This window comes from Mobula hypostoma, chromosome 25 (genome assembly GCF_963921235.1).
Source record: "Mobula hypostoma chromosome 25, sMobHyp1.1, whole genome shotgun sequence".
NCBI classification, from domain to species: Eukaryota; Metazoa; Chordata; class Chondrichthyes; order Myliobatiformes; family Myliobatidae; genus Mobula; species Mobula hypostoma.
In genome coordinates, this window is record NC_086121.1 from 27142313 (window position 1) to 27430670 (window position 288358).

Here is a 288358-nt window from a genome sequence, read left to right on the forward strand (position 1 = left end):
CAGCATTCCACAGATCCACAACTCTCTGGGTGAAAAAGATTTTCCTCAACTCCGTTCTAAATGGCCTAACCCTTATTCTTAAACTGTAGCCTTTGGTTCTGGACTCCCCCAACATTGGGAACATGTTTCCTGCCTCTAGCGTGTCCAATCCCTTAATGATCTTATAAGTTTCAATCACATCCCCTCTCATCCTTCTAAGTTTCAGTGTATACAAGCCCAGTCGCTCCAATCTTTCAACATATGACAGTCCCGCCATCCCGGGAATTAACCTTGTGAACCTGCGCTGCACTCCCTCAATAGCAAAAATGTCCTTCCTCAAATTTGGAGACCAAAATTGCACACAATACCCCAGGTGTGGTCTCACCAGGGCCCTGCACAACTGCAGAAGGACCTCTTTGCTCCTATACTCAACTCCCCTTGTTATGAAGGCCAACATGCCATTAGCTTTCTTCACTGCCTGCTGTACCTGCATGCTTACTTTCAGTGACTGATGAACAAGGACACCTAGATCTCATTGTACTTTCCCTTTTCCTAACTTGACACCATTCAGATAGTAATCTGCCTTCCTGTTCTTGCCACCAAAGTTGATAACCTCACATTTATTCACATTAAACTGCATCTGCCATGCATCTGCCCACTCACCTAATCTGTCCAAGTCACCCTGCATTCTCATAACATCCTCCTCACATTTCACACTGTCACCCAGCTTTGTGTCATCTGCAAATTTGCTGATGTTACTTTTAATCCCTTCATCTAAATCATTAATGTATATTGTAAATAGCTGCGGTCCCAGCACTGAGCCTTGCGGTACCCCACTAGTCACTGCCTGCCATTCTGAAAGGGACCCGTTAATCCCTACTCTTTGTTTCCTGTCTGCCAACCAATTTTCTATCCATGTCAGTACCCTACTCCCAATACCATGTGCTCCAATATTGCCCACCAATCTCCTATGTGGGACCTTATCAAAGGCTTTCTGAAAGTCCAGGTACACTACATCCACTGGCTCTCCCTTGTCCATTTTCATAGTTACATCCTCAAAAAATTCCAGAAGATTAGTCAAGCATGATTTCCCCTTCGTAAATCCATGCTGACTCGGACCTATCTGTTACTGCTATCCAAATGTGTCATAATTTCATCTTTTATAATTGACTCCAGCATCTTCCCCACCACTGATGTCAGGCTAACTGATCTATAATTCCCTGCTTTCTCTCTCCCTCCTTTCTTAAAAAGTGGGATAACATTAGCTACCCTCCAACCCACAGGAACTGATCCTGAATCCATAGAACATTGGAAAATGGTTACCAATGTGTCCACGATTTCTAGAGCCACCTCCTTAAGTACCCTGGGATGCAGACAATCAGGCCCTGGGGATTTATCAGCCTTTAGTCCCATCAGTCTATCCAACACCATTTTCTGCCTAATGTGAATTTCCTTCAGTTCCTCTGTTACCCTAGGTCCTCTGGCCACTATTACATTTGGGAGATTGTTTGTGTCTTCCCTAGGGAGACAGATCCGAAGTACCTGTCCAACTCATCTGCCATTTCTTTGTTCCCCATAATAAATTCACCCGTTTCTGTCTTCAAGGGCCCAACTTTGGTCTTATCTAATTTTTTCCTCTTCACATACCTAAAGAAGCTTTTACTATCCTCCTTTATATTCTTGGCTAGCTTACCTTCGTACCTCATCTTTTTTCCCCATATTGCCTTTTTAGTTATCTTCTGTTACTCTTTAAAAGTTCCCCACTCCTCTGGCTTCCTGTTCATCTTTGCTATATTATACTTCTCTTTTATTTTTATACTGTCCTTGACCTCCCTTACTCCCCTTAGAATCTTTCTTCCTCTTTGGAATATTCCATGATATTGAACTCATCCTGACCACATTAGAGCACGTGGTGTCTGCAGATGCGAGCACAAAAGTTCATCCCATTCTGTTTGAAATTCTCTAACCTGTGATCTCCACAACCATTCATCAAAAGACATTTAAGAATCTTCCCCTCACTGAACCTTCTTCTCCCTGATTTGCCCTCCAGTGCCACCTTGCTGCTCCTGGATAGGTTCCAAGGGTCCTGTCCTGGGCAATACTTCATCATGGAATGGATCCATTTCCCATTTTGTAGCACACTCAAGGTCCCAACCAACACCTTACCATATTCCCACATTTCCCCACTGGTTCATATATTCATTTAAATTCTCCCATCTTTATCTGTTCCTACCTCATGGCTGCCTAGATGCTAAATCTGTAAGAAGAATTGGGGTACGAGCCTGCTGAAAACTTCTGCTCATGAAGAAGATAACAGCCAGTCATTGGACACACATATGGGAAATGTAAATCAGAAATCCATTGGAAAAGCCTGGTGAGTCCAAGCAACACACAATCTGCTGCAGGTGTTCAGCAGGCCAAGCAGCCTCTGTTGAGGGGAAAGGAATTGTCAATGTTTGCAATCCCTCACAGATGCTGCTCGACCCACTGAGCTCCAGATTCCAGCATCCAGAGTGTCTGGAGTCTCCAGGTTGTTGGGAATAGGATTGGTCTCCCATGGCATTTCCCAGTGTTGCATCAGGATATTTCATTGTTCCATTGTGGAATGAGGTCTATCCCTCTATCTGTGTGATTCAAAGACTTGACAACTATTTCTGGATACAACTAGCTGTGAAGGTTTATTTCTATGGTGGACATATTCAGAAAGTGGAATGTAAGGAAGACAGGGAACCTTTCTAATTCTGAACTTCTACTACCCCACACTCAGGTACTGGGATTGTTCCGTGAACTTCCTGGTAACTCCCTTGCAGAAAAGTTGACCGTGGCCAGATGGTGAGAATTTTCAGAAATAGTCTTTCCTGAAAAAAAAAGATTCAATGTATGAGGTTGCCCTCGCCAGCAGCAACTTCATCAAAACGTTGTTCATCCATCGTTGACGTCGATGAAGACCTCAACACCATGGTGATGGTGTCGAGACTAGCACTTGATTTGGATTTAAGTGAGGGAGAGTTGCGCAGCGTCAGCCTCACTCTCTCTTCCCAATTCCCATCTGGATCCAGTGGCAAGACAAGAGTCGAGATGGCTGGAGATGGGACTAGGTGCAGCGGATGACTAGGACGTCTTCTGTGTCTTGTCGTGCTCTCCACATTCCACGACACTTGCAGAGACCGCCTTCTTGACCTTTGGACCTTCCATTGGTCTCGTCCGCTCAATCCGCCGGAGTCTGTCTTCACATGCTGGGATAGACAACGCCCTCTCTCACCGAGGGTTTGAGACCTGTCAGCTACCCTCATCTGGTTTAGCCGGCTTGTCGAAGCCGTTGCCCGGGGTGCGGCCGCTGTCACATGCAAACAGCTATGAGGAGCCACAAGTGAGAGCTGAGTGCCAGGTGGGGACCAAAGGTGGACTAACCACCTTGAAAAGGATGCAACATGTTCCTCCACCAGAGGTGCTACCCCTCCCTGACACCCCATCCACCCCAAATGAGAGATACAAATACATAGATGCCCGAAGGTGGCAACACAGGTGAACAGGATGGTGAAGGTGGTGCATGGCCTGCCTGCCTTCTTTAGATGGGACATTGAGTACAAGAGATAGGATATCATGTTACAGTTGTACAAAACTGGTTAGGTTCTTTTGGGGTATTGTATTTAAACAAGGATATTATCTGGACTGAAGGGCTTGAGTTACAAGGAGAGATTGGATTGTGCAGGGCTGTTTTCCGTAAGCTTTGGAGGCTTTTTGAGATTTATAAGATAATATTGGAGTATGGGTTGGATAGATAGTCATACTTTCTCCCCCAGGATAGGGGAATCTAAAACCAGAGGGGTTAAAGGTCATTGCAGAAAGATCAAAGGAGTTCTGAGGGGGCTTGTTTCACACATAGAGGATAGTGGGTATATGGACTGACCTTACAGAGGAGATGGGAAGGTGGTTGCAATTAAAACATTTTAAAAATCCATATGGGCCAGTAAATGGATAGGAAGGGATTTGAGCAAGTGGGACTATCTTAAGCAACACACACAAATTGCCAGAGGATCTCAGCAGGTCAGGCCGCATCCATGAAAATGAACAAACAGCCGACGTTTCATACTGAGACCCTTCTTCAGGACAGGAAAGGAAGGGGGAAGATGCCAGAATAAAAAGGTGGGAGGGGGGAAAAGATAGCTTGAAGGTAATAGGTGAAGCCAAGTGAATGGGTAAGTTAAAGGGCTGGAGAAGGAGGAATCTAATAGGACCGGAGAGTGGAAGGGCACCAGGGGGAGGTGATAGGCTGGTGAGAAGAGGGAGGAGGACAGAGTAGGGAGTAGAAGAGGGGCGGAGGAAGCAGAAAGCGATATAAACGCCATCAGGTTGGAGGCTACCCAGGCGGAATGTAAGGTGTTGCTCTTCCACCCTGAGGGTGGCTTCTTCATGTCACAAGAGGAGGCCATGGACCAACATGTTGGAATGGGTATGGGAATTGGAATTAAATGGGAACTTCCATTGGGATGCCCCGCTTTTGGCGGATGAAGAGGTGCTCAATGAGGTGGTCCCCCAATTTACAATGTAGTCTCATCAATGTAGAGGAGGCCGCATCGGGAGCACTGGACGCAATGGACAACCCCAGCAGATTCACAGGTGAAATGTTGCCTCACCTGGAAGCATTGTTTGGGGCCCTGAATGGAGGTGAGGGAGGTGAATGGGCAGGTGCAGCACTTTGCCTGTTTAGGGATAAGTGCGGAAGGACGAATGAACAAGGGAATCGGGGAGGGAGCGATCTCTGTGGAAAGTGGAGTGGGGGGGAGTAAAGATGTGTTTAGTGGTGAGATCCCTTTGGAGATGGCAGAAGTTGCAGAGACTGATGTGTTTGATGCGGAGGCTCGTGGGGTGAGGACATGAGGACCTCTATCACTGTTAGGGGGTGGGAAGATGGGGTGACTGCAGATGCTTGGGAAATGGGGGAGACGCTGCTGAGGACAGCATCAATGATGGAGGAAGGAAAACCCTGTTCTTTGAGGAAGGAGGACATCTCTGATGTTCTGGAAAGGAAAGCCTCATCCTAGGAACAGATGTGGCCAAGACAAAGGAATTGAGAAAAAGATATAGCATTTTTACCGGAGCAGGGTGGGAAGATTTATAATCAATAAAGCCGCGGGGAATCACGAGATTTATAAAGATGTCAGTCGACAGTTTGTCTTCAGAGATGAAGATAGAGAGAATGGCGTTCCGTGGCAATGGATGGGAGTTCTCCAGCACTGATGAGTTTACTGATGGTGTCGGAGACAGTTTTCCGATGGTCCGGAGTAGGGTAAGAGGAGGCGTCTGAGAATAACCACCTGGCCTCAGCAAGGAAGAGATCAGTCTGCCACACTGTAACAGCATAACAGTACCCACTTTGTCTGTGGGTTTGATGGTAAGGTTGGGATTGGTGTGGAGAGAGTAGAGGGCAGTGCAATCCAAGGTTTAAGGTTTGAGGAAGAGTGAGGTGTACTGAAGTTGAGCTGGTTGATGTCTCGTCGGCAATTAGAGATAAAAACATTCAGGGCAGGCAGAGACCCAGCGCTGGTTGTCCAAGATGATGAGGAAGGTTGGAGATGGGAGAAAGGGATCATTGATGCACAGCAGGGAATTCTTGCCAATGAAGTGGGCTTGGAGACAGAGGTGATGGAAGAAAAACTCAGCGTCAAGGCTGGCGCTGAACTCATTGAGGTGCGAGCTAAGGTGGACAAAGGTAAAGCCCTTGCTAAGGACAAAATGTTCCTCCTCAGAGAGGGAATGATGCAGACATGGCAGAGATCAGAGTGGGGTGGCGATTTGGAAGCATCAGAGTGAGGAGGGTTGGGCTGTTTAGGGAAGGCAGTGTGGGAGGAAGATAGAGGCTCCGAGGTCCCAAGAGGTGAGAGGGGAGCCTGAGAGACCCAGGGTTGGAGAGTGGTGGTGGGAGAAGGGGAGCCTGGGAGCCCACGGCAACAAGGAAGATCTCGGCCTGGAGGTGCTAGTGGTTGAGGCCCAGGCTAGAGCCAGAGCTAGAGGCGCAAAATTTGCATTCTGAAGGTGCCCAGGGTCGTAGGAACTGGAGTTGGCACTGGTGGAATCTGACCTCTGGATCCTCTCGGGGTCATTGGAGCTAGGATTATCTTAGATAGGTATACTGGTTGACATGGCAAATCTGGTCTGAATGGTCTGTTCCCCTGCTGTGCAAATCTATGAACCCATGAAACTTGAGACAGATATGTTGTCATCAGTAAATGGATGGAGACGGCAAAATGCTCTGAAACAAAACAAGCACAGAATTCTCAAGCAGGAAATTTTCCCATGTTTGGCTAAAAACATTCTACACATTCTTCACCAAGTTGTGTGAAAATAGTTTCTCAACTTTAAGATATTTAAGGAACAAGGACAAAGTTGAACTGAGGTCAAAACATAATCTCAGTCCGACCATTGCAATGATAGGGTTAAATCTCCAAGAAACTCACTGCACACACTATGATTTTTTTTATAAATTTTATTTTTAAAATTGTTTATTTTTCTAATAGAAGTTATTTATTTTTTAGTTATGGTGATAATTCTATTTTAAAAAAAATTCTACTCTTGTTCCTATCAACCCATATTGTCCACAGTTTTATTCTCACATACTAAATCAAATTTTAAATTAAATTATCTCCAAATGAAGCATCTGAAACACTTGATGGTTGTCTGCAAAATACCTAATTGGCATTGGTATCCAGAAAGACCAATGTACATTATAGAGCATCAGGAAAAGAATTAGAAACACATCATAATCATCTTGAGAAGATATTGGAGAAAAACACGGGAGGGAAAAAAAGAATGGAAGTTCCCAGTGTGAGGAAAGGGAGATCAGTATCAAGATACAGTTGAAGTCAGAAGTTTACATACACCTTAGCCAAGTACATTTAAACTCAGTTTTTCACAATTCCTGACATTTAATCCTAGAAAATATTCCCTGTTTTAGGTCAGTTAGGATTACTACTTTATTTTAAGAATGTGAAATGTCAGAATAATAGTAGAAAGAATGATTTATTTCAGCTTTTATTTATTTCATCACACTCCCAGTGCATTAGAAGTTTGCATACACTTTGAGTATTTGGTAGCATTGCCTTTAAATTGTTTAACTTGGGTCAAACGTGTTGGATTGCCTTCCACAAGCTTCTCACAGTAAATTGCTGTAATTTTGTTCCATTCCTCCAGACAGAACTGGTGTAACTGAGTCAGGTTTGTAGGCCTCCTTGCTCGCACACGCTTTTTCAGTTCTGCCCACAAATTTTCTATCGGATTGAGGTCAGGGCTTTGTGATGGCCACTCCAATACCTTGACTTTGCTGTCCTTAAGCAATATTGCCACAACTTTGGAGGTATGCTTGGGGTCATTGTCCATTTAGAAGACTCATTTGCGACCGAGCTTTAACTTCCTGGCTGATGCCTTGAGATCTTGCTTCAATATATCCACATAATTTTCCTTCCTCATGATGCCATCTATTTTGTGAAGTGCACCAGTCCCTCCTGCAGCAAAGCACCCCCACAACATGATGCTGCCACCCCCATGCTTCACGGTTGGGATGGTGTTCTTCGGCTTGCAAGCCTCACCCTTTTTCCTCCAAACATCACGATGGTCATTACGGCCAAACAGTTCAATTTTTGATTCATCAGACCAGAGGACATTTCTCCAGAAAGTAAGATCTTTGTCCCTATGTGCACTTGCAAACTGTAGTCTGGCTTTTTTATGTTGGTTTTGGAGCAGTGGCTTCTTCCTTGCTGAGCAACCTTTCAGGTTATGTCGATATAGGACTTGTTTTACTGTGGATATAGATACTTGTCTACCTGTTTCCTCCAGCATCTTCACAAGGTCCTTTGTTGTTGTTCTGGAATTGACTTGCACTTTTCGCGCCAAAGTATGTTCATTTCTAGGAGACAGAATGCATCTCCTTCCTGAGCAGTATGTGTGGTCCCATGGTGTTTATACTTGCGTACTATTATTTGTACTGATGAACATGGTATCTGCAGGCATTTGGAAATTGCTCCCAAGGATGAACCAGACTTGACATCATTTTCTGATCTCAATCCAATAGAAGATTTGAGGGCAGAACTGAAAAAGCGTGTGTGAGCAAGGAGGCCTACAAACCTGACTCAATTTCACCAGTTCTGCCTGGAGGAATGGAACAAAATTCCAGCAACTTACTGTGAGAAGCTTGTGGAGGGCTACCCAAAATGTTTGACCCAAGTTAAACAATTTAAGGGCAATGCTACCAAATACTAACAAAGTGCATGTAAACTTCTGACCCACTGGGAAGGTGATGAAAGGAATAAAAGCTGAAATAAATCATTCTCTCTACTATTATTCTGACATTTCACATTCTTAAAATAGTGATCCTAACTGACCTAAAACGGGGAATGTTTTCTAGGATTAACTGTCAGGAATTGTGAAAAACTGAGTTTAAATGTATTTGGCTAAGGTGTACGTAAACTTCTGGCTTCAACTGTGTGTACCACCAGTGGAGCCAACACACTTGACCACTGTCATACCACCATCAAGAATGTTTACTGTGCCATACCACATCCACACTTTGGAAAGTCCAGTCACCTGACTGTACTTCTACTGATCCAGAGACTAAATACCGCAGCACCAGTGGTGAGGATCAAGAAGGGATGGTCAAGGGAGATGGAGGATCACTTACAGGACTGCTCTGAGTCAGTGGACAGGACTATATTCATGGATTCATCTTTGCGCCTGAATGAATATGCCGCAGTTGTCACCAGCTTCATCAAGACCTGTGCGGATGTGGATGCTCAAACGGAAAGGATGAACTGGGAGGTTTGTAGTCTACTGAGGGCTAGGTCTGTGGTAATCGACACTGGTATCCAAACTATACAAGAAATAAAGGTACAACCTATGGAAGGCTAGTTTAAGGACAAAACACAATTCTGATTGAAGTTAGAGATGGAATTGGATGTACACCAGCTCTGTCAGGGTTTGCAGGTCATTACTTCCTACAAAGCAAAACCTAACATCATGAATGGGAGTGATGTTTCACTCCCAAATGAACTTAATGCCTTTTATTCATGCTTTGAACAGGAGAATAATACTACACCTATGCTAATCTAGGCAGCATCTGGTGACCCTGAGATCTGTCTCAATGTCAGAACATCTTCCAAGAGGGTGAACCATTGCAAGGCGTCAGACCCGAATGGTGTACCTGGTAGGGAACCAAAAACCTGTGCCAAACAACTGGCGGGGATGTACAAGGACATCTTCAATCTCTCACTGCTGCATTTGCAGGTTCCCACATGCTTCAAAAGGGTGACAATCGTACCAGCGGCCAAGAAGAGCAGGGTAAGATGCCTCAACCACTATCATCCAGTGGCACTCACATCTGCTGTGATGAAGTGCTTTGAGAGGTTGACCTTGGATACCTGGGCAATACTAACACCTACGTCAGGCTGCTGTTTATTGACTACAGCTCAGCGTTCAACACAATCACGCCCTCAGTTCGAATCAACAAGCTCCAAAACCGGGGCCTCTGTACCTCCCTTGGCAACCCAATCCTTGACTTCCTCACTGAGAGACTGCAGTCTGTGCAGATCAGAAATAATATCTCCTCCTTGCTGACAATCAACACTGATGTGTGCTTAGCCCATTCACTGCTCTACTCTCTCTACACTCACAATTGTGTGGCTAGGCACAGCTCATACACCATCTATAAATTTGCCGACGACTCAACAATTGTTGGTAGAATTTCAGATGGTGACAAGGAGGCATACAAGAGTGAGATATATCACTGCGTGCATTCCAACAACTTTGCACTCAAGGCCAGTAAGATCAAGAAATGGATTGTGGACTTCAGGAAGGGGAAGTCAAGAGACCAGTAGTGGAAAGGGTGAGCAGATTCAAGTCCCTGGGTGCTGATACGTATCTCTAAAGATCTACCTTTGGCCCAAAATATTGATGCAATTACAAAGAAGGCATGACAGCAACTATATTTCATTAGGAGTCTGAGAAGACATGGTATGTCACCAAAGATACTCACAAATTTCTACAGATGTACCTTGGAGAGCATTCTAACTGGTTGCATCACTGTCTGGTATGGAGGGCAGGGGGGCATTGCACAGGATCAGAAAAAGCTGTAAAAGTTTTAAACTCAGCCAGCTCCATTATTACTCAGCACCAGCCTTCCCAGCATCCAGGACACCTTCAAAAGGTGATGCCTCAGGAAGTCAGCGTCCATCATTAAGGACCACCCAGGACATGCCCTCTTCTCATTGCTACCATCTAGGAGGGGGTCCAGGAGCCTGAAAACACACACTCAATGTTTCAGGAACAGCTTCTTCTCCTCTGCTTTCAGATTTCTGAATCGACAATGAACTCATGTACACTACCTCACTATTTTTTTTGCTCTCATTTTGCATGACCTATTTAATTTAACTTTTGTAGATGTTTCTTATTGAAGTGTATAGATTTTTATTATTATGTATTGCAAAGCACTGTTTCTGCAAAACAACAAATTTCAAGGCGTAGGCCAGTAATATTAAACCGGATTCTTGGTTCTGATTCTGAGATGGAATTTAATCCTGTCAAAAGTGAAGTGTTACATCTTGGTAGGTCAAATGTAAAGCGATAGTACATCGTAAAGGGCAAGACACTGTTGATAAGCAGAGGGATCTTGGAGTCCAAGTTCATTACTCCTTGAAAATGGTGGCTAAGAACGCATATGGCATGCTTGCCTTTATAGTCAAGGTACTGAGTTCAAAAATAATATTGCAGCTTTATAAAACTCTAGTTAGCCTGCATCTGGAGTATTGCATAAAGTTCTGGTCACCCCATTATAGAAAGGATGTCAAAGCTTTGGAAAGGGCGCTAATCCAGGATGTTGCCTGGATTAGGGGGCATATGCTATAATGAGGAGTTGGACAAATTTGGGTTGTTTTCTCTTTTTTCAATGTGTAGGCATAAGGGACGAGTTTAGTTGGCCAGTTGATTATTAACTTTTTTGGTTCAGTACAACATTGTGGGCCAAATGGCCGGTTCCTGTGCTACTACTGCTCTACGTTTTATTAATGTATTGCACGTGGGAAGCCTTATGAGTTTTCCTCTCTGCTATGAATGATCCTATCTTTTGTTTTAAGCAAATACTGTATCTCCAAAAAAATTTTCCTGCAACTGTTGTACTTGGCAAGCACTCTCAGTCTTTCATCAGTGACATATCACTGGTTAACCCAGTGAAGTTCAGCACTCCCCCCCTCTTGGCAAAAACCTCAAGTGGTTTGGTCCCGCATTGATAAAAGAAGGAAATTAATGACTTAAAAGAAATTTCCAGGCACAGGGTCAGATCTTTCTGAATGTTTACTCCCAGATGTTAGACTTCAAAGATAATTTTTGCATCCTCTATTACTGTATAATGTTTGTCAGCGGATGTCACTGTAAAAATACCCAGGGTTAAACGTTTCCATTCTCTTTTCACCTCCCGCATGCTTTTCTTTCCTCTAAGTTTCTCAGCATTCCTCCTTTCCTGCGGGCATTCACTTCTATTAGGACATGAGAATACTCTGTTAACTTGGCTCAGTATTCTTTATTCAATCATTAGCAACATTAGCTGTTATTTACTTGTGTAAGAAGGAATTTATTTGCCTTGGAAGGTAGAGCCATCTGGGTTTACTAGATTTGTTTCTGGGTTAGTAGGATTGCTGGATGAGGTGACCAAGATTGGCCCACGTCCACTGAAGAGATAACAAGAGGTAATATCATTGAGATAAGATAAAGAAGGATTGGAAGGAAAGAAGTTGGAGAGTCTGGAAGGAAATGGGCAGGAGGAGGGGTTAACTACTTGGGACTAAGAAGAAGCTCCTTTGCTCAGGTAATGGAATCTTCAGAGAGTGTAAAGCAGAGAGAGACTGAGGGATTTGTGGAAAAGGGGCTCAGTTAAGGCCAGGTCAGGTGAACTCTTCCTTGGAGAGATGCTTGAACAAGAACTTGTCTCACTTCCAGTAAAGGTGGGACTATTGAAGAGTGGGAAGTTTGATGGATGGTTGTCTCAAACTCAGGTAGGAAGTCGCTTATTGTGTCAGTAAAGTAATTTACCAAGGTGATGGCTCCCTAGTTGCAGGAGTAGCTGTTTTGGTAACCTGGAAATCCACTTAGTGACCCACTGTCTAATCCTGTGATTGATGGTGGTACATGAGGCTCTGTCATTGAACAACATACCTGCTCTCCACAAAACAAAATGAAAAAAATGTTCTTTACCTAGCTCCTCTTTTAACAAACCTCCTGTATTATTCATCTTGTTCTCAGTCTCAAATTAAACTCATTACATTTTTAAAAAACAAAGCATTGGGGGAGAGGGGGAAATTTATTTTAAGCTTTAGGGGGTAGGATGGAGGAAGTAGGGGTCTTGTGTATGGAAAGGATGCCTGTGACCATGGTTATCCAGGTGATACAAATGCTTTCGGTACCCTCTAAGGCAGGAGTTCTCAATCTTTTTCATGCCATGGATCCCTACCATTAACTGAGGGCTCCCTAGACCCCAGGTTGGGAAACCCTGCTGATCATAGTGAAAGCACAAGATGAATGTGAACAGTAGAGACAAGCCCCTCACAGACGCGAGTGTGTTGTAGACAGTAATAACGGTATTTTAATTTGAAACTGTTAATAGTGTTTCATGCAGTCTTGAGTGCTGTATATAGGTTTTTGTTATGATATTGTAGTCACTGAATAAACTTTATATATAAAGAAAGAACTGTAGAGAGGAAGCTGTGCAGCTAATACAGTTGCAGCAACCCAGGTTTGATTCTGACCTCCGATGTTATGCAGATGGTCCTTGCACAGTCTCCCTGTTACTGTGTAGATTTCCCTGGAGACCACTGTTTTCCTGCTATAAGTTGCTCCTCATGCTCGTGGATTGCTAGAATCCGAGGAGGACACAGAGGGAATAATGTTAGCGTACATGGGTGATAGTGTTGGCTCAGAGGGTTGAAATCTCTGTTTCAATGCTGAATAACTCTGATTCTGAAAGAACTGCAAGATGTCCAGCACAGCAGTTGCAGAAATCTTAATGAACTGTAAGTGCTGGAAATACATAACAGGTGAGGCAGCATCAAATGAAGAAGGAAACCCAGAGAATGTTACAATGGATGCCCTTACATCATAAACACCCAATTTTGACACAAAGGCTGGTCATCTGAATGTTGAATGCAGATCATACTGCATGGTCATACTGAAGATGAAATCCTTGTCTTGAATGAAAATTGTGCTTTGTTGGATCAGTGTAGAAGGTAAGAGTTGGGAATGGGATGGAGAGTTGTTGGAGATGGGAGGGAGAGTTGTTGGTGATGGGAGGGAGGGGATTTGGGGATGGGATGGAATGGGATGGAGAGTTGGGGATTGGAAGGAGAGCTGGTGAGGAAAATGGAAACACTTTCCCATCTATCTTTTCAGCATTCCAAAGGCACGGTTTTCTCTGCCCCATCTTTTAGCTCCATTAACAGCAACCCTCTCCCCTTCTCACTGCAGGAGGTGCAGTACCTGCCCTTTCACTTGCCTCTTCCTCCATCCGCCCACTGACCCAGGTGAAGCAACACTATGCTTACCCTTTTTCTAATTTTGTATATTGCATTCTGTGCTCCTGACATGTTCTTTTCTGCATGGGAGGAATGAAAAGCAGTTTGTAGAACACCTGCATTCAGTTCATGAGTGTCCTTGAACTTATGGTCATTGGTCCCTTTAATTGTCCATCCCACTTGGACCATTCTATCTTTGACCTTCTACACCAAGCCCAATATAAGCTCATCTTGGTGGAGTGTAGCCCTTGGACAATGTTGGTGCAAGGTCATAACACTCCACAGCATTAAAGTGTCCAGAGATGCTGCCTACTTTTTCAACTATCCTCATCAGCCTTCTTTATTTAATCCTAATTGTAGATCAGCTTAGGAGGAGACAATGGCACCAAACAGCGACTCCTTTGTTTGCATCTTCAGAAACAGCTCTACTTCCGTCTTTAATATCTCTATTTTTCCCTTTCAGTGATCTTTTGAAGACCCTGACCCGGAATTTTGGGACTTGCTCTCGGGGTTTCATGATTGGCGTTATTCGATATGCCAAGGATGTGGCCTAAGAAATTAGCTCACCTTCGGAGTTCTGAGATCTCGTAGTTCTGGAGACGGGCAGACCGAAAGTCGGTATCTCTGCAGGAATCCGGTGTGTTGTGGGAGATGGAAGATCGAAAGCATTGAGTTGGCTGCTGGTTGTGTGCCCAGAGACCTGAGCTCTTTGGGCACAGAGCTTGGATAAAGTGACACAATGGACTTTTAACATCATAAACCAGTGAGTTGTTCGTTATGTCTCCCCTTTTGCTGTGAAACGGAGACATCTCTTTCTCCCTTATTAGCACAGTAACAGGCCCTCGCAGCCCAATTAAACTTTTATGGCTTTGGGACACAAGAGGAAACTGGAGCACCTGGAAGAGACACACGCAGTCACAGGGAGAACGTACAAACTCCTCAGATAGCAGCACAATTGAACGTGGGTCAGTGGCACAGTAATAGTGCTCTGCTACCATACCATCCCGGTCTTGACTTGATATGTTGGTAATATCTCCTCGCCGATGCTGCTGGGCATGTTGAGTTGTTCCTGCAGACTGTTGATCCAGGTTCCGGCATCTGCAGTCCTTTCATGACACATAATCCCTCTCCGGTCAAAGAATAAAGTACAAGAGTGACATCTGTTGCTGAGCTGGGGAAATGCACAAGCTCAACATTTATTTAGTTTCATACTTCATATTTAAATGAGTTGCCCTATTAATTCAAACTACTGCGTCAGAATTTTCGAGATCAAATATTTTTTCAGGTGAGTGATTTTACACCCATTTGAAAAGGCTTAACAGGATGCAAAGATTCTCCACTTCTAAAACATGTACTGCATGCGTAGCCACACCTTGCAGTTATAAAATATCATGAGATATAGCTTTAACATTTTTTTTTGCACTCAGTTTGAACATTGAGCAATGTTTCCTTATTATTCCTCCTGTTCTTACCCCACTTCTATCCATTAGTTATTGGAAACTATGTACAGGGAGGAGGTCAAACACCTAGAGAGCTGGTGCAGGGATAACAACTTGATGCTTAATGTCACCAAAACCAAGGAGATGATCGTCGATTTCAGACGGTCTCAGCCTGAGCACACACCCCTCAGCATCAGCGGCGCCACAGTGGACAGAATGGAAAACATCAAGTTCCTTGGGGTGCAGATCTCGGACAATCTCACCTGGTCCAGGAACACCACTGGGATTGTGAAACGGGCTCAGCAGAGATTGCACTTTCTGAGGAAGCTTAAACAAGCAACACTCCCCACTAACATCTTAACTACATTCTACAGAGGCGTGGTTGAGAGTGTGCTGACCGTTTGCATCACAACCTGGTACTCCAGCTGCAGGGCTGTCGACAAAAAAGCCTTGCAGAGGGTGGCTAGAGGAGCAGAGAAGGTATTTGGGGTCTCCCTACCTTCTGTCCAAGACCTCTTTCAGAGTCGATGCCTCCAGAAGATATGGTACATCATTAAAGACCCCTCACACCCTCTCCATGAACTGTTTGTTCTTCTGCCGTCACGCAAACATTACAGGAGCATCAAAACTAAAACTACAAGGCTACTAAACAGCTTCCTCCCACAGGCAGTCAGACTGCTAAATAGCTGCTCTACCTGACTCTGCTTTGAACACTTTTAACTTGCACTGGACACTTATAACTTGATTTTAACTGACATGTGGCTGTTGTTTTACTATTTATTGTTATGTTTATTATTTAGTGTTGCGTTTGCTATGTTATGATTGCACTGCCCCTGAGAAACGCTGTCTCATTCCGCCCTGGAGAGCTGATGTATGGTTAGAATGAGAATAAAGTTTTTTGAATCTTTTGAATCTTGGAACCAACATCAATATCATTCCAAAAATTATCTTTTGGTTTGCCTTTGTCCCTTCCAATCCTTCATCTTCTGCCCTTGAAAACACTGCTGTTTACCTTCTAATACTTTTGGCACAGTAGCCAGTCTTCATTTATGTCTAGGCACAGATGGCAGAGTCTCTGAGCTCAACTACAATTTTTCCAACATTATAAAGGTTTTCACAGTAACCTGTATTATATAGTTAGATACAATTTTGAGTGGGACAACAGGACTTTCTTCACAGAAAGAGGACCTGCACAAGAGTGGAAACTTGCATTTAGGTAATGGCTTTCATGATCTTTTCTCCAAGAGGACCACAACCTTGCAATAGAGTTTGGAAGTCTGCGTGCCTCAATGACCCAGAGAGCTATGTTGGTTGGAGTCAGGGCTTTCTACTTTGACTCTTTGTAGGGTCACCTATGCCAAACAAGTCAAAGGGTAGAAGCCCGACTACGAGTGGTCCACTAGTTCTCCAGGTTTGGGGGTTCAGCTCAGGACTAGCAACCCCAACTAGTACAACAAAACTGTTATGAAAACAGCATAACCCTGCGTGATAATATTCTGGAGCCTTCACCTGGGATTTGCATCATTGACAGCAGTGAAAACGAAGCTATTGACACGATGAAGGATGCCATGAATATCACCAGAGATGAAGGACCCTCATTGCTGAGGTGCAACAGGCAGCAGATTTCATGATCTCTAGCTGTGTCTACATATCCTACCAAACATTGAAGTGACAGAAATCCATTGCATGAAGTCTCACAGTAACAAATAAGCAATTGACCAATTCATTTCCTGTGTTGAGTATTGGTTTAGCAGAGGATCTTAGCCAGGGCACTGAAAGAACATGCTGTTTGTCTTGAAAAGTTGATTACATTGGACAACAATTTTTTTCAAAAGTGTTACTTTTTCAGAAATGTATTTGTTTATGATAAACTACCTTGAAGCAGAACATAAATATAATTTCACACTACTTGTATCACATAGGAATTTAGAGAAACAAGAAATTGACTTTTATTGAATGTGTTTAATTGCATAACTGTGCTGACGTGTTGCAATAGCTCAACTAAGCTAAAATGTTTTGTTGATGATTTTCATTTGTACTCAGTGTCTGAGGCTTCTCGCTTAAGTGTCCAACAATAATCAGCCAGTATTGATGGATTTCAGTTGCCCTGATACTGTTTCTCCATGACGGCAATGTCCTGATGAAACCTTTCACCACGCTTGTTCCTGACAACACCAAGAATTGCAGGGAAGAAGTCTAAATGGAAATGCAGAAAATGAATCTTTAGCAACATGTTGCACATCATGGTTTTGTAAGCTTGAAGCATGTTGTCAACCATCTGCATGTAGTTTGGTGCTCTGTAGTTGCCAAGGAATTTTTCAACAACATCCTTGAATGCCTTCATGCAACTTTTACCGGTTCCACTAGAAATACTTCAAATTGCCTATCATTGATGTCCTGTTTGATTTGAGGAACAACAAAAATGCCTTCCTTAATCTTGGCATCCGTTATTGTGGAAACCATCTGTCTCAAATATTAAAATCCTTCATGGAAATTTACAGCCTTTCTAAAACTTGACCTGCCACGCAGCATCCACCCTGCCCAGGCTTGCCCAGAAAAGACAGAAAACTTTTCAGCTTACATTGTGGGCAATATTTTAATTGACTTGAATTATGATTTGAAATAACAAAAATATGGTGCGCAACAGGGAAATTCCATGGCGATTTTCATGATCGGCAGCCCAGAGTTTATAAGATACACCCAAAAGTAGTCAGGAAGCAAAATCTTTGTTGTCCAGTGTTATTGGTGTTCAACAAATCACAAAGACGGGCCATCTGTTTATTATCTCTTATGCAAAAGAGATAAAGAAAACAACACCTTAGAACAATTATAATTTTGTCAGCAGGAAGGGAGACCTGCATTTGATTGATGAATGGTCAAATAGCATATCTATACTGATGGAACTGTTCCCAAATCGTTAGCATTACCTAGTCCTTGAATCAAGACACATTTATCCAAGTTTTATTGGTAAAACCCCAGCCTATGCAGTGTTTCTCAGTAATTCCTGTTCCCTAACTGAACTGACAGACAAGATGCCTGCTCACAGCACTGTGCTAATATCTAGTGTACAGTCTGTTGACAAGAGAATGACAGAGTTATTCATTGGGGCCAAACTACATCTAATTGATTTCAAAAGTTTTCTGATGTATCTTCAGACTTTTACTAATTTTTTCCATTTAGATATTATCATCTTGATGTCAGTCTAATGTTTGTTCAATATACCAAGTCACTTATTTCCTTGTTGGCTACAGAATTCTCCCATCTCATAGCAAATCCTTGTATAATTCTATTGAAGAGTTCTTTAGGATTTCACTACATCCCCAGAATTCACTGCTGAAATAATAGAGCAACTGATGTTATTTCAGTTCACAGAGAATCAAAATTATTCTGTTAACGTTTGGAAGTATACAGAGAAACAAAAGGGGTTATTGACATTGGAATTTTAGCTGGTAGCAGCACCTTTTCAGTAATACACCTTTGGCTGAGCACAGGTCCTGTGGATTTTGAAGCAACTGATGCAGGAACTGCAGACTATTCCCATATGGAACAAGAGACTCTGTACAGAAAGCGCAGTTTGCGAAACAGTATGCCTATTTTGCTAGCCTACTGTGTTTCGTTGACTCGAACTTGCAGTTCTCAGTGCCATTCAAATGGTCCTTCTCCATATTGAGTATCATGGACCAGGGATCTCCAGGAGTCAGTAAGGATGTTAACCCTTCCCCCAGAAGATCAGTGAATATTTTCTTGCCTGCCTACAATTACTTCTTGTCGAAAGGTTGAGAAATCTAGGGCTATTCTCTTTGATGCAAGGGAAGATGAGAGGTGACTTTACAGAGATATGCAAGATCATAAGACCATTGATCTGTTTCCCTTCCTGCTGACATAGAGGTCTACAGACAGCATCTTTTTCTCGGTGCACAATGGTTAATATGAGATGGAATGATTTTGAGGTGAATAGAGGAAAGTATAAGGGAGAAGATGTCCAAGTTACTTTTATAAAGAAATATATAAACACACAGGGAGTGATGGGTTTGTGGAAAGTGCTGTCAGGAGTGGTGGTAGAGGCACATATATTAGACACATTTGAGATTCTTAGGTAGGCACATGGTTAGAAAAAAAGTGGAGGGCTATGCAGGAGGGAAGTATTAGAATAAGCCAGAAGTAGGTTAAAAGGTCAGCACAACCTCCTGGCCAAAAGGGCCTGTACTCTGCTGTACTTTTCAATGTTCAAATTTACAATATGTATGCATCTTGGGATTATTCTGTCAGGCTTGTGAATAAGGTAGCCAACCCAATGGTGGAACTATATGTAATAAGGACCTCAGTGGTCTGTGATGTGAGCCTGGAAGAGAACATTGATGTTGGCTTGCTTACCCCATCATGGATTTGGAAAGTTTTAAAGATATAATGTCAATGGTATGTTTCCAGTAATTCGGGTGGCTGCTTTAGGTAGTCCCAAATCTATCCACGGGACCACAGAAAGATCAATACTGCCCATGCACCAGTGAAGGCAAAAACCACATGACTTGACTTTCATAATGAGCAATGACGTTTCTTTGGTTGATTTAGTAGCACTCTCATCTTTGCTAATGAGGTTGTGGACTAAAGCTGTGTAAAGGCAAGCTCCATTTCAGAACCGTAAGTGACACTGGAAGAGTAGTCAAGAGTGAACAGGAACAGGGATGGAAAACTGGTGAATGAATCTAGCAGTTGAGTAAAAATGCAGGGCTGATTTACTATTCTTGTTCACCATTCAGAGTCCATCTTCACCCACCCTAACTGGATACTGTGTAGTAAGGGGCAAATTTTACTATTCTGATTTGTACAGAAAAACACCTCAAATAACTCAACAGTAACCCACAGATTTTTTTTTTAAACTTAATAATAGTAAGGGATAAGTGGAGGCTGTTGTGTATTTAATATTTTAGTTGTATTTGAGTAATCTTGTAAATGTTAAGTACTCTTGTGTTTTACATCTAACCAATTATTTAAATGACCATTAATTGCATATATCATCACACTACCATTATACGTGCATGCCTCACTAAAAGTAAAGAACGAACTTCACCCGTATTTCAGACTTGGCACGTCTTTCTTTGAAATTATGTTTTGTAACTTCCAAAACACTAAACTGAGATAATAATCATAAATCACTGCATTCCTGCACTGCTCCAACATTTATGGTTCAAGGCAGCCATTCACCATCGCTTTCTGAAGGGCAATAAAAGTAAAACATTAAATGTTGGCTTTCCCAGTAATACCCCTCCTACTGTACTGAGAGAATAGCTCTCATTTTGTCTCTTTCTCTTCATTGGCAAACATATTGCATGGATTATCAATGCCCTTATATAACTGATTGTTCTCTCAGTTTTTCCAAATTTGACCATGTTGTCCACTTTGACAATCCAGTGGAGCACTGAAGTTGTGCAACATTATCAGAAGTGACAGGTATCAGATGAGATTTTAAATTTAAGTTTATGCTATTAAATCTTGCAGTCCATACACATAAGATTCAATGTCATTAAAGATTATACAACACAGCAGATTCAGATTAACCAGCCATTCATCTCGGCTGTTTATACATTGCCTTTCAATGCAAAGATGCTGCAAACAAAAAGTCATGCCCTTAATTGTGGTGAGACCAGAACTGATACATGGTTTTGGTCTTTATGTCTATGTCTTAGAGGTGGTAGAAAATAGATTCACTAGGTGAGATGTCTTATGGGCAGAGATCACATAAGATTAAAGTTGGCCCGAAATCCCTTGAAATTGGAATGAATGGTGAACTTAAAGACAATGTCCTGAAAGGAATGATTGATAAAAGGCTTTTTCTAAATATGCGGAGCTCATAATTGCTAAAGGGAGAATCACAAGGAAATGAATTGATTATTTAGGACTCAGAAAAGGAGATACGACCCAGATACAATTTTGTATTTCAAGGAGCTACAGCCGATATGCTATTTGAATTGCTACATACACAAGGAGTCAAGGGGAGATGAACAAGCTGAACACACATGGAGATGTAGTCTACTTCTGTTTCTTCTCATGAAATAATTAATACAACACTGTATTAACTTTGGGACAGGTTGAAAGGAGGAAGTTAGCAATCTACATGTGCATTGAGTCAAAGAAATTATGAAATTATTGTAAAACTGCACAGTCATTGTTACAGTGGATTTAAGCTGGAACGCACATCGTGATCTACAGATAACAAGAGTTCACAGAAAAGGTAACTTTAATACATGACTGGCCTAGATTACAGTGATCCATCCATTATAATTATACAAGTATTTATACAAACTTTAAAAGCCAAATTAGTGGTGCATCCTATATTTACTCATCTACCACTGATTTGAATTTTAAACTTTGAGTCAGGTGGAAAAAAATCAATTTAATTTTGGAGTGGCCAATAATTAATTTTCTTAGTTGCACAGACAAGAAGAAAAATGTTGTAACAGACTTTCTGTAACAAAAAAAAATTAAGTGTTTATAGATGAATGAAACTATCAAATGGTTCGGCGCTGGGTCAAAGTCATTGTTTAATTATAGGTGAGGGAATGTTTTTCTGTTGCAGTAAACTCATTTTCACTCACATTAATATAATTGCATGGCACCACTGATGTTAAATAGAGGAATTTTAAAAATCTATCAAACTCTATACTATTTATAACATTGCCAGTTTTTACTGGTTCATTTAAAATTTTCTGTTCATTGGAGGAACTTGAAGCCAATGCAAATCAGCACTATTTCCCAATTGCCCTCAAAATTGAAACTCACCTCTACCGCTCCTTCCATTTCTCTGAGGTTTCCATCATGCGCTCTTTGAATTCCAGGACTGGTCAGTGTTGATTATACATGATGCAATAGTGCCACCCATTTCCTAAGCACAGTACTTAAGACGATGGGAAAACTGGATTGTGCTTTACCCAATTGGGAAAGGGTATATCTTACTCCCATCCCCAATGTACCCCTGACAATGTTTATGTACAAAGAGGAAGAAAACAAAGGCAGATGGTACCTGCAGACCAGGGAAGAATATAACCATATTTACAATTGGAAAGGAGACAAGTCGTCCAAAGTCTCAAAATTACTATTTTTCCAATTAGAGCCATGCTGATCTCTGTCTCAACACCACTCCACACACTTAGTCGAGAGTACCCACTTATCCAACAGCTGTTCTGATCTAAACAACCTATTTTCTCAGCACATGGCTTGCATTAGAGGTGCTTTCTAGTTTCAAAGACTTCTATGTAAGATTTAATCTCTCCCGTTCATAATTTGTCATATCCCAAAGAACAGAGCATTTTTCCTACTTTTTATTCAAACCAGCTTCTAATTAGAAGAACTGCACCTTGTACTCCATTTAGGTACCTACAATCTACCATTGTTGTTTTCCTTCCACTCAGTCCTAATAGTGTTTCAACCTGAAACATCAGTCATCCTTTGCCTCCACAATGTCACTTGACTTGCTGATAGCCGTTTATATTTTCTTTGCTCTAGATTCCAGAATCTGCAGTCTTGTACGTTTATTCCTCCTCTCTATCTCTCACCCAATTACCATCCCATAAGATTTCCTCCAATTTTGTTTTCAATAATGTGTGGACCAAACTGTCTTCTGCAGCCCCATATAATAATATTGTTGTTCTCTTGTCCACTCAGTCCGTGACTAACTAGAAGAAGCTCAACAAAATTACTTGAGCACGCCTTGAATACTGATTAATTTGAGTTTGTCATTTCTTATCACTGTCACTTTCCCCAAACAATTGAATAACACTTTAAAAATTTCCAGTTCAATTTACTTGGTTCTTAAAGTTGAGATCTTTTGAAACTTTTAGCTAAATTTGTAATTTTCTCATCCATTTTAGTAGTGTCCAATGAAAACAAAACAGGCAAGAACTTGTCTAGCTTGAGTCCTGTTTTTCCACTGCTATTTTTATACTTGTATTAAGTTTACCAAGAATCTGTAATCTTTTGTGTTTTTTTTTGCTTTTGTCAAGTTTCCATCTTTGCAAGTGGTCAAACATAAAAGCATCTACCATTTTCTTACTGTTCATTGCCTACATGTTTTCAATAGACCTTTAACAATTTCTCCTCCTTTCTTTTTATATCTCTTTATTGAGATTTTTAAATTTTTCTATCATTTGGATTTCAATCTTTTGCTACATTTATAGGAGGATACTTCCCACGGACTTTCTTAGATCTACCCATTTAAAATTCAGTTCAATTTAAAACATAACGTGGCACCATCTTTTCTCATCCTCTAGCTATCAACTCTGATGGCATGATAGTTACTATTTGCCAAAATGTGCCATGTTTGATCTAAATGTAGTCTATTGCCACTTTAATGAGCAATTCCCTTATGTAGATTTAATATACTTGCTAGAGAACATCCTAAATGTTCATTATTTTGCATCTATTTGCTGCTCCATGTGACCCAACTACCTAATAAACGGATGCATGGGATCATCAATGGAAAAGCTGCATACTGCTCCTCATTGTCAATTAGTCTACAATGCTGGGATTCAGCTGAACAACACTGTGGGAATATTCTCACCAAACATATTGCAGTAGTTCAACAAAGCAACTCATCACCATCTACAAGGAATGGGCAATAAACATTGGCATGGTTGGTGATGCTCAAATTAAAGTCTTAAAAACTTCAATGGACTCAGCATCGAATGTGTGTGTATCATTCCTCAATTAACTTCCAATGCTGTCCAATGGTAGAAAAGTGCTCAAACACATCAAGACAAGACAGCAATAGTCTGGTTACAGAAACGGTCTACACATTTATTCTCACAGCCCAAATTAAAATAAAACGGAAAAAAAAAATTGAAAATTAACAATGCAATGAAGGAATCACAAACATCAGACACTGCTGCCTGAAAACACAATTTAAATAATTTTAAATATATCCTATGTTATTTAATTACTACAAACACTTCATACAATTTTTTTTTGTTATTTCAACAAAGTCCCCACAAAAAGAAACATAAACAGGAATGGTTTTGAAAGTGGGAGAGCTAAAGTGGCGTGGACTTCGCAAAAGAAGTTGATTAAAAATTTTAATTTTAAAGAGGTAGATCAATTTTAAGTTGAGAACAGAAATGGGTGTGTGTGAAAAATAGTATCTCCCCCCCACTTCAAGTCAAAAATTCATCCATAAAATTACAGTAGAAAATGAAAGAGTCTTAAGAGGAAGAGGTGACTTTCTCAGCGATAAAAGAGAGAAGTGCAGGTGGTGGGAGAACAGAGCCAAACAAAATTCACCATTTAAAGCCCAGGGATAAGAAAAGAACTGCAGCAGTGTTTCTGGGCATGGGACCTGCTGAAGACCATTTTGGTAGCAGTCCTGTGCAACACATTCGGTCTGTTGTTCTAGGTGCACTTACCATTCAAAATGGCATCGGAACAATTTTGCAGTGGGAAAGAGAACAAGGGAGGAGTTGGGTGCACAGAGACAGCTTTTCACAAACATTCTCCCTTTCGACCTTAACAGTATAAGTAATAAATCTTTTAAGCTGGATACCATCCCCCCCTCCCCCCAAAAATATCAGAAATAACAGACAGAACCGAATTTTAGGCCAGTTCGGTGATAACTGTCCCTGTTATTCCAAAGCATACTTCTTAATGAAGACTTGTATTTCCACTTGTTGCTTAGGTGACCATGCACAGTCTGTAGCCCGATGGCTTGTAATAAAATAATTCCAATTCGCAAAGTGCATGCCAAATATGGTCTCTTTTTCTGCTTTTCCAGTCTTGTCCATAGGCTGCACGTTGGCAAAAGACTGGTACTTAGACACAGCATTGAAACTTTTTTTTGTTTTAAATATAATGCATCCTGCCTGCAGAAATTTGCACCAGCTCACTGGAAGAACTGGCTGAAGCAAGCATGACAGATAATCAAATTTCTGTGTCTTTCAATCCAGCATGACCCAATTTCTTGGAACCAGTTAAACAGCAAACTAGGTTCAAATTCTTAGTCAAGGCAAGACGGAGTAATGAGGATGTTACCTCACCATCTTCAATGAGGAAACCTGAAAATTTAAAACAAAAATACATTTATGTTGAGTTTAATTTTCTGGCAATTGTTCCTTTTCATAGCAAGAATCAGAACAGCGATCCATGACAACTTTTCCAAAAAAGCTTTGTAGTTATAGATTATCCCATGGATTGGAACCACCATAAAAATAGATTCTCTGGAATGCTGCAGCAACCTGGCGACTGCATTACCACCCTGCTGTCTTATATTCTGAACAGCAGAGGCCCTCAGTGATCTAATGAAATACTAGAGTCTCTTAACTCTCTGTATCAGCAGGCCAGATCTTCTGATTAAATGCTGATAATTTTGCTTGGAAATACCAGTACTAACCTACAAAAACATACAGATGTACAGGACACTAGGCAAGAGTGGCAGGGATTTTGTCTTTTTGACAGTTGACAAACATGGGGGGGGGGGGTGGTTTAAACTTAAGGCACTTCTGGGGAAAGGACCATCACCAATCATCTGGGGGCCAACATCCCACTGGAAGCCCCAAACTTCTGCTCAGGTTAAGCTGGCTCTGCCACTGGCCTCCTGTGGGACAATGCAGATCTGCAGATTTCCTCATCTCTGGGACTAGCGAATCTGGAAAATGAACTGGAAAAATGCTCCACATAGTTGAAACAGTTGTTGGCAGAAACACCAGCAATTTAGTTTTTTTTTCACCGAGTCACTTTAAATGCATTAAGTCTAGTTGTCAAGTTCACCAACAATATGTCCTGGGCCAACATAATAGACTCTACAGCCAAGAAAGCACTCCACCACATCTACTGTCTCAAAAAGCAAGAATTATCAGCAGCTTAATGTGAAAAAGACCAAGGAGCTGGTGGTAGACCTGAGGAGAGCTAAGGTACCGGTGACCCCTGTTTCCATCCAGGGGCTCAGTGTGGACATGGTGGAGGATTACAAATACCTGGGGATATGAATTGACAATAAACTGGACTGGTCAAGGAACACTGAGGCTGTCTACAAGAAGGGTCAGAGCTGTCTCTATTTCCTGAGGAGACTGAGGTCCTTTAACATCTGCCGGACGATGCTGAGGATGTTCTATGAGTCTGTGGTGGCCAGTGTTATCATGTTTGCTGTTGTGTGCTGGGGCAGCAGGCTGAGGGTGGCAGACACCAACAGAATCAACAAACTCATTCGTAAGGCCAGTGATGTTGTGGGGATGGAACTGGACTCTCTCACGGTGGTGTCTGAAAAGAGGATGCTGTCTAAGTTGCATGTCATCTTGGTCAATGTCTCCCATCCACTACACAATGTACTGGGTGGGCACAGGAGTACATTCAGCCAGAGACTCATTCCACCGAGATGCAACACAGAGCGTCATAGGAAGTCATTCCTGCCTGTGGCCATCAAACTTTACAACTCCTCCCTTGGAGGGTCAGACACCCTGAGCCAATAGGCTGGTCCTGGACTTATTTCATAATTTACTGGCATAATTTACATATTACTATTTATGGTTCTATTACTATTTATTATTTATGGTGCAACTGTAACGAAAACCAATTTCCCCCGGGATCAATAAAGTATGACCATGACATTTGGCAAGTATCTGGTGACTTATACCTGTTTTGAGAGCTGCACTACAGAAAGTATCCTATCCAGATGTATTACAGATTGATATGGAAACTGCTCTGTCCAAGGCCACCAGAAATTGCAGAGAGTTGTAAAGGTAGCCGTGTCCATCAGACAAACCTATCTCCCCTCTGATGAATCTATCTGCATTTCCCACCACCTTAGGGAAGCAACTAACATAGTCAAAGACTCATTCCACGCAGGTTATTCTCCTACTCCCATTGGGCAGAAGATACAAACATCTGAGACTACAAACTGTATTTGGAGGATTCAAGTCCGGAACAGGCTTCTCATATGGTGAAAAATAAGCTAAACTATCTCCCAATGTATCTCGCCATGGCCCCTACAATTTGTGCATTAGTACTGTACTTTTTCTGTATCTGCAACACTATATTTGCATTGTTTTCCTTTTATTACCTCAATGTAAAGAATGATCTACCTGGATGGAATGCAAAACAAAAGATTTTTCCCCTGTATTTTGGTTCATGTGATAAAAATAAGCCAATACCAATTTTAAAAATTTATAGTCATTTAAAAAAATTTTCACTATAAAAAATTACAGTATTTTTGATTTTTGGAAGAGCTCTCAAAGTACTTTGAATCTCAGCCAGTCTTCTTGGCAGCTGATATGCTCAAGGTAGTTTTAATCTGTCCTTTTAATCTTACCTATGGGTAAGGCCTGTCAGTTTGGATAGGAAAGGTGCAGTCCATACTTGGGTTCACCAATCAACTGTGAGCCAACTTCCCAATATAAAAAAGTTGTTCCCAGAAACCTGTTTAATAAGGATAGCTGGCTTGAGAGCTCTGATGATCACAGCCAATATTTGACTAAGTTATCAATCTTCCCAGTTCCTTGAGCAATCTGCTTCGATTTTTGCTCACTCCTTGAACAACCAGTGTTTTAAGATTAATGATGTAGTCAGTCACTTCAAAACCACAGGCATGTTGACAGACTAATGATAAATTGAGTAACATGTTACTACCAATTGTGCCATTTGTAATGCATGCCAAGAAATTAGAATAGTAGTGATGATATGAACTTATCGTCAGTAGGATTTCTAAGAAATGTTAATTTACAGTTGCAGTAAATAAACTAAAATCATACTACAGTTATCTGAAAAAAGGAATAATTAAATGCTATGGGAACAGAGTGTGATTAAATCTTAAAATCTGCTAACACATGACTGTGCAGCCAGATTCAAGGAGAATCTGATCATTACCTTTGCTGATGATACCACAGTGGTGGGGCTCATCAGCAAAAATGATGAAACAATGTACAGGGAGGAGGTCAAACACCTAGAGAGCTGGTGCAGGGATAACAACTTGATGCTTAATGTCACCAGAACCAAGGAGATGATCGTCGATTTCAGACGGTCTCAGCCTGAGCACACACCCCTCAGCATCAGCGGCGCCACAGTGGACAGAATGGAAAACATCAAGTTCCTTGGGGTGCAGATCTCGGACAATCTCACCTGGTCCAGGAACACCACTGGGATTGTGAAACGGGCCCAGCAGAGATTGCACTTTCTGAGGAAGCTTAAACAAGCATCACTCCCCACTAACATCTTAACTACATTCTACAGAGGCGTGGTTGAGAGTGTGCTGACCTTTTGCATCACAACCTGGTACTCCAGCTGCAGTGCTGTCAACAAAAAAGCCTTGCAGGGGGTGGTTAGGGGAGCAGAGAAGGTTATTGGGGTCTCCCTACCTTCTGTCCAAGACCTCTTTCAGAGTCAATGCCTCCAGAAGACACAGTACATCATTAAAGACCCCTCACTCCCTCTCCATGAACTGTTTGTTCTTCTGCCATCACGCAAACGTTACAGGAGCATCAAAACTAACACTACAAGGCTACTAAACAGCTTCCTCCCACAGGCAGTCAGACTGCTAAATAGCTGCTCTACCTGACTCTGCTTTGAACACTTAACTTGCACTGGACACTTATAACTTGATTTTAACTGACATGTGGTTGTTGTGTTTTACTATTTATTGTTATGTTTATTATTTAGTGTTGCGTTTGCTATGTTATGATTGCACTGCTCCTAGGAAACGCTGTCTCATTCTGTCCTGCAGAGCTGATACACGGTTAGAATGACAATAAAGTTTTTTGAATCTTGAAAAATGCTAGAATTGGGATATAGTAGAGAGTAGATAAGACAAAGCATTCTAATAATTCATTACAAAGTGTGTCCATATCAATTAGAGAACAGAAACTATGTAGTTATTTCAATTTTTGGAATTTACACTGAAATTCTCCCAGATTCAGTATAACTTTAATTTTGACCATTAGAACTTGATCCATGTTGTACTTCTACTACTCAGTATCTAACCTAATCATACTAATGTCTTTCAAAATTCTTTCTTAAGTAGCTAATTCCCTTTTGGAATTAATAATGTCACACTCTTAATGAACATTCCCTAATATTTCCTTTGTATGATCATAAAAGTATTCCCACTGCTACAGCCCCATTGACATATTTGAATAAAAATCGATGAAGTCAATAAAATGCACAGGCAGCATGTGCAACAGTATTACATTTCAGGCATTTCGGAGCTCAATACCAGCGCCATTCTGTAATTCCCTGTGGAATGCGTGGGTTTTCATCAGGTGCTCTGGTTTCCTCTCACGGTCCAAAGACATACTGAGTAAGTTAATTACAAATTGTCCCACGATTAGGTTAGGGTTAATTGGGGTTGTGGGATTGCGTGGTTCCAAGGGCCGCAAGGGCGCACTCCGCGCTGTATCAATAAATAAATAAAAAGCTTATCAACTCCCATCGAATTATTAACTAAAACAAAAATAATTTTAACCTTTCTAATTCCTAATAGCACCCGAGTGAAGTTATTAGATGTCTAATACTTCCCAGCCACAAGCAATTTTTTTAAACTATAATTTCAATTTGAACAATCATTTTTAAACTGCCTCACCCTGTGTTGTAGACAGTGCAGAAGATTGCCAAAGGATGCAGTGTAATAAAAATCAATTGCAAGTACAGGTAGAGAAATGGCAGATGGTAATATAATCTAGTCAAACATGAAGTGTTGCACTTTGAGAAATCAAATGTAAAACAACAGCATTGATGGAGAAGTATCTTGGGGTCCAGGGTCCCTTGCTTCCTGAAAGTGGCTGTACAGGTTGATAGGGTGGTAATGGGATGTACAGCACGCCTGCCTTTATTAGCCGAGGCACTGAGTTCAAAAGTTGGAAAGTTATGCTGAAGATTTATAAAACTCTAGCTAGGTCGCATCCAGAGTACTGTATTCAATTCTGTTTGCTTCATATTAGGAAGGATGTGGAGGCTTTGGAGAAGTGCAGAAGTTCACCAAGATGCTGGATGTTGTCTCGATTACAGGGCATTAAGTATAAAAGGGAGACTGGACAAATTCCAGTTGCTTTGTCTGGAGTGGAAGGCTGAGGGGAGATATGATTATGAGATCCATAGATAGACAGCCAATATGCTTTTCCCAGGGTCAAAACGCCTAATCCTAGAGGTTAGGCATTTAGGATGATAGGCGGCAAGTTCAAGGAAATGTGCAAGACTAGACATACAAAATGCTGGAGGAACTTAGCAGGTCAGGCAGCACCTATGGAAATGAGTAGACAGTCGACACTTTGGGCCACGACCCTTCTTCAGGACTGAAAAGGAAGGAGGAAGAGAGGAAGATACCAGAATAAAAAGGTGGGGGGGGGGAAGAGAAGAGAGAAGGAGGAGACCAGGAGGAAGGTGATAGATGAAGCCAGGTAGGTGGGAAAGGTCAAGGGCTGGAGAAGTAGCAATCTGGTTGGAGAGGAGAATGGATCATGGGAGAAAGAGAAGGGGAAAGGGACTCAGGGGGAAGTGATAGGCAGGTGAGAAAAGATAAAAAGGTCAGAGTGGTGAATAAAAGAAAGGGGGGGGGGTGGTATTTGTTTACCAGAGGTGAAATCGATATATATCCCATCAGGTAGACATCTGCCCAGACGGAACATAAAGTGTTGCTCCTCCACCCTGAGGGTAGCCTTATCTTGGACGATAAAGTCATTGACCGACAAGTTGGAATGGGAACGGGAATTAAAATGCTTGGCCACCAATTTACCATGGGCTTCACTCATGTAGGAGGCTGCATCAGCAGTGCCAGATACAAAGGATGATACCAGCAGATTCGTAGGTGAAGTGTTGCCTCACCTAGAAGGACTGCCTGGGGCCCTGAATGGAGGCAAGAGAGATTAGTGGGAAGGTAGGACAAATGGACAAAGGAATCGTGGAGGGAACAGTCCCTGTAGAAAGTGGGGCGGGGGGGTGGTGGGGAAGAGAGGGAAGGTGGAGATAAATATGTGTTTAGTGGTAGGATCCTTTTGGAGATGGTGGAAGTTGCGGAGGATAATGTGCTGGATGCAGAGGCTTATTGGGTGATAGGTAAGAACAAGAGGAACTCTATCACTATTGAGGCGGTGGGAATATGGGTAGGTGAAGATGGAGGAAATGGAGAAGATGAGGGTGAGGGCATCATCAATAGTGGGGGGAGGGAAACCCTGTTCTTTAAAGGAGGTAATCTCTGATGTCCTGGAACAGAAAGCCGCGCCTGGGAACAGATGCGGCGGAAGTGAGGAAAATGAAAAAAGGGAATAGCTTTTGTACGAGAGATAGGGTGGGAAGAAGTATAGTCGAGATAACTGTAGGAATCAGCAAGTTTATAAAAGATAAAAGTTGACAGCTTGTCTCCAGAGATGGAGATAGAGATCGAGAGAGGGGAGAGAGGTGTCAGAGGTGGACCAAGGCTCATGGATTTTGAAATTCATAGGTGTGACAAAACATTATTTTATTCCTAAAAGTGAGTAAAAATTCAGTCCATATTTAAAGCAACGTAAAATTTCAATTAAATTTAGGTTGCATCACCCACAGTAAGTGGACACGGGGTTTGCCATGTATTTAAAACCAGTACTAGTTTACTTAGGTCAAAATTAAGTTGATCTCCATGTTCTTATACAATTCAAAAAAGGAAGATTTGTACCTATTATTGGAATTCTTCAGTTCTTATAAAAATTTCTTCAACTTAGCCGAAATTAGCTGCACTGTTTGACTCCTGCCTCTCCCTACTTCCCCAGCCCCCACCTCCTTCTAAACTCTCAACAGAAAAATATTCTCTTCAGAAGGATTTTTATAACAAGTTCCATCCATCGACTTACAATAAAATGATGAGGAGATGATGAAGGCTCCTATTGCAAACTAAATGTAAAGAGTAGATGTACCAAGGTGGCTATAAAAGGAGTCAGTCACTCGTGCATGTCCTGCACAAATCCTGCTTCAAGAGGATGATAAGGAACTGATCAAACTTGAATTGGTAAGGAAACTATGGGGATGCAATTTGGTATTTTAACAAAATGCCAACAATTTACCTGGACACCTGATGCTGATGATGATGATCCCTGGTTTTCCTGGTCATCTTCCATCTCACTGTCATTGCTATCAGTAACTGCTGGAGCCCCACTTCGTGTAACAGCGCCTGTTCGCGTTTCCTTGGTCTTTCCCATGTATCTCTCGGATCTTTTTTGTTTGACCACACTTGTCTTCCTCTGCCAAACAACTTTCTTATTCTTCATTCGGAGGTACAGCCGCGGTGAAGTCATGGTAGAGGTGGTAGAAGATCGCTGCCTGGGATCTGCCTTTAACCTCTTTCCCTCTGCTGGTGAGATTTTAGCTGACCTTACTGGACTTGCAGTCCTGGAAGCAATCGGAGATGTGTTGGGCTTCTTTGATTTTACTGAAGGCATGGGTCTCATACGCTGCTGTAACTTTGGGGCTGAAGAAACAGACTCGGTTTGTAAAGGTCCCAACATCCTTCCCCTCCTTTTTCCCAAGAGAACTGGTGTACTCTGTAACTTGATCTCAGTATCTGCGGTCCTCCTGCGCTGGCCACCTCCCTTATCACTGCTGGCTGGGGAGTGAGAGCTCGACCCTTTGGCAGGAGGGGATGCTGGTTTCTTGGGACAACTATATGTTACATGTTTGTTCAGACTTCCTAAGTAAGTGAATTCTTTCTCACAATAAGGACAATTATGGCTTTCTGAGCTCCTGCTTTTTAACATGGCTTTCTCCTTTGCAGATGAACGGTTCTTCTGTGAGATTGCCTTTTGCACTAATTTGTTCTTCCGATTTTTCAGATCATTCATCTTGATTTTGTTCAAGGTCATTTTTGGCTTTGTCTCAGTTTCAAAGTTAAGCCTTTTTGGCTGGCCCATCCTTCGGATGGTGTTCTGTTTGACTGGCTCTGCAGCTATTGCCCCATTTTTCTTCCAGACCTTCCTTTTCAGTGGGATTGCGTTTTTTTTGGGGGTGTAGCGTTTCTTGTCACTGGCAGATGCACAGGCCAGGATGTGCTTGTGAAGTGCAGGCATGTTGTCAAAGCTTTTGCCACATTTTGTGCAGTGAATGGCTGTACTAAAAGTTTGAGGGATGTTGTGTGTGGTAAAATTTACAGCTGATGACACTGCACTGGCATAATTACGGTTATGATATTGAAATGGAGGGGGCTTGAAGCTAGGGTAACGTTGATTAAGACCCATACGGACATCAGGGCCCTTTGGTTTTATCCCAGATGCCATCACCTTTATTGTAGTGTACAGCTCCTCTGTTAAGTCACTAGAATCATCATCATCCTCCGCTCCCTCTTGTGGTGCTGGTGCTGGTGGTGATGGTGGTGTGGAACTTTCTCCGATAGACTGGCTAAGACAGCTGGTGGCCTTGCCTGGGTCTGTGAAGTTCTGGGGTCTCAGTATTCCATTTTCTAATTCTATGTGTGAGCACTGTTGACCAGGATGTAGATCACTTTGATGGTGCTGTAAATTGCAAAGGAATGCAAACTCCTTCTTGCAAACAGAGCACACAAAGATCTTGCCCACTCCATGCAAAGAAGACCGGTGCTCAGACAATGCAGTTGACTCTTTGAAGAGCTGCACACAAAACTCACATTTGAAAGGCCATTCCTCAGCATGAACCAACAAATGCTGGGCAAGATCCTTGATGGAAAGGAAAGGAGCTTCACAGACATTGCATTGGAAACTTTTAGTGAATGCTGGCTCAGGTTTTTCTTCTTGTTCTGCGGGCTGAGAGTTTTCTGTACTCTCCTGCTCTTCAGCACAGTTTTTAATGAGCGTTTCTTGGGGGGACTCTGGTTCAATGGTGGGTGGATGGTTATTGTTCAATTCGCGTTCGCTGTCTGTATCTGGATAGCCTTCATCTTTAACTTCTTCTTTAATGTTTATGCTGACTGGTGACAAAGCTGGAGTTATCGATTGCAGGACTTGGGTTACAGACTCCGGTAGGGGCGAAGGGACAGAGAGGACTGGAGGAGGGGGAGAAGGAGCAGGGGTTGTTACTGGAGTTGGGGTTGTAGCCGAAGGTGGAGTTGAGACAGGATTAGATGGTACCTCTACTTCTAGACATGGCTGAGGACTGTCCTCAGAGTCTTGTTTCATTGTGCCATTATACTCATTCATAAGTACTTTCTCTAATACAGAGGTTGTAGGTTTCTTCTTTTTACTGCTACATGAAACTTGAGCACCAGCAACTCCCATTTCCTCTTTGACTTCATTTTCACTGCACAATTTCTTATGCAAACTCAAATCTAAGATGGTTATTCCAGGCCCTTCCACTTCTGTTTTTATATCAGACTGCAATTTAAAACCACTGGACAGATCCAGAGGCTGGTGGGTACAGAGATTAGTCACAGGTCGATTTGGTGCATATTCCTTAGAAGCTGTTATTTTACACATTTCAAGACTCATTGGACTGAGGTTTTCATCTCGGCTGGAGAGACTCCAGGCAGGAGAACTACTCTGGCTTTCGATTTTTGCTGCTTTCAAACCAGGAACATTTTCATTCCATATACGTATAAAATCAGAGTCCTTTCCTGTGCTGCTTAGTACTGGACTATGCTGTGGTGAATTTGGTGGTGAACTTGTTCTCCTCTTGAATCGACCAAATCCCATTGGTGCTGCTGTTGAGGTTGACGGACCAATTGAGGCATCTGGAAACAAAGCTGATCTGGGTGAATTATTTTCTTGTATCTGAAGGAGCTGCTTGAGCTTGGAAGATAAGCTACATTTCTCCTGATGTCCACTCAAACTGCTGGTCTGACCAGTAAGAGACTGACTGCAAAATGGTGAGACAACTGGTGATATGGTTTCGACACTAACTTCAGTTTTCGCCTTTGGAAATGGCGGAGGGCTGGTGGTCCGCCTTCTTTTGGGACATTTCAAATCACTGTCTTTCAGTTCATTCAGAAGAGATTGGGATACTGAAACTTGTGTCATGGTCTTAAGGTTCTGTGGTGATTCATCTGTCACAGGATACAGCACAGAAGGTAGTCCAAAAGGATTCGTGCAAGCAGTGTCAACCTCAATCACCTCACAGTTGCTAGTACTGCTGTTTGATTCAATTTTCCCATCAATATAGTAGTTCAAGTTTTCAGAGATGTTACTGGAAACATCCATGATGTATGCCTGACATTCATCAGTCTCTTCATCCTCCTCCTCATCTTCATCATCGTCTTCAGTTTCTGTGCTTGTAACATGAAGCCCACCAGCAGCCCTGGCTTGCTCAGAGGTTAGATCGTGATCTTCTGCGGAACCCTTCCGTCTCATTTTAATGCCCTTAGCCAAGAGGTGACGCTCATGGATACGGCGCTGGTGCCGCCGCAAGTTTGTGTAAGAGCCAAAAGTCTTTTTGCACAGTTTGCAAGGATGTTGGATTTTTGGTTCAGAACTCTTTAAGGCAGAATTGTCCAGATTTGGGGCTAAAGTCTCAGAATCCGTTTTCAGAGCTGTTGGGCTTTCCAGTCTACTTGAAGGATCAGGACAGATGTCAACTGCTGTTTTATCAAAATCAAAATCACCCTTTTGGTGTTGTCCTGATATGTTCACTTTTAACATAGGCTTTTTCTTGGGCCCAGCTTCATGACGTCGCTCATGGCGTCTCATATTGATGTGGGTGCCAAAGGCTTTACCACAATACCGGCACTTGAACGTGAATCCTTCTGTTGATACGTGGATGTGCTGGTGACGTTCCAGACCTTGCTTTGTGGTAAATCTGCGCTCACAATTTTTGCAGGGAAACATGTGTGTTTCTTCAATGTCTTGCATTCCGTTCTGATCTCCTTTTGGTTTCTGCTTCAGAGATTTAATAGGAATCTTCTTTTTTGAGAGATTTTCAATAGAATTTTCTTCAGATGTCATTTCTGTCTCCAGAGACATCTGTAGGTCCTTTGGCTGAGCCATAACCTTCTGAGTAACGATTCTGTGAACTAATATTCTCTGCTCTGATGAATTGGTTCGTGAGACACAAGTTTCATGCTTCTGATAACCTGATTAAAAGAGCACAATTACTATAAAGCAACTTTAACACAGTCATTCTTGCACTATCAATTTCCCCTCTTGCACAAATATTTATATTACAGATTTAGCAAGATTAATGAAAACCAATCTTTCCAATAAACCAAAGTATTTAAGGACAAATGTAGCTCAGATTAGATACCCAACTTTAATATTACATCAAGTTTGAGTGGAAACTAGACACTACACATGGAACAAACATAATTAATATTTAGAACAAAGAACAACATATGGCGACACAGCAGTGTAGTCATTAGCACAATGCTCTACAGTACCAGCATCCCCAACTCCTGCTGCTCTCTGTAAGGAGTTGGTACGTTCTCCCCATGGTGGGTTTCCCCCAGGTACTCCTGTTTCCTCCCACAGTCCAAAGTCATATCGGTTGACAGGTTAACTGACCATTATAAATTATCCCGCGATTAGGCGAGGGTTAAATAGCGGCTGCCGAGTGGTGCGGCTTGTAGGGCTGGAAGGGCCTACTCCGCATTGTAATTCAAATTAAAAAATTAAAATCCTTCCTTCAGTTTAACTTAGCTCGCACCCACTTATGTGTATTTCATAGGTAAACTGGATAATCCAACCATTACCTTTATACCTAGCAACAGAATTAGGTAGCACGTGCACAATAGTTTAAGGCACGACGTTCCTTTCCAAAATCAACACCTGTATATTATAAATTTGAGATGTTCAAGGTTCGAGACACATAGATGAAGTGCATAAAACTTGGCTCTTTCATTTCTAGATTTAGCTTTCTTCCACACCCAAATGATTTTGCAGTAACCCGTAGATTAAGATTGAGCCAATAGAATCTGGCGCTGAAGATTGCCAAATTCAAACGCATTTAACTTGGTGAACCAAATATTTTTGAAGTAGCACCGTTAGTTAGAATGACCATTAACTCTAGATATGCAGTTCTATACATTTAATGCCAGCTACCGCTGCTGATTTCTGGCTTCATTTTGCATGTTGACTTTACAGTGAGGAATGATGGAATGCACAGTATATTTCTTTGTCTGAAGTGCCAGAAGTTTGCAGGTAAAGTTACCTTTGAAATTATGTAGCCATTTAGTGGACATTGAGAAAAGTTCCAAGAGAGAAATAAAAATATATGGGAAACAGGGAAGCATAAACATAAATGTGATATATATCATCTAGATTTCAGTAAATTGTAAATTAATATGGTTACCTGATTTACCTACAATTATAATCAAGGAATATTTTCTGTCATTCTAAAGTTTATTTGATGGGTGGTTTTAGGTGTGTCTCTGATTAGGGCAACAGCTGAAACAACCTGAGATAAGTTGAAACATCTCGGAACAACACTAAATTGCTGAAAAGCAGGTTCCCTTCCAACAGGGTGGTATTAATATACTAAATTGCATCTAGTGATAATACTGGTTGTGCAACCTCAGAAAAAAAATGTATGCAAGTTAAACAACATGGCTCAGTCATTTTGCAAGTAACCATGATTCCAAATCTTCAAGTTGGAAATCCAATCATCAATCATCAAGTTAGAGATTTAATCTTTGGATAGAACCAAAGATCCAATGTGAAGAAATAATATGTATTTAAAATATGTACCATGAAATTTTCTGTTTGAACTAGCTAAATAGATTCTATCATTGATGCAGCATTTCAAGCACAGGGCTCCTTTTTTAACACTGGAAGATAACTAGTTGTTTCAGACTGTAATGTGGAAGTAACTACAACAGCAAGATAGTTATTAGGATATTATAAAGAAATTGCTCAAAAATCTGAAAAAAATGTGCAAAGTATCAACTCTTCTAATCATAAAACTACAATACACTTTTAAATTTTAAGTGGCTGCCCAAGCCTATACATTGACATCTATGAAAGGAAGCCCCACATAGGAATTAGGTTTGTTGGAAACTATCTATCAACTAGTTAAAACCAAATGCTTCAGAAAAGAGAAGTGGAGGACCAAAAAAAAATGTTTACTATTGTGTAATGCTTGCCAATTAAAACTGGGTGGAAAATAATGAACACTGAGGGACTTCTTGTTCTCATCTGGTACCATTGTAATGTCATTTTCCTGAACGGTAACTGATTGCAGAAACACATTCTCAAAGGCTATTACAGCTGGCATTACTCAGTTCTCTGCATTTTCCAACAAGTACAACACTAAGACTGTAAAGGAAGTCACAAATATAACAATTGGACACCTAGTTATTGTACAACAAAATGCACTTTGCAGATACGTACAACTGAAAAGGGATTCATCTAAGTTTACCTTTGACCGTTTGAACCAATAAGTGAACCAATAACCAATCCAGATTAGTTAGCAATCTCAAATAGAGACAAAGGTCATTTTGATGCTTATATTTTAAAAGCAATACTACACACACAAAAAAACTTTAAAAGCATGTTAGGACTTGTATGTTGTAATTGTTCCAGATCAGTTCTGTGCATGGCAATGAAGTTGCCTATTCTATTTTCAAACCCCTCCTTTTCCTCCATGCATTCTTTATAAATACTTAGCTATTTAATGCTTAAACTATTTTGTAGCATTTTCCTTGCAGGCCAGCAGGAAAGGATTTGGTATTCTAATAACTCATTAACATTTTCCTTCAACTCCTTTTCATACTGTTTTCAATTTATCAACTAATGGAGATAATTTTTCACAATTTACTTTCTTAATTACTTCTACAACATTGGGCACCTCTATTGAATCTTTCCCACCCTACAGATTAATTAACCTTTGTTGTATCTTGTAGCTCCAATTGTGTTCCTGAAATGTGATGCCTTAAACTGCATACAGTACTCCAACTATAGTGTTAATGATAAATCAAACACATCCAATAACACAGTGTACCTACGCACTTTAAAAAAAAGACCTTTGGTCTGCATCCTGCTCTTAAAATGTTTCTTTTTTTAAAAAAACTCTTGTTCCTTTACTCTGAAGAGATCGAAGTGTGATGTTTTTCTCAAAACATATTTCATACTTTTCTGCATTGAACTGCAGTTGGTATCTGTTTGCCCACAGTTACTAGACCCACATATTGCTGAAATCAAATGCATTCCTCATGTGGAAGATGAAGAAAAATCCTCCCTGGGTTTTAATTAGCTACAGGCCCACAGAATCATCATAGTCAGAACAGGAAGACATTTGTTCTATCATGCGTGTGCTGACTGAAGATAGATTAAAAATAGCTAATGTGCTCTTCCTTTGTAGCTTTCATTTTTTCCTCCCTTTGTATATTGTTTTGAATCTTATCCATGGATCTATTTCAACCTTACTTTCAGTGAGTGCAGCCCATAATCATAAAAATACTGAACTAAAGACTAAAGATTTTAGTACCACTTGTTCTTTCATCAATCAAAATTCTGCCACCCTCTAGTTACCAACTATACTGCTGCTGAACAATATTTAGTTTACTATTCAAGTTTCTGAAAACCTGTATCAAATTCCTTTTAATCTTAAGCAACACACACAAAATGCTGGAGGAACTTAGCAGGTTAGGCAGTATCCACAGAAAAGAATAATTACTTTTCAAGCCAAGGCCATTAATCAGGACTGTAAAGGAAGGGGGAAGACACCAGAATGAAAAGGTAGGGGGAAGGGAAGGGAAGGATCGCTCGAAGGTGATAGGTGAAGCCAGGTGGGTGGAGGAGGAGGGATCTGATAGGAGAGGAGAGTGGACCATAGGAGAAAGGGAAGGAGGACGGGAACTAAGGGTAAGTGTTAGGCAGGTGAGAAATAGAAGGGGGAGGGATTTTTTTAATACCAGGAGAAAATTATATTCATGCCATCAGGTTGGAGGCTACCCAGAACGAATACAAAGCGTTGTTCCTCCTTTTAATCTTTTCTAAGAAACAACATCCAGCTTCACAAATCTCTCCTCACAAATGAATACCCTACCCTAATGTTTTCCAGTTAAATGCTTTCTGGATTTTCTTCAGAGACAATGGCCTCAAAATACTTCCTAAATTTTGGAGCCCAGAATTGAAAACAATATTCAGGTTGACAGTTCACTAGTATTTAATAGAGGGCTATGAGAAATTTTCTGACTTTAACTCTACACCTCCATTAATAAAGCCAATGTATTCAATGGTTTTTTTTTAAACATTCTTCTCCAACTTACCTTCCAATTAAGGTCTGTGAAAATACATTCCAAAGCTCTGAGCTCCTATTAAAACTGCACCATTTAGCTCTATTAACTCTCATAAATCTTCTGCCCATAATACACAAGTTTTACGTGCAAATTCTCTGCCCATTTTACCTTGCCCAATTCCTAAGCCCATTAATATTCTTCTCATTTACCACAGTCCAGTAAATGTGCACAAAGGCAAAGTCCAAACCATGCTCGTTGTGACCTGCATCGTGGTCAGAGAAGGTACCTACACAAAGTACTATAGATGAATGACGAATGGCCACAACACCATGTAGCATTGGTACTTGTGCAGCAGGTTCAAGTAGGAAGAATAGGAAGGGAAAGATGATAGAAAATTAAAAATACATTTCATTCACTCAATTATCTCTAATGATGCAACCAGATCAACAGCAGCTTTGTATTTACCTTGCACAAGTCCTTCCTCAGTTCCTAATTTCTGCCGCCGAGATTTCTTCTTTCCTGAAAGTACAATTATAAAAAAAATCAAGAAATAAATCAACGCTCTTCTCATCCATTTTTCCACATCAACATTCTAATTTAGAGTTATCTGTGAGCAATGGCGCAGTTGTTTCTAGAAGGAAAAACAAATGTTGCTATCTTGACCTAGCCTTGGATTTCCTTGTTTTGGACTGAACCAAAGGGAACTGCTCTGCATACAAGATCCTTATCAGTCAAAAAGAGTAGTCTATCTTCCTGCAAGTGGCCTATGGTATGTGAAATGCATTACTTTCACTTGTATTTCACAGAATCCCTTTGTTTTTCCAACGCCTGCAATTTGCTGCCAGAGAAATCCAAGGCAAAAAAGGACTTTAAAAAATCCACCACGTGGAACAAATGAAACTGGCTTTCAGAACATTTCAATAGTGCAGGGATGATAGGGATTAATGTTAAGTACCTGCCAACATAACAATTTATAGAAACTGAGCATTAATACTTTGAAGGCAGTGTCAGATAAAGCTTTGAGAGTCTGCTATCTGTACTTTAAGTATACCTACCTTTTAATAATGCCACCATTCTTAAACTAAATTCTATAACATTACAGAGCATCCTGACTGGCTACATCACTGCCTGGTATGGGAACTGTATGTCCCTCAATCGCATGACTCTACTGAGAATGGTGTTGACAGCTCAGCGCATCTGTAGATGTGAACTTTCCACTATTCGGGACATTTATAGAGACAGGTGTGTAAGAAGGGCTCGAAGGATCATTGGGGACCTGAGTCATCCCAACCACAAACTGTTCCAGCTGCTACCATCCGGGAAACGGTACCGCAGCATAAAAGCCAGGACCAACAGGCTCCAGGACAGCTTCTTCCACCAGGTCATCAGACTGATTAATTCATGCTGTTACAACTGTATTTCTTTTTTTTTTTGGCCTCATATACTGATAATAACAAGTTCACTTTATTGAGGATTTGTGTCCGCACTTAAAACCAGATTGTTAGATGGCATTGCTCTTTTGTCAGTGGATCTTCTGAATTTCTTCTCTTTTTTTTTAATTTTATTTTTATTTGGATAAAGGGTTCACAATTATCATGTACTTTTTTCACACATATAACCTTTTCCTTTTTTTATATGTATAAAACTACAATTATTTATACATTCTTAAGTACACATTGAGATGATATAAAAGGAAAATAAACATTTAAATAGATAATTATGTACTGTGGTAAATCTAACCTATTAGGCTAAGTAATGAAATTAGTTGTTAAGAAAAATGGTAATAATAGTTTCCATACAACCCTTCTGGACCATTTCCACTGGTCCAAAATGTTGCATACAAGCCTATATACCAACCATTGTAGGTGTTTATATCCCAATTTGTTCGTGCTTGTTCCTGCCCGCAGACATAATTATCCAATCCCTATGTACTTATTTACTTAATTTTTTCATTTTTTTTTAATCCCTTTCCCAAATCTTTCCCTTTACTTGTGTTAATTCTCTATTTTCCAAAAAAAAAACAACAAATATTTAGACTAGGGGTGCTTACGTTAGCAATATTACTGTGTTGATGAGAAGAGCAATATAAATCATTAGGAGAGTCATCTAAAGTCTGCTCGCATTGGGGTTATATATTCAATCCATTTATTCCAGATTTGATAAAATGTTTCTTTTTGAGTTCTCAGGGAGTAGGTCAACTTTTCCATTTTAAATATTTCCAAGATAATTTCGTACCAATCTTCTAATGTAGGTGGTATTGGATTTAGCCATTTTCTAGTGATTGATTTCTTACTTGCCGCTAAGAGGGCCTGCAGCAACTTTATATCTTCCTTCTGTTCAAGGAACAATACATGCCCCAAATAGAGCGTCTCAAAGTTCAGAGGTATCTGGGACCTAAGTACCTTAACTAATGTTCTATGAATACCTTCCCAAAATAGACTTAATTTAGGGCAATCCCAGAAAATATGAAAATGATTTGCCTCCTTGGAGCCGCACCTTCTCCAACACATCACATTTGTATCTTTATATTTTTCCTGATATGGGGTCTTGAAGTATCTTATAATGTTTTTCCAACAATGTTCTCTCCAAGTCAAAGAATTAGTCGAGGACCATTGAAAGCTGCAGATTTTCCCCCAGGGCTCCTCTGAAAGTACCAACCCCGCTTCTTTCTCCCACTTCTCTTTAATATACAATGTATTTACATTTTTAGCATGGGAGAGTGCATTATATAGGCGAGAAACTGATTTACAACTGTATTTCTATGCTATATTGACTGTCCTGTTGTACATACTTTTTATTACAAACTACTGTAAATTGCACATTTAGATGAACACAATGTAAAAATTTTTTACTCCTCACGTATGTGAAGGATGTAAGTAATAAAGTCAATTCAATTCAAAACAAGTCAAATCAACATGAGCCACTCTGGTGAAAATCAGAATCGAAAGACTTTTTAATGTAAAAGCATTTGTAAAACATGTCCTAATTGTGATCAGCCAATTTCAACTTTATCAAAACAACTGTATTTTCATCTCCTTAACTCACTTCTGCACAGTTTTCCCTGTTCACTCATGGATACCTTCTCGTTGTCATTCTACTTCAGAGCCAGTAGCCTTAAGATACCTCATCCAGTTGATGTTATTATTTCAAATTTGAACCAGAGGTGGAAATATCAGCAGGGTACTTGGTTTGAGACCACTAGCCTATGCAACCCTCATTCTCCCTTTGCAGGTGGTAATACTATACTGAGTTTGGCTTACTTGGCACAACAGTAAGTGCTTAAGGACATTAAATCTAATACAACATGCAACACCTTTACCTTTAAATAGCAATCAAACTATTGACCATGCTATTCTTCAAGATTTATTAAAACATTGCTACATTTATTTTGTACCTGATTTTCAAATTTAGTTTTCACTTGTGGAAATAAATATCAAAATCAGATTGTGACCGATAACCAATGAAATGAATGTGCGTAACAAAAAGAAAATTACCAATTCTCAAGTCACATAAATTGGAACATGGATTTAAAAGACAGATTCTAACTGATAATAAAAAGACCATTCTTTCATTTTGCCAATATGTACAATTCCTTCTCCATCTCTTTTATATGTTCATCACCACATGCGTGGATTTATACAAATTGCTTTTCCCCAAGCGAGCACCTACAGAAGCTGCTCCAAACTCTGCCTTTTATCAACAGCTGTCTCTTTGTGAAAGCATGCAGGGAGAAAACACAAAGAATTCAGAAAAGTGCATCTTACAGTTTGAACTTATCTTAAATTTGCTACCCATCTCTCTTTCACTATAACTGCACTGATTCTTTTTAAGAAAATGTAATTGAAATGTTGTCTCAGTACAGTACATTGGAACACAATAAAATAACACTCAAATTTTATCTGATTGTTGATATTTGAAACATGCATAAACCCTACTCTGACACCAGACAGCACAAGACTTCTCATCAGATGGTAAGCTGTAGTGGGAATGTTGTATGGTAGCATTGCTTCTTTTTTGTCAATGTGAAATGGAGACTGACATAAAATATCAGCTCCGGAACCTGGGCCTTAGCACTCAGATCTGCAGCTGGATCTTCAACTTCCTCACAGACAGGACCCAGGCTGTAAAAATAGGGGACAAGCTCTCCTCTACAATCACTCTGAGCACCAGTGCCCCACAAGGCTGTGTACTCAGCCCCCTGCTGTACTCACTGTACACCCATGATTGTGTAGCCAAGTTTCCATCAAACTCAATATATAAGTTGCTGATGACACAATTGTAGGCCGCATCTCGGGTAATGATGAGTTTGAGTACAGAGAGGAAATTAAGAACCTGGTGGCATGGTGTGAAGAAAATAACCTATCCCTCAACGTCAGCAAGACAAAGGGATTGGTTATTGACTTCCAGAAGGAGTAACGGACCACACGACCCAATTTACATCGGTGGTGCGTAAGCAGAACAGGTCAAAAGCTTTAAGTTCCTCGGGGTCAATATCACAAATGACCTAACTTGGTCCAACCAAGCAGAGTTCACTGCCAAGAAGGCCCACCAGCGCCTTTACTTCCTGACAAAACTAAAGAAATTTGGCCTGTCCTCTAAAACCCTCACTAATTTTTACAAATGCACCGTAGAAAGCATTCTTCTAGGGTGTATCACAACCTGGTATGGAAGTTGCCCTGTCCAAGACTGAAAGAAGCTGCAGAACACGGCGCAGCACATCACACAAACCAATCTTCCGTCCATGGATTCACTTTACACCGCACGCTGTCGAAGCAGTGCTGCCAGGATAATCAAAAACACGACCCACTCAGCCAACATACTTTTCGCTCCTCTTCCCTCCAGGAGAAGGCTCAGGAGATTGAAGACTCGTACGGCCAGATTTGGGAACAGCTTCTTTCCAACTGTGATAAGACTGCTGAACGGATCCTGACCCGGATCTGGGCCGTACCCTCCAAATATCCGGACCTGCCTCTCAGTTTTTTTGCACTACCATACTTTCCATTTTTCTATTTATGATTTATAATTTAAAATTTTAATATTTACAAATTTTAACTATTTTTAATACTTGTAATCCTCGGAGTGGGAAGCACAGAATCAAATATCGCCGTGATGATTATACATTCTAGTATCAATTGTTTGGCGACAATAAAGTATAAAGTATATCCTATAGATTTATCCACAGAGCTTGTTTATGATATTTTGGTCTATTTTGATCAGAATATTTAGGTTTATAAAATAATAACAGAAGATGCTGGAAACAGTCAGGCAGTGTGTGTAAAATGAGAAATTGTTAATCATTTGTCTTTGAATGCAAACTCTGTTTCTCCTTCCACAGATACTTGATGAACTGCTCAGCATTTTCTGTTTTTATTTATTTCCAACCTGCATTATATTGACAATATTTATAAAATTCTGTTGTACAAAAACTGCCACCTTACCATACAGCAGTTTGTGAAGAAATTTGGGTCCTCAACAAAAAGCAGGTGGAAATAAATGGAAGTTTCCATTTACTTCACCATATGACCTCAGTGTCAAATTTTGTGGGACAGCAGCTCTATGAAGGGATTTACAATTTTCTTTTATTCATTAAAGGCACTATATGGATGAAAGTGTAAGTTTTGTGGGAAAATATTCAGAATTGCAGCTACATATTTCAGTTCTCCAAGCATGAAATGTTGCTGCAAGTACAAGACTAAGACGGTGCATTAGCGGTTATGATTGAATAGAGTTATGTATTCAATACATCACACAAGAAACATTAATTGTGAAAACTAGTAAAGTGAAGTACCAGGAGATGACAGTTCAAAGTTTAAGGTAAATTTATTTTAATCACCAGGTACGGCCCTGAGATTCGTTTTCTTGTGGGCAATCACAGTAAATACAAGAAATACAATAGAATTAATGGAGGACCACACTCAACAGGATGGATAACAACCAATGTGTAAAAAAAACTGTACAAATACAGAAAGAGAAAAAAAGAAATAATAATAATAATAAATAAGCAATATATATTGAGAACATGAGATGAAGAGCCCTTGAAAATGATTCCATAGGTTATGGCGACGAGAGGTCCCAAGTTCGAATCCAGCCAGCTCCCCTGCACACTTTCCATCCATGTTGGGTTACGAGCTGGTGAAACTCACCTGGCAGAAGGCAATGGCAAACCACTGCTGTAACTTGCCTCGTACGCGGTTCCCTACTACGTCGGAGAGGCGTGGAAGGAAATCCTCCACTAACCAGAGAAACTCCAGATGCCATGTACCTGTCCTTTCCTTCAGTGATGGGGCGAGTGAAGTTCAGTGAAATTACCCCCTCTGGCTCGAGAGTCTGATGGTTAAGATGTAATAACTGTTCCTGAACCTGGTGGGGAGAGTCTTGAGGCTCCCACACCTTCTTACTGAGCCAGCAGCAAGAAGAGAGCAAGGCCTATTTGCTGGTGGTCCTTGATGATGGATGCTGTTTTCCTGTGACAGTACTGTGTAGATATTCTCAATGGTTGGAAGGGCTTTACCCGTGATGGACTGGGCTGCATCCATTACTTTTTGTAGGTTTTTCCATGCAAGGACATTGGTGTTTCCATACCAGACCATGATGCAACCAGTCAATATACTCTCACCGCACATCTATAGAAATCTGTTCAAGTTTTAGATGACATACCAAATCTTTGCAAATGCCCAAGAAAGTCGAGGTGTGCTGTATTTTCTTTGTAATAGCACTTATGTGCTGGAGCCAAGACAGATCCTCTGAAATGATAACACTGAGGAATTTAAAATTGCTGATCCTCTCTACCTTAGATCCCCTGATGAGGACTGGCTTATGGACCTCCAGTTTCCTCTTCCTGGAGACAATAATCATATCCTTGGTCCTGCTGACATTGTGAAGTTGTTGTGGCACCACTCAGCCAGATTTTCAATCTCCCTCCTATATTTTAGATTATGAAGACACGCAGTCCTCTTTTATTGTCATTTAGTAATGCGTGCATTAAGAAATGATACATAATTTCCTCCGGCGTGATATCACAAAACACAGGACAGACCAAGACTGAAAAAACTGACAAAACCATATAATTATAACATATAGTTACAAACAGTGCAACAATACCATAACTTGATGAAGAAGTCTGTGAGGACAGTAAAGTTCAAAGTTTCTCAAATGTCCCACATCTCAAGCAGACGGGAGAAGGAAGAAAAACTCTCCCTGCCATGCCCGACCACAGTCCGACTCCGAGTCATCTGAAAACTTTGAGCTCTGATCAGCTCTCTGACACCGAGTACTGAGCGCCATCTCTGTCCGAACGATTCAACCTCCTTCTCGGTCGCCAAAAGCAGGCAAGGCCAGGGATTTTGAGGCCTACCCTCCGAAAGATTCCTGACCACACAGAAACGGCAGCAGCAAACGGGCGTTTCAGAAATTTCTCCACAGATGTTCCTCTGTGCTTTCACGTCCATTCTCCATCAAATCAGAACTATCTATATGTTGATTTGTCACCACCTTTGATTCAGCCAATGCCAGTGGTGTCACCGGCAAATTTAAATATTGCATTGGAGGTGTGCTTAACTTCACGGTCATAAATATAAAGCTATTAGAACAGGAGGCTAAGCACACAGCCTTGTAGTGCACCTATAATCATGGAGATTGTGGTGAGGGTGTTGCCAATCTGAAGTGACTGGGGCCTGCAAGTGAAGAAATCACAGATGCAATTGCACAAAGATATATTGAGCCTTATTGAGACTAAGCTTATTGACTGGTTTTGAGGTGATGACTGTATTAAATGCTGAGTTGCAGTACTTGAAGAGCATCCTGTTAGATGCATCTTCGCCGTCTAGATGTTCATGACTGAGTGAAGATGCATCTGCTGTCGACCTGTTGGGACACCAGACAAATTGGAGCAGATCTAACTCATTTCACATGCAGGAGTTGATATGTTTCATCACTAATCTCTCAAAGCACTTCATCACAGTGAATGTAAGTAATACTGGATGATAGTCATAGAGGCAGGTTACCTCATTTTTCTTGGGCTCTGCTTGAAGCAGGTGTGTACTACCAAAGCAAGAGCTTAAAAGTTATGAGTGAACGCTCCAGCCAGTTGATCTGCACGAGTCTTTAGTATTTAGCTAGGTATCCTGTCTAGGCTGGATGCTTTCCGTGGGTTCATCCTCTTTTAGGATGTGCCGATGTCTGCCTCAGAGACTAAATAACAGGGTCATTGGGACCTGCGGAAGTTTGTGAAGGTGCCTCCATGTTTGATGGTCAATGCGAGCATAAAAGACATCGAGCTCATCTGGGAGCGAAGCCTTGTTGTCACCTACATCTCTTGGTTTCACTTTGTAGGAGGTGATAGTACTGAAGCCCTGCCACAGCTATAGAGCATTCTTCAGTGATTCAGGTTTGGTCTGGAAACGCCACTTCGCACATGAGGTGGCTTTCCGGAAATCGTACCTGAATGCCTTGTATCTAACATCGTCGCCGTATCTGAATGCAACTGATTTACCATCCGGGTTCATCCAGGGCTTCTGGTTAGGAAAGATTTTGTGGGTGGGGGTGGGGGGAAAACACTAGGCTACAACTGTTTTTATATAAAGTCCATGACAATTGTGGTGTATTTGTTTAGGTCTTCTCATGAGTCCTTGAACACAGTCCAGTCTACCAACTCAAAGTAATCCTGAAGCTGTTCCTCAGCCTCCTGTGACACCCCTTTGTTGTCCTTACCCTAGGACCTTGCTCTTTAGCCTCTGCCTGCATGCAGGTAGGACAGCTAAGTGATCAGATTTCCTGAAAAGCAGTCTAAGCATGGAACACTAGGCATTCCTAATCATAACAGTGCTCAAGTGTACTGGGACCCCTGGTGCTTCAAGTGTTATGTTGATAATTGGGCAGCAATTTCTTCCAAAAAGCCATATTGAATGCCCCAACAATGATTTGAAAAGGCACCAGGGTAGATAGTTTTTGTTTGCTAATCGCACCACTCAATACATTGAGTGCTTGCTTAGCAATCTGCCTTTGGCAGTACGTAAAATGTTGTCAAGAACACAGAGAGAAACTCTGCTGGTAAGCAGTAATGTAGCAAATGATCTAGCATTTGTGCTACATTTTCAATACAGATATTTGTCTCTCACTGATAGATCATTTCACAAACAGTAATCTCTTCAGTTTTGCAGTTACAACACTTACCTATGATGTAGATAACTAACATCATTATTAAAATAACGAGAATGCAATATATACAAAAATGCTGCAGTTCTCTTTGTTATTCTGTTAACTGAGTAAAACAGGAACTTGCTTGTCCAGTTTCTACATGTTGCAAAAATACATTCAAAATGAAATTGCCAACAAAAATACAGAATTTTTTTTAATGTATGTTTTTTGAATATATCTGTTCAGTAGAACTTAAAACTATAAAGTGCCAACAGGGCTAAAAAGTGTTTAGTGCTTTGGACTGGGTGAACGTCTATCCAAGGGCTTTACAAATATATCTATAAAGCCATTCTTTGTTGCTGGAAATAAAATAGAGGAAAAACAAATGGGATGGTGGGACTAAACAGTGTATATATTTTTTAAAAATCATTTAACCTACAGATGCAGTTCAACAACGTGGTACAAATAGCTACACTGGCAGTGACAGCAAAATGGGAGAGCGAAATGCACTGATCCTAAACCAGTAGTTGGTATGATGCTTTGCATACATCTCCCTCTTCCCAAAGTAAGGTTAACAATCTCATTTGGTGGTTTAATAACAAATGGAAATGGATAAATTACTGACAAAATTGACAATGGAGATTTTGAAAGATGTCTCTACAATTTGGTGTAAAACCAATTATTTTAACCCTGCAAAGGGATTCCAAGTTGATCTATTCTGGCAAGGAAACAAGGAATTTTAAAAAATGTATCTAATAAATAAGAGTACTTCAGAGAGACACCCCGATTTCTTGCAGTAAACAGAAGCCATATATAAAATCTAGTTTTCCTTAAATGCCTATACTTTTGCTTATATACCTTGGCACTTGTCAAAGTGTGATCCCAACTGTTTACCATGTGGACTGTAGCGTGTTTTTTGGTGAAGTTCCTATTTGCATATTGGACAGCAGTTCTGTCATTTCCTTAACATTTGTACGTTGTTGTTGCACTTAAAAAAAAACATGGCTGAGTTGCCACCCAGCATGGATGGAAAGCATGCAATGGGCCAGATGGATTCGAACCCAGGACCATTTGTCTCAAAGTCCAGTGCTGATGCCACTACACCATCAACTGGTTAATGTGCTTCTTTACAAGCGATATATCAGTCTCCTCAGTTTTAGGAAGCAGACTGAATGTATGGTTTTCTTCAATTTGAAGCTAATAAATATCAGATAGTGACTGAGAAGAGATTATGCTGTTTGACTGGAGGGGTTCCATGCAATCTTTTTCATTTGTTAAGATCTAGTTAACTGTGGGGATTCATACAAATCTCCTGCTGCACAACTGAGGAACCAGCAAGGTGGTCAATATGAACAGACTGCTGCTCAAATAAATCAGTTTCCTTTTTAATGCCACCTTTCTCAAAAAGACATTGCTTCAGTAAATGAAAATACACTTTAACAGAATAAAATATTTGCAGGCTTGTGTTCCGTCAGCTGATGTGAACTGGACAGTTAAGAAATGCAATATTTAAGACAAAAAACAAAATACTGTAGACAGGAAATGTGAAGTTAGCACTTTGAGACAATAACCTGAAATGTTAACTTGATTCTTTTCTTCTCATAACTAGTCGGGCAGCATGACTACAGAATTTTCTGTTTTAGATTATTCATTAACAGTCTTTTGAGTTGAGGATAGGAGTGGACTATGAGCAAACAGATTTTTATTAATCAACACAGGAAAGCAGATACTGTAGCAACTTCTTTCTGTAGTGTAGAGTCAGGATCTTCACTCCTAAAATATGAGGTTAGTTACCTACCAATGTGATAAATTCAAAATTGGTAGCTGCTAGCAGTCTCAAAGCATGGCTGACTTGGAAATTCCCCCATCACCAACATTCTGACTGGCTATGGCCAACTCATATGCTATTTGTTTCTGTTCTAGTGCTAGCCTTCAGTTTCATTTACAAACATGCCCTGGTATCAAAAGGACGAACAAAAAACTATCTGGTCCACAGCAAGACAGAGATTTTGAGAGTGAGCATGCATAAATGTAAAGACAAAAATTTACACTCCTTACACTCAGCAGGCAACTGGCATTGATCGTCTTAACTTGGGTACGAAGAATAACCATTAGTGCATCAAAGCTTTTAGCCACCTAAACGACAGCAAGATAATAAAACTCAAGTGATTTTCCACAGAGTTTCCAAGTTCTGTGCAGACCATGCAGAAGCCCAGAGAAATTTACTGCCAATAATTGATAAATAGAATCCTAAACATTAAGTGCAAAACATTCTATTTCAATTAGAATTGCAAAAACATAGCACACATTTAATTCATTTTAAATATTCAAAATGACTAATGAATAGCAAACAGTCCACAAGGAATCGCATCTTAAGCATCCGCCTGCACTACATTGTGGGGTGAAGTGTTTGAAGCTGTTAGAGCACGGGCTACAATAAAACCTTCAAAAACACAAAAATACCATAAAACATTGGCTCAGCTTCTACTAGCTGCAGTATTTTACAAGTCTGCTCCAGAGACCAATAATTTCAAAAGATAGTTAAAATAATTTTAGATAGCTGCTCATCAGAAATATAACAAGTCAGCTCAAATCAGCATTTTAATTGTTCATAACTGTTACTCAATTTGACACTTTAAAAATTACATTTTAAGTGTAATTAATTTTTAAAGAAATAATTACACTGGCAGCCATGGCTAAAATCGGGCAATTTCTGGCTTGAGGCTGAACAAAGAAAGTCTATTTGGAACTTTAAATCTGTTATTACCTCAGTCACACAATACAAATTTTTCCATGAATTTTTAGACTCATCCCAAACACAAGAGAGCCTGGCTAGAAAAAGTGCAGAAAGAAAAAAACTTCTGGTCTCTAATGCATCAGATTGTGTCTGCCTGAAATGCATGATGTACAAAACTGATAAAAAGTACTGTCAGGAGGAGCAATTAATTTGGGGTCCATTTATATGAATATTTTCATCCATAAGGAATCATAAGCACAAAGCTATCACTCAAATTCTAAAAGGCAATGTTATTGTACTGAGCTCACCACAAGATCTCTGTGCTTATGTTGAGTGGCAGTTTAGTCAAGTCAGCGGAAGCTCTCGAAGCATTGTGCAAGCAGAGGTGGTGGTGGCTTAGGGCGAGTAAGATTGCAGATATAAGCCATTATCCAACAAAATCTGGATTTCTATTAAATAATCAGCCAAGTGGGTAGTTTCTACAGTGCATGTATCAAGTGATGTGTGGAAATTTACTTCTTTAAAAATTAATTACACTTAAAACGTAATTTTTAAAATATCAAATTGAGTTAACAGTTATGAACATTTCTGATTTTTAGATTGAATCCTATCAGACATTTGAAGTGCTTGGGCCAATTTCATACAAGTTATAAAACAAGTTAAAAACTCATTTGCCACGAGATTATTAGGTCATGTGGATGGCTGCATGTGTAATTGAGTCAAATGACTACAAGTTAGTGCTATCAGTTAGTTTGCCATGCTGTTGTAATTTTAAAGCCATACCCTAGTATAATTTTCAGTTAGAATTGATTAAACTACAATCTTTTTCTCGTCCAATCTCATTTGATTTATTAAGATTATTAATTAGGTATCAAGTAGTAGGTCATTTTGGGTTATTGGTCAAGGCTGACCAGCATTAGTTCTCATGTCACAGAGGTACAGAGCACTACACACAGAATCAGGCCCTCTGACCCACCTAGTCTGTGCCAACTTGTTAATCCAGTTTACCCAAATCCCTACCAGCAACAGAAAATTTTCAGCATATTTTCAACATTTTATTTGTACTGATAAATTACTGATATTTATCTATTTATTTTTTGATCGTGGTATTAGATCTCCATTTAATTTCTGATCCTTAGCATTCTTCCAGGAGTCGAGAATGACAAATAATCTTAACTCTAAGATTTTAGTTTATTTTAATAACCAAGTAAACTAAATAAAGAACTGTGAAATGATGCTAAGAGATGTAAGACAAAGGAATAAAGATGAAGTCAAGACGATGCCTCAAAATAATCCCTCACTTTTAGAGATAAGATAAAGAAGAATCTTTTCATTTCATTTTTGAATCTTTTTATTGATTATATAATCTTCTACAGCTATAAAATACAGAAATTCAACAAATTAGTATATATATAATTAATAAAGCTGAAAAAAATTATATATGCTAATGAAAAAAATGTATAAAAGAAAAAGGAAAAAGAGAACCCCAGCTAACTAAAAAAAACCCATTAGGAACTTCCATCTCAAAACCAAATCGGAGATCAAAAGTTCTAATAATTTTTTTCCAAACTAAGACATAACATTACTTGGGAAAACCATTGAATTAGTGCAGGAGCAGAGGTATCTTTCCACTTCAATAAAATAGCTCTTCTTGCCAACAATCTAACAAATGCAATTACATGTTGGTTTGAAAATGAAATACCCTGAATACGATGCGGAACTATTCCAAATAGAACAGTCAATGTATTAGGTTGTAAATTAATTTTCAAAGCTTTAGAAATTGTAGAAAATAGATTTCCAAAAAGATTTCAACGAGGGACATGACCAGAACATATGTGACGAAGTAGCTACTTCATTTTTGAACCTATCACAGTAATTATCTATATTAGGAAATATATTGGATAGCCTCTCCTTTGTTAAATAGTAACGGTGAACAATTTTAAACTGAATTAAACAATGATTGGCACATATCGAAGAAGAATTACCCATTTTCAGAACTCGCAACCAATCTTCAGTAACAAAAGTCATATTAAGTTCTCTCTCCCAATCTTGTTTAATCTTTAGTGAGAGGTCATCTTTTTGTAGTAAAAAAGAAAAATCTTTTGATAGAAATGAATTAGTTAACAGGCGACATAATTAAAACAATTACATCACATGGGTAATGTGCTAATACTTAGCTAATGAAAAATGAGAAAAGTGATAACCTGTTAGTTTAGCTGCTATACTGCTTTCTGCCAATGAGTGTGAAAAGCACACGAGTTTGTTAAGAAGTACAATCTTATTAAAAGTATTATTTTTAAAAATGGTTTCCAACAATGGAAAACTAAAATGCACAAGTTTCAATGAACAATAGACGCAAGAATGAAGAGTTTGGAAGGAACTACTTGGTAACTAGAGATTAGAAGCACACCTTAAAACACATACCACCTTCATGTCTATTGATTTTAAAGTGATCTTCAAAGCCAGCAAGCTTTTTTTTACTTGACAGAGATCCCTATGAACAGTGGCTATAATAGTTAATGTGCTACTTCAATAATCCAGGACATGTTAACTCAAATTCAAAATGCAGAGAATTATAAAATTAAATTCACAAATCCGGAAGTATGGATGACACTCAGAAAACAGTTTCTACACCAGCTGGTATGGCTAAGTTAGCTCACACGTTTGTCCCAAAAGGGACCTGCCACCACAGATTGTCTAGTCAATTTATGATACCTGCGCTTGACTACGCTGTAGCAGCTGAGATAAACTCAGAAGCAAACTACCTTCACCTTTTCATGCTAGGTGAACTGTAACAATAAATGCAGCTCTGTGATGTCAACATTCCACAAACCAGTCAAAGAGATTCGTGTAGCTGTACTGGGCACGAGTCAAAGGTCATGCAAGATCTGAGCATGATATCCAGGCTGACATTCTAGAACATGTCAATCTAGTACTGCACTGCTGGAGAGAAAACATTAACCAAAGCTCTTAAGGAACAAGAGCCTGCTTGATATTATTTTGATGAGTGGCAGGGGAGTTTTTCCAGAGTAACTTTGCCAAAGTTTATTCCTTCGTCAACATTTTACAGATGATCAGGCCAGTATGTCCTTGCTACTGAACATTTTGGTAGCAAATGTTGGTTTGCTCTAACTGTGAAGCAATTTACTTCACTGTATGGGTGAACATGTAACTGCTAGACCCATTTGCCCATTCAGCAGAAAACTCCCCCAAATTCAGAATTAACATGGGCAATAAAAAACTAATCTTAACTGTTATATGGTTAAAATTTTTAGAAGTCCATAAAATAAACAAAAGCAGAAAAAGCCATGCGTTCAAAATTTGAAAGGAAAATAGAAAATGCAGGAATTAATCACTTCAATGACCTTTTACCAGAATGCTGGAAAGATCATTGACATGAAATGTTAACCTATTTCTTCTCAAATTTCAGGTTACTTATACCCTCTGTTCCTAGCCCATTCTTACCAACCCACCCAGGTCTCCTTTTGTTTACCCTTACCATACTCTGTAACCCCTCGCTATGTAGAGACATCACCTTTAGGCTACGTCCACACTACGCTGGATAACTTTGAAAACGCCAGTTTCAAGTAAAAACGACAGGCGTCCATACTAAGCGTTTTTCAAAATATCTCCGTCCACATTAGACGGATATTTGGGTGAATCTCCTCCTACTGGGCATGCGCAGGACACACAGAAAACAAGCGAAGAGGAAACGGTATACTTGATACGCATTTGTCCAGTTACAGCGTAGAAAAACTTAAAAGGAATTGCTCTTGGCTCTCGCGCAGGAGGACTTAAAACTGAAAAAAAAACAAATACTGGAGCGTATGGAGGCAACCGACAGGGAATTCACGGACACTATGACCCGGCTGACGACGGACATTGAAAAACCGACCAACTCTGTTGCATTAATAAAGCATCTTGTTAAATGTATAAAACATGACTGCATCAGTGTTATCTTGTATTTCCATACAATGTTACATTAGATGTTACACATCTATTGTCAGCGAAGTACTTGCATAAATAGGTAAACCACCTTGGTTCTTGACCCTCCAAAATATTCCGCATGGAATTTAAACTGGGGGTGGCGGAGGGTGTTTTCTGTCCTTACCTTCATACAAGAAAGGACAGAAACAGGGTGAAGTGAGTATACTTATTTATTCAGTAAGCTATGGGTCGAAGTATTTGGTGAGTACATTTCTAACTCTTCTGGCTTCAGTCTCGTTGCCGTCTGTTCTGAAATTGTTAGGTTCTGCGAAGCGCACAGTCAAATATCGCTGTGATGATTGTACCCTCTAGTATCAATGGGGGGGGGGGAGAGGGCGAGGAGGAGGAACCAATGAAATGCCGGGCTGCCGTCATCCGTTCCAGCACGTCATGACAGCGGTTTTAAGAAGCTCCGGTTACCCCGTCTACACTGCAACGGATATTAGGCATTTTCAGATTTATTCACTCTGGAGACCATTTATGAAAATCTCCGTTTTCGGGGGCTAAAAACGCCGTTTCAGTGTGGACGGAAGGTCCAAACGAAGAGAAAAAGCTTTGTTTTCAAAATTATCCGGCGTAGTGTGGACGTAGCCGTACTCAACTGGTCATCATCTATCCAGTTGCATTTTTTCTCCAGTGGTCTTTCAATTCAAGTTTAATTGGCATTCGACCATACATGAATACAGCCAAACAAGTCAGCGATACTCCAGAACCAAGGTGCAAAGCACACTACGAACCATCACACAAAGCACACATAGCACACACAAGGTAGCAAGCACATGTAAGATATTAGTAAAATACAGCCACGCAGAAAACATTAAGAGCATACCATGAATGTCACAGAAATCTGCAGACCACCTCGATACAGCTTGCTTTCTGCTGAGCGAAATTGGGGTGGGGGCAGTTCCGATTCCAGCATGGATGCCACGTCACACCCTCCCCCCCCCCGGTACTGGCAACTGTCAACATGCAACACCACAGCTCGAGGCCTAGCCCTTGATACACAGAGGCCATACAGCTCCCCTGCCACCTGCCCCTGCAGTCCGCCAATAAATTAGTGAATTGAACTTGCAGCATTCCACATTAACACTGTCCAAAAGCAATCGCAAGAAAAGCGACTATTCGCTATTTGACTGCATGCTCCCTTCGTGCATCAACACTTCCAAAGCCTCTTTGATGCAGTCAGCAGCATGATCTGCACCAAGTCCAGCTCCTTCAGTTTCTCCTGATGGGGTAGACCTGCAGTACTTAAGTTTTTAATGTCTAGTAGGATATTGCGATCATAAAAAAATACATTTAAAAAGGACAGTAGCTTTGTTGACCCAGTAGAAGCTGCTGCAATACGATGTGCTGCCATCTGACCAAAAGACAGCTATTCCTCCCTCTCCTAATTCCATCTGTCCAACGTCTCTCCTTTATCTGGATCTGCCCATCACCGAGAGCCTTTGTCTCCATCCTCCTCCACCCGTTCTATTTGCCCGATGTCCTGCCTGCTTTTACCCCTACCTTACCAGTTTTCATCCATCATCCTACAGCCTTGCTCTCAACACTCGCATTCCCTTATCTGCATATCTCCCATATTCATCTGGTTCCACCCATCACCAGCCATCTTCTCTGTACTTTCAATCATCCCTCTACAATCATTCCCGATGCAAGGTTTACCATCCATTGCCTCCACAGATACCGCTTTACCCACTGAGCTCTCCAGCTGTTTGTTTTTTGGCTCCAGAGTCTGCCATCACTTGCGTCTCCACTGTGTCCATCAGAGATGCTACCTGACTTGTTGGATATTTCCAGCATTTTCCATTTTTATTTTAGATATACTGACTGGCTTTGCCTTTTTAGCAACTATGCACTTCTCTCAGACATTCAGAAATTTTTTATAGATGCCAAACAGAGGGTTACATTTGAACACTGATACAATTTAAAAGTTAACTCCAAAGCTGTATGCTGGGCCTAACAGCACGCTCACTTTCTTAATCATAAGGTGCAGGTATATTTTAAAAATAAGCTTCTGAAGCAATTTGATTGCATGTGAAATTGTATATATTGCATATTAAAAATAGGCAATATTTCACTTCATGCTATCCTGCCAGAAACTATGCTGTGATAACAGGATCAAACAGGATTACACTGGTGACAACTCCATGGTGTGATATTTCAGTGCCTTATGTCACATATTAGTTAGGTTGCAGACACTTGTCAGTGACTTAGAACTGTATCCTAACGAGGACTCAATACCTGCAGGATGGAGGTGGTAGGAAAAGTAATCCCATCAGCTCTTTTCATAAATTTGCTCATTTAAATTAAAAAGAGATCAAGTGCGTCATACGACATGCTTATCTATACATGTGATTCACTGGTAAATGTGAAGGATTGGAATATGAGGCAATATGTAATTTTGTAACTTGAAAATAGCAGCTGATTGTTCTGATGTACTCAAGAAGAACAAGATCTAGTGTGATAGAAAAATATGCTTCAATCTCACCAGATAAACTTTGCATTAGTGGCCCGTTTCTGGCTGTTACATAAAGACCGCTTTAGCAATAATTGTCAAGCAGCAGGACTTGCTACTGAACTCAAAGTAAACTGCTCACAAAGACATGGCAGTCTCAATGGTGAGAAGTTCCTCTTTTCAGACAACTGCTGTTGTCAGACAACAGTTCAAGGAATATATAGAACATAAAGAAAAATACTCTTAATTTAACTTCAACATTAGAGAAATCAAAACAAACATTAAAATCACAATTTTAGTTTCTTCAGGATATTTTTACCTGCTCATAAAAACCTCACTCGGAAAGCAAAATACTGCAGACCTTGCAAGTAAAAATAAAAAATCGGAAGATGTTGAAAATGGTTAACATCAGGCAACACCTAGTAGGGAAGGAAATAGAGTTAATGTTTCAGGTCACTGACCTGAACTCTTATTCACAGTCAAAGGCAAGTTTATTGCCATATGCACAAACACATATGTACAGGTGCAATGAAAAACTTGTAGTAGCATTATAGGCATGCAGCATCAGAAAAAAAATACAAATCAACCAATTTATGCACAACTTTTACAAAAACCTCTCACTTTGTCTTTTTGCTTAGAATTTACCAGAGAGTTTATGCAGCTTCCTTTTATTATTTGAAAAGGTTGCCGGAATAACTTTAGATTTCTGGAATATTGAAAATCTAGTTTGTCAAACTATGAAACACAATCTAATCTTTAAAACATTACATTAAAACATAATTCTATACCTTGAGGAAAGGAACTGTTCAATTTATCATAACCGTGTAAGATGTAACCAAGAGCACAGAGGCTACAATGTAGATTACAGATATGGAGTACCGATGATGTCGCAAAAGACCGTAAATGTGCATTTGTTGAAAAGTGAACCTCAAGCATAAATATGTTACAAATTCCATTACACAAATTCTTAACACTCAATTAGGACTGAGAATTTTCATTTATAATTTACTACTGCTGTTCCAAAATCCAAACCAATTGATTTGATATTTCTACAGGCCACTTCTTTTGCCTAGTAAAACAGGGCGGGGGGGGGGGATTTTACATTGTACTGCTTATTTCCAAACTATGAGCTGCTTCATCAGATTGCTGTCCAGGAAGAGATGAAAATCTACTACATGGGGTGTTCAAAAATCAATTAAGTTCAGGCTAATAAGTATAATGCAAGGAAAATACTAAATTAATCACTTTCATCATCCTGTTCAATATAGCAACCACAAATTAGTCTTGCACTAAACATGGCGTTACTAATGCTCAGAACGTCAATATGACTAAAAGTTGAATTTCATCTATAGTCAATTTGTGTAACAGTTTCCAACACTACTCGGGCTTTAAGCAGGTGTAAAGAAGGAATTTAAGACATTTCTATATTCTTTCAGCTTGAACTCAGAACACCTACAAGTACAATTTGTAGATCTTATCCTTTCCAATGTGAACTGTGATCAGAATGCAACTCTACAACACTTTGGTGAAGTATTGGTTAAAAATCATCACTGAAATAAACTGACGCAACTAATTAACAGCAACCTACAAGTGTCAGCCAGGACAGTTTTATACAAGTTTAGAGCAAATCTTTCCAGGTAACATACTTGGCATCAGCAAATCTAATTGGTGAAAAAACTTAAACAACAGGAATTCTGCAGATGCTAGAAATTCAAGCAACTTTTATGTGTGCTGGTGAAAGAACTTGGAATTTCTTATTCTACATTTAAATACAAAAAACTGCAAAGTTGCAGTCTATTTTTTTCAAACTAAAAACAATCAACATAGTCTATATGATGTGTTTGCCTAACACAGACAAGTACAATTCAAAATTAACCCAGCATTCATAGGACGAGTTAATTCCCAAATAAATGCAAATTTGTTTATGCTTCTTGGAAAACCACAGATTAAATTCTATAACAAAGTACAGTGGATTCTGGTTAATTGGGCCATCAATTAATCTCAACACCCATGTATTTAGGACAACTCCTAAAGAACACAAACCAAATCAAGAGAACAGCTGGGACTCCTTTGTTTATATGCAACACCATGCTGCTTGTATTTGGTAGGAGACCTGCTAGTTAGAAACTGTTTGGCATCTGTCATGTCTACTTAGACACTGCACTGGGCTTAAAGTGATCAGTTTTTGAAACAGCATCAGATGCATGTGTGTGTTCAAAATTTTTGTCACTGATAGTTGGTGAGAAACAAGACAATTTGGATCTGTTTTGCTGACCACTGTTTCAAGCATGCAGACTTTTAAGATGCCAGAAATGGTCACAAAATGAAAATGAAACAATTTCACTACTTCAAATTAGGAGTTACGAAGGTATCGACAATCATTTTGAATGCTACGATGAGAATGATGCAATCATCTAAAGTGGTGATCACCAACCTTTTTAAGCCCTAGATCCCCTACCTCGACTTTAGTGAAAGGCAAGATCTACCTACTAAATTGGTTAGAGGAAAAAACAGCTCAGATTGTACTTCCAATTTGAGGCCTTTTATTTGGGCTAATTATATTTGAATTACACAAAATGCTTTTGTCAAACTTTCAAATTAATTCAAATAAAACACTGTAACTAGCATATCAAACAGGCCATAGCTGTCTTTCTTTAAGAATATTACAATACTTCACACCTTTAATTCTAAGTTTCATTATTTAATTTTATTTCAACACAAAAAAATAAATGAATAAAAATTGACTGTTGCACTCAGTGTGATGACTGGGGCTGAATACTTTCTGCTAGTTCCCTGAAATTTGGCTCATAACTACAGACAGCCAGTCTGAGACAGTCTGTGAGGTGTCTGTCAGTAAGACAGCTCCTGTACTTACCAATTTAATACTTTTCATCTATAAAAATGCAATTTCCCGTAGATAAGTTGACCCAAAGTAGGCACTGACTTTTAGTGCACCTGGTGAAATGAGGAAACTTCTCCCTGCTGACAAGCCCCCAAAAGACACCGTCCCTTGATCTTGCTTTAAGCTCGATGTCTTTTTGCAAATCAATTATTTCCATTTCAGTATCACTTGGCACACCACATACTTGCTGGAATTTGGCTGCTATCTGTTCTATATCGATAGGCAGAAATGTGTTTGAAATAAATGCAGCAATATCTTTCATGATGTTTATCTCCCCAAAACGCCAATCGAACTCTTTTGCCAGTTTTTCTAGGTAAGCACAGTACTGCTCAGGGCAAAAAGCATTTTTTCCCCCTTGATGACCTGTAACATTTTTTCCAAGGTGGGAATGTGTGTCAGCCTCCCATTCTTTAAATTTGAAATCCAAACACCGAGCTTGGCCATAAACGCATTTACTGTGCTTATCATGTGGGTTAGGTGTTGGTCTTTTCCCATGAGCTTGTTGTTAAGTGCATTTAATTTAGCCGTTATGTCTGTCAGAAACCCTAAATCCAGTAGCCACGCATCATCTGACAGTTCCTCGTGCCCCTCGTTTCTTGTCGACAGAAAAGTCTTTATCTCAGGCAGCAAGTCAACAAATCCTTGCAGCATTTTGTCGCAACTCAACCACCGAACATCAGCATGAAGAATTATTGTCATCCAATAATTCCTTGAATAAGCAGTGCTGAAGCGCTTTTGCTCGAATCAAGTTTATCAGTTCGACCACCAGTATCATTACATGAGAAAAGTCCACGAACTTCCCAGCCAAGGCCTGCTGATGAATCACACAGTGATAATCCAGGAAGTTGGGAAAATCAGGGTCATTATGGCACAGTGCTATGAAACCAACGCGCACACCATGCATTGCTGGGGCCCCATCAGTAGTAATTGCCACCAGTTTATGAATGAGGTTGTCATTTTCACTGACATTTTTTAAACTCATTGTAAATATCCTCACCTCTCCTTTAATTGCAAAAGAGTGAGGAAGTCCTCCTTTGCTGTAAAATCCTGGAAAGCCATTCTGACAAATACAACAAGCTGAGCTGTTTGTATTACATCCAGGGATTCATTGAACTGTAGTGAAAAATATTCACAGAGTGACAAGTCCTTTAACAGTTGTCGATCCACATCCTCTGACAGTGACTCTACCTTCCTTGTCACTGTTGTAGGGCCAAGCGATATATTATGTATTCCGGTTGTGATGTTGTTCTTGTCTTTAAAGTAATTAAAAACAATCTCTGCGGTAATGGCCATTGCTTCCTTGAATAAATCGCCATCTGTAAAAGGCTTCTTGTGTTTAGCCAAAAGGTGATTTACACGAAATTATGCTTCAATAGCAGCCTTATTTTGAGCAGCATGTTTTGTGAAAAAAGACTGCTGGGCCTTCAACCCTGATTTCAGCTCCTCAACATTCCTGGCACGAATTGCACTCTTTGGGGGGTAAGGTGTCTTTAAATTTCTGGTGCTGGTGCTCCAGATTCCCTCTTTTCGTCAGTGCTTGTGTTTGGTGGCACAACATACATACACACTTGCCTTTCACCAAGGTAAACAGAAATTCCTTTTCCCATTCTGGATGGAATTTGTACGTTTTCGCCTTCTTTCGTGAAGCCTCCACCATGCTATCAGGATATCACAAGTGAGTGTCGTATATTGACGTTTGCAACAGTCTGTACTCTTATCTAATCTAATTGGTCACTTTGATACACTGAAACCGCAGTGCATGGCGGGGGAGCTATACACACATGCGCACTGGGCAGAAAGAACGGAACTAAAACCCTGCAACCCGGAAACAATCTCTCTTTACAAACAGCTTTCAGTAGCGGGAGTATTGCTATATTACCATTATTGCTATATTACCATCACTTATTTTTTTTATAATGCTCACATTACAACAGTATTTGTGTATTTATTTTTCATTTTTTTCGGGATCTACTGGGAAAATCTCAAAGATCAACTGGTTGGCAACCACTAATCTAAAGCACTGTATGAAGGACTAGGTGCCTGTGCTGATTTTGTTCATTTACAACAACAAAAACATGACAGGAATTATTAGCAACAAACAGATTTTTAGTACTACAGTAGTATTGGTAGTGTCCCAATTTGTTCTGCATTTCATTTAAATACATAAATTATTATTCAGTTAAACAGCAGTTCATCTTTTTTTAAATATACCTTTTAACGACTTCCATGAAGCTTCGGCTAACTGGGGCAGCCATTTAATTGGGCCAAAGTCTACTGGCCCCAATGTGCCCTATTAGCCAGAATCCACTGTACCAGTAAACAGTGGCAGGAAAGCATTACTGAGACAAGGAAGGAAAGGATTGCAAAACTGGTTTCCAAGTCTATCTGCAGACAGGCTACATGACTTTGTCCTCAATAACCCAAAAAAATCATGAGAATGCAAAGATTACTTTCTTGCTTCAGTACAAAGTCTACTGAGGTACAAGTTATTTCAATCCAGAATTTTAACTACTTGCCAAAGCTGCCTAAAATAACAAAGTACATTGTCAATTGACTGGAAGTTCTAATGAACAGACAGAAGACTTACAGCATGGAACTTAGAGCATCAGAGGATTTTGCACATCTCCCTGCAAGTTTTATACTAAGCAGACAAAAGATCTAATCCCAGTTGCCATGCTTCCTTGCAATATTTCAGTAAATTGGTTTATTATTGGCACATGTACCAAGATACAGTAAAAAAAATTACTATATCTATATAGATCATTTCATTACATCAGCATATTGAGGTAGTACAAAGGAAAAGCTATAACAGAATGCAGAATATAGTGTTAGAAAAAATACAGTGCAGGTACACAAAAAGGTTCAAGGCCACGATGAGACAGATTATTAGGTTAAGACTCCATCTTGTACAAGAGGACCATTCAATAGTTGCATAACAGTTGGATAGATATAAACTGCTAAATCAATTGCAGCATTTTCGACAGCGAGAAAAAGCAAAATACAAAACCTGTATCAGAAGTTAGAATTCATTACAGTAAGGTAAATTAAGAAATGACAGAAATTGACGCATTGCTATCTCCAACAAATAACAATGCAAAATACACTGGACTGAACCCAACAATTCTGCCTTTGCCTTTGACAAACCCAAGTCTATGACCAGGTCATTTTAACTCAGATTGAGTTACCAGAGGAGGATCACCTGACATAAAGGGCTCAAAATCTATATCAATATCAGTGTCATTTTCCATTCCTGGCTCATGCATTGTGACATTTTCATCTGTCTCCTCGAAAATACAAGTGGCTTCGGTACTGGAAGACTATCATCATGCGCCACACGTTTCCAGGTTGAAGGGAGATTGGGGTACTCAATGGATTTTTTTGTTTTTAGCTGAGAAACCAGACACACTGGTCAGACACGAAGTAGCTGTCTGTCACATGATCCTTCTGCTCCTGCTATATCATCAGGACAAGAAACAGCATTGACTTCCGAGTGCTCTGAGACAACCTCTAAGATCAGTGTTGTTGTGCAACAAGTGTGAAGAGCCCAGGCTTTTACACCTAAAATAGTCAATTGGCTTTCTTAATAAGAAGAGCCATACTCATCACAAATATAACAATGTATCGCGGCTCATGCAATAATAGTGAGACATTTTACTCTCGCAAATACTCCTGAAAATAATTACTTTATTATAATGAGCACACACAATATGCTATGTACGTAGAGCATGCATTATCAACGTGATCTCAAACTGATATACATGTAAACACAATACATAGAATGGTAATGCTTTTTATAGCCTAAAACCAGTCTTGCCATGCAGCATCCACCCTGCCCAAGCATGCCCAGGTACACCTGGACTAGATGGAAAACTTTTCAGCTTACATTGTGGACAACATCTTAACTGACTTGAATTATGAACTGAAATAACAAATATAGGCAATTTTTAAGAAAGTGCATGATAGGGAAATTTCTTGATGATTTTCATGATCAACAGCCCAAAATCTAAGATACATCCAAAAGTACTCAGGAAGCAAAATGTTTGTTGTCTAGTGTTAAGATGATGTTACAGTGGCAGTCACTCAAGTATCAGACACGTGGGATTAACTCATTTGTTTTCCTCAATTCGTGGTATAGGATCTTTTATTTACATTCGATTTACAAATTGGAGCAGCTGTTAATTCTTCATCTAAAGACATTATAGCACTAATGTTCCAATCTAGATTCTGGAGGAGAATTCAAACACACATTTCAATTCCGAGCCACAGCTTGCATCCAAAACCAAACTTACTATACTTTGGTTCATAGTCTTTCCTCATCCTTTGTTTTAACGACTAGTCTAAATCCACCAATGTATTCTCAGACAGTTACTTACTTCCAATCTTTTACTCAACTATTCTTAATTCATGTGTTTATGTGCCTTCTGCTGAAACAGTATCTTATTTTTATCCCTCCTATCTTGGTTCATGCTTCCTCTAAAAACTGTATACTACCGCAGTGAGCCAGTCATTTTTAAATAGTTAACCAGTAACATACAGAAGTACTTAGAACAGAAGTATTTATTTTCTCACTTCGCAATTTGCTGTCGTTAACTTTTCAGATGCCCAAACATTTAGTGCTTCCAAAGCTCTTGAATATACTTCCTAATGCATAATCTTTCTTTAAGGCATGCACTTCAGGTGTCAGTTTGTGGTTTAAGGTCCAACTTCAGAGATGTGGGACTCCAAAGCCCTCCCTGAAAAGTGCTGCAGTTGATGGTTTTTTCCCCTTTATTTCAAGGAACAGCAAGGCAATAACTTAATGAAAACAGAAAATGCTAAAAATATTCAGGGAAGTACTTATGGGGAGAAAAACAGCTAATGTTTCAGATTAATGACTTTTCATGACAAAGCTACCCTAAAAGGCAATTGAGCTAAAATTAACCATTTCTCTTCACGCATTTTGTGCTGACTCGTCGCTTCTTCTGATTTATTACATTTTCTTTCAGATTTTAAAAACCTGGATTTTTTATTTTCCTTTTTTATGATTATAGCCAATAAAAGTGACTCATGTTTATTCCTCAAATGTCAAAGAGTAAACTGTGTATAAATTTGCTATCTCATTTCTCTATTACAAATTTTAACTGAAGAAAGTGATTCATTGATTGTTAACTGCTTTGTGATATCATCAAGAAAGAAGTTTCACTGCAAGTACATTTTTCATTCCACAGCACTGAAACAAAACTTCCTTAACAAAGTCATAAATTGTCATCTGATTACAACCACACTGCAGTAACTCTCCCCACTCTCTCTGCTATCAGTCACATGTCAACATTTCTAAGTTTATGACAGAAGGACAAAATCTGTAACCAGAAACAAAAGCAGTAGGTTAGTGCTAATGTCATCACCTACATGTTGCCTTCCAAGACATGCACCGGCCTCATTTATCCACCAGTTTATTATCACTGGCTAAGGTACTGAAACATTCTGCCTAGCTTCACCACATTAATAGCAACAGTTAAAAAAAAACAGCTTGCTAAGTCCTCTTCCAAGCCTATTAGAAATGGACTTAAAATTAGCCTTTTGAGCTCTCCTTGCATCCTGAGAAAAAAAATACTCAGTATGCTTCTGCAACAACTGGATTGTTCAGGTAGTAAATAAACTACCATCAACACAGATCTGTTCATCAGAATAAAGGCAAAAAGCAAAATATGGAGAAATGCAGAAAATGCTGTGAGCACTTATCATTGTAAGCAATGCCTGAGGCTGTTATCTTAACAAGAAACTTTCAGATGTGACCCGCAGAAGTTAGGGACTGTTGAGGTTACCCTCAGATGACATAATTTATGACATTGGTTAGAAAGCATTCAGTGCTGTGACGGAAAGTCCTTGCAGTGCAATGCCTTTCTTGGTGTCTCAAAGCACTTTCTGCAGTTTGTAACAGGGAAACAAGCTGGCTAATTGAAGCACAACTAGCTCCTTCCGTTGTTATTCCATAGAAAATGTGTTTTGTAATGTTGATTGAGGAATAAACATAGGACAATTTATTGAGAATAGCCACAATCAAGCAGCAAAACCAGCCCCATTACCATTAATGCAACTTGCCCACCACCTCAGAATTTCTGCAACCTAATGTCTTAGTGAATCCTGTATGGAGTTACCATCACAAAAGCTATTAGCCTACAGTTCTTAATTGCCAGCCTCTACCTAATAAAAACTGAACAAATGGGTCTCGGCCCAAAACGATGACTGTACTTTTTTCCACAGATGCTGCCTGATCTGCTAAATGAAGTTGACTTCTACTTCTCCCACAATTTCAACTTGCAATTCTCATACTTAAACATTCAAGACAGTGCGGATAATTTCACTCACTTCAACAATGAGCTGATTCCACAACCTATGGACTCACTTTCAAGGACTCTGCAAACTCATGTTCTCAGTATTATTGCAACATACATCAAAGTTGCTGGTGAACGCAGCAGGCCAGGCAGCATCTATAGGAAGAGGCGCAGTCGACGTTTCAGGCCGAGACCCTTCGTCAGGACTAACTGAAGGAAGAGTGAGTAAGGGATTTGAAAGCTGGAGGGGGAGGGGGAGATGCAAAATGATAGGAGAAGACAGGAGGGGGAGGGATGGAGCCGAGAGCTGGACAGGTGATAGGCAGAAGGGGATACGAGAGGATCATGGGACAGGAGGTCCGGGAAGAAAGACGGGGGGGGGGGGTGACCCAGAAGATGGGCAAGAGGTATATTCAGAGGGACAGAGGGAGAAAAAGGAGAGTGAGAGAAAGAATGTGTGCATTAAAAAGAGTAACAGATGGGGTACGAGGGGGAGGTGGGGCCTAGCGGAAGTTAGAGAAGTCAATGTTCATGCCATCAGGTTGGAGGCTACCCAGACGGAATATAAGGTGTTGTTCCTCCAACCTGAGTGTGGCTTCATCTTTACAGTAGAGGAGGCCGTGGATAGACATGTCAGAATGGGAATGGGATGTGGAATTAAAATGTGTGGCCACTGGGAGATCCTGCTTTCTCTGGCGGACAGAGCGTAGATGTTCAGCAAAGCGGTCTCCCAGTCGGCATCTGCAGAATTCCTGTTGTTTGCGTTCTCAGTATTATTATTTTTTTGTACTTGCAGCAGTTTGTCTTGGCACAAAAATTGTTTGTCAGTCTTTGAGTACAGCTTTTCACTGATTGTACTGAATTTCTTTGTTTTACAATAAATGCCTCAAGAAAATGAATCTCAGTAGTACAGTCATGGGGGTTATTGACATGCAGGTAGATTGGGAAAATCAGGTTGGTGCTGGAAGGTTTGTAGAATGTTCATGAGATGGCTTTTTAGAGCAGTTTATGGTGGAGCCCAATAGCGGAAAGGCAGTTCTGGACTGGGTGTTATGAAGTGAACCAGGTTTGATTAGGGAACTTAAGTTAAAGGAACCTTTAGGAGATAGTGATCATAATATGATAGAATTCACCTTACAGTTTGACACTGAGAAGATAACGTCAGGTGCATCAGTCAGTGCAGTAAAGTGAATTACAGAGGCATGAGATAGAAGCTGGCCAAAGTTGATTAGAAGGAGATGCTAGCAAGGATGATGGCAGAACAATAATGGCTAGAGTCTCTGGGAGCAATTTAAAAGGCACAGAATAGACACATCATGAAGATTATGTATTCTAAAGGGAGGATGATGTAACCATGGTTCACAAGACAGCACAAAAGCGAGAGAGCATAAAATATAGCAAAAATTAGTGGGAAGTTAGAGGATTGGGAAACATTTAAAACCCAACAAAAGGCAACTAAAAATAAGAAAAAGGTGAAATATGAAGGTAAGCTAGACAATAATATAAAAGAGGATACCAAACGTTTTTTTCTGATAGAGTAAAGAGAGGCAAGAGTGAATATCGAACTGTTGGAAAATATTGCTGGAGAGGTAGTAATGGAGGACAAATAAATGGCGGATAAACTTATTAAGTATTTTGCATCAGTCTTCACCAAAGGAAACACTAGCAGTCTGCCAGAAATTCTAGTACTGGGACAGAAGTGAGTGTAGTTACTAAGTAGAAGGCGCTTTGGAAGCTGAAAAGTCTGAAGGTAGATATGTCACCGAGACCAGATGGACTACACCCCAGGGTTTTGAAAGAGGTAGCCGAAGAGATTGTGGAGGCTTTAGTAATGATCTTTCAAGAATCACTAGCTTCTGGAGTGGTTTCAGAGGAACAAAAACTGCAAATGGCATTCCATTCTTTAACAAGGGAGGGAGGTAGAAGAAAGGAAACTATAGACCAGTCTGTCTGACCTCAGTGGTAGGAAGATGTTGGAGTCCATTATTAAGGATGTTGTCTCAAGGTACTTGAAGGCACATGATAAAATAGGCTGTAGTCAGCATGGTTTCCTTGAAGGAAAATCTTGTTTGACAGATCTGTTGGAATTCTTTGAGGAAATAACAAACAGGATAGACAAGGGAGAGTCAGTGGACGTTGTTTACTTAGACTTGCGGAATGCCTTTGACAAGGTGCCGCAAATGAAGTTGATTAACAAGATAGAGTCAATGGTATTACAAGAAAGATACTAGCATGGATAGAAGATTGGCTGACTGGCAGGTGGTAATGAGTGGGAATAACGATGGCCTTTTCTGGTTGGTTGCTGTTGGCTAGTGGTGTTCCACAGGTCTCAGTGTTGGGACTGCTTCTTTTCACGTTATATAGCATGTCACTGATTTGGATGACAGGATTGATGGCTTTGTAGCCAGGTTTGTGGACAATATGAAGAAAGGTGGAGGAACAGGAAGTGTCAAGGAAGCAGAGAGTCTGCAGAAGGATTTCAACAGACTGGAAGAATGGGCAAAGAAGTGGCAGTGTTGGGAAGTGCATGGTCATGCACTTTGGTAGAAGGAATATAGGTGTAGACCATTTTCTAAACTTAGAGGAAATTCAAAAAAATCAGAGGTGCAAAGGGACTTGGGAGTCCTTGTGTAGGATTCCTTGAAGGTCAACTTGTAGCTGGTACGTTAACTGTGATATGGAAGGCAAATGCAATGTTGGCATTCATTTCAAGAGGACAAGAATATAAAAGCAATGATGTAACGCTAAAGCTTTATAAGGCATTGGTTAGACCGCACTTGGAATACTGAGAGTAGCTTTGAGCCTTTTGTCTAAGAAAGGATGTGTTGGCATTGGAGAGGGTCCAGAGGAGGTTCACGAGAATGACTCTGAAAATGAAACCTATGAGGAGCATTTGATGGCTCTGTGTCTATATACTCTCACTTGAGTTTAGAAGAATATGGGGGGGGGGGCGGAGAGAGAATCTCTGAAACATATCGAATATTGAAAGGGCTATATAGAGTGGATGTGGAAAGGATGTTTCCTATAGTGGGGGAAGTCTAGGACCAGAAGGCACAGTTTCAGAATAGAGGGACGTCCAGTTAGAATAGAGATGAGGAGGAATTTCTTTAGCCAGAAGGTAATAATTCTGTAAAATTCATTGCCACAGATGGCTGTGGAGGCCAGGTCATTGGGTATTTTTATATTTTTAAAGTGGAGGTTGATAAGCTCTTGGTTAGTTGGGATGTCACAGGTTACTTGAAGAAGGCAAGAAAAATGGGCTTAGAGGAATAATAAATCAAGCCATGATCAAATGGTAGAGAAGATCCGATGGGCCAAGAAGCCTAATTCCGTTCCAATGTCTTACCAATCATCCAATGAGGCCATATGGGCAGAACTTTAGAAAAAGAGAGATGATCACCTTGTTGACTGTACTATCAACCTCGCAACAGTTTGGAGAAATTAGAGGAACACTTAAGTCAGTCACAAAAAGGTGCAAGAAGAAAAAAAGTTATAGACATAGGGGATTATAATTTTCCCCAACAGTGGCTGAGATTGCATTCGTACAAGAGGTTTAGATGGTGTAGTATTTGTTGTGTGACCAAGAGTTTTCAGAGACAATATGCCCCAGAAGATACATGTGGGAAAGTGCTACATGAGATGGGGTAGTACTTGGTCTTGTATTAGGAAATTAAACTAGGCAGGTTGAACTGTTGGTGGAAGAATACTGTGGAAACAGTGACTATAATTCTGTAAGCTTTAAAGTAGTTATTGAATAGTATCAGGATGGTCCTCAAGGTAAGGCCCTAAATCGGGGGTGGGGAGGCTGATTTCAGTAACAAAAAAGACTGGGAGATTTTTGCAACTGAGTTATTAAGTCAAAGTCTTCCACAACAGAGTTAGTAAGAGTTTTAGCCACTATGTTATATTATTAAGAAGCCTTGAATAACAAAGGACACTGAACAGGAATAAAACAAGCATAGGACATGGGTATATGCAACTGCAATTAAGAGTCTGGAGGAATACAAGAGGGTGCAGGAGAGAACTTAGAAAGATTAGAAGGGAAAAGAGGGATCATGAAATATCCTTGCTAATTAAAATCAAGGAGAATCCCAAGACATTCTTTAATATCATCAAAAACAAGAGGGCAGCCATGGAAAAAGTGGGTTCTCATTAGGGTCAACAATGTGTTGAGTCAGGAATGAATACCTCTCATTTGTATTCCTTAAGACATAGGAACAGAATTAGGCCATCGGGCCCATCGAGTCTGCTCTGCCATTGAATCATGACTGATCATTCTTTTTTAAACCATTTCCTCCTCAACCCCAGCTCCTGGCCTTCGCCCCGTAACCTTTGATGCCATGTTCAATCAAGAACCCATCAACGTCTGCCTTAAATACACCCAACGACCTGGCCTCCACAGCTGCATGTGGCAACAAATTCCATAAATTCACCACCCTAGAAGACCAGAGGCATTTATTGCTGTCTTCAGTATACATTTATAGGGTATAAAATATCATGAAAATTAGTTATTTGCAGCAACAGCACAATGCATTATGACAACAAACTTAAGTTAATTTAAGCTGTATATAATAGCACACTTGCAAAATAAACAGAATAATCATGACACCTGTGCAAGATTGAGAGAGAAAATATAGACTGAAGTAGTGCTAGGATCTTTTTGGTTGGTTTAAGAGTCTAATAGCAGTGGAGATGAAACTGTTAGACCCTGAGGCGTCAGTCTTCAGCTCCTGCACTCGTGCCTAATGGCAGCATCGGGAAGTGTGTGCGGCCTCAATGATGAGGGTCTCTGATGATGGATGCTGCCTTTCAGAGACACGACCTCTTGGAGATGTCCTCGATGGCGGGGAGAATGGATTAATGTTTATCCCTTTACTTAAGGAGGGCTGCAGGGATAAGTGAGGTAACTATAGGCCACTGAATCTTTATGTCAGTGGTAGGAAATGGTATTTATGTACTTTTGGAAAGGCAAGGGCTGATCATAGATGGTCAGTGAGGTTTTGTGTGACAGAAATCCTGTTCTCACTAATTTGATTGAGTTATTTTTTGTGGGAGTTTCTAAGATGAATAATAGACAATCTCTCTGTACTAGCAAGGCACTTCACAAAGTGCTATATGGTAAACTTGTTCAGGTTAAGGGATACAGGATCCAAATCTGTGAATGCAGGAGGAAGGATTAGTAAGTTTGCAAAGATGTCCAAGGCTACAGGACAATATTCATCAGATGAAAAATTGGACAGAGCATTGGTAGATGGAATTTAATCCCAAAAACTGTGATGTGATGCAGTCTAGGAAGTCATATAGGGATAGGGCATATACAATAAATGCTGGGTGAGAAGAAATGTTAACAGAGGGATCTTAGGGTTCAAGTCCATAATACTCTGAGATTAATAGAATGACAAAGAAGACATATGGCATACTTCTCTTCATTGGTCAGGGAACAGAAAAAAAAACTTGTGTCATTATATTGTAAATTTACAAGGGACCACACTTGGAGAATTGTGTGCAGTTCTGGTCACTACACTAGGAAGCAGAAGGCTGAACTGGAGAGAACGCAGAAGAGATTCACCAGGATGTTGCCTATCTGGAGCACTTCAGTTATGGGGAAAGATTGGATAGTTGGTTCTGCTTACCTTTGAGCAAGTAGGCGGAACAGTGAGGTGATAAAACAATTAGCAAAACAGGTAGGATAGAGAATCAAAACCTTTTTATTTGTTCCATGTAAGGTGTATCAAAAACTAGAGGGCATAGTTTAAAGACTTTTAAGGCTACCAAAGGAGATGGCGGAATCAGATACAATCACAATGTTTTGGAGAAATTTAGAGACAGACACATAGAAGGAAACTGAATTTATGCAGGGGTCTGGGATTAGTGTAAATAGGGAAAAATGTTAGTATGGTCATTTGTAAAAGTCTATTGTATTTCCTCATTTTTCTGTAAGAAAATTAATTCCAGGGTAGTATATAAAAGTGACGTAAAAAGGACACTGTTACAATAGTCAGTGCAGGTAGATTGGAAAAATCAGGATGGTGATGGATTCCAAGAGGGAATTTGTAGAATGCCTATCAGTTGATTTTCTAGAGCAGCTTGTGGTGGAGCCCACTAAGGGAAAGGCAAATCTGGATTAGGTACTGTGCAATGAAACAGATTTAATTGGGGAAATCAAGGTAACGGTACCCTCAGGAGGAAGTAAACATAATATGATAGAATTCACCCTGCAGGTTGAGAGAGAGAGAGAGAAGAAAAAGTTAGATGTATCGGTATTACAGCGGAGTAAAGGAAATGACACAGGCATTGAGAGAAGAAATGGCCAAAATTGATCTGAAAGAGACACTAGCAGGGATGAAAGCAGAACAATGATGGCTGGAGCTTCTGGGAGCAATTTGGAAAGTACAGAATAGATACATCCCAAAGATGAAGTAGTATTCTAAAGAGAGGATGAGTCAACTATGGCTGACAAGGGAAATCAAAGACAGCATGGGGGTGGGGGATGAAGGGGGAAAAGAGGGTACTTAATGTAATAAAAATCAGTGGGAAGGTAAAGGATTGGAAAGCTTTTAAAAACCAACCGAAGGTAAATAAAAAAAAGGCAGAAGGAGACAAAAGATGAAATATGAAGGAAGCAAGCCAATAAAATTAAAGAGGATACCAGATATCTATCAGAGTAAAAGAGAGGCAAGAATGGATAGCAGACTGCTGAATTCAGAACCCCAGTGTTCTAAAAGAGGCAGCTAAAGAAATTGTGGAGGCATTAGTCATGATCTTTCAGGAATCATTAGATTCTGGCATGGTTCCAGAGGACTGGAAAACTGCAAATGTCACTGCACGCTTTAAGGAGGAAGGGAGTCTGAAGAAAGGAAATTACAGGCCAGTTCACCTGACTTCAGAGGTCGGGAAGATGTTAGAGTCCATTATTAAGGATGAGGTTTCAGGGTACTTAGAGGCACATAATAAAATAGGCCATAGTCAGCGTGGTTTCCTTTAGGGGAAATCTTGCCTGACAAATCTGTTAGTATTCTTTAAGGAAATAACAAGTAGCATGGAAAAGGGAGTCAGTAAATGTTGTTTACTTGGATTTTCAGAAGGCCTTTGACAAGGTGGCGTACATGACCACTTCTCTTCATGTTATTTGTCAATGATTTGGATGATGGAATTGACGGCTTTGTGGCCAGTTTGTGGGGAATACAAAGATACATGGAGGGGCAGGTAGTACTGAGAAAGCAGGGAGTTTGCAGAAGGACTTAAGACAGTGAGCATGGGCAAGAAGTGATAGATGGAATATAGTGTAGGGAAGTGTATGGTGATGCACTTTGGCAAATTGAATAAAGGCATAGACTATTTTCTAAACAGGGAGAAAATTCAAAAATCAGAGGCACAAAGCGACTTGGGCAGTCCTTGTGCGGGATTCCCTGAAGGTTAACTTGCAGGTTGAGTAGGTGGCAAGAAAGGCAAATGCAATGCGAGCATTTATTTTTGAGAGGATTAGAATAAACAGCAAGCACGTCATGCTGAGGCTTACTAAGGCATTGATCAGAATGTACCTAGAGTATTGTGATCAGTTTTGGGCCCGTTATCTAAGAAAAAATGTGCTGGCATTGGAGAGAACCCAGCCAGAGCAGGTTCACAAGAATGATGAGCTTATCATATGAGGAGTGTTTGATGGCTCTGGGTCTGTACTCAGCGGCGTTTAGAAGAATGAGAAGGGGGATGTGGTGTGGATGTTTCCTATAGAGGGTGAATCTAGGACCAGAGGGCACAGCCTCAGAACAGAGATGAGGAGAAATTTCTTTCGCGAGAGGGGAGTGAATCTGTGGAATTCACTGACACCGGTAGCTGTAGAGGCCAAGTCATTGAGTACATTTAAAGCAGAGGTTAAAAGGTTCCCGATTACTTAGGGTTTTAAAAGTTACGAGGAGGAGGCAGGAGTACAGGGATGTGAGAGATAATAAAATCAGCTATGATGGAATGGCAAAGCAAACTCGATGAGCAGAATGGCTAATCACGCCACATTTTCTGTAGTCAAGGCCTTCATCTCAGACTACCAAAAATTGAAAATATTTTCTTTTACATTCAAATGGAACAAGATTATCTCAACTGAGAAAGCAGCTGGACAGCATAAAGAACAATACCTTCCCCTTTTTGCTAAAAATAAAAAAAAAGGCTCTTCCTTTTAAAAAATACTTAGATAAGCTTTTGTCTACATTGGTGTTTAATATTTGTTTCAAATACAAAAATCAGATTTTTTTTCCCCCTTAGCAATTCTCATTCCCCATCCCACCCCCTCACCCACCTCTACACACCAACTGTTTTGGTTCAGAATCCTTCCCTGTATTTTTTCCCCTTTCATTTCGGTTCTATAAAACTATTGACTTACATAAACAAAACTCTGCTCTTTAAGACTTCTTTATTCCGTTCTAACACTTCCCAAAATGTTCTCAATGTATGTATTCACACACACTCAGCCAGGCATGGATGTACAGAGGCTCAATTATGGCATTTAGTCATTTAATATTGTCAAGCAGCATAAGTACAGCAACATGGCTCCATTGTATAACAAGTGCAGACTTCACTGGCTCTCAGCTTCAAGGAAAATTGTACATTTATTTCTAAACAATGACTTCTATATTTGAACAATTAGACCAGAAACTGGCCTTTCAGCCAGCATTCTACTGACAAACACCAAATTCGATTTTTCCTCGCACATTCCCATCTACTCCTCCTGCATTCTCTTTTCATCCACCAAAACAAAGGGTAATTTTCAGAAGCACCTTTCCATAGTCATTGAGCAACAGAACAGGTATACAGGCTCTTTAGCCTAACAAGTTCATGCCAATCAGTGCCCACACAATTAGTCAATTTCCTGCAACCAGTCCATATCGCTGTTCTTCCTCCACATATACATATCCAAAGGTTTCTTAAATGACATTATTGTTGCTGCATCAATCAGTTCTAGCACCTCATCCTCCATTCTCACTACTCTGTGTGTGTAAAAATTACCCCTCAGTTCTCTTTTAAATCTTTCCCCATTCACCCTATATCTTCTAGTTTTAGACTCCTCTACCCTGGGGAAAAGACTATTACCATCTACTTTATCTATTCTTCACATCATTTTAAACATTGCTATAAGACCATTTCACTCCTCATTCTCTAGTGCTCCAGGGAATAAAGAACTAGTCGGTCAAGCTCTTTCAACAACGCATATTGGGAACATCCTTGTAAATCTACTTTCTGTACCCAGCTTAACCACCTTCCTATGTCAGGGTGACCAAAACTGTACACAGTATTCAAAGTGTAGCCTTACAGAATGTCCCAACTCCTGTAATCAATGCTCTGACTGATGAAGGTCAGCATGCTAAATGTTTTTTTCACCACCCTGTCTACCCATGACGCTGCTTTCAACAAACTAGACACATTTTATTTTAAGTCCCTCTTTTCCATTACACTGCTTAATGCCCTATCATTCATAGTATAAACCCTGTGCTGGTTTGAATTTCCTAAATGTATCACCTCACGCTTACCTATAAGGAAATCCAGCCACCACTGCTCAGCCCACTTCCCCAAATGACCAAAACCTCCTTGTATCTATGATAACATCCTTTAAAAACATTTCCGAATTTTGTGTCGTTTGCAAACTTACTGGTCAAGCCTTGTATATTTGTATCCAAATCATTTACATAAATCATGGGTAACAAGGATCCCACCACTAACCCCTGCAGGCCGCTATTACTAGCTTCTATTCCAAGAAGCAACCTTTAACCACCATTCTCTATATGAGCCAATTTTGAACCCACCTAACTAGCTTACCCTGGATTCCATGGGACCTAACCTCTTAGAACAGCCTACCACATGGGACCTCATCAAAAGCCTTAAAGTCCAAATAAACAACATCCACAGCCCTAGCCTCATCTATCTTTTTGGTTACTTCTTCAAAAAAAAAACTCCTAAAAGGTTTGTCAAAGATGACACACATAAATTATGCTGACTCCTAATCAGACTATCTATCCAAATACTGGTAGATCCTGTACCTCAGAATTCCCTCCAGCAACCTCCCCATTACTGATTGGCCTGTAGATCCTTAGCTTGTCCTTGTTACTCTTTTCAAACAACAAAACAACACTAGCCACCTTCCAATCTTTAGGAATTTCACCAGCAGCCAACAATACCCAACTTTACCTACTGACTTTTTCCAAGCAAAATTAAAATCAAGGAGCACTGTAGCTTTAACTGGAGACCTACAATTCAAATTTCTCTAAACTTACAAAACAGAAATTGGCCTATCACATCCACGCTATCATTATACTTATGGGCTCACATTAAATCCGTCTATGCATCGACATTTCTGACAAAATTTGAAACTAAGTCTAAAGCATTAAAAAAACTCCCTGAAGTGATCATATGATGGACTCGAAATTTTTACAAGTTTGTAGATGTCAGTTCCTGCTTTCACTCTCACTGGATTGACCAAACTGCAAGATCACATCCCCTTTAACCAGACTGCATTTTGCATTACCCTGGGTAACCAACACAACATTCTTCACTTCTTTGACCCCTTTCGTCACCCAACATTTCTTTTTATTGGCACAGGAAGAGATTTTGAAGAAATGCTTAAGACAAGGCCACCTTCTTGCACAGCACTGGAGAATAATATTGGCAGTTTCACTGAGCTTTTTATGCTACTAAAAATTCCCCAAATAACAGAAGATCTGAGAAGCAGGGATGAAAGGCAGGCAAGAAAAGGCCTAACACAAACTTCCAATCAAAAGATGTTGGCTTTGATTAAAGTTTAGAATCAAGAAGTGAGATTCTGCTGTTATTCTAGACATCTTAACTTTGATATGATATACAGTACCATTATATGATGGCCTAGATGATAAATAGCTTTCAACACAATGAATAAAGCACTGGAAAGTATAATCGCTACATTTAGAGCTTGATAGTAAAACAATAAACTGTATGCACACATGTGTCCAACAGAGATCAGATACACACAAAACATTCTGCTGGAAACCAAGAGAAACACACACAATATCCTGGAGGAACTCAGCAACTCAGGCAGAATCTATGAAAAGCAAAAAAGATTCAGAGATTTAAAGCACAGTTATTATCAAAGAATGTACAAATTATACACCATGAGTTTTGTCTGCTTACAGGCAGCCACAAAGCAAGAAACCCAAAAAACCCAATTTAAAAAAAAGACCAAACTACTGCACAGAGAAAAACAAATACAAACCATGCAAACAGTAGAAGCAGCCAACAGCATTCCAAACCAGACTTGAGTCCCAGATCCAGTCCTGGAGCAGCCAGAGTAAGCCCAAGCCTCGGTCCCAGTTCATCACACCAGCAGGACAAAAATGCACAGCAGCCACATCAGATCACAGCCACGCTACTGCGGAGAAAGAACGAACATTCGCAGGACAGCAAGCGAAATCAGCTCAACCCTTGTCTCCATTCCCTACACTCAGGCTTTCAGTGTATCTGGGCTGGCATTTAAATTGTCCAGTCACCGGGTAATGCCTCGCTCTAGGACCCAGACCCCAGCATTACGATATGCTTGGGCCATCCAGCCCAAAGCCATTCACGATCTCACCAAATCGGCCCTGCGCTTGCAGTGATCTGGGTTAAGTGGAGGGGTGTTGAAACTCTTCCACATCAACTCCTCTCCAAATCGCTCACTTCATCTGTGACAGCAATACCAACTCAGTCTGCAACCCTAGCTCGAACATGTTGCACTTTGCAATGCCCCAGCACCACTCGTCCACCAAACCAGCCTCATCTCCACCTGCCTCCTCACTGTCTGTGGTGATAGCTCACACAATTTGCTTCCGAAAAGATGCTACAAGTAACGTCTTTTGTTAAATCTCTTGCCTTCCGAACTGCCATTAAGCTGTCGCACATCTTTGGTAGCACCATTTTAAACTGGAAAGAGTTGAAGCTTCAGTGTCTCATCAAGGCACTAACAGAAATCTGATACCTTTTTACAACGTTTGGAAGTTGGTTTTATTTTGGGTAAAGACAGGTTTCAGATAAAAACACTGATCAGCTTCTAATAGCCAAAGTTTGATGTAAAAATATAAAATAAACTCTTTATTTCTCGGATAAAATTGCAACACTTAAAACTTTGCTCATCAAATCCAGGCTGGGGATGATTTCATCCAACTTTCTATAGCTCAGCCCTCAGCTATCAAAAACAGCTGCAGTTTTCTATTCTGCCAATAACACACTCCACAGTACACATTCATATGAAAAGGCTTGTATATGATTGTGAAGTCTTGTTGGTGCTGGTCCTTGCTGGAGATCTTATTAAAAGAAAAAGAAACATGTCACAACAGTATTGCTTATCAAGAAACAAACGAAAGACAAAGGTACACACCACAACTCAACTTGCATCCTCTCCAGTTATAGTAAACTCCACCCAAAGCCCTGATTCCCATCTTCTAAACCTTGAGATTTGTCTCTTGATAATCTCAGTTTGCTTCATTTGCACCTTTCAAGAGGCCAATGATTTTTCTCAATGTCACATTTCTGACTCACAATCAGAAAAAAAGTATCACTGAGAAAGGCTGTGCACCTATGTAATGTAACTGCCTGCTGACAGAATTTTGTGAGATGGCAGAAAATTTCTCAGAACCTTTTACTACTGATGTTTAGAGTATCATCTGTACGTCCTGTGATAAATTAGTTGGTAACAATCACATTAATAACAAGAACAAAAGGAACTTATTTGGCACCTTTCATAGAGGACATTATAGGACAAAATGAGGGTAGCCAGGAAAAGAGCAGGCTTCAGAAAGTTATTGGGGGGGGGGGGGAGAAGAACTGGTGTGAAGGAATTCTAGAGCTAAGAACCAAAGCAACTAAAGGCATGGATCCAATGGTGGACAAAAGTGTTGATGTACTTAAGCTTTATTTGGGAAGGAGGATGCTAAGATAAAAGAGGGATTTGAACCCATGCACTATAAAAGAAACACTGCTGACTGAAGTCCAATGACCATCAGTGAAAACAGGGGAGTAAATAAACGAGGCTTGGTGCAAGTTAAGATTTGGGCAGCAGAGTTCTGTATGGGTTTGGAGAGTTTAAAATGGGAAGGTAGCCAAGGAAATATAATGAATGCCATAGAAGATCTAAGTGAGTGAGCATTTTGTAAAACACAACTTATCATGAAGTGATTTCAAAACAATGATCTCAATTTTAAAAGCTAACTCAACTAACCTTCAAAATTCATGTCATAACCCTGCAGGTCATTAGTTTATGAAATCAGACTACAGAATTATGAAATCAGACCATAGAATTACTTGTGTTTCATCACAGCAATCCTTGCCATTACTTAAGAAAAAAAAATGTCTATTTCCTTTGGAGTATGTTTTACTCGGTGCAGCTATTTTTATAGCCACAGAACAAGGTAAATTTTAACGCACTAATCTGAGAGATGAAAATGGGACAAGGTCCAAATCTTCAAAAAAAAAAATTCTCTCTACCTCAACAATGAAAGACAAATTAAGTCTTGCAAAATGTCCTTGCCTCACCCCCCAATCATATCTGTATGTTCACAATCCCAATTTCTCGAAGAAAATAAGTTTCACCAGTCTACATACAACTCTGGGATCATCAAGAACTGACTGATTACACTCATTACTGATTGAGCTGACAGGAAAATCAGCTGTGTATCCATTGAAGCCTATTTTGGGTAGAATTAGAGGGGAATGAGTGAACAACAATCTTGCACTTCTATCAAATGTTGAACAGTGCCTCAGGGCAGCATGAACAGTTCTACAGCCCTCAGTTGTGACTCCAACGCACAAATCATAACAAGGCATAACTTAGATATAGATTATAACATTTTTTCCAAAGAAGTTGTTCCATGAAATCTTTTGTTAAAATAAGAACACAATTACCAAACAGCAATAGGCTAATTGCTTAGATGTTGATACCTCCAAGAGGACTACAACCTTGTCATTGGGTTTGGAGGCTTCAATGCCTCAATGACCTGGAGAGCTATGTTGGCTGGAGTCAGGGCTTTAAGCTTCGGCTCTTGGTAGGGTCACCCATGCCAAACAGGTCAAAGGGTAAAGGCCAGACTAAGTGTGGTCCATCAGTCCTCCAGGATTGGGGGATCATCTCAGGGCTAACAAGCTTTACAGTTCAAACAAAATTGTTACGGGAACAGCAATAAAGAATCCTCCTACATCTGAATACAACTACACTCCTGAGCCTCCACCCAGGACTTGCATGACTGACAGTAGTGAAAACCGGGAGGAAGTTACTGACATGATGAAGGAAGCCCTGAACACTACCATAGATGAAGGACCTCCATTGCTGCCCCAATGCCAGTGGCACAATCAGCAGTAAGTTATATATTGATACAACCTTTCCAGCGCCAATATCCATCTATAATGGTCAGCAGAATAACACTCAGCTAACATGCAACAACAATGAAACAGTACAACAGCAGCAAAACAAGCCCCTTTCCCACCCATTCAACCGGGCCTCCAACTACAGGACAGGACGTCACAGGGCCTCTAACCTCCAGTCCTTGGCCCAGGCCCCAGACTTACAGACATCATGCCTCTGACCTCCAGACTCGTCGACACGGAGTGGCTGAATCACAGACTTGCCAACTTTGTGGAATTTGCCAACACAACATTACTGCAGCTTTTAAACAGTAACAATCTGTAGTTCAATACATTAACTATTACTTAATTGAACACACTGTGCTGTACATCATCTCCATGGTAATTTCTCGGATACAAAAGCCAGTATTGAGGTATCCTTGGTTCTGTGGTCAATATTGTATCACCAATTTTGTAACAACCGAAAAGCACTCAACAACACCGTGCATTTATACGGTGCTTTTTAACATAGTAAAAATTCCAAATCTTTCATAAGAGTGTCAAACAAAAATTGGCAGCAAGTTAACATGAAATTTTTGTGCTTTGTAAAAATAAAAGGTCAACTTTTAAAACAATATTTTAAGGTAGGGAAAAATGAGGACGAGAGGAAGAAAATTAAGGGTGGGTGGGTTAGCCGAGGGTCCTGGCAGCTTAAGACATTACTATCTATAAATGAGAGATTATAATCAGATATTAGAGTGTATGTACAATGAAGAGCCCTGGAACTGGAGGACATTGCAGAGATAGTGAGGAGCAGACAAGGGCAAGGAGGGGAGAACTGAAAACATGATATTAAAACATTACTTAACCAGTCAGTAAGCAGCATGAGTGAATGTAACACAAATTAAGACTGGTTTAATATAGTTCTGTAATAACAAAAAATATGCATGATTGAAAATTCTTCTAAAATTGGTAGAACAGGACAGTAGAAATAGGACTGCATTCCCCTGACAATGGTGCCAAAAATTAAAAAGGGAATTTCCAGCTCTTATGCAAAATGTTTCATTTGTGATGGTAGAGGTAGGAAAACAGAATTTACCTTGAAGAATTGCAAAAGAGGTATACCAAAATGTGTATGAAATTTCAAATACGTATTTCAAACCATTTCTTGAACTTTATGGACCTTCTTAGTTCAATACAAAATAAAATTCAACTGCTGATAATCTACCTAAAACCTAGAAGTGATTATGTTCATTCCCACTGAATTCAATTTCTATCACTCCTCTTGAAGCACATAGGCTTTATTCAAGTTCAAGTTTATTGTCATCTGACTGCACATATATACAACCAAACAAACCTGGGTTCCTCCGGATGACAAAACACATCTCGGAGAGCATACAAAACATTACTACAAGTTAGTTAATAAAGCATCATTCAAAATGCATATAGTGCGCAGCACAAGTACATATTATTGGGAGTGAGAGACTCAGTGTCAAAATTAGCTTTGAGGTAGCAGATTAGAGTCTGCTTCTGTGGAAGGCAAATGTTGAGACATGCTCATGCCTTTTTATGCACATCTTTGATATTCAAATCAGAATGTCACAGATTTAAGCCAAACTAAAGGGTTTACCCACTAACACAAAAGGACATATCATTTCTGTATTGTTGGGGTTACAAGGTGCCAAATGAGGTGATTTTATAATGTCTCATTCCACAAAACAGCCAGAGAGTTTACCCTGCATTTTGCTCACTTTCCTTCTTAATTTTGAAATATACCAAAAATTGGTTAATTGGCATCAGGTCATTTGGCTGTTTGGGAGACCTTTTTACATATAAATTGGCCAGTATGTTTGTGCAACTAACTGTGACAACACTGAACCGTTGATTAATCCATGGTTACATACTTCCAGGCTTTCCAAAGTTTTGAAAAGCTCAAGATAAATGCAAGCTCCCTGGAGCCACACTACTGTATTGTTCTGTAATAAATACAAAAGTGCTAACTACCATTACTCAAATCATGTCCACTTATAATGGATAAAACAAGAAATAAGCAAGACAAATGAGAAAAGTTACTATGTCAATAAGATACTAATAATGATATGCCAGCATTGCATTGCAGGGTCAAGGCTTCATTCAGAATTTGAATACACATTCTTGGCCCTCACACCAATATAATCATGAGCAGATTCTGTCCTAAGGTGAAGCTTCACTTCCTATCTCAATGTCTGATAAAAGATCCCATGACAGGAATTAAAATAGAGTTCATGAAATATTCCAGCCAGCAACCCCCCTAGTCTCCAAAGCAAAGAATGGTTCCTGGTTGGCTGCCTCGTTCTGTTTGTCCTATTTTGCAGTGTGCAACAATTTCTGTCACCAATGTCAGAGTAAGTTGCTCTACTTCAAAACGTTTAACTGAACCTGAAGTACTTAGAGGTCCTGCTAAGCACAAAGAACTATTAATTGTTGTAAAGATGACAAATTACTATCAATGTCTTAATGTATTTTACAGCGTTACAAATACATCCCAGTTTAGAGGGCCAAAGATCTGAATTTGATTCATTAAAAGCCTTTTTAACTAAACAATTCCATTTACAAAACATTCACATTTTTGTGGCAGAGTGTTGCTTTTTCAAAAAAAAAGAACGTTTCAGCAATAAAAAAAAACACACAAAATCAGCGGGTCAGTTACTGCAATTGAAAAACTCACGGGCAGCATCAAAGCTTTAGGATTCTGCATTTGGTTAAACAATATTAGCTGAAGCAGTAGTCCCACAACTGGCCTCAGTGCCCTTAGGCTAGGGAGGAGAAAAATTAGCAAGAGTCCTTGCTTACACACATACACTTATAACTTGGATCGGGGGGGGCGGGGGTTCTCTTGGAAGTAGGAAACCAAGAATTCTAATCGAGAAAGGTGATTAGACACACCAACAAAAGAGCTACGTAATTCTTGCGATCAAAACAGTTTCCAAAAATCCTGATCAGCTAGTACATTAAACATATTAAACATATTTGGAAAGAATCCCAATTTGTCGAAGAGTTTTAGTTTACGGCAGACTCCATGAGTAACTAAAATGGCCTCGGCCTATATAAAAAGCATCAGCTTGTAATAAATACCATCCACAGAAATGCAGATCTAAGCACAACAGTCCTTGGCAAACCAGTTATGCATTTATCAAAAATCACAGTGCTTAGAACTGGAATCTCCACGTAGCCTTTTTTCTTTGTAGAAGTCTTACTTCCTGATGAAGATCTCGCAGCAAATCCCATACTTCATCATCCAAACTTTAACTTTAGTTACATTTCATTACAATTGATTTGTGCTTTGCTCAATTATTTGGTGGCAAAACCCATATTTCAAAAATAAAATCTCATATTTCCTTTTTGGATCATTTGCAGAATATTTAATAAAGAAATTTTGGTAACATTTCTATTTTCCTTGAAATGATATAAATTGACATTATGTTGAAGTACTCAATGTGGAAGAACAATTTTACAAAAGGAAGGGATACAATTTAACTAACTGCAAATGCATTTCATACCTGCTTTAATACATTTTAAAATCAATTCTTAGGATATCCCTTTAATTCTGGCTAACTCTTTTACCCTCTTTCCCTGCCCTAAAATTAAAACTAAATAATATTTTTAGTTTTATTTGTTTTATCAACTTAAATATTTTGATTTGGTAAAAGATAAATTATTACTTAAGAGACTCATGCTGCTTAAATTTAGGTGTCAAAATAGTTTTAAAGACAATTTAAAGTAATTTTCTTTCTACCCCCACCCCAAAGAAATTCAATGGGGGAGAAAGCTAGTGACATGAGTGGAAAAAAAATTAAAATGCATTATAAGAGTAAGAACAAAAATCTGTTTGTTCAGGATAGTTAGGCATTTATAAATCTTTCAAAAGAATACTTCACGCTCTTACTTTTGCAACGTTTTAAAATTCTGAGATGAAAAGATCAAATTACATTTGACTTGGTGTAAAATGCTCAGAACAATCAAGTTATTCAGTGAATTATAACGTAGCTGCATCCATTTTGTAGGCCTCTGACATCAGAAACTTCTTGCATAACATGATTTTCTATATTTCAATCTGCTTCCACACTTCTAACGTCTCCCACACACAGAAAAAACATTTTTTGTAGAAGTAAACACTTATAAGCCCCAATCATAAAACTTATTTTGCTTAAAATTACTCAAACTGTAATTTTTTTAGAAAACGCCACGTCTTGTGGGGGAGAAAAGATATTGCAGTTTTAAATTAAAGCTGTCTGGAACATTTTTAATTCTCTTCTGCCACACTGCTGGGATCTGGAGCCTGGGAAGGTCATTCAGCCGTATTTCTCGAGCTGACATTCCAGTGCCATTTCTGAAACACAACTGTACTAGACTAAGATCTTCTTTAACAACACTTTCAAAACTCCAACAAAAAAAAACAATTCCCTTTTTTCGCCAGATTACTCTGGAAAAGTGGGAGGTACGATTTGCACTGCACTCGCCCCACCCAGTCCACCAACCCAAAAGAAGTCTTAAGCTTCCCTTACCTTTCCTGCCTCTGGGAGAGCTCCTCTTGTGCAGATGGTTATTTCTCTCTTCCTCTAGAGCAGCTGCAATGTCTGGGTTGTCTTCCCCATTGTACCACACCAGCAGTTCCTCCCCCGGTTGGATCGGCTACAGGACAAAATAGAGAAACAGCCCCCCCGTCAGTGCCAGGCCTGCAAGACGAACACAAAGCCAGCCGAGGATCCCCGCTGTAGGCTGTGGCCCGGAGAGTTCCGATCCTGCCTCGCACCCGACTCCACAACTATTCCTTGGCTGTGATATGATTACACTTCGACAGGAAGCACTCTTTGAACCAGCGTTAATCTCCGTGCAACTGGGAAGTGGTTCAGAACAAAAGCGCAGTAACGGCGCAAGAGGGAGTAGTTGGCGCTGGGGGTTCGGCCGAGGGCCGCGGCCCCTGCCGGCAGGAAGACCACCTCACAGGAGAGAGATCTCCCTCAACCCCGCTTCTTCTTTACTATTCCTCACAGGAGAGAGATCTCCCTCAACCCCCCTTCTATTTTCCTATTCCTCACAGGAGAGAGATCTCCCTCAACCCCCCCCTTCTATTTTCCTATTCCTCACAGGAGAGAGATCTCCCTCAACCCCCCCCTTCTATTTTCCTATTCCTCACAGGAGAGAGATCTCCCTCAACCCCCCCCTTCTATTTTCCTATTCCTCACAGGAGAGAGATCTCCCTCAACCCCCCCCTTCTATTTTCCTATTCCTCACAGGAGAGAGATCTCCCTCAACCCCCCCCCTTCTATTTTCCTATTCCTCACAGGAGAGAGATCTCCCTCAATCCCCCTTCTATTTTCCCATTCCTCACAGGAGAGAGATCTCCCTCAAACCCCCATCTACTTTCCTATTCCTCACAGGAGAGAGATCTCCCTCAGCCCCGCTTCTATTTTCCTATTCCTCACAGGAGAGAGATCTCCCTCAACCCCCCTTCTATTTTCCTATTCCTTACAGGAGAGAGATCTCCCTCAACCCCCCCCCCCTACTTTCCTATTCCTCACAGGAGAGAGATCTCCCTCAACCCCCCTTCTATTTTCCTATTCCTCACAGGAGAGAGATCTCCCTCAACCCTCCCTCTACTTTCCTATTCCTCACAGGAGAGAGATCTCTCTCAACCCCCCCTCTACTTTCCTATTCCTCACAGGAGAGAGATCTCCCTCAACCCCCCCCCCACTTTCCTATTCCTCACAGGAGAGAGATCTCCCTCAACCCCCCCTCTACTTTCCTATTCCTCACAGGAGAGAGATCTCCCTCAACCCCCCCCATCTACTTTCCTATTCCTCACAGGAGAGAGATCTCCCTCAAACCCCCTTCTACTTTCCTATTCCTCACAGCAGAGAGATCTCCCTCAACGCCCTCCCCCTACTTTCCTATTCCCCACTCTGGTTTCCCCCCTCACCGCTTCTCTTCTCCTCACTTACCTCAGAGGCCCTTCCTCCTCCCCTTTCCTCCATGGTCCACTGTCCTCTCCTAACAGATTCCTTCTTCTTCAGCCCCTTACCTTTTCAACCTATCACCTCCCAGCTTCTTACTTCTTCACCACTCACCTGGTTTCACCTAGCACCTGCCATTTTCTACTCCTTCCCCTCCTCCGACCTTCTGCCCTCTTCCTTTCAAGTCCCGATGAAGGCTTTCAGCCCGAAACATCAATTGTTTATTTTTTTCCCCCATAGATGCTGCCTGACCCACTGAGTTCCTCCAGCATTTTGGAACGTAGTCATTCTGAAGTCATTTTATCACCAGCATGAAGAAAATGAAGTCATACAGTACAGAAACAGGCCCATTGATCCAACTGGTCTATTGAAACCAAGATTCCCAACTAAGCTACACCCATTTGTCTGCACTTGGCCCCCATGTCCCCCTAAACACTTCCTATCCATGTAGCTGTCCAAGTACCTTTTAAATGTTGCTAACTTGGCTTGAATGTGTTTCTTCTGGGATTTCAGAGTCTCTTTGTGCTGATAATTCAGACTGAGTTTTTGTCATCACTTCTTTCTACAGTCACACAGATACTCAGCGCTCTCCAGTATTTCACACATGTAACCAGAATTAATTTTACAGTCCCAACCATGAATCCAATGAAGGTTATTAGATATTTATTAGTTATTAGATTTTTTTTTCTCTCCCCCCCCCCACCCCACCCCTTTCGCGAATCGGCCCGGACAGACAGGAACAGCAGGGCTCTCACAGCTAATGGTTTAAAAAGTTTGTCTGTTTGGCGAGGTAAGTGGGTGAGTAGACTTATTTTTCCTGTTTCATTCCTGTAGAATTAGGTAGCATGCCTGCAGGTTTAATGCTTTGTTCAGGGTGTCAGATGTGGGAATCCTGGGAGACTTCCAGCCTCCCTGATGGCCACATCTGCGCCAGGTGCACCGAGTTGCAGCTCCTCAGAGACCGTGTTAGGGATCTGCAGCTGCAGCTTGATGACCTACTGCTTATCAGGGAAAGTGAAGAGGTGATAGACAGGAGCTACAGGGAGGTAGTCATCCCTAGGCTACAGGAGTCAGAACACTGGGTCACTGTCAAGAGAGGGAAGGGAGATGCCCGGATAGTGGAGAGCACCCCTGCGGCTGTCCCCCTCAGCAACAAATATCTTGTTCTGGATGCTGTTGAAGGGGATGACCTGACAGGGGACGCCCACGGTGACCGGGTCTCTGGCACTGAGCCTGGCGCTGTTGTGCAGGAGAGAAGGAGGGAGAAGAGAAATACGGTAGTCGTGGGGGATTCCATGGTTAGGGGAACAGACAGGAGATTCCGTGAGCCTGACAGAGATACCCGCATGTTGTGTTGCCTCCCAGGTGCCAGGGTACGGGATGTCTCGGATCGGGTACGGGATGTCTCGGATTGGGTCCTGAATATTCTAAAGGGGGAGGGTGAACTGCCAGTTGTCTTGGTACATGTTGGTACAAATGACATAGATAGGACAAAGGAGGAGGTCCTGAAGAGAGATTTCCAGGAGTTAGGAAGGAAGCTGAGAAGCAGGACCTCCAGGGTAGTAATCTCGGGATTGCTACCTGTGCCACGTGCTAGTGAGGGCAAGAGTAGTCGGATCAGGCAGATGAATGCGTGGCTGAGAGACTGGTGTAGGGGGCAGGGCTTCCGATTCTTGGATAATTGGGATCTCTTCTGGGGAAAATATGACCTGTTCAAAAAGGACAGGTTACACCCGAACCCGAAGGGGACCAATATCCTGGCGGGAAAGTTTAATAGAGCTGTTAGGGAGGGTTTAAACTAATTTGGCAGGGGGATGGGAACTGGAATGATAGAGCGGAGGAAGGGGAAAACAGAAATAAATCTAAGATATAGTGAGTAGTAAAGATGTCAGGAAAGACAGGCAGGTGATGGGGCAAATGTGTAGCCATTGGGATGAGTTGCAGTGCAATAAAGTTGCAGTGAAATCAAAGCAAAAAGTATCAAATACTGGTCTTAAGGTGTTGTACTTAAATGCATGCAGCATAAGGAATAAGGTGGATGATCTTGTTGTACAGCTACAGATTGGCAGGTATGATATTGTGGCCATCACTGAGTCGTGGCTAAAGGATGCATGTCTTTGGGAGCTGAACATCCAAGGATACATGGTGTATCGGAAGGATAGGAAGGTAGGCAGAGGGGGAGGCGTGGCTTTATTGGTAAGAAATGATATTAAATCATTAGAAAGAGGTGATATAGGATCAGAAGGTGCAGAATCTTTATGAGTTGAGCTAAGGAATAGCAGGGGTAAAAGGACCCTGATGGCAGTTATTTATAGGCCTCCAAACAGCTGCAGGGATGTGGACTACAAATTACAACTGGAAATAGAAAAGGCTTGTCAGAAGGGCAGTGTTACGATAATTGTGGGGGATTTTAACATGCGAGTGGATCGGAAAAATCAGGTCAGCACTGGATCTCAAGAGAAAGAATTTGTAGAATGTCTGCGAGATGGCTTTTTAGAACAGCTTGTTGTTGAGCCCACTAGGGGATCAGCTGTACTGGATTGGGTATTGTGTAATGAACCGGAGGTGATTGGAGAGATTGAGGTGAAGGAACCCTTAGGAGGCAGTGATCATAACATGATTGAGTTCACTGTGAAATTAGAAAAAGAGAAGCCGAAATCTGATGTGTCTGTGTTTCAGTGGAGTAAAGGAAATTACAGTGGCATGAGAGAGGAACTGGCCAAAGTTGACTGGAAAGAGACACTGGCGGGAAAGACAGCAGAGCAGCAGTGGCTGGAGTTTATGCGAGAAATGAGGTATGTGCAAGACAGGTATATTCCAAAAAAGAAGAAATTTTCGAGTGGAAAAAGGATGCAACCGTGGTTGACAAGAGAAGTCAAAGCCAAAGTTAAAGCAAAGGAGAGGGCATACAAGGAGGCAAAAATTAGTGGGAAGACAGAGGATTGGGAAGTTTTTAAAACCTTACAAAAGGAAACCAAGAAGGTCATTAAGAGAGAAAAGATTAACTATGAACGGAAACTAGCAAATAATATCAAAGAGGATACTAAAAGCTTTTTCAAGTATATAAAGAGTAAAAGACAGGTGAGAGTAGATATAGGACCGATAGAAAATGATACTGGAGAAATTGTAATGGGAGATGAGGAGATGGCAGAGGAACTTAACAAGTATTTTGCATCAGTCTTCACTGAGGAAGACAGCAGGATACCGGACACTCAAGGGTGGCAGGGAAGAGAAGTGTGCACAGTCACAATTACGACAGAGAAAGTACTCAGGAAGCTGAATAGGCTAAAGGTTGATAAATCTCCTGGACCAGATGGAACGCACCCTCGTGTTCTGAAGGAAGTAGCTGTGGAGATTGCGGAGGCATTAGCGATGATCTTTCAAAAGTCGATAGACTCTGGCATGGTTCCGGAAGACTGGAAGATTGCAAATGTCACTCCGCTATTTAAGAAGGGGGCAAGGAAGCAAAAAGGAAATTATAGACCTGTTAGCTTGACGTCGATGGTTGGGAAGTTGTTGGAGTCGATTGTCAAGGATGAGGTTACAGAGTACCTGGAGGCATATGACAAGATAGGCAGAACTCAGCATGGATTCCTTAAAGGAAAATCCTGCCTGACAAACCTATTACAATTTTTTGAGGAAATTACCAGTAGGCTAGACAAGGGAGATGCAGTGGATGTTGTATATTTGGATTTTCAGAAGGCCTTTGACAAGGTGCCACACATGAAGCTACTTAACAAGATAAGAGCCCATGGAATTACAGGAAAGTTACATACGTGGATAGAGCGTTGGCTGATTGGCAGGAAACAGAGAGTGGGAATAAAGGGATCCTATTCTGGTTGGCTGCCGGTTACCAGTGATGTTCCACAGGGATCAGTGTTGGGGCCGCTTCTTTTTACATTGTACATCAACGATTTGGATTATGGAATAGATGGCTTTGTGGCTAAGTTTGCTGACGATACGAAGATAGGTAGAGGGGCCGGTAGTGCTGAGGAAATGGAGAGTCTGCAGAGAGACTTGGATAGATTGGAAGGATGGGCAGAGAAGTGGCAAATGAAGTACAATGTTGGAAAGTGTATGGTTATGCACTTTGGCAGAAAAAATAAACGGGCAGACTATTATATAAATGGGGAAAGAATTCAAAGTTCTGAGATGCAACGGGACTTGGGAGTCCTCATACAGGATTCCCTTAAAGTTAACCTCCAGGTTGAGTCAGTAGTGAAGAAGGCGAATGCAATGTTGGCATTCATTTCTAGAGGAATAGAGTATAGAAGCAGGGATGTGATGTTAAGGCTCTAGAAGGCGCTGGTGAGACCTCACTTGGAGTACTGTGGGCAGTTTTGGTCTCCTTATTTAAGAAAGGATGTGCTGACGTTGGAGAGGGTACAGAGAAGATTCACTAGAATGATTCCGGGAATGAGAGGGTTAACATATGAGGAACGTTTGTCTGCTTTTGGACTGTATTCCTTGGAGTTTAGATGAATGAGGGGAGACCTCATAGAAACATTTCGAATGTTAAAAGGCATGGACAGAGTGGATGTGGCAAAGTTGTTTCCCATGATGGGGGAGTCTAGTACGAGAGGGCATGAGTTCAGGATTGAAGGGCGCCCTTTCAGAACAGAAATGCGAAGAAATTTTTTTAGTCAGTGGGTGGTGAATCTATGGAATTTGTTGCCACGGGCAGCGTGGAGGCCAAGTCATTGGGTGTACTTAAGGCAGAGATTGATAGGTATCTGAGTAGCCAGGGCATCAAAGGTTATGGTGAGAAGGCGGGGCAGTGGGACTAAATAGGATAAAATGGATCAGCTCGTGATAAAATGGCGAAGCAGACTTGATGGGCCGAATGGCCTGCTTCTGCTCCTTTATCTTATGGTCTTATATCCACCTTGAATTAGCACCCTAGCTGCTTGTCTCCTACATAAATCATAGAGATGCTACAGTCAATAGTGCTAATGTCCCTGCCACTCTGGCTGAATTCTGCTAATTCAGCACCGAGGTGGATTACAATTTGAGATGTTAAAGGTCTGCGGAGCTTAGTAACCCACTGGGTAAATATGTTTTGCTAAGAGCAAACAATAACATAATTATATCACTAGGGACAAATGTGCTCCTTTTTCCTTTGCTTGCTAAAAACAATCACCAAATGTATAGTTATCTGTGTGTAGTGCACTTGTATGTAGTTTTTCATTGATTCTTTTGTACTTCTCTGTTCTGCTGTGAATGTCGGCAAGAAAATGAATCAAAGGGTAATATATGGCAACATATACACACTTTGATAATAAAGATACTTTGATCTTTGATATGTCTCTTAACTAAGCATATGTTAAAAAGGGGGCTTCGCCTGAATTTAGAACCAATAGTTTGTCTAGGCAGATCCTCTTATGCTTCATAATGTAGAGGTACAAAATCTTTAACACCATTCTGTCACAGGTGCTAATGAAAGTGTACTTTTCAGTAACGGGAATTATCATACAACCATTAGCATTTATTCTGGAGCTGATCATTTCAATACACACTGATCAATCTCAATTAGCATACATTGAATTAAGTTTAGATCAATCCAATTTCATCTCGATGGGAACAACTCTGATCAGATCTGAATGATTCTGCACACTCTATACTATAACTGAAACAATTTACCCTACCACAACAAACTGATCTACTTAATATATAGAAAATATGGAATGTAAACAGAAGAAAATTTTAAGCAACTCACACCAAATGCTGGAGGAACTCAGCAGGTCAGGCAGCATCTATTGGAAATGAACACATACCCCTAAAGATGGGTCTTGGCCTGAAACGTTGAATATTTAGTGCTGAGCTCCTTCAGCATTTGGTGTGTGTTGCTTTGGATTTTCAGCATCTGCAGGATTTCTCATCTTTGAGAAATCTTTAATTAAAAATCATTATTTTGGCTGTAGTCCACTGTGTCCACAGTCTTTTCAACTATCATTAAATTCTGCCGTGAGATCTTTACTATTCTTTTTTTAAAAAAAAATCAGTCCTTGAGAAGCCAGAAAAATATCTGAGTGGCATCAGTTAGGTCAAAGCTGGAAGGTTCTTTACCGAGTCAATGCCACCTTGCAGCGTACAAATATATGAATTAGGAACGGGAGTAGACCACTCAGTTTCTTGATCCTCCTCTGCCACTTAATAAGGTCATGACTGATCTGATGTACTGGATTGTCTCCACAGAAAATTAATGATTAATCACTGACAAATCTCTACTTAAGATTGAATTTCTTTTGAATATGATGGGCTAAAATTAATTAATACGAGGAATAACGTATTGTTGTCTTTTCATATTTTTGAATTACTATAGTGTAAGATTGAGGATGAAAGAACTAAGCAACTAGGACATCTTCATTTGACTGAAAGCAGCCAGCATAAATTTGTAAAGGAAAAGGCATAGATCCTTTAAGTCTGAAACAAAAACAGAAAATGCTGTAAATACTCATTCCAGGAAGCATCTGTGGAGCTATCATATGAGGTTAATGGCCTTTCATCAGAACGAGGCAAAGTTTTGAAGCAAGCAAGTTGTAACTTGCAGCTTGCAGAGAAAGCGGAAGAGTCGGGGAGAACAAAGGGAACATCTGTAGAGGATGGAGACTAAAGAGTGCGGTGGATGTGGTTTGCTGGTGGCTGAGAGAGGTGGTGAAGACCTGTCAATCATAAACGACCTGTCAGGAGGAAATGTAAACAGGAGAGGGGCGAGGACTAAAGTGGGAGAGAAAGAAACAGGGAAATGCTGGAAGAATGTGAAATCTGACATAAATGAGAGTGCTACAGACACTTGGCTGTCAGGTGAGGGATTTGACATTGAATGCAACAACTAAAGATATCCATCCTTTCCAGTCTGATAGAAAAATCAACATGTAATATTAACTCCATTTCTCCCTTCACAAATGTTGTGCAGTCCAGACTTCTCATTTTCCCCCAGCAGCTGCAGTGTTCTGTAATTCCCAACTCCAGCATTTGCCTTCCTTCTCCATCAACAATCTTGATCTCTTGTAAACAGACCTGCAATCTCTGATCTTTCTGAACAACTGGTAACATTATTTGTATCACTGCCTCTGGTTGCTTCAGGTTGTTGTAGCCGGGAGTAGTAATGGGGACAAGCTCCCACTACCTATTAAATGCTCTCAATGGCGTGCACCTCAAACAGCCTCTGACAACCAAGTCCAGCTCCTGGCCTTCATGTGTGGCTTAGCTACTAAACCCAGCAGAAACGTTTCTACTGACAGGAGGAGGGGCAAAGGCGGGTTACTGGTGCCTTAAAAGCAGTTTGGGGGCTCGACTGCTGGGGTTGGCAGCTCACCTAGGAGGAGGAAAACTCTGACCTCAAACCTTCGTTGCCTTGTGGCTGTACCCACTCACCAGGAAGGCTTCATGAGCAAATCCCAAGAGAAAAATCCGGAGCTGGAGCCCCGAAGGCCATCCTACATTGAGTTCAATGCTGACTGGCAACTCCTGTGATGCTGCTGATACCAAACTGTGCCAGTCTCTGCCGTTCCTTTGGGTTCATCAGCTGCATGGAGAGGGGGAGCTTGCTACATGGGCAACTGCTTGCGCTCCACATTGTACAGCTCAGGCTTGCATAATTAGACAGCTAGGACGCATTGTCCCTGGTCAACTCTGAGTGATGGTGGCCTCAGACAGACACTGCCTCTCATGGTCTCCAGCCGTTCCACCTCTCTCTGCAACTTAAAACATGCTTGTTTTCTAACTTCATCCAGTTCTGATGGGAAAAGGCCCTTGACCCAAAACATTAACTCTGTTTCTCTCCACAGATGCTGACTGGACTGAGTGGTTCCAATATTTTAAAATCCATTATAAAGGAAGCTACAGCTAGGTTTGATGTATGTAGTTATTTTTCAGAAGATGATGTAATAAAATAAATACAGATGTAAGGTCTTAAATATCATTTTAAAGTCTATACAAAGTCCCTCATGAAAGGCAGTAGCTAAATGAAGTTTGCTGACAACAAGACAATAATGGGTGGTTCTCAGATGGGCAAGATATAATGTGATGCTCCACCAAGATCTGCATTACGTCTGCAGCCACAAAGATTGGAAGTCAGGTATCCAGATCTGTTGATCACATAAATAAAATACAGTTTTGCAACAAGTGCAGATGGAAGCATGTTATTATTAATAGATTTTCAGAACGTTAAGGAGTTTATTGGCTCAGGAGATCATTCTGGATGAGCTGGAGTGGGATGGGTGGAGTGGGGGGTGTAGGGAGTGGAGGATAATCCAAAAATTAGAGCCTTGTCTTAGAAAAGGAAATTTAAGAAACATTTCTGCACCGTGGGTAAAAATCTGGAACTCTTGACCACAAATTGATGTCAATTATTAATTTTGAATTTAGGAGCAAATTTACAAATTTATAAATATTAACAGATATGTAAAAAAGCAGACTTAGGTCAAACATCTCTGATTATCTTATTACATAGTAGAACAGGACTGAGGAATAAGTAGCTTCCAATGTACCTACAGTAGATCAGGTTTATATTTAGTTGCAGAGGATGCATTAAAAAATCTGTGCAAATAGAGATAAAAATATTGAATAAAATCCCCTTTTATCTAAGGTTTGATGCAACCTGGACCTTCTATTTGATGACGGATATGGACTAGGTAACTACTTTTGGAATAGTCTCTAGCTAATAAAGTTAAGAGTTATCTTCCTGTACCTATCATACAAAGGATATTGAGATAGTACTGGTTTTATAGTGTAATTGTGTTTTTATCAAATACTGTTTGTGGGATATTAGAAAAAAATTCTTTTACTTTTACTATTTAAAATGCAGTAGGAGTATTTCATTAGAAAATTAGAAGCAGATGTTCAGTTTGTTATGGAAGCCCACTGTTGCGATGGGAGATACCGTTAGAAAATTTACTCAAAATATACTAGACTATTTCCTAACTGAGCATATTTATGAGAGGACTAATATGTTTCCAGTGGTTTATACTGAGCATAGTCTTCCATATGGTGCTCACATTGCAGACCATACAGCATGTGTACCGATGACCAGAGCAATGGGCAGCATTGATATACTGTTTGAACTAACGGGTTGAAGAGAAAAAATCCACTAAAGCAGAACAGGTGACTGGGTGGGGCAGAGAAAATGTAAAAAAAAATTGTAAGGTTTACGGGAGGAAGATATGGAAGACAAATATGTAGCCTTACTTAAAAAAGAAAACAGAGCAAAGAACTGTCAAGATACCAATATGATTTATACAAAGTTTTTGTATTTAAATATGACTGATTCTCAGCCAAACAAAGCTGAGCTTCAAAAACCACTAAAACAAAGAATCGCAAGTTTTTTTGATCAAATAAATTTTTTTAAAGAAATTTCTAGACAACTATGGAAAAGGAAATGCTTTTACAATTAAGTGAAGGAGCTGGAAACGTTGTCAAAAACTGTTTGGTGTTTTGAAGGTTATTGAAAAATTCATGGGTATGATAGAAATATTAAATGAATACGATCTTCAATACTGAAAATTCTTTTATGATTTAAAATGAATAATTTTAATGATAAAACTAATGATGTTAAGCTAGGTGTGTTGGATAGAATAAGGAACTTTAAAATAATTAGTCAAATTACATGAACTTGTAATTCCTTGGAGTAATGAGGCAGGTGTTGTTTGAACCTTAAACCAGCCTTTTTTAATTATTCTCTGCACTCCAGCAAGATCATCCTTGGCTGGACGGGTGCTAATGTAGTGAGGTAATGTCTTGTTTAAAAAAAAGTCCAAAGGGACCCCAGACAAATATAAATATAATAAAGAATGACATTAATAAAAGGAAAGGTGCCTGAGGGGATCATTAAAGATATGTCATTTCTTGGATAGAGAAGGTCATATTAAGAATATCCAACATGATGTAATTACAAATCTTACTGTATATTTTGCAGAAGTTTTGTAAATGGTCAACGTGATTTCAACACTACAAGGTTCAAGGTAAAAGAATTAGATTAAACGTTGACAGTTTATTAAGAACCAGAGGGCCTGAGAGTGTGTGGTGGGGGTTATGATTTATATTGCACAAAACCAAACCTACCTCGGAGGTCAGAATGTGGTTCTTATGCTATGCAAGGATTTAGAGAGGAGGGGGCAGGAATACCCAGATTTTGTGTTCCTTCATATAAGAGCTGGACCCATTTCTGGTTGAGAGGGATATCATCTATCCCAAAAGCATAGGTATTCAGCTAGAGTGATCTTCCTTGGAGTAGTTTTGGTTACAAACAGCAGCCAATAAAGAACTGCCCAAATCTTGCTTAAGAATATTCCAGAATTCCCATCCATCAAATGGCCTTTCTTTTAAAAAACCTCCTGGAGGAAATATTTTTATTGGCTCGGGTTGGAGAGTTTTGTTACAATATTCAAGAGATCATAATTTAATGAGACAAGCTGGACTGGCCACCATTGTATTTATGTTCATATGAATCTACCTTAAACATATGTTTTAATACCCTACCCACCTTTTGTTCATTTCACTTTGTCCTTAGAAATATAATTACCATCTGCAGTACATGCTGAATTTTTACATTAGTATTTTGACCTTGGGGTATTAGTGATGAACCAAACATCTACAATAATGACAGTATATTTTCTACATTTCGTGATGACATATGAGACCAATTGGCCCATTAAATCTATGCTATCTCACAGAGCAATCCTATTTCCGCAACTAGTTTAAACCATAACCTATTTACCCTACATTCCCAACAAATCTAGCATCCACCAATTTTAGGGGCAATTTGCCGTGGCCAATTAAGCTTCCAACCAGCAAACCTTTTGGACGTGGGAGGGAACTAGAACATTCTGCGGGTATTAATAGAGTCACAAGAAGAACTTGTAAATTCTACACAAACAACATCCAGGGTTTGGCTTGAACCCTCATCACTGGATCTGTGAGGCAGTGGCTCTATTAGCTGCACCATTATGTTTGCAAGACAACGTGACATACTGCATATGAATTTTTAGAATAAATATTAAACTAATAGGATAGTACTTTGGTTAGTACTAGGACTTTGTCAGAGCCAAAAGTTATTTAAGAGGCCACAACAGTTCGTAAGTTATCTAAATGACACCAGTTCGCAGTCCCAAACTTAGGCAAAGCAGTGGAAAATGAAAAATTGCTCAGAAATCACAAAATGAATGGGAAGTGGTTTGTAAGTGGAAAAAAACTATTATAGATGAATGATTTTGCACAAAGTAGGGAACTTGACATTATTTGCAGCCCTTAGATAGTTTCAACATAAACTAGAATGAAGCCAAATTTGTCGTCTTTGTGAATTTAAAATAAAACAAGTTCTCTCAACGGACTGCAGCAGAATGATAAAATAAGAAGTCAAAAGAAATGAATATAGATCGGAGAGGGAATCAACAACATTAGGTACTGATAGATTGGACATGAAGTTCTGGACTGAGTTCCCACAAAGAGAAGGGAGATGTTGAACTGCTGAGGGGAGCACAAGAATATTCAGTTAATCAGCACCATTGTCAGGGGAAATGATTTCAAAGTTCAAAGTATAATTTATTATAAGAGTACGTACATGTCACCACATACAACCCTGCGATTCTTTTTTTGTGGGCATACTTAGCAAATCTACAGAACAGTAACTGTAAACAATGGACAACAAACTGCAGATATAAGTAAATAGAAATAAATAACGAGCAAGAAATAACAAGATAAAAGATTTCTTAAATGAGTAGTTTTCCCCTTTTACTCAAGAACCTGATGGCTGAGGGGTAGTAACTGTTCTTGAACCTGGTGGTGTGAGTCCTGAGGCACCTGTACCTTCTGTCTGATGGCAGAAGTGAGAAAAGAGCATGGCCCGAGTGGTGAGGACTTTGATGATGGATGCTGCTTTTCTATGGCAATGTTTCATGTAGATGTGTTCAATGATTGGGATGGTTTTGCCCATGATGTATTGGGCTAAATCCATGACTTTTGTAGGGGATTTTGTGCTCAAAGGCATTGGTGTTACCTTACCAGGCTGTAAAGCAGTCAGTCAGCACACTTTCCACCAAACATCTATAGAAGTTTGCCGAGGTTTTTGATGACATGCTGAATCTCCGCAGACTCCTGAGGAAGTAGAGGTACTGTTGTGCTTTCTTCATAATTACATTTATATGATGGGTCCAGGACAGGTCCTCTGAGATAGTGACACTCAGGAAATTAAATTACTGACCCTCTGATCATTACTGGCTCGTAGACCTCTGGATTTCCTCTCCTGGTCTATATTCAGTTTTCAGAAAGAATGAATTTTTTGAGCGAGCCTGGCTTAAGACATTCAAATGGTGTTTGGGAATGGAAATGATTAATGTTAAATACCTTAATGCCTCTTTATGCAACTGGATCTTCCATGTCCTCACTTGCAGGTCCCAGTCAGTTCGGACTGACAACAACATCTCGTCCACAATCTCCATCAGCACAGCTGCACCACAAGGCTGTGTGCTTACTCCCCTGCTCTACCCGCTTTATACGTATGACTGTGAGGCTAAGTACAGTTCCAATGCCGTATTCAAGTGTACTGGCATCATTGTTGTTGGCCGTATCAAAAGCGGTGATGATTCAGCATATAGAAGGGTGATCAAAAATTAGGCTGAGTGGTCCCGCAACAACAACCTCTCCCTTAACATCAGCAAAATCAAAGAGCTGCTTATTGACTACAGGGGGAAGAAAATGAAGGACCACAAAGTCCTCATTAGGTGATCAGAGACGGAGAGGGTCAGCAACACTAAGTTCCTCAGCGTTATCATTTCGGACAACCTGTCCTGGGTCTAGTATGTAAATGCCATTACAAAGGAGGCAAGGCAGTACCTCAACATTCTTAGAAGCTTGCGAAGATTTGGCATGTCATCTAAAACTGTGACAAACTTCTATAGATGCACGCTGAAGAGTATACTGACTGGTTGCATCATGGCCTGGTATGGAAATACCAGTACTCATGAACAGAAAAGCTTACAAAAGTAGTGGATACGGCTCAGTACATCACAGGCAAAGCCCTCCCCCACCACTGAGTACATAGACAAGGAGTGCAGTCACAGGAAAGCAGCATCCATCATCAAGGACCTCCACCATCCAGGCCATGCTCTCTTCTTGCTGCTACCAGCAGGAGGAAGGTACAGGAGACTTAGGTCCAACACCACCAGATTCAGGAACAGTTATTACCCCTCAACCATCAAGCTACTGAATCAGAGTGGATAACTTCACTCACCCCAACACTGAACTGATTTCGCAACTTATAAGCTCACTGCAAGGACACTTATGTTCTCAATATTATTTATTTATTATTTTGCATTTTCACAATTTTTCCTTTTTTCACATTGGTTGTTTGTCTTTGTGTCTAGTTTTTCATCGATTCTTTTTTTTTGTATTTACTGTGAATGCCGGCAAGAAACTGAGTCTCAGGGTTGTATATGGTGACACATATATATACTTCGATAATAAATTTAGTTTGAACTTTGAAATTATGATTCCAGAGCAGAATAAGGGGCATCAATACAAATTAATAAAATATTAAGTGTTTTCCTTCACCTAACACAATTGCATATAGTGAACAATCTTGAAATGGATTTCTCAGAACAGGCAGTACCTGGGTTACAACAGCGTTTGTCCCTGAAATGGTTCATAGCTCCAAACTCTTATTAACTTGGAAATGAACAGATGTGGCAGGAGAACAGGCATGGGAGAGCAGCCACCAGCAGCCTCACTGACTCAGTAATTGACCTTAGTGCCTCCAGCTCCAGCCTGAATTGACCCAGTCCCCAGATGATGAGGCTCAGGGAAGTATGCGCACAGAAATGTTCCATTCCCACCCCACAGATGATGCCTGCATGCCCACAGCAGCCGGAGAATCCGAAATCCATCCCCATCCCGCCACTCTCCCAAAGGCTCACTCACATGTATGGGTGTCCATTAGTTGGGCATTCAGAAGCTGGAGAGGACGTGCATGAAGGAAGAATCTCTCTCGATTGATGCACTAAAAGGGCCAAATAGCCTTCCTCAACAATTGTTATCTCACAATCTTGTGAAGTTAGCAATGTTCTGTGTTTTACAATCCTTTCCCAATTCTGTGTGAAGTTACCTGGAGCAGCAACAAGATTTTGTTTGGCACCAGGTATGAACAAGGACTCAAAGCTTAGTCTTCACAGCCTCGCTAGACAATTGCCGACTGATACCTACTACCTAACCCGACAAATGTACAACAATCAGTGTAACAATAGACTGTACATTTTCCAAAACTGGCTGGATGACAGAGAACATTCCACCTACAAGGCATGGATGATGGACTGATGGTTGCAGTTCTACCAATAGTAAATAGAAAAAAAGCAATTTAAACTGGTAAGTGAATAAGATCTTGGAAAAAGCAACTTGTGTAGCGTTACAATGATCAGCATAAACAAATCTTACTGCCTCTTCAATGAAGCTGTACACTGAAATAGTCTTAAAAGTCCCTTCCTTGTGGTACTCAATGTGGTGTATTTCCTGGAATGATTCAATTATTAGGGAACTACACTCAGTGGCCACTTTGTTAGGTACAGGAGTGGAATCTGGTGAGGTCTTCTGTTGCTGTAGCCCATCCACTTCAAGGTTCAATGTGTTGTGCATACAAAGGTGCTCTTCTGCACACCATTGTTGTGACTCATGGTTATTTGAATTACCGTGCGTGAACATCCCAGGAGATTAGCAGTTTCTGAGATACTCAGACTACCTGCCTAGCACCAACAATCATTCCACAGTCAAAGTCACTTAAATCACATTTCTTCCCCACTGATGTCTGTGTTCTTTTATGCATTAAGTTGCCACCACATGATTGTCTGATTAGATATTTGCATTAATATGCAGGTATACCTAATAAAGTGGCCACTGAGTGCATAGTGCCTAACACTATAAAGAAATTATGCAGTAAGCTATATGATCTTATATACATTTGCCTACGGACTGTAAAGAACAAGGTCCAATAGGTCAGCTATATTTTGTACATTTTCCAAAACTGGCTGGATGACAGAGAACATTCCACCTATAAGGCATGGATGATGGACAGATGGTTGTAGTTCTACCAGTAGTGAATAGAAAAAGCGATTTAAACTGGTAAGTGAATAAGATCATGGAAGAAGCAACTCACATAAAATTAAAGCCATTAGGTCAAAGTGCATCAACAAGATCAACACTATTAAAATTAAAACTTTAAGTTTAATTATAAACATACTCAACAATTGTAATCTCTTAGGTATGTAAAATCTCGAGAGTGTCATTTGTATTTTAATACCAGCTGAGGAAAGCAATTTCCTTCCCCTCACCATTGACATTGCAGGATTAAAATTAATTGTTTAAATTTAAGAATTTTAATGTAATATATATTTTTGAGGTTGTACCTAGTATAATAAATAAGATAATTAGGAACTTTTAAAGCAACTAACCATGAATAGTACAGATGTATCACTTAAGCTTAAGCTTAACCAACACAAGATCTGTGATGAATTTCGATACGAAAACTTAATGCTTAAACATATGATCTCATGGACAACACGTTCCCTCTGGGGTTTCACATTGTGCATAACTCCAAGGAAAGATGTGAAAAACATTTTCTTATAACATTTAGAACAGAATTAATCTACACCTTTTCTGTTTGTTTTGCAACATCTGCTTGTAGGGGAGAGGCACAGGGATAAGAAAGTAGATTTTTGAAATAAGTGTATGTCAATAACTGAAATAATCCAAAATCATGAAAATAAGTAGGCATCAGAGTGAAATCAAAACAGTGAAAGCCTTGATAAAAAATCTAGGGAAAGTTAAAGATAATTAAGATTGACAGTTTTCTCCGTCTGTGAGTGCCACTACAGGAATTCAAGCAGTTGAATCTAAAATAAAAAATGCAGTAACAACTTGGATTCACATAAAAATTACTCATTTTTAAAATTCTAGATGAGCCATGTCAACACAGAAGGAGAAATACAGCAGAGAAATTGGAGAAACAATTTTGGAGAGAGAAGTTACTACAAATTATTTTGGAGGAATGCAACTGGTAGGTTCCTCACAGAAATACTCTTTACAAAATGTGGCATGTTCTGGTAAAGGCAGAGTTACTGATATAAGCACCTTTGAAATACACAACTGGCGCTTAAAGTACTTAAAATACAGGATTATTACTCAGGCAAAATCCTCAGAATGATTTCAGATTAATATTTGATGCTGTGAAGGTTCTCCACCTAAATCAGTTACACACATTTTCCTTGTGATGACAAAATGCTTGATGTGTAATTAATCAAATTTAGATGATCTAAAATTTATCTGTGTTTGATATGATGAGAAAATTCCTGTTAAGTAGCAGAAATTGAGTGAGAACGATGAGTTATGGAAGTTGCGAGAAGTTAAATAGCATTCGAACTGTAATCACCACTGAGGTCTCCAAATCGCATTTTTATTCAATATGCATAAATATTTATACCAGTATAGTGCTGGGACAAATAGTTATACATACTGATTGTAATACAGTACAATCAGTGGAGCACTGGAGATTGCTTAAGCTATAGAGTTGATGCTAATTCCTGGTAGAGCAGTGCATTCATCCCTTCAAAACAACTATATTAACAAATTGGCAGAAAACATGTATTCTCAAATACCACTGAACCACACTGTTGACGTGACATAAGCTTCACTGGGATTTCAGAGGCTGGGCCATTTCTCACCATGAGTCAAATTGGGCTTAGTTGATACAGCACTCACCTTCTGGGCATTCACAACAAAGCTGCGTGGTTTTCAATACACTCACATTGGCAGCATTCAGATTTACAGGAGCTACAACTGCATGCAAAATAAACCCTTAGAGCTTATGCCGGCCGGTTTAGCGAGCAGAGCGGCGGACAACCCTGCTGAAATCTGGAGGAAAACACACAGAGGATACAGAGGGGGATCACAAAGGCGAGGAAAGAGGACCGGGTCGAGACAACAGAGACTTATGGAGAAGAGGAGTTCAGTGGATAATAAAATGGACGAGTTCACGGCGCTAGCCAGACGTCAAAGAACATTTCGGGAGTGCAGTGTTATGTGTTTTACTGGAATGGGGCTGCACGAGGACATACCTGATCAAATCTTTTCCATGGATGGCTTCCAGACCGTTCGGGCTGACCAGTAGTGCACTGAGAGCGGTAAGCGTAAAGGAGTTGGGGGTTTACAGTTCTGGTTAACAATGGATGGTGCAATCCTGGTCATATTACGATCAAGGAACGTGTTTCTAGCCCGGATATTGAACTTTTCGCTGTTGGACTCCGGCCATATTCCACCGAGATTCAACACTAGGCGGCACGGGAGGTCGTTCCTGCCTGTGGCCATAGAATTTTGCAGCTCCTCCCGTGGAGGGTCAGACACCCTGAGCCAATAGGCTGGTCCTGGACTTATTTCCATCTGGCATAGTTTGCATTTTGTTGTTTGATTGTTTGTGGTTTTTGTATTGCTATATTTATGCTCTATTCTTGGTTGGTGCAGCTGTAACGAAACCCAATTTCCCTCGGGATCAATAAAGTATATCTATCTATCTATCTAGAAAACGAGACCCGCAGAAAGGGCGCCAGGGTCGTGTGAGCTTGGGATGTTCCGGAGTTCTGAGTTCCAGTCTGTAAGGAGTCTCTGTACGTCCTCCCCATGGAATGCATAGGTTTCCCCCTAGGTGCTCCAGTTTCCTCCCAAAGTCCAATTGCGTACTGGATAGGTTAACTGATTATTGTCCTGTGATTAGGTCCAGGTTAATTGGATTTGTCAGGGGTTGCCGTGGCTTAAAGGGCCAGAAGGCCTACTCCACGTTGCATCACCAAATATATAAACTATTTTGATATACTTTATTCCTAAGTAGGGCACCCACATTTGCTCTTTCTTCTTAGTGGCTGATATAGATAAAAACTTTGGGATGCTCTATATTATTAAAAGGATCTCTACAAACTATTCGCAAAACTTCAAGGTCAGCACAGTGGCCATTGGTTTCAAACTTCCTGGGACTAGCAGCTAAATTTGCCAACTGAACAGTGGGTCTTTCAGATCACCAGGATTGAAACATAATCAATCGATTTGAACTTTTACTGTGCTCACGAACTTTCTTCATCAAGTTATGGCATTGTGCACTGTTGTAGCTATATGTATAATTATGTGGTTTTGTCAGTTTTCTCAGTCTTGGTTTGTCCTGTGTTTTGTGATATCACACCGGAGGAAATAATGTATCATTTCTTAATGCATGCATTACTAAATGACAATAAAAGGGGACTACGTGTCTTCATAATCTAATCTCCCAAATACTGCAGCAAGCACCCAAAAGGAAGTTCAAAGTATCACTTCATTTCCTTAGAACTTTTCTTTAAATACTCGGCAAGTAATAAAGATGTGGGATAGTGGGAATAAAGAGTATTGATTGGATAGGATGTACAGTGTCACAGGGCCACATGTTGAGACCTCCAGAAATACCATCAGTCACAGTTGGTAACTCAAACTGCTCCACAGAATCAAAATAAAATTTGCTCAAATAACAACACATATTGTTGCTGCTGGTCTCTTCTTGGATGCATTTCAAAACTTCAAATTACCAACTAAAGGAGTACAGAGAATAACAAGAGTGCAACTGCTGTTTTTTGCGCCGTTAATCACAGACCATATGACATAGGAGAAGAATTAGGCCATTCAGCCCATCGAGTCTGCTCCATCATGGCTGATTCCAGATCCACTCAACCCCATACACCTGCCTTCTCACCATATCCTTTGATGCCCTGACCGATCAGGAAACGATCAACTTCCACCTTAAGTATACTCATGGACTTGGACTCCACTGCAGTCTGTGGCAGAGCATTCCACAGATTTACTACTCTCTGGCTAAAAAAAAAATCCTCCTTACCTCTGTTCTAAAAGGTTGCCCCTCAATTTTGAGGCTGTGCCGTGTAGTTCTGGATAACCCCACCATAGGAAATATCCTCTCCACACACACCCTATCTAGTCTTTTCAACATTTGGTAGGTTTCAATGAGATTCCCCCTGCACTCTTCTAAATTCCAGTGAGTACAGGCCAAAGCTGCCAAATGCTCCTCATATGTTAACCCCTTCTTTCCCAGAATCAAGCTTGTGAACCTTCTCTGGACTCTCTCCGATGACAACACATCTTTTCTGAGATATGAGGCCCAAAACTGTTGACAATACTCCAAGTGTGACCTGACCAGTGTTTTATAAACTACTACTACTACGTCGACTCAGGCCTAGGGGGCCAGCGTCGGACACAATGATGGACTCTCCACTTCTCCCTCTCCCTCATCAGTGTGTTCAGTTCATCAACATTAGCTGCGCCGCTGTCTTCTAGGAGCGTGTTGACCATAGTCTTGGGAGGGCGCACAGGGTTCATCCTCCCGTGCTTGGGCTCCCATATGATGACTAGGCTGGCAGGTAGCTCGGGGTGGCGCAGAGGAGGGTGTGTAGGCACCCAGCAGGACTAAAAACAAAACCTGTCAAAGGGCGGATGAACCCTTTGTGAGTCAACGGCCACCTACTGTCTGTGTGAGGAGTGGCGCGTCACACCATCTTTCGTTTCGAGCCTTTAAGGCAAAGGTTTTATAAAGCCTCAGCATTACCTCCTTGCTTTTATATTCTATTCCCCTTGAAATAAATATCAACATTGCATTTGCTTTCTTTACCACAGACTGTACCTGTAAATTAGCCTTCTGGGAGTCCTGCACGAGGACTCCCAAGTCCCCCTGCACCTCTGATGTTTGAACCCATTGCTTTCAATTCTAATTTCTGGTGGAGAATTGGAAAAGGGGTAAAAAAAACGGAAGAGGAGATGAACAGGGCACCATACTGGGGAAGAATGAAGGGTGAAAATCAAAATAAATGAACCTTCCAATTTAAAATAATGGGGACTGAGTTAGGGAATAATACAAGAAAACAAGATTCACTCAATATAAGTGCTCACACACAATTATGACCACGTTAGCATTTGTGCCAAAGCATGTGAAGTAATCATTTACATTTATCTTCACATCACAGGGTATGGCTACCTTGAAGACCTTGTAGTAGATACCCCTGTTGATCTCCAGTGGGAAGAGGTTCTGCTCATCGGAGGAGCGAGCCCAGTTCACATACCGCAACCAATTGCCCTTGTTTGGATCTGTGGCATCAACACACATCCACCCGAATTGGGGGAAGTAAACCTGAAAGGAGAGAGTTGATCTTGGTTAGTGGCAAGTACTGAGCCAGTCCTCATCACCAATGTTTAGTAACCATCGGCACGGTTTGTACTCTGTTGCGCATGTAGAGGGCAGGAAGTTTCTGAAAAGGAGAATGGCAAGCCTCGTTTTGAAAAGCAGACTGCCAACCTGGGTAACAACAAACAATCTTCTGGACGGGCTCAGTGGGCTCAGCCGTTCCTGTGGGGGAAGGGGGTGGGGGAGGCAAATTGTTGATGCTTCAGGTCAAACCCCTGAACTAGGAACTGTAACATCAAAAATTCCCTTCTCCCCGCAGCACTGAGTTCCTCCGGTAAGTGATTGCTCTATATTCCAGCATCTGCAGATTCTTGTACCTGTCAGTGTTGGTATGTGGAATTTGTGACATTCAGATACTTTTTATAAACACGAGAAAGTCTGTCGACGCTGGAAATCCAGAGCAACACACAGAAGATGCTGGAGGAACTCAGCAGGTCGGGCAGCATCTATGGAAATGAACGAACAGTTGACGTTTCGGCCGAGACCCTTCGTCGGGAATTTTTATTCTGCTTTACTGAACACAAAACAGAACAAAACCCAAATCAAAGTGCATCACCAGTCTCCCACCACCACCTCCCCTTCCCAGTATTTGACAGACTACAATGACATATCCAGCCCCACAAAAGCTCAAGACTAGAGAATTAAGGGAGACTTTCCCGTTGCTGTTAATAATTCCTTTGCTGATAACCAATGCTGGTTTTCGGCATTTTCTCCTGAGTATTTGGGAATAGGGCAGAAGGCAATGGGGGTGGAGGTAAGGGGTGGGAGTCATGGTTGCAGGCAGGGCTACAGAAGGAGAATGGAGCTATTTTGTGAGCAAAACTACCAAGCAAAACCCCACTAACTTAATTTGACCTTTACTACATGGTCAGTGGATTTGCACTTGGCCGTTAAGCCAAAACCAGGGAGAACACAGGCCTAAATGAATTGAAAATTATGTATGCATAGTGCAACTCCTGGATGCCAGTGTTAAATTGATGCACAATATCAGCTGCCTTGCGTACTCTCCTCCCTTGATACTTAATTCTATTCATATTAATTACAGTTTTGGGAGGGGAACTTTAAGGGAAGTCTACAGAATGATACAAAGAATAACAAAAACTGTATCACTGAAAGTCAATACCTAACAATATTCAGATCAGCGACGACTCACCTGCAGAGTGAATAAGAGGCTAGAAATGGTATGACAGACATACTGAATCATCTCCAAAATGGAAAAAAAAATGACAAAGTTAAAAATATTGTATCTAAATGAAACAACAAAGATCAGAAAACACTGGTGGTGGTTCTTCAAAGGCCATCAAATAGAAGGTGTGATATTGGGCATGGCGTAACTCGGGATAGTAGAGAAACGTATAACAAGCATGCATAAACCTCCGATAAACCAATCTACAATTAAAGCTGGACAAAGTTAAATTAATGGTGAAGGTACACGGACTGTACCTGAACGATTTTCTGTATCAATATGTTGAGGAACATCTAAGTATTCCGTGCTATGAGAAAGGGATAATCGACAACACTCTGATAGTGACCAAGGAGGCGTGCAGGAGTGAGATAGGTCAGCTGGTTGAGTGGAGTTGTAACAACAACCTTGCACTCAATGTCAGTAAAACCGAAGATCTGATTGTGGACTTCAGGAAGGGGAAGTTGAGGGAACACACACTTGTCCTTATCAAGGGTTTGCAGTTTTAAGTTTCTGGGTGTCACCAGCTTTGAAGATCTATCCTTGGTCCAATATATTGATGCAATTACAAGGAAGGCAAGACAGCAGCAATATTTCATCAGAAGCTTAAGGAGATTTGTTATGGCCCCAATGACTCCCCTAAATTTCTATAGATGTACCATAGAGAGCTTACCAACTGGTAGCATCACTGTTTGGTGTTGATGGGCCACTGCACAGTGTCAGAAAAAGCTGCAGAAAGTTGCAAACTCAGCCAGCTCCACCATGGGCAGTAACCTCCCCAGCACCGAGGACGTGGTTAGGGGTTTTTCTGGGGTTACGTGAATAAGGCAAATATTAATCCAAATGGACTAATTCTGCTCCCATGTCTTAGGGAACTGTATAGTGGCAAAATTGTTTGTGAGTACGTTTTAGAATAAGTCTGAAAACTTGGTAACGAGATTTTTAAATACAAGGGAATCCAAGAGGCATCATGAGCTTAGCGTGGAAGATTGCAGAGTACGTACTCTGTAGTTTTAGGAACTGCTTCATTTTTATCCATTCTTTATACTTTGCTTAGTATGGAAATTAGCGTGGAGATAATTGAGGGAGAGATTATGTCCAGGTATATCTATTGGGATGAAGTCAGACGACGTCAGGTTGAGAATTCTGATGACCCAAGCCAGCCCTTGACACTGCTTCCCATCATTCAGAAGCCCCTCACCCCCTGGGGAGAAGCAGAACATTTTGTCTGAGTTGCCCTCACTTAAGGTTGCTTACGGCAATCAGAATTCAGATGCAAGCTTGAAGAAAGCATCGAAATCTATCAAATGCACTCCAAAAGATAAACACATGTTGGCAAAAGATTCAAAGCACATCTATTATCAAAGTATATATGCAGTATACAACCCTGAGATTTGTCTTCCCACAGACAGCCACACAGCAAAAATACACCATGGAACCCATTCAAAGAAAAAAAATCATACACCCAATGTGCGAAAAAGAGAACTAATCACACAAATGGAAAAACAAATCCAAACAGCAAGCGCAGAAAATAAAGCCTTAAGCCACAGAGTTATTGAAGTTTGATTTAACACTGGTCCTTTGTTGACTGCAGGCCACAGAGCGAATCTGCCCAATCAAATTTGCACAAAATAGCACTTTTAAAAAAGGAGTAATCAGAAACCAGAAACGCATATGATGTACTATCAATTACTCCAAAAGACTGGAAGTAGAGTAAATACTGAAAGGCTTTTATTAACAGTAAAATGGGTCCTCGTCCATGCTGTGTCTGTCCTGGAGTGAGGAAGGAGCAGTGGCACAATCGCCTTTATTCAGGGGTCTGTGGGAGGAGCCACAGGAGCAGTCAGCAGAGGGGCGTGTCCAAACAGGTAACCCAGTTACAACCTATATACATGGTTTACCACAGCATACAACATGAATTGCAAGTCTAATCTGTACCCTGTTAATTAAACCTTGCCCAAGACCCAAGACTGCAGTAGCATTGAGCAAGAGTGAGAGAGGGACCGGCCAAACACAGGCACCTTCCTCTGGTGGCAGCGAGTGAGAGGGAGGGAGAGACTGGTCAAATACAGGCAGACGGCGCCAGGCACCCGCTCGCCTTCTGCTCTTGTCCCCGTTGATTTCGATCTCGCTCTATGCTTTAACTGGTGAGATTGGCGAGAAATGGAGTCGATCATGGGCTCCAGGTTTCTTGGCCTCCAGGGCACACGCTCTGTTCAAAACCTCACCAAACTCCTTCGGGGAACAGATCCCCAGATTCCTCAACTGGCCCAACAACACAATCAAAATGTAAATCACGGGTTTCAATCGCACACAGCTTAATAGTAGAATCATACTTGAAAGAAATAAAAGGAGTAAAAGAACTATTTTCACGAGCTGTTTGAAGGACGTTGCCTTTGGTTGCGTTGCTAACCGGCGCCATCTTCTTGCCCTAAATATTGGGCATACGAGGAGTATTCAGGGTTGGACAAGCCATGGAGGGATGATCCAGTCTTCCTGAACATGCTGAAGAAAGGTCTAAGCTCAGCCCACCAGAAAGTTATAGATTTGGGGATAGCAGTGAGATCGAATGACCCCAAGAAGGTATCATGGGCTGGAAAGATGGACCAGAATTGGCATCATGTTCAATATCACTGGCATATGTTATGAAATTTGCTGTTATTGGGCAGCAATACAATGCAATACATACTTCTAAAAACTGTAAGTTATAAGTATATATAATATACATATATATTTAGAAAGTTTAATTTGTCGTGCAAAAAGAGAAAAAATGTAGTGATGTAGTGTTCATGGGTTCAATGCCCATTCAGAAATCCGATGGCAGAGGGGAAGAAGTTGTTGTTAAATCATTGAATGTGTGCCTTCAGGCTCCTGTAACTCTTCTCTGATGGTAGCAATGAGAAGAGAGCATGTCCTGGGTGATGGGGTCCTTAATGATGAATGCTGCCTTTTTGAGGCATCGCTCTGTAATCATATCCTGGATGCTGGGGAGGCTAGTGCCCATGATGGATGAAGCTGACTTAAGTTTACAACTTTCTGTAGCTTATATCAATCCTGTGCAGTTCCCCTCCTCCCCATAACAGATGGTGTTGTAGCCAGTCAGAATGCTCTCCATGGTACGTCTGTAGAAATTTGGCAGTGTCTTTGGTGTCATATCAAATCTTTTCAAACTCTGAATGAAATATAGCCACTGTTGTGCCTTCTTTGTAACTGCATTGATAAGTAGAGCCCAGGATAGATCCTAAGCGACACAGGAACTTGAAATTGTTCACCCTATCCACTTCAGATCTCTCGATGAGGACTGGTATGTGTTCTTATCCTCCCTGTAGTCCACAATCAGTTCTTTAGTCTTACTGACAGTGAGTGCAAGGTTGTCGTTGCAATGCCACTCAACCAGCTGATCTATTTCGCTCCTGTATGACTTCTTGTCACCATCTGAAATTCCATCATCAATAGTTGTGTTGTCAGCAGATTTATAGGTGGCTTTTGGGGTATGACTAGTCACACAGTCATGGGTGTGGAGAGAATACAGCAGTGGACTGAGCAAACATCATTGAAGTGTGTCGGTGCTGATTGCAAGCGAGGTGAAGATGTTATTCCTGATCTGCACAGATTGTGGTCTTCCAGGGTGCCAAACCAATGTGCAGAAGACAACAAACTGTGCAAATATAAAAGAAAAAAAAATAGTAATAACATAGTAAATAAATAAGCAATAAATATCCAGAGCATGAGACGAAGAGTCCTTGAAAGTGAGTCCGTAGGATGTGGGAACATTTCAGTGATGGGGTGAGTGAAATTATCCCCTCTGGTTCAAGAGCCTGATATTTGAGGAGTAGTAACTGTTCCTGAACCTATTGGTGTTGGTTTTGAGTCTCCTGTACCTTCTTCCTGATGGCAGCAATGAGAAGAGAGCATGTCCTGGGTGGTGGAGGTCCCGGATGATGGATGCTGCTTTCCTGTGACAGCACTCTATGTAGGTGTGCTCAGTAGTGGAGAGGGTTTACTCATGATGGACTAGACTGTATCCTCTGCCTTTTGTAGGATTTTCCATTCAAGGACTTTGGTGCTTCCATACCAGGCCAGGATGCAACAAGTCAGTATACTCTCCACCACTCATCTATCGACATTTGTCAAAGTTTTAGATGTCATGCTGAATCTTCACAAACTTCTGAGGAAGTAGTTGCCATGCTTTTGTTGTAATGACACTTATGTGCTGGGCCCAAGACAGATCTTGTGAAATGCTAACCCTCTCCACCCCTGATGAGCACTGTCTCATGGACATCTGATTTCCTCCTCCTGAAGGAAATAATCAGCTCCTTGGTCTTGCTGACATTGAGTGAAAGGTTGTTGTGGCACCACTCGGCCAGATTTCCAATTTTCCTCCTATATGCTGATTTGACATCACCTTTGATTTGGCCAATGATAGTGGTGTCATCAGGAAACTTAATTATGACATTGGAGCTGTGCTTAGCCTCATAGTGGTAAGTATAAACAAGTAGAGCAGGGGGCTAAGTGCATAACCTTGTGGTGCACCTGTGCCGATGAATATTGTGGAGATGTTGTTGCCAATCTGAACTGACTGGGATCTGCAAATGAGGAAATCAAGGATCCAATTGCACAAGGTGGTATTGAGGCCAAGGTCTTGAAGCTTGTCGATTAGTTCTGAGGGGACGATAGCATTGAATGCCGAGCTGTGCTCGATAAAGAACATCCTGATGTCTGCATCGTTGCTGTCCAGATATTCCAGGGTTGAGTGAAGAGCCAAAGAAATGGTATCTGCTATGGACCTGTTGTAAGAGTATGCAAACTGGAGCCGATCCACACCACTTCTCAGGCATGAGTTGGTATGGTTCATCACCAACCTCTGAAAGCACTTCGTCACAGAGGAGGCAAGTGCTATAATATTTATAATTATAAATATTATTTGAAACAAAAAGTGTTGAAGAAGTCAGCAAGTCTTAAAGCTAATAAATTCCAGGGACTCAATTATACTGAAAGCTTTGGTGATAATCTTCCATAATCTATAAATTCTGGAATGTTCCTGTAGCTTAGAAGGTGGTAGACATGATCCCATTATGTAAGAAAGGAGAGAGAGGGGAAACACAGAACCACTGTCCTGTTTGTTTATGTCAGTAGGTGGAAGATGCTGGGGCCTGTAGTGAAAGATGTACTAATGGACACCTTGAAAAGAGTAATAGGATTGATCAAAGCAGCATGGGCTAATACAAGAAAAATTATATCTGACTAATCTTTGAATTATAACTAGCAGATAGACAAGGGATAGGTTGACCAATAAGAACAAAGAATATACTGACCAGCACTGAGAAATAATGAAGAATAATCAGCATCCTTTGGTGTTACTGCTTCGTATCTTTTATCCAGTGTTAGGGTAAAAAAAAATGGTCAGCCTAATTATGCCATGTGGAAAGGGAAGGGGGACATTATGGTCAACAGATGACGCGAAACGTCATTGGGAAGCAGCAAGGAGAGGGAGAGAACAAGAATCGGATGAGGCCAGGGCCGCACAACTCCAGGATCAAAGAGTCAGGACAAAAAATGGTGAGATAAGAAGAGACAGAGGAGGAGAGGCATGCACTTCTCCAGGATCAGAGACAAACAACAAACAGCAGAAGAGCTGAAAAGACGGGGGATGAAAGGGCTGCACATCTCCAGAATGACAAAAACAGGCACAGGAGGAGGAGAGAGGAAGAGACAAAGGAGCTGAGAAATGCACGTCTCCAGGATCAGAGACAAAGAACAAACAGCAGAAGAGATGACGAGACAGCAGAAGAGATGAAGAGACAGGAGATTAAAGGACTGCATGTCTCCAGAATGACAACGAAGAGGCACAAAGGTGGCAGATAAACCAGAAATGATGCCATCAGAAGTGTCCTTCATTAAATGAGGAGGAGCTATACTTGCTTTGCTACACGCCGTTTTTCTTTAATAAACTGAGGTTTTCTACTTCAGTTTCCAAAGCAAAGCGATACCAATAGCATTCAGGAAAATTTAATGTTCATTCTGGTCACATCAGGTTGCACTACCCTTCTCTCAAAGGGTGCCCCAATGGGTCTCTCCGTTGTCTAGTTATTATTAAAGAAGGGTAATAAACAGATTGCTCTCAGCTTAGCAGGCTGTGACTATAGGGTTATCAAAGGATCCCTAGTTGTACACAAGCTACATGGACACACAGTGCAGCACTTACAAAAAGCACTGGCTTATTCATGGACAAATGGAATATCACCTCAGGAATAGAAAAGTAACGTATTCAAAATCAGATTCTATTTCATACTTATTGATGATGAATGCCAAGACTGTGGCCATTTCATAAACTTCCTCAATTGAAATGAAATATATTGTCCAAATCAAAGATTAAGTATCCTTTATATTCAACATGACAGCTGCTTTTGTATTATCCACATTGTCTATATAATTTGACTTGTGCTGAATATATTTCATTTTAATTGAGGAAGTTTTAGAGAATGATGAACATAATCCTCCTTAGAGATTTTTTTTGGTTACCTCTGGCACCTGATTTACGGAGATCATTTGAGCAGGAATCCAGTCCCGCTGGTTAACGTTGCAAAGAAACACATCGCTCAGACGGACTTTTCCCAAAGGATAACTTTACAGAAAATCTAGTGGGGTGGGTGGGGAGAGAGGAAGAAGAAAAATTTCACACACAGAGGTCCCAGAATCTTAAGTTTTCTCAGGCTGACGGGGTAAATAATCATCACATGTTGATTGGTATTTTACCTCAGTGGTCAGCTATGAGTAAAGAATCAACCATAGAGGCATGGCTGAGCAATCCAATATGTTTAAAGGCAACTCATTTCCTTCACTGAAGAGGGAATCATTTTTTAAAAAATAAGGATCCAGTAGTTTTGTAGATACCACTATTAAAGCTAGTTCTTTTCTGTAGCATCCGGGTTTATTTGTACATCCCTCAACTCATGTCAATAGACCAGGCCCATGGATACAAGAGAAGCAATTTAACTACTCTGGCCTTTCTTCAAGTGCCATTTATCTTCAACTCTGTGAAAGCGTTCTCGTCTCCTACTAACTTTCTGTATCTCAATAATTTCACAATTCTTGCAGGTGGCAAGATTTGCTATTAAAGGTTTAACAAAAAAAGAGAGAAATAAGGATTTAAGCAACACACACAAAAAAATGCTGGTGAACACAGCAGGCCAGGCAGCATCTATAGGAAGAGGTACAGTCGACGTTTCAGGCCTAGACCCTTCGTCAGGACTAACCTTGCACTTATTTTTAAATATATTTATGGGATATGGACATCACCAACAACGTCTAAACTGAAAAGTCAATCATATTGGTGGGTCTGGAATCACATGAAGGACAGAGTGATCAAAGATGGCAGATAACCATCCTCGAAAGCAAATGAAGCAGGCTTTAGTAACAGCTTCCTTCTATCACTACTGAGACAAACTTTTTTTTAAGATTATAGTTTTACTGAATGACCTGAATTTAAGTCCCCCAGACACTATTCAGCTTTATATCTCTGTATCATTCATTCAGGCTTTTGGCTGCCAACAGACACTACGCTACAATGCCCAGAAGAGTCAGAACAAAGCACTGCTTCATACATCTGTGTGACTGAATTTTCACTGTAATCCCTTAACAAAGGGTGAGGACACTTTACCTCATCTGGAACATGGCAAACTGTCACTCACTTCTCAAACCACACTCTTCATTATTAAGCAACCTTGATTCTTTAATGAGTAAGCACAGCCTTGGGTGGTACAAATTAGGATAGCTCCTTGTATGCGCCAGTGCAGAGTTCAAATCAACTAATCACAACACCAGTAGAGACCGAATCACTTGTCCTCATGTCCCTAATTAAGACATTGGACTGGAAGAAAAGCAGTTGAAATTTTACTATTATTTACCAGTATTGCCTACTGGAAATTTGCAGACACCAGCCAGACTTGTTTAAAATATTGTGAACATCCAATTACTTTGTCAACACTCAAGTCCAGACTCAGATGATGTGGTCAAGGTGCCAGTAAGGCTGATGACCTCCAATGAATTGCACAATTCACAATCTAATTAGGAAAAGGAGAATGAGATGAAAATAGCATTTAATTACAACTGTTACATAATTTTAATTGTACTTCAACTTAAAGTAATTCAAGCCAAACAAAGCTTCAGTTAGCAACTACACTAATGGAACTATCCTTTCTGTTCCTTCCTCTACATCTCAAAAATGGAAATTGATTCAATGAGACATTGTAAATCCCAAATAAAGACTGTAATTGACTGAAATTGCGATGACCTTGGTTGTGGCAAAGAAGTGACACAGAAAAAACAATGGATTGGCTCAACCTATCAGGAAGCTTGTTGCAGAGATGCAGCATTACAGCAAGGAAGGACAAAGAGAAGCGATAGGCCAGTGATGCAGCTTTGCTTGACACAAGGATGCAGCAAGGTTGGATTTGTTGAAAATCAGTCAGCAAAGATCATGGCTCATTGAAATTAGACCGTTTCAAGTTGGTGAACATTGGTAGTTAGAGGAATCTGGGAGTTCTGATATATAAAATGCAGAAAGTTAATAAGCATTCGGCAAAAAGTAGAAATTGTACGTTGCTTGTTATTGCAAAGCTGTTGAAGAACCAGAGTCAAGAGTCACATCAACTTTACGCGGCTTTTTGACGCAAACCGACCTGGGACACTGTGCATAACTTTAGCAACACTCTGCCTTGGGGATGGTACAGCATAGATTCAAATGATTGATTCCTGGAATAAAGAGAAATGCTCTGAAGGGAGACAGAGAGATGCATCAGCCCATGCTGGTGCTTAGTAGAGTGAATGAAAGTGATCTCCTTCAGAAATTTCTCTGATCTTATGCTCTCAGTATTAACACAAGAGATTCTGAAGATGCTGCAACAAGGGTCTCGACCTGAAACGTTGACTCTGTTCTTCTTTCCACAGATGCTGCCTGACTTGCTGAGTTCCTCCAGCATTTTGTGTGTGTTTCTCAGTATTAGTTACCTCTTATTTGCACAATTTGACTCCTTTTGTACAAGGGTCACTTTGCTTATGTACAGTTTTTCATAAATTCTATTGAATTTTGTTACTTTCCTGTAAATGCCTACAAGAAAATGAATCTCAAAGTAGCATTTGGCAGCCTGGATATACCTTGATAATAAATTTACTTTAACTTTGACATGCAAGATTCAGAGAGACGTTGGCAGCGTGAATGTTGACAGGCTGGCTGGGGAATTCAGATTCAGGGATAAAGTCACAGAATTAGAGATTAGATATTTGTGGCTAAAATGACAAAAAGCGTTGTGAATGCAGTTTTTTTTTTGTATGTGTCCAAAGCAGAGAATCACAAACTTTATGATTCAGTTTAAAGATCAGTTGCTTAGCCTTCAACTGTCTAAATAGTAGAGGGGGCAGGATAACAAACACTTGCTCCTGTTATGTCGTATATTTGAAATTTTCAAACATGTTTGACATTAGAGAGCTGACAAAAGACACTACCAGCCAGGGTTTGGGGGCAGGGTGGAAATACTCCTCTCTCTAAAACTGTAAGGTTAAGCAGGGGAACCTCTTCTGCCCAGTTGTGTATAAGTTAGAGCATAGTGTGAGAAATCAGAACAGGGATAAAATTTTATGATTTATTGGCTCCTCTCATTCTCCTAAACTCCTAAACATTTGACTTCCTTTCTTATTACTGCATAGCCCTCTCATCCAAGTCATCAGCCTGGTGGAACTTAGCTGCAACTATTCTGAATGCAGGTCTATCCTTTCATGAGCAATGCTGAATGTGAAAAAATAATTAATAAAGTTCCAATCTTTATAATATTTCATACATGACCTAGCATTCAAACATACTTGCCTGTACTTATAATCTTGAATCTGTTATTTTTAAGCAAATTTTACGATACAATATCAATTTGATGGTCATTGGGCAACAGATACTTATCTATTGAGAGATATGGCACATTAATAGGTCCTTCTTGTCCAACGAGTGCAATTACACCCATGTGGTCAATTTGCCTACTAACCTGTACGTCTCTGGAATGTGGAAAGAAACCGGAGCGCCCGGAGGAAACCCACACGGTCACGGGGAGAACGTACAAACCCCTTTCAGACAGCGGTGGGAATTGAACCCGGGTCGCTGGTACTGTAATGGCATTACTCTAACCGTTACACTAGCGTGCCATCTCAAAGTATTTGTTCAATACTCTTCCTCAATAGATCTTCAAAAAAGAAAGAAACAGCAAGTATACCTACATGTGGGAACAATTCTAATTTAAAGGTCTTCCGTGAGCCAAAAGAACTCTCAAGCATAGGCAAATATGAGCCACCTCACCACATAAGGAGTACCTTTCCTGAAGTGTCTCAGGAATATGCATTGGATTAACAGATCGAAGATAACATCCTTATTTTATTATTTCTCACAATCGCTAACTTGGCTTAGAGGGTGAACGAACAAAGCTTGGTTTGTGATTTCAAAGGAAATACAATATCTGGCAAGCTACGTACTTTGCATGTTTTACCACAAACAATATTAAATTTCATGTGTTTTTCAAGAGGAACCTTAAATGGAAACAGAGTTCAATTTGCAAATTCTCCGATAAAATCCCTGAACAAGTTCTATTTACTTAATGACAGGAGACTGTAAAAGGACGGCTCAACCTATCCACAAGAATGCATTGTGTATTGTACTTTGCAATGTTGGTCAGTTGGTGCTTCGTCCAGTTCACAGCCTCTGGGTAAATGGAGACATGCCAAAGGATCTGTGTTACACTATAAATGTACTATCTTCTATGAAAGAGATAAATTCTTGTGGTGGACAGGAGGGAGTTACTGCAATCAGAAAGTCATTGCCAGGGTCCTCAGTTAAATCCTCTCCTGCGCCAAAGAATTGGTCCCCAAATTGTGCACATTCTTTCCATCTACAGCAGGGGATCCCAACTTAGGGGCCATGGACCCCTTTGGGAACCCTTGTTCTAGAGGCACAGTGGGCTTGATTTTCAACCTTGTGGACCTTCCAAGTGAGATGCAGGGAACAGTATCATTCACTAAATATGGCTTTTTTTTTACCTCACATGTCTTGTGAGGGAAGGTTGAGTTTGCTAGGGTTTTTCCTTTTGGAGTGAAGGCAAATGAGAGGTAATTTGATAGAGGGTGTACCTGATTATAAGAGGCGTATATAGAGTGGACAGCCAGTGCCCTTTCCCCAGGGCAGCAATGCCTAACACCAGAGGACATCTTTTTAAGGTGAGTGGAGAACAATTTAGGGGAGATGCTGGAGGTAAGTTTTTCTTTACACAGAGGGTGTTGGGTGCCTGCAATGCATTGCCTGACACAGTGGTAGAGACAGATATATTACGGACATTTAAAATACTTTTCTTTCCAAACTTATTCTATTCCTTTTTAATATATGTCGAGAGGAGCGGAGTCGACAACACTAATGGTTCCTTTTTCTTTGATGTTATATAACAGCCCATGTCTTTTTTTTCCTCTTAGTTTAGCTGATTAACACTGTTTAGGTTAGTTTTTCTTTTGGGGTATATATTTTTTTCCTTTTTCATGATTTTTTTTCTTTTTTTTTATTACATTTGCATCCTGTGTGATTGGAAGGTTTAATACCCATGTGTTAAATGAGTTTATATTTAACTATGTTAATCATAACAATGTAATCCCAACAACTTTGTATCAATATTATGGTATGTTTAGTATTATGAAACTAATAAAAAGCTTGGAAAAAAAAGAAAAAATGGAGGCTACCAGGCTATGAAGGAGGGAATTGTTAGATTGATTGTGGAATAATTAAAAGGTCAGCGCAGCGTTGTCTGTACTATGCTGTGCCATTCTATGTTCTACAGTTTGCCTTTGGCCCCATTGTCCAGAAGAACTCTGGAAAATTCTTTTCAAGTTTTGCTGTCTGCTGGAATGAGTCTTCACCTTATATCTGCTTCACTATGGTATACAAGGTAGAACCTTTAGCAATGACTCCACGGCATACTCAATCTCAGTGAGCACTGGTATCAACCAAGGCTGGATCACTGTCTCAATCTGCCACAACCCTGCACCTTCACCTTCACCAGGTTTCTCATCGTAGTGGAGCTAATCCACGTGACAAATGAGACACTGTTCAACCTCCCTCACTGACAATCCAGAGGGCCTTTTCTACACATTTGAAGGCCAGCTCACCGTCGACTCATTCTGCAAAACAAAGGTCTTACACCAACCAGTCACCCTGCAGTACAACACTCCCAAAGGATTCAGGAGAGATCCTAAAAAAATATGGACCATCTCCAACATTTTGAAAACCACTTTGCCACAACAGCAGGTATTGGTGATGATGAATTACAATGGTCCATATCTTTGGCTTTTGGCTGTGTGAAGAAAAGGGATGTTGGAAATGTTAAGCCTAGCACAAAGCTTATGGCCTATTCGGCAGTAGTGATTCTCCTAAAGTTCTGGAGAGATACCGTTAATTCTGACTCCCATAAAATGCCCACTGACAGGATAACTGAATTAACATAAGGTGAGCACTGAGGCTCTATTTACATTCCCTCAGCTCCAAACCACATCATTTGTTTGCCTGACTACAGGCTCTCCAATTAGACACTACATTCCCAGATACATCATGAGAAGAAGTCATCAGGAAGAGAGTGGACAATATTCAGAACTGCACTCAAATCTCCTTAGGAAAAAAACTACTACTTAGAGACTTTACACCCTGTCAACCCCAGTTACAGCACAGATCCAATTCTAATTGTTGGTACGTCTGTCCTACGCAACACTAGACTTGCAAAAAGTCATTTATAATGTGGTTGGCAAAAGTCAGTGGAAACACTTCTGTGCCAAGCCAGCAAAGTTTTATACAACAGTAAGTAGTTGAGTAAGTTTATCTTATTCCTAAATCGTTTCAGCACAAGAGGCCATTCAGTCCATCAAGTTTAGTCATGCAGCTCAGAAACTACCCCATCAGCCCACTGAATCTGAGCTATCAAACAGACATTCACACTAATCCACTGTCAATCCGATTTAATTCTCCCCATTTCCCCATCACCTCCCCCTAGATTCTACCATTTACTTTACACACTAGGTGCAATGTGCAATTAACTTTCCAATCATTGGGGTGTGGGAAAAAAATAGAATAATTAGTACAGGAGATCAGAACAGAACCCGGGGACTGTAAATCAGAGTCAGATTTATTATTACTTATGTTTGACATGCAACTTTTTATTCTGGCATCTTCTCCCTTCCTTCTCAGTCCTGAAGAAGAGTCTGGGGCAGGAAAATTGACTATCTATTCACTTGCATAGACGTTGCCTGACCTGCTGAGTTCTTTCAGCAGTTTGTGTGGGTTGCTTCGGATTTCTAGCATCTGCAGACTTTCTACTGTTTATGACATGAAACTTGTTGTTTTGTGACAGCAGTACAGTGCAAAGACATGAAAATCCATAAATTGCAAAATAAATAAATAGTCCAAAAGAAAAGAAAAAAAAAACAAGACAGTGTTCATGGACCATTCAGAAATCTGGTGGCATCGAGAAGCGAAGCTGTTCTAAAGCAGTGTGTGTGGGGTTTCAGGCTCCTGTACCTCCTTCCCAAAGGCAGTAATGAGGCGAGGGCATGTCCCAGACACTGAGGGCCCCTAGTGATGGATGTCACTTTCTTAAGGCACCACCTCACGAGATGTCCCTGCCAATGGAGAGGATTGTGCCTGCTATGGAACCACAAGCACCTGCAGCCTCTTGCGACCCAGAGCACTGGAGCATTCATTCCACGCTGTTATGCAACTGGCCAGACCGCTCTCCGCCATACAGCCACAGAAACTGGCGAGGTTCTGTGGTGACGGGCGATGTGAGGCAACAGCAGGATGTGTCGCAGGATTCAGCTCCAACTGTGTCATCTAGCTTGTGGATGACACAACAGTGGTTGGCCTCATCAACAACGATGCTGAGGTGGAGTAGAGAGAGGAAGTGGAAAGATTACTTTAGTCAGGAGGTGGTAAATCTGTGGAATTTGTTGCCACGAGCAGCTGTGGAGGCCAAATTATTGGGTGTATTTAAGGCAGAGATAGATAGGTTCTTGATTAGCCAGGTCATCAAAGGGTATGGGGTGAAAGCAGGGGAGTGGGGATGACTGGAAGAATTGGATCAGCCCCATGATCGAATGGCAGAGCAGACTCGCTGGGCCGGATGGCCTACTTCTGCTCTTATATCTTATGGTCTTATGGCTGCTGGATTGGTGTGAGAAGGCTGAATGTGGAGAGGACCATTGTAGACTTCAGGAAGATGCAGATGAACCATCTTCCTCTGCGAATACATAGCTCATCCGTCGAGAGCATTAAGTGTACCAAGCTCCTCGGAGTTCACATCATGGATGACCTCACCTGGTCCCTTAAAATTAACTCCCTCTACAAGAAGGCACAGCAGCATCTCCACTTCCGAAAGAGATTGAAACAAGCAAAGCTCCCCCTCCCCCCATTTAAGCTGCATTTTACAGGAGCACCATTGAATGCGTCCCGGCAAGTTACATCTCCATCTGGTATGGCAGCTGCTGAGCGTCAGATCAGAAGCCCCTACAACAGACTTTAAGAACAGCTGAGAGGATCATAAGGATCTTTCTACCATCCATCGGGGACACTCATCAGGAGTGCTGTGTACGCAGGGCTCTTAGTGTTATTATGGATCCCGCCCATCCATCCAGCATCTTCTTTGGCTTTCTAGCATCAGGCGGGATACTCCGATGCACAAGAAGAATGGTCGGGATGGGAAACAGTTTCTTCCCTCGGGCCACTAGGCCTCTGTACTCCCTGTCGCATAGCATTCAAAGTGTTAACCTGTTCTGGCTAACCAGAACTGGTTAACTTGTTCTGTTCCTTACAATATTTAATTTATGCATTTTAGTTTTTTTTATTTATGCGTAATTCATCTGTAGGTTTTATCCTTATTTTCACAAGTTATTGTGTGTTATTATGTGTGCTTTACACCCTGGTTCGGAGAAACATCTCATTTGGCGGTATACCTGTATATAGTTACATGTCAATGGACTTGACTTGAGTAGTTGCACTATGCTACCCCAAATTCTCAGTATAGCAATTCAGTCAGAACAATACCCAAACAAGAGAAAATCTGTAGATGCTGGGAATCAAAGCAACACAAAATGCTGGAGGAATTCAGCAGGCCAGGCAGCATCTATGGAAAAGAGTAAAACAGGTGACGTTTCAGGCCGAGACCCTTCATCAAGACAATACTCCTGCTCCACACATGCAGACCCATTAAAAAAAAATCAAATCAGAGCACAAAATACTTATTCATCAGCACATTCAAGTCCCACAGCAGAGACAAATTTCCAGGCCAATACCCTAGTGAATGACTGAGGGGATGCCACACTATGCAAGAGGTCCTGTTGCTCAGACGTTAACCAATGGCAGTATTTATTCTTGTAGTGGAAGTTAAAAGATCCTGTAGTACAACTTGAAAGATCAGGACAGTCCAGTCTAACGTTTTTTAATTCTTCAGCACGAAGGAGAAATTATATGGTCATTAATGCACTGCTATTTCACCATGGTGTGCAAGTTGACTGTCAACAACACCTTATATTTAAAACATCATCTTCTTAAGCGGGTGTCCAATCCAAAAGTACGGGCTTTGAGGTGGCTGATGAGGCTAATGTGTGACCCACAGGGTCTGCCTCAAGATTTTGATGGGGCAGAGGGTGGGAAATATAGGAGCTATCCTTTGGAGACATAAGCAGGAACTCGTATGGAGCAGCGAGCTTGAGGGCGATGTGTAAAGGGGGTTGGTGTCAATTACAGCACAGGCTGCGATATTTAGTTGTCCAAGTTTATGAATAAGAAAAGATAGTCAAAGAAGCATTGGAATGAATCCTGGAAAAGAGTCATCTATGAAGGAGTTAGAGGATGATTAGGGACAGGAGCATGTGGAGATACATAATCCATTGGTGGATAAAGTACCAGTGCTCATATTGTAGTCACACAGCATTATTTAGTTTCAGCCTGTTGCCATAGAGAAGGTGTTATTGTAGATCATCCTTGATGTCATAATCCAGTCCCTCCCTGGCTAATAATCCAGGAAAGTGTAAGATATGACTTCCAGAAGGCCATTCCGCATGTCATGTGGCAACTCTGGACTAAACTTGAATCATAAATAGATTCTCAACAACTGTAGCAAGGCTCAAATACCAACACCACTTACAAAGCAAAACCAAGCAACATAAATGATAACGAGGTTTCGGTTCCACATAAGCTCAACACCTTTTATGATCGCTTTGGCCAAAAGAACATGGAGGCACTTTCATGAACCCCCCACCACCACCCCCAGTCACAGATGACCCTGTGATCTCAGTCTCTGAAGCCAACTTGGAAGTATCCTTCGTGACAGCGAACCCATAAAAGGCATGTGGCCCAGATGGTGCAGCCGGCCGAGTACTGAAGACCTGTACTCATCATTCGGCTGGAGTGCTTACAGACATTTTCAAGCTCTCACTTTGGCAGTCTGAGGTACCCGTCTGCTTCAAGCAGGCTTCAATCGTATCAGTGCCCAAGAAAATCAGGGCAACCTGTCTCAATGACCATCGTCTAATAGCACTAACTTGCACTGTGAAGAAGTGCTTTGGGAAGCTGGCCTTGAAGCATTATCAACTCTTGCCTGAGGAGTAATCTGGATCTGCTTCAATTTACCTAATCTTACAATACATTCACAGCAGATACCATTTCATTGGCTCTTCACTCAGCTCTGGAACACCTAGGCAATGAAGGTGCTTATGTCAGCATTGACCACAACTCAGCATTCAAAACCCCCATCATTCCCTCAAAAACTTTCACTAAGCTCCAAGTCCTGGGCCTCGATGCCTCCTGTACCAATGGATCCTCAATTTCCTCAGCTGCAGATCCCAGTGAGTACAGACTGGCAACAGCATCTCCTCCACAGTCTCCATCAGCACAGGTGCACCACAAGGCTGAGTGCTTAGCCCTCTGCTTTCTTCACTTTATTTCTATAATTGTGTGACTAAGTACAGTTCTATTACCATATTTAAGTTTGCTGATGACACCACTATTGCTGGGCATATCAAAGGTGGTGATGAATAGGCATATAGGAGGGAGATTTAAAATCTGGTTGAACAATGCCACAACAATCTCTCACTCAATGTCAGCAAAATCAATGAGATTATTACTTGCTCCATGAGCCAGTCCTCACTGGGAGATCAGAGTGGAAAGGGTCAGTAGCTTTAAATTCCTTGGTGTTAACATATCAGAGTATCTGTCCCGGGGCCAGCATGCAAATACCATCCTAAAGAGGGCATGACAGCTCCTCTGCTTTCTTAAAATCTGCATTGTTTCAGCATGTCACCAAAAACTTTGACAAAACTTTCATCCATGCACAGTGTAGAGTATCCTAACTGGCTGCATCATGATCTAGTATTGCACCAATACTCAGGAACAGAGAAGACTACAGACAGTGATGAGTACAGCCCAGCCCATCACAGGCAAACAATGAATACATTGACATGCAATGCTCCACAAGAATGCAGAACCCACTATCAAAGACCTCCCCCCTCCCCCCCCCAACTATCTAGGCCATGCCCTCTTCTCGCTACTACAAATAGTCAGAAAGTACAGAAGCCTCAGGTCCCTCCCACCAGGTTCAGGAACATTTAGTACCCAACAACCATCTGGCTCTTGAAACCGATCTGGGTAACTTCACTGAGCACAACTCCAGACCGATTCTACGACTTACAAACTCACCACTTTTACAATTCATTCTCAGTAACTTTTTTTTATTTGCACAGTTTGTCTCCTTTTGTACATCGATTGTTGTTTCTCAGTCCTAGAGTTATGTATGGTTTTCCACAGCTTTTATTGTATTTTATTTTTCCTGTAAATGCGTGCATAGAAATGAATTTCCAAGTCAGTCAGCCAGTCAGTGGGTGCCGTCCTGAATCCGGGGCTGGCGGCTATGCACCTCCATCTTCTTCGACCTTGCGCTCTTTTTCTGGCCTCAGCATTACTCAACCCAGTCTATCGCCTCACATTATCGTACCAAGTGGTTCGCTGCCTTCCTCCTTCCCTCTTTCCTTCTATCATCCCTTCCAATAACAATTTCTGCAGCCCACCACCTCTTAACAAGTGCCCGGCATATTCCAGCTTCATTTTCTGCACATTCTTCAGTAACTCCTTTTCTCTCCTCGCTCTCTTCAACACTTCCATATTACTGACCTTCATCACCCATCTAATTTTCTGCATTCTCCTTAAACACCACATTTCAAATGCCTCCAGTCGTCATTGCGCTTCCTTGCATAAGGACCACGACTCGACTCCATACAACAGACTGCTCCAGACGTAGCATTTCCAAATTCTACGACACAGCCCAAAGTCCAACCTCTTGCCACACAGCACGTCACTCAGGCTCCAGAACATTGATCTTGCAATCTCAATTCTTCGTCTAATTTATGTATCACATTTCCCATCCTCTGTGACCACCTGCCCCAAGTACACAAACTTCTTGACTTGCTCTATGCCTATGCCGTTAATTTTGATACTGATTTTGGGGACTTCTTTCTTCCGTGATACTACCATCATCTTCATCTTTGCAGCATTTATTCTCATTCCAAATCGTTCTCCCTCAGCATTTACCTTATCTATTTTTCTGAGTAACTCATCCTCAGTCTCGGCTAACATCACTGAATCATCTGCATACCTCAAGTTGTTCACCGTCACTCCACCAATTTGGACACCAGCTTCATCGTTCAACACCCTGAAGATTACCTCTGAGTAAAGGTTAAATAATAAAGGGGAGATAATGCAGCCCTGGCGAACCCCTTTTTGGATCTCAACTTCCGGGGAATTCCCACCACTAGTTCTTATTACTGCCTTCTGATGCCAGTACAGACTCGCAATCAGTCGAAGATCTTTCCCATCCAGCCCCAGTGAGTTCAGGCAATTGACCAGCTGTTCATGACTGACTCAGTCAAAAGCTTTTTCGTAATCCAGGAAGCACATGTAAATGTCTTTTTTTTTCTAGACCTCGTTCCACAATCATTCGCAAATTGAAAATCCCTTCGCGGGTACCCTTACCCGCTCTGGCACTCATTAATTTCATTAAGAACTGTCCTTTTTATTCTGCTTAGAAGTCGTATAAAATAATATATATATACTTTGATAATAAATTTAATTTGAACTTTGTACAAGCTGGCAGGTGATAAGTGAAACCAGGTGAGGGAGTCGGTGGGTGAGTAGGGGAAGGAGGGTTGATGTAAGAAGCTGGGAGGTGATAGGTGGAAAAAGTAAAGGGCTGAAGAAGGAGGATTCTGATAGGACAGGGCAGTGGACCATGGAAGAAACAGAAGGATGATGAGCACTACAGAGAGTGATGGGCAGGTGAGAATGGGGAAGGAAAAGGAGAGAGGGGAAAGAGTGAGAAATGACCAGAAGTTAGAGAAATCAATGAAAAGGAACAATCTGAAAATTACCAAACTGCATGTCCAGGGTGACAGATTCCATAGTCAAAACTCAACAGCGCAGTAAGGGAGATTCTCTGGTAAACTTCTGCACCAGAGTGTACCAGACCATGGAGCAGCTATGTTGCTGAGGGTGGAAATTGGAGTTGATCAACTAAAAGTGCAGTTTCTGAAAAACAAAATATTCAGAACTCAGAAGGCTAAAACATTTCCAAAAACTTGAGGGGGAAAAAGAACCAGCAGTGGAAGTTGGCGAGGCGAGAGATGGGGAGTGGGGAGTTCAGGAGTGAGAGCTCCTATTCAGAGGGGTAATGGGAGATTTGAAAGAGCTGGCCAAAACCTTTAATAATTCCAGCAAACAGAGCAGCCAGTAAAAACAAAGTTACAGTCACAGTGCCTTCCAAATGCAAGTACAAGAATTATTTTCTAAATTTTTAGTGTTTGGGCCAAAAAATAATTTAAAAGGAAAGAAGTCAACAGAACTATTGAAGAAATGAAGTTAAACCTTTTGAAATGATATACATAGTTAAAGATCAGCCTCTACTGTACAAGATCCCCCAAACTCCAAGGAAGTACGAGCGAAGCAACATGTGAATAGTTTTAACTATATGATACAATGGAGACAATCCAAAGGCCCACGGGGATCTGAGGGATTGTGCACATTTGCAACAAATCCAGTAAGAATCCAGAATGAAAAGTGAAACCACATGCTGCCACTAACGTTGAATGATTGATAACTGAGCACTACTTGCAAGGAATTTAGGTAGTGTGGATGCTGACAGCCGAATACTCTTTCACCAAGAGAATGCAGTTGCCTGGATTGTAGTGAAATGAAATATGCTCCCAAGAAACTGACAGCTGCATTTACAGATACTTGAGTTACAATTTCAATGACTTTCCATAACAACTATTTACATGGCTCACACCAATATAGGAGAGCACCACAAGGGTAGAGCAGCATTAACGTTTGACTTTGAGCAACTTTACAGGTGATGAGGAATTAAGGAGGCAAGGAGTACCTTGACCATTATTCCAAAAGGCTTTGATTACCAGATTAGAGATTAGAGATACAGGGCCCTGGCAAAACAGCATTTTGTTTCCTCACCCAAGATAGTTATACGTGTGATCGGAGGGTAGCGAATGGTTCTCTAGTTGGATTTATGGAATGTTAAATGAGATCAAATTAAGTAGAATGGGCCATGAGTCAAGGAATTGATAAGAGGTGGTGGGATGGGGGGGGGTGCTATCATGAATTAAATTGTCAAGCCTTTAGATTAGATTCGATTAGATTTAACTTTATTGTCATTGTGCCGAGTACAGATACAAAGCCAATGAAATGCAGTTAGCATCTAACCAGAAATGCAAAGAATAGTGTTATTTATAAAATAACTGCGAATATAAAGTAAGTGCTACAGCACACAAATATAAAAGTACCGAGACAGTCCAATATGGGTGCAATACTGCTTAGCGCTGTGATGTGAGGTTCAGCAGGGTCACAGCCTCAGGGAAGAAGCTCTTCCTGTGCCTGCTGGTGCGGGAGCGGAGGCTCCTGTAGCGCCTACCGGATGGGAGGGGAGTAAAAAGTCCATGGTTAGGGTGAGATGCAACCTTGATAATGCTTTTCGCTCTGGCCGGGCAGCGTTTATGGTAGATGTTCTCAATGGTGGGCAATTGGGTGCCGATAATGCGCTGGGCAGTTTTCACCACACGCTGGAGTGCTTTGCGGTCCGATACAATTGCCATACCACACTGAGATGCAGTTGGTGAGTATGCTCTCAATGGTACAGTGGTAAAAGTCCGTCAGTATCCTGGGACAGGGATCACAAGATCAGAAGACAAAGGAGCAGAAGTAGGCCATTCGGCCCATCGAGTCTGCTCCATAGCTCCCCCATGAGCTAAACTATTCACCCATCTAGTTCCAATTTCCAGCTTTTTCCCCATATCCCTTGATACCCTGACTAATTAGATACCTGTCAATCTCTTCCCTAAACACCCTCAATGATTGGGCCTTCACAGCTGTATGTGGCAACGAATTCCACAAATCCACGACCCTCTGGCTAAAAAAATTTCTCCTCATCTCTGTTTTAACTGGGTACCCTCTAATTCTAAGACTATGGCCTCTTGTTCTGGACTCACCCACCAAGGGAAACAACCTTTCCACATCTACTCTGTCCAACCCTTTCGACATTCAAAATGTTTCTACGAGATCTTCTCTCATTCCTCTATACTCTAATGAATACAATCCAAGAGCCAACAAACGCTCCTCATATGTTAGCCCCTGAATTCCAGGAATCATCCTCGTAAATCTTCTCTGAACTCTCTCCAACATCAGTACATCCCTTCTAAGATAGGGGGCCCAAAACTGCACCCAGTATTCCAAATGAGGTCTCACTAATGCCCCATAGAGTCTCATCAACACCTCCTTACTCTTAATACACTATTCCTCTTGAAATGAATGCCAACATAGCATTTGCTTTCCTTACCGCCGATCCAACTTAGTGGTTAAGCTTTCCAGAAGTGAGCTTTCTTGATGGTCCGTAGGAAATAAAGGCGCTGTTGCACCTTTTTGATCAGGATGGAGGAGTTCAGGGACCAGGTGAGATCCTCGGAAATGTGGACACCAAGGAATTTGAAGCTTGATACACGAATGAGACACGAATGGGAAGAAACTTCACATTCCCACCACTGTCTATGAAGTGCTTAAGCATCCTCCTCACGACCACTTGGGTTTTCTCTGGCTGTCCTGTTACATTCCAAGCTGGAACGTTAGTAAGTGGAGGTCATGCTATATTCACACTGGAATCATGACGACACAAACAGGTTGTCCTCAGACTATGTTGGCTCATTGATGCAAATGTTACATTTCACTATATGTTTCGATGTGCATGTGACAAATAAAAGTAAACTTCACATGGAGAGTAGCAGTTTCTTGGAATTCTGTACCCAGGCGCCCTCGGTATATTGAAGACTGATTAACAGAATAAAATATTAAGCGAAACAAGGTATGTGGGGTTAGTACAAGAGGGTAGTATTGAGGTAAAAGCTTAGTCAAAAGGATATTGAATTGCAGTACAGGACAAATGGGCCAAATGTCTTTCTCATTATTCCATGTTTTGTTCTAATGACTAAGACCGGCCAAAGGGGCTGCATTTGAAAGCACATCTTAACAGAAAAAAGAATGGGTAGAGGGGCAATATGTTTCAAGGTGAAATTCCAGAGCATGTGGTCTCGGCAGCCATGGCTATCACTACGGATGTGACTAAACACGTTGATGAAGGTAGAGTAGTAGATGTAGTGTATATGGATTTCAGCAAGGCATTTGACAAGGTACCCCATGCAAAGCTTATTGAGAAAGTAAGGAGGCATGGGATCCAAGGAGAAATTGCTTTGTGGATCCAGAACTGGCTTGCCCACAGAAGGCAAAGAGTGGTTGTAGACGGGTCATATTCTGCATGGAGGCCGGTCACCAGTGGTGTGCCTCAGGGATCTGTTCTGGGACCCCTACTCTTTGTGATTTTTATAAATGACCTGGATGAGGAAGTGGAGGGATGGGTTAGTAAATTTGCTGATGACACAAAGGTTGGGGATGTTGTGGATGGTGTGGAGGGCTGTCAGAGTGTCATTACCTCCAGTTGAACTCTATCTTTTTGTATGTTTCCCCCTAGCTGTCAGTCTGTGGTTTTGTATTGCCTTGTGCCCCTGTCCCCGGTCCTGCTCTACTCCAGCCCCTGTATTACTGAGTACTCCATCTCTCATCTGTTTCTCGCTATAACCTGTATTGCTGCCACCTGTGTCTCATTGTGCTCCACCTATCATCTGCCTCTCTGTTTATTGTCAGTGTATTTCAGTCCTGTGTTTTCACCTGTTTGTTGCCAGTGAATTTTCCTGAGCCTTTCTAGCATTTGTGTCTGTACTCTGTCTGAAGATCTACTCTGCCTGTTTCCAGTATTTGTATCTGTACTCTGTCTGAAGATCTACTCTGCCTGTTTCCAGCATTTGTATCTGTACTCTGTCTGAAGATCTACTCTGCCTGTTTCCAGCATTTGTATCTGTACTCTGTCTGAAGATCTACTCTGCCTGTTTCCCAATTCTGGTGTTTGGATTTCTCTGGATGTTTTGATCTCTGCCTGAACTTTGATGCTGACTTTGTTTGCACCTTGGGATTTGTTACTCAATTAATATCAATATGTGCGATTGGATCCCTGCTCCAGCGCCCTGACGCAGAGGTTATAGTGAGATATTGATAGGATGCAAAACTGGACTGAGAAGTGGTAGATGGAGTTCAACCCAGATAAGTGTGAGGTGGTTTATTTTGGTAGGTTAAATATGAAGACAGAATACAGTATTAATGGTAAGACTCTTGGCAGTGTGGAGGATCAGAGGGATCTTGGGGTCTGAGTCCATCGGACACTCAAGGCTGCTGTGCAGGTTGAGTCTGTGGTTAAGAAGGCATACGGTGCATTGGCCTTCATCAATCATGGGATTGAGTTGAGGAGCCAAGAGGTAATGTTGCAGCTATATAGGACCCTGGTCAGACCCCACTTGGAGTACTGTGCTCAGTTCTGGTCGCCTCACTATAGGAAGGAGGTGGAAACCATAAAAAGGGTGCAGAGGAGATTTACAAGGATGTTGCTTGGATTGGGGAGCATGCCTTATGAGAATAGGTTGAGTGAACATGGCCTTTTCTCCTTAGAGTGACGGACAATGTGAGGTGACCTGATAGAGGTGTAGATGATGATGAGAGGCATTGATCGTGTGGATAGTTGGAGGCTTTTTTCCAGCGTGGAAATGGCTAACATGAGAGGGCACAGTTTTAAGGTGCTTGGAAGTAGGTACAGAGGAGATATCAGGGGTAAGTTTTTTTATGAAGAGAATGGTGAGTGCGTGAAATGGGCTGCCTGTGACAGTGATGGAGGCAGATATGATAGGGTCTTTTAAGAGACTCCTGGACAGGTATATGGAGCTCAAACATACAGGGCTATGGGTAACCCTAGGTAATTTCTCAGGTAAGGACATGTTTGGCCCTGATTTGTGGGCCGAAGGGCCTGTATTGTGCTGTAGGTTTTCTATGTTTCTATGTCACAGGTGAAGCAACTAAAATGGAGATGAAAATACCAGAAAGTACATATTACAGAGGGCTTCCAGGCTGGAGAAATCAAGGGGTAGGGCTATAGGGCTGCAGATTGGATATCAAAACTAAAAAAAAATTATAAAGATGATATGTTGCTAAAAAGAGTGATTGATCAATGAATAGAATGGCAATAAGACAAGGCAAATGAGGAGCTGCAGACTCCTGGAGGAGCTCGGATGTGTGAAAAGTGAAAGGCAACTTCAAGTAATTGAAGATATTGTCAGTTGTAGGTTTTGCTTTTCAAACTTGGGCTGCATTTGGAGAGAACATTTTAAGCTGAACTACTACCATGCATGCAACACTTATTGCTATATCTTTTATGATGAAATTCATGGGTAGAATTTATGACATCATAATCAAATGGGAATTCCACTCTTGTACATCGACATCCTGTAACCTCAATAGTAATATTACCTCTTTCTATATAGCAACAGCCTTTTGTTAAGTTCTTTCATTACCCAAGGCACCAAAACTGTGTATAATATTCAAATTAGAAACTTCAGCAATTTACATATGAAAATTAAATTTTAGGTTCCTGCTGAAGATGAAATACATTAACCCTCTAGTATCTTCCAAGATAGTCTTTCCATAACATTTGAAAATTAAGCAAGATGGACACGAGGTATGCTGGATTTAATGGATTTGTGAACAAACTTCACCTCACATCCTCAAGCATCTTTGGTTGCAGATATGTCAATGTACAGGTTAATATGTTCGATTTAGTATCAATTACTCTTTAAAAAGTTTCAATCAAAGACATTCACCAAATCCACTCTAAATATCCCAAAATATACTCCACAGGAGGATCTGACATGGGTTTTTTTCCATCCACCAGAAATCTACATTATTTGCATGAAAGCATTGATGAAAAGAGCTCTTGATCTTTTGAATTGCAGGGACTGCAATCCTGGTTTGTGTAATCTTTTCTTGCAGTTTAATCCTTGGCTATTCAGGCACCTCTTCAGAGAACATTACTTTCCTCGGGTGTAGTGGTTAGAATTGTTCACTGTTCTCCCAATTTGGTCTAATGTGGTTTTATAACGCTGCAACACAACATTTGTCCTGTTATATTCTAGATATAAAGGTTTCTGTTCGTCAGCCCGCCTGACCTTTATGGGTATCATCCATGTCATTTTAAGTGATCTATGTACACAGACCCTACTTTTCTCTGACTTCCTTCATTTAAAAATAAAATGTCCTATTCTACTTTGTCCTAACTATGTAACCTCACACTTGTTTCCACTGAAACCTATTTGCTACCACTTGTACCATTTGTTGGGCAACTTTTTAAAGTTAAGCTTTAGTCTAAATTATGTGAAATACCATCCATCTTTCCGTCCTCAAGAAACTTCCTATACCACTGCAATCATTTATAAACTGGGTGGACAGCTGCGGCTCTATTCAAATCCTCTTAGTGTACTTTTCATTACATACGTTTCGTCTGAATAGTGCACAATTATCTCCACTCAGTTGATGCCTTAGGTCAATTAATTGCAGTCTAAGCCTTGAGCTAATGGTCTTTCAAGAAGGACTTAATCAAATGGCTTCATGAAGACTTCTATAGTTACATGTTTCAAAGAAATTAAACCAGCTTCCTCTGGCATAAAGCCCTTTCCAAAGAAACCATGCTGACGCCCTAATCAATTGAAACTTCTAAGCTGTCCAGTCACTCCATCCTTGAGTATATCTTACAAGGAATCACCCTCTCAGCTTCAGGCAACAAGATAACAAGCCTAATTTCCCAACTTCAAGAAATTGTTTCTGAATCAAAAGAATTTCGGAAAGTTAGAGTTCAGGTATCTGCAATGTTTTCAGAGATTTCTTTTGAAATCTGAGGGAAGAATTCATCTGCTTTCTAGGTTTTTTCCATCACTGTCATCAGCATTATTTCACCTGCATTAATTTTGCCAAGTTCTGGTCCTAGATTTCGATCCTGATTTCCTGTATGTTTCTGCTAACATGAATATTCAGATAAAGAAATAAATTTACATAGCTGTAATTTCTTAACTTACTACATTAGGATTTTGTTAACATTGTCTCTAACCACTTTTTTCCAAAATAGAGCAGCATACAAGCATAGTGGTTAGCACAATGCTTTATTGTTATCAGCGAGCTGGGCTAATTTCCTGCGCTGTCTGTAAGGAGTTTGTACATTCTTCCCGTGACCATGTGCGTTTCCTCCGGGTGCTCCAATTTCCTTCCACAGTCCGAAGACGCGTCAGTTGGTAGGTTAATCAGTCATTGTAAATTGTTCTGTGATTGGGCTAGGGTTAAATCAATGGGCTAACGGGCGGTGCAGCTCAAAGAGCTGGAAGGGCCTATTCTGTGCTGTACAGCAGTAACTAAATAAATATTTTTCGATTTTATATTGACGCGATATTATCCTGCAAATTTCTTTTCACTCTCCTATTTTGTAGTGCCTTCTAAGAATCATACTCCTTTGGTGTTCTCAACACCTGGAATGATGCAAGTTATGGTCTATTGCACATTTTTTGTTTAATTATAGCTTTCGGCTGCTCAATGTTCCTTGCTATCAGTTTATTTAGAAAAGAGAACAGTTGGCCCTAGTTACGCAGGGAAGTTCAGCTTCATCGAAATCCATTAGTGAATTTTTACACTCCCCTATCACATTGTTTGGCCTTGTCACACATTGCTGTAGCAAGGCTGCTTCACAATAATTGCAGGTCATTGAGGGAGACAAATCTGAACACTGTATATCGTCACTGCCTTCCCCTGCATTAGCTGGTATACTTCCCCCAAATCCACACATCGCCTCTTTCACAGAATTGTAATGAGAGTTTTAAATCTGTCTTTTCTATGTACTTCCACCTATGAAGCCTTTACCGTCTGCTTAAAAATGTGTCTGGAACACTTTCACCTTGGTCACATAGGCACAGTTGGCAGTACTATGGATGCAAGAACAATTATTCTCTGGCACCACGACAGTAATTCTGATACAAACTCTCTAAGTTCCTTCAAGTTCAAGTTCCAACTTGAAGGTTATTGTCATAAGCATAAATGCCCAGGGAAAAAATGCCAGAAAAATTAGGTTTTTGCAGCAGCACCAGTACATAGCAAACATGATAAACACAGGTTACCAACTGAACAGAAATTACACGTAGTATAAACAAAAAATAACTGCTAAGCATTCAACAGAAAACAAACACAGGTAACTCAGTTCCAGGCTAAACATATTTCAATTAAGCAGATGCTTGGACTGTGAATATCGTCCATTTAAACTCAAATTCATTGTAAAACTTTGATTTGGAAGAGATTTTAAATTAGGAGTTTTCAATTGCTTCATCTGAGGGAGAGCCAAAGCCAGGCACTGCAGAATTTTTTTTGTACTAGAGTTACCTTTATTTAAAAGCAACAAAATAGTAGTCATTAGCAACAAAACCACTATGTTTGGGTGTGTTAATCCTATACAGTGCTCCCTCAAAACAATGGTTTGATAAGCAGAAGTTTAAAACAAATGTTTGGGTTACGGCCATTAGTTTCTGGCCGTTTTGAGTGAACTTTGTAACACAAGTACAGCAGGCATCTATAGAAAATATTTATGTTGCTTGGAATGGAGATCAAGTTTTACAATCTTATATGCAAATTGGGTAACTGAACACCACCATGAAGCAGTTCTCAGTATGAGCAAAGTGGGACGTTTTTAAGAGAAATCACCATTCTGAATCACAATCAGACATTATAAGGGGAATGGTCAAAGGAATCCTTTTAAAGACCACACAGCTTCCAGTTTAATAAGAGTTCTAACCTTGCAGGTCCAAATCCAAGATGGAGGGATTGAAATTAAGCCTTTTCACGTAGGAAAAGTAACCTTACACCTTAATGTGAACTTTGTATTGTAAACAGATACATCATATTATATACTTTATTTGACATATTACACAGATCATTTACTTAGCAAAAAATCTATTTAGACCATAAGACCATAAGACAAAGGAGCAGAAGTAGGCCATTTGGCTCATCGAGTCTGCTCCACCATTTTATCATGAGCTGATCCATTTTATCCTATTTAGTCCCACTGCCCCGCCTTCTCACCATAACCTTTGATGCCCTGGCTACTCAGATACCTATCAATCTCTGCCTTAAATACACCCAATGACTTGGCCTCCACTGCTGCCCGTGGCAACAAATTCCATAGATTTACCAGCCTCTGACTAAAAAAATTTCTTCGCATTTCTCTTCTGAAAGGGCGCCCTTCAATCCTGAAGTCATGCCCTCTCGTACTAGACTCCCCCATCATGGGAAACAACTTTGCCACATCCACTCTGTCCATGACTTTTAACATTCGAAATGTTTCTATGAGGTCTCCCCTCATTCTTCTAAACTCCAAGGAATACAGTCCAAGAGCGGACAAATGTTCCTCATATGTTAACCCTCTCATTCCCGGAATCATTCTAGTGAATCTTTTCTGTACCCTCTCCAACATCAGCACATCCCTTCTTAAGTAAGGAGACCAAAACTGCCCACAGCACTCCAAGTGAGGTCTCACCAGCGCCTTATAGAGCCTCAACATCACATCCCTGCTTCTATACTCTATTCCTCTAGAAATGAATGCCAACATTGCATTCGCATTTAAGTTGTTAAGTCCAGAGGAAAAAAATACAGATGTTATGTACCAGTTTTTTCTTACATTCTTAATTATATGCTGCTTGGGTGTAGCATACCACAGTAGAAACAAAATCCTATTTTGACATGTTCCTTTTTTTGGGGGGGGGGGACAGACATATTCTAGTGATGATAGCTTGGCATACAGTATATCCTTGACTCAAAAAGGGAAGCATGAATCTTAGAGCGCCATCACTAAGACCATAAGCCAGTAAAACATTGGAGCAGAATTAGGCCATTCAGCCCATCGAGTCCGCTCTGCCATTCCATCATGGCTGATTCATTATCCCTCTCAACCCTCTTCTTCCGCCTTCTCCCCAAAACCTTTGACACTCTGACTAATCATGAACCTAATCAACCTCCGCTTTTAATATACCCAATGACCTGGCCTCCACAGCTGTCTGTGGCAACAAACTCCAGTAATTGCAGTAACAAGTCTTTATTCAAATCTTCTTGGAATAACGGCCATCATTTGCCTTCTTATTTGCTTGCTGCGCCTCAGTATTTATATAGTAAGATGCCCACAACTCTTTGCTTAACAAAGAGGATGACATTATGTTTTCCAAAAATAAATGTTTTTTATAAGCCATGCTCTCGCCCATTCCCTTTGCCTCTGAACATCCCATGAAGCTCTCTGCATTCTCCTCACAAGCCACACTGCCACCCAGATTTGTACCACCAGCCTACTGAATATTTTCAACCTGGCCCCCTCACCCATATCATTGATAAAGATTGAGAGCAGCAGTCCTCTCCCTCCTGCCATCTGGCAAAAGGTACCAAAGCATTCGGGCTCTCACGACCAGACTGTGCAACAGTTTCTTCCCCCAAGCCATCAGACTCCCTAATACCCAGAGTCTAGACTGACATCTACATCATGTATTATATTGTAATTTGTCTTCTACTGTGCCTATTGTCTTGTTTATTATTTATTATACTGCCCTGCACTGTTTTGTGCACTTTATGTTGTCCTGTGTAGGTCTGTAGCCTGGTATAGTTTTTGTGTTGTTTTATGTAGTCTAGTATAGCCTTGTGTTGTCTCACTTAGTCTAGTGTAGTTTTGTGTTGTTTCATGTAGCACCATGGTCCTGGAGGAACGTTGTTTTGTTTTTACTGTGTACTGTACCAGCAGTTTATGGTCGAAATGACAGTAAAAAGCGACTTGACTTGATCCCATCATTAAACCCCAAGGCATAATCTCTCCACCGCAAAATGACACACTTAATCCCATTCATTTCTGTCTGTTAATCAGTCCACCCATGTCAATCGCACATGGTCTAAGTATAGATTCATATATTCTTACGGTACTATGCTGAGGGCCCTTTGAAAGTTTTCCCTTTATATACTCTGCTAGTTATATCAAAAAAGAAAAATTTGTCAAACATGATTTATCTTCCAGAAATCCATGTTGACTAGGAATATGGATGGGACATAGTTATTATTTTCTAAGTGTCCCACTATCACGTCTTTAATGACTGACTTAAACATTTTCCCACCCTGATCAAACTGATCTGTTATTTTTGAAGATGGGCCAAGACACATACAGTACAATGAGAAAACTACTACAAGTTTACTCAGGTCTTGTGATTTATCTTGGTTTCATCCAATGCCAACATCAAAAGACACCCCAAGGAAAGTGTTCAGAGAGTGTGGCTCCAATAGTTACACAGATGCCTCAACATATTAGAACTGTACATATGAAATATTGGTGAATGTTTATGAGCCTACATGGAACCATAGCAACCAGCCTTAGGTGTGGATCAATACTAATGTTTCCTTGGGCTTTTCAGGGGGTTGAGCGGCGTATGTGAGAGGAAAGGACTGTGGATGGTTCAGGTCGAAATCCTGCACGAGTTGTGATGCAGGGTTTCAATCTGAGACATCGACAGTGCCTCCCCCCTCCCCACCAATTCTCCTGACCCCACCACATTCCTCCAACAGTTTGTTTGTTCTCCAGAATCCAGTATCTGCAGTCCCTTGTGTTTCCTTAGGCTTGTCGTTAAAAAAAAATTCTTGCAATGTAATGCATAAAGACTATATACAGGTTTTACTCAATTTACTAACATGATGTATTCCCAGCAAATGTATAACACTGACTCTTTGGTTTCATGTCATTGATCAACAAATCTATTTTTCACAATTATGAGCAGTGCTGACTATTCGCCCAATCAAATAAAGTACACCGAACAAATTTCATCCAGCCTTTTCAGTTTACTAAATATTGCTTACTGAAACCTTTTCTAAGAATGCATCCCTTTCAAAATAAACGAGCAGTTTTCTGTGGATGGAGATTTAAATTCTTAAGAGATAATATAAGACAAGTTTAGTTCGTGCAGAATGAAAGAGATACTGGTAAAAGATTTAACGTGGCATGAAAAAGCAAAAACAAAGGAACAGTCAATGATAGCAGTGCAGCTTCAAAAGGGCATCAATCATACCAGTGTTCAAGAACAGCAGAGTGAGCTGCCCCAACAACTATCGCCCGGTAACACTCACATCTACAGTAATGGAGTCCGTCACAGGTAGTCATGGCTCAAATTAACTCCTGCCTGAGCAAGGTTCTGGATCTTCTGCAATTTGCATGCCACCACAAACACATATATGGCAGACACCATCTCAACAGCTCTCTACTCAGCTTTGGAACGCATAGACACCAGGCTGCTGTTTCACAATTGCAGTTCAGCATTCAACACCAACATTCCTTCACTACTGATCAATAACCTTCAAAAATGAGGCTTCTGCACCTTCCTTTTGCAACTGGACTCTCGACTTGGGAGACAACATTCAGTGTGAATCAGATGGGCTGGCAACCATCCTAACTGGCAATCAACGCAGGCGCACCTTAAAGATACAAGCTTAGCCCACTGCTCAACTCTTTCTACACCCGTGTCTGTGTGGATAGGCACAGCTGAAATGCCATCGATAAAGTCACTGATGACACCACCACTGTTGGCAGAATTTCAAAAAGTGACAAAGAGGCACACGTGAGCGAGAGCTGGTGTCTCAAGAAGGTAGCATCCATCTGTGACGGCCCTCACCATACTGGACATGCCTTCTTTGTGTTAGAACCATCAGGGATGAGGTACAGCAGTTTAAGATCCAAACTCAACATCTTACAAAGAGCTTCTTCCCCTCCAGCATCAGATTTCTGAATAGTGCATGAACACTACCTTGTTATTAGACTTTACAGAATCAGAATCAGGCTTATTATCACATATGTTGTGAAATTTGTTTAATTTATGGCAGCAGTACAAAGCAATACATAATAATAGAGAAAACACACACACACACGTATATACACATACTGTATACACACAATTATAGTTAAATTAAATAAATAGTGCAAAAACTGAAATAACAAAAAGTGAGGTAGTGCTCATGGGTTCAATGTCCATTCAGAATTTGGATTGCACAGGGGAAGAAGCTGTTCCTGAATCGTTCAGTGTATGCCTTTAGGCTCCTGAACCTCTTTCCTGATTGTTGCAACGAGACCAGGGCATGACCTGGGTGGGTCCTTAATGAGGGATGCCACCATTTTCAGGCATCGTGCCCTGAGGATGTCCTGGATACTATGGAGGCTAGTGCCCATGATGGAGCTGACGGAGTTTATAACTTCCTGCAGCTTTTTGCAATCCCGTGCAGTAGTACACTCACCCCCATACCTGACGGTGATGCAGCCAGTTAGAATGCTCTCCATGGTACATCTGTAAATATTTGCAAGGATCTTTGGTGATGCACCAAATCTCCTCAAACTCCAAAATAAATATATAATAAAACTTGCATTATTTATTTTTGTAACTTAATGTAATTTTTGTCACTGTTAGTAACTTTTTTGTAACTTAATGTAGTTTTTGCCACAAAATTAAGAAATTATGATATATCTCAGTGATACTAAATCTGATTCTGCTGTTACTTCAAATGGTCATGATTTTGCCACTATATGAAGTTTAATGAAATTAAACCCCGATTTCTTATGCCAGAATATTTCTAAACAAGCATTGACATTGCAATTTTGACTAATTAAATGAACAGAGATTTTTAATCTTTTATTTGTTATTGGATCCACCTTGAAAGTAGTGAATCTATGAATTCATTGCCACAGGCAGCTGTAGAGGCCAAGTCTTTATATATGTTTAAGGCAGAGGTTGATAGATTCTTGATTGGTCAGGGCATGAAGGGATACGGTGGGAAGGTAGGAGACTGGGGCTGAGAAGAATAATGGATCAGCCATGATGAAATGGCGAAGCAGACTTGATGGGCCAAATGGCCTGATTTTGCTTCTTTATCTTATGGCCTTTAAAGTCTCCTTACCTTTGACAGGTACATATCACAGGGAATGAAGTTGGAAGAGAAAAACACTGCTGAGCATTCCTGTAGTCTACCAACCTACTGACTTGTAGTGTCTTACTTTCTATGGACTACAGATGCCCTCCAAGATGATATTTTAGTGGCTGATCATTAGAAATCATGGTGCATAGAAAGTGTTGGTTGATAGTAGTGTGAGCTTTCCTCATCCTATCCCATATCCCAATAGGGATCATAGTTTTCTATCCTCAGTCCTAAGCCAAGAAAACTGATATTAGCACCTCCACTGCCATTCAGCTGAAACCAACTCATTCTGCAAAGACCAGGCCAAAAAAAAAAGTTTTCACATTGTTAAATGCCCATAACTGAAGAATGACATTCTCAGCAAAAATAGCCAAGTTTATTTCCAAAATTGGCTTAAAACAAAGATAAAATCAAAGTAATAAAAAAAATTGATATCTTTCTCTCCGTAGAATTTTAAAAACACCTCCCTAACCTCTTAGATTTCCTTTGGGTTTTTAGTGAAAAAAAAAATCCATAAGTGTCAAAAATAGCAGAAAATATATTGTGTTACAGCCTGATTGAATAGCTTCTGCCTGAAACTGACCTGGTTTTGTACAATCAGACGCAGAACCTGCCTTGCATTTTTTGTTTTTACATTACCAGACATTCTCCTTTCAATCTGTTTAAGCATCATTGGCAGGTTTGATAGAAAGACTGCTCTTTCAGATTGGACTCCTCCTACCCACCCTCACAGCGCAACAGTTGGTCAAGATAATTTCCATATCCCATTGAGGTTTTGTAAAATCTACAGTAGTTTTGTATGGGTTAAAAATACAAGTAGAACACATTTAAATAAATTCCTGTACTGAGGAGGAATGAAGCACAATACAATAGTCCTTGTTGTGTACAAAACCACAGGCATGACATATTCTTTAAATTTTTAAAAATTACATTATCTAATAAAAATTGGATGGCCAAAATACTTGGATTATAAAAACCCACATCAAGATTATTCAATGAATTATTCAGCTACTTAATATGAGAAATATTTAATTCTCAATCTATACCAAGTTAGTTGACAGCAGGTGGGACGGTTAAGGAGATTAGTAGGAGTGGTGAGTGTGAACAAAATTGATGAGGCCACCCTCAGGGTGGAGGAGTAACACTTTATATACTGTCTGTGTTGCCTACAATCTGATGGCATGAACGTTGATTTCTCTCTGTGGTAAAAAAAAACCCTTCCCCATTGTGGCCTTTTATACCTTCTTGCCTGCCTATTACTTCCTCCTGGGTCCTCTCCTCCTTTCCTTTCGCCTACGGTCCACTCTCCTCTCCGCTCCTGTCACATTCCTTCTTCTCCAGCCCTTTGTCTTTCCCACCCAACCCACTTCACTTCTAGCCATTCTCCTTCACCCCCCCCCCCACTTTTTATTCTGGTGTCCTCTCCCTTCCCTTTCAGTCCCAAAGAAGGGTCTTGGCCCAAAACGTCGACTGTTTATTCATTTTCATCGATGCTGCCAGATCTGCTGTGTGTGTGTTGCTCTGGATTTCCAGCGTCTGCAGAATTTCTTGTTTTTAAAAAAAAAATCAGCCGATGTTGCAACTCTTGATCATTATCCAGAAACTCCTGCTGGAAGTGTGAACACCAAGACCAGTACAAAACTTGGCCATGACACTTAGTCTAAGTAAACTGTTTCCTATCAGCACAATCAAGGTCATTGGTTAATACCGCAGGAAATCAAAAGCAATGCATTGGAGTTCAACAGAGAAAGAAAATAACATGGGACACATATTGTCTAGATATGTGTCCCATGAAGGTAACATATTGTCTAAACAGTGCTGAAAACAATGACTTGGCTTTTGAAAGCAGAAAACTGATGTGATGTTTTGCAATACAGGAAGTTAAAAATCCCATTTTATACATACAGACTGTATGGTTTCTGGCCATTTCACTCCATAAAGCATATAAATTCCTCTATAGATTCTGGAATGAAACAGAAAGTAAATTCTTTCCTCAAATTAAAGTTTTCTACAACCCCTGATGTTAGCTGGCCGGTGGTGCAGTGGCATCAGCACTGGACTTTGAAGCAAGTGGTCCGGTGTTCGAATCCGGCCGGCTTTCCATCTGCGCTGGGTTGAGGGCGTTGGGGTAGCAACTTGGCCTTGTGAAAAAAATCCAAACGCTAAAAAAATGGCAAGGTTGCCACCCGATGTGCCACAAGGCACGGAAAGGAAAGACAACAACCCCTAATGTGTGGTAAAATAACCTCCTAATTTATAGATGACCTCTTCACAACCACCGGCTTCTGAAACAATGACCTCTGTCATTCTCACTACTTGAAGGTGCTGCCATGGTCTCAGACTCTTACTTTGATCTCTCTCCATTATTCACTTTTTTTTGTACTACTTCAGTTTGCATTACATCTTTGTACCCTTCTATTGTATTATTGTATTCATCATTAGTATTTATTATTACCATGTACACTATTTACCCTGGGAGCTTCATGCAAACAAGGAGTTTTCTTAAACCTTAGTGTATATGACAATAAATTAATCTAATGTATGTTTGCAAGAGAGAGGCAGGCAATGTATTAAGGCACATAGGGTTGCGTCTACCCTTGCGAATTTAATGCACTGAGCTTCTTCGGAAGATTATGTTGCTCACATCACTTGGGTCTTCTGCACGATGTGATGCCTACTGTGCAGTGCAGGGGGTGCTTGTGCATGCATCTCTCTCTCCACTCCTCCCTCCCTCCCTCTCTCTCTCTGTCAAGAAGAAAGTGTAAATGGAAAATGAAGCAAGGTGACTACAAAATGTATACTGTATACGCTCTCTGATATTAAATGAAACCATTGAAATACCAGGTGATTAATCCATTTTCCAGTTACGTATGCAGACAATTGTACTCTTATAACTGAGTACTTGGAAAAGATGCACAGATCAAGTCAGTACTTGGGAAAGGTGCACAATTCAGAAAAAGCCACAATTATTTTGAATTGACTGCTAACTGTTGTCATAGAGGCATAGAACACTACAGAAAAGGGCTCTTCAGCCCATCTAGTCCATGCCGAACTATTTAAACTACCTACTCCCATTGACTTGCACCAGGTCCATAGCCCTCCATACCCCTACCATCCATATACCTGTCCAATCTTGTTGAAATCAAGCTCACATGCATCACTTGTGCTGGCTTCTCATCCATGACCCTCTGAGTGAAGAAGATTCCCTTAAACTTTTCGCCTTTCACCCTTAACCCATGACCCCTTGTTGTAGTCCCACCCACCCAACCTCAGCGGGGAAAGCCTGCTTGCATTTACCCTATCTATGCCCCTCATAACGTTGTATACAGTCAGACCCCGCTTAACGCTGAGGATGTGTTCCTTGGAGGAGGAGCGCAATGTAAATCAGCACAGTGCAGGGTCATTATAACATTATGCATATGGATGTGTGTGCCTGATGAAAAAAAATCAAACCCGATATATTAGATTAGATTAGATTATGAGGACACTCAGTCCTCGTTTATTGTCATTTAGAAATGCATGTATTAAAAATGATACAATGTTCCTCCAGAGACATATCACAGAAACACAGGACAAACCAAGACTAAAAGTGACAAAACCACATAATTATAACGTATAGTTACAACAGTGCAAAGCAATACCGTAATTTGATAAAGAGCAGACCATGGGCACAGTAAAAAAAATTCTCAAGTCCCGATAGCCCCATCATCTCACGCAGACGGTAGAAGGGAGAAACTCTCCCTGCCATGAACCTCCAAGCGCTGCAAACTTGCCGATGCATTGGAAGCACCCGACCGCAGCCGACTCTGAGTCCGTCCGAAAACTTTGAGCCTCTGACCAGCCCTCCGACACTGAGCACCGAGCAACATCTCTGCCGAGAGTTTTGACCCCGTCCCGGCCGCCGAGCAACAAGCAAAGCCGAGGACTCGGGGCCTTCCCCTCCGGAGATTCTGGACCACACAGTGGCAGCGGCAGCGAAGCGGGCATTTTAGAAGTTTCACCAGATGTTCCTCCGTGCTCTCACGTCTGTCTCCATCAAATCAGGATTGTGCACGGCACCCTACTTGACAGATAACAGATTATCATCACCGGAGTGGCCACTGCGAGCTGCGTCACGCCGCCATCTTTTTCTCCCTTATATGACATATTATTTTAAGTGTACGCAGTCATTTGCGGAGTAACAAACACGCACATAGGCCTGACCTGTACATCAGTAGAGCAGTAACACATCGCAGCAGCAGAGGGAACCGGGTGGTGGTTACATCTTAGAGAGGGGACCGGGCTGTGGGCCTTTCTCTAACTTCAGCTTCTTCAAGTAGGGTTCAAGATTTGATGGCCTTTTTTTTAAGTCTATGAGGGTTCTCAGTCATTCAGATCATTGTATATCAAGCGGTAGTAAATCAAGGCATCTGGACTTGCTGTGTTGTCTAGAAAACACTTCGCCACTCATCCGAGAGGCTCCTTCAGTTCTGATCCGTGGTGGGTAGTTTTCCGGCTTGTAAACTCTGTGAGTTGTTTAAAGGTATAGCGATCACAGGAGGGTTGTTAAGACTTACAGAGGTAATGAGAGTGACATTGGTTTTACCCTTGCATGAATGGAGGTGTGGACTGTTGTGGAGACGTGTGGGGTAGAGAAGTCAGGACTACATTGTAAGTAGCTGATAGGAGGTGTTGTACTCCATCCCCTCTGTTCAGAACTGCACAGATTTATATATCGGCAAGACAAAACAACCACTTCACAAACAAGTGGCCCAACATAAGAGGGCTAACACCTCAGGTCAAACTCGGCTGTATGTCTACACCTAAAGCAGGGGTCCCTAACCTTTTTTGCACCACAGACCAGTTCAATATTGACAATATTCTTGCGGTCCGGCCGATGGGGTGCAGGGGGTATGTTAATCATGACCGGAATATAGGTGATAAGTCAACTGTAAGTCACTTCTAAGTGGCTAATGCACTTAATCACGTTTCTAAAAGGGTTTATCTAATGAATTTAATATTAAATTCCTCATAGTTTCCTCGCATGAATATAGTGATAAGTCACTTATATGTCAATAGCATCATAACATTTTAAGTAACGTTTGGATATTAAACACACAGCACATATTTTCCTCGTATGAACATATAAAATCATCGCAACACACCAATGTCCAGTCTAATCTGCAATTTAGTTTTCGTTGCATTCATTGCAGAAAACCCCGCTTTGCAGAGATACGATGTTGGAAATGGAAGCAACGTTTTCAGTGCTTTCATGGCTATCTCAGGATATTCAGCCTTGACTTTGATCCAGAATGCCGGCAGAGATGTTACGTCAAACATACTTTTCAGTCCACCGTCATTTGCAAGCTCGAGGAGTTGATCTTCTTCCCTCACTGACATGGATGATTCACCGGGGACATTCACAAATGGGTCACGGACCCAATCCTTTGCATGTCTTGGGTCATTTGCGGTTGGGAAGTTACGCTCTAATTCTGTTGACAGCGAAGATAGGTGATCGCGGACCCGCTGTGAGAAGGGTGGTGCAGCCTCAGTCTCTCCCAAAATCCCAGCTAATGTTGGGAACAAATCAAATATGCCCCTGTCCACTCGCTGTTCCCACAGTTCCAGTTTGGCTTTGAAAGCAGACATCTTACCTGCCAACTTGAAGACACTTGTCATTCTCCCCTGAAGTGACAAATTGAGTTCACTGAGCAGGTTGAAGATGTCACACAGAAAGGCGAGTTTTGCTATCCACTCCTCGTCACTGAAGTGTGCTGCCAGTGGTGACTTTTTTCCTGAAAGAAATCTCTGTAGCTGCTTCCTTAACTCAAAAACCCTGGCCAGGGCTCTCCCCCTTGATAGCCACCTGACTTCAGTGTGTAAGAGAAGGCGTTTGTGCTCTGCATCCATTTCCTTGCAAAGCTGCTCAAACAGACATGAGTTAAGGGCTTTTGCTTTGATGTGATTGATAACTTCAACAACGTCACTCAATACACTGTTAAGATCAGGTGACATTTTTCAGCTAGCCAGCATTTCCCTGTGTATGGCACAGTTTGTAGACTGGCATTCAGGAACAACCTCTTTGACTTGGGTAGTGAAACCAGACAGCCGTCCAGTCATAGCTGCAGCCCGGTCTGTGCATATTCCAGCACAGAATGACCAGTCCAGTTTGCCTGACATGTAGTCATTCAAAGACTTGAATTGTTCTGCCCCAGTTGTGTTAGTTGGCAGCAGCACTGCACACAACATATCCTCGTGCACATCATCTTGAAATATGTATCGCATATAAACCAGCAGCATTGCCTCACTGTTGACATCGGTAGACTTGTCGACCTGAATAGCATACCATGGTGACTCGTTAGGCCATTCCAACAGCTCTGCTTCGATGTCCTCCGCTATGTCATCGATTCTCCTTGAAACTGTGGTAGCTGAAAGAGAAACCTGTGCCATCTTGTTAGCTGCAGCTTCTCCTAACCATTCACGGCACGTCCTTGGCAGCAGGCAGAATCAATTCTTTACCAACAGTGAAAGGCTCCTTAGCCTTAGCAATACGACCGGCCACTAAGTACGACGCCCTCAGAGCAGCAGCGTTTGTGGAGGTGATGGCTCTCAGCACTTGTTTCCGTCCCGCTTGCTCATGTTTTTCCCGCTCAAAAAACTCAGCGGGTTTGTCTTTAAGTGCAGGGTGCTTGGACTCAAGGTGCCAAAGCAGTTTTGAGGGCTTCATTGCCTCATTAGACAGCTTGTCTCCACATATCACACACAGGGGGGCTTGGAGCGTGTGAGTCACCGGTCACAATAAAGCCATATTTTATGTACCACTCGTCATATTTTCTGTTGAAGGAAGCTTTCTTTTTTTTTGCAGTCTCGGCCTCAGCTGTCTCTGCGTTATCATCATCGTTATGGCCGCCACCACCTCTTCCAAAGAAACCCTCAAGCGACGTTTGTTTTTCACTCATCGAGTAGTTGTAGGTTAATGACCGACTGATGACCACGTGTGGGTAATGACCTTGCGGGCGTTCAACAGTGGGCGTGACAGGGAATGAGGAAAGGTGCAGCTGACTCATATCGTTTCATATCGCCAAATCATATCGTTTCCTTGCGGCCCGGTAGCACGTGCTTTGCGGCCCGGTAGCACGCGCCTTGCGGCCCGGTAGCACGTGCTTTGCTTTGCGGCCCGGTTGCACGCGCTTTGCGGCCCGGTAGCACGTGCTTTGCTTTGCGGCCCGGTAGCACGTGCTTTGCTTTGCGGCCCGGTAGCACGCGCCTTGCGGCCCGGTAGCATGCACTTTGCGGCCCGGTAGCACGCGCTTTGCTTTGCGGCCCGGTAGCACGCGCCTTTGCGGCCCGGTAGCACGTGCTTTGCTTTGCAGCCCGGTAGCACGCGCCTTGCGGCCCGGTAGCAAGTGCTTTGCTTTGCAGCCCGGTAGCACGTGCTTTGCGGCCCGGTAGCACGTGCTTTGCTTTGCGGCCCGGTAGCACGCGCCTTGCGGCCCGGTAGCACGCGCTTTGCGGCCCGGTAGCACGTGCTTTGCGGCCCGGTAGCACGTGCTTTGCTTTGCGGCCCGGTAGCACGCGCCTTGCGGCCCGGTACCGTATTGTGGAAGTAAGTACAGTCAATGTTTTTGTCCTGCTGAGGGATTTCGGCCCAAAACATCGACTGGACTTTTTCCCATAGATGCTGCCTGGCCTGCTGAGTTCCTCCAGCATTTTGTGTGTGTTCCTTGTACTATATGTTTGTCAAATTTAATTCAAGTTTATTGTCATTGAATTCTACACATATTATTATATATAGTTAAATGAAACAAAGTTTCTCCACTCCACGGTGCACCCACAAAGCATATTATCACACACAGCACAGAAACTAAATATTGCAGGACTGCAAGACTGTTTCGAAAGCACAGACTGGAGTATATTCAGGGAGGCAGCTACCTAAGCTCATCACGTCAGCATTGATGAGTATGTGGGATCGGTGACTACATGGGAAGATGCATTGAGATGTTACTGAGATTAAACACTACACTGCCAAAGCAAGCCATGGCTGACTGCAGAGGTTCGTGCACAGATCAGGCATCAAGATACACATTTTCTCCCACCATTCTTCAAATGGCATATTATTATTAGGAATGCCGAATAACAATTATCCACTTTAAATGAGGTAAACCTACTTTCATCTAACATAGCCTAAAACAGAAATTTACTACTAATGCTTTCCCACTGTACTTGCAATGTCTGAATTAAAAATTAGAGCAACAGAACTTAAGCACAATCAGGGATAGTGATCTGTTTGTACACAACTATCCACAAGATAGAAGAAGGGCAGGCAGTGCTGAGGAAGCCGAGAGTCTGCAGAAGGACTTAGGTAGGGAGAATGGGCAAAAGAAGTGGCAGATGAATACAGTGTAGGGAAGTGTATGGTCATGCACTTTGGCAAAAAGAATTAAAGGCATAGACTATTTTCTAATTAGGGCGAAAATTAAAAAATCTGAGGTGCAAAGGGACTTGGGAGTCCTTGTGCAGGATTTCCTAAAGGTTGACTTGCAGGCTGAGTTGGTGGAAAGGAAGGCAAATGAAATGAAATATCTTTATTATCATTGCATAGTACAATTTGTCATGCACCAATACAGCAAAAAATGAGTTTGCAACTCCCATAATCAATGCTATAAAACAACAAAATAAATAAACAATAAATAAAATCAAGTAACCAGCCAGTACAACTAGCAACCATAAAAACCAATACTAAAGTAGGAATATAACAAATTTATGGATGATGCTTGATCGATTGGTTCAGAGCAGTTATAGCTCTGGGGGTAAAGCTATTTTTCAGTCTGGAAGTGCGGGCATTGAAAATCTTATAACGTCTGCCAGATGGAAGAAGTTCAAACAGATGATTGCATGGGTGTGTATTGTCCTTACAAAATGTAACGTTAGCTTTCATTTTGAGAGGACTAGAATATAGAGTAAGGATGTGATGCTGAGGCTTTATAAGGCATTGGTCAGACTGCACTGGGAGTACTGTGAGCAGCTGTGGGCCCCTTATCTAAGAAAAGATGTGCTGGCTTTGGAGAGGGTCCAGAGAAGGTTCAGGAGAATGATTCCGGGAATGAAAGGGTTAACACGAGGAGCGTTTGTTGGCTCTGGGACTGATCTCAATGGAGTTTAGAAGAACGAAGGGATCTCATTGAAACCGATCGAATATTGAAAGGCCTAGAACGAGTACATGTGGAAAGGACGTTTCCTATTGTGGGGGAGTCTAGGAACAGAGGGCACAGCCTCAGAATAGAGGGACGTCCATTTAGAAAAGAGATGAAAATGAATTTCTTCAGCCAGAGGGTGGTGAACCTGTGGAATTCATTGCCACAGGCAGCTGTGGAGGCCAGGTCACTGAGTATATTTAAAGCTGAGGTTGATTAGTCATGCCATCAAAGGTTATGGGGAGAAGGCAAGAGAATGGGGTTCAGAGAGATAATAAATCGACCATGATGGAATTGCAGAGCAAAGTGGGTTGAATTGCCTAATTCTCATCCGATGTCTCTTGTCAATATGTTTTATTTACTGTACTAAGTCCACTGGAATCAGACAAAAGTGTGTTATAAATAGTTAATAAATATAATTATACATTTCATAAGTGATTTTGCAAATGTATTTTTATCATTTTAATGACTGACATAGGACCTGAAATGTTATTTCTGAATAAATGAACTGGAAGTTGCCCATCAACATTTAATAACTAGTAACTTTGTTGTATCAAATACTTCGGTATCAGCTAACTCCCTTTCAAAAAGGAAAGTTCAATTTGAGACAGAACTACTAAGAGTTAACAAGTTCATTTCAGAGAGCTTCTCTTCATCATATGTACCGTCATTTTGTGAAACAAAACTCCTCCAGTTATCATTACAATAGAGATTCCACATTGCAGATGGTAAAGGAATTCAGGGCATTAAAGTATGGTCCCAGGAAATCTTCAAGGAGCGATGCCTCAGAAAGACAGTGTCCATCATTAAGGACCCCCATCACCCAGGTCATGCCTTACTCTCATTGCTACCATCAGGGAGGAGAGACACCAGCCTGAAGGCACGCACTCAACGATTCTGGAATGGCTTCTTTCTCCCTGCCATCCAATTTCTGAATGGATGAACACTACCTCACTATATTTTAAATTTCTATTTTTGCATTATTTATTTAACTATTAAATATATCTATTGTAATTCACACTTCTTTTCTATTATTATGTATTGCATTGTACTGCTGCAGCAAAGAGAAGAATCTTCACAACATATGCCAGTGACATTAAACTTAATTCCGATTCTAATTCTGAATTGTGTCATGCCCCAGATCAGCTCTACTGGAAACAATGTGAAGGACTTACGAGGACAAAAAGCATAAATCTCAGAGAAATAGGATGTGGTTAATTGTATTCAATGATATCTCGTGAGAAGATGGTACTATTCAAAGAAACTCTTTCAATAAAGCATCAAACTAACATTTCTCTGACATCACTAGATCTAGATGTGGTTACCTAGTTCAACATAGAACCATACTTTAATGTAGAACCACACAGAAAACCACTATTTCAAGTGAAATATTCATTTTTGCTGTCAACAGACCTTCCCTTTTGACATACTTAAACCTCCCACATGCATGAGGCACAGATCTATCTATTGATACGGTTGCAGGAAAAATATAAACAAGGTAGTTAAACATGGTGGCTCCAGACCACATGAAAAAGGAGGAAGGAAACCCCACATTGGTACTTCTGAAAAAGGAATTAAACCTACATGAGATTTGCCTGAGTATCATTTTAAGGGTATTGAAATGTTTTATTTGCTACCGTTGTTCTTCCCTTTGCTTTTCTGTCCAATACTCCTCCCTCAATTCTATGCACAGATATAGTTCCAGCGACACTTTTGGCCAATCTTGAATTAACAAGACCATTCAACTCTCTGGCATCTCAGTCCTGACATCCACAATGCATTTTCCAGCCGTGTGCTCGAGATTGCAGTTGGCAGCACACTTACAGAGTGTTAATGCTATGTTCAATAATGCTTACAGCAACAAATATTATTAAATAATAATATTAAAGCAACAAGTGCAAGATTTGTATTTCTTTTAAAAATATTATTAGTATGTTTTCCTGCTTGGAGTTGTACATCCCAGCTTTGATTTAAGCTTTGAAATAATAATGATCACAATAGACTACAGGTAATTAAACATTCTTTATTTATTTATTGAGATACAGCACAGAATTTAAAGACCAGCCCAGATCAGAGGCGAGAACTGATTTTGCTCGCCCTTCCGTGATTTTTACTCCTCTCTCCGGGGCGCTGGAGCCTTTCGCTATGTGTTGTTTGGTCAGTTTAAACGCCGGCCCAGATAGACTGAGAGGACAGGGTGTTGGTCGGGATGAGAGCTGATTTCGCTTCTTCTCCACAATGGTAATCTCTGTGGCGCTGAGGCTATGAAGACTGCCCTGGCTGCTGTGCTCTGTGCCCGTTACTACGATGAACTGATAGGTGAGGCTTCGGGCCTACCCTGGGCTGCTCCGGGGTTCGGATCTGAGGACTCAGTCTTGGTTCGGAATGTTGTTGTTCGCTTCAACTGTTTGCATAATTTGTGTTTTTTTGTCTTTCTCTTGCGCATCGGGTTTTGGTCTTTTATTTTTATTCTTTTTTTTCTTCAGCTGGGTTCTTTCGGGTTTCTTACTTTGTGGCTACCTGTGAGCAAGCAATTCTCAAGTTTGTACGACTTACACATTCTCTGACAATAAATGGACTTGAAGCTTGAATCTTGAGTAGGCCCTTTGAGCCACACCACCCAGCAATCCTTTGATTTAATCCTGGCCTAATCACGGGACAATTTAGAATGATTAGTTAACCTACCAACCTGCATGTCTTTGGACTGTGGGAAACCAGAGCACCCGGAGGAATCCCATTTTGAGCACTGCAGTTCAACCCCCTCCCCCCATAGCTTTACTTTCCGGCTGCAGAACGCAGGTGCAAAGAACTCTGGTGAACAAGCGTGGTGCTTTACAGCACCAGTGATCAGAGTGCTATTCTTGCCAACAGAGTACACAGTGCCAGGGGAGGCTTCCTCGGGTTCCTCCCATATTCCAAAGAAGTGCGGGTTATGGTTGGTAAGTCGCGGGCATGCGGTGTTGGCACCAGAAGCAGAATTGCATTCATTCTCACTGACATGTCATCAAATTTGTTGTTTCACAGCAGACTACTGCAAGACAAAAGATAACAATAAATAAATAGTGCAGAAGATGAACAGTAGTGTTCAGGGGCTGTTTAGATATGCAGTGGTGGTGGGGAAGAAGCCATGCTAAAATGTTGAGACTTGGTCTTTAGGACCCTGTACCTCCTCCGTGATGGTAGCTACATGAAAAGGGCATGTCCCAGAGGGTCTTTAATGATGGACACTGCCTTCTTGAGGTAGCACCTCCTGAAGATGTCCTGGATGGTGGGGAGGGTTACATGCGTGATGGAACTGGCTGAGTCTAAAACCCTCTCCACCCCCTTGCGATCCTGTGCTTTGGAGGCTCCATACCAGTCTGTGATGTTCTCCACTGTACATCGGTAGAAATTTGCAAAGAGTCCTTGGAGACGTACCATATCTCCTCAAACTCCTAATGAAGTAGAGCCGCTGGGGTTTCTTTGTGATTACATCAATGGAATTGGTTTATCATTGTCATATGTACCGAGTATACAGTGAAAAGCTTGTTTTCTGTAACGTTCATAAAGATAAAATCAATACACAGTGCCACAGAGAAAGTGCAGTGCAGGTAAACAAAAAGGGTGCAAGATCATAATGAGATGCTGTGCCCAGGGATAGATCCTCTGACGTTTTGATGCTCAGAAACATGAAGCTGCTCCCCACTGACCCCTCGATGAGGACTAGTGTGTATTCTCCACTTCCTGAAGTCCACAGTCAATTGCTTCATCTTGCTAACGTTGAGTGCAAAGTCAATGTTCTGACACCACTCAACCAGCCAATGCATCTCACTCTTGTACCCTTCCTTATCACCATTTTATACTCCCTAATACTTGATCCACCTGCTAATGGGTACAATTTCTCCTTATCTGCTCTGCTTACATTCTTCATAATGTGAAGCATCTTTACTAGGACATCTTGCCATTTTTTTTCTATACCCACAGCAAGGAGAACTATCCCTTGCTTCTCCAGTCTATCATTATACCTCCATTGCCTTATCCTTGGAACTATTGCTTCTTCACCATCTTTCCTAAAGTATGGCACTCAAACTGGACAAGATATTTCATTTATTGCTGATTCAATTGTTCCAACAGGTCTAAATGATTTCCTTGCTTGAGCTTTTAGCTTGTATTTAAATAGCCCAGGATCCTGTGCACTTTTATAATCACTTTCTCAACTTCTACTAACTTCCAAAAAAACCACGCACATCTTGACGAAGGACCTTGGCCCAAAATATTGACCTTACTCTTTTCTAGAGATGCTGCCCGACCTGCTGAGCTCCTCCAGCATTCTGTGTGTGTCACATGCACACCACGATCTAGTTGATCTTACAACCCTTCAAGTTTACATTACTTCTTATTGCCCCTTCTGACCATTTTAACACTTCACATTTGGCAAGATGAACTTTCACCTTCCTATTCACCATTCCATCTGCCTGACTAGAGTCTGTTGCTTTCATCCTCCTTTTCCTTGTGCCTCCAAGTTTGCAATTTTGGATATTGTACTCTACATCCAAATCCGAGATATAGAGAGGAAAATCAATCATCTTTTACTTAACCCAGGGAATTTCACGCATCTCTATCTTTTCCTACCATTTGACTTTGCCAATTTCTGATCCATGCTGCTAGAATTCCTTATCCCATGACCTTCGATTTTGATGACGCCAATTACATGGCAACTTATTACAATCTTTTTTTTATGTCCATTTAGATTCATAACACAGCTCAGGAACAGGCGCTACAGATCACAACATCCATGCTAACCATCTACCTGCACGTGATCTACATCCCTCCATTCCCTGTCTGTTTACGTGCTTTAACAGATGCTTCTTAAACAGCCAGGGCCTCAATTTCTTTTTCTTCGCTTCTAGCCAGCCACGTGCCTGCAAAATGTATCTCAATTCAGTTTTTAGTTTATTGCCAATCTATTCATGGAGTCTCCTTGAGCCTCATTTCCTTTTCCACTAATCCCCCCCAACCCCACCCCACCACCCGGTACTAACCCCACCCCTACCCCTCCAACTAAGCCTTCTGTGACCAACCCGCTCCTCAGTTGTGTAATTAACATGGTATCTATCAATCACGAGGAATCCTGCAGATGCTGGAAACTCAAGCAACACACATCAAAGTTGCTGGTGAACGCAGCAGGCCAGGCAGCATCTCTAGGAAGAGGTACAGTCGACGTTTCGGGCCGAGACCCTTTGTATCTACCATGGTTTACTTTGTAAAACTCCATATTCTCGGTTACCCATGGAATTTACAGGGCTATATCTCATTCAGTTGATATAACAGACCAGGCACAAACATACTCTCAGGTAACCCATTCAAACCTTCAAACTGCTCACAGAGGCTAAATACTGCAGGGTCTAAAGACAAATTATTTAGAAACACAACTTTAGCTTGCAAACACAAGAGATTCTGTAGATGCTGGAAGTATAATTTCTCAAGTGATGAAACTGACCACCACCCTGGGAAGGTAGCCTTGGAAAATCCCAGGAGAGGTTAAGGACATCAACACCTGTATCAAACACAAGTAGATCTTTGCATCTCCTTATTATTTTAATGTTGTAGTTTTATTCTCTTTCAAATATTTCCTATAAAACTTTCAAGCTTTTTGACAGCCGGTACAGCTTGCAGCTTAGCCATCAGTCAAAACAAAGGATGAATTTATGACTGACAGATGGAGCTGCCTTTCTTCAGAAAGCTTCAGGGAGGAGATCTGCTCGAGGTAATAGTAGTTTTGGTACACAGGTGAGTGGTGGGCTCAGGAATGTCCAATATCACATCCCCATAGATTTCTGTTAAACACCACGGGGCATGTCAGTTATCACCACATATGTTCACTGATTTCACAGTAAATGAAAAACTTCAGGTTGGCTGCTGTACAACTGTTTTCGGAAAAAAAAGTTAAAATCAATAGCAGATCTGTATATTGCGACGGTATCTCTGTCCACAAGGCCAAGGCAGCAAACAAAACTGAAAGCTAAAGTGCGAAGCTAAAGAGTCTAATTTCAAAAAAACATCAGAACAATTTTAGCTTTTGAATAAATCCAAAAGTGTGGGAATTCATGCACACCACAGTTTAACAAGTAACAAATGTATAGAAACAGAACACCTACAGCACAATACAGGCCCTTTGGTCCTTACTTTAGAAACTACCTAGGCTTACCCATAGCCCTCTATTTTTCTAAGCTCCAAGTACCTTTCCAGCAGTCTCTCAAAAGAGCCTATCGTACCCACCTCCACCACCATCACCAGCAGCCCATTCCACACACACAACTCTCTGCGTAAAAAATTTACCCCTGATATCTCCTCTGTACCTAATGTTCTCCTCTGTACTTAAGTATCTCCAGTAACTTTAAAAAAAGGTGGAAAATTGATAATTTCTTTTCAAAAATACCATCCTCAAGAATCAGAACTAGCCCATTAAAAACACATGTGACAACTTTCCATGTGTTTCAGCACATCTATCCTGCTAGGGAAGAAGATGCCAACAGGAAACTAAATGTTTTAAATTTCAGAAATATTATGCATTTCTCCTTTTAGAAAGAGTTTTCAAAACTGGTTTTGCATTCAAACATGTTGCCAACTAGCTGGAAAGCAGACAGTGCTTACCTCCCACATATACACGTTGCTTTTGACCTGGGATTTTTTCTTCCTTTCCCCAGAAAATGGACCATATTTTCGTCCTTTCTGAATAAACCTCGTGGCCCACACACCTGCAAAACACAAGTTTCATGAAGCCATACATCCAAGGTTTAACAAAGACCTAAAGAAAATGTAATTTCTCAGATTTTTTCATATTTAGTTTTGAAATGGATGGCCATTCTGCCCATCAGACTTATATCAGCTCTTGGATCAATCCCATTAATCTTATCCCTTCACTTGTTTCACCATGACCTGTTCCTTCACACCTACCCCTCAACTCCCCTCAGCCCCAATTCCCCTGCACCTTTAACTACCCATTGGGTATTTTACAGCAACTGATTAACCAATCAACAAGCACGTTCTTTGGAATATGGAATGAAACCGTAGACTGGCCGTGGAGAATGCACGTAGTCCACAGCGAAAATCTTCAAACACTATACCTACAACAACTGAGCTCTGGGTTGAACAAGACTGGCTGGAGCAGGAGATAGCAATGCTTTCTCTATCCCATTCTGCCTTTGGGCAAGATATAATTCAAATAGATAGTTAGAATCCTTTTCCCAGGGTTCAATCACCAATTACTAGAGGACATGTATTTAAGACGAGAGGGTGAGAGTTTAATAGAGATGTACGGGCTATGTTTTATTTGTAACACATAATGGTGGGTATCTGGAACAGGTTGCCAGGTTTAGTAACGGAGGCAGATATGAAAGGGGCATTTAAGAGACTGTTAGACATATGGATGTACAGGGAATGCAGGAATATGAATGATGTATAGGCTGAATCCAATATAGTGCTTGGTGCAGACATCCTGCACCAAAGACCTGCTTCTATATTGTACTGTTCTATGTTAACGAATTATTAGTGTGAAGTAATAGATCAGGGCAAAATTGAAAATATGAAACGCTCAGAATTGGGATCAGGTTTTTCATGACTTATGTTATTTGCAGCAGCAGAACAGTGCTAGACAAAAACTTTACTTCAAGGATGGATGGATGGATAGATGGATAGGAAGAATGAGGTAACATTCACGGACCATTCAGAAATCTGTTGACAGAGTGGAAGAAGTTGTTCCCAACACATTGAATGTGGGTCTTTGTGCTCCTGTATCTCCTCCTCGATGATAGTAATGAGAAGAGGGATGGGACCTTGGATGGTAAGGGCCCTCAATGATGGATGCCACCTTCCTGAGGACACTGCCTCAAGATGGTGGGAAGGGCTGTGCCTGTGATGCAGCTGGCTGAGTCTACAACAACCCTCTGCTACCTCTTTCCAACCTGCCAGCACACTGGAGTCTCCGTATCTGGGGATGATGCAGCCAGTCAGAATGCTCTCCACTGCGCATGTATAGAAATTTGCTACAGTCTTTTCAGAAATACCGTATTTCCTCAAACTCCTAATGAAGTACAGAAGCTGGCAGGCCTTCTTCATGACTGCATCAATGTGTTGAGCCCATGACAGATCCTGAGATGTTGACACCCAGGAATCTAAAGCTGCTCACCCTTTCCACCACAGTCCTCTCAACCACAACTGGTGTATGTTCTCCTTCATCGCCTTCCTGTCGTACACAATAAGTTCCTGGGTCCTGCTTACGTTGAGTGCAAGGTTGTTGCTGCAATTCCACTTAACCGGCCAACAAGTCTCACTCCTGTACACCTCCCCGCCATCGTCTGAGATTCTGCCAACAACAGAGGTGTCATCGATGAATCTATAGATGGTACTCAAGCTGTGCATCGCCACACAGTCATGAGTGTAGAGGATAGAGCAGTGGGCTAACCACGCACACTTGAGATGCACCTGTATTGATTGTCAGCTTTAAGATGTTATTTCCCATCCACACTGACTGTGGGCTCCCGATGAGGATGCCAAGGACCCAGTTGCTGAGGGAGGCATTGAAGCAGGTTGATTAGTACTGAAAGGACGATGGTGTTGAATGCTAAGCTCTAACCAATAAACAGCAGCCTGACATCTGCATTACTGTTGTCTAGGTGTTTCAGTGCCAAGTGGAAAACCAGTGAGGTTGCATCCATGAGGAAATCTGCAGATGCTGGAATTTCAAGCAACACACATCAAAGTTGCTGGTGAACGCAGCAGGCCAGGCAGCATCTCTAGGAAGAGGTGCAGTCAACGTTTCAGGCTGAGACCCTTCGTCAGGACTAACTGAAGGAAGAGCTAGTAAGAGATTTGGAAGTGGAAGGAGGAGGGGGAGATCCAAAATGATAGGAGAAGACAGGAGGGGGAGGGATGGAGCCAAGAGCTGGACAGGTGATTGGCAAAAGGGATATGAGAGGATCATGGGACAGGAGGCCTCTAGGGGGAAAGAAAAGGGGATGGGGATGGGCAAGGGGTATAGTGAGGGGGACAGGGGGAGAAAAAGGAGAGAGAGAGAAAGAATGTGTGTATATAAATAAATAATGGATGAGGTACGAGGGGGAGGTGGGGCATTAGTGGAAGTTTGAGAAGTCAATGTTCATGCCATCAGGTTGGAGGCTACCCAGACGGAATATAAGTTGTTGTTCCTCCAACCTGAAGGCCTGTTGTGGTGACAGACAAATTGCAGTGGGTCCAAGTCCTCGCTCAGGCAGAAGTTAATTCCAGTCATTTCATCGGAGCAGGATGATAGTTGTTGAAGCAGCTCACCCTGCTCTTCTGGGGCACAGGTATGATTGACACCCTTTTGATGCAGGTAGGGACCTCCGATCACAGCAGTGAGTAGTTGGAGATGTCCTTGCACACTTCGGCCAGTCAGTCGGCACAGGTTTTCAGTGCTCTATCAGGTACACCGTCGGGGCCTGGTGCCTTGTGAGACTTCGCCTTCAAGGATGTTCTAATCACAAGACAAAGGAGCAGAAGTAGGCCATTCGGCCCATCGAGTCTGCTCCGCAGCTCCCCCATGAGCTAAACTATTCACCCATCTAGTTCCAATTTCCGGCTTTTTCCCCAATCCCTTGATACCCTGACTAATTAGATACCCGTCAATCTCCTCCTTAAACACCCTCAATGATCGGGCCTCCACAGCCATATGTGACAACGAATTCCACAAATCCACAATCCTCTGGCTAAAAAAATTTCTGCTCATCTCTGTTTTAACTGGGTATCCTCTAATTCTAAGACTCTGGCCTCTTGTCCTGGACTCACCCACCAAGGGAAATAACCTTTCCACATCTACTCTGTCCAACCCTTTCAACATTCGAAACGTTTCTATGAGGTCCCCTCACATTCTTCTATACTCTAATGAATACAATCCAAGAGCCGACAGACGCTCCTCATATGTTAGCCCCTGCATTCCAGGAATCATCCTCGTAAATCTTCTCTGAACTCTCTCCAACATCAGTACATCCTTTCTAAGATAGGGGGCCCAAAACTGCACCCAGTATTCCAAATGAGGTCTCACTAATGCCCCATAGAGTCTCATCAACACCTCCTTACTCTTATACACTATTCCTCTTGAAATGAATGCCAACATAGCATTCGCTTTCCTTACCGCCGATCCAACTTGGTGGTTAACCTTTAGGGTATCCTGCATGAGGACCCCCAAGTCCCTTTGAACTTCCAATTTTTGAATTTTCTCCCCATCTAAATAATAATCTGCCCGATTATTTCTTCTTCCAAAATGTACAACCATACATTTGTCAACGTTGTATCTCATCTGCCATTTCTTTGCCCACTCTCCTAAACTGACTAAGTCTCTCTGCAACCTTTCCGTTTCTTCAACAGTTCCTGCTCCTCCACCTATCTTGGTGTCATCCGCAAACTTGGCCACAAAACCATTTAATCCATAATCCAAATCATCGATATACATCGTAAAAAGAAGCGGCCCCAACACCGACCCCTGCGGAACACCACTAGTAACCGGCAACCAATCAGAATAGGATCCCTTTATTCCCACCCTTTGCTTTCTGCCTATCAGCCAATGCTCCACCCATTCCAATATCTTTTCTATAATTCCATGGGCTCTCATCTCATTAAGCAGCCTCATATGCGGCACCTTATCGAAGGCCTTTTGAAACTCCAAATACACAACATCCACAGCCTCTCCCTTGTCAATCTTATTCGAGATTACCTCAAAAAATTCCAATAAGTTGGTAAGGTGGGATCTTCCCTTCATGAAACCATGCTGGCTTCGGCCTATCTTGTCATGCACCTTGAGGTATTTCATAACCTCGTCCTTGAGGATTGACTCCAATATCTTTCCAACCACCGATGTCAGACTAATAGGTCTGTAATTTTCTTTTTGCTGCCTCCTTCCTTTCTTAAATAGTGGAACTACATTTGCGACCTTCCAGTCCTCCGGAACCATGCCAGAGTCTATTGATTCCTGGAAGATCATTTCCAATGCTTCCACAATCTCCAAAGCCACCTCCTTCAGAACCCTTGGGTGCACCTCATCCGGGCCGGGAGACTTATCTATTCTTAGTCCACTTAGCTTCCCAAGCACTTTCTCTCTAGTTATCTTGACTGTACCTAATTCTATTCCCTGATACCTCTGGCTATCAGGTATATTGCTCATGTCTTCCACTGTGAAGACTGATGCAAAATACTCATTCAGTTCCTCCGCCATCTCTTTGTTATCCATTATAATTACTCCAGCATCATTTTCAATCGGTCCCATATCTACCCTTGTCACTCTTTTACTCTTCATATATTTAAAAAAGTCTTAGTATCCTTTTTTATGTTAATCGCCAACTTCCTTTCATAATTCATCTTTTCTTTCCTAATGACTGTCTTAGTTTCTTTCTGTAAGTTTTTAAAAGTCTTCCAGTCCTCATTTTTCTCACTAATTTTTGCTTCCTTGTACGCTGTTTCTTTTGCTTTTATTTTTGCCTTAACCTCTCTCGTTAGCCACATTTGTGCCATTTTTCCATTCATGATTTTCTTTTTTCTTGGAATATATTTTTCCTGCATTTTCCTTATTTCTTGTAGGAATTTCATCCAATTCTGCTCTGCCGTCCCTCCATTTAGTTTACTTTTCCAATTGACTTGTTCCAATTCCTCTCTCATACCACTGTAATTTCCCCTGTTCCACTGAAATATCGATACACCTGATACCAGCTTCTCCTTTTCAAATTTGAAACTGAACTCAATCATATTATGATCACTACTTCCAAGAGGTTCCCTTACCTCCAGCTCTCTAATCGCCTCAGGTTCATTACACAGCACCCAATCCAAAACAGCCGGTCCCCTGGTGGGCTTCTGGACAAGTTGCTCCAAAAAGCCATCCTGTAGGCATTCTACAAACTAATGTCAGCCTCCAAAACAGTAATGCCAATGCTAGGAGGATTCACACTGCGTAGTGTTACACTCTCCTTTTCAAAGTGTGCAGGAAATACCCAGAAGCCCAGACGGAAGACGAAAGATCATTGAACCAAATTATTAACATTACTTCTCTCACCGCAGATACTGTTTGACGTGGTAAGCATTTCCAGCATTTATTCAATTTATTTACATTAGAGAACAACTGTACCCAGACAGGTTTCAACATCATTATCCCTGGAATTCTGATCAGCACTTGTCCGCGTTTCTTTCTCAACAACTTTGGTTAGTAAAAGCTGTTTATGACTGGGTGCTGCAAACCAGTGTTAAAATACTTGCGTTTAGCTGGAACTACAGCGGTATTATGGCAGAATGAACCTACATGCCTGCTTTGGGAGTGTGAAACCGGAAAGAGAGACAGGAATAAGCAGGAGATATGACCCAGGTTCGTAGGTCACATGCAAGTCACTTCAAATGAGCAAATTGCTGAAAACCTGCCAATAGAAAGTTTGGGGATCACAGAAGACATCCAAAACCAAAAAAAAACAGTAGATGGCTATGTCACCAATGGACTGTTGTGTAACGATATGGAGAGTGACTCTTTCCTCCTGCTTTACAAGGTAAAGCTGTGTGCAGTCAACTTTCTGGTCAGTCTCCATTTTGTACAAACATGAGGAGTGCTAACTATCAGTCTTCAAAGCTTTTGATCAGACGGGTCCAACGTAAAATGACAAATGCAGGGGTTGTGAGAACAGGTGCAGAATTAATTTCCAAAGGTGCTGATCATTTTCAGCTTCTGTCAATGAAAACACTCACCTAGGCGTCTTTCATCCACTGCTGACTGCTGTAAGGTCACCTCTTGAGGAAGTCCCTTCAGTATACGCTGGGGCACATCAACTAACATCTCCACTTTGGGTGCAGACATTAGATTGCTCTGAATTAAGTGATAAAACAACAGAAGTCATAAGCTTAGCAATTATAACATCACTTTAAAAACAACAAACAAGATTCTCATTCAGAGTGAACTTCCTATTCTGAAGTAGCCAACTAACTCAGTGGAAAAATCAGTACTCCATCTCAAAACCTTACGACGTAGAGTGTATTTTCACACAACTAATTATTCTGGAACTGTTGCTAAAGATTCTGATAAAGGACACGAGCTGAAATGTTGGCTCTGTTTCTCTCTCTACAGGTGCTGCCTGACCTGAAGAGTGTTCCAGAATTTTCTGGTTTGATTTCAGATCTGGGTTTTTTTTTGCACTTTTTAATGTTTGGACAGGACAAGTACACTTTTCCTTTAATTCTGTTTTCTCCAAGAAGACCACGACTTTGTCATAGGGTTTGGAGGCTTGCAGGCCTCAATTACCCAGAGCGCCATATTGCCTGGAGTCAGGGCTTTATGCTTTTACTTTTGGTAGGGTCACCCATGCCAAACAGATCAAAGGTGGAGACCAGACTAAGAATGGTCCTCCAGTCCTCCAGGTTCGGGGGTTCAGCTCAGGGTTAATAACACTGAATGGTCAAAAAGAAATTGTTACGGAAACAGCGATGAAGGTTCCTTCACTGTGGTCAAGGCTAGACAAAGATGGAGGACCTTCATTTCAGCCTTAAATGCCCTAATGGTGCTTTAGCGAATACCGTTTAATATTTAACATCCACAGATAGATAGGGACACTAAGCAAAGTGTCTTAGTGATGAATTGTATGACCCAGTTGCAGTCCCATGTTCCAAGCACAGTTACTTAACTGCAGATAGAACTTCAGAATTTCAATACAAATCAGCTTAGTCCCTTGAATCTGCCAATTGCATACAGCACGAAACACAAGGGAATTCACAAAACACAAGACAATTGTGACAAAAACCAATGTAAAACCTATGCTCAAAGCCCATTGGAATATTGAGCCCCAGTTCTACACATCCACCTGAGAAAGATGCAAAGCCTTGAGTGATTTACTGGGGATAAGGGATTAACACCAAATTCATAAACTGCAGAAGCTGGGACTGTTCTCCAGGGAGCAAAGATCAGGGATGTTTACAATCATGAAAGGTTTGGATAGAACAAGTAAAGATAAACTATTTTCCGTTTAAAAGGAGTTTATAAAATAATTGACAGAGGCATCAAAGGCTACAGGTGGGGAAAAAAAACTTCTACTGCTTTGGGCAGTAAGGCTTCAGAATGAAAAGAGAACACTGTAAATACTTAGCAAGCTGTGGGGTATCAATGGAGATTAAAACAGGGTAAATAATTCAGGTCAATGACCTTTCTTCATTATTTTAGGATTTTGAATTCCCTGTTGACAGGACGGTAGATAGAGATCCTTAAAAAAAATGGATTAACATTTCAAAAAGAAACTGCTAGGATTTTGGATGGAACCCATCGGGTTTCTCACAAGCCAGTGTAAGTTTGAAGAGTAATATTGCTTTTCCATGTCCTACTGTATTTTACAAGAAATCAATGCAACATAGAGTTCATGACCAGAAATTTCAAAAAGAGGGAATGAGGCTGAATTATGATTACAACTGGCTACCAGACATTCACTGTTAGGCTCACATAAGGAATAAAGATCTTTTGCTGGGGCACCAGATGCGATTTCACACCTATGAACTCTCGCTTGGTTAAGTAGTCAAGTGTCATCACAAGACAAATGATCCTGAAAATCTGTTTTAAAAAAAAATGCATGCTGAAAACAGGAGAAAAAAATGGAGCATGAATACAAATTCCTCAGTGATAACCTTCTCTTCTGTCAAAGTGGGAGATGCTGTTTATAGCATTCCTGAAGATAATCCGAAACAGAAGTTTAACCTCTCCTCAGACAAGTGGGCTGAAATGACAGATTTGTACTAGGGTGGATGCCTAGGAGGTGATGCACCGTGGACTGTATCCAACTGGTAATTCTCAACCTATAGTGCAAATCTCTTCCAGATCCAGCAAATCCATCAGGAAATGTTACACCACACATAAAATAAAAACAGCCATGATAACCATGCAAAACATCATTCCAGGCCATGCAGCTAGCACAAGGTGTAAAGAGATTGCAGGAAAGTGAAAGATATATCTTCACCCTGCCCTGAAAAAGGCCACCTCCTCTCTCCTTCTTCTGATATCCTTGTTCTTTATCCATTTTACCCCATTCTGCCCTCCTCTGTTGAATGCATAATTAATAAACACTAAAGACACACAATTCTTATTCATTGATCGACACTACACACTCACATCGAGTTCCTCCATCGCGAACGGAAGGACCTCTTGATTGTGGGTAACTCTTTGAATCAATCAGTCAATGGCTCACATCACTACAAAGTAAAGGAAAGATACATTTTAAGAAATAATTGACAACTACTTACATTCGTCCAATGCACTTAACCACAGTCAAAGGTGCTACATAGTTGTGTTTGGTAGTATTCTGAGTTGAGGATTGATGGCCAAATGTTTTGTCACAGAGGTAACCTTTAAAAATGGAGGAGAGAGGAGTTCAAGTCTTTGTTGCAAACTAGTTTGCGCGTGGTTCCTTGAGCAACAAAGAATCTGCTGGAGGAATTCCATTGGTTGGGCAGCATCTGTAGGGAGGAAAGAAATTGTTGACATTTCAGATCGAAACCCTGCATCGGGACTTCTATTTCAACCCAAAACATCAATGGTTCCTTTGTGCACCAAATCCTTGGAGTTTTACCTTGCAGAATGTTTATTGCTCCAGATTCCAGGATCTGCAGTTCCTAGACTGCTTGTACATCTGTTTAAATCCATTTTCAATTGCGTCAAGGGCTATTGGGAAACTCAGAGTGTAGTAATAAGGCATCTGAAGGCACAGCCAAGTGTAACTGGTCAAAATAAGAAGAATACTGACATCTTCAATATCTATGCTCAGGATTACAGTATCTTCAGTATTTGTTACAACAGAAAGGAATACTCCATGTACAGGTGACTTGGATTCCTTCTCTCATAATGCCACTGCTCATCAAAATTGTTTAGAAGTGGAATTTTGGCTGATGTTGATGCTACCACTTTGCCGTCCCGCATCTCCCTGCCTATCCAGTCAAATAATTGTGAGCTGAGCTCTGTCTTTGCTAGTCTACTTCTGTATTGCATGGAATATCCTTCGCATCTGACCGGCCACACCATCATTTTTTTTTGCAAGTTCCCTGATAGATTTTGACACAGTTGCAAGTATTTTAAAAAGATGTCCACACAGCACAGAGGGGAGCAGGGGAGGGGACTGATGTGAATAAGATAGTGGAGTACGATAAACTGAGTTTCAGAAGTTTGATTCTATTGTAACCAATGCAGCAAGATTTCAGGAGTGGTGCGCAGTGCACAGTCACTTCAGTGAATTTACAGCCAGTATGTCTGGGATATTGGAGGAAACTAGAGCTGCCAGGGGCGGGAGCCATGTGATCACAGAGGGGATGTGCCCTCTCTGAAGACAGTACTAGAGGTCAGCTAATCCCATTAGCTCTCATTAAGGTCATATTCCTTTTCCGCCTCTCCTATACAAGTACGTTCCAAATCCGTTTTAAACATTGGTGTTGTATATTTAATATCTCAGTAATGGTTGAGTAATTTTGTAAATATATTATTTGATTAAGCAATTTTTACCAATCAACTTCCCAAGCTCTTTACTTCATCCTTCCCCCTCCAGGTTTCACCGGTCACCTTGTGTTTCTCTCTTCCCTCCTCCATCATTTAAATCTACTGCTCAGCTTTTTTCTCCAGTCCTGCCGAAGGGTTTCGGCCTGAAACATCGACTGTACTCCTTTCCATTGATGCTGCCTGGCCTGTGGAGTTCCTCCAGCATTTTGTGTGTGTTGCTCGGATTTCCAGCATCTGCAGATTTTCTCTTGGTTGCAATTATGCAATTTTTGTTTGTTTAAATAATTCATTATGGATTACATGTAAAAGTACGTGAATGGCAAACACAACAGTGGGGACAACAAAGTTTTAAAACAAATGCCAGATGACAACCTACCTGTTGAAGTGCAGTGAAACATTAGAGTTTTTAAAAAGTGCAGTGAGTTTAAAAAAAACAGTACTTTTTTTTCTTTGCAAGACAAGAAAGATATTCAAGTTAAAAATAAAGGCAGAAAACAGAAGAATTCACAGGTTCATAGACAGTGAGTACCGGGTATTACTAATCATAATTAAAAAGACCTGAATGGCTAACTATTTGGAAAGACAGATGCATTTGATTGCACAAGAGATACTGGTTGTTGTATACAGAGTGAATTAAGCAGTATTTTGAAACAAATGAAATCGCCAATGAGAAGCGAGTGCTAGTTTTGTTGAGTGCATTGGGTGAAAGAGCATATAGTTTGCTTAGGAGTTTAACTGCTCCAACCAAACCTACTGAAATGAGCTTTGCTGATATTGTGAAAGTAAGGCAGGAACATTTAGAAACCATTGCTGGTTGCAAAATGCTTTACATTTCATAAGTGTAATCGAAAGGAAGGGTAGTCCATTTCAGCACAAGTGGCTGAATTAGAAACATCTGAGCATTGTCAGTCAGTGATGGGCTTAATGAGGCACTGAGCGATTGCTTAGTTTGTGGCATTTTACAAGAAAGCATTCAAAAATAGGTCCCAACTGAAGCACGACTCACATTTAAAAGAATGGTTGAAATTGCTGCATCAATGGAAAAGGCAGATAGATATGCAGTTGAGTTGCAGACAGGAATGAAAGTCAATGTGAACAAAATTGCAACGTCTAGACAGAAACCGGCCTGGCCAAACAAATTGTGTTACTGTTGTGCAAAGGTGAAACTGGCAGAAAATACAGCAAAGTAGGGCACATACAAAGAGCATGTTGGGCAGATGAAAATAAATAGCTTTTTGATGAAAAACCTGATAATGATGAGAGTGACACAGGACTGAGTAGCCTCGAGATTTACAATGTGAAAACTAACATGAGACAAGCAACATGCCTTACACCAGAAGTGAACAGCAAATTAATAACAATGAATTGGACACTGGCTCAGCTGTTTCAGTCATTTCACAAAATAAGTTTGAATGACATTTTAAAAATATTGAGCTATAGCCTGTAGATATCCAACTAAGAAGATATTCTGGAGAAAAGATTACTCTGGTGGGAATGACATGGTAACAGTGAAATACAACAACCAACAATTCACATTGGGTTTGTACGTGGTAAAAACAGGAGGGCCAGCTTTGTGGGATTGTGAGTGGCTGAGACGACTACAACTTGATTGGAGATCCGTTCACTATTTGCTTGCCACATTCCCTGCGATAAAGTTAACTGAAAGCGAATTAAGAAAGATACCAGATGGTGCCACATCAGTGTTCAAGGATAATATTGCAAAACTCAAACATATATAGATAAGCATGCGAGGAGTGTTGTGTATTTAATACTTCAGCAATATTTGAGTAGTATTGTAAATATATTGGTTTACGCATTCATTACTTAAGTAATTAATTACGGGTTAAAGTAAAAGTACATGAACGGTATGTTACATCACACCACCATGTCATACGTGCGCGTCTCTCTCAGAGAAAAAAGGAAACTAAGACACACATTCCCGTCTCTGTGTTTCTATCTTGATTAGTTTCCTGTTTTGGAAAGTGACCAACTGTAACAATTGGGACCGAGAGGCAGCTACACCGTGGAGCTTCCCACAGAACCACCACAATCCAAATGCTCCCTATTGTCCAGAGACTGAGATTTTAAGGATCGGAGCAACACACACAAATTGCTGGAGGAACTCAGAAGGCCAGGCAGCATCCATGCTCCTATGCTCTGTCTGCTGGAAAATGCAGGATCTCCCAGTGGCCACCCATTTTAATTCCACTTCCCATTCCAACATGTCAATCCATGGCCTTCTTTACTGCTGCGATGAGGCCACACTCAGGCTGGAGGAGCAATACCTTATATTCCATCTGGGTACCCTCCTGCCTGATAGTCATAGTCATAGTCATACTTTATTGATCCCGAGGGAAATTGGTTTTCGTTACAGTTGCACCATAAATAATTAAATAGTAATAAAACCATAAATAATTAAATAGTAATATGTAAATTATGCCAGGAAATAAGTCCAGGATCAGCCTATTGGCTCAGGGTGTCTGACCCTCCAAGGGAGGAGTTGTAAAGTTTGATGGCCACAGGCAGGAATGACTTCCTATGACGCTCTGTGTTGCATCTCGGTGGAATGAGTCTCTGGCTGAATGTACTCCTGTGCCCACCCAGTACATTATGTAGTGGATGGGAGACATTATCCAAGATGGCATGCAACTTGGACAGCATCCTCTTTTCAGACACCACCGTCAGAGAATCCAGTTCCGTCCCCACAACATCACTAGCCTTATGAATGAGTTTGTTGATTCTGTTGGTGCCTGCTACCCTCAGCCTGCTGCCCCAGCACACAACAGCAAACATGATAGCACTGGCCACCACAGACTCGTAGAACATCCTCAGCATCGTCCGGCAGATTGTTAAAGGACCTCAGTCTCCTCAGGAAATAGAGATGGCTCTGCCCTTCTTGTAGACAGCCTCAGTGTTCTTTGACCAGTCCAGTTTATTGTCAATTCGTATCCCCAGGTATTTGTAATCCTCCGCCATGTCCACACTGACCCCCTGGATGGAAACAGGGGTCACCGGTACCTTAGCTCTCCTCAGGTCTACCACCAGCTCCTTAGTCTTTTTCACGTTAAGCTGCAGATAATTTTGCTCACACCACGTGACAAAGTTTCCTACCGTAGCCCTGTACTCAGCCTCATCTCCCTTGCTGATGCATCCAACTATGGCAGAAAAATTCTGAAGATGTCAAGACTCTGTGCAGTAGTTGAAGTCTGAGGTGTAAATGGTGAAGAGAAAGGGAGACAAGACAGTCCCCTGTGGAGCCCCAGTGCTGCCGATCACTCTGTCGGACACACAGTGTTGCAAGCACACGTACTGTGGTCTGCCAGTCAGGTAATCAAGAATCCATGACACCAGGGAAGCATCCACCTGCATCGCTGTCAGCTTCTCCCCCAGCAGAGCAGGGCGGATGGTGTTGAACGCATTGGAGAAGTCAAAAAACATGACCCTCACAGTGCTCGCTGGCTTGTCCAGGTGGGCATTGACACGGTTCAGCAGGTAGATGATAGCATCCTCAACTCCTAGTCGGGGCTGGTAGGCGAACTGGAGGGGATCTAAGTGTGGCCTGACCATAGGCTGGAGCAGCTCCAGAGCAAGTCTCTCCAGGATCTTCATGATGTGGGAGGTTCATGCCACCGGTCTGTAGTCATTGAGGCTGCTGGGGCACGGCGGCTTCGGCACAGGGACGAGGCAGGACGTCTTCCACAGTACAGGAACCCTCTGGAGACTCAGGCTCAGGTTGCTGGCATGAAAATTGATTTCTCGAACTTCCGGTAATATGCCCCCCCCCCCCACCAATTCCCATCCCCTTTTCCCTCTCTCACCTTACCTCCTTGCCTGCCCATCGCCTCCCTCTGATGCTCCTCCCCCCTTTCCTTTCTTCCATGGCCTTCTGTACTCCCCTATTAGATTCCTCCTTCTCCAGCCCTGCATCTCTTTCACCAATCACCTTCCCAGCTCTTTACTTCACCCCCTCCACCCCTCCTGGTTTCACCTTGAGTTTCTCCCTCCCCTCCCCCCATCTTCTAACTCTGACTCCTCATCCTTTTACACTCCCGTCCTGCTGAAGGGTCTCGGCCCAAAATGTCGACTCAACTCTTTTCCATAGATGCTGCCTGGCCTGCTGAGTTCCTCAAGCATTCTCCGTGTCGCTTCGATTTCCAGCATCTGCAGATTTTCTCTTGTTTGTAAAGGGCCCGAATTGTTTTTTGGAGGTATACTTTAATAAATGCATTGCAATCATATTTTCGACCCATAAGTGTCAGCTTCTCCCACAAAACTTTGGAATGGATTATTAATGGGGAGATTTAGGACTCTGACTGACTGATCACTGCAGCCTGAGCTTCAGCAAATACACAAACAAGGATGTAAGTTGCATTGGCAGCCATCAACTAGAGTGACGGAATAGTTTTTAGTAAAACAGCTACCAGCATATTCAAACACTGTAGCTATTGCCAGCCCTTTCCACGTCCAATGCTTAAAAGGCACTTGGAAGATACTTGGATAGGGGACGTGTAAAAGGGAGTATGTGTTAATAAAGGCAAATAGGATTAGCATTGTTTGGCGTCCGAGTGTGCATTGAAGTGAATTGACTCTATTTCTTACATCCTTCACATACATGAGTAAAAATTTTTACGTTATATCACCATCTGAATGTGCAAGTTATAACAATTTGTAATAAATAGTATGTACAACAGGACAGTCAGTATAGCGTAGAAATACAATTGTGTCAGCGTGAATTAATCAGTGTAATGGCCTGGTGGAAGAAGCTGTCCCGGAGCTGTTTCTGTGGTACCGTTTCCTGGATGGTAGCAGCTGGAACAGTTTGTGGTTGGGGTGACTCAGGTCCCCAGTGATCCTTCGGGCCTTTTTTATGTAACTGTCACTGTAAATGTCCTGAATAGCGGGAAGTTCACATCTACAGATGCGCTGGGCTGTCCGCACCACTCTCTGCAGAGTCCTGTGATTAAGGGAGCTACAGCTCCCATACCAGGCAGTGATGCAGCCAGTCAAGATGCTCTCAATTGTGCCCCTGTAGAAAGTCATTAGGATTTGGGGACTCATGCCAAACCTCTTTAATGCCTAAGGTGAAAGAGGTGCTGCTATGCCTTTTCCACCACACAGCTGGTGTGTACAGACCACGTGAGGTCCTCGGTGATGTGTATGCCAAGGAACTCAAAGCTGTTTACCCTCTCAGCTCCATATCCATTGCTGTCTAATGGGGTTGGTCTGTCTCCATCCCTCCTGTAGTCCACAACCAGCTCCTTTGTTTTTCCGACATTGAGGGAGATGTTGTTTTCTTGACACCACTGTGTCAGGGTGATGACTTCCTCTCTGTAGGCTGCCTCATTATTATTTGAGATTAGGCCAATCAATGTAGTAATCATCTGCAAGTTTAATTAGCGGATTGGAGCTGTGGCTGGAGACACAGTCATGGGTATACAGAGAGTAAAGGAGGGGGGTTAGGACACATCCCTGAGGGCTCCTGTGTTGAGGGTCAGAGGGGCAGAGGTGAGGGAACCAACTCTTACCACCTGCCAGCGATCTGACAACAGGAAGCCCAGGATCCAGCTGCACAAGGCAGAGTGAAGGCATGGATGAAACGGGCTGAAAGACCCTGGTTCTGCGCAGTACAACCTTTATGATTCTGGCATAAAATTTAAAAGGAACACACACAAAATGGTGGAGGAACTCAGCAGGTGAGGCAGCATCTATGAAAACGGTAAACGGTTTTGTGCCGAGATCTTTCATCAGGACTAGAAAGGAAGGGTAAGAACCGGGGGGGGGGGCGGGGGGGGGAAGGAAGATGTACGTTGGTAGGTAATAGGTGAAACTGGGAAGGGGGGAGGGGAGAAGTAAAGAGCTGGGAAGTTGATTGGTGAATGGGATAAAGGGCTGGAAATGGGAGAATCTGATAGGAGTGGACAGAAGACCATGGAAGAAAGGGAAGGGGGAGCAGCACCAGAGGGAGGTGATGGACAGGTAAGAAGATAAGGTGAGAGAGGGAATCACAAATGGGGAACGGCAAAGGTGAGGGGGGGGGTGCAATTAAATGGATAGATGGATACTTTATTGATCCCAAAGGAAATTACAGTGTCACAGTAGCATTACAAGTGCACAGATATAAATATTAGAAGAGAAGTAGAAAGAGGTTACCACAAGCAGCCTAACAGGAGAGTCATCACCTCCACAGCTATAGGGTTTTACTAATTATCGAGCCGAATGGCTGAGGGTAAGGAAGACCTCATACAGAGCTCTTTGGAGCAGGACATTGTCTTAGTCTACTCCTGAGAGTGCTCCTCTGTTCAGCCAAGGTGGCATGCAGAGGGTGAGAAACATTGTCCAGAATTGCCAGGATTTTCTGTAGGGTCCTTTGTTCCACCGCAGCCTCCAGTGTGTCCAGTTTGACTCCATAACAGAGCCAGCCTTTCTAATCAGTTTACTGAGCCTGTTGGCATCACCCATGTTGATGTCATTGCCCCAGCACACCACCACAAAGAGACTGTACTGGTGACAACAGACTGGTAGAACACGTGAAGGAGAGGCCTGAATACTCCAAAGGACCTCAGTCTCCTCAGGAAGTAGAGGCGACTCTGGCCCTTCTTGTACACAGCCTCTGTGTAGGGGCTCCACTCAAGTCTGTCTTCCAGTCTGGAAGTTCAAGAAATCAATGTTCATGCCATCAGGTTGGAGGCTACCCAGGCAGAATACCAGGTGTTGCTCCTCCAACCTGAGTGAGGATTATCTCATGTTTATAAACTGAAGGGGACAGAAAGAGACCGAAAAATGCATGAGGCTTAGACTCACCACGTTTAATGCCCACAGAATCAATATACACTATAATGCCTTGGTTTTGCCTTATTTTTAAGAGGGACAGAGTTTGCAGCTTCTAACTTGCAACTTAATTGAATTTGCAAATTGGGAGCTGCCAGTCCCAATCAACTTCAAACCTTGGAACCAGATCATTCTGTGTAAATGCTGCAGGGAGCTACCTCATTTCAATATGCTGATCAGCATAATTAGCCTTTATTTTAAGGGCTGAAATTTAGGCATTAAAATACTTATTTCTCTTTTGTCTATTGCCAGTCATACCTGGCATTTTCCAGTTTTACCTCGCGCTGGTTTGCCTGCATTGTCTGGAGAATGCATTGCGCAATCATGCCGTTTCCATGGCGCTCGGTTCGTGACTTTGTTTTCCAAGCATTGCAGCACTTGCTCAAGAATGGCATTTTAACCTTTCTCAGGTGAATTCCACATCCATTACCACAGGCAATGCAAAGGCAAAAACTCTGCAGCTGCTGATAATCCAGAACAGAAAGAGCAAAAGATGTCACAAATACTCTGCAGGATGAATATTTCCTCCCCCACCCTCCAAAAAAAAATACATTGTATTTGTTGCCCAGAGAGAAACAGAGTTGACATTTCAGATCAATGATCTATCATCAAATGAACACCCTCTCCACAAACCTGTTGGCTGCTCCCATCATATGCCATTTTTCCCCACTGCATTTTGAGTCTCTCATGCATGATCAGTGTTGGACTTCACAGTGGACTTTTGAAAAATTACAGCGAACTACAAAGGAAGCTTTAGAAAGAGTTTGATACTGCACTCAAGAACTGAATTAAAAAATGCTATTCATTGATTACCATGTTTAAAAGATATTTAGACAGGTACATGTATAGACCATAAGATAGGTATGGGAGCAGAATTAGGCCATTTGGCGTATCGTGTCTGCTCCGCCGTTTCATCATGGCTGATCCATTTTTCCTCCCAGTTTCCTGCCTTCTCCCCATATCCCTTCATACCCTGACTAATCAAGAATCTATCAACCTCTGCCTTAAGTATACCCAATGACTTGGCCTCCACAGCCGCCTCTGGCAATGAATTCCACAGATCACCACTCTTTGGCTAAAGAAGTTCTTCCTCATCTCCACTCTAAATATATGTCCCTCTATTCGGAGGCTGTGCCCTCTGGTCTTAGACTCTCCCACCATAGGAAACATCCCCTCCACATCCACGCTATCGAGGTCTTTCAACATTCGATAAGTTTCAATGAGGTCCCTCCCCTCATTTTTCTGAACTCCAGTGAGTAGAGGCCCAGAGCCATCAAACACTCCTCATATGATGTCTTTCAATCCTGGAGTCATTTCTGTGAACTTCTTTTGAACCCTCTTCAATATCAGCACATCCCTTCTTCGATAAGGTGCCCAGATCTGCTCACAATGCTTCAAGTGAGGCCTCACCAGTGCTTTAATGAAGCCTCAACATCACATCCTTGCTTTTACATTCGAGTCCTCAAAAGGAAAACTTTTGATGCATAGTAGCCAAAAGTGGGGCAATGAGACTAGCTGAAGTCGACAACTTTGTTGGCAGGGACGAGTTGGGCTAAAGGATCTGTTTCTGTGCTGTGCTGCTTTATAGGAATGCCTATCACCTCAGAAGATGATTGCAGCGAACAATGTAGTTGGTTAGAATGTGGGATTATTCTGGAGAAGAAATATAATGAAAAGTTGGGGCTAATTTCAAAAAGGCTGAGGCAGAAGACTCAGTGTTGCTGCTAACGGAGTATTTGGAGGTAGCAATAATGTGCATTTCAGCGGACAATGCAGTGGATGTGGTTTACATGGACACCGGCAAGGCCTTTGACAAGGTCCCCACATGAGAGAGTGGTGCAAAAGTGACAGGGAACGTGGAATCCAGAGCAAATCCAAATCGGGATCAGGATCAGAATTAGAATTAAATGTCACCAGCATATGTCTTGAAATTTGTTAACTTAGCAGCTGCAGTACAATGTAATACTTGATAATATAGAGAAGTAAATCAGTAAATCATTACTGCAAGTATATACGAGAGGTGATTGATAAGTTCATGGCCTAAGGTAGAAAGAGATGTTATACAGCTCTCGTTAACTGCACATGCAGTTCAATTCTTTGAGCGATTATGCAAAAAGTTTGAAATTAATAACTCATCTCCTTCTGCCTTAGGCCACACACTTATCAATCACCCCTGTTGAGTTATTAACTTCAAACTTTCTGCATAATCACTCAAAGAGTTGAACTGCATATGCATGTAATGAGAGCTGTATAACTCATTTCCTTCTACCTTCGGGCATGAACTTATCAATCACCCCTGCTATGGACACTTTCTGGAAGTCCAAGATCCGTATGCTCCATGACCGTTGGACTAAGTGTGTAAATGTAGGAGGGGACTATGTTGAAAAATAAATGTGCTAGGTTTTCTAAAACTGACTCCGTCTACCTTAGGCCACAAACTTATCAATCACCCTTCGTAAATGTGTATATTAAATAGTTAAATCAAAAATAATGCCAAAGCAGAAGTAATATAAAAACAAAAAAGTTGAGGTAGTGTTCATGGGTTCAATGTCCATTTAGGAATCAGATGGCAGAGGGGAAGAAGCTGTTCCTGAATCATTGAGTGTGTGCCTTCAGGCTTCTGTACCTCCTCCCTGATGGTAACAGTGAGAAGAGGACATGACCTTGGTGATGGGAGTCCTTAATAATGGACATCGCCTTTCCGAGGCACTGCTCCTTGAAGATGTCTTAGATACTACAGAAGCTAGTACCCAAGATGGAGCTGATTAATTTTACAACTTTCTGTAGCCTCTTTTGATCCTGTGCAGTAGCTACCCCCCCGCCCCCACCACCACCATATACCAGACAGTGATGCAGCACGTCAGACTGCTCCCCAGGGTACATCTGCAGAAGTTTGAATGTTTTAGGTGACAAACCAAATCTCCTCAAACTCCTAATGAAATATAGCTGCTGTCTTGCTTTCTTTATAGTAACTTGGATGCAGAGTTGACTTGGCAGCAGGAGACAGATGTTGGTGGAGGGTAGTTTGTGTGGTCAGATGTCTGTGGTTAGTGGCGTTTCACAGGGATCAGTTTGGCACTTTGCTGTTTGCCGTATACACGAATGATACCGAAGTGGATATGGGAAGCATGATCAGCAAGCTTGCAGATTGACAACACAATGATTGGTGGAGCTATTGAGGGGTTGTCTTGGGCTGCATGATCAAAAGGTGAAAAATGGCGACTGGAACTTAATCCACATAAGTGCAAGGTGATGGCGTTTGAGCGTATTCAGGCTAGGACATTCACCAGGAACGGTAGGATTTTAGGGAGTACTGAGAATCATAGAAATCTACAGCACATTACAGGCCCTTCGGCCCATAATGTTGTGCTGACCATGTAACCTACTCTAGAAACTGCTTAGAATTTCCCTGCTGCATAGCTGTCTATTTTCTAAGCTCCATGTACGTACCTAAGAGTCTCTTAAAAGACCCTATTGTATCCACCTCTAACACCTTCGCTGGCAGTGCATTCCACGCACCCACCACCCTCTGTGTGAGAAACTTACCCCTGATATTCCCTTTGTACCTACTTACAAGCACCTTAAAACTATGCCCCCTCGTGTTAGCCATTTCAGCCCTGGGAAAAAGCCTCTGACTATCCACATGATCAATGCCTCTCATCATCTTATACACCTCTATCAGGTCACCTCTCATCCTCCGTCGCTCTAAGGAGAAAAGGCCGAGTTCACTGAACCAAAGACTCAGTCCATAACGGGGTTCGTTTTTTGTTTTGTTGTTCCTTTTCATGTCTTGTGGCGTACCAGGTGCCTTTATTTTGCCATTTCCTGCTTTCTACCAGGTTCAACGCTCAAACCAGCATGATGGAAAGTGTGCTGGATTCGAACCCCAGACCATTAGCCTCAAAGTCCAGTGCTGATGCCACTACACCACCAGTCGGCTGATCAAAACGACTTTAGTATACAAATCCTCAGATCCTTGAAGGTGGCCATGCATGGTTAATAAAGCACAAGTGGAACTGTCTTCATTAGTGCGCATGCGCCGGTCGTGCATGCAGCCTGGTACAGCCGTTCCGATCTATTCTTACTTTCTTCTTCTTACTTTTTAATTTACGTTTTTTTTGTATTTTTTTTCTCATGGTAACACGTCGAAGCTGCACCCTCTCTAACATGCTGGTAGAGAGAGTTTTATTTGGGTTTTCTTTAGCGCTGGAAATGGTTACATCCCGACATGCGGGACAGAAGCAAGGTCGCATTGTGTATTCCACAGACCAGAAAAGACCGGCCGGCTTCGCGAACAGAGCGGTGGACACCCCTGCTGAAGTCCGGAGGAAAACACACAGAGGGGGATCACAAAGCCGAGGAAAGAGGACCAGATCAAGACAACAGAGACTTTTGGAGAGGAGGAGTTCGGTGGGTAATGCCGTTCCGGCTGACCAGAAGTGCACTGAGAGCGGTAAACGTAAAGGAGTTCGGTGCTTACTGTTCTGGCTATCAATGGATGGTGCAATCCGGGGTATATTACAATCGAGGAACGTGTTTGCAGACTGGATATTGAACTTTTTACTGTTGGACTTCGGCCACATTCCACCGTGATACAACACTTGGCGGCACGGGAGGGCGTTCCTGCCTGTGGCCATCGAACGTGCAGCTCCTCCCGTGAAGGGTCAGACACCCTAAGCCAATAGACTGGTCCTGGACTTATTTTCCATCTGGCATAGTTTGCATTTTGGAGTTTGATTGTTGGGTTTTTTTGTATTGCTATATTTATGCTCTATTCTTGGTTGGTGTGGCTGTAACGAAACCAAATTTCCCTCGGGATTAATAAAGTATCTATCTATCTATTAGTTAAAACACTGAACACAGGGAAGTTCTGTCAGCTTTATTAAAGATCGGTGTGGCCACAGATCGAATTTTGCAAGTAATCCTGGCTGCTACATTGTAAATATGTGATAACACTGGACAATAGAGAGAAGATTCAGCAGAATGTTATCTAGGATGGATCATTTCAGTTACGGGAAGAGACTGGAGAAGCTAGATCTGTTTCATCTAGAGCACGGAAGGCTAAGAGGGGGCACAAGTGAGGTACACATAATTAAGAGGAATAAAGATAGGGTGCACTGCAGGGAACATTTTCCCATCTCAGAGGGAGATAAAACTGGAAGCTATCGATTTAGGAAAATGGGCAAGAGGTTTAGAGGGAATTCAAGAGGCAACTTTTTCCATCCAGAGAGTGACCAGAATCTGGAATACACTGCTGGAGGGTGTGGCGTAAGCAGGCACACTAACATCTATTAAGAAGTCTTTAGACAAGAACTTAAATTGTCTTGGTGTAGAGGGCTGGAAGGTAGGAATAAAATAGTCGGTGCTCACTGGCCAGCATGGGCATGGTGAGCCAGATGGCCTGCTTTCATGGTGTACGACTCTGAGTCTAAATCCTGGTCAACACAGTGTCACTAAAATATTTTTAACATTTGAAAGCCTCTATAGTTTTGAAGCAGCTTCATACTTTGTACAACTGCTGGTTCTGCAATATGGCATGGTAGCACAGAGCAGCAAGCAAACTTGACACTTAAGGTAGAAATGAAAAAAAAAATGCAAAATCAATGTGATATGAACATTGCTTCCAATCAAAAGCAGCAGCATATCCTTATATTCACTGTAAATCACCCACATTTCTTAAAATGTAGCTGCAAAGCACGTATTCACCCCTGAGGCAGGTATTATGACAGGAGGGCAGAACTACCCAAGACGGTATCACAAATTGGCGGCTGAGCGGCAAATAATACGCCAGAGGCTCTTTACAAGCGATGGCCACTGCGAAGGTCTGATGGATGAAGAGGCGTCTCAAATACTGATGCGTAATCATTTTAACTAATGAAGGGATAACACATTCAAGAATTTAAAAAGTTCAACGACACCGGCAGAGTGGGAATACAGTCAGCAGGGACATGATGTGTGTAGGAGTAAGGTTGCGGCAAGATGTGTATGGGGAAAGATAGTCTTAGATAGAAGGCTTCTACTGTGTTCTTTAGAATAATATATATCAGGGGTGAGGATGGCAAATGCAAGTCTAATAATGACAGTTCAGCAGCAGTTTATGCAAAGGAGAAAATTGAAGAGTTGATTTCAAATGCTAGAGAAGCCATTCATTTTGAGACAAAATACAATAGGTGCTGGAGACAGAATGGGATAGAGAATTAAAGCGACTGGCACTCTGATTCTGTTCAGTTACCAATAATCCTGTTGGCATTTACACCTCAAACAACAGGAATTCTGCAGATGCTGGAAATTCAAGCAACACACATAAAAGTTGCTGGTGAACGCAGCAGGCCAGGCAGCATCTCTAGGAAGAGGTGCAGTCAACGTTTCAGGCAGAGACCCTTCGTCAGGACTAACTGAAGGAAGAGCAAGTAAGGGATTTGAAAGTTGGAGGGGGAGGGGGAGATGGCATGAACATCGACTTCTCTAACTTCCGCTAATGCCCCACCTCCCCCTCGTACCCCATCTGTTACTTATTTTTATACACACTTTCTTTCTCTCACTCTCCTTTTTCTCCCTCTGTCCCTCTGAATATACCCCTTGCCCATCCTCTGGGTCCCCTCCACCTTGTCTTTCTTCCCGGACCTCCTGTCCCATGATCCTCTCGTATCCCTTTTGCCAATCACCTGTCCAGCTCTTGGCTCCATCCCTCCCGCTCCTGTCTTCTCCTATCATTTTGGATCTCCCCCTCCCCCTCCAACTTTCAAATCCCTTACTCACTCTTCCTTCAGTTAGTCCTGACGAAGGGTCTCGGCCTGAAACGTCGACTGCACCTCTTCCTAGAGATGCTGCCTGGCCTGCTGCGTTCACCAGCAACTTTTATGTGTGTTGCTATCATTTACACCTCCTTCGTTCCTACTTTGCACTAATGTATCTTTTATCAGCTCGCCTCGAACAGTCTTAAATCCCATTAAACCTTCCTGTCTGCTTCTTGCCTTAAAAATTTTCAAACATTTGTCTCCTCTGTTGCAAGGTCATCGGCCCGAAAGGTTGACATGAGAGATTGTAGATGTTGGAATCAGGAGCAACGCTGAAGGTGCTGGAGGTAGCAACTACAGAGGGGAATGGGCAGTTTATGTTTTGAGCCCAGATCCTTCATCTGGATTGAGTCTGTCCACCCCACAGGACTGTCCAACCCAAAATTTTTTCCCCACCACCTTCAGTATTTTTTTAAAAATCGCTAGAGCCAGGTTGGATGCTTGAAAGGGAAGGAGGACATATGCAGTCTTTCTTAGCATTTAAGTTTTACTTTCTTTCAAGGGCTTTTGAAAGCACAAAACAGCTCACAGCCAAAGTATATCTGATGCGGAGTAATGCAGAAACCATGATAAGCTCCCATATACAACAATGTAATATCAGCCAGATAAAATGAGATTAGTACGGATTGGGACACTGCAAGTAAATCCTTTGCTTTCCTTGAAAATAGTGCTAAGGATCTTTGTTTAAAATGTAATAGGAATATGAGCTGACCACCTTAATCCTGCTCCACCATTCAACATGTCTGATCTGCTCCTGGCCTCGTCTCCTCTCTCCTGTGCCAGTTCTTCACAGCGATCTAATACCCGATTTTTCAAAAATGTACCAACTTCTTAATTACTCCCAATGAGGTGGAGAAGTTCAGGGTATTTGCTAGGGACCTCAGTGTTAAACCTATCCCCTTATACTGTGACTACGTCCTCTCATTTCCACAAGTGGAAGAATGTTGAACAACTAACTATCCTGTCATGGCTCTCACAATCTTATGCATTTCTGTGAAATCATCCCTCATCCTTCTGAGCTCCAAACAACATGGATCTGATTTCCTTAGCCATTGGTTTTAGAACAACTCTCCCATTCTGGGCATTAGCTGAGTGAATGGTGTTTGGACTGCCTTCAAATGTCAGTGCATCCTTCTTTAAATGAGATCAAAGCCATGTACAATTTTCTATGTGCAGCCTTGCCAATACTCTCTACAATCATAACAATAATTCTCAACTTCTAACTTCTGACACTCAGTGTCATTGTCTTCCAAAACACATTGCACGTGATACTAACCTTTTGCAATGTGTAACACAAACATCTAGATTCCTTTGTATTTTGCTCACCTATGATTTTTCTCCAATTAGCTGTCTCAATATTCCTCTTACCAAAGTTCCTCACTTCACATTTTCTCGCATTAAACTCAATCTCTCATTCAACCTATCCACCCCTTGTTGCATAATTCAAACACCATGCCTTCTGCCTAATTTTGTGTCATCAGCAAACGTGAATATCTGCCTCCTCCACCAGTTCAGAAATCTGAAATGCAAATTATTGAGGGGCAACAAGTGGACCCAGAGCACTCTACTAATTACATCCTTCCAAGACCAAAAGTGCTTTGTTTATTCTGATTGTTTTCTATGTAATAAATAACATGCCCCAATACTATAAGATCTTATCTCATGAACCAGCCTTTCTTGTGGCACCTTGTCAAACGTCTAGAAATCCAAATATACTATATCTACAGATTAGAGTCTATTGACTCTGCTTGTTATATCCTCTAAGAACTTCAGCAAACCTGTTAAAATTTATCTGCTTTTCCTAAAACCAGGATCATTAAACTTGACTAAATGACTATTTCTTCCTTGATTATCAACTACAAATATCAAGGTTAACAAACTCTCGTTAGCTGCTTGTTATTTCCCTCCCTTCACAAACAATGGAATCGCATTTGCAGTTTTGTTAATTCACTAAAAAGTTATTTTTAATTTTGTTCTAGTTTACTTCCTGGAACTCTGAGAATTGAAAATCTTCGACCAAAGGCACTATGATCTCTTTAGCTTTATCCCTTAAACCTTCATTGGGACCTGATGACTTGTCTGCTTTAAAATGCCTTAGTCCCTCAGGAGCAGAATTGTTATAAGTTTGTCTATGCTAGTTAAAACTAGCCCATCTGAGATCTTTGGGACATTTGCAGTCTTCTCCATTGTAAGGATTAATGTAATTTACCTCTTCAGGTAGAACAGGCTTTCTTCATTCCTAAGAACAATTCATAATCTGAACAGTTTGTAAATAGGAAATGTAGTTTCTAATTGATAAATAAAATAAAAACCAAGTGGTTAAGGCGTTCGTCTAGTGATTTGAAGGTTGCTAGTCCGAGCCTTGGCTGAGGCAGCGTGTGTGTCCTTGAGCAAGGCACTTAACCACACATTGCTCTGCAATGACACCGGTGCCAAGTTGTATGGGTCCTAATGCCCTTCCCTTGGACAACATCGGTGGCGTGGAGAGAGGAGACTTGCAGCATGGGCAACTGCAGGTCTTCCATACAACCTTGCTCAGGCCTGCGCCCTGGAAACCCTCCAAGGCACAAATCCATGGTCTCATGAGACTGACGGATGCCTATAGATAAAAACAAAAGCCATTCAAGGGCAATGTGTAGTTAAACCAGGGAGTTTTAACTCAACCATTCAGATTTCTCTACAAGCTGCAACGATATTGCCATGGACCGAGCTCCCACACAGTAGAAGATGCCTGTTTGTACGTACAGGCTGCCCATAAGTAGGACATTTAAAACCCAGGGAGGATCTGCCTTTTCCTTGTTTCTTGTTATTAGTTCTTGCTCACAAGGGGTCCCACACTCAGTGGTCTTCAATTTGAAATGTAATGTTGTAACGTATCATTGGAACAGTGAGTTGCTGGTCTCTGCTCTTGCTGTGGCAGGAGTGACCTCACTTTCTCTCAATGGAGAGAGAGAGATACCAAAGTGCTGGATTATGGACTGTAGTTTTGATGGACTCTGGGTCAGGGTATCTTGGGGGTGGGGGGGGGCTTCTCCTGTTGCTTGCATGGTGGAAGGGTGGGGAGGGGTGGTGCAGTTTGATGCCTTTGCTGTTGCTTGTGCAAAGGGAAGGGGAGGGGGGACTTTGGGGGTATTCGATGTTTCTACCATTCATTCTATGGGGTTCATGTTTCATGGATGTCTGTGAAGAGTAAGAATTTCAGGTTGTATGCTGTATAAATTCTCTGATATTAAAATGAACCTTTGAACTCATGACGTTGTTCAAAAACATACTTGCCAGCTTGCTTTCACGATTTTGTTTTCTCCTTGTCGGTTCCTGTAAAATTCACAGTTCTCTGGTCTATCGGTAGCTCTAGAAACTTTAGATTTTGACTCAATATTTCCCCATCAGTGGATGCTTTATCCTTCTCCTGGGACCCCTCATTCTAATTGTAAAGATTTCTGCTGGGCATTACAAATAGCTGTATATCTGCCACTGCTCATCCACCGACCTCTCCCTGAGCCCCATACCCCACCCACTCCGGACAACCCAACATGTACATCTTTGTAATTGCCCTGACAATTTGACGCCACAAGTTACAGTCCCTGGTTGTTTGTCTCAATTTGAATGTTGAATTCTATCAAGTTGTGATTGGTACTCCTGAGGAGATCCTTATCCACAACATCTTATTGGTATCGATTTTAAAGTAGAGATTGATAGGTTCCTGATTAGTAAGGGCATCAAAGGTTATGGAAAGAAGGCAGGAGAATGGGGTTGAGAAGGAAAATAAGTCAGCCATGATCGAATGGTGGAGCAGACTCAATGGGCCAAATGGTCTAATTCTGTTCCTATGTTTCAAAGTTTATTACTGTCATCACCAACCTATTGAATGGTGAAAGGCCTTGATAGAGTCGATGTGGAGAGGATGCGTCCTATGCTGGGAGAGTCTAAGACCAGAGAATAGAGGGGCGTCCTTTTAGTATGGAGATGAAGAGAAATTTCTTTAGCCAGAGAGTGGTGAAACTGTGGAATTTGTTCCCACAGGCAGCTATGGAGGCCAAGTCTGCATGTATATTTAAGGCAGAGGTTGATAGGTTCTTGATTAGTCAGGGCACGAAGGGATACAGGGAGAAGGCAGGAGATTGGGGCTGAGGAAAATTGGATCAGCCACGATGAAATGGCGGAGCAGGTTTGATATTCCAAATGGCCTGATCCTCCTCCTATGTCTTATGGTCATAATGTACCAAGATATAACAAAAAGCTTGTCTTGCATACTGCAGATACAGATCGAATTATTACATTGTGCACTGTAAACAGAACAATGATTGTAATAGAGGCAGCGAGTAGGTCTGCAGGAAGCAGCTTGCAATGAGCTACCATCCTCCTGTGCCATCTTGCATCAAAACTTCTATTCCTTCTGTTTCCACCTATGCTCAATGTGCATCATCAGTCTGCTATCTGTGTCTTTGAAATGAAAACCCCATTAGTTCTGAAGCATGAGCTATCCAAAACATATGCCAATTCTACACTGTTACGAATGACCAATTCTAAAATAGCCTCTTCTACGTAGGTTCTAGTACATACTGCTCTAACAGAATCCCGGACACACTCCACCAACCCCTCTTCTAATGTGTCCCTGCCAGTTCAAAGTAAGTTTATTACTAAGCATGTATACCATAAAACTTTGAGATTCTTTTTGCAGGCATCCGCAGGAGAACAAAGAAATATAAAAGAATCTTCCAAAAAAAAACACACACACATACTAAAGACCGAAGTTCAAAGTAATTCAATTTTCAAAGTACATATATGTCACCATATACGACCCTGAGATTCATTTTCTTGTGGGCATGCTCTACAAACCTCTAGAACAGTAACTATAACAGAATCAAAGAACCACAGTCCTACAAACAGCCAATGTGCAAAAGAGGACAAATTATGCAAATAATTTAAAAAGTAGACAAATAATACATGGAACGCGAGCTGCAGATTCCCGAAAGGGAGTCCGCGGGCCGCGGGCCGCGGGATCTGTTCAGTGCTGAAGCAAGTGAAGTGCTTTGATTAGTCCAATCACCATATGCAGCTTAAAAATCATCCATCATACTTGTAGTTTCCTACAGACATGCCTTTACCATTTCCAGGGGCCCCAAAGATTATTCCCACCCCCCATATTCTTTCTTCCTTTATTCATTATTTCCACATCCCTATTTATCACTTCTCAGCAACGTTCCAATCCTTTCCTTAGTTTACAAAGCTGCTTCATCTCCTTTTCCTTTGCAACTATTGAAGCTATCTTGCAACCACATCATCTGACAAACCGAGCAGCTCTAACATATTAGCCTACATGCTTTGCTCATTATTTTGAGGGGAAAAAACGTTCACAGTTTGTGGATTCACAGGCAAGATGGCAGGCATTCCAGCCCCCCCCACCCCCATTTGTTGAGCGCATCATTCGGACCACCGCATGTTCTCTGGCTCCTATGGCAACAGGTGCATCCTCCAAGTACTAACAGAACCTGCTGGGTCAGTGCTGGGGTCGAAGTCCAAGGTTCAGATAAGAAGCGGAACCCAGTAATAAATCTCATCTTGTTGCTTCACGCCGTGACTCTCCCCTGGGAGTCCCAGCCGCTGTTAACAAATTTCCAGATGACCTGCTTGTAAACGGCAACAGAGCGGGGGTAGCCTTGACACAGACGTTTCCTCCTTGCCCTTCAATGGTTCTGTCAACCCTTCATCACAGTTTCTGACCTTTATGCTCCGGGGACCAATTACAAAGAATCCTATCAGCTGGAGAATACCAAAATGTTTATACTTGGTAGAAGTCTGCAAACCAAGGTTCTCGCCCCTGCATTTGTCAAGTAGAAACGAGCTGAATGTGCTTGTCTTTGGAATCATGTTCCAGTATGGTAAACAATATGGAACCCTTGAATTACAAGTCACACATTGTTAATGTGCCTTACTGTATTTATCATTCACTTACACACAACAGTCCAGCACAGGAAAAGGCCCTTCAGGGCCACAATATCAGCATCGAACACAATGGCAAATTAACCAAACCATTTCTGCCTGTACACCATCCATAATCCCTCCATTCTCTGTATATTCACCGACCCCAAAGTCCTTCCAACCTCCCCTTATAGCTTGTGTGAATGAGTATTTTACATAGAGATTACTGAAAAGAAACAAGTGGTTTTACTGTCAGAAGTGATTGCTTTCTGCACTTGAGTAATAGAAAAGTACAACACAGAAACTGGCCCTTCGGCCCATCTAGTCTGTGCTGAAACTATTTAAACTGCCAACTCCCATCAACCTGCATCGGAACCATAGCTGTCCTTACCCCTGACATCCACGTACCTATCTAAACTTTTCTTAAACGTTGAAATCGAGCTTGCATGCATCACTTGTGCTGGCAGTTCATTTTACACTTTCGCACCCTTCTGGCCTATAAGGGAAATGAGTTGTTGGACACTCTCAGAGGCCAACACTTAAACTGCTTCCATACTGACCAAGAGCAGGTTTGGTGGATGTGACCTGTCCGACTGAAGTACTGTGGACTTCCTGAAGCAGCATATTGGCTCAGGCCTTGATCTTTCAATGACTGGGCTACATGCCGGCTACCAGATGTCAAATGGCCTTGGAAACTTTGCCTTGGTCTATCGTCTAAAAGTAACTTCTTTTAACAAAAACCTTTATTTTCCATAGCACAGTAAATCACAACTGATATTCCACATGATTCCTGTACTTCAATATAGAACATAGAATAGTACAGCACATTACAGGCCCTTCAGCCCACAATGTTCTGCCGACCTCCAAACCCTGCCTCCCATATAACCCCCCATCTTAAATTCCTCCATATACCTGGAGGTTTTTGGATCTTGTTTATTGAAAATCTGATTAGCATAAAATAAATTCAAAGTATACAGACATAAGTGATTATTATGCAATTAACAACATCTGACAAAGTTCAACATCCATCCATAAATGTTGCCTGACCTCAATGTCTCCAGTTTTTCCTGTTTTTAATGTGATTAACATGTTCATTTATTTCTGCTTGTGTTACTTAAGGGAGAAACATTTAGTTAGGAAACTGAAATCTCTCTCCCCATTTTGCCATGAAATTCAAAGTTCAATGTTCAAAGTATATTTATTATTTAAGTACACATATGTCACCTGAGATTTATTTTCTTGCAGGCATACTCAAAAAAAATCCATGGAATAGTAACATCACAGAATCAGTGAAAGACCGCACCAACCAGAGTGCAAAAGACAACAAATAGTGCAAATACAAAAAGAATGAAAGAATAACAATAAATAAATAAGCAATAAATATTGAGAACATGGGCTGAACAGTCCTTGAAAGTGAGTCCATAGGTTGTGGGAACATTTCAGTGGTGGGACAAGTGAAGTTGAGTGAAGTTTGGTTCAGGACCCTGATGCTTGAGGAGTTTCAATGTCCCTCTAAATAATCAAGACAGTCAAGGGCTCTGTCAAGTGTGTCACTTGTTCAAGTACTGTTCTGGGCATCAGCAGTGCATACATAGACAAGAAGCTTAATCACCTTATGCCTCATTAACTTGTTTGACCTGCCATTCCCTTTGATACATCTCTCTCTCTCTCTCTCCCCTTTCTTTGCAATTTAAAATTACCTTTCTTACCTCACTTTTCTCAGTTCTGAGAGAGGGTCCTCAACATGAAATGCCAACTCTGTTTCTCTTCAACAGAAGTTGCTGAGTGTTTCTGACATTTTCAGCTTCAATATTCATTTTCTCCCATTATAAAACATCAGATTACAACATGTTCGCTAATTTAAAAATCTGCATTTTATTTTGGCCCATCAGTTGAGTGTTCTTTTAGCAGTGGACACTGTTCAAACTTTAAAGTAAATTTATCATCGAAGTACGTACATGTCACCACTGTGAGATTCATTTTCTTGCAGGCATTCACAGTGGGAGAAAGAAATGTAATGGAATCAGTGTAAAAGTACACACAAAGACCCACAAGCAACCAGTGTGCAAAAAAACCTGTCAGTAATATGTCAGATTAAAAGAGCCATAAATAGATTAGACAGACTGTAGTCCATCTAATACAAGAGGGAATTCATTTCAGACGGGAGCAGGTAAGTTCAAAGGAGATTGCCGGGGCAAGTTTTCATTTGCTGAGTGGTGGATGCCTGGAACGTAGCAAATTTGGTAGAGAGCATTTAAGAGGTTCTTAGATTGGCACGTGAATACACAGAGAACAAAGATCTTGTGTAGGCAGAAGGGATTAGTTTAGTTAGGCATTTAATTACTAGCTCAGTTAGTTTGATACAACATCTTTGCTACACTGCTCTACGTTCCAACTCCAAAACAAGTAAATATCTTTTTATTATATCAGAGGCTTCCAATCTAGGATGCGTAACTCCTTGAGGCGAGGGAGGCATGGGTTTGGGGGGAGGTGATAAACAAGGCTTCAACAACATTCTTACTAGGAAATTCACAAAAATAGTGAAGTAGTGTAAATATATACTCTATACACTAGTCTTCTGGTATGAGGATAGTGGCAATTCCTAGATGTTCTCAGCACTGTCCCAACTCCTGAGGAATGCCCGCAGATTTCATCAGGTGTTTTTTGGGATCAGACAGGGACATTTGACCAAATACCAAAAAACAGGGTTTTTGTTCCAAACTGCTTTGTCACCAATTGCCATCATACTTCACTGAATCTTAAGCTACTGTTTTCCTGTTTATAGGATCTCTATGTTCAATATTCTATGTTCTAAAAAAGTAATAGAAAGTGACTGTGAATCAAGATTTATCTTATTCTGTAAAACAGTTCCTTTTTTTAAAAAAAAACTACATTGTAAAATGTCTTAAATTGATTTAGATTTAGGATTCAAATGTGACACATTATCTCGTTTATTCCGGTAAAGGACATCAGTTATTTGAAAAATATAATTACACTGGGAAATGCCCTCACTGGGCAAGAACATTTCAGATTGAATCCTACATGCAATGTTGATTAGAGAGTAAACAGTCATTGTGACCTGCTGAGCGCCAGGAGTCAAACAAAATCACCAGAAGATCTGCATAAATCACTCGATCCAGCAATGAAGCGAAACATTAAACGCACAGCAGCCAGAGTAGAAGTCTGAATGAAAGTCTGCCCCATAATGAAAACCAACTACCGAACCAGTGTCATTAACTAACACACACGGCGGCCTGGCCTTTGGACCTAATTGACCCAGTTGCTCCCAACTATTTCAAAATAAATTTATTATCAAAACACATATGTCACCATATACAACACCAAGGTTCATTTTCTTGCATGCATTCATTGTAGAACAAAGAAATACAATAGAAACTGCACACCAAAAAAAACGGACAATCAATGTGCAAAAGAAGAAAAACAGTGCAAATACAAAAATGATAAATACATAGATAGACAAATAAACAAATCGACAAATAGATAAATAAATACTGAGAACATCAGTTGTAGAGTCCTTAAAAGTAAGTCCACAGGTTTTGGGATCAGTTCAGAGTTGGGATGAGTGTGTGAGAAAGCTTAAGGGTCAAGAAAAAGTTCGTCTCATTGATGTGAAGAGAAGTTTTTTTTTATTCTCTGGTGAGAAAATTGGTTAGTCCTACCAAAATACATGCATCTTATTGAATCTACACTTTATTGTTGAACTGGTGTGTACAAAGACTAAAGGATGGCTTTCAAGGTGAGAACTATTTGAAACAGAACTATAATCTATGCAGTATACAAGTACACAGGTTGGAGTTATGTGTAGTTGTGATGGCATACATCACATCCTGACAAGGTCAAGCACACACGGCAGATAGATGGTAGACTTTAATAGTGAGATAGCGCGTGTTGACGTTTGAAATAGGAGAAAGTTATAAATCTGGGACGCAATATCAGAATGGGAGAAAAAAATAAGTAACCAAATCATTGCACAGCTGAATAAACCCTTTAATACTACTTTGGTGGATTCCTGAGCCACAGACTGAGCGATATATCCATGTGTGGCTTAGCTGACGAGTGGATCCTGTACAAACAGTTATGCACATGAAATCTTACATTTACTTTGGCTTGCAAAATTGCAATTTTGAAGGGAATGGCATGAAAAGACACAAGAGAATTTTATCCATTTACCTGTTTAATATCACTGCAACTCACAGTTTTGGCATCCAGAATGAAAACTCAATTCCCGAAACAAAGATGATATCATGTGGAAAAGAATGATACAAGTTCTTGCTACAGACACAATAATAGTCATTCATTGCACATCTGTCCCTTTAACCTGGCAAATGTTATACTTGTCAGAAGGGACATGTATAGTGATGGCATGCAAATCCAAAATCACAACAGTGCGAGTAATAGGATCCCTTCAGAGACAGGGAATTTGTCCAACAGTAGAACTAGGCTCATAGATTACCTGAACCACTAATGGTTCAGCCATCACCTAAACTGCTAATGGTGGAAGAAGCAGCAGGAATTCCCAGTCAGCTACCTATGAAAGACCAGTTGAAATGTGTATAAACAGTGGCTCATTCGCGGTTCTTTGCTCTGTGATTATGACGGCCAAATAGGATTGCCAGTACAAAGTGACCAACATTTCTGAGCGTCAACTCGATAAGAAAATTGAAGATTAATTAAACATTTACTGTGAAATCATGCTTGGGAAAATATTACAGAAATCTGAATAAATATTTGAGGATACTTACACTGACAGCACAAATCCACCCAGAACAAAAAAAGAGGCTGCCAAAAATAATTCCAACAATATGGAAGTGGCCAAACCTACCACTTCAGGGGATCCAGACCAATTTTTATCAACAAGGCAACAATAATTTTCTAGTCCTTACTGAGGGAGTGAAGCTGATCAAAGTTTAACTGGAGGGACCACACATAGTTCCAGAACAGACAGCTGAGGAGCAGAGATTTTTTTCTGTATCTGATAATTTCCCTTCAGAACACAGTCATGCATTCAATAGTGTGGAGTGATCATTAATTCACCTGTTACCATCCAGTCCAGCCAAAGTCATTCTTAAGGAACAAAGTAAGAAAACTTATCTCACCAGTGCTTTGAGTTGAACTTTGATTTGTCACCTGGTTACCTTCCCCTTCAACCACAGTGCAGTGCAACATTCCTTCACAGGGTTTATCCCAGCAGAGCAGTCAATGGTACACAGACTTGGAGTTTCCTATGGCTTAGCTTGGAGGGGCAGCAGTTGAAAGAAGCAGAAAAAAAATCATAAATTGCATCAGAAAAACATTAAACTGAAGTAATTCTATGAACCGAGAAAGTGAGAACATTAAAGTCAATTACATTTACTTCAGTCAGAAATGTGTTAAGGGTGAGATAACCCGAGTCCTTGGCAGGAAGTGATGTCACGTTGGACTTGGAGGGAAAGTCAGTAGCATTTACACACATTTTGCAGCAACAGATGGACCAGAATACTGCATATCAATGTGATGGACACTATTCCAGAAGAGGACGTAAAATGAAGAGAACACAAGCCAACGGCACAGAGCCCAGATGTTACACATTATTCAGATCAAGAAACAGTTACAACTCCAGAGACCAAACACTGTTAAAATGGACCAAGTTTTTTTTTAAAAAAGAGTTAACAAACCGAACATGTCCAAACCTATCAAACATTCTGCCAAACGGGAGAAGTAGCATGGTGTATTCATAAATAGGCATGGGACTAAATGTGAAGTGGTCGTACATGTGCCAGAAGTCTTAAATAATGATTTGCCCACTTTAGGATAGTGGCACAGAGACCATTGAGGTAGGATCAGTTAGCCTGTTAACCATACTTGTCTTCTGAAAAAGGCTTCACCTCAAAATATTAATAGGAGGTTTGATAAACAGAGCAGAGGAGATGAGAGAAACTCAAAGGGAAACCACAAAAAAAACCACCAGAACCCATTTCATAGTTACATCAGCAGATGCTGTAAAACCTTGTGAGACCAACGAGAATGTTCACATCTCCAGGCTAGAGGGCATGCACCATTTCAGCTTGGTTCATAAATGATTGGGAAGTTGGCTTTGATCTGGGAGTTTTATTTACCTCACTGACTAGAACATAGAGAATCAATACAATACATTGCTTCGATGATCAACAGCTGGCAATTTGTCTCAAGTGCCAACCATGTTCATGAATAAATCAGATAGTGATTGATGTGTGTGTGTATACGCACGCATCTCTCAATTTAAGTGGACGTTTGCTGCTATGTCTCTCAAATTAAGTCTACATTTTTGGTAGCACCAATAATCAACCTTGGCTGAGAAAATGGGCCACAATCACTAACTTATTACATCAAAGTCCTCCTCAGCCAAAACACCACCATGAAAAGTCAGAACAATAGAGCAAATTGGAGTGGATTCTGAATGTAGTCAAGTTGATTCAAGTTGACTTAGAGAGTTGGATATGAAGATCCAAGATTTCACAATGGAGGAAGAAAACTCCAGAGGTCCTCAAAGTCATGGTAAGCAAACAGGATATGGATAGAGTATGATAAAGATAAAAACGGCGAACTCCCGGAGGACTTCCAGCCAATATGCTACTTAAAATTCTTAAATTCACAACAGTATATTTGAAGCAGGGATATAGTCAACACATTCAAGCTCATGTGGTTTATTATTACTGATATACAACGTGCATCTTCTCTGCCTCGCAAAACAAACTGCTGTGACAAATAGGGAGAGAATACTCATCCCTGACACTCTAAACAACTTTTACCCATGCAACATAATGCCAGCCACAAAAGCCATCCCTCTCCCAGATGATTAGCCACTGTCTGTAACAGCAGCGGGCACGAGAAAGACTCCGCAGAGGGTAAACCCCTGTAAGAGGGCCAGTCCAGACAACATCCCAGGCTAAGTACTCAGAATGTGTGCACACCAGCTCACTGACGTCTTCGCAGACATCTTCAACACTTCACTCACCCAGCCTGCCATCAGGCACCTTCATCCCTATACCAACAAACTCTACACCTTCAGAACTAAACAAATTCCACCCAATCAGCACAACGTGCTTTGAACAGCCAGTAAAGGCAGACATCAAAAATTCCATTCCTACCACACTGGACAATTATGCTTACAGACAGAACCGCTCTGCGACAGATGCCAAACCATTGGTCATGCACCTGGCCCTGACACACCTAGAAAACAAGGACACACGTCAGAATTCAGATTCCAGATTTCAGTTCAGCATTCAACGCCATTGTCCCACAGACCTTGCTGAACAAACTCCTACTCCTGGGCACTGTCGTACCCCACTGTGTAACTGGGTAATCGCATTATCAAGTTCGCCAATGACATGACAGTGGTGAGGCTCATCACCAACAACGATGACACGACCTACAGAGGGGAGGTGGAAGAGCTCGAGGTCTCGTGCTCAACAAGACAAAGATAGATAGATAGATATACTTTATTAATCCCGAGGGAAATTTGGTTTTGTTACAGCCGCACCAACCAAGAATAGAGCGTAAATATAGCAATACAAAAAACCCCAACAATCAAACACCACAATGCGAACTATGCCAGATGGAAAATAAGTCCAGGACCAGTCTATTGGCTCAGGGTGTCTGACCCTCCATGGGAGGAGCTGCGCGTTCGATGGCCACAGGCAGGAACGACCTCCCGTGCCGCCAAGTGTTGTATCACGGTGGAATGTGGCCGAAGTCCAACAGTAAAAAGTTCAATATCCAGTCTGCAAACACGTTCCTCGATTGTAATATACCCCGGATTGCACCATCCATTGATAGCCAGAACAGTAAGCACCGAACTCCTTTACGTTTACCGCTCTCAGTGCACTTTCGGTCAGCCGGAACGGTATTACCCACCGAACTCCTCTTCTCCAAGAGTCTCTGTTGTCTTGACCCGGTCCTCTTTCCTCGACTTTGTGATCCCCCTCTGTGTGTTTTCCTCCGGATTTCAGCAGGGGTGTCCACCGCTCTGTTCGCTAAGCCGGCCGGTCTTTGCTGGTCCGTGAAATACACAATGCGACCTTGCTTCTGTCCCGCGTGTCGGGATGCAACCATTTCCAGCGCTAAAGAAAACCCAAATAAAACTCTCTCTACCAGCATGTTAGAGAGGGTGCAGCTTCGACGTGTTACCGTGAGAAAAAAAATACAAAAAATAACATAAATCAAAAAGTAAGAAGAAGAAGGTAAGAATAGATCGGAACGGCTGTACCAGGCTGCATGCACGACCAGCGCATGCGCATGCAAAGGAGATGGTTATCAACTTTAGGAGAACACACTCCATTCATATCCCCCCCCCCCTTTTACATGGGCGGTACAGCAGAGAGCAGTTTTAAACTCTCAAGGGTGCACATCTCTCACAACCTCCCATGGTCCCAGAACGCATCCTACACAGGCAAGAAAGCTCGTCAATGCCTCTACTTTCTGAGGATGCTGAAGAGAGCTGGACTGTGCATATCTATACTCACATCATTCCACAGACATGCAGAAGAGCAAGTCCTAACAAGCTGCATGACTGCACGGTACGGAAACTGCACTGTGGCAGATAGAATGGCTCTACGACAGGTAGTCAAAACTACATAACACATCACTGGCATCAGCCTACCCGGCAGCAAGGATCTATATACAGAAAGGTGCCAGTAACATCATGAAGGATCCCACCCACCCTGCTCATGGTCCCACTCCCATCAGAGAGGAGGCTACGTAGCATCCATGCCAGGACTACCAGACTGAAAAGCAGTTACTTTCCCCAAACAGCAAGGCTGATGAACACCTCCACCCGCGAGCACATACCTCCACAGTCCCGACCAGCAGTAGTTTATCTTTCCCTGTCAGAATCTGTACAGATTCTCCTGTGCCTAGTGTCACTTTATAGACATACAATCAATGCATATAAGCTATCTTATGTATTTCTATTTATTGTGTCTTTTTATTATTGTGTTCATTAGCTTACTGTGTTTTTTGGCTGCATCAGATCTGGAGTAACAAGTATTTCATTCTCTGTTACACTTGTGTAGTGGAAATGACATTAAACAATCTTGAAAGTTGTAGCACTGCAGGAAAATTCAACAAACTCAACATCATATTGCACAAGCAACACACATCAAAGTTGCTGGTGAACGCAGCAGGCCAGGCAGCATCTGTAGGAAGAGGTACAGTCGGCGTTTCAGGCCGAGACCCTTCGTCAGGACTAACTGAAGGAAGAGTAAGTAAGAGATTTGAAAGTGGGAGGGGGAGGGGGAGATCCAAAATGATCGAGTCTGAGTCAAAATGTGGTGGAAAAGTTGAAGAGCCGAAGAAATTACAGATGGGGAGCAGTAAGAGATGGTTTCACTGAACTCCTGTCGAAGAGAGGATCTAAACTTCTTCGGTGTAGGCATCACCGGAAGAGGCTTCGCAGTAGTGAATTTAAAAACGCAAACAACAGGAATTCTGCAGATGCTGGAAATTTGCACAAGTTTGTCGTGGGATGTTACAAGTGAAGCAAATCCTTCACCTGGAATCAAATGCACATATACTGTATTGAGAAGAAAAGAGAATTAATTTAATCACAGTTGAGATCGGCAGAAGATCTCAGGAAGTGTGGTGTGTTATTTACTTTCACTGTCTCACACCAGCTCTTTTTGATTCGAGTGTTAACAAATACGGAGAGACTATTTTAAATAAATCAACCTGGTAATGATCTATTTAGGGAAAATGACAACTGCAGACCATGGGTCTGATTTAGATGCTCTGCTATTTGATCCTCACTCCTGGGTCCTTGTCAGGGACAGAGACCCCATTCCTTCCCAAGGATGAAGTGTTCTGAGAGGCTGGTGTTGAAGCATATCAGCTCCTGTCTGAATGGCGACTTTGATCCGCTCCAATTTGCAGACCAAAGCATTTGCTGCAGTCCTGTTTCTATCTCCATAAGATCATAAGGCATAGAAGCAGAATTAGGCCATTTTGCCCATCGAGTCCGGTCCGCCACTTTATCAAGGTTGATCCAATTTTCCTCTCAGCCCAGTCTCCTGCCTTCCCCCCATCTCCCTTCATGCCCTGACCAATCTAGAATCTATCAACCTCTGCCTTAAATATACATAAGGCTTGGCTCCACAACTGTCTGTGGCAAAGAATTCCACAGATTCACCACTCTGTGGCTAAAGAAATTCCTCTTCATCTCCGTTCCACAAGGACACCCCCTCTATTCTGAGGCTATGTCACCTAGTCTTAGACTCTCCCACCATAGGGAACATCCTCTTCACATCCACTCTATCAAGGCCTTTCGCCATTCAATAGGTTTCAATTAGGAACACCCTACATTCTTCTGAATTCCAGTGAATACAGGCCCAGAGCCATCAAACACTCTTCATATGACAAGCCATTCGATGCTGGAATAATTTTCCTGAACCTCCTTTGAACAGTCTCCAGTTTCAGCATGCCCTTTCTAAAATAAGAGGCCCAAAACTGCTGACAATACTTCAGCTGAGGCCTCACCAGTGTTTTATAAAGTCTCAACACATTACATCAAACATTATATTCTAGTCTTCTTGAAATGAATGCTAACATTGCATTTGCCTTCCTCACCACCGACTCAACCTGTAAATTGACCTTTAGGAAACCCTGCACAAGGACTCCCAAATCCCTCTGTGCCTCACCTTTTTGTATTTCTCTCCATTTAGGAAATAGTCAACCATTTCATTTCTTCTACTGAAGTGCATGATTATACACTTCCTGACACTGCATTCCATCTGCCACTTCTTTGCCCATTCTGCCAATACAAGTCCTTCTGTAGCCTCTCTACTTTCTCAAAACTACCTGTCCCTCCACTTATCTTCATATCTACCGCAAACTTTGCAACAAATCCATCAATTCCGTCATCCAAATCATTGACATGTAATGTAAAAGGAATTGGTCCCAACACAGACCCTTGTGGAACACCAGTAGTCACCAGCAGCCAGCCAGAAAAGGCTCCCTTTATTCCCAGTCTTTGCCTCCTGCCAATATCACTGCTTTATCCATGCCAGAATCTTTCCTGTAATACTATGGGCTCATAGCTTGTTAAACAGCCTCATGTGTGGCACCTTATCAAAGGCCTTCTGAAAATCAAAGTCCAGAACATCAACCGATTCTCCTTTGTCTATCCTGCTTGCTATTTCTTCAAAGAATTCTAACAGATTTGTCAAACAAGATTCTCCCTGACTACAGCCTATTTTACCATGTGCCTCCAAGTACACTGAGACCTCATCCCTAACAACGAACTCCAACATTTTCTCAACCACTTGAGGTCAGACTAACTGGCCTATAGTTTCCTTTCTTCTGCCTCTCTCCTTTCATGAAGAGCGGAGTGACATTTGCAATTTTCCAGTCTTCTGGAACCATTCCAAAACCTAATGATTCTTGAAAGATCATTACTAATGCCTCCATGATCTCTTCAGTCACTTCTTTCAGTACCATGGGGTGTACACTATCTGGTCCAGGTGACTTATCTATTTAGACCATTCAGTTTCGCAAGAACCTTCTCTCTAGTAATGGTAACTTCACACATTTCATGACCCAGACTCCTGGAACTTCCACCATACGGCTGGTGTCTTCCACAGTGAAGACTTACGCGCAGAATCAAATATCGCTGTGACGATTGTATGTTCTAGTATCAATTGTTTGGCGACAATAAAGTATAAAGTATGCAAAATACTTATTCAGTTCATGCACTGTTTCATTTCTCCCCATTACTACCTCTCCATTGATCCTGTTTACAGTTACTGTTCTATAGATTTGCTAAAGTATGCCCACAGAAAAAGAATCACAGGATCGTATGTGATGACATGTATGTACTCTAATAATAAACTTTACATGTGAAGTTTAAATTTAGCTACTCACACAAAATGTTGGGTCTCAGCAGGTCAGGCAGCAATCTATGGAAATAAATATTCAATGTTTTGGGCTGAGACCCTTCTTCAAAACTGGATTAATTTAGCTTATTTTAGCCAGATGTCTCTCTTTAGCTGTCCAAATGCACCAAAATACCTTGGTGGAGCCTGACCCACTGGAAGAGCGTGTCTGCTGACATAAAGACAGGGAGATCCAGGTGGTATGGTGGGGGACCTGCTTCACTGATGAGTAAGGACGTTTGTGAAGATTCAGATGTCATCTAAGACTTTTGACAAACTTCTATAGATGTGTGGTGGAGAGTATATTGACTTGTTGCATCATGGTCTGATATGGAAGCACCAATGCCCTTGCATGGAAAAACCTACAAAAAGTATTGGATACGGCCCAGTCCATCACGGGTAAAATCCTCCCCAGCACTGAGAACATCCACACAGAGCATTGTTGCAGGAAAGCAGCATCCATCATCAAGGACTCCCACCATCCAGGCCATGCTCTCTTCTCACTGCTGCTATTAGGAATGTGGTACAAGAGCCTCCGGACCCACACCACCAGGTTCAGGAACAATTATCCCCTCTCATCAATCAGGTTCTTGAACTAAAGGAGATAACTTCACTCAACTTCATTTGCCCCATCACAGGAAAATGTTCCCACAACCACTGGGCTCACTTTTGAGGACTCTTCATCTCACATACTCAATACTTATTGCTTATTTATTTACTGTTTTATTACTATTATTATTATTCTTTGTTCTCTTTATTTTTGTATTTGCACAGTTCGTCCACAGGCTAGGCAGCATCTATGGAAAAAAGTAAACAGTTGATTTTCAATCTGAGACCCTTCATCTGACCTACTCTTCTCATCTACCAGCATTTTGTACACGTTGCTTTGGAAAATCTGTAATTCTAGATTTGCAGGTTTTCTCGTGGCTGTATGTCTATCCTGTTGGGTGCGGTCTCTCATTGATTCCATTGTGTTTACTGTATTTACTGTGAATGCCCTCAAGAAAATGAATCTCATAGCTGTATATGGTGACACATATGTACTTTGATAATAAATTTACTTTGAACTTTGAATTTGAATTGGGAGGACAGCTGTTCATCAATTCGCAAGGGACAACTGAGTCACCCACTTTCCAATAATTCACCCACCTTCCAATAATTGGCCTTCATTCACCCTGGCCAATTTCCAACCACAGACCCAAATAAAGGTCAGCATCTCCAACAATGCAGCTCTTCGACAGCACAACATGGTTAATAAAGGATACCAAGAACTTCCAATGGCTTTGATTAATGTTTCACATTACAAGGAAATACAATTGCATTAAATTACCCCCAGGAGGAATCAGGCTTTATTCACATTTGGCAATTTATCATGATTTACATTTTATTTTGTGTTCGCATACAACATTTTTCAGTACATTATTATTAGAAACTACGAACTGTGGAGTCATCAAGTATGAAAGGCAGCTAACTTGAAGAGTAAAATTAAAATATTAACCAGAAGGAAATATTTTACACAACACACACAAAATGCTAGAAGAACTCAGCAATTGAAGCAGCACTGAGTTTTAGGGCCGAGACTCAAGTTGACTGTTTATTCTCCTCTATAGATGCTGCCCATGCCAGCCGGTGGTGTAGTGACCTCAGCACTGGACTTCGAGGCAAATGGTCCCGGGTTTGAATCTAGCCAGCTCCTTCCACGCTTTCCTTCCATGCTGGGTTGCGCATCGAGCTAGAAACTCAGCTTCATAAAAAACAGACAAATGCTAAGGAAATGGCAAATAGTGCCACCTGATGTGCCACAAGGCCGTGAAAATGAAAAATAATAGATGCTGCTTGACTTGTTGACTTCCTCCAACATTTTGTGTGTGTTGCTCTGGATTTCCAGCATCTGCAAAATCTCTTGTGCAAATACCTTGTACTGTCATTTTAATGAGCATCCACTAAACCACACACTTTACACTTCAACAATTCTTTAAAAACTTTGTTCCAGAGCTCAGTCTTCAAAAGACAAAGGAATCCAAAGGCAAGAGAGCATCACATTGGTGTCGACCACACAAAAAGGCAAGGGCGGCATGTCGAAGGTCTGGAGCGCTACTCAATGCCGGAGTTGGAGCTACAGATATTAAATATTTGCAGTGCTGGCTTGGTCAGCAGTGAGGTTAGGCTGCTCTACCCACACTTTCCTTTCGTCCCCTATACAACCGCAGGTAATGTGCCTCTGCACACCAGTTTCACATAAGATCAATAAAATCAAAAGCAGAAACCACTGCAAACTGTCAGCAGATCAAGCAGCACGTATAGAACGAGAAGCATGAATATTTCAGGTCAATGACCCTTCATCGAAACCGGGAAGGAAATAAGTTAGTTTCAAGACTGAGAGGGAGGGGTGGGGAAAGGACAGGAAAGGAGTGGGTCTTTCTGACTCGGGGATATCCCAATGTTACAGGAGGAATAAGCTGAGGATGGAATGATTTGGTTATGGGCTGGAAAAGCAGGAGATAACATAAAGAAATAATAGCTAATGAAAAGCAGACGCTGTTGGAAATGTCCAGCAGGTCAGGCCGAGCTAATGAAGAGAGAAAAATTGAGCTAATGACATTTCGAAGAACTGGTCATTTCTGATACAGAAAGAGAAAGCAGTTTACCGACAACAATGGATGGTAGGTTGATTAGGCCACTGTACACTGGCCCCTGGAGAGCAGGTAAACATTAAAATTGGGCTGCGGGGGAATTGACAGGAGCATAGGGAGAAATAGGTCACAGGAGAAAAAGTTAGAAGGGGAAGTGGGATTGTTATATGAGCTGGCATTAACCTGATGGGCTGAACGACCATTTTCTGTGACACTTGAGAAATGGAATATGGAATCCAGATGGCTACAATGTGCCAGATGGTAGGTGAGACATTGTCATTACAACAGCGCAGAGAGCTAAGACAGGGGTGGGATAGTGAATGCACACGAGGGGTGACTGGAAGCTTAGAGGCATCCCTGCAGCCTGTACACAAGTGCTATGTAAATCTGCCTTTGGTTTCTCTGATGTGGAGGGACCACATTCTGCACACCGAGTGCAGTATAGTGGATTGGAAGCGTGAGTAAAACACTGCCTCGCCTGAAAGAAGGGATGCCATGAAGGGAAGGGAAGAGCAATAGCTGGGGGTTTCACCTCCTGCCATTGCCGAGGATGTATAATCAATTGGGTAAAGAGCCAAGGGGCTGCGGAGGACTGCCCCTTAAATAAAAGGCACCAGACCATATATCGGATGGCCCCCACCTCAGCCACTGCAGAGTGCTGATGGAAGATTTCAGTAGCCCAGGCTAGAGCAGTCAGGGACAGAGGAACACTAGCAAGGAGTCCCATTGCTTTCCATTAACCAGTATCCTGCTGCAATTGCGCAGACTGAAATAGCATTCACACGCCCTGCAATACACCAGTTGCTAGGGTAGTGACAATGAGAGTGAAATACTATTTGTATCCCAGTACAACGCCATTTGTTTCCCTTCAGGTCGCTGACTGTTACTTATTTTACTTTATGTTAGTGGTGCAGCACGGAGAAGTCCCCTCGGCCCCTCAGCAAACTGCAACCAATGTGATTAACCCTAACCTAATCACGGGACAATTTACGGTGACCAATTAACCTGCCCGGTACGTCTTTGAACTGTGGGAGGAAACCGGAGCACTTGGGGAAAACCTTGCGCATTCCCGGGCGAGGGAGTACAGAGATTCGTTACAGAACGGTACTGGAATTGAACTCCGGATGCCGGAATGCCCCAAGCTGTAACAGCACCGTGCTCGGCGCCCCACATCCTGGGAAACGTGTTGCCGACAACAGACTGTGCGCACCCAAGGTGGTAAGCACTTCAATCACATGTGCCTCATTTTTTAATCTCAGAGAACTTCAAATGGAAACGCGACACTGACTTTTGTTTAGATTAGTGTCTGCTCCATCAGCTCAAACACTGCCAAGTCCCTCTGCTGTCTAACTGTTACCTGACTAACCAACCTTCTCCAGATTGTTCCCTACCTTACAGATATCCAGAAAGTTGAGCTCACCTATCTCGTCGGTGCTCATTAATAACCAGTCCAAACACCACTTCCATTCGGCAATCCTCAATCTTATTTTCAAAGTATTTTCCTTCACGTTTCTTCATAACCCTTCAACTCTACAGCCATGCTGGGCTCCTGTCCCTTTCCTTCATTCTACCATTGGCCTTCAGTTGCCAAGGCCCCATAGTCAACTGGTTCCCTAAATCTCTGTATCGGTCCCACTTGAAGCCAGCAGCTTAGACTAGGCCTTTTGTTGCAGATCCCATAGTGTATCATCAGTGACAGTGGCAGAGTCTCAGATGGTAACAAGGAAGGGTACAGTAGTGAGGTAGATTGGTTGAGTGGTGTTCCAACAACAACCTGGCACTCCGCATCAGTACGACCAAGGAATTGATTGTGGAATTCAGGATGGGGAGGTCAGGAGAACACACGGCAGTCCACATTGAGGTGTCAGTGGTAGGAAGGGTGAGAAGTTTCACATTCCTGGGTGTCAACATCTCCGAAGGTCTATCCTGGCTCTAACACATTGATGCAATTATGATGAAGGCACACCAGCAGCTATAGTTCATTTGGAGCTTGAGGAGATTTGGTATGGCATCAAAGACTCCAGCAAATATCTACATATGTACCACAGAGAGCATTCTGACTGGCTGTTTCACCATCTGGTACGAAGGAAAAACACAGGATTGTAAACTCAGCCAGTTCCATATGGGCAGCAGCTTTCCCACCATCAAGGACAACTTCAAAAGGCCATACCTCAAAAAAGTGGCACTCATTACCACACAGGTCTCTCCCATTACTACCATCAGAGAGGAGGTACAGGAGCACAAAGACACACGCTCAATATTTTAGGGACAGCTTCTTCCCCTCCACCATCAGATTTCTGAAAGGACAATGAGCCCATAACACTACTTCACCATTTTTGCTCTGTTTATAATATACATTTTTTTATTGCCAGTATATTTAAAGTATCGCACTGTACAGCTCCTGCAAAACCACAAATTTCATGACATACGTCAATGAAAATAAACCTGACTCTGATTCTCATTATACATGTGATTTGAAGTCAAAGTTTCTTTGATAATGCTGTTATGTACTTCGCTAAATTGATAGCAAAAGTATATCTACTCATACATCAATGAATGTCACAAGTGATAAGAAATGGGCAGCGAATCTCTTTAACGTCCCAGGGGTAACTCAGAAAAGCTTTTGACAGCCCTGCAGCATAAAATCCAGATTATGAAATCATTTTCTACACCATAAAATGAAAGCTACAACTTTAACTTCTAACAAAGGGTTTCTGATCAGAAGCAAGCTCCATTCCTTTTTCATAGAGGCCGTCTGATCTGCTGAGTGTTTCCAGCATTCTTCTTTTGATTTTACTAAAACTAAAATCCAACTTAAATTGGATCGTACAAAAATCAGTATCATTGAGACCTGAATGTATAAAGAGCCCATCTCAATCTACATAAATTTTGAAATTCAAATAACATGAAAGCCCAAATTCCAGGAGCAACTACTGGAAGCAAAAACCCTACGTGTTTTTGACAATGAATAGAACGATTTTAAATGCTGAATTTTGCTCAGACTTCAGAGTCTCCGCTTAAGTTTCTCTCTTTGATCTTGATTTCAATGAACGAATCGACCCCCTTAATGAGAGGTATCCTATCATTCCTTGGATTTGATGGAACATCGAATCCTGATAAATCAACTATGAGGTATGCGAAAATGCACGAATCCTTTACACCCATGCATAGCTGGAATGTCAATGCACATCTCCCAATCACCTGCGAACATTGTATTTAACCTTTCTGGGACTTGTTATGCTTTTCTTCACAGCTACTGTGGACAATAAAACAGAGCAAGACTTGTGCAACAATCACATATTCTGTTCCCAAAGTGAAACTGATCAGTTCTTTTTCCCACAAGGATGATAGCGGCTCCTCATATTCTGACTGAAACTTCTTACCACCAAATGCCTGCAGCTGCCCCAGATACCAATTAAAACACCGTACAATTGGGACCTAGCTCAGAGGACAACCTTCTGCTCAAGAGCCACACAGCGGCCGCTCTTCAGTTTTCAATACTAAAGATGTCGGATCTCACACTCAAAAATGCACAAAAGGAAATTATATGGTTTAACCCCGAGGTTACTGACTGATCCCTGCGCTCATTTTGTGACTAAAACAGCCAAGCATCCTGCAACTTGGATTGCTATGCAACCCTGTTCACTCCAGACCTCTTTTCTGCTCAGGAGTGTACAAAAGCCATTTTATCTTCCTAGCATCAAAAATTCGAACAACAATCTGCCACCCATTCTCCTGTCCCCTTCTGATGCTCACCGAAATGCAAATATATTTGTTTAATATTCCAATAATAATAAGTTGCAGTTTAGGGCAGCACATTTGGGCAGCCAGTAGACCTACTGCTTCACAGTGCCAGAGATCTAGGTTCAATTCTGAGCTCAGGCTCTGTCAGCGTAACCCTGTTGCTCTCAACTCCTCCCATGGGTTGGTGGGTTACTACAAAAAATTGCCCCTAGTGTACAGGAGGCAGGGAGATTTGATGAAAATGTGGGGGGAATAAAAAACACATGATTAGTGTAAATGGAGTGGTTCCCAACCTTTTATATGCCAGGTACAAAAACCATTAGGAAAGGGGTCCATTGACCCCAGGTTGGGTATCCCTGATGTTAAGTGAGTAGTTGGCCATCATTATGCACACAGTAGGCCAAAGGGCCTGTTCCTACATTATATCCCTATATTAAGAAAGTTCCTTCAGCCCATCGTATGCATGGCAACCAAGTACCCATCTATACTAATATTATTTACTGATAATTTGATCTGCAGTCATTTATGCAATGGTTAAATGACTCTTAACTAATCTATTAATCTTAGTATGTATGAGAAGGACAAAGATTTTTCTTATACTGCATTAAAAAGTAAAACAGATTTAATACTGTATCATTACTCTGTTAAAGAAAACCTAGTCCCTTTTCAATCCAAAGAGTTTATTTTTCATTTGAACATAGAACAGGACTGACGAGCCAGAAAGTTGTGCTGACCCTTCCCTCTGACACAGCTCATCCATGTGCCGATTAAGAGCCTTTTAAATGTCCCTATTGTATTACCCACCACGCCTGGCAGTGTGCTCCATGCACATACCACTATCTGTGTAAAAACCCTACCTCTGACAGCCCCCCCAAACGTTCCTCCGTTCACTTTGGCAGACATCCTGTGGTATTGGCCAAGCCACCCTTGGAAAAAGGTGCCAACTGTCCACTCATAATCTTATACATGCTTCATTTTTCAGGATCTAGGTATCGCTGGTGAAGACCAGCATTTATTGCCTATCCTTTACTGCTGCTGGGAGGATGGCAGAGAGATGCAGTCCATTCCTTGTGTTTGAATGGCTCAACCAAGTGGCAGCTAGACCATCCGACAGGGCACATGGCAGTGGGCCTGGAGTCAGACAGAAGCCAGACCAGGTAAGGATGACAGACTTCCTTCCCCAAAGGACATTACTGAACCAAATTAGCATTTATGGCAACTTGATAGTGTTACATATCCCATGAGCTTGATGTAATTATCTTGTGAGCATTATGTCGTTATCCTGTGATGGGCATGATGTAATCGTCTCATGATCGTGGGGTGATGTTGTGCCACTGTGACGCAGTTCTCATTTTATTTTTCTGTAACGTTGTTGTTGCCGGACGGATGTTTGGAGACACTAGCGGTTTTGTTTGTTGCACATTTATTTTTCCCCTACCGTCCAGAATCGGAGAGCGAAGGCATTACCAGAGTTATCCGAGTTCAAAGGATTGGGTAAAGTTAATGTCGTTCAGCGTCTTGGGAATGATCGACCTTTTTAATCTTCGTTCGGAAATTGTGGCATGCACATTTGCGTGAAACACCTGCAAGGTCAGGAAGGTTTGTGCAGTGACCACCCTCCAGTCAAAAGGTCAGTTCCTTTATTTCCTCATGATTTCTTCGGACAAGGCCTCTCTCGGCTGTGATCGGCAGATTCGTCATTACTTCGAAGGAACGGTTGTTTCGGGGAAGTTTCTTCTTAATGACCGTATAAATCACATGGACTTTTGAATTTACAACTTTGAGTCTGTTCTTGGATGAGAACTCGTTAAGAACAGTTTATAAGTTTGACGTCTGTTCGATATAGTCGCCTGTTAACTTCCGGTTTAGTTAGTCGTTCGTTTACTTTTCAATGTTTTGAGCAGAGGTTAGTAAATCTCTGGTTTGTTTATAAACCCTGTCTCAGTTTCATATCTGTTGCTGCTGGTTCGTAACAATAGTTTTAGTGGTCAACATTACTGAAGCCAATTGTTGTTTTTCCAAATTACTAAGTTGAACAGTTACCATGATGAGATTTGAACTCATTTCTCTGGAGACACAGTCCAGACCTCTGAACTACAGGTCCAGTAAATTGAATGCTGTATCATCATTCACCCATCTGCAGTTACCAAGGAGTCTGACTGATGGTGTGTGGTCCCTCAGATGTTAGTCGACCTTTAATGAAATAGCACTTGAATGGTGATAGTATGAAGTTAGAGCATTTTTGTACAGATATAAACCTCACAAACTGCATCACATACAAAGGTAGATGTCCTTCCCAGAAACCATATCTGTGAATCAGACAATAGCAGCTTACGAAAACTAACCTGGCTGATGAACAAGGCATACTGTTTCCAAGGTTGGCACTGCCCTTTAGTCGTGGGTGTGTGCAACTTAAAAAAATGTAAAAAAAAATTTTTTCATGATTTTGGCTTCAGATTTACTTTCTTTGTAAAACAGTGACGAAGGAAATTAATTGAGAAGTTTACAAAGCCAAGACATGGTAAAATAAAAAGAGATCCATAGCCACTAGACTGAGGTTTAAAAACTCTGGCAAATGTCTATATAGAACATAGAAATCTACAGCACATTACAGGCCTTTCGGCCCACAATGTTTTGCCATCCATGTAATCTACTCTAGAAACCGCCTAGAATTTCCCTGCTGCATAGCCCTCTATTTTTCTATACTCCATTACCCATCTAAGAGTCTCTTAAAAAACCCTATTGTATCCAAATCTATGTATGGTGGAGAGCACTCTGACTGCTTTCATGAGCAGCATGGACACTCTAATGCACAGGACCGAAAGAGGCTGCAGAGGGTTGTAGAATCAACCAGTTCCATCACGGGCATACCCCTGCCTCACCACTGAGGGCATCTTCAAGAAGCAATTCCTCAGGAACTTGGCATCCATCATTAAGCACCCTCATCCTCTGGGACCTGCTCCCCTCACTTCACTACCATCTGAGAGGAAGGGCAGGAGCCTGAATGCAGACACTCACCGTGTCCTGGACAACTTCTTTCTCTCCGCCATCAGATTTTAGAACGGTCTGTGAACACAACCCCACTATTCCTCTTTTTGCATATTACAGTTATTGTGACTTATAGTGGTTTTTATGTCTTGCACTGTATTGCTACCACAAGACAACCAATTTCACGACATAGACCTTTGAAAATGAGTCCGATTCCGCAAAAGATCGGAAGCTTTGGCCGGTGAGATTTGTGGCCGCGAAACAATCTCGGGTTCTGGAGCTTCCTCCATGGTGGTTGTAGGAATTGATTCTGAGACTGGAGGAAGTGGTTCTAACAGCTCTGGACACCTTTACTCTGGATGTGTTGGCATCCCAAACAGTGCATGGCAAGCTGCTCGATCTACTGATCTACTCCAGGCCACCAGACAAAGCTTTGAGCCACCACTTTCATTTTGACCACACCTAGATGACCGGCATGTAGCTCCTCCAACACTCTAACTCTCAGCTCGGATGGCACAACAATTCATCAAGGGCAAGTTCATCCCACACTAGTAAAAATGAAACTTCTGTCGCACATTCCAGCCATTTTTGGCTGCCATGTAGGTCAGACACAGTGTGGGGTCTTTTCTCGTTTTCCTTCGGATCATCTCTACCCTAATAGGGAGACTGTCGATTTGCATTAGGGAGAATATGTCAAGAAGAGCGTCCTCTTTTTTTTAAATTTTCCAGGGTGAACAGGACAATCCATCAGCATTTCAATGATTAGTCACCCTCTTGAAGTAGATCTTGTAATTGTATCCTCTAAGAGCCCATCTCTGCCTTTGTGCTGCTGCTGTTAGTGGGACACCTGTCTGTGGATTGAAAATGGACACTAGTGGCTTCTGATCAGTAATGAGGGTAAACTCTCACCATACAATTACCGATTGAAATGTTTTACACCCCAAACCCAACTCAAGGCAGCCCTGTCACTCTGAGCATCATTTTTCTCTGAAGGGATAAGGGAACGTGAAGCAAATGCCACCGGGCATTCACTTCCATCACTCATAGCGTCTTGTCTTGTGCTGTCCATATTGCCTCACTTTATGGCATTCTGCACCTATACCATAAGGTCAGGCACCCACTGGACAATGTGGATCATAATGTGTGAGTACAGTGTCTGACGTCACCACTTCCTTTGGCTTTTGGAAAGCCACCTCACACTGCTTTGTGTAGTGCTCTGAGACCACAATCTAATCTTTTTAACACTGCCTTGAGTGTTTGGAGATGTTTCCTGTCAGCCTCACTGGTAACAATGATGTCATCCAGGTAACACTGAGTATCTGGGCAGCCCTGCAGTACCGAGTCCAAAGCTTTCTGCCAGCGTGCAGTTGCAGATGCCACTCCAAAAATAAGCCTATTGTAGCGATAAAGCCCTTTTTTGAGTGTTTATGGTGAGAAAACCCGTTGGACTCTTCTTCCAATCTCCATCTGCAGGTAGGCCTTAACTAAGCCCACTTTGCTGAAGTGTTTCCCTCCGGAAAGGATTGTAGAAGCAGCACCTATGGAGATGAATAAACAGTCGACATTTCAAGCCGAGACCCGTCTTCAGGACTGGAAAAGAAGGGGAAAGTTGTCGGAATAAAAAGGGGAAGGAGGATAGCTGGAAGGTGATAGGTGAAGCCAGGCAGGTGGGAAAGTTAAAGGTCTCAAGCTGAAGGAATCTGATAGGGGAGGAGAGTGGACCATAGGAGAAAAGGAAAGAGGGGGGATGCCACGGGGAGGTGACAGGCAGGCAAGAAGAGGTAAGAGGCCAGAGTGCAGAATAAAAGAAGAGGGGATTGTGAGGACATTTTTTTGTACTGAAAGGAGAAATCGATGTTCATGCCATCAAGTCAGAAGTTACCCAGATGGAATACAAGGTGTTTCTCCTCCACCCTGTGAGTGGCCTCATCATGACACAAGAGGCGGCCATGGACCGACATTTCCGAATGGGAACCAGAATGAAAACGCTTGGTCAGCGTGAAGTTCAGCTTTTGGTAGATGGAGCAGAGGTGCTCAACGAAATGGTCCCCCAATTTACCATGGATCTCATCAGGGTAGAGGAGGCTGCACTGAGAGCATCAGAAACAATAGACAATTACAGCAGATTTGTAGGTGAAGTGTTGTCTCACCTGGAAGGACTGTTTGGGGCCATGAATGAAGGTGAGGGAGGAAGCAAATGGGCAAGGTGAACACTTAGGCCATCTGTAGAGATAAATGAAGGAAGGGTGATTAGTGGGGAGGAGACAGGCTGGGAAGAGGTAGATTTATAAGTCATTTCTGCTTTTTTATTATTTACGATTATAATCAGGTTCTCACTGTTTATGAACCTGTGAATTGATCCTTTTCTTTACCCAAACATCTCTCTCTCTCTCTCTCTCTCTCCCTCTCTCTCTCTCCCTCTCTCTCTCTCCTCTCTCCCACTCCACTTGTGAAGAGAGAATGCAAACACGAGGAATTCTGCAGATGCTGGAAATTCAAGAAACACACATCAAAGCTGCTGGTGAACACAGCAGACCAGGCAGCATCTCTAGGAAGAGGTACAGTCGACGTTTCAGGCTGAGACCCTTCGTCAGGACTAACTGAAGGAAGAGTTAGTAAGAGATTTGAATCTCCCCCTCCCCCTCCCACTTTCAAATCTCTTACTAACTCTTCCTTCAGTTAGTCCTGACGAAGGGTCTCGGCCTGAAACGTCGACTGTACCTCTTCCTAGAGATGCTGCCTGGCCTGCTGCGTTCACCAGCAACTTTGATGTGAAGAAAGAAAACTGTTTTGCTGTACCTCAACAGGTAAGTAGTTACCCTGGGTTCATTTAAAACTTGCTTGTTGCCACTGTTACATTTTGTACTCCAAAACTAATTGAAAGAAAAACACGGGAGAGCTGGGGATAACTCATGTACGCTTAGCTTTGTTTCCTTGCTTTAGTGAGGCAAGCACTTATGATGTGGTGGTGTAATGATGCACGCCATTGACGTACTTTTACATATAACCCGTATGAATTATTTAAGCAAAGAATCCTTAATCAAACAATATTTATATTATTACTCAAATATTAGTGCAATGTTAAATACAGAACAGGAAGGACACAATTGCACGAGAGAGGGTGCAGAGGATATTCACTGAGAGGTTGCCTGGGATGGAGCATTTCACTTATGTGGAGAGACTGGATAGGCTGCATTTCTTTTCTTTGCAATGGACAAGGCCAAGATTGATCTTGATAGAGATGTTCAAAAATTTAAAAGGTATATGAAGGGTAGATAGTCTCCTGCCTTCCCCCAATATTCCTTCATCCCCTATCCAATCAAGAATCTATCAACTTCTGCCTTAAATGTACATAAAGACTTGGCCTCCACACCCACCCACAGCAACGAATTCCACAGATTCACCACTCTCTGGCTAACTAAATTCCTCATCTCCATTCTAAAAGGACACCCCTCTATTCTGAGGCTGTGTGCTTTTTGTTTTAGACTCTTCCACCGTAGGAAAGAAACATCCTCTCCACATCCACTCTATCAGGGCCTTTCAACATTTGATAGGTTTCAATTGTCACCCCTCATTTTTCTGAATTCCAGTGAATACAGGCCCAGAGCCATCAAATGCTTTTCATATGACAAGCTGTTCAATCCTGGGTCCTAGCTATGCCTGCCTTTTTGTTGGGTTTGTGGAACAATCTATGTTCCGTGCCTATTCTGGTATCTGTCCCCCACTTTTCCTTCGCTACATCGACGACTGCATTGGCGCTGCTTCCTGCACGCATGCAGAACTCGTTGACTTTATTAACTTTGCCTCCAACTTTCACCCTGCCCTCAAGTTTACCTGGTCCATTTCTGACACCTCCCTCCCCTTTCTAGATCTTTCTGTCTCTGTCTCTGGAGACAGCTTATCCACTGATGTCTACTATAAGCCTACTGACTCTCACAACTATCTGGACTATTCCTCTTCTCACCCTGTCTCTTGCAAAAACGCCATCCCCTTCTCGCAATTCCTCCGTCTCCGCCGCATCTGCTCTCAGGATGAGGCTTTTCATTCTAGGACGAGGGAGATGTCTTCATTTTTTAAAGAAAGGGGCTTCCCTTCCTCCACTATCAACTCTGCTCTTAAACGCATCTCCCCCATTTCACGTACATCTGCTCTCACTCCATCCTCCCACCACCCCACTAGGAATAGGGTTCCCCTGGTCCTCACCTACCACCCCACCAGCCTGCAGGTCCAACATATTATTCTCCGTAACTTCCGCCACCTCCAACGGGATCCCACCACTAAGCATATCTTTCCCTCCCCGCCTCTCTCTGCATTCCGCAGGGATCGCTCCCTACACAACTCCCTTGTCCATTCGTCCCCCCCATCCCTCCCCACTGATCTCCCTGCTGGCACTTATCCGTGTAAGCGGAACAAGTGCTACACATGCCCTTACACTTCCTCCCTTACCACCATTCAGGGCCCCAAACAGTCCTTCCAGGTGAGGCATCACTTCACCTGTGAGTCGACTGGGGTGATATACTGCGTCCGGTGCTCCCGATGTGGCCTTTTATATATTGGTGAGACCCGACGCAGACTGGGAGACCGCTTTGCTGAACATCTACGCTCTGTCCGCCAGAGAAAGCAGGATCTCCCAGTGGCCACACATTTTAATTCCACATCCCATTCCCATTCTGACATGTCTATCCACGGCCTCCTCTACTGTAAAGATGAAGCCACACTCAGGTTGGAGGAACAACACCTTATATTCCGTCTGGGTAGCCTCCAACCTGATGGCATGAACATTGACTTCTCTAACTTCCGCTAGGCCCCACCTCCCCCTCGTACCCCATCTGTTACTCTTTTTAATGCACACATTCTTTCTCTCGCTCTCCTTTTTCTCCCTCTGTCCCTCTGAATATACCTCTTGCCCATCCTCTGGGTCACCCCCCCCCCCGTCTTTCTTCCCGGACCTCCTGTCCCATGATCCTCTCGTATCCCCTTCTGCCTATCACCTGTCCAGCTCTCGGCTCCATCCCTCCCCCTCCTGTCTTCTCCTATCATTTTGCATCTCCCCCTCCCCCTCCAGCTTTCAAATCCCTTACTCACTCTTCCTTCAGTTAGTCCTGACGAAGGGTCTCGGCCTGAAACGTCGACTGTACCTCTTCCTATAGATGCTGCTTGGCCTGCTGCGTTCACCAGCAACTTTGATGTATGTTGCTTGAATTTCCAGCATCTGCAGAATTCCTGTTGTTATCATTTTCATGAACCTCCTTTGAACCCTCTCCAGTTTCAGCACATCCTTTCTAAGATAAGGGGCCCCAAACTGCTCACAATACTCCAAATGAAGCCTCACCAGTGTTTTATGAAGTCTCAACAACACAGTCTTGTTTTTATCTCTGGTCCACTTGAAATAAAAGCTAACACTGCATTTGCCTTCCTCATCACAGACCGTTTTGTCACCACAGACAAATTAACCTTTTGGGAATCCTGCACAAGGACTCCCAAATCCCTTTGCATCTCAGCTTTTGTATTTTCTCTCCACTTAGGAAATAGTCAACCTTTTCATTTATTCTACCACAGTGAATGACCATACACTTCCCGACACTGTATTTCATCTGCTATTTCTTTGCTACTTGCCCTTTCCGCCTATCTTCATATCATCTGCAAACCTAGCAACAAAGCTATCAATTCCATCAATCAAATCACTGACATATAATGTAAAAAGAATCAGTCCCAACATAGAACTCTGCGGAACACCACTAGTCACTGGCAGCCAACCAGAAAAGACCCTCTTTATTCCCACTCTTTGTCTCCTGCCAATCAGCCACCGCTTTATCCATACTAAAATCTTTCCTGTAATATCATGGGCTTGTAACTTGTCGAGCAGCCTCATGTGTGGCCTTCTAAAAATCCAGTTACTCAATATCCACCAATTCTCCTTTGTCTATCCTGCTTGTTATTTCTTCAAAGAATTCCAACAGATCTGTCAGGCAAGATTTTCCCCTCATTGGAAACCATACTGACTACGGCCTATCATGTGCCTCCAAGTATACTGAAACCACATCCTTAATCATCAACTCCAACATCTTCCCAACCACTGACGTCAGACTAACTGGCCTATAATTTCCTTTCTTCTGCCTCTCTCCCTTCTTGAAGAGTGGTGTGACATTTGCAATTTTCCAGTCTTCCTGAATCTAGAGATCCTTGAAAGATTATTACTAATGCCCCCACAATCTCTTCACCCATACTTTGGAAAGCTTTCAGAAGAATTTCTTTCCAACTAGTTTATGTTGGCTAGCAACAATTTGGTCCGAAATTCCTCACATGGGGAACTTCTGAAATCCCAGTCTGTGCAGGGATGGAAATCAAAGGCCTACAGACATTTTGTTCCACTGCCAAGGGGCTTCGAGAATGTTAGCACCTCCAAAAAAATTAATAAGCATTAAAAATAGTTAAAAAAAATCAGAGAAGAATATTAATGATATGGTTATTTTTTGGAATTGCCAAGTTCAGAAGCAAGCCTGATCATGTTTACCGGAGACATTAGTTCACCCGACTGCTGGTCACCATCAAGCCAATGTCATTGTATTATAGGCACAAGGGAAACAAACCGCCATATGTCACAGACAAGAAAACCACATGCAATGCAGAACTCAATCCAGAAGCCAGCAGGTGCTCACCCTTCCCCCTGACTATCCAGCAAACAGCAGGCAAGAACGAGCCAAAAGAAAAAAAACACAGCACTCCGAGCTCACCATTCGAGGAATAAAATACAACCCTGCTTCCAGTACATTAGAAGTGTGCACTCACACAGCGCCCAGTGTTCAGAGTGTTTAATAAATGCAAATAAAATCAGGACTTTTGCTCTGTCAAATCTATGCATTCACATTTATAATGCTATTCTTAAAAATCAAGATACTTAAAATCTATTCTACTTCTGCTGTTGGGAGTTTACAGCCAGGATATGGTGATGGGAAAGGAATTAAATTAATTATCCTGCACGGGTACAGCAGCATTTCTTTTCCTCCCACATTAATCATAGTTTAAATAAATATTTCAATTTCTTAAACAATGACTTCTGTCAACAATGGAAAAATTGATAAATGCAGAATGGAAAGTGAAAGTAGTACAGAACACAAAGCAAACCCACAACCTGGAAACGCGACTGCTCATTGCCTTTTCTTATTCTGACGACACAGAAGAAAAATGTTTCCTGAGTAGAACCTACGTGATGATTTTCCCAGGCTGTCTTGTGACTCTCTCAGCTTGTCACGAAAAGCACTGGTTGTAGGTAAGGGTGTTTCAGTATCACCTGAATAGTGAAGACATTTCCCATGCATTTCATTCCTGGGAAGCAACACGCACAAAATACTGGAGGAACTCAGCAGGCCAGGCAGCGTCAATGGAAAAGAGTACAGTCGATGTTTCAGGCCGAGACCCTTCGGCAGGACTGGAGAGAAAAAAAACCTGGCGTGCTGAGTTCATCCAGCATTTCGTGTGTGTTGCTTGGCTTTCCAGTATCTGCAGATTTTCTCTTGTTTGCAATCAGTACTCCTGGGAAGAATCAGTTTAATATGACGAGAGCCTTTTGTTGGCGGCTCTCAACCCAGCCAACTGTTCCATATTGCTCCTTACTCTAAATCAGGGGTTCCCAACCTGGGGTCCACAGCCCACTCGGTTAATGGTAGTGGTCCGTGGCATAAAAACGGTTGGAAACCCCTGCTCTAAATGAACTTAAGAGATTCTGCAGATGCTGCAAGTCCAGAGTAACACAAAAAAAAAATGCAGGAAGAACTCAGCAGGGCAGGCAGCATCTACAAAAAAGGAATAAACATCAACTGGTTATTCCCTTCCATAGATACTTCCTGACCTGCTGAGTTCCTCCAGCATTTTGTATGGGTTACTCTGAATGAACCTGATTCCTCTGCAAGTGTGGTGCTGACAGCCCTACTCTGCTGTGTAATTTACTCACCTGATAGCCTTAGGCCTTTCCTTACCTCACAACTCCAATAGATTTCCTCCCTACCAAACCAGGAAACTTGCAGGTCCCAGCCATTCAAAGCTTACATCATAGATTACCACCAGCTTGCCACCATTGATCTCTAGCATCCAAACCTCACTCCCAAACTCACCTACAATGACACACCCTCACCAAACCCACCCCACCACCCACTGCCAAATGGAGCTCAAAGCACAAAGGAAAAGCCTCCTATGGTTCATCTGGCAGCAGACGTCCATAACTAAAATGGACACTGTCATGAGTTGTGTATTTAATACTTCAGTAATATTTGAGTAATACTGTAAATATATTGTTCAAATAAGCATTAAGTAATTCATTATTGGTTGTATGCAAAAGTACATGAATGGTATACAGCATCACATCTCCACATCATGTGTTTATGCCTTGCTAAAGTAAAAAATAAAGTTTACACACACCACCTTTGGCACCACGTTTTTCTTTCAATTGGTGTTATGTTTTAGAGTTATAAAACATAACAGTAGAAATGAGGAATTTTAAAATGAACCCAAGATGATTACCTACCTGTTGAAGGGCAATAAGACGCTCAACGCAAACTTAAAAATCACAGCACTTTTTTCCCTTCACAACGGGAGAACGTGGTTGAGTTAAAAAAAAAGCAGAAAATGGACGAATTCATGGGTTTATAAACAGTGAGTACTGAGTAATAATAATCATAAGTAACAACAAAGAGCAGAATTGGCCAGCTACATCGGAAAGATAGACACATTTGATTGCACAAGAGATAACTGAAATATGTATATGGAGTGAATTGAGCAGTATTTTGAAGAGAATTAAACAGCCAATGCAAAGCGAGTGCAAGTTTTACTGTGTGCATTAAGAGGAAAGACATTCAAATGGCTTAAAAGTTTGACTGTAAAAGAGCAGTAACATTCGGAACCAAAACCATAGTTGATTGCAGATCACTTTAGGTTTCACAAGCCGAATCGAAAAGGAGAGTCTTTCTCAGTGTACTTGGCTCGATTGAAGAGATTGTCTGAGCATTGACAGTTTGGTAATGAGCTCAATGATGCACTGATAGATCATTTAGTTTGTGGATTCTTACAAGAAAGCGGACAAAAATGGCTCCTGACTGAAGCACCACTCATATTTAAAAGTGCTGTTGAAACTGCTGTATCAATGAAAACAGCAGGCAGAGATGCAACTGAGTTGCAGTCAGGGATGAAAGTGAGCATGATAAAAATTGCAATGTCTAAACAGAAACCAGACTGGTTGAACAAATTGTGACAGGAGTTCACATACACCTGACCAATGTAGATTTAAAGGCGAAACTTGCAGAAAATGCAACAAAGTAGGACACATAAAAAGAGCACGATAAAAGGCAGACAAAAATAAATGGACTGCACAAAGAAGAGATAAAGACAAAAAAAGTCAAGTTACAGTTTCAAAAAGAACACTAATCTACATGAAGAAGAAGAAGAAAGCCCTTAACTCCGAGTGGAGTCATCGGGACGCCGTCATGACAGCGTTTTTTTAGCAGGCTTTCTTATTTTTACGAGGCCGAGTTGCTAGCTCGATGCTCAACCCAGCATGGATGGAAAGCGTGCAAGGGAGCCCGCTGGATTCGAACTCGGGAGCCTTCGCTCCGAAGTCCGGAGCTGATGCCACTACGCCACCAGCCGGCACTAATCTACATGCTGCGATGAAAAAAAAACGAGAGTGAATCAGGACGGAGTAGCCTTGAGAATTGCATTGTGAAAACTAACAATAAACAAGCAATATGGCTTACACAAGAAGTGAACGACAAATTAATTAAAATGCAATTGGACACTGGCTCTGCTGTTTCAGTCATTCCTCAAAATGAGTTTGAATGGCATATCAAAGATATTGAAACCTATTTATATTCCCCTAAGAACTCATACTGGAGAAAAGATAACTGTAGTGGGAATGACATTCGTAACAGTGAAACACAACAACCAAAAATCTGCATTGGGCTTATATGTGGTAAAAACAGAAGGGCCAGCATTGTGGGGGCTTGATTGGCTGAGACAACCACAATTTGATTGGAGATCCATCCACCATCTGCACAGCACACCCCCCACAATAGAGTCAACTGAAGGTGAATTAAGAAAGGCACTGGATGATCCCACAGTGTTCAAGGATGGCATTGGAAACCCCAAAACTTATCAAGGGTAAAACAGTGCTAAATGAAAATGCCACACCCAACTTTTACAAAGCCCATCAGATTTCTGATACCATCAATGAAAAAGTAGCTAGTGATCTAGTTTGAAAAGAGGCTGAAGGAATTTTTTTCAAGGTTGAGTAGAGCCCATGGGCAACACAATTTGTGAAAGTGGCAAAGACGAATGGGTCTCTCAGGATCTGTGGTGATTTTAAGGCCACCATCAACCCAGTAATGAAAGCAGATCAATTCCCTCTGCCCAGGATAGACAATATCTTTGCAAATCTTTCTGGAGGGAAACACTTCAGCGAAGTGGACTTAGCTAACACCTATGCATAGATGGAGATGGAAGAAGAGTCCAAAGTGCTTCTCAGCATGAATACTCACAAAGAGCTTTATCACTATAATAGGCTTACTTTCAGAGTAGCATCTGCACCCGCACTCTGGCAGAAAACTATGGACGAGGTGCTGCAAGACTGCCCAGGCACTCAGTGTTACCTGGATGACATCATTGTTACCAGTGAGGCTGACAAGGAACATCTCCAAAAACTCAAGACAGTGTTAAAAAGATTAGAAGATTATGGTCTCAGAGCACAACACAACAAATGTGAATTATTTAAACCAAGAGTTGTCATACCATCTAAGCCAAGAGCTAAAGTGTAGGAGGAGCAACCTGCCTGCCATCTAGGCATGGTCAAGATGAAGATTGGTCAAGATTATTATCTGAATGGTGGCCGATTAGGAAAAGGGGAGGTGCAACGAGACCTGGGTGTCATTATACACCAGTCATTGAAAGTGGGCATGCAGGTACAGCAGGCGGTGAAAAAGGCGAATGGTATGCTGGCATTTATAGCGAGAGGATTCGAGTACAGGAGCAGGGAAGTACTACTGCAGTTGTACAAGGCCTTGGTGAGACCACACCTGGAGTATTGTGTGCAGTTTTGGTCCCCTAATCTGAGGAAAGACATCTTTGCCATAGAGGGAGTACAAAGAAGGTTCACCAGATTGATTCCTGCGATGGCAGGACTTTCATATGAAGAAAGACTGGATGAACTGGGCTTGTACTCGTTGGAATTTAGAAGATTGAGGGGGGATCTGATTGAAACGTATAAACTCCTAAAGGGATTGGACAGGCTAGATGCAGGAAGATTGTTCCCGATGTTGGGGAAGTCCAGAACGAGGGGTCACAGTTTGAGGATAGAGGGGAAGCCTTTTAGGACCGAGATTAGGAAAAACTTCTTCACACAGAGAGTGGTGAATCTGTGGAATTCTCTGCCACAGGAAACAGTTGAGGCCAGTTCATTGGCTATATTTAAGAGGGAGTTAGATATGGCCCTTGTGGCTACGGGGGTCAGGGGGTATGGAGGGAAGGCTGCGGCGGGTTTCTGAGTTGGATGATCAGCCATGAATATAATAAATGGTGGTGCAGGCTCGAAGGGCCGAATGGCCTACTCCTGCACCTATTTTCTATGTTTCTATGTTTCTATGAAAACATTGGCTTGAAGCGATGTCTGTTGGCCTGGGATAGATCAGCAGGCACAGCAGATTGCCTTGTACTGTTTGAGATGCCAATACATCCAGAAAATGCTGAGCAGCACCTCTCCATCCCCAGGAATGGCCTGAATTGCCCTGGCAGAGGATTCATGAGGATTTCGCCGGATCATTCAAAGTGCCCAGAAGAATTTGCAATAGCCTTCACTGCAGTCTCAGAAGCCTCTTCTCAAGCACCAGTGTTCCAGAACACATACTCAGTCACAACGGATCACAGATTGTCGCGGAACAGTTTCAGTAACTCTTGAACATGAATGGAATATTGCCTCTGCACCGTACCACCCAGCTACAAATGGACCGCTTCCTGCACTCTCAGAGTCAACTCCTACAAGCACCAAGGAGACCCCAGAACATGAGATTGTTTCACAACCACATGTCTCACCTGTCAAGTAGAGTGACCCACTCCCTTGTCAGGCAAGATGTCATCCCACAAGAGAAACAAATCCTCTACAGCAATTAAATCTTTAGGTCTGAATAGGAAAATTTAAAATTTACCAATGCTGCGGATGTCTGTATAGTGGTTGTATTATATAGTATATGGTATATAAAGTTGAGATGTATTCTCTGTGGGGTTGGAGTTTTTAGCTAAGCAGGGAGGAGTGTTGTGTATTTAATATTTCAACAATATTTGAGTAATATTGTAATTTATATATAATATATAATTTATAATATATAATTTATAATATGATTTATAGTTTAAATTTTTAATATTTACTAATTTTTACAATTTTTAATATTTTTAATATTTAATATTTGTAATCCAGGGAGCGGGAGTGCAGAATCAAATATCGTGATGATTGTACATTCTAGTATCAATTGTTTGGCGACAATAAGAATAAAGTATAAGTACATTGGTTGCTGAAGCATGCTTTGTTTAAATATTTCATTATGGGTAAAAGTAAATGAATGGCATATGTCATCACACTATTATGTCATATGCGCACACCTTGCTAAAGTAAAACTAAAGTTAATACGCATAATCTCCTGGCTCCATGTTTTTCTTCCAATTAGTTCTATGTTTTAGAGTTACAAAACATAACACCATGCTCCATAGCAACTGAACCACATGATTATGAATATTAAAGTCTACTTTTGGAAATATACAAGAAAAATGTTTCATTCACTCAGCTCCCTCAATAGACTTAGGCCCAAAGGCTTGGGGCCCATTTGTTGTAGGAAGTGCTGTGTAAATACAGATTGCTGTTGTTAATGTGGGAAAGTTCAATGTAGTAAAAGAATCTGCTCGCATTCTGTATCACTTAAGTTTGAGCAGAACAGTTCTAGTCATCTACAGTTTTTTTTTAACGACTTCTTCCTCCCTGTAAATTGGACTGGATTTTTAAATTTAAAAAGAAATCACTTTGATTTTTCTCTTCCAGGGTTTCTGTGGGGTGGACCAAAGCAAAGCATTACACTGTCGCTGCAGAAAATCTGAAGCAAAAATGGAATGCTGGGCATACTTGGTGGAAAAGACAGCAGCCATAGGGAGAGACATTTCAGAAAGTCATCGACCCAAAACGTTAACAGTTTCCCTTGTTCACACCTGCTGATCATTTTGAGCATTAAATTCAAATTTATTATCAAAATACATGTCACCATATACAACCCTGAGAAATACATATGTCACCATATACAACCCTGAGATTCATTTTCTTGCATGTGATCACAGTAAATACAAGAAACACAATAGAATCAATGAAAGACTGTACCCAACAGGATGGACAAATAATGTGCAAAAGCTCAACAAACTGTACAAATAAGAAAAGAGAGACAAAAATAATGCTAAGCAATACATGAGATGAAGTGTCCTTAAAAGTGAATCCGTAAGTCATGGAAACAGCTCAGTGATGGGGTGAGTGAAGTTATCTCCTCTAGATCAAGATGGTTGAGGGGTAATAACTGTTCCTGAACCTGGTGGAGCAGATCCTGAGGCTCCTGATAGCAGCAGTGAGAGGAGGAGATTGGCCTGGATAGTGAAGGTCCTCGCTGTAGGTGCTACTTTCCTGCGACAGTGCTCAGTGTAGATGTGCTCAGTGGTGGGGAGGGCTTTACCCTCGATGGACTGGGCTGTATCCACTTTCCACACAAGGCCACGGTGCAGCCAGTCAAAATGCTCTCCGCCACACAAGTTTGTTAAAGTTTTAGATAATATTCCACATCTTTACAATCTTTTAAAAAAAGAGGCGCTGCCATGCTTTTTTCTTGGAAAGGCATCCACGTGCATTCAGATCGTTTTAACTGATAACACTGAGGAATTTAAAGTTGCTGACTCTCCCCATCTCTGTTCCCCTGATGAGGGCAGGCACATGGACCACCAATTTCTCTCCTCCTGAAGTCAATAGACATCTCCTTGGTCTTGCTGACATTGAGTGAGAGGTGGCTGTTGTGACACCACTCAGCCAGACTTTCAATCTCCTTCCTATATGCTGATTCATCACCACCTTTGACTTGGCCAACAACAATGGTGTTGCGGGCAAACTTAAACATGGCATTGGAGCTGTGCTTAGCCATACAGTCATAAGTATAAAGTGCATATACCATGGGGCTACGTACATGACCCTATGGTGCCTCTGTGCAGATGGGTATTGTGGAGGAGATGTTGCAGCCAATCCAAACTCATTGTGGTCTCCTAGTGAGGAAATCAAGGATCCAGTTGTACAAGGAGGTACTGAGGCCTAGGACTTGAGGCTTATTGGTTAGATTTGAGGGGATGTAAGTATTGAATTCCGAGCTGCAGTCCATGAAGAGCATCCTGATGTTTGCATCTTCACTGTCCAAATGTTCTAGGATTGAGTTGATCTGTTGTATTGGGAGGCCAAATGGAGTAGATCCAAGTCCAAGATATGTTTCATCTCCAACCTCTCATAACGCTTCATCACTGGTAGTAAGTGGCAATGGACAATAGTCCTTGAGGCAGATCACCATGTTCTTCTTTGGCACCAGTATAAGTGGAGCCTGCTTGAGGTAGGTGGGTACCTCAGACCGCTGAAGCAAAATGCTAGTGATATTGGTGAACAGTCAAGCCAGTTGATCAGCACAAGTCTTCAGTAGTCGGCCAGGCACCCTGTGTGCGCTGGATGCTTTCCGTGGGTTAACCCTCCGAAAGGGTGCTCTCACAATGGAGACTGAAATCACAGGGCTATCGAGGGCTGAGGGTGTTTGTGAAGGTGCCTCCATGTTTTGATGGTCAAAGCGAGCATAAAAGGCATCGAGCTCATCTGGGAGCGAAGCCTTGTTGTCACCTACCTCTCTTGGTTTCACTTTGTAGGAGGTGATAGTATTGAGGCCCTGCCACAGCCGCTGAGCATCCTTCAGTGATTCAGTTTAGTCTTCCTTTAGTACAGATTTAAAATTTCCCCCCAAAATATACAATGTTCAAACTATCAAATATTATCTGGACACACTTTTCTCTTCATTCTTTGTGCTTCCTTTTCAATACTTTCTCAGGGAGTGGACGTATTATGAGACCCAAGGCACTGCCATTCTGTTGGGGAAGCTGCATGAATCAATGGGGTATCCCCTGCCTGTCCCTCTCAGAGAATCAAAACATTTCTAAATTTGTCAGTGGTTTAAGGAAATCCAAACTTACGACAAAAACAGTTGTAAACTCATAGCAAATACTGTGTTATCATTTGATCAAACTTCCATGTACTTGTCCTGTCAGATTTTACAATCCCGAGTGGACGTAAATGATTCATGAGTTTATTTAAAGATCAGGTAAAGTCCAGGGTTGTGCCAATATTTAACCCACCACTGCGAGACTTCTGTCAATAACTTGCTGGTTCCTAAAAGCTTGTGTAGTGTAAATTGCACACTTCATTCCACTACCTGTGTTTCATCGTTTGCATGATACTTTTAATCAAGCAGTTTGGGAAGTCACAAAACTAATGGGTTAAGGATGAAAGGTGAAAAGTTCAAGGGGAACATCAGGGGAAGCTTCTTCACTCAGAGGGTCATGAGAGTGTGGAGCGAGCTGGAAGCGCAAGTGGTGCATGACAGCTCAATTTCAATGTTTAAGAGAAGTTTGGATAGGTACATGAATGGTAGGGGTACGGAGGGCTTTGGTTCCAGTGCAGGCCAATGGGAGCAGCCAGTTTAAATGATTCAACATGTACTTGACGGGCCGAAGGGCCTGTTTCTGTTCTGTATTTTTCTGTGATTCTGTAACGTGTTGTAAGTTTATTTTTAAACTTTGTGTGTATTTTTCATTGCTTCTTTGTAATTATTGTGAATGCCTGCAAGAAAATGAATCTCGGGGTAGTAAATGGTGACATACATTTACTTTGATAACAAACTTACTTTGAACTTTGAAGTTACGTCCTCCAGTTTGCCACATATAGGCGGGCAACTTGCCCCAGCGGAAACTCGATTGAGGAAACAGTGGCAATGCTTGGAGCTGTTGGAATCCAGACTGCCACAAAGAAATGGAGACACCTCACTCCGAAGTGAAGACACCTCTTTCTCCCTTATTAGGGGGAGAGAGAGAGAGAGCCTGTGGTATGTTGAATACCGGGTGAACAAGTAGTCTTTGGGGTACTGCAAGTCTGTGTTTTTGCTTATGCTTTGCTGCACGCTTGAGTGCTCGGTGGTGGGTGCCAATCGTTTTTTTTTGCTGGTGGGGGAGGGGGCTCGTTGGCTTGCTGCCGCTTCTGTGTGGGAGGGGGAAGCTGGGTGGGGCTTTGGGGTTCTAACATTCAACTGTCATTCATTCTTTGGGGGCACTCCTCTGTTTTCGTGAATGGTTGCAAAGAAAAAGCATTTGAGGATGTATATTGTATAGATTTCTCTGATATTAAATGTTCCTTTGAAACCTTTGAAAGAACAGGTATTGCTCAAAGTTAACAGTAAAGAAATCCAGAAGCTTCAACATGGGAATGAAGGAAATGAAAAAATAGATACTAAACAGCTCAAATAAACGATTAGAAAGGAATATTATAATGGATAGGTACATGGGATATGGACATCTGTGTGGACAGACAGATTAGTTTAGGTACTTATTTATTGAGATACAACACCGAGTACACCCTACCAGCCCTTTGACCTGTGCTGCCCAGCAACCTCCGATTTAACCCTAGCCTAATCACAGGATGATTTATAATAACCAATTAACCTATCAACTGGTACACCTTTGGACTGTGGGAGGAAACCACAGCACTCAGAGGAAACCAACACTGTCATGGAGAGAGCGTCCAATCTCCTTACAGGCAGCGGTGTGAAGTTAGGCATTTAATTAGCTGGGCCCAACCTGCTGAGCTGAAGGGCATGAAGTTCAACAGAGGACGTCATCTCCACGGCACTTCACTCTGCCCTGACCCACCTGGACAGCCCCAGCTCTTACGTCAGAATGCTGTTCATTGACTTTAGTTTGGCATTCAATACTGTGATCCCCTCCAAGCTGACCGCCAAACTTTGCCTGCTTGGTATCAGCTCATCCCTCTGCAATTGGACCTTGGACTTTCTGACTAACAGACCCCAATCTGTTTAGTTAGACAACCTCTCCTCCTCCACTCTCACCCTGAACACTGGCGTGCCTCAAGGCTGTGTGCTGAGCCCTCTTCTGTACTCCCTTTTCACCTATGACTGCATTCCTGTACATGGTTCTAACTCCATAATCAAGTTTGCAGGCGACACCACGGTGGTTGGCCTGATCAGAGTGGATGATGAGACGGCCTACAGGGACGAGGTCCAGCACCTGGCCGCGTGGTGTGCCGACAACAACCTGGCCCTTAACACCCAGAAAACCACAGTGATCATTGTGGACCTCAGGCATGCTAGGAGCCACACTCACGTCCTCATCTACATCAACGGATCTGTAGTGGAGCATGTATCAAGCTTCAAATTCCTTGGTGTCCACATTTCCGAGGATCTCACCTGGTCCCTGAACTCCCCTATCCTGATCGAAAAAGGCGCAGAGCATCAAGGAAGCTCACCTTTGTCCCAGGATACTGACGGACTTTTACCGCTGTACCATTGAGAGCATACTCACCAACTGCATCTCAGTGTGGTACGGCAATTGTCCCGTATCGGACTGCAAAGTACGCCAGCGTGTGGTGAAAACTGCCCAGCAGATTATTGGCACCCAATTGGCCACCATTGAGAATATCTACCATAAACACTGCCTGGGCAGGGTGAAAAGCATTATCAAGGATGCATCTCACCCTAACCATGGACTTTTTACTCTCTTCCCATCTGGTAGGTGCTACAGGAGCCTCCGCTCCCGCACCAGCAGGCACAGGAAGAGCTTCTTCCCTAAGGCTGTGACCCTGCTGAACCTCTCATCACAGCGCTAAGCAGTATTGCACCCATATTGTACTGTCTCAGTACTTTTATATTTGTGTGCTGTAGCACTTACTTTTTATTCACAGTTATTTTGTAAATAACACTATTCTTTGCATTTCTGGTCAGATGCTAACTGCATTTCATTGGCTTTGTAGCTGTACTCAGCACAATGACAATAAAGTTGAATCTAATCTAACCTAATGTTCCTGTGCAGTGCGGTTCGACGTTCGATGAACTAAAGAGGTACAATACCGTTGGGAAAATCTCCAGTTTAAAATTAAAAAAAAACAACTTTAGCAAGAAGGAAAAATTTCAAGGTGTCATTTTGATTCAAATAGTTTCAAATGTGCCATGTTCTCCTTCTAAACACAACATATTCTGGTGAATAATGGGCCCGAAGTTGAGGAATACCACAATTCCACGGCATATCTTAGCATTAAGTGTCACTGAGGTCAGGATTACCGCACTAAATCTCAAATCCTAGACTTGCCACCTGACTGTGGCTGGCTATTCTCCAACTGCACTCCAACATACCTCCAGGAGGACCACAGCTTCGTTGTAGGGTTTGGAGCCTTGCGTGCCTCAATGACCCTGAGAGCTACGTTGGCTAAAGTCAGGGCCTTGTGCTTTGGCTCTTGGTAGGGCCAAACCCATGCCAAACAGGTCAAAGGGTAGAGGCCAGACTCAGGGTGGTCCACTGGTCCTCCAAGTTTGGGGATTCAGCTCAGGGCTAACAACCCTGACTTGTTTAAAAAATATATTATGGAAACAGCAATGAAGCTGTTTCCGTAAAACAGCTATACCTGTGTGCGACAGTATGGACAGAAAGAGACTGGAGGACCTTCATTGCTGCCCTAAATGCCAGCAGCATAATGGGAAAATGAAATCAAAATAAAACCCCAGCATAGGATTCCTCAAACTGGCCGCACTCCCCCAGCAGGCACGCTGCAGGATGTGACGTCTGAAGATGGCCCAGGACAGAGACAGTGAGCCGGTGGTCTGAAAATTAAGGACTGTGACCAACCTGTGCAAGTGTGAGATCAATTAAATAAATTTAAAGTGTCAGTGACTTTAAGAACAAGAGTTTGAACAGCTTTGTGATCATTCGGAGTCATTCTATATCCTGGACACATTTGAAAGTCTATAAGACCTGGGCCTTAGCTAGTTGTAATGGATACATTATATTGCCTCACTCACATTGTGGACCAAAGTAGCTCTAATTCTGGGAACTTAATACTGTTAAATCTGGGAGAGTCACATTCAAGATTAACATGTGGGTTATCAGGGAGCCATTGAGAAATACAACATGTTCTTTGGCTCAATCAGTTCGTACCGGCCAAAATACCTATTTAAACTAGTCTCATTTGGCCCATCCATCGATATGCTTTGTAAATGCTGTTAATGCATCTACCTCCATACCCTTTACCCTTTTTCCTCTACCCTTTGACTTGTTTGGCATGGGTGACCTTGCCAAGAGGCAAAGCACAGACCACCCTCTGGGCGAAAAATTTGCCCCTCAGGTTCCTATTTATTTTTCCCCCCTCTCACCCTGAACCTATGTCCTCTAGTTGTTGCTTCCCCAATCCTGGGGAAAAAGCGTGCGTACATTCACAATCTAAGTCCTTCATGATTTTGTAAACATTCATAAGATCACCGCTCATTCTCTTATGCTCCAATGAGTGAAGCCGACGCGTGTTCAATCCCTAGAATCTGACAGCACTTACAGGCCATTTGGAACCAGGATACACTGTCATGAGCTATTAAAATCTCAAATCAATGTCTCCCATTTGCTTCAGGAGAGATACAGAATCGGCATTCTATACTCATTTGAAACTACTGTTTGAGAATAAGCTGCAGCAGAAAAGAGGACAAAGTTTTCTTTTAACATAAAGTAAAAAAAAGGGGGACAAATTCACGTGGATCTATTATTCTGAAATCTGGCTTTAATCATGTTATTAAATTTACTGCTCTTACTGCTGTGATAAATTCCCCTTAAATATCAACTGGTCTGAAGCATTACACATAACAGGGGAAAAAAACAGGGCCAGACTTCCCAAAGTTCCATTTGGCCAAAACAAAGGGAAGACAGGCCAATGGGAGAGAATGTTCGTCCACTCAGAACAGGCTTGCAAGTAGCCTTACAAAGCCGCTCCTAGCTTGGAGGGTTTGCAACCAGAAGAGCCAAATGGGCGTTTTAACCGGTCTCGGTGCCTCCAGACTTGCTCTGGGAAAATGGGCAGTTTGGAGAGGAGACAGAATTTCATGGAATTGAATGGGAGTACACAGGCATAGAAGTGGACCAGGGGAAATCCATTCACGAGCCACAGCCCGCTTCAGATTGTAGCTGCAGTGACTGGGCTCTTATTTTAGAAAGGATCACCTGGCTGATACTCCAAAAGACAGTGTCCCAGTAACAAGACAGCACGGTGAGGACAGAAGAAAATAAGTTAATATTGGACCAGCCACAATTGCATAGCTGCTGCTGCCAACGCCTTTGACTTTGCTTTTACTGTTACATGGATATTATAATATTTATCAGCACCAAATCACCACGAAGAGAACTGAGCACTACACACTTTCCAAGTTCCTGCTGCTGGCAACGTTAATGATGTTTTCTTGGTAAAAACATTTTTGTTTAAATATGACTGAAATTCCAAACTGACTGCTTCAGTAATTCAAGAGGATAAATGCAAAACAACATCCAACTAACTGAGTGCAGCTGAGACTTTAGAATTCACTTTGGGAGTTAACACTCCATCCAGGAACTGTGTCAATGGACACAAATAAGATCATGGGAGGAGGAGGATGAATAAATGTAGTCTGGATTATTTGCTCATTTTGAGGCAAACAACAGTGTGAATCAGTAGGAAAACCGAGCCTCCTTTCTCTGTTGACACATTTATTCACACTCACTCTGTCCAAAAGGATCATTGGATTGCTGTGAAGAGCTGGGACCACAGCTGATTTTTTTTTCCCCTCTCTCTAGCCCAGAGGCATTGAGAACAAGTGCACCACATCAGCTGCTTCCTTCTGTGAGATCAACCAACTTCCCCAACGCAGGGATTGAACTGACCTCGTGGAACACCAAATTAAACTTTGAGCCACTGAAAAGGCACAGCTGCCTTAATCTTGTATGTTTTTTTAAAGCAGGTTGATTGCTCTATGGGAAGAGGCAGAAGCAGGTATATTGGCAAAGTTTAAAAACACATGAACAGTCAGAAGATGGAGAGATATATAGTACTATACAAAAGACTTAGACACATATATATAGCCAGGGTATGCACAGTACTGTAGTAATTTTATATATTGCACTGCACTGCTGCTACAAAAGAAAAAAATTCATGACATATGTGAGTGATGATTAACCTGATTCTGATATGGGTCTCTATTGTGGACTGAGAGAGGGGAGAGGGCAGGGAGAGGGGAATCATGGTTGGGAAAAGGGGAAGGGAGAAGGGAGGGAGTGGGAAGCACCAGAGAGACATCCTGTAATGATCAATAAACCAATTGTTGGGAATCAAATGACCTCGCCTGATGTCTCAGGCTGGGTGTGTTGGCACCCATGCCACCCCCCGCCCCAGCACTCCTTCTCTGCCACCTGTCCCTCAACCCTCCCACGGTGCTCCACCTTTGTCATTCCCAACACCCTCTGCTCAGGCCAGATTAACAAACTCACTCTTGGCTCCACATTGACAAGTGCGGAACTGTGCAAGAGTCTTAGGCACCCCAGCTATATACATGTGCCAAAGACTTCCGCATAGTACTGTTGTTCAGGTGCAGGCTGCGGGATTTGGTTTAATTTGGCATGGCCAGCACAGGCATCGAGGGCCGAAGGGCCTGTGCCATCCTCTCTATGTACTAATACAATCTAACAGCCTAGGAATGCAGCATAAAACTATATCAGGGCTGTAGCCAAAGCACCATAACCTGTCCGACATGAACAGCAGCCTGTGAAAGGAAAGTGAAAGAACCCTAACACCATCAGCAATAATGATTATCAGAATACTGTCAAATTCACAGATTTCTCTCAGTTGGCATCTTTTATTTGAGGAGTGGAAGAAGGCTGATATAGTTTAGAAACAAAGGAGAAAAACCTGGTGAAAGGAAATCTCCCTCTTCTTCCTCTATTCCCCACTCTAACTTCTTCTCACTGCCTATCACGACCCCTGGGTCCCCTCCTCCTTCCCTTTCTCCTATAGTCCACTCTCCTCTCCTATCAGATTGCTTCCTCTCCAGCCCTTGACCTTTCCCACCCTCCTGCCTTCATCTATCACCTTCCAGCTATCCTCCTTCCCTTTCCCCCCACCTTTCCATTCTGACATCTTCCCCCTTCCTTCTCAGTCCTGAAGAAGGGGTCTCGGCCTGAAACGTCAACTGATTATCCTTTTCTATAGATGCTGCCTGACCTGCTGAGTTCTTCCGGCACTTTGTGTGTGTGTGTGTGTGTGTGTGTGTGTTGCTTTAGAAAAATGTCTACCTGGTTCATACTCCAACACTGACCTGGCCACGATTATGATCCACAGAGCCATCACCAACACAGGTTCACTTTACTGCTCAGCATGCCAGCTACCCGCAGAAGTGGACGAAAGCCCTTGGGTTCCGGCAAGGGTAGAAAGCAAGCGACGCTCCCACTTCCGATGACCGTCACTAGCATCTCCTGCTAAGTTTTAAAGAAGGCTGGCTTGTGGTACGGGATCAAGTTTAACCACAGAGGTGTCTGTCCAACATAACAGCCAGCCAACTCTCCCTGCCTGGGGTCACAAAATGCAGGCGCAGTGCAGTTAGAAGGCAAATGGGAGCCACGGAATGATTTTTCACCTGTCTGCTGAGAAAGCCAAGCAACTGTAAGTGACTGAGTTCGGAAACCAGTACTAGTAGAAATTTTCCAACTTTCGTGCTCTTAAAGCAAAACCATGGCCTAAATTTCCATAAGGGACACGAGTCAAAATTATACCTTCCTGGGGAAGAAAACCTAACCAATCCCATTAAATATTTCAACACACCAGTCTTCTCATTAAAACCTTCAGATGGGAGGTACAGGAGCCTGAAGATACACTCGATGTTTTGGGAACAGCTTGTGCATCAGATTTCTGAAGGGTCCAGGAACTTATAAAAGAAACATATTTTGCTCTCTTTTTGCACCACTTTAAAGTGATTTTCACATATTGCACTGTACTGCTGCCACAAAAATTTCACAACACACATCAGTGACAATAAACCTGACTCAGAGACAGTATTATTCAAAAGATTACCAACTACCACACAAGATATCACTGCTCCTAAACAATCCAAGCACATATAAGATTTCAGGAGGTGGTGTGATGGGAAGCAGAAGGGAAAGTTTGCTGCTACAAATACAAGTTAAAATCAATCACATTTTAAAATGATGCTCATTTTGTTACAAGGCATTCTAATTGTAGAACAGAATGCAATGCAAATTCAAATATAAATCAGCAAATACAACAAAGTGCAACTTCTCAAATATTCATTTCTGCATCAGCAAAATATTTCCATGTTGATTTTTTTCCCTAATAAAAGAAAGTTTTGTCTCGAGAAGTTTATGCATTGTTCGGATATGGTAAAGAGACATTGTCCCACGAGCCCAAAGTGGACTCTGCAAAGCTGTCACAGTATTACCGGCGTTGACAATGACCATCCTCCAGCTCCGGGAAGATTTATCGTCGCGCCTTCGCGTAACCTCACCTCAAGCCTCCGGGAGCGACTGGACTGCGATCCGGAGCGAGTCGTGCACTAACCTCCTCAAATTCAAAGATACTCAGGGTCATTTAATAATGCTCCATTGTTGCCGTACTGTCACCAGCTAACATTAAAGCTAATTTGTATCATACACGTTCACTGCCCGGCGTAAGGAGTTTAAATTCATTGTAAATAAGGTCGGGCATCCTGTCTTACTATCGGCAATAGCAAGTCTTGAGAAAAGTGAAAATATCTGCCTGCGGAGCCTAATCTTCCTGCCACAGAACGAAAGACAATGCGATTTGTAACAATAGAAGGGACACAAGATTAAATACCTGCAATTAGTTGGGAGCCGTGCAAGGTTCTGTAGAAAACACCATTATCTAAATAATCCTCTAGTTTTGTCCCCCCAAAAAAAAACATAACACAGCACCATCCTACTCTGCATACAAAAACCATCCAGTTCCTTCGTCTGCCCGACTCATCGGGCTACACAGGAAGTTTAACCACCTCCTTTGTTACTGTGCAGTCAATTTAACTCTTTCATTGCCATTCTTATATAATGAAACTTGGCGTTTGATTTGTTTTGTTTAATTTCAATTTCGATATCTGACAAATAAACGGCGTCACGCATCCCAGCCCCACAGCAAATTAAAGCCTATGTAATTTCTTATATCAGATGAGGGGAAAGGCAGGGAGACCGTCTCAGAAACTCAGTTGCTGAACATTGCTTATCCGTGCGTTTAAGGACTGAATATGCACTTTTCACAGAAAAACAACATGATAACAAACCCAATTTCTCCGTCATTTAAGTCTGTGAATTTAACCAGACACTTCCTGTCATTATTCATGCTTACAAACCCCACATTAAATGTGCAACAACTGATGAACCTATCAATCTGTAAAATCCAAATGCCACAGACTTTCCACACACAAAATGCTGGAGGATCTCAGCAGGCCAGGCAGCACCTATAGAAACGGATGAACAGTCGACGTTTCGGGCTGAACCCCTTCCTCTTTTGGCCTGAAACGTTGACTGTTCATTCATTTCCAAAGATGTTGCCTGCCCTGCCGAGTCCCTCCAGCCTTGTGTGTGTGGCTTTGGGTTTCCAGCATCTGCAGACTTTCTCCTGCTAATGATTTGCCACCGATTCTCCTCCTTCTCCAAACCCTACAGTTCCACAGGAGATTCCAGGTGGTTATCTGAGCAGTGTCCCTGAGTACGCGACTTGCTTTGGGCCCTGAATGGAATACCACACACTTCCTAACGTCAGGAGGCTAATACTTAAACTGGTTCCAATGAAGGGTCATTAACCTGAAATTTTAACTCAGTTTCTCACTCCTGCCTAATCTGCTGAATATTCCCAGGAGTTTTTCTTCAATTTTCAAAGTATAATGCTAATTCCTGATCATCTGAAACCTTGGGCGTTGTCCTAGATTATAGTTTACATCAATTAGCCCAATACCCAATGAGATGGTGCACAATGCAACAGCTAAAGTGCACCCAACAAATTCCAGGCTCTTATATCCATATAACCATATAACAATTACAGCACGGAAACAGGCCATCTCGGTCCTTCCGGTCTGTGCCGAGCTCTTACTCTCACCTAGTCCCACCGACCTGCACTCGGCCCATAACCCTCCATTCCTTTCCTGTCCATATAGTTGTCCAATTTAACTTTAAACGACAACATCGAACATGCCTCAACCACTTCTGCTGGAAGCTTGTTCCACACAGCTACCACTCTCTGAGTAAAGAAGTTCCCCCTCATGTTACCCCTAAACTTTTGCCCTTTAACTCTCAACTCATGTCCTCTTGTTTGAATCTCCCCCACTCTCAATGGGAGAAGCCTATCCACGTCAACTCTATCTATCCCCCACATAATTTTAAATACCTCTATCAAGTCCCCCCTCAACCTTCTACGTTCCAAAGAATAAAGACGCAACTTGTTCAACCTTTCTCTGTAACTTAGGTGATGAAACCCAGGTAACATTCTAGTAAACCTTCTCTGTACTCTCTCTATTTTGTTGACATCTTTCATATAATTCGGTGACCAAAGCTGTACACAATACTCCAAATTTTGCCTCACTAATGCCTTGTACAATTTCAATATTACATCCCAACTCCTATACTCAATGCTCTGATTTATAAAGGCCAGCATACCAAAAGCTTTCTTCACCACCCTATCCACGTGAGATTCCATCTTCAGGGAACTATGCACTATTATTCCTAGATCCCTCTGTTCTACTGCACTCTTCAATGCCCTACCATTTACCATGTATGTAAATCATAAGAGGGCTTTCATTAGTCAGGGTCAACCATGGAGGTTGCATCCCAGCTGTTTACATGATATGCCAGACAGGGCAGTTCAATACGGAGATCAAGATGTTGTTCATGCAGCCAGCTCATCCTCTCCACACAACTGATGAACCCAAATAACCCCTATAGACATCATTGGCCCTGGGGTTGAGAGGGTGAACAGCTTTAAGTTCCTCGCTATAACACGTGGTCTGTACATACCGTGCATGAAGAAGTTTGGTAAGGGCCCCCCATATTCTAAGAACATTCTATAGGGGCATGATTGAGAGCATCCTGCCTGGTATGGGAACTGTACGTCCCTCAGTTGCAGGACCCTGCAGAGAGTGGTGTGGACAGCCCAGCACATCTGTAGATGTGAACTTCCCATGATTCAGGACATTTACAAAGACAGGCGAGTAAAAAGGGACTGAAGGATCATTGGGGACCTGAGCCACCCCAACCACAAACCGTTCCAGCTGCTACCATCCGGGAAACGGTACCGCAGCATAAAAGCCAGGACCAACAGACTCCAGGACAGCTTCTTCCACCAGGTCATCAGACTGATTAATTCATGCTGATGCAACTGTATTTCTATGTTATATTGATTATCCTGTTGTAAATACTATTTATTATAAATTACTATAATTGCACATTGCACATTTAGAGGGAGTCATAACATAAAGGTTTTTACTCCTCATGTATATGAAGGATATAAGTAATAAAGTCAATTCAAGTCAATTCAATTTCATTCAAAGGGACGGCAGAGACCAATACCGTTTGGTATCAGCAGCACCACAGGAGTTGCCAGTCAGCATTAAACTCAATGTAGGACTGGCTTAGGGACTCGAGCTCCAGATTTTTCCCTCTGGGTTTACTCCTGAAGCCTTCCCCGTGAGAAGGTATAGCACAAGGCAGCAGAGGTTTGAGATCGGAGTTTTCCTTCTCCTAGATGATCTGCCAACCATGACTAATGAGCCCCATTTGTATAAAGAGACTGGTCTTAAGGCTCCAGTATCCCACCTTTTTTTAATTATCCACTTGGGTAATAATAGTAGAAAGACAGAGCATTAAGTTCAATAGGTAGGGAAATGCTGATGTACAAAGGGTCTGGTGGATCCTTGTACACCTGCAGGTTTGTTTCCAGTAGCTGGTGTACAGGTAATTGAAAAAGTAAATGGTGGGATGGCATTCATAGCAAGAGGATTTAAAGATGGGAAGGGCTTTAGAATTGGGAGTCACAGTCTGAGGATGTCGGGCAAGACAATTGGGCTGAGAGGAGGAGAAAATTGTTTACTCAAATGCCCACAAGAAAATGAATCTCAGGGTAGTACATGGAGACACATACGTGCTTTGATTTAAAAAAAATTACTTTGAATTTAGAGTGAACCTGTGGATTTCTCCACCACAGAAAACAGCGGAGGTCGAGTTGTAGAATTTATTGAAAAAGATTAAACAAATGTGGTCTATGTTCTTGAGTGTAGAAGAGTGGGAGATGATCACCTTTGATGATTCAAAAGCCTTATGGGTAATTGGTAAATGGTTTATTATCGTCCACGGTGAAAAGCTTTGTTTACATTTCATCCATTCATATCATTCCATGCATCATACGTAGAGTTAGTGCAAAAAGGGGAAAGGAATGCGATAACAGAATGCAGAATATTGTGTTGCAGTTACAGAGAAAGTGCAGTTCAGGTAAACAGTTAACGTACAAGAGCCACGATGAGGTGGACTGAGAGATCAAAAGCTCAGTTTTATCATATAAGAGATCCATTCATGAGTTTTATAACACACAGTGTTGATGTTTCCCATAGCTTGTGTGTTTAGCATCAGGAGTCACCATTCCAAAATATAGTGCTGGCTATTCAGATGGGAGAAAAAACCTTTCCACCTAGAGCATAGCAAATCTTTGGGATTTTCTAATGAAGAGGTCCTGGATGGTTAGTCACCAAGGAATTGAAGACAGAGAATGTTAAGTTTTTAGAGAACAGACATGTCATCAAGAAAGTGCTGAGGTACAACATCAACCATGGTTGAATTTTGTGACAGAGCAGGTTAAATGAAGGACCATTTGATCTACCCCTACTTTTATTGCTTATGCTTCCATATCTTCTTTACATTTCCCCCAAAAATCCTTACAATTTAGCAGCCTATTTTTGTATTTTTTTTTCCTTTTCCTAACTAATGCTTTGGTTCCTTCCCTTGCTGTATTCTGAAGTGTTCCCAGTGCCTAAGCTAACCACTTTTTTTTTTTTGGTTGACAATATGACCCTAAGGTTCCATTGCACAAATCCATTTTATACATGAAGGTCTAAAAAAAAAGTCTGTGCACAGTATTTACATCATCTTTAACTTTCACTTTCTTTTCTAAAGATACCATTAAAATGGATTCCCAGAATACCACACAACATCTGGCAGTTCAAGGGGTAGGAATATTGCCAAGAATGTAAACACAATTGTTATCCCAAAGCAAATGGACATGACCACACAGAGAAAAGGTAGACCTTTCAAGTAAACACAGGTAAAGCGCAGGATTGCAATTGGGCATCAGTTAGTCCTTCCACGCAGATGAGGTCATATTTTTATTTGACAAGAAGCAAATCTAAAGGAGGAGGTAAGTATTTGGCTCATGCACCTTCTCCAGCTCTTTAACCATGCTGGTCAATTAAATTATAGTTGCCTGCCCTTTTCTCACAGTTCTCTTTCAAAGTATTCATTCAGTTCCTTCCTTTGCACAGATTCCTGACATCCAAACAACCTTTCTGGCAGCACATCCGGAGGACAAGGAGAAGAAACACAGTGTAGCTTTGACCACAGAGTAATGGCCTGATGATGAGACACACAAGTTCGTTGAATAAAAAAAATCATTTGAAGCAGTAAGATCCCAGGTTTGATATTTAATCTCTGTTGAGTTAGCTGAAACTAGGTCTCTGCAGTACTGAACTGAACTGAACTGAACTAAGCACAGTTAATGTACTTTATCCAGAGACACCCCCCACTCCCCATACACTATTTTGGGGAGGTCAATTAACTTTAGGATTTTGTTCAGCTGAGGTACCACTTCATCGTTCATAGTTGATGCTTATTGGTTACTTGCACCTCAAGGAATGGACATGGACAAAGCATTAGCCCAATTAGAACAAGTATTCTTTGGGCAAAGCTCTTGAGAAGAAATGAGAGGCCCCTATACCAACTGGCTGACTAAGCACAGTTAATGAAGCTCCTTACTGAACTGAGATAGGAATTTGATTCTTATTCCTGTGGGCACCAAGTACTGAGAGCTTTGGTGAAAATGATCACCCACAGACGAGACAGCAAACGCAGTTCCAATTCTCAGAAAGGAAACAAAAATACCTGGAGTTGCAATAAAACTTGACCCAGGATTCAAAACCTTTTAAACTTGATCACAGATAAGCTAGAGCCAGTAATTAGATTCAGAAAAAGCTTGGGTAATTATCCTAGGGATTGATCCTAGCCATTTCATGGGCAAGCAAAGGCACAAAAATTGTTTTTTTCCCTCAGAGTAGAATGCTATTTGAGAGCTGATAAACTTTGATGCACCAGAATTATATATTCCCAAAGCTGAAGAGAAATAAAAAAGAGATTAATGATATCAGATCTCCCACACAGGTCATAAATGAAAATGCTTTAACAGGGATTCTGACAAAGGCACTTGGATCTGAAATATTAATTCTGTTTCTCTTCCCACATTTGCTTCCCGGTATGCTGAGAGTTTCCATAATTTATTTTAGATTTTATTTTAGATCTGTGGCATCTGCAGTTTATTTGACTTAGGTTTATCAGTGGCCAATAGGCAGCATGAGAAAATTGAAATTTCTTTCAGACCTAGGAATGGTTTGAAATTGCTGAATAAACAAGGCACCTCTTTTCCTTGCAAGCACTTTAAAGGAACCCACACCCTAAAACTCCTGTAAAGGTAGATTGTGGGGGCATGGCTTTGATTAAGCCTGTATTTTTTCACCTACTGGAGCTGATTGTGCAGCTCAGAGAGTTGATGAGCGTCTGCTGTGGTTCACTTGGCTTTGTAACCCTCTCTCCGGGCTCATATACAAACGCTGCTCCTTGGCTAACTCTGCTAACAGCCACGTGACTCAGAGGTGAGAAGGCCATCTTCGATGTCCAAAGGCATTCTGTGGCACCTTCCCTTCTGTTCCGCTCCACAGCTCCCGCCAAAAGACCCAAATCAGACTACTGTCCACCACAAATCTCTCTCTGCCCCTTCTTCCCTAGAACCTTCTCCTGATCCCACCATCCTGATCGGCTGACAGAACGTTCCTAAGTTGAACAACAGGGCTTCTTGTCTTTAACTGAAACCAAATCATTCTATCAGCAGAGACACACTGCTTTTGCAGAAAGCTGCTAAAATGAAATACCTACAGCATAGCGGTGGAAATCTTAACCAGGGCGTTATACCTTCATTTTCACTTATGGATTGAGAAAGGAAGGAGCTAACGTTCCACTCCTGAGATCTAACTCTAACTCATTGTCAGAGGCATATTATTGAATGAGCATCAAACAGAGGTTCCCAGGTCGACATAAAAAAATCCCAGGATATTGTCCCCAGTGACCTGGCCAACAATCACTTCCATTTAACATTGAAAGAAGCGAAAATGAATTACTTGCTCTTTTTTAAATTATTAATGGAAACTTGCAGCTGCATCTCTTGTATTATTTGAACGACAACCGCTTGTCACAAGCACCTTGCTGGCTATAAAGCAACCTGTGATTTTTCTGCAAAGAGATGTGGAAAAGGTGCTACATAACACTGCGATCAAACAAGGAACACAAAAATTAGAACCAAGTAATTCAGGAGTTGGTGCCCAAACTCTCGTACCTGCTCGGCTGTTCATTGTGGCTGATCGACATCAGGACCATTCTCCTACATAATCCCTATACCCTCGATTTCCTGTATACCCAACAATCGATTGATCTATGTTTTGAATTAACCCCATAATTGAATCCCCACAACGCTCTGGGGTTGAGAATTCAAAAGGTTCATCACTCCTGAAGTGAAGGAATTTGGTATCTCAGTCCTTTATGGAGTTATACTGACTCTACAGTCCGGGGAAACATACTCCCTGCTGAGCCCAGTAGGAACTGTGTATACTTCAAAGACATTTCGACTCATTCTTCCAAACTTTTGAGACTACTAGTCTATTTACTATCCAAAGCAGCATTTCTAGAACCAAAGCAATGAATATCACTGCAAACCTCATACTGTATGGCAAGTACATCCTTTCTTAAGTAACAAGACCAAACCTGTACACAGGATGCCACAGTATCCTCTACTATTTCCATATTCTTATATTCAACTTGGGACCAATTCTTATTATATGTCAATAATTCCGATGTTGGATTTGATGAGTTTGTTGCAGAGTTTGAAAACCATATGAAGATAGGTGTAGGGGAGGTAGTTCTGAGGAAGTAGAGATGCTATAGAAGGACTTAGACAGATTAGGAGAATAAGCAAAGAACTGACAGATGGAATACAGTGTCGGGAAGTGTATGGTCATGCACTTTGGCAGAAAAAAATGAAAGAGTAGAAAATTTTCTAAATGGAGAGAAAGTGCAAAAAACTGAGGCGCAAAGGGACTTGGGAGATTTTGTGCAGGATTCCCTGAAGGTTAGTTTGCAAGTTGAGTCTGCGGTGAGGAAAGCAAATGCGATGCTAGCATTCATTTCAAGAGGACTAGAATGTAAAAGCAAGGATGTAATGTTGAGACTTTATAAAGCACTGGTGAGGTCTCACTTGCAGTATTGTGAGCAGTTTTGGGCCCCTTATCTTAGAAAGGATTTGCTGAAACTGGAGAGGATTCAAAGGAATTCACGAAAATGATTCCAGGGTTGAACAACTTGTCCTAACCATAATTATAGAGTGTTTGATAGCTCTTCTATGGTAGGAGAGTCTAAGACCAGAGGATACAGCCACAGAATAGAGGGATGTCCTTTTAGAATGGAGATGTGGAGGAATTTCTTTCGCCAGAGAGTGGTGGATCTGTGGAATTTGTTGCCACAGGCAGCTGTGGAGGCCAAGTCTTTATGTATATTTAAGGCAGACGTTGATAGATTCTTGATTGGTCAGGGCATGAAAAGATACAGGGAGAAGGCAGGAGATTGGGGCTGAGAGAAAAAATGGATCTGCTACGATGAAATCCTGGTGCAGTCTCAATGGGCCAAATGGCCTAATCCTTCTCCTATATCTTATGGTTTTCTAACACATTCATTATTGTATTCTAAGCAATTGTCATGGCTTCCAAAATTTCCCTTTCTGATATTAGAATGACAGTAGTTCCTATTTTCTCTCTCCCTCTTTACTTAAACAACAGAATCATATTTGCTACCTCTAATCCACACAGGAACAATTCCACAAGGAAAAAGCATTTTGGAAAACAATAAGCAGCACATCTACTATCTCTTTAGCTACTTCTCTTAATACTTTGGATTATCCTTGGGATTTATTGGCTCTCAAACTCACCAACATCTCTAGCCCTACATCTTTCCTTCTTAATACCTATTTTCCTCAATTCCTCATTCTTGTCATTTAGATCTCTAATATTTCTGGTGTTACTTTCTATGTTCTTCATGAAGACAAACAAACGTTGTGGATTTCCTCTGCCATCTCCTTGATCTGCATTATATTTTTCCCAATCTATATCTGTTTGAGTCTGACATTTGCGCTAATTGGTCTTTTCTAGTTTTTACAGAAATGTTCATCGGCTGTCTTCACGTTGTTTGCAAGTCATCTCTTACATTTTAAGTTGTCTTTTCTTTAAAAGAAATAATCAATATCTTGTTCCTGCTTTGCTAATTTCTAAGATCCTTCCAATCCTCAGGCCTGCATTCATTTCATGCAAATTTATTAAACTTCCCTAGATTTAATGTTACCCATCATTTCTCTGGTCATCCAAGAATAAAACACTTTTCTTCTTGGGGTTTTAAGCCGTGAAAGAGTGTACATTTTTTTGTGGAATTTATGTATTATTTCTGAAAGATGGGCAATGGCTGGTCCAAACATTTAATATTATTTTGACTCCCAGGCAATTTTCCTTTTACTTTCATAATTGCCTACTTTAAATTTTAAAGCTCGAGTTTTGGGTAGAATATATTACTTTCCAAATCAATTCAAAATACAAATTTTATATGAAGATTATGCGTTATTCATTTCTCAATGCATAAAACATCTAAAGTTATCTTTTCCCCATTTAGTTACTCAACAATACGATCTTGTTTACATTCCATGTATTTATCCTCTAGCTTATTGCTGCTATTTTGACCTCCAGCCATGAATAGATCACAATCTCTAAATTACTGTGTTACCCTGTTGCATGCTTCTCTAGTACATTTTGATTCCTCACCCAAGGGGAGTGGAACTCTGAAAAACTGCCCTTTAAGGTTGGTGGTTAGTAGTGTAGGAACGGAGGGATGATCATGATGATGATGATGACATCGACTCAGACCTAAGAGGCCAGCGTCGGGCATTTTCACGCCTTACAAGGTGCAGTTCGAAAGGCTGTGTGGGGCGCCACTCCTCGCGCAGACATTTCGCAGTATTATTTTACGAGGTCGAGTTGTGAGCTCGACATCAACCCGGCACGGATGGAGAGTGCGTAAGGGGGTGGTCTGTCACTGGATCAAACTCGGGAACCTCCGTTCTCGAGCCCGGCGCTGATCTCACTACGCCACCAGCCGACCTAAAGGATTGGGAGGGGGTGTTTGATAATTATGCAGTTACAGCGGCCCTTCAGTCTGACTTGTCCACTCTGACCACGGTGCCCACCAAACTAGTCCCATTTGCCCAAGCATGGCCCACGTTCCTCTGAAACCCTCCTACCCATGTTCTCATCCAAATTGTTAGAAAACACAAACTGGTGGTACAGAGACAGGCTCCACCATCACTGATCTCAGTACGTGAAGATCGAGAAGGACGCCACTTTAACTGGGACACCACGGAGCTTCTGGTGCAGGCCATTATGAAACAAGCACATAAAACTTGTTAGCAGTGTGGCTCCCTTCTGATAATTGTGCATACAAACCTATCAAAATTGACGCCATCTAATCTGCGAACCCCCAAGAGCCCACAGAGTTCAAAGGTCAACTGAAGGAGTAGCCAATCAGGACTGGGACAAGTGAACTGGTGCCTATATAAATGTGAGCATTCCCAAAGAAAAACACCAAGAACTGTGCACTGGGCATTTCACCTTGAATGGTGATGAAATGTCTGCAAGCTAATTGCCAAGCTCAGTAAACTCTGTAACATCAAACTCATCCAGGTATTTTGCATTGTGCTTTTCTCAACTACTTTCTGTGGCAGCTCATTCCTTGTATGTATGCAACACCCTCTGAGTGAAGAAGTTGCCCCTCAGGCCCTTCACAATTTTTTCCTGTTTCCTTAAACCCGTGCCCTGTAATTTTCAGTTCCCCTTCCCTGGGAGAAACGTTGTGTGCATTCACCCCATCTATACCCCTCACAAGTCAGCCACAGTACTCAGCAATATTGGTGTTTAATTAGAACCCTCCATGGTCAAGACAGGAATCAAATGGCTGTACCATTGTACCCAACCTTTTTGCCACCTTTATTGCTACCATCCTTCAACTCATTGGCCAAGACCTGCCATAGGGAGTCCTAGTCATGTACAGAATGGACAATAAGCATTTCAACCTCAACCAATCCAAAGTCAAGAACAAGGTCAGTATCACCACTATCATGGAACTTCAGTATGCGGATGACAATGCCATTGGAGAACACTCTGAAGAAGACCTCCAACGTATCCTGAATTTGCTAAGTACATAGGGACTTAGGTCTTGTTTTGAATATGCTCTTCTTTGGAGCGTAGAAGGCTGAGGGGGGACTTGATAGAGGTGTTTAAAATTATGAGGGGGATAGATAGAGTTGATGTGGATAGGCTTTTTCCATTGAGAGTGGGGGAGATTCAAACAAGAGGACATGAGTTGAGAATTAAAAGGCAAAAGTTTAGGGGTAACATGAGGGGGAACTTCTTCACTCAGAGAGTGGTAGCTGTGTGGAACGAGCTTCCAGCAGAAGTGGTTGAGGCAGGTTCGATGTTGTCATTTAAAGTTAAATTAGATAGATATATGGACAGGAAAGGAATGAAGGGTTATGGGCTGAGTGCAGGTCGGTGGGACTAGGTGAGAGTAGGAGTTTGACATGGACTAGAAGGGCTAAGATGGCCTGTTTCCGTGCAGTAATTATAAAAAGGGGCAGGTCCTATATGAGCCACAACCAAAATAAACACAAAATAATCTGCAGATGCTGTAAAAGATCAAAGCAACACTTTCAGTACGCTGGATGAACTCAGCAGGTCGGGCAGCATCAGTCAGAAACGATGAGTTGACGTTTCGGGCTGGAACCCTTCATCAGGACTGAAGAATGAAAGATGGGGAAGGAGTTGAAGAATGCTTGTAGCATCAGTTGAAAGCCCAGTAATTTGAAAGACAAAGGGATGGGGGAGGGGAAGCAATGACATCATAGCCCTGAAAACAATGGGTGGTAGAAGAAGGAGGCGAAACCATGAGGGAGCTGGGGGAGGGGATAGAGTGAAATAGGGATAGAAGAAGGGAGGGGGAGGGAATTACCGGAAGTTGGTATGAACATATGTAGTCTCCAGCCCCTTGGTATGAACATAGAATTCTCCAACTTCCGGTAATTCCCTCCCCCTCCCTTCTTCTACCCCCTCCCCCAGCTCCCTCATGGTTCCACCTCCTTCTTCTACCACCCATTGTTTTCAGGACTATGATGTCAATGCTTCCCCTCCTCCATCCCTTTGTCTTTCAAATTACTGGTCTATCAACTGACGCTACAAGCATTCTTCAAATCCTTCCCCATCTTTCATTCTTCAGTCCTGATGAAGGGTTCCGGCTCAAAATGTCGACTCATCGTTTCTGACTGATGCTGCCCGACCTGCTGAGTTCATCCAACCATCCAGTTATACAGCTCTTCATAAAGGTTGATGATATCACCCTTGAAAACATAGACCACTTTCCCTACCTTGGCAGCATTCTCGGCTTAAAAGCAGACCTTGGCTCGGAGATCAACTACTGCCTGAGTAGTGGAGTGAAGCCTGTGCTAGATTAAGGAAAAGAGTCTTTGAAGACCATGACCTACAGGTCCAAACAAAGCTTTTGGGCTGTAGAGCTGTTGTCCTTCCTGTACGGAGCTGAATCCTGGACCACCTACAGTCAGCACCTGAAAACGTTGGAATAATACTACCAAAGAGCCTTGCAAATGGTGTTGAGGATCAGCTGAAAGGGCAGATGTGTTCTGGAGGAGGTCAACATGAACAGCATGTCCACCACAATAAAGTAATACCAACTCTGATGGATGGCCATGTCATCCGGGTGCCTAACACACGGCTCCCCAAACAGATCCGTTACTCCCATTTGAAACAAGGATAGCGAGCCCCTGGCGGGCAAAAGAAACTCCTCAGAGATGACATCAAAATCAACTTGAAGAAATTCAACATTTCGTCTAAAAACTGGGAAGACATTGCACTCAATCATAACGCCTGGAGGAAATCTGTTCAGGAGGGAACTGCGTGACATGAACGCGACCTCTGTCCTGCCACAAAGGACAAGCAGCAGATGCAAAAGGAGAGAAAAACCCAGCATTAACCACAGCCGCCACCCTGTTCGTGACCACACTACACCAGAATATGTGAATCCCGGATCAGCCTCTACAAGCACCTGGAGACCCATCGATCCACAACCCCTTAGGAGAACATCATACTCGACTCAAGTGATCGCATTACTACTCCTCACCTCTCTAAGGGCCCAGCCTCAGTCTGCAGTGTTCCTAGTATGCCCAGACTCAGCCTGTAACTCAGCACCACACCAATGCCCTTGGCTCTGAGCTCCGGCAGCGACCTTATTATCTTTTGTAAGACCTATTTGAGTGAACCCCAATCGATGGCATCAACTGAAAATTTCATAAGCATGATTAATTTCTTGAGAGGCAATGAAATGAAGGTTCTGGCAGCAACAATGGGAGGTGGAGATAGAATGGATACGAGGGGCTGACTGGACTCTCTGTGTTCCATAATTCAATGTGGATGGTCTCCAATAAATTCACAACTGCAGTTACATCCAATAAGAAACACGAGCTGAACTGTTCCCTCCAGGGAGATACAATTGATTTTACAGATGCTGGAAACCTTGTGTTATCCCCACTGGGAATATTGTTCATCGTGTTCAGAAAGGAACTGGATTAACATCCGAAATGAAAGCGGAGCTACAAAGAGAGGCAAGCGTGTGGGATCCGCTGTGTTTCTTTCTCACGGTACAGTAGCATAGCGGTTAGCACAACGCTTTGCAGTGCAGGTGACCCGGGTTCAATTCCCGCCGCTGCCTATAAGGAGTTCGTACTGGTTAATTGGTCATTGTAAATTGTCCTCTGATTAGGCGAGGATTACTGGGTGGTGCAGTTCAAAGGACCTATTCCACGCTGTATCTCAATAAATAAAATAAATAAATAAATTCATGTAACCAGTACAGATCTGCAGGCTGAATGGTCTCCCACTGCTCTATTATCACCACATGATAATGTGCTGTGCCCCAGACACAGAACTGAAGTTATAAGCATAGAGTGTATAGCCACTGGGAAAATAGCTATCATTCCCAAAGGGATTGTCAGCTTGCACATGCTGCCCTTCGTCAAAAACACTGGAGTGGATATTTTGAAATTATCCATTGGTTTTGTTATGAAATTTCATCAACCAGAATAAATGGCAACAGAAATACTGCATGTAAGATTCCGAGGAGACCTACTTAACCCTCAGAGGAGCTCTGGGATTTACGTCGGGAAAGAAGGATTCCCACGGCAGTTCCTGGAAATTTCCTCTGTGAAATTCCTTCAGAGGAGTGTTTAAATTAATTCATGAGGTCGGAAGGGAAGCCACTGTGAATTTCTGGGCCATCGTGTCTGTGAAATGACTTCAGCACAAATATTGCCTTGGGTCATCTGATCCAAGTCTGGCCGAATAAAGGTAAGGTGCTGAGATTGAGGAAACGAACGGGCACGGGGGCACCCTGTATTGACACCATGCAGGGAGAAAATTTCCTATTTATGAAGGGTCTGTTCTGCCCAGTAGAGACCTTATGTGACCTTGTATCTACTGATCTATACTCTGCCCCTTCTGAAGGAACAGCAACATTCAGTGTTCCCTAGGTTTAACTGGCTGTCAGACCAGCCGTTCGATGCCTGATTATGAAACTCAAGACATTATTCCCAGGAATTTCACACCAGCTCTCAGCTCAAAGTCGGTGGCAAGCCAAAAGGTACTTGCCACTGACTGGCCATTGGGCTTTCCTTGGCCAGGAACTCGGCATTTTCCTAGTCAGGTACCTGAGGTGGGAAAGTAAGGGAATTAGGGAGTCCTAGACCAACTGTACACACAACAGTCAATTTCTCTTCTAAACGCAGGACACCCTGTTGAATAGTGTTGATAACCTTACTGTATGCATCCCCACTCACTGCAAATTTCTGTGAAATGGGACTACTTTTTATTGTGAAATGTTGCTGTAGTTTTCTTTCCTGCCTCATTTTATAGCACAAGTAGTTTCCCTAGTAAATCGACCTTGCTTGCTGTGAGTTCAGACACAAATCGTGACTTGTCTTCAACTCCTTGGTAGCCATAATGTTATCAAGAAATTGTTTCCAAAAAAAAATGGGGCTTCCTGGCAGCTGGTCACACCGTACAATTGAATTCTTAAAGCCCACTAGAATATCCTAACAAGCCCCACAGCTGTACAAACATTTGTTGGCTTTGCAATAAATGCAGCACGATCAGCTGCACCCATACACCAAAATAAATCTGGAAACATCTAATAGCTGAACACAAATCAGCAATCAAGTCGACAGCCTTTTGGTCTACACGGTTCAGCTGCACACACTGTTGGAGAAGTTTTCCCTTCACATCTACTGCTAAATTAGAATTCAGGCCCAACTGTGGCTACAAGTGTCTTCACTTTAGTTATGCAGGGAGTTTGGACATGTTGTGCTTATTTTTCCCTGGGGCGAAAGAGACCCGATAGACATACATTGCATTACGAGAGGCAGAAAGAATCTGAATCAGGTTTAATATCACTGGCATTTGATGTCTTTGCAGCAGCAGTACAATGCAATACATGATAACTTGGAAAAAATAAATAAGTCAATCAATTGCAGTAAGTATATATACGTATATTAAATAATTAAATTAAAAATAGTGCAAAAACATATAATATAAAATCAAAAAAAAGTAGTGAGGTCGTGTTCTTGGGTTCAATGTCCATTTAGAAATCAGGTAGCAGAGGGGAAGAAGCTGTTCCTGAATTGGTGAGTGTGTGCCTTCAGACTCATCCTGAATATGGCAATGAGAAGGGGGCATGTTCTGGGTGATGGGGGTCTTTAATGATGGATGCCACCTTTTTGAAGCATCACTCCTTGAAGATGTCCTGGATACTACGGAGGCTGGTGCCCATGATGGAGCCGACTAAGTTTACAACTCTCCGTAGCTTATTTTGATCCTGTGTAGTAGCTTCCCCCCGCCTGGCAAAAAATGCATACCAGATGGTAGAGAGAGTAGTTAGTTAAAATAATTTCTCTCTTGTGGTAGGAGTATCAAAGGGACGTGTGTTTAAGGTGAGAGGAAGGAATCTTAAAAGGGGTCTGAGGGGAAGGTTTTCTTTCACAGAGTGAGTGGTTGATAAATGGTCGACACTGCCACAGGTGGTGATAGCATCAAGCGGTACTTACAATAGCAGACACTTTAATAGGCAAGGCATAGAAGAATACAACCTGAACACAGGCAAATGGGTCCATACATATGAACAAAAAGGTTAGAATGGATGCGATGGGCCAAAGAGCCACGTTTCTCTGCCGTACAACTCACTGATGAATGCTCACCACAAGGAAACGGCAGTTAGCATTAAACACAGTAGACAAAATGACAGCAGTATTTATTTTACCTCTGAGCGAGAATCAAATGCAGTAAATGCAGTCAGAATTCTGGATTCTCCCTGAATGAGCTGTGGAATAATTTAAGACAAAGCAGGTGAGATCAAGTTGTTTAAAAATTATGAAAGGATGAAACAGTATTCTCCCAGATTAAAGAACAGATATTCAATCACAATTGCTTTTCTCCCCATGGATATTACAAGAAAGGACTATTGGTTCGATCTGGACAACTGCTGGAGGAAGACAAAATGTTGTACTTCCTCCAACATTTTCATATGATGTAATTTGGCCTTTCCGAATCCTTCTTATTAACTTAAAATATATGACTAGGGGAGTGGAGTTGACGACATTACTGAACATGTTCGATTTAAGATAATGGTCTAGCCTTGTTTTGTTCCATTTGTTTTTTTTTGGGTTTAGTATTTGTTTTTTTTTTTGGAGTTTTTCTTTGTATGTTTTTTCTTTTTATTTCTTTTTTCTCTATGATTAATTATATCAAGAGTTTGGAAGTCTATTATACTTGTATTATTTGAAATCTTTTTTGTACATGCTTATCAACAATAAGATTATTCCAATCTCTCTGTATCAACACTGTTATTCTGTTTATAATTTTGGAAAATTAATAAAAAGATTTAAAAAGAAAGAATGTTGTACTTCCTCAATAAGTAATCAGCATGAAAATCACCGGTGGTGAAGCGTTACCAGTAGCTGGCTCCAGCAGTGAGGGTCCCTCTGAACTCGCCATAGTGGATGTGCAAGTGTATACAGAATTTACGCTTGTCTTTCGATTAGAGAATGATCAGCTGGTATTTTTCAGAACTGGATGCTATAAATGGACAACATTAGTGAAGGGACAGAATAAAGAGTGAGAGAGGAAGAAAGAAACACACACTCACGATGCCGAGCACACATACACAGGACGATAAAGTTAAAAAGGACTCAGATAGATAATGTTAAGCACAAGAGATTCTGCAGACTCTGGAAGTCCTGAGCAACACACACAACATCCTTGAGGGACTCAAAATAGTTTGCTGCGTTCCTCCAGTATTTTATGTGCACTGCGCAGATAAATGTTGGTATTAGATTATAACTGTCAGATACACAGGGATACAGCGAGAAGTTTTAGTTTATGTGCCATCCAGATGGATTAATCCCGACATAAACATCAAGGTAATAAAAAGAAAACCTGACTGTTGAATCAGAAACGGAATCAGGATCAGAAAGAGGTTTAATACCACTGACATATGCCATGAAATTTGTTGTTTTGCAGCAGCGCATTGCAATACATAACCATACAAAACTATAAAATTACAATAAGAAATGTATATAATAGCTAAATTAAATATGTTGTGCAAAATGAGAAAAAAAAATAGAGAGGTAATGTTCATGGGTTCATTACCCATTTAGAAATCCAATGGTGGAGGGGAAGAAGCTGTTTCTGAAACTTTGAGAATGTGTCTCCAGGCTCCTGTACTTCCTCCTTGGGCAAAGTGAAGAGGGCATGACCTGGATGATGGGGGCTCCTAATGATGGACGTCTCCTTTATTGGGGCATTGCCTTTTGAAGGTGTCTTCGACGACGGAGTTGGCTGAGTTTGTAAATTTCTGCAGCTTTTTCTTATCCGGTGCAGTGGCCCCTCACACCAGACAGTGATACAGCCAGTGAGAATGCTCTCCATGGGACATCTGGTAGAAATTTGTTGGAGTCTTTGGTGACATACCAAGTTCCCCAAAGTCCGAATGAAATATAGCACTGTTGTGTATTCTTTGAAATTGCATCAATATATTGAGCCCAGGAGAGATCTTCACAGATGTTGACACTGAGAAACTTGAAACTGTTCACCGTTTCCACTGCTGATCCCTCAATGAGGATTGATGTGAGTTCTCTTGACTTCCCCTTCTTGAAGTCCACAATTGATTCCTTGGTATTTCTGATATTGTGTGCAAGGTTGCTGTTGCGACGGCACCCAGATGAAATTCTGCCAACAATAGTTGTGTCATCGGTAAATTTACAGGTGGTGTTTGAGCTGAGCCTGGCCACACAGTCACGGGTGTAGAGAGAGAGTAGAGAAGTGGGCTGAGCTTGTGTCTTTGAGGTGTGCCAGTGTCAATCGTCAGCAAGGAGATGTTAGTGTCGATCTGCACTGACTGTGGTTTCCACTTTTGGAGCTTGTTTATCAGAACTGAGGATATGAATGTGTTGAATGCTGAGCTGTCGTCAATAAATGGACCCTGACATATTGTAGAAATTGCTGTTGTCCAGGTGATCCAAGGCTGTGTGGAGAGCCAGTGAGTTTGTATCTGCTGTAGACCTATTGTGGCCATAGGCAAACTGCAGTGGGTCCAAGTCCTTGCATAGGCAGGGATTGGTTCTGGCTATTACCAAACTCTCAAAGCACTTCATCGCAGTAGATGTAAGTGCAACTGGGCGATAGTCATTGAGACAGCTCACCCTGCTTTTCTTGGGCACTGATGTGATTGTCCCCCCTTTTGTAGCCTGTGGGCACCTCCGACTGCAGCAAAGAGAGATTGAAGATGTCCTTGAACACTTCCGCTAGTTGGTTGGCACAGGTTTTCAGTGCCCTACCAGGTACACTAGCAGGGCCTAATGCCTTGCAAGGGTTCACCCTCTTGCAAGATGTTCTGATGTTGGCCTCTGAGACAGAGATCTCAGGGTCACCAGATGCTGCAGCGATTCACACGGGTGTAGTTTTATTCTCCCTTTCAAAGTGTGCATGAAGGGCATTGAGCTCTTCCGGGAGTGAAGCATCTCAGCCATGCATGATGTTAGGTTTTGCCTTGTAGGACGTAACAACCTGCAAACCCTGATAGAGTATATGTGCATCTGATTTCAACTCTAACTTCAATTGGAATTGCTGCTTAGTTGATAAAATAGCCTTCTGTAGGTCATACCTGGACTTCCAGTATAGTTCTGGATCACCAGTCTTTTATGTCACAGATCTAGCCTTTGCAGGCTATGAATCTGCAGGGTCACCCATTATGTTTGGTTTGGGTATGTGCAGTATGTTCTTGAAGGCACACACTCATCCGCATGGGTCTTGACGAAGTCGGTGACAACTGTGGCATCTTTATTCTGTTTTGAAGATGAAACCCTGAATATTTTCCTGTCCAAAGTGGTCTTTAGTCTCTGCCTGCACGTGGGGAGTGGAAGTACAGCCAGATGATCAGACTTTTTACGGGCATGAGATGGCACCGAGAGCATTCTTAATGGCGGTGTCACAGTGGTCAAGTGTGTTGGCTCCACTGGTTCCTCAGGTGATATGTAGGTGGCAGTTGTTCAGATTCTTCCTGCAGACAAAGTGCAGTACAGGTTGCAAAGGGAAATCAGCAGATCAAGAATTCAACTTTCAGCATATGAAGGGTCCATTTAAGGACTGATAACTGCTGGATAGAAGCTGTCCTTGAATCAGATGGTTCACCTTCTCTAGTTTTTGTATCTTCTGTCCAACGGGAGAGGGGAGAAAAGAGGTGGGAGGGGGTCCTTGATTATGTTGTCTGCTTTCCTGAGGCAGCAGGACACGTAAACACAGTTAATGGAGGGGAGGCCGCTTTGCATGATGCACTTAACTGCATCCACAGCTCTCTGCAGTTCCCTGGAGTCTTGGGCAGAGCAGATGCAATGCTGTACTGTGATACATTCAGACAGGATGATCTCAATGATACGTCTGCAAAAGTGTTGGTGACAGCAGAAAATAAACTGAAAGGGACATTCATCAGGCACGTCAGGTGAATAGTTGTGGAATGAAGTGGTGCGGTGGGGGTGGGGGGGAAGAGGAGTTGGGTTGGTGGAAATGACAGATGGGTCAAAAGAGATTTGGTATGTCACTAAAGACTTACAATTTTTTATAGACGTACGATGGAGAGCATCCTGCCTGGTTGCATCACAGCCTGGTTATGGAAACTCTATTGCACAGAATCGCAAGAGACTATAGAAACTCAGCTAGCTTCATCACGGACACAACCCTCCCCATTATGTTCAAGAGACAGTGCCCCAAGAGGGTTGCAGCCATCATTAAGGTCCTTCACCATCTGGGACATGTCCTTTTCTTGTTACTACCATTGGGAAGAATACATAGGATCCTGAAGACCTGCTTAGGAATTGATTCTTCCCCTTTGCCATCAGATTTCTAAATGGTTCATTATTCCTTTATTGGCACTATTTATTTATTTTGTAATTTATAGCACTTTGATGTCTTTGCAGCGCACTGCTACAACAAATCTCACGACATATAAGTCAGTGATGAAAGACCTAATCACAACCAAGAGAAAATCTGCAGATGCTGGAAACCGGAGCAACTCACACAAAATGCTGGAGGAACTCAGCAGGCCAGGCCTCTATGGAAAAGAGTAAACAATCGACATTTTGGGCCTAAACCCTTCAGCAGGACTGGAGAAAAAAAGCTGAGGAGTAGATTTGAAAGGTGGGGTAGGGAAAAGAGAAACATACCTCGATTCTGAGAGTCATTAAGGAGAGATGTGCGAATGAAAATTCCAACGCGCTTTGGTATTGAAAGGGAAAGGGGACGAGTGGGTGCAGAGCGACAAGTCAGACCAGAGGTGGTGGTGATGCGGGTCTCAAGGGCAAATTCAGAGATTGCTATCTCATCATTTGATGGGAAACAATGGAGAAGGACAGAGTATAGGAAGCATGTCGGTACAAGTCATAAAAGGAGAACGCAGAAGCTCTGGTTTAGAAAGTGGTATCAGATGGACAGAGAAAGTTGAGCAAAGGAATGAGGCACTTGGGAAGTAACTGGCGTGAGTACTATAACACAAGTATTTAAAGTGGGCTCATAAAGTTGTTAACTGCTGAGCAGGTCTTGCAGCATCTGGCTCTTGACTCCCTCCCTTCAGTCCTTGTCTGACTTGTTCAGTCCTGCAATGTCATTTCAGATTTCCACACTGTAAACTTCTTTTGATTCACCACTCCTATTAGCTGGTATCTCAGTTTTTATAATAATGCGGTAAATAGGGAAAATATGCTAGTTAAAAATATGTTTATTTACTAATTGCAAAGGTAATGTTTAAAAGGCACCATTCTGAGGAGGGATAATGTTTCCACCCACAACTTAACGACATCTCTAACTTGCAGACATGCAAGAATTCCAATGTAAGCACGAGGAATTTTTGTTGCAACTTTCCCTCGAAAAGCATGGAAATTATCATTCCGTTTGTTCTGCCATTGCACTGGGTACAATGAATCAGGATTTTAAATCCACCAGCAGTACTTGGTGCAGGAAGGAACAGCGTGACCCATCCTCACTTTGATGAGCAACGACAACGTTGTGAAATTAATTAATGTTGAGCAAGTTCACGTTTAGCGATAAAAGCCCGGAAAATGGTAAATGGTAGCTCTGCATGCAAAGGATCTAGGTGAACCAGGAGGAAGCACAATGGAGTGCAGATAAATAGCTTAAAAAGCAAACTCAACAAGTATCAACAGCTCATATTTTAAATGCACAATTATTGCCCAACCAGTGATTTACATTAACATTCGTAATGCTATTAATTAAATGGTCCTTTAAAGCATTTAATTTCTCTGATAGTTTCATGAAATCATAAACTGGATCACTGAAGATTAGCCATTCAGCCCATTAAGTCTATGATACCAGTCTCCTCTCCTGTAACCACCTCATGAATGGAACTCAAGATTCCAGTATTTGCAGTCTCTTATGTCTTTCTTCATCCTTTCCTCAGAGAGAATGTCAAATTCTCTCAAAGAATATTCATAAAATGGCCACAGAAGACGGAAAGTCTGGTGGGGAGTTATTTTGATTGGGGGTCCGTGATCAGGAATGTTGTGCAAATATCAGAGGTCTGTCCTCTGTTATTTATGATATACGTAAATGACTTGGATGAAAGAGGAAGTTTGCAGATGACACAAAACTAGGCAGAGTTGTGCTTAGTGAACGTTGTCAAAGGATTCAGCAGGATATTGTCATGAAGTACTTTCTAATTTCATCCTATTTTCTATTGACTCCCCCACAATTAACTAACCTCAGTGGCCACTTTACTAAGTACACCTGTGCACCCACTTGTTAATGCAAATAACTAATCAGCTAACCATGTGGCAGCAACCCAATGAATAAAAGCATGCAGGCATGGTCAAGAGGCTCAGTTGTTCATCAGAATCGGGAAGTGACTTTGATGTGGAATAATTCTTGGTGCCAGATGGGGTGGTTTGAGTACCTCAGAAATTGCTGATCTGGATTTTACACGCGCTGCAGTTTCTAGAATCAATAGAGAATGATGCAAAAAACAAAAAAAAAATCCAGTGAGCAGCAGTTCTGTGGACGGAAATGCCTTGTTGATGAGAGAGGTCAGACTGGTTCAAGCTGACAGGAAACTGACGGGAACTCAAATAACAATGTGCTATAACAGTGGTGTGCAGAAGACCATCTCTGAATGCACAATACAAACCTTGAAGTGCATGAGCTACAGTAGCAACAGACCACAAATATGCACTCAATGGTCAATTTATGAGGTACCATCCGTACACTACAAGCTATATTCAACTATCATTTGTACTTTAACATTTTCAGTTTACATTTTACCTGTTTTAAAAAGTCATCAACCTGAAACTTTGACTCCACAGATGCTGCCCCATCTGTTGATTATTTCAGGCATTGTGTTTCTATTCTGAACATGTGCAGTGTATCGCTTTTGCAGTAATTCCCTTGATTAGCAGCTCTACAACGCCATGGTAGCGTAGCGGTTAGCATGATGCCATTACTCGTGTCATCCTAGGGTTCGGAGTTCAATTCCGGCACTGTTCTGTAAGGAATCTCAGTCCCTCCTCCCCATGGAATGTGTGTGTTTTCCCCCAGTGCTCCAGTTTCCTCCCACAAACCAAAGATGTACTGGATATGTTAATTGGTCACTGTAAACTGGGGTTAATTGGGGTTGTGGTGTTGTTAAAATTGCCACTTCTCTTTGCTGCAGTAAAACTCGGATATTCAGACTCTGAAAACCCCAATGGCGCGGTGTCAGGTGCACATCTCTTCAGCTCACTAGTATCCTGTTCCTGTGCTCCTCTCCGACTCACCAGGGCCTGGATTCCCTTTAATCTCATTAGCCTCTGGTTCCCATGCTCCATTTAAACTGCCTCAGGTCCCAGTGTCCATGCTTCCAATTAAACTTACTGGAATCACTAGAAAAATTATTCTGTTACTGAGAATCATCTTCAAAAAAAAGTGAATTGGGATTGGGCTAATATTAACCTGGAATACCTGCTTGTCTGGCATTGCCAGGATCCTGGGTGTGCCAGAGTTAGACTGTATTAGTCTTGCGAGATTTTTAAATGTTAGGATCATTAAAGCAGATGTTTTTGCTAGAATCATTGCTGTATTCATCAAGAGTCATCAAGAACCTTTTTAACACCTCGAGTCAAGTCAAGATTATTGTCAGTTAATTATATACATGTATATAACATATATAACCATATAGTATATGTAGAAATGAGAGATCGTTTCTTTGAACCAGGCTGTAAAGCACAGTAGTACACATAACACATAATAATTTATGAAGGTTAAAGATAAAATCACACAAAAATAACAAACTAAAGTGCATTAATATTAAATATTGTAAAGTATGGAACAGATTAACCAGTGACATTTCAAATACGATGTGCTCGAAGGAGCTCAGAAACCTAATGGCCTGAGGGAAGAAACTGTTTCTCATTGTAACACACATCAAAGTTGCTGGTGAACGCAGCAGGCCAGGCAGCATCTATAGGAAGAGGTACAGTCGACGTTTCGGGCCGAGACCCTTCATCAGGACTAACTGAAGGAAGAGTGAGTAAGAGATTTGAAAGTGGGAGGGGGAGGGGGAGATCCAAAATGACAGGAGAAGACAGGAGGGGGAGGGATGGAGCCAAGAGCTGGACAGTTGATTGGCAAAAGGGATATGAGAGGATCATGGGACAGGAGACCCAGGGAGAAAGAAAAGGGGGAGGGGGGGAAACCCAAAGGATGGGAAGGGGTATAGTGAGAGGGAAGGAGGGAGAAAAAGGAGAGAGAGAAAGAATGTGTGTATATAAATAAATAACAGATCCCACCGTCAAAAAAATTGTGACTCCCATCTCCCCTTCCCCCACCACCACTCTGCAACCTCGTCTCCCTCAGATCCCACCGTCAAAAACAGAGGCTCCATCTTCCTCTCACTCCAATCCTCCCCTCTCCACTGACACCCCCAGCCTCCCCCCTCTCCCTTCTGATCCCAGCTCTCATCTGTGCTGGGTCTTTACCATCCCCTCTGACCTTCAACTGTCTGAGGCAGAACACTCTGTCCTCAGTAAGGGCCTCACCTTTGTCCCCCTTCGCCCACACCTCAGCGAGTTCCGTGTTCGCCATGACGCAGAACTCTTCTTCTGCCAACTCTGTCTCCGAGCCTACTTCTTCGGCAAGGACTCTTCCACCCCCACTGATGACCCCTTCTCCCGCCTTCAACCCTCCTCCTCTTCATGGACACCCCGCTCTGATCTTCTGCCTGCTCTGGATCTCTTTATTGCTAACTGCCGACAGGACATCAACTGTCTCGACTTCACCTTATTCCCATTCCAACCTTACTCCTTCCGAACGCTCTGCTCTGCACTCCCTCCGCACTAATCCTAACCTTACTATTAAACCTGCCGATAAGGGGGGTGCTGTTGTAGTTTGGCGTACTGACCTCTACCTTGCCGAGGCACAGCGACAACTCGCGGATACCTCCTCTTATTTACCCCTCGATCGTGACCCCACTAAGGAGAACCAGGCCATTGTCTCCCACACCATCACTGACTTTATCCGCTCACGGGATCTCCCATCCACTGCTACCAACCTTATAGTTCCCACACCTCGCACTTCCCGTTTCTACCTCCTACCCAAGATCTACAAACCTGCCTGTCTTGGCAGACTTATTGTCTCAGCTTGCTCCTGCCCCACCGAACTCGTTTCTGCATACCTCGACACGGTTTTATCACCCCTTGTTCAATCCCTTCCGACCTATGTTCGTGACATTTCTCACGCTCTTAAACTTTTTGATGATTTTCAGTTCCCTGGCCCCCACAGCTTTATTTTCACCATGGATGTCCAGTCCCTATATACTTCCATCCCCCATCAGGAAGGACTCAAAGCCCTCCACTTCTTTTTGGATTCCAGATTTAATCAGTTCCCCTCTACCACCACTTTGCTCCGTCTAGTGGAATTAGTCCTTACTCTTAATAATTTCTCCTTTGGCTCCTCCCACTTCCTCCAAACTAAAGGTGTAGCCATGGGCACCCGTATGGGTCCCAGCTATGCCTGTCTTTTTGTTGGCTTTGTGGAACAATCAATGTTCCAAACCTATTCTGGTATCTGTCCCCCACTTTTCCTTCGCTACATCGACGACTGCATTGGCGCTGCTTCCTGCACGCATGCTGAGCTCGTTGACTTTATTAACTTTGCCTCCAACTTCCACCCTGCCCTCAAGTTTACCTGGTCCATTTCAGACACCTCCCTCCCCTTTCTAGATCTTTCTGTCTCTATCTCTGGAGACAGCTTATCTACTGATGTCTACTATAAGCCTACTGACTCTCACAGCTATCTGGACTATTCCTCTTCTCACCCTGTCTCTTGCAAAAATGCCATCCCCTTCTCGCAATTCCTCTGTCTCCGCTGCATCTGCTCTCAGGATGAGGCTTTTCATCCAGGACGAGGGAGATGTCCTCCTTTTTTAAAGAAAGGGGCTTCCCTTCCTCCACCATCAACTCTGCTCTCAAAAGCATCTCCCCCATTTTACACACATCTGCTCTCACTCCAACCTCCCGCCACCCCACTAGGAATAGGGTTCCCCTGGTCCTCACCTACCACCCCACCAGCCTCCGGGTCCAACATATTATTCTCCGTAACTTCCGCCACCTCCAACGGGATCCCACCACTAAGCACATCTTTCCCTCCCCCCCCCCCCGCTTTCTGCAGGGATCGCTCCCTACACGACTCCCTTGTCCATTCGTTCCCCCCCATCCCTCCCCACCGATCTCCCTCCTGGCACTTATCCGTGTAAGCGGAACAAGTGCTACACATGCCCTTACACTTCCTCCCTCACCACCATTCAGGGCCCCAGACAGTCCTTCCAGGTGATGCGACACTTCACCTGTGAGTCGGCTGGGGTAATATACTGCGTCCGGTGCTCCCGATGTGGCCTTATATATATTGGTGAGACCCGACGCAGACTGGGAGATCGTTTCACTGAACACCTACGCTCTGTCCGCCAGAGAAAGCAGGATCTCCCGGTTGCCACACATTTTAATTCCACATCCCATTCCCATTCTGATATGTCTATCCACAGCCTCCTCTACTGTAAAGATGAAGCCACACTCAGGTTGGAGGAACAACACCTGATATTCCGTCTGGGTAGCCTCCAACCTAATGGCATGAACATTGACTTCTCAAACTTCCGCTAATGCCCCACCTCCCCCTCATACCCCATCTGTTATTTATTTTTATACACACATTCTTTCTCTCTCTCTCCTTTTTCTCCCTCTGTCCCTCTCACTATACCCCTTGCCCATCCTCTGGGTTTTTTCCCTCTCCCTTTTCTTTCTCCCTGGGCCTCCTGTCCCATGATCCTCTCATATCCCTTTTGCCAATCACCTGTCCAGCTCTTGGCTCCATCCCTCCCCCTCCTGTCTTCTCCTATCATTTTGGATCGCCCCCTCCCCCTCCCACTTTCAACTCTCTTACTAGCTCTTCCATCAGTTAGTCCTGACGAAGGGTCTCAGCCCGAAACATCGACTGTACTTCTTCCTAAGCTCACCAGCAACTTTGGTGTGTGTTGCTTGAATTTCCTGCATCTGCAGAATTCCACGTGTTTGTGTTTCTCATTGTGACTGTTCTTGTTCTTATGCATCATAGTCTCCTGCCTGATGGTAGAAAGTCGAAGAGGAAGCTGGATGGATGGGTGAGATCCTTACTAATACTAAGGGCCCTGTGTACACAGTGCTCCTGATAAATGTCCCCAGTGGGCCCTCACAATGCGAGGGTCAATTCAGAGCTTTGAGGTCTGATGCCAGCATGTTAGTTTAGTTGACGCTAGGCGGAGTTAATCTAACCGATATGGATAGCAACAACAAAAACAAAAACAACTGTAGACCAGCTCCTGTACGCACGTAGCTTTGCTGAGGTGAGAATGAGATTTATTGAACAAATCTCAGGAGTTTGTGGAAGTGAATGATTGTCTTTTTGTCCCATCTTCAATTAGTGGGAAGCTTTTGAAAGAAAATGTTCATTGTGCTGCACTTTTATATGCAACCGGATGGGAGAATATAAGATTATGACAGAAGTTGATAGGATAGATCATCAGAGATCCCCTCCCTCACTCCACTCTCCCCCAGAAGGGCCATAGCTTTAAGGGGAAAGCAGTGGAAGTTTAAAGGAGATTTATGAGGCACTTTTTTTTAAAAATAAAAAAAGAGCACAGTACAGTAGGTGCCTGGAGTGCACTGCCAGGGAACTGGTGGAAGCAGATACAATAGTAATCTTTATCAGGTATTTAGACAGGCATAGAATGAAGGGATTTAGAACACATGCAGGCAGATAGGACTAGCCTGGATTGGAAGGCATCATGGTCAGCACCCTTCGAATGCTTTCCTCTATAAATGTTACATGAAAACTGTTATTAACAGAATCAGGTTTAATATCACCGGCATATGTCGTGAAATTTGTTGTCCTTGCGACTGCAGTGCATAATAGCAGAGGGAAAAAGACATGAATTTTTAAAAAATTATTTATTTACGGGATGTGGCAATCACCAGCTAAGCCAGCATTTAATGCCCATCCCTAATTGCCCTTGAGAAGGTGGAGATGAGCTGCCTTCTTGAACCGCTGCAGTCCCTGAGGTGTAGGTACACCCACAGAGCTGTTAGGGAGGGAATTCCATGATTTTGACCCAGTGACAATGAAGGAACAGTGTTACGTTTCCAAATCAGGGTGGTGAGTGACTTGGAGGGGGATTTCCAAGTGGTGTTCCCAGGTTTCTGTTGTTTTCCTTCCTCTAGATGGTAGTGGTCATGGGTCTGGAAGGCGCTGCCTTAGGAAATTTGGTGTGTTGTTGCGGTGCATCTTGTAGATGGATGGTTGTGGAAGGGGTACCAATCAAGGGGGCTCCTTTGTATTGGATGGTGTCAAGCGTCTTGAGTGTTGTTGAAACTGCACTCAACCAGGCGAGTGGCGAGTATTCCATTACACTCCTGACCTGAGCCTTGTAGATGGTGGACAGGCTTTGGGGAGTCAGGAGGTTACGCGCCACACGATTCCTAGCCTTTGACCTGCTCTGGTAGCCATGGTGTTTATATGGCTAGACCAGTTCAGTTGCCTGTCAATGGTAACCCCCAGGATGTTGATAGTAGGGGATTCAGTGATGGTGATGGCACTGAATGTCAAGGGACAATGGTCAGAGCCTCTCTTGTTGGAGATGATCATTGCCTGGTACTTGCGTGGCTCACGTTGTACTTGCCACTTATCAGCCCAAGCCTGGATATTGTCCAGTTCCTGTTGCATTTGGGTATGAACTGCTTCACTGTCTGAGGAGTCACAAATGGTGCAGGACATTGTGCAGTCACCTGCGAACATCTCCACTTCAGACCTTATGACGGAAGGAAGGGCATTGATGAAGCAGCTGAAGATGGTTGGTCCTAGGACACTTCCCTGAGGAACTCCTGCGGCGATGTCCTGAGGATGAGATGATTGACCTCCAACCACCACAACCATCTTCCCTGGCGTCAGGTATGATCCCAGCCCTCTAATTCTCATTGACTCCATTTTAGCTAGGGCACATTGATGCCATACTTGATCAAATGCTGCCTTAATATTGAGGGCTATCACCGTCACCACGCCTCTGGTATTTAGCCCTTTGGTGCATTTTATAGTATAGCAAGTAAGAATTATAGTAAGTATATGTGACAAGGTTTAAATCTGTTCAATTTAGTTATAAGTAATTGCTCAAATAATTTTTAAAAAGAATAAAAATAATGTATTTAATATGAATATCATTTCATTTTGTTGAGAAAAGAAAAGGGGTATTACATGAAAAACATGTAAAAGTGTTTAGTTGAAAATTCTGAGAATCTGTGTGCAAGGTATTCTCTTATAGTATTGAGCACAGAATCTGCAATTGACCTGTAAGGGCTGGCATTCAATCTTCAGCACGCGATTGATTGCTCATGCCTGTCAGAATGCCCGGGGTGGGGCAGAACACGTTGTCTCATTCACCATAACGCGGCCGATGCATTAACGTTATGTTTCATTTGTCTCTTCTTTTCAGGGAGAGAAAGAAATACAGAAAATAACTGGAATTTTCAGCAAATTGACATATTATGTTCTCAGAAAACGTTGTTCAGTTTTTTTCCACAAAGTTTTGTATAATCCTTTGAGTTATAAGTTTGTTTGAAACGGTGGAGGGAAAAAGGCTGTTTTCACCCATGTGGCTTGTATATTTGAAGTGTTAAAGTCGCATGGAGACATGTTTGCATGCACAGTATTGCTGATTTCAGAATATGATAGTTTATTGGAGTTTTTATATATTTTGTGTTATATTTTTGATAATTTAAAATTAAAGTGAGATGTACCCATAGAATAACAGAAATGACAGTTAAACCAAAAAAAGCCTGAATGACAAATGAGTGACAGTATAAACTGGAAAAGAATTGGACTCAATTTAATGCACATCTCTCTTGTCTATTGTTATGCAGTTAACTAGACTTAGTTAACTAATTTATTTTCATTCACCATAAAGTGACCAATGCATGAACATTACAGTGTTTATGTTTCATTTGTCTCCTCTTTTCAGGTGTACCATATATATATATATATATATTAAATAGTTAAATTAAATAAGTAGTGCAAAAATAGAATTAGAAAAGTAGTAAGATAGTGATCATGGGTTCAACGAACATTCAGAAAACGGATGGCAGAGGGGAGGAAAATATTCCTGAATCGTTGAGTGTGTACCTTTAGGCTTTTGTACCGCCTTCCTGATGGTAGCAATGAGAACAGGGCATGACCTGGGTGATGGGGGTCTTTAATGATGGATGCTGCCTATTTGAAGCCTCGCTCCTTGAAGATGTCCTGGATACTACAGAAGCTAATGCCCATGATGGAGCTGACTAAGTTTACAACTCTTCAGCTTACTTCGAACCTGTTCCACCAGCTACTTTGAACTAGATAAATGGTTTAATTTATCATTTTATATTCCTAGCATTACAATGATGGTTGTAATGAATCCTCAGATGCACGACCTGGTCTGTCATTACAGCCTTTCTCAGATCGGGTGCACATGAGCTGAAGTACACTCAGGGGCCACTTTATTAGATACCTCCCGTACCTGATAAAGTGGACACAGTACATGTTTGTGGTTTTCTGCTGCTGTCGCTCACCTGCTTCAAAGTGCAATGTGTTGTGCACTTGGAGACGCTCTTTTGCACACCGCTGTTGTAAATTGTGGTTATTTGAGTTACTACTTTCTTCCTGTCAGCCTGAACCAGTCTGGCCATTCTCCTCTGACCACTCTCACTAACAAAGCATTTGCACCTACAGAAGTGCCGTTCACTGGATTTTGATTTCTTTTTGTCACCATTCCCTGTAAACTCTAGAGACTGCTGTGCATGACAATCCCTGGAGGTCAGCAGTTTCTAAGATAGTCAAACCACCCCGTCTGGTACCAACAATCATTCTACAGTCAAAGTCACTTAGATCACATTTGTTCACCATTCTGATGTTTGGACTGAACAACTGAACCTCTTGACCATGCCTGCATGTTTTTATGCATTGATTTGCTGCCACATGATTGGCTGATTAGATCACAAAGAAGAGAAAACCTGCAGATGCTGGAAATCCAAGTAACACACGCAAAATGTTGGAAGAATTCAACAGGCCAGGCAATATCATTGGAAAAGAGTATAGTGGACATTTCAGGCCGAGACCCTTCATCAGGACTGGAGGAAAAAAAGTCAACTGTGACTACTCAGTTTTTTTCTCCAGCCTGATGAAGGGTCTCAGCCCAAAATGTCAACTATACTCTTTTCCATAGATACTGTCTGGCCTGCTGAGTTTCTCCAGCATTTTGTGTGTGTTGCTTGACTTTGTAGATATTTGCATTAACAAGCAGATGTATGGGTGTACCTAATAAAGTGGCCACTGATGTATTCACTCCCTGTTCTACTTCAGTGAAATTACTGAAGAACAAGTGTTGAGGTGTTCTCCTACGCCTGCTCAGTAGAAATTCATAACTTTCTGCCAAAAGAAAAACTCCTTCATAAGACAGAGCTCTTGAAATAGCACACTTTACATTTTAATGAAGAGGCATCACAAGTGTCTGTGCAGATGTCTGTGAAAGAGTTTGGGTTTACCGGATGTTCTGCTTTGTAACTCCAAAATGTAATCGGAAGAAAAATGCAGAGCTGGGGATAATGCGTGTACTCTAGTTTCGCTTTTACTTTAGTCAGGCCCATACTTATGACTTGGGGGCGTGATGATGTATGCCGTTCACGTAGTTTTACATATAACCTGTAATGAAATAGGCAAACAACAAAGAATGCTTAATTAAACAATCAACTGGGATTATTGTTGCCTCCTTAAAACACGGGGGGATCTTAGACTGAAGGAAGGAGCAGTTGAAGATGTCAGCAAGCACTCCAGCTAGCTCGCTTGCACAGGCCCAGAGAACCCATCCCGGGACACCATCTGGGCCCATCGCCTTCCTTGGATTTATCTTTAGGAAGGCCCTTCTAAAGTCCTCCTTGGTGACAATGAATCTCGATGCCACCAGGTTCGGTTCATCCGGAGGGAGCGGGACGCTCCTCTTCTGATCGAATCTTGCGTAGAATACGTTAAGTTCGTCAGGAAGAGAAGCGCCACAATTATTGATAGTCCCAGCCTTTTCTTTGCACCCAGTAATCTTATTTAGACCCTGCCATAGTCTCACTGTACACCCATGATTGTGTAGCCAAGTTTCCATCGAACTCAATATATAAGTTTGCTGATGACACAACAATTGTAGGCTGTATCTCGAGTAATGATGAATTTGAGTACAGAGGGGAAATTAAGAACCTGGTGGCATGGTGCGAAGACAATAACCTATCCCTCAACGTCAGCAAGACAAAGGGATTGGTTGTTGACTTCAGAAGGAGTAGCGGACCGCACGACCCAATTTACATCTGTGGTGCGCAAGTGGAACAGGTCAAGAGCTTTAAGTTCCTCGGGGTCAATATCACAAATGACCTGACTTGGTCCAACCAAGCAGAGTTCAGTGCCAAGAAAGCCCACCAGCGCCTTTACTTCCTGAGAAAACTAAAGAAATTTGGCCTGTCCCCTAAAACCCTTACTAATTTTTATAGATGCACCGTAGAAAGCATTCTTCTAGAGTGCATCACAACCTGGTATGGAAGTTGTCTTGTCCAAGACCGGAAGAAGCTGCAGAAGATCGTGAACACAGCCCAGCACATCACACAAACTAATCTTCCGTCTGTGGACTCACTTTACACCGCACGCTGTCGGAACAGTGCTGCCAGGATAATCAAGGACACAACCCACCCAGTCAACACACCTTCTGTCCCTCTTCCCTCCAGGAGAAGGCTCAGGAGCTTGAAGACTCGTACGGCCAGATTTGGGAGCAGCTTCTTCCCCACTGTGATAAGACTGCTGAACGGATTCTGACCCGGATCTGGGCCGTACCCTCCAAATATCCAAACCTACCTCTCGGTTTTTTTGCACTACCTCACTTTCCATTTTTCTATTTTCTATTTATGATTTATAATTTAAATTTTTAATATTTACTATCAATTTGTAATCCAGGGAGCGGGAAGCGCAGAATCAAATATCGCTATGATGATTGTACGTTCTAGTATCAATTGTTTGGTGACAATAAGGTATAAAGTATAAACGCACATACATATACACACAGTATACTATATAATATGACTACTATATTGAGTAGACATCCACAGTATAGTAAATTTCAAATTGTCCTATACAGGACTAAAGACTTAATTGCTGTGGAGGATTTCTTGCTGTTTGTGGGATAACATCTTTTCTGACAAGGGGTCACTCTGGTTGGTAGGTGAGACTTGTGGCTGTGAAACAATCTCAGGTTCTGTGGTGGTAGGAGTTGACTCTGTTGGAAGTGGTTCTGTCAGCTCCGGGCAACATTTTTCTCTTAACAATTGATTCTGCTCTCCTCAAATGATCGATGTGTCATCTCCACATGATATCAGAATCAATCTCCACTGTGTAGGAGAGTGATCCAGTTCTGTCCTTAATCTTTCCAAGTACCCACTTTTGATCGTTTCAGTGGTCCTTTGCCAGGAGTGCTTGTCCAGCAGTGAAGCCTCGTACTTCCTTGTTTGAGGAGCCCTCAATTTGTCTCAGCTGTTCGTCCCACATACTCCTGAGATTGGGTTTGAAGAGATCCAAGTGTGAATGCAAGGGACGACCCAGGAACAGATTAGCTGGTGAGTTGTCGGTTGTGGAGTATGCTGCATTGCGATATGCAAGGAGGAAATTGGCGAGCTTCTGATTCAGTGTCAGTGTAGTCTGTATGCTGACATTGTTCGCAGTGTGTTCTTCAAACTTTAGACAAACCTTTCTGACAAGTCATTTGTAGCTGGGTGGTACGGTGCAGAATTGGCTTGTTCCATTCATTTTCAGGAATTACTGCAACAAAATGGTCCATTGTCACTGACTAAGTGTTTTTTTTAACTGTCTTGCTGCATTTCAATGGGAAAGTAGTTGTCTTGGGTTTGTTTTAAATCTTACTCATTGCCACTGTTATGTTTTATAACTCCAATATGAAACACCCTGGTTTCCCCGGCTGCGTAGGTCTAGGGAAGACAATCTCCGGCCCCACCAAACTCGTGAGATAGAGACGTCTTCCCACCCAAGCCCCCTGTTTGTGTGGATGTTGTGTGATTCGCTACCCTGTTACAAATTAGTGCCACGAAATAAATAACAATGTACCACATACGATTAAAAGATTTATCTTTATAATTCTTATTAAGGGTTAGTAAAGAAAAGAACAGAAAAAGAAAAGGGCCCATTTTAATGAAACAGTCTAATGTGCACAAGCTGGAGCTCAGTTTCCCCAAGTCACCGATCCTCAATCGATCTCATCCTGGTAGTTGAATCCCAGTCCTGTTCCGGGCCTGAGCCTACGACCTCTCCTCTCTGACGTCTTCCCTCTTCATCCCCTCTCGAACCAAAAAAACCCCAACCTTAGCGTCCCTGACCAGAGACACCTCCCCTTCAATTCGACCATCCTAACTAGTTGGCAGATATTTCTCCTCGTCTCTTATCTTCAACTATAACCCAAACATAAGCTGAAAATAAGCAGCTCGCACAGAACTGCCAAAATGAAATACAGAACAGCACAAAATGAAGTGCATAACAGTAAAAATATGAACCAGGGCATTACAAATACATAAAACTAATCAAAGGGAAAACAGGGAACCTGAAACAACATGTCCTAGTTTTGTTTTTACTTTTAGTGAAGCACGTACTTATGATGTGGGTGGCGTGATGACGTTTTCCATTTACATACTTCTATACATAATCTGTGATGAATTATGGAAACAACAAGGAATGCTGAATTAATCAATATATTTTCAGTATTACTGAAATATTAAGTACACAGCACTGGAGTCTGCTTCTGTGCTGTCATCAATGCAATCTGAAGGATTAGATTCCATTTCACCTGTATAAGAATCCTAAGAATTTGGGTGAGGTGTTTGGGTCTCCTCCTCCATACATATTTGCCAGATAGAGGCATGTTTCCACACACAGCAAAAAGGCCCCAAAGCAAAGATGTCAATGTCAGTTACTGTACAAGTGAAAGACACTCAAACTGGTTAAGTAGCATCTGATAATCTAAGCTTTCTCTCGTCACCAAAGTACTTAATGAAACACTCTGTTCAGTCGTCACCATCTGTACAAACTGAATTATGTTTTAACATACTGCAGAACGTTCTCAATGCCAAGTGGGTGATAATACCCAGCTCTGACTGAGTAGAAGGTGCCTTCTGATTTGTGATGCAATATCTGAGCACAATTGGGTTGGGTTGGGAGGGGAGTGTGTGGGGAAAGGACCGAAGAAGGGCTTTTATTCTCATTCTTTCCTGGTGCTTCCTACTGGAAACACAAAGGAACAGCAGAATCATGGTTGAGTTATTTGCTGAGTTTGCCACCGCCATCTTGAGGCCCTCTCTGCCGCATTAGTGGTACTGCGGATGGCTCTCCTCTTCCTCTCTCCCTCGATGCCCAAAGTGCTCTAACTAAGGAACGGGCTGCGAATCCCCTACAACCCATCTCCACTGGGAGACACCTCGCTCTCCTTCCAGCCTGCTGACAGTTGCTGACCAGTCCTGCGTACTTGGAGAGCTTCATTTCAAAGGTCTCTTCCAAGCTATCTTCCCTTAGGACTGTCAGCTCCAGCAGCACTACTCGCTTAGTAGACTCAGACGCTAGGACAATGTCTGGTCGCAGGGTGGTGGCTGCGATATGGTTGGGGAACTTCAGCTGCCGTTCGAGGTCCACCAACAGCTGCCAGTCCCTTACAGAGGTCAGGATGCCTGCAGATGTTCTTTTGGCAGGTATTGGCTGCTCCCCAGCTCTGACAAAGGCGCTCAAAAGAGGGGAGCCATGAAGTCATAAGTAACTAGCCATCTGGACACAAGCTGGGGTCTGATCAGCCCCGGCTGGGTCACCTGGAGGAGGTTGTATGACGTTGAAAGACCTGAAACACCTGATGATTCCAGGAACATCACTGAAGATGTGTCCGGAAGCATCAGTAGAGGTATGTACACAGCCAGAGCTGAGCTCCCACACAAGATCACACAAAGCACATGAATGATGTTTGAGAGAATGGCACAATCTCAGAAGTATATCTGAATGAAATATAAATATTTGGGGAGAAAAGACCAAAATTAGGGCAGTAACGAACCAGAAATCCTACAGCGTTTGACAGTGTTATTACCAGTTAGTTTGTATTGAACGGTTGTCTGATTCCACCAGGAATAAAGTGCATATTTTAAAAGTTAATAGTCAGGAGGTGCACTGGAGGCTCAATCCCTCCATTTCCTTAAGATAGAATATTTTTGATATTAAGGGAATCATGTGATCTATTATTAGTTTCGGAAATTAGTGCAGATCAGCCATAATTTTGTTGTATGGCAGACCAAGTACCAAGCATTGAATGACATATGCCTTTTATTTATGTTCTTGTGAACCTATTCATGTATGTATCAAATCAATTACACTGGACGACAAAGATTTTGCTTGCTGAGAACTTTTGGGGGTATCTTATGGATTTTAGGCTGCTGATCATGAAAATCACCATAAAATTTCCTGTTATGCACCATTTTAAAAAAAATGCCCATATTTGTTATTTCAATTCATAACTCAAGACAGTTAAAATGTTGCCCACAATGTAAGCTGAGAAGTTTCTATCTTGTCCAGGCATGTCTGGTCATGCTTAGGGCAGGGTGGATGCTGCATGGCAGGATAGGTTTTAGAGAGGCTCATGCACACACCATTCTGTGCATTGTGTTTACTTGTACAATATATTGGTTTGCGATCATATGCTTTATGCACATAATATATTGTATATACTCATTTTAAGAAAGAAATTGTATTTTCAGGACTATTTGTGATACCAAAATGTCTCACCAATGTTGCAACAGCCACAATACTTTTTGTTACTTTTGCAGCGAGTGTAAAACTCAAAGACGGAGCATGACTCCTCTTATTAAGAAAGCCTATGAGCTCTACTTTGGGTGTAAAGTTAGTGACCGAGACAAAGACTGAGCTCCTCACATGTGTCGCGCAACATGCACTGTCGATCTTAGAGCTTGGCTCAGAGTACTGGGAAGTCAATGCCGTTCGATGTTGCAATTACATGGCAGAAGGATCGTGTGACAGACTGCTACTTCTGCCTGACCAGTGTGTCTGGTTTCCCTGCTAAAAACAAGAAATCCACTGAATACCCCAATCTCACTTCAGCCATGAGACCTGTGCTGTATGACGGTAGTCTTTCAGTACCGATGTCGCTAGGGATGTGGAGTCTAGAGGAGACAAACGAAGATGCCATGATGCACGAGCCAGGAATGGAAAACAACACTGATACTGATATAGATTTTGAGCCCTTTATGTCAGGTGATCCTCATCTGGCAACTTAATCTGAGTTAACTGACCTGGTCAGAGATGGGTTTGTCAAAGGCAAAGGCAGAATTGTGGGTTCAAGACTGCAAGGATGGAATCTGTTGACACCAGGCAGAAAAATTTTTGTGAAGGATTTCGATATTTGAGACAGCTGTTTCCCAGAATACTGATGCCAAGGCTAAGGAAGGCATTTCTGGTGTTCCACAAATCAACTAGGTCATCAAGGACACACAATTTGATGAACTTCTAGTGGGGCTGGAGAAAATCGCATGGGAGCCATTCAAGGATGTTGTCGAAAATTTTCCTGGCAACTACGGAGCACCAAACTACGTATAGTTGGTTGATAACATGCTTCAAGCACACAAGACCATGAAGTGCAACATGTCACTAAAGATTCATTTTCTGCATTCTCATTTAGACTTCTTCCCTGCAAATCTTGGCGCTGCCAGTGACGAGCATGGTGAAAGTTTTCACCTAGACGTTGTGGTCATGGAGAAACGGTATCAGGGCAACTGGGATCCATCAATGCCGGCTCACTATTGTTGGACAACTAGGTGAAAAGCCTCAGACACTGAGTGCAAACAAAAATCATCAACAAAACACTTTTAGCTTCACTGAACTATTGCAAAGCGTCAGGACCATTAGGCAATTAAACACATTATATTCATAATATTTCTTGAATCTCCAAATTCCCACATGGTACAAGTAGTCCAAAATTGTACTGTATTTGTGTTCAGCTTCAAGTGGTCTACAGTATCATAACCACAAAATATTTCTAAGGAAGCAACACCTACAAAAAAATTTGCTGTCCAGTGTTATCAATCACATTTTTTTGTCTCAGAGAGTTCAATGCCATTCTGTTATTCGATTTCAGTTATGGTAGGACCAAAAGAAGCTACAGAAATTCATAAAATTAGCCAGCTCCATTTTGGGTTCTAGACTCCATAGTATGCAGGACATTTACAAGGAGCAATGCCTCAGGAAGGCAACGTCCATCATTAAGGACCCCAGCACCCAGGACATGGCCTCTTCTTATTGTTACCATCAGGTAGGAGGTACAGAAGCCTGAAGGCGCACACTCAGCGATTCAGCAACAGCTGCTTCCCCTCTGCCATCGGATTCCCAAATGGACATTGAACCCATAAACACTGCCTCACTTTTTAAATAAATATTATTTCTGTTTTGGCACTATTTTAATCTATTCAATATATATATACTTACTGTAATTGAATTTTCTTTCCATATTATCATGTATTGCATTGCACTGCTGCTGTTAAGTTCACAGTTTCATGACACGTGCTGGTGATAATAAACTTGATTCTGATTCTGATAAACATGGCCATTTGAGCAAGATACTTTGGAAGAGCACTGATTTTCGACCTTATGCTAGGTGTAAGTAACAAATACTCATAAACAATCTTCTTCCAGTGATAAGGATAGAAGAGGGTATATTCTATGAAGATTACATAATGATCAATCCCATTTACAGCTCCTCAGATAAAGCAGTCAGTGTGTGCACACACCTGGACAACATCCAGGCTTAGGTTTATAAGTGGCAAGTAATATTTGAGCTACAAAAATGCCAAGAATTCTTCTGACAGATTTTGTCCACCTCTCCTTGAAATCTCATGGCAGCACCATCATGGACTTCCTGAGGTCACCATTGACCAGAAGCACAACTGGATTGGCCACGTAAATAATGTAGCTCCAGCAGCAGGTCGGAAACTGGTTAATCTCAGGAGAGTGACTCATTTCCTGATGCCCATTGCCCCTCTGCCCCATATCAGCAATTCAGGAGGATGATCAAAAATTCAGGAGGGTGATCGAAAACTCCCTTAACTATCTGATTGCATCTCCAACATCATCCAAGAGCCACAACACGAAGGAAAAAGCAGCCACTTGGTCATCACCTGGTCCATCACTCCAAATGTTCTCTCCCCACCACCACTAGCACGCTGAGTTCACGGTGCATATCTACAGCAACGTGCACTATAGTCACTCACACAGACTGCTCAGCAGCACCACCCAAATACACAAGCCCGACCACAAAGACAGACCAGGGAACAGGGCCTGGAAGATGGCACCACCAGCAAGGCCCCCCCTTCAGGTTTTCCCATCATCTCAAGTGTTGTGTATTTAATATTTCAGAATATTTGAGTAATCTTGTATACATATTGGTTGCTCAGAATCCGAATCAGGATCAGGTTTTATTATCACCGGCATGTGACATGAAATTTGTTAACTTATCAGCAGTAGTTCAATGCAATACATAATATAGAAGTAATAATAATAATAAATAAATCAGTAAATCAATTACTGTATGCATATATTGAATAGATTAAAAATCGTGCAAAAAACAGAAATAATATATATTAAAACAGTAAGGTAGTGTTCATGGATTCAATGTCCATTTAGGAATCGGATGGCAGAGGGGAAAAAGCTGTTCCTGAATCATTGAGTGTGTGACTTCAGGCTTCTGTACCTCCTACCTGATGGAAACAGTGAGAAAAGGGCATGCCCTGGGTGATGGAGGTCCTTAATAATGGATGCTGCTAATGATGAAGCATTCCTGTTCGTTTAAGTAGTTAATTACGGGTTATATGTATAAATACGTGAACTGCATATGTCATCACACTACCACGTGGTACGTGCGCGCCTCACTTAGAAATAAACTCGAAGTTAGACCCACATTTTGGATACTCTTGTCTTCCTTTGAATTAGTCTAATGTTTTGAAGTTAACACCAATCTGTCAACATAATACCAGCTTAAGTCTCGGGCACTTCCTAACAAACAGCAGTACAGGAACACCTTGCAGTGAGGCAGCTTACCAGTCTCATCAAGAATGGGCAATAGATGCTGCCTTTCCAATTGCTCCCATATCTAATAAAACAAACCACAACAAGAATGAATGAATACAGAAGAAACCACAGATTTAAAACCATCTACTCCTTCTGATATACTGTTAAAATTTATCAATGATCGTCTGTCGTGAATGAAGATTTAGTTCTGTGTTCACTGGCCTTCTAGTACACTAATCAATACAAAACAGCAATAAACAAAGCACGTTGCTGGTTAGCATGAATTCTATAAAGTGACTGCCTTACTGCACATGTTAAAAATTGAAGCAACACACACAAAATGCTGGAGGAACTCAGCAGGCCAGGTAACATCTTGGAAAAGAGTACCATTGACGTTTCGAGCTGAGCCCCTTCAGCAGGACTGGAGAAAGCAAGCTGGAGAGTAGATTTAAAAGAAGGGGGAGGGGAGAGAGAACCACTAAGTGATAGGTGAAACCTGGAGGGCGAGGGATGAAGTAAAGAGCTGGGAAGTTGATTGGTGAAAGAGACCATGGAGAAAGAAAAGGGGGGAGGAGCACCAGAGGGAGGCATAGGGCAGGTAAGGAGATAAGGTTTTTTTTAGCGCGTCGCACCAGACAGTCAGCCATTCTTGTCTGGCGCGTGGTGTCAGGATTGGTCTCCTTTCGGAGTAACCGGGTCACGATATGAACGTTCCTGACTCAACCCATTTTTTTTTAACGAGGCCGAGTGGCTAGCTCGACGCTCAACCCAGCACGGATGGAAAGCGGTGCTTGGGGGGTGGCCCGATTTGGATTCGAACTCGGGAACCTTCGCTCCGGAGTCCGGCGCTGATGCCATTACGCCACCAGCCAGGGGATAATGTGAGAGAGAGAGAGAAAAGGGGATGGGAAATAGTGAAGGGGGTGGGGGCATTACCAGAAGCTTGAGAGATCGATGTTCATGCCATCAGGTTGAAGGCTATCCAAATGGAGTATAAGGTGTTGCTCCTCCAACCTAAGTGTGGGCTCATTACGACAGTGGAGGAGGCCGTGGATGGATATATCAGAATAGGAATGGGAATTGGAATTAAAATGGGTGGCCACTGGGAGATCCCGCTCTTTCTGGCGAATGGAGCGTAGGTGTTAGGCGAAGCGGTCTCCTGATCGACGTCGGATCTCACCGATATACAGGAGGCCACTCCAGGTGTACTGGACACAGTATGTGACCCCAATAGACTCACAGGTGAAGTGTCGCCTCACCTGGAAGGACTGTTTCAGGCCCTGAATAGTAGTGAGGGAGATCAGTGGGGAGGGATGAATGGACAAGGAATGGACAATGCAGGGAGTGATCCCTGTGGAAAGCAAAAGGTGGGGGTGGAGGAGGGAAAGATGTGCTTAGTGGGGGAGTCCCATCGGAGATGGCGGAAGTTTCGGAGAGTTCTGTGCTGGCGCGGAGGCTGGTGGGGTGGTAGGTGAGGACAAGAGGAACCCTATCCCTGGTAGGGTGACGGGAGGGTGGGGTAAGAGCAGACGTGGGAGAAATGGAAGAGATGCGGTTGAGGGCAGCATTGTTGGTGGAGGAAGGGAAGCTCCATTTTTATAAGTCGATATCTGCCCAAGTGAGGCATCCCTGTCAAACTTGGGATGTAAAATTTCTAAGTTTTCCCACTGTTTCTTTTAAATTATAGGTATTTGCCAACGAGTGAAAAACAAAAGAAAATGATTATGGCAGCTGCTTGTAATGTTAAGAGCCTCAAGTAAATGTCCTTGAGATATTGTAACTTCATAAGTATAGCTGGTAAAATAACCCAATAAAAAGACTGAGTCACTATCTTCAAACCATGTCCAAAGCCCTGGAAAGCAAAGCTGTTGAAGTTTCAGGATGGATACTTCAGAAGGAAATTTGATTACTTGAACTGGAAAGAGCATTATGTCACAAAGATGCTTCAGCTAAGTATCTGCTAAGTGCATTCCTTCAAACTAAAAGCGAAGAAAAGCAAGATTGGGTTAAGTGCTGGAGTTTTCACCAGAAAAGCCTCAATACATTGGAAATTATTTTTTTCTCAAGTGAAGCATTAACTGTTTCTACCCCACAATCCTATCTGAAGAAATGCAAGCACTGCCAAAATAGACTGTTTATGTCACTGACGTTTGCAGGATGTTTATGTAGAAGCAGCAGATATGTCAATGTATCAGAAGGCAACTCATGGGAACGGAAACACTTTGGAAGGGTTGAGACAGAAGATATTAAGTATTCTTCGTATCTGTAATCAGTCAAAGAATTAAAACAATTCACTCAGGTAAAAAAAACTGGCACCAGCACATCACTGAATGAGTTGCACTATTTCTGCCAGAAGGTTAGTTGCAAAGTTATTTGTGGAAAGGGAAAAGAGGAATTTATTGCAAACAATCCATTCATCAACAAACAAACCATTTAAGCAAGGAATTGCAGCGGGAAATTTAGTTAGAAATAAGAGAAGTTTATTTGAATTAATTCTCCGAGCTACAGCAAATAAGTCTCTTGATCAAACAGCAAGTCTCTCAGTAGCAGAATCCTTCCCTGCCAAATACAGCAAGGATAGGTCCACAATACAAATGCAAACAAGTCTCTTGGAATGTGATGTATACAAGGTCTACATCATTAAAGTGATAAAGTATTCAGCCCCTCACCTTTTGTTCACATAAACGAGTATTACCACCAGGGATTTTGAACAATTTAACTGAGAGTTATTATTTGTGAATAGCATGCTCCTTTTTTCACAGTAGAGCCCCAAACCCATGGAAAATTGTAAAGCATGAAGAATTAAAATACAATAACTGAAATGTCACAGTTCAAAAGTATTCACCCCCCTTTGCTCAGCACTTAATTGAACCATCTTGCAAAGTTCAGAGTATATTTATTATCAAAGTATGTATACATCAGAAAACCTTGAGATTCGTCTCCTTACAGGTGGCCACAAAAGAAAGAAACCCCAAAAGAGATAATTTTAAAAAAGACCATCAAACGTGCAATGCGTAGAGAGAGAGAGAGAGAGAGAGAGAGAGAAAAGAAACAAATTGTGCAAACAATAAAAGCAAGCAAATAACATTCAGAACTGGAGTTTTACAAAATACACAAAGCCAGGCATCTCTGCAGCTGGAGCAGACGACAGCTTCAGTTCAGCGCAGAGCTGAGTAAACTTGTGGAGCTGTGAGCAGAACAGGCCCATCTGTTGCCTCCGGTCCCGACACCCTAACCTTTTCAATCTGGCCTGGTGTTTAAGTTGTCCAAACATCAGGTTGTTCTTCACCCTCGGATTGATCCGGGGCCTGGATACTGTTGCTATGATTTGGCCCATTCACGACCTTTCCAATTCAGCCTGGCGTTTAAATCGATCAGAGATCAAATTGCTTATGGGGATGCCTCAACACCGCCTTGACTAGGCTTCGACGCCGTGATGGCCTCCACTTTCTGCCTTCACCTCTGCATGCCTCTCCATTGATAGCGGTGATCATTATTAACAAAGTGTTATCAATAATATATTTAGTAGTTTCCCTTGTTTTGTTCTTTATCACCAATAAGTAGTCGCTGGGCATCACCAGCACCATCTCAAACCTCTCACAGCTATTACAGGCAGTAATCTTTTTGGTTAAGTATTTGCACCACACGATGGAGCAAGATTTGCTGATTCCTCCTCGCTCAAGCTGTGCCAGGTTAATTGGGGAGTAGCAGTGGTTAGCAATCTTGAGGTCTTGCCGGAGATGTTCGATCGGGTTAAGGTCTGGACTCTGTCTGGACCACTCAAGGACACCACAGATGTCCGATCTGGTTAAGGTCAAGACTTTGTCCCGACTACTGAAGGACATCAATTTTCTTCATCTGTAACCTGCTCCATGGTTGCTCTAGCTGTGTGCTCTGGGTGGTTGTCCTGCTGAAAGACTAATTTTCTCCCCAGTTTAAACTTTCTGGCAGAGACTAGCAGGATCTCTCTGTATTTAGCAGCATTCATCTTCCCATCAATACTGACCAGATTTCCAGTCCCTACTGATGAAAAACATCCCCCTAGCATGATGCTACCTCCACCATACTTTACAATAGGTGTGGTGCATAGTATTAGATTGAGACTACATGTACTGCTTAGTGTTGAGGCTACAAAAAGTTCCACCTTGTCTCACCTGACCACAAGATTATCTTCTTCCACATCTTCACAGAATCTTCTAAGTGATGCTTTGCAAGGAGACCTGTTTTTTTTTGCCAGGGCATCTTCCTTGCCACTCTTCCAAGGCCTTAGAGATTGAGTACCCATGCAATTCATCTCCAGTTGAAGCCACTGACGTCAGCAGCTCACAGCTCACTCAGACTGATTGTTGGCATCACTGTAGCCTCTCTTACAAGTGCCATCCTTCTCTGGCGACCTTGTCTAGGTCTAGCTGGAACTAGACAATGTGGCAGCAGTTTCATATTTTGTCCACTTTTTCACAATGGACTACAATGAACTCCAAGGTATGTTCAGCACCTTTGAGGTGGTCTTCTACCCTTCCCCAGATTTGTGCTTCTCTATTATCATTTCCCTGGCTTGCCTTGAAAGCTCTTTTATCTTCATTTTGGTGTGGCCTGTTGAAAATCTACCATAGTGTTTCACCTTACAGAGAGAGAGGGTATAGTTTATTCAGGCGATCCTCCAATTTTCTACATCAACAAATTGGGTGAGTTGGTAAGATAATATAACACCTGAGGAATGTTAACATTGTAATTGTAATTACAAAGGGGATGAATACTTTTACAGCCTCACAATTTTTAGTAAATTGTTGACAGATTTCGGAATTTTTCTTTGGATTTGACATGATGCACAATGTGAAGCTAGGTGGGTGGGAAAGCTCAAGGGCCGGAGAAGAAACAATCTGATAGGAGAGAAGAGTGGACCACGGGAGAAAGGGAAGGAGGAAGGGACCCAGGGAGAAGTAATAAGCAGGTAAGAAGAAGTGAAAGGGCAGAGCAGGAAATAGGGGGGCGAGGTTGTGGAGTTTGCTCACCCGGAAGGAGAAATCGATATTCATGCCATCAGGCTGGAGAGTACCCAGACAAAATATAAGGTGTTGCTCCCCCACCCTGAGGGAGGCCTCATCTTGGTACAAGAGGAAGCCATGGATCGACAGGTCAGAAGGAATCAGGACTAAAATGCTTGGCCACCGTGAAGTCCTGCTTGTGGGCTGATGGTGCAGAGGTGCTTGAAGCTGAGTGCCTGCCGTATCAACTTACTCAACTGTTTTAGAATCATTGCATTGACTGAATCCCCAGTGTCTATTCTTTCACTTCTCTGCATGCCAGAGTCTAGAAATAACCATTCTCAAAAATATTTTCAAACACAATACAAATGACTTCCAATAATTTTGGAAACAGTTCTGGTAAAACTTTTGCTGGCTGTTCAAAGTTGGGTATTAGACTACAGGATTTTGTTACGAACATCAACTTTCTTCTGTTCTCAACATTCTCCCCATCTTCCCACTTGAACACGGTTCATTTCTCATTCCTTCAACCCCCAGCAGCAGGTCATCCTTCCCATAACTTGTAACATATAGATTGTCTTCCCAATATCTGTCGTCATTCACTATTTGCTCTCATGCCAATTGGTGATACCTTCCAGTCTCCAATACCTGGTGTGGCTTAGCTACAGGATGAACATACAGATAGAATTCCAGAAGATGGACAGAGTGGCAAGGGATCAGGATATGGTTTGTCAGGATGGCTTGCAACTTAAAGGAAGATGAAGTGCCGTCATTTCGTGACTTTGTTGCAGAGGAATTCCCCTTTTCAGAAGTCCTGTTTTCACAAGTGAAATATTGGATGTCCCAGCTGAAAAGTTGAAATGATTCCTGGTGCTGTACTTTCTAATTATCCCTCAAACACCAATGATAACATATCAATGAACTGTCTTAATCATTTGTGTTTCTCTTCAGCCAGTACTTCCAGCAAGTGCAGGGAAACCTAGCGCCATTTTTAAAATTGCACAGATGGAAGCTTTCTGTTCTGCTTCCTCTGTCACTTCCCCTCCTTTCACAATACCCCAGGGCCATGCTTTCCATTATCCTTGCCCTGAACTCTCCATTCCTGAAGATTTCATCCCACCTCTCTCTACAGCCTCCTCATTTAAGACAGGAACCTCTGCAGACAAACCATTGACAATGCCAAACCCACTTTCAGAGACAAAAATTAGTAGTTGTTCTCTGAACATGCATTGCCATACTCAATCTCCCAATCCCTCTTCCTTCCCAAGGCATTTGGATATAATAGAACTCTGATATATGTCTATATTCCTCAAGGAAATACCGGAGCTGCTGTTGGATGTTTAACCTATTCCTTCCTTTTGAATCCTATATTTTTAATATTTATGACTTAAATATGGAATTACAGAAAAAAATCTCAGCCAATAAAGAAAATACATAGACAAAAATCCGATTACTGTCCCAGTCTTCTCAAAAGCAAAACGATGGAAGATGTGGCCAGTGATATGAGGCTACACCAGGTAGTACACTTCTCACCAACATTCAGCAAAGTTTCTGCCAGCACTACTCACAGTTCCAAATGTTATACAGATGTTTCGGTCCAAACTTGGCCAGAAACATTGAATCATTAATCAAAAAAGAAAAAAAAACTGACAAATGTGCCTGCGATTGTTGAAGTTAATCCTTCCAGCCCCTATGCTTTGCTACATGAACATATTAGAGTATTAACCTCAACCCTACTGTCTTTCATTGAGGGACATGACCAAGCCATATAAGGACAAGTCACCTGACTCCATTAGAAGCTAATTTCTATTCTGAACACTCACTCAGCTGTAGGTCATGGCCAAGGCAAGCACCATCCACAAAATGCATTGTTACAGCTTGATGAGGTTTCTTTGACTGCATCTTTCAAACTCTCAGTCTTCCCCCATATAGAACAAGGGCAACAGACCCAGGCAAGACGCACACACTCCCAGCCGGGAAGCCTAATCCTGCAGTGGGTTATGTCTAAATGAGGGAACCTTCCACGTTCACCACACGAACAGCAGCGGTCCAAAAAATTGGAAGCTCTTAGGGAGAGGATATATGAGCATTTAGAAATGTGGTTCAGCACAACATTGTGGGCCCAAGGGCCTGTTCCTGAGCTGTACTGTTCTATTTGGAGATGAACAGTACAGAAGAACCTTGTAAGTTTTTGGGCGTCTAGCAAGTGAAGCGGAAGGTTTGATTGGAACGGCTGCTTCAAGGTTCTGCATCATTTCTCAGTTCCTTATCCCCTCCTCACCCATTTTCCTGATTGTTCCATTTATTTTTGTGGAAAATGTGTGAGTCATTCAAGAGTAAGCCATGTGGTTCACACGACATAAATATTAAAGATTAAAAGTGCTCAGTACGTTCTGTCTTTTGTGCCAACCTTTCAGCATCAGCAGTTGGAAAGGTACATCCATCAGGAGCTCGAAATACAGCATAATTCACTGTCAAACGCCAAGGGGTGGACTTTTCTGTACTTGAAGCATCATCTGGAATGGAGGCTGTTGCACATAATGCCAATCCACAGGTTTTTAGTGTTCATGGACTCTCATGCCTCCTGCCATTTCTCTAGCCTAGAGGAATCTGAGTCCCATTGACATCGAAAGTACGAGAGATTGTAGCCCTGGTTTGAATATTTGAAGAAACTGGATCTTTTCTTTCTTAAGGTTCAGGTTTTTAACTTCAGACCCACTCTCCTGATCTCCAGGCAACCATTGCAGTGGGGTGGCGGTGTGCATTGGGATGGCTGGTGAGTCAGTTAGCATCTTCTTCATTGATCTGTGTCTGAGTCCCAGCCAAGGTGCCCATTCACAGGTCCAGGCAGTAGGCCGTCGGTAGCTCTGCCTGTCCCTCTTGCAAGGAGTGTCACGGAAAGCGAACACGTGCTGTCCACTGGCTTTCCAGAAGCCCCTAGTATTGATGGGGATTGTAAAGTGCATCATGGACAAGAACAGTCACCAATTATTTTGATGTATATTTTAAAATAATAAATAATAGTTGATGTAAATATGTTAATGAAACTTTTGTAAAATTAAGGCAGTACTTACCCTTATTTCTCTGTCTCTGTTCACTCCCTGCCCGCCCCCCCCCCCCATCCACTGAGGCACAGGGCCTGTGATTTGGATGATCGTACCACAACAGATGATAGGAAAAGATTTGAGAAAAAAAATCACAAATGTTTAAAGTTCAAATTAAATTTATTATCAAATTAGATATGTCACCAAAGGGCATTGCCTGTGATGGACTGGGCTGTGTCCAGCACTTTTTATAGGCTTTTCCATTCCTGGGCATTGGTGTTCCCATACCGGGCTGTGCTGAAACCAGTCAGTAAAGAAAGTTGCCAAAGCTTTAGATGACATGCCAAATCTGCACAAAATTCGAAGAAAACAGAGGGGCTGTCGTGCTGCTCTGCCTTCCTCGTGATGGCACTTTTAGATGCTGGAACTGGCACATTAACTGCACTGTACTGGTGAGATTCTCCAGCACTGGACAGAAGCCTTAGCCTTCAGAGTACAAAGAATGACTTAGTTCAATATTTGTGACATAAGCATACCAGGATTTAAGTGACAGCCAGCAGGGTTGACCGCACACAAAACACAGCAACACTTACCTTTCATAATCTGCAAAGAAGTTTCCCTAAACGTTAGAGAAGGCATCCTCAGACTGGTGAGCAACTCTAGAAATCGAATTGAGAATTTTTGGTAAAAGCAAAATTTAACATCAAACTAGTATTCTTTACTTAAGATATTAATAAGAATAATGGTGATAAATATTCTTGTTTCTATCTCCCCCACTCCCTCATGACATCCACACACAATTTCACTGTTTACAGCAGCGAAACAGGAGTCACATAAGCAATGTAATCCACTAAACACAGTGCAGGAATAAATTAATAACTGAAAGGTGCTTGATACCTAATGGACATATCTATCCCTATGCAGAGACATCTGTTGTTGCACTGGAGAAAATTGTTCCTGATTTCCCCCAGCCTTCATGTAGGGAAATAAGTACTTCCTAATTTCACTATGAACTTGCTGAAAGATTTGCAGTGTTATTTTAATGTGCCTCCATCAGATAAAACATTCTTTGTCATTTTAAACATCTCAGTTGAACTATCCCTTCTGTTGCTTGTCCAACTTTTCCGCTTTGCATGAATCTTTCTTTCTCTTTTCCTGTCTTGTGCCCGTTTATTGAGCACACCTGTAAAATATACCAATGCTATTCTTGTATTTACTGGTCTTATATCGAATGGTGGTCGTTTTGAAACTTCTTCTCACAATTTGTGGGATTACCCATTTATAGTTCTGTCCAGTTTACCGATGTCTTCATTTTTCATTACAATAAATTTGGCTTGCTTAAACTGAAGACACTGGATATGTAATTTGCTCTTCAACCTCAAACTCTCATCTCCCACCTCTGCTCAGACATCCAAAGGCATCAGAGCTAACCATGATGATTCAATGAATTCAGGCAAAGGTGAACCATGTAACCAGTGCATTTGACACTCAAATATCTGGTACAAAGCAACAATAGCTAAGCGATACATACTGATTGATATCCCCTGTCCCGGGGCCGCTTTCTGTAATATGCAAACTTAAGCAGCACGTAGCCCACAAAACCAAGCTTTCTCCCAACCACTGGATTAGATTTAAATTCCGCAATCCTATCCCATCTGTTTGTGAATGATAGTGGAAAATTAAACGTCTCTTGGGAGAGGAGACGCCATGAATGTTACCCTCTTCAAATGAAGGTAGGCTTGGCAGGCTAGTGCAGAAAAGATTGAGTATTCGTAACCATTCCAAGTGGATAGACCTTCTCAACTCCCTCCACATCATCTCCAGACAGTCCAATTCACTCCCTGATATCATGAATAAGATCACTGTGGCCCAGGCAACAACCCAGTTGTAGCATTGTAGATCTGTACTCCAGACCCAGCTGTATCACTGACAAAGCAGTTCCAGTACTGTGACAACACTGGCATCTTCTTCACTGTACAGAACTGGCCCAGTCGTGTCCCATCCATAAAAAGCAGTGGCCGTTGTTTGCTCACAAGACCTAAACAGGGTTCAGCCATTGGACGCTAAGTGGTAAATAAAGTTCACACCACTGACGTGTCTCCCATCCACTACATAATGTACTGGGTTGGCACAGGAGTACATTCAGCCAGAGACTCATTCCACCGAGATGCAACACAGAGCGTCATAGGAAGTCATTCCTGCCTGTGGCCATCAAACTTTACAACTCCTCCTTCGGAGGGCCAAACACCCTGAGCCAATAGGCTGGTCCTGGACTTATTTCCTGGCATAATTTACATATTACTATTTAATTGAGCAGACGAGACCAATGGAAGGTCCAACGGTCAAGAAGGCGGTCTCTGCAAGCGTCGTGGAACGTGTAGAGCAGGACAAGACACAGAAGATGTCCTGGTCATCCACTGCGCCTAGTCCCATCTCCAGCCGTCTCGACTCTGTCTTGCCACTGGATCCAGATGGGAATTGGGAAGAGAGAGTGAGGCTGACGCTGCGCAACTCTCCCTCACTTAAATCCAAATCACGCGCTAGTCTCGACACCATCATTATGGTGTCGAGGTCCTCATCGACGTCAACGATGGACAAACAACAACAACTATTTAACTATTTACGGTTTTATTACTATTTAATTACTTATGGTGCAACTGTAATGAAAACCAATTTCCCCCGGGATCAATAAAGTATGACTATGAATATGAATGGTCACCCCCCACCAATTGCGGGTCTAATATCAGCTCATGACATTCAATAGCATTATCAACATTGGAATATGATTTATTATTATCACATGTTCTGAAATACAATGAAGAGCTTGTCTTGCATACAGTTTATATACAGCAGATCAGATCATTACACAGTGCATTAGGGTAGAACCCCAAGGTAAAACAATAACAACGCAGAATAAAGTATGACAGCTACAGAGAAAGTGCAGTGCCAGTGAACAATAAGGTGCAAGTTCGTTACAAGGATGACTGTGAGGTCAAAGGTGCAACGTGTCCTACTAGGGACCTATTTAATACTCTTATAACAGCGGGGTAGAAGCTGCCCTTGAACCTGGTAGTACGTTCTTCCTGGATTTTGTATCTGTTGCCCGGTGGAAGAGGGGAGAAAGGGGAATACCCAGGCTGGATGGGCCTTTATTATGCTGGCTGCTTCACCGAGGCAGCGAGAAGTATAAACAGCACAACTCTCTGCGGCTTCTTGCAGACGTATGCAGAACAGTTGCCATACCAAGAACCACAAAACTCAATTGAACAAGCCACGCAAGAACCACATCTTCAAAAACAGGTCAGATGCCGGGTATTCTGAGTTCAATGACTGTGACGCTAATAACCCAAAACCTTTCCCCCATGTATGAGACATTGGTCAAATGGGTGACAAATACACTTTGCTTGTGGGTTAAGTACAGTGCCGACAAGTCTCACAAAGCTTTCAGGACAAAGTAGCACACTTAGCTTCAACCCTATGTGCCAACCTAAAAATTAATCCCCTCATCATTGGTGCATGGCACCTGCAATTGCACACCCAGGCTACTCCCAACAGCATCTCCAGGAGCATACCCCACATTTACTACCAGGAAGGACGAGGCCAGTGAGTGAATAGTAATTGGCCGGTTCCTCACCCACCATCCTGACTTGGGTGGAGGCAGGAGATTGAATGAGGGGGGAAATGGATGAGATAGTGGAGCAGACCCAATGGGTGAAATGGGCTAATTCTGCTCCTACATCTTATGGTCTTAGATCATCAGAGCTTCCAAACCTTGGAACAGTACGGGAGCATGTTTACCTAAGGTAGAACAACATTCTAAGGTTCATATTTTCGAAAAATAATTTATGGAATAAGCATCAAATGTTGAACTCAGAGGACTAAAATTAAAAATACTGGAGAGCCATAATCTAATTTCTAATACACAAGGAAATATGACGATGAATTTTCACATCTGGGTTATGGATTAATAATCTTGAATTACATGAAAGAAACTTCTCATCTTCTTGATGTGGGATGTGCTGCTTCACCCGTGCATATTTAAATCTGCCATTTTAAACACCTTCATCCGTTTCTTTCCACGTTTACTTACTCTCTAAATGCACAGAAACAGCCAAGATTCTTACCTATAACAGAGCAAAAGGAATGATGTCACTCACTATTTACTCAAAGGGTGTGCAGCATTGAAAAATGAATCAATTCACCGTAGCAGAAAAAAAACCTGTTTGTTAAAGTATAATGTTCCCATTCTTTTAAATTAGCACATCATCTAACTTACCGCGAAAACCCCCAAGGGGAATCTGTGACGATAACAAATGGCTTGTTAGTTCCTGTAGGTGCTGCAGTTTCATATCCTGACTTTGCATCAATATTTTTACAGATTGTGCTCTCCACTGAATGTCCAATCTCATTGAAGTCCCAGGTTGACCTCACGGGGTCTCTGATTGTTGTAAGAGCAAAAGGTTGTATATGCCCCAGTATGACTTTATTTTTTCTGGAAACCTACCTAGTCTTACTGAGGTCTCCCCCAATATCTTGGCTGACTGAGTAACTGGAGGTATCAACCCTCAATGGCTTTGGGCCCAAACTTTTCAGACTGAGAGGCAACTTTGCCATCTACTAAACTGCTCCCACAACCTATGGACTTACTTTCAAGAATTCTTCATCTCATGTTCTCAATATTTCTTGCTAATTTATTTATTTTAGTATTACTATATTTTCTTCTGTATTTGCACAGTTTGTTGTTTGTCCATTCCATTGGGTGCGGTCTTTTATTGATTGTATTGTGTTTCTTGGACTTACTGTGCATGCCTGCAAGAAAATGAATCTCAGGTTTGTATATAGTGACATAGGCATACTTTGATAATAAAATCACTTTGAACTTTGAATGGGATTAAAATTTTGAATATACCAATGGACAAAATTGGAATAGATCATAAGAGTACAAACTATATAGGCTATCAGCTATGGGCAAATGGAAAAGGAACAGGATTTGCCTGAAGAGCAGTCATTCATCTTGTTCTAATTTGAACATTTAATACCATTTCATTCATTTTTGTATAATTTTTGACAGTGTGGATTTCCTCTCGGTTCTCCAAATTTTAAGGACACTGTACCTTGCCTCTTAGTGCAGGTTTATGGCATAAAAGAATCAAGAGCAATTACAGGATATGTGTGAGGGTCAGGGGCCAGGTATAAAGGAGAGAGGTGTGGTTTACCCCTACAGAAGCTGGCATGGACCCACTGGGCTGAATGGCCTCCTCCCACATCACAGGAACTATAAGAATCTAGAGCCTCCAAACCAATCACTTTGGAAGTGCACTGCACTCAACTTTTGCTGTTTTGTGCCAGAGACAATAATCATAGAACCATAGAACATTACAGCACAGAAACAGGCCTCTTGGCCCTTCCTGGCTGTGCCGAACCATTTTCTGCCTAGTCCCACTGACCTGCACCTGGACCATATCCCTCCATACACCTCTCATCCATGTACCTGTCCAAGTTTTTCTTAAATGTTAAAAGTGAGCCCACATTTACCACTTCATCTGGCAGCTCATTCCACACTCCCACCACTCTCTGTGTGAAGAAGCCCCCCCCACCAATGTTCCCTTTAAACTTTTCCCCCTTCACCTTTAACCCATGTCCTCCATTTTTTCTTCTCCCCTAGCCTCAGTGGAAAAAGCCTGCTTGCATTCACTCTATCTATACCCATCATAATTTTATATAACTCTATCAAATCTCCCCTCATTCTTCTACGCTCCAGGGAATAAAGTCCTAAACTAGTCAACCTTTCTCTGTAACTCAGTTTCTCAAGTCCCGGCAACATCTTTGTAAACCTTCTCTACACTCTTTTAACCTTACTAATATCATTCCTGTAATTTGGTGACCAAAACTGTACACAATACTCCAAATCTGGCCTCACCAATGCCTTATACAACCTCACCATAACATTCCAACTCTTATACTCAAATCATTCAGGCCACTTCAGTGGTATTACCTGTAAGAGTTAAATATGAGAGCTCCCTGGTTTTCTTTAAAAGTATCAGGGAGTATCTTATACACTAATTCTTCCAGAAGACCTTATTGTCTGTAACACACCAATATCAGATGATACCTTTTGCTCAGATCAGAATTGAGCCCAAACATTTTAGACTGAGGCAACATTGCCACCTACTAAATAATTTCACATTTAATTTTTCCCTAATATCAGACAGTCTAGATTGGAAGCATCCCTGCAGTTAAGTTGGACCATTCATTTTAAAATTGGTTCCTGCATTTATCTGTCCATGAGGAACAATATTTAACTGTAAGCTATTGAATCAGTCGACCACTGTGAAGATATTGGGTTTGCTGCCTGCAAAGATCTAAACTGAAATGAAGACCTTAAGCTCTATCTGATTAAGATAGCTACAGGTACCTTCACTAGAGGGAGTTTATACTGTAGCAATTTAATCTTCAAAAGCTAGAGCACTTTCCCGATTATCCTCCATGGGGAGTTCAACTGCAGATAGTCACGATTTGAGCAGTGTGTCCACCCTCCCTAACAAGGAGGAGATGCTTCCAGCTAACAAAGTAGTCTAAACACAGTCCATTTATTATCAGTGATACACATTTAAATTTGGATAAAATTCTTAAAACATTCAAAACTCACAGAGAATTTCTATTTTATAAGAGATTTCTAAAACACTAAGGATTTCCAAAACACAGGTACAATTTCAATGAGTTGCAGACAAATAAGTCATTTGTTGCAGAAATCGAAGGCAGGGGAATGGATTCTAGTTCAATCAGCCTTTCTGTTATTCTCTTTGTTGCCCCCTGACAATCATGACTGCTTTCTTACATTTATATTGTCATTTTTTTCACTTCTTCAGTGACTTCACAAGCATGTGGTATTTTTTCAGATGCCTTTTCACACAGATGGTTTCAAAGCTTCTGGCAACACTCAAAATTAATACTGTGAATGTTGACTCTCTGAGTACACAAATCTTCCAAGTTTTGATTTATCAGCTATTTGACATGCTTAGTGGTAGTATCCATCTGGTCTGCAGCTTTCCAATTAACATAA

At 41.9% G+C, this 288358-nt stretch overlaps 1 protein-coding gene across 4 annotated transcripts; it reads right to left on the reverse strand.

Annotated features, from left to right (window-relative positions):
- Positions 1–22792: 22792 nt before the first annotated feature.
- prdm2b (PR domain containing 2, with ZNF domain b) lies at positions 22793–233491 on the reverse strand. 4 transcript variants are annotated; one of them, XM_063033248.1, is made up of 10 exons: positions 233354–233466; positions 193202–193338; positions 167164–167243; positions 164766–164883; positions 158664–158767; positions 107918–108070; positions 86431–86557; positions 40494–40547; positions 31963–35927; positions 22793–25002 (listed from the first exon to the last, which is right to left on the reverse strand). In XM_063033248.1, exons 3-10 carry the CDS (start codon positions 167176–167178, stop codon positions 24976–24978), a joined length of 4563 nt encoding a protein of 1520 aa, XP_062889318.1. In that variant the 5' UTR covers positions 167179–167243; positions 193202–193338; positions 233354–233466; the 3' UTR covers positions 22793–24975. The 4 variants fall into 4 exon arrangements, with proteins under 4 accessions (XP_062889318.1, XP_062889317.1, XP_062889319.1 ...); XM_063033247.1 differs by lacking the exon at positions 193202–193338 and having other exon boundaries at positions 233354–233491; XM_063033249.1 differs by lacking the exons at positions 167164–167243; positions 193202–193338; positions 233354–233466 and adding an exon at positions 167295–167311.
- Between the last annotated feature and the right edge of the window lie 54867 nt (positions 233492–288358).

Excerpts from the sequence above, each read along its gene's own strand:
- prdm2b (XM_063033247.1), bottom strand. Across the intron at positions 158,768-164,765 it reads AGTGGATGAAAGACGCCTAG|GTGTGTGGGCCACGAGGTTT; the intron begins GTGAGTGTTTTC and ends TGTGTTTTGCAG. Across the intron at positions 40,548-86,430 it reads CTCTCCCAGAGGCAGGAAAG|GAAAGAAGAAATCTCGGCGG; the intron begins GTAAGGGAAGCT and ends TTGTACTTTCAG.